This window comes from Cyprinus carpio, chromosome B8 (genome assembly GCF_018340385.1).
Source record: "Cyprinus carpio isolate SPL01 chromosome B8, ASM1834038v1, whole genome shotgun sequence".
In the NCBI taxonomy this organism is placed as follows: domain Eukaryota; kingdom Metazoa; phylum Chordata; class Actinopteri; order Cypriniformes; family Cyprinidae; genus Cyprinus; species Cyprinus carpio.
Genome location: NC_056604.1, coordinates 13848990 through 14064045, shown reverse-complemented (window position 1 = coordinate 14064045; position 215056 = coordinate 13848990). Strand labels below are relative to the sequence as shown.

At 37.0% G+C, this 215056-nt stretch overlaps 18 protein-coding genes and 1 long non-coding RNA gene across 33 annotated transcripts in view; 11 read left to right on the top strand and 8 right to left on the bottom strand.

Annotated features, from left to right (window-relative positions):
- Positions 1–8585: 8585 nt before the first annotated feature.
- On the bottom strand, positions 8586–11557 carry LOC109083349 (transcription factor 15-like). Its single transcript, XM_042729874.1, has 2 exons — positions 10845–11557; positions 8586–10257 (listed from the first exon to the last, which is right to left on the bottom strand). The coding sequence occupies exons 1-2, from the start codon at positions 11319–11321 to the stop codon at positions 10192–10194; spliced, it is 543 nt and encodes a 180-aa protein (XP_042585808.1). The 5' UTR covers positions 11322–11557; the 3' UTR covers positions 8586–10191.
- A 4790-nt stretch (positions 11558–16347) lies between these two features.
- Positions 16348–19806, bottom strand: srxn1 (sulfiredoxin 1 homolog (S. cerevisiae)). 3 transcript variants are annotated; one of them, XR_006155439.1, is made up of 3 exons: positions 19511–19806; positions 16712–19404; positions 16348–16626 (listed from the first exon to the last, which is right to left on the bottom strand). XR_006155439.1 is itself a non-coding variant. In XM_019098141.2 (2 exons), the coding sequence occupies exons 1-2, from the start codon at positions 19730–19732 to the stop codon at positions 19195–19197; spliced, it is 432 nt and encodes a 143-aa protein (XP_018953686.1). In that variant the 5' UTR covers positions 19733–19806; the 3' UTR covers positions 16348–19194. The 3 variants fall into 3 exon arrangements, 1 of the variants encoding a protein (XP_018953686.1); XR_006155438.1 differs by having other exon boundaries at positions 16738–19404; XM_019098141.2 differs by having other exon boundaries at positions 16348–19404.
- Positions 19807–24312: 4506 nt separating this feature from the next.
- On the top strand, positions 24313–89911 carry LOC109083344. Its single transcript, XR_006155437.1, has 5 exons — positions 24313–24633; positions 25162–25324; positions 25465–25704; positions 26154–26293; positions 89802–89911. It is a non-coding gene; the product is annotated as an uncharacterized LOC109083344 (long non-coding RNA).
- On the bottom strand, positions 30803–36550 carry LOC109048245 (transcriptional repressor scratch 1-like). The gene is made up of 2 exons (XM_042729872.1): positions 35883–36550; positions 30803–32900 (listed from the first exon to the last, which is right to left on the bottom strand). The coding sequence occupies exons 1-2, from the start codon at positions 36028–36030 to the stop codon at positions 32116–32118; spliced, it is 933 nt and encodes a 310-aa protein (XP_042585806.1). The 5' UTR covers positions 36031–36550; the 3' UTR covers positions 30803–32115.
- Positions 51856–57195, bottom strand: LOC109083337 (solute carrier family 52, riboflavin transporter, member 3-A-like). Its single transcript, XM_042729871.1, has 4 exons — positions 56691–57195; positions 54334–55499; positions 53582–53705; positions 51856–52408 (listed from the first exon to the last, which is right to left on the bottom strand). Exons 2-4 carry the CDS (start codon positions 55347–55349, stop codon positions 52196–52198), a joined length of 1353 nt encoding a protein of 450 aa, XP_042585805.1. The 5' UTR covers positions 55350–55499; positions 56691–57195; the 3' UTR covers positions 51856–52195.
- Positions 60453–66721, bottom strand: peds1 (plasmanylethanolamine desaturase 1). Its single transcript, XM_042729873.1, has 6 exons — positions 66478–66721; positions 64204–64323; positions 63854–63945; positions 63432–63576; positions 63123–63335; positions 60453–62513 (listed from the first exon to the last, which is right to left on the bottom strand). The coding sequence occupies exons 1-6, from the start codon at positions 66611–66613 to the stop codon at positions 62392–62394; spliced, it is 828 nt and encodes a 275-aa protein (XP_042585807.1). The 5' UTR covers positions 66614–66721; the 3' UTR covers positions 60453–62391.
- cebpb (CCAAT enhancer binding protein beta) lies at positions 68830–70360 on the top strand. The gene has a single exon (XM_019098132.2). It carries the CDS (start codon positions 69046–69048, stop codon positions 69883–69885), a length of 840 nt encoding a protein of 279 aa, XP_018953677.1. The 5' UTR covers positions 68830–69045; the 3' UTR covers positions 69886–70360.
- Positions 85255–95605, bottom strand: LOC109092414 (tyrosine-protein phosphatase non-receptor type 1-like). Its single transcript, XM_042729870.1, has 10 exons — positions 95261–95605; positions 95049–95142; positions 94497–94587; positions 93985–94085; positions 90627–90725; positions 90324–90461; positions 89837–90046; positions 88595–88756; positions 87627–87802; positions 85255–87543 (listed from the first exon to the last, which is right to left on the bottom strand). The coding sequence occupies exons 1-10, from the start codon at positions 95362–95364 to the stop codon at positions 87276–87278; spliced, it is 1443 nt and encodes a 480-aa protein (XP_042585804.1). The 5' UTR covers positions 95365–95605; the 3' UTR covers positions 85255–87275.
- Positions 95606–96614: 1009 nt separating this feature from the next.
- On the top strand, positions 96615–103745 carry adipor1b (adiponectin receptor 1b). Its single transcript, XM_019108773.2, has 8 exons — positions 96615–96942; positions 97620–97812; positions 98948–99082; positions 100024–100195; positions 100948–101134; positions 101684–101871; positions 101956–102149; positions 102442–103745. Exons 2-8 carry the CDS (start codon positions 97681–97683, stop codon positions 102568–102570), a joined length of 1137 nt encoding a protein of 378 aa, XP_018964318.1. The 5' UTR covers positions 96615–96942; positions 97620–97680; the 3' UTR covers positions 102571–103745.
- A 1149-nt stretch (positions 103746–104894) lies between these two features.
- On the top strand, positions 104895–117098 carry LOC109095108 (kelch-like protein 12). Of its 2 annotated transcripts, none has more exons than XM_042729867.1 (12): positions 104895–105081; positions 105931–106169; positions 108218–108371; positions 110970–111187; positions 112056–112205; positions 113467–113581; positions 113756–113862; positions 114054–114249; positions 114397–114555; positions 114768–114866; positions 115478–115664; positions 116139–117098. In XM_042729867.1, the coding sequence occupies exons 2-12, from the start codon at positions 105987–105989 to the stop codon at positions 116263–116265; spliced, it is 1695 nt and encodes a 564-aa protein (XP_042585801.1). In that variant the 5' UTR covers positions 104895–105081; positions 105931–105986; the 3' UTR covers positions 116266–117098. The 2 variants fall into 2 exon arrangements, with proteins under 2 accessions (XP_042585801.1, XP_042585800.1); XM_042729866.1 differs by having other exon boundaries at positions 104895–105088.
- Positions 117099–117773: 675 nt separating this feature from the next.
- On the top strand, positions 117774–124290 carry LOC109095101 (tubulin alpha-8 chain-like). The gene is made up of 5 exons (XM_042729868.1): positions 117774–117939; positions 119982–120204; positions 120418–120566; positions 122917–123597; positions 123679–124290. Exons 1-5 carry the CDS (start codon positions 117937–117939, stop codon positions 123970–123972), a joined length of 1350 nt encoding a protein of 449 aa, XP_042585802.1. The 5' UTR covers positions 117774–117936; the 3' UTR covers positions 123973–124290.
- Positions 124291–127077: 2787 nt separating this feature from the next.
- Positions 127078–147668, top strand: LOC109094419 (lysine-specific demethylase 5B-B-like). 2 transcript variants are annotated; one of them, XM_042729863.1, is made up of 28 exons: positions 127078–127388; positions 130438–130515; positions 130966–131088; positions 131323–131493; positions 132260–132316; positions 133845–133985; positions 134373–134466; positions 134628–134746; positions 135020–135178; positions 135334–135453; positions 135583–135741; positions 135859–136040; positions 136533–136695; positions 136770–136889; positions 137025–137219; positions 137630–137811; positions 138039–138163; positions 138669–138819; positions 139946–140060; positions 140191–140561; positions 141732–141870; positions 142020–142199; positions 143818–143976; positions 144065–144538; positions 144802–144898; positions 145026–145198; positions 146434–146670; positions 146747–147668. In XM_042729863.1, the coding sequence occupies exons 1-28, from the start codon at positions 127236–127238 to the stop codon at positions 146879–146881; spliced, it is 4572 nt and encodes a 1523-aa protein (XP_042585797.1). In that variant the 5' UTR covers positions 127078–127235; the 3' UTR covers positions 146882–147668. The 2 variants fall into 2 exon arrangements, with proteins under 2 accessions (XP_042585797.1, XP_042585798.1); XM_042729864.1 differs by lacking the exon at positions 132260–132316.
- A 1275-nt stretch (positions 147669–148943) lies between these two features.
- On the top strand, positions 148944–155802 carry LOC109094542 (leiomodin-1-like). The gene is made up of 3 exons (XM_042729865.1): positions 148944–149470; positions 151472–153193; positions 155319–155802. Exons 1-3 carry the CDS (start codon positions 149210–149212, stop codon positions 155343–155345), a joined length of 2010 nt encoding a protein of 669 aa, XP_042585799.1. The 5' UTR covers positions 148944–149209; the 3' UTR covers positions 155346–155802.
- A 2232-nt stretch (positions 155803–158034) lies between these two features.
- LOC109094543 (CMRF35-like molecule 5) lies at positions 158035–161932 on the top strand. Of its 3 annotated transcripts, none has more exons than XM_019108251.2 (7): positions 158035–159592; positions 160056–160391; positions 160503–160583; positions 160738–160809; positions 160954–161058; positions 161330–161385; positions 161600–161932. In XM_019108251.2, exons 2-7 carry the CDS (start codon positions 160073–160075, stop codon positions 161774–161776), a joined length of 810 nt encoding a protein of 269 aa, XP_018963796.2. In that variant the 5' UTR covers positions 158035–159592; positions 160056–160072; the 3' UTR covers positions 161777–161932. The 3 variants fall into 3 exon arrangements, with proteins under 3 accessions (XP_018963796.2, XP_018963795.2, XP_018963794.2); XM_019108250.2 differs by having other exon boundaries at positions 158035–159703; positions 160506–160583; XM_019108249.2 differs by having other exon boundaries at positions 158035–159703.
- A 711-nt stretch (positions 161933–162643) lies between these two features.
- Positions 162644–166492, top strand: LOC109094420 (CMRF35-like molecule 9). Of its 4 annotated transcripts, XM_042729860.1 has the most exons (7): positions 162644–163593; positions 163682–163739; positions 164013–164348; positions 164465–164545; positions 164936–165040; positions 165230–165261; positions 165407–166492. In XM_042729860.1, the coding sequence occupies exons 2-7, from the start codon at positions 163703–163705 to the stop codon at positions 165509–165511; spliced, it is 696 nt and encodes a 231-aa protein (XP_042585794.1). In that variant the 5' UTR covers positions 162644–163593; positions 163682–163702; the 3' UTR covers positions 165512–166492. The 4 variants fall into 4 exon arrangements, 3 of the variants coding, with proteins under 3 accessions (XP_042585794.1, XP_042585795.1, XP_042585793.1); XR_006155436.1 differs by having other exon boundaries at positions 162644–163739; positions 164936–165124; XM_042729861.1 differs by having other exon boundaries at positions 162644–163739; positions 164468–164545.
- Positions 166493–173750: 7258 nt separating this feature from the next.
- LOC109094421 (ras-related protein Rap-1A-like) lies at positions 173751–179863 on the top strand. Of its 2 annotated transcripts, none has more exons than XM_042729855.1 (8): positions 173751–173860; positions 175769–175846; positions 175988–176056; positions 176148–176204; positions 176296–176436; positions 177935–178078; positions 178173–178295; positions 178779–179863. In XM_042729855.1, exons 2-7 carry the CDS (start codon positions 175790–175792, stop codon positions 178260–178262), a joined length of 558 nt encoding a protein of 185 aa, XP_042585789.1. In that variant the 5' UTR covers positions 173751–173860; positions 175769–175789; the 3' UTR covers positions 178263–178295; positions 178779–179863. The 2 variants fall into 2 exon arrangements, with proteins under 2 accessions (XP_042585789.1, XP_042585790.1); XM_042729856.1 differs by lacking the exon at positions 173751–173860 and adding an exon at positions 173912–174103.
- A 359-nt stretch (positions 179864–180222) lies between these two features.
- On the bottom strand, positions 180223–185137 carry inka2 (inka box actin regulator 2). 3 transcript variants are annotated; one of them, XM_042729854.1, is made up of 3 exons: positions 184598–185137; positions 181498–182023; positions 181262–181418 (listed from the first exon to the last, which is right to left on the bottom strand). In XM_042729854.1, the coding sequence occupies exons 1-3, from the start codon at positions 184631–184633 to the stop codon at positions 181405–181407; spliced, it is 576 nt and encodes a 191-aa protein (XP_042585788.1). In that variant the 5' UTR covers positions 184634–185137; the 3' UTR covers positions 181262–181404. The 3 variants fall into 3 exon arrangements, with proteins under 3 accessions (XP_018963797.1, XP_018963798.1, XP_042585788.1); XM_019108252.2 differs by having other exon boundaries at positions 180223–182023; positions 184598–185136; XM_019108253.2 differs by lacking the exon at positions 184598–185137 and adding an exon at positions 182966–184005 and having other exon boundaries at positions 180223–182023.
- Positions 185138–185514: 377 nt separating this feature from the next.
- On the top strand, positions 185515–193752 carry LOC109094423 (DEAD (Asp-Glu-Ala-Asp) box polypeptide 20). Its single transcript, XM_042729857.1, has 11 exons — positions 185515–185739; positions 185930–186024; positions 186219–186387; positions 187226–187349; positions 187437–187579; positions 187673–187811; positions 187991–188065; positions 188735–188801; positions 188900–189005; positions 189364–189465; positions 192575–193752. The coding sequence occupies exons 1-11, from the start codon at positions 185547–185549 to the stop codon at positions 193663–193665; spliced, it is 2304 nt and encodes a 767-aa protein (XP_042585791.1). The 5' UTR covers positions 185515–185546; the 3' UTR covers positions 193666–193752.
- A 5077-nt stretch (positions 193753–198829) lies between these two features.
- The window catches only part of LOC109094424 (potassium voltage-gated channel subfamily D member 3-like), an 89328-nt gene continuing 73101 nt past the window's right edge, over positions 198830–215056 (bottom strand). The window contains exons 4-8 of one of the 3 annotated variants that reach the window (XM_042729850.1): positions 205268–205366; positions 203334–203369; positions 203134–203226; positions 200941–201185; positions 198830–199926 (exon numbers count right to left, since the gene is read on the bottom strand). In XM_042729850.1, coding sequence (XP_042585784.1) covers positions 199722–199926; positions 200941–201185; positions 203134–203226; positions 203334–203369; positions 205268–205366 — 678 coding nt within the window. In that variant the 3' untranslated portion in view covers positions 198830–199721. The remainder of the gene's footprint in view (positions 199927–200940; positions 201186–203133; positions 203227–203333; positions 203370–205267; positions 205367–215056) is intronic. The other 2 variants (XM_042729851.1, XM_042729853.1) reach the window with 2 other exon arrangements.

Genomic DNA, 215056 nt, shown 5'->3' with positions numbered 1-215056 from the left:
TAAGTTTTCTTTAAGTGAACTTTACGTAATACTTTAAGTATACTACTATGTCCCTATTTATGTTTTAATTTGTATATATTTTGTTATATGAATATCTGAACATACAAAACATCCAAAGAAAGAACAGGGTATCTGCTTGTAAACAAAAACATTTTATTCTAGCTCCATGCATTCTTTTTTTAAACACTTTAATGTGGGTAAGTTTCATAAAAAAAAATATAAAGAAATAACATTTTGAACAAAAAGCTGGAAAAAGATTATGAATTGGATTCAGAACCATAGTCAAAATGTAGATGGAGTCGATCAACACCCCAAAGCTTGACTGCAATAATTACCTCTTCATCGGTTGACATTTTATTCCATAACGTTACAGTTTTGATGCTGTTTCATGTCAGATGATCGTGTTACATGTGTTAGTATCTGTTGTTTCTTCTTCTTCTTCACTTGTTTTTTTATTCTGTACTGAAGCTGTGTGCTAGCGCCCTCTACCATATAACAATGAAAACACGGATTCTAGGAGCACAAGTATAGTTCAAATACGATCTCAGATGCCTGTCTTTGTGACGTCACACAGACAGGGCCCTCCCACGATAGTTTGATTGACAGTAGCGTTTCAGCACAGACTGGACTGGTGTCTTACCTTAGACCCGCCCTGAGTGAGCTGTCATGAGTGGATGAAAACGAGAATGTCTCTTAAGCGATTGAGGTGTTCTGTTGTTGGATGTAATAAGAATATAACAGTCGTAATTTTGTTTCGACATCTGAGCCAAAGACGCAGTAGATTACTTTTGTAAATCATTCATGGTCCAGCTTCACCAACAGAAAAAGTGAGTATAAGGTTATTTTATGAATGTTTGCAAATCGCCTTTCCTAATAATGTGCTAATTAGAAAGTTTCACGATGGATGCGGCTAAAGTGAACAGTCTCTCTGAGAGCGGCTTGGAAGAGAGGGCCGGGGTCAGTAAATCTCATTAACATTTAAAGGAAAATGCTACAAAACAGCTTAATCTGAAAAGAGCTGTTTTTGACAGGGTAAAAAATATGTTTTTTACACTACCATTGAGAAATTTTAACCAATCTATGTTACAGACTTTTCAATAAGACCCTAAAGAGTCATATCAACTTGTGGAAAATGGGCATCCGTTGACACCTTTAAAATGGATTCTCTCTCATTGATTTACTTCACATATTTAATTTGACTTCGCATAAAAGTTTAGCATTCTGTTATGTTCATAATACTTAGTTTTCAGAACTAAAACATCTACTTTTATTTATGTGTATTAATGATGTATAGAAACACATTAGGCCTATACCTTTTCTGTTAAATATAATGTGATATAATGGAAATACTGACAAGTTAGAAACTGCTGCACGCAAAAGAGCAAAGTGGAAAAAAAAAAGACCATATTTTCACAGATTAATATAGGTGACTGGAAAAAAATGCTCATTTGTGTTAGTCATTTGTGTACTGTTTTGCAGGGTCTGCGCTTGTGGTTCATCACAACAGAACGTTAGTCATCATTATGAACTAATGTTATTTGTGGTCGTTTGAAAGTGTTACTTGAACACGTTCGTAATGTAATAGAATTTTTGCTCATACATGAAGGAGCCACCTGCTTACAAATATTTCACAAAAGTTTTCAGAACTATCTTCTCCTGTTTCTCTCTCTCACTCACTTTGGTTTGCTCTTTTGAAGTCTCTGTTTTCCTTTGAGTCCCTTTTGCAGTCACAAATGGCTTTATCACAGAGCCGTAAAGCTGCTCTTCCATGGCAGTAAATAAGGCGTCTGTGAAAGTGGTTGACGGTGGACTTGCTTTTCCTCAGTCCGGAACTCGACCCGTACGCAGAGAACCTCCTGCCCGTAATCAACCGTATGACATGCTCTTCTCCATCCTGTTGTTCTTCATGTTGGGGTTCCCCCACTTTTTTTCTTTTTCTTTTTCTTCCCTCCTTCTCTCCCTCTCCTAATGTGTCCCAGTGTTTGCTGGAGTCTTACTTGCTGACAGGATAGTGAGGGATCAGGATATTAATAGGAGGCTGTATGAATAGGAAGAGGAAGACACAAAGAGAGGGTTGTGATTACGCCATCTGGATTAAACAATGCCTGGGCTACTTTAGGACGGACACAATAAATGAGAGGACAGCAGGGGGAAGTGACAAAGGAGGAGAGCCTCTGCTTCATGCAGAAAACTATGCATACTCTAATTTATACAAAGATTATTACACATTCATGTTTCAGTCATCTGATATTAGGTTAAATAGCATCTGCTTGTTAAATTTTGTGCAAAATGACAGTGTGCTACTGACTACTAGGCTACCATATTTTCACAACAATGTTTACAGTATCTCTACTCTTACATGGCAGCTGCATACTGTATCTCCACACTGAATAGTGACAGACACATCATATGTCTGCCTGCATATGCAGTTATGATCGAGATACAGAGAATTTTGTCTTCTGTCAGAGTATATGCAACACATTCTTAATCATACGTTAATCATACGATCTGCTTATGCCCCATTGACAGTCAGGTTTAAGGACAGACATTTAAATTTACCTTCTTTATTTCGAAAAATCATATGTGACTTTAAATATAATAGTAAAAATGACCTGTCTTTCGGAGCATGGGCACAACGTCAAAGTAAATCACAGTTAGATATGATAGGCTACTGGACAATAAAGCTAGATGCAGTCCAGGTTGTTGTAATATTACATTTTATTACAATTTCAACATACATAAAAACAAGAAAATCAAACAGTCTTTCATTTAACTAATTAAAGAATAGTGTGATGATGTCTGCCCTACATGAAGAAATTTGCTTTTTAAAATATTTTTTGTATTATTCTGCGATTTCTGTTCTTTGTTTTGTTAACACTTTGGTTACTTGTTTTGTAGTGCTTAAAGTATTTATTTTTACATCAAATATTTGCAAGTCATACAAAACTTCACCACATCAGCATGGAAAACAGCCTGTCCCTTCTATCACTTACAACAAGATTTCATTACTGTAATGTACAATATTACCATATTGTGACCCTGGACCACACAACCAGTCTTAAGTGTAAATTTTTCGAAATTGAGATTTATACACCATCTGAAGTCTGAATAAATAAGCATTCCTTTGATGTATGGTTTATTAGGATCGGACAATATTTGGCCAAGATACAACTATTTGAATATCTGGAATCTGAGGGTGCAAAAAAAATCTAAATACTGAGAAAGTCGCCTTTGAACTTGTACAAATGAATTCTTAGCAATGCATATTACTAACTAAATAAACATTACATTTTGATATATTTACAGTAGGAAATTTACAAAATATCTTCATGGAACATTATCTTTACTTAACATCCTAATGATTTTTGGCATAAAAGAAAACTCGATAATTTTGACCCATACAATGTTTTTTTGGCTATTGCTAAAAATATACCCCCCAGTGACTTAAGACTGGTTTTGTGGTCCAGGGTCATATATAATGTAGACGACAAATTATGATTCCATTTATGAGTCCATCATGATCAGCTTATTCTGTGAATATAATAACATATAGTACAAGACTATAGGCCTGTAGTTCAGCAACACCGCTGCACTGGCATTTTTTAACAGTAGTTTGTTGTGACAGAAAATTATCTTATTTGCACTGATGTTACAGTACAATTTTGAAAACAGAAAATAAATTACTGTTTTACAAGATCCTGTTTTTGACTATTCCCTAAATTTATTACTGAGATGTTCAACTAAGGAACAAAATCTAAAATTTAGCCCTAAATGGTTCATAATAGTACCTTAAATATACATATTAGTAACTTTTGACACGGGGACAATTTTTTCTGAGAGTATCATATGTGTATTTACAGCATTTAAATGTATTGGAAGACAGAGATTGAATGAATTAAACAAGAATTAATTAAAGAATGAACTGCAAAAAACTAAAATATTAGCAGATATTTTGAGATATATGATATATGAGATTTTAGCTTATATTATTCATTTTAACTATCCAGTTATCAATGTGCGTATGTATCTGTGTGGGTGTGTGTTTTGTGCAGTCGGCAGCAGGTCTCTGAGGTTATTAGCAGCCACAGCTGTGTGTGTGTGTATGTGAAGGCCCATGTTTCTGTCAGTGAGCTTGTTCAGAGCGCTCTTTCTGGCGTCTGATTGAGGATTTCCTCTAGATGATCATTACCTCACACACATACACACACACACACATACACATAGAGGAACGCCCCAAATGTTCCATCAATACACAGCAGACTCTCAAAGCCTCCACAGCTGGGAGATTTTCCCATGCGAAAACACAGTAGAAATATGCACTCGTACACACTGAGACACACACACCAGTGACGTCATAAACATAATGATAATACTGTGTATATTTCTGTTCTGTTTGACAATAATACATTCCTTTATTATATAGATATCATGTGAATCAGGAAGATTGTGGAATATGAAATCATTTTGGATTTTTCTTTTGATTGATTTTGGATTACGTGACTATGATTTTGCATCAACAGATTTTGCTGATATTAGACTTGCATGTTGAAAGTCTTAAAGACAAAGTTTAAAGACATTATTCTGGCACTGATACATGTGTGTGTGTGTGTGTGTGTGCTGTTTTTTGGCTGAGAGCTGCTTCCGCTGACCTAGTTTTGTTATGGTCCTTATTTAAAATACTTTGATGATGCTTGATGATTGTGATGATGATAATTATGATGGCCTGTCTCCCTCTGCACCCCTCCTGTTGTGTGGATGTCTTATTGTTTGATTGTTTTCTTTCGGAAGCATCACTAGCACGATACCGAAACTGACCCCTCACCCCGAGTACGGTTAATGTCTGGGAGGGCCACATCTTCTGCTTGACGGCATTCCGCGCTGATAGCTGTGGAGCGTTTACATTGTCCAGCAATTCCCTACTCAGGGAATTCCGCTTCCAGACTCCTGAATACTGAACAAAAACAATAAGTGTGTGTGAGTGAGAGACTGAGAATGTGAGGCAGCAAGCGTGTGTATTAATGATGCTTCCTCCTTTCTTCTCAAAGCTTGAGAGGTTTGTAAATGTTTGAAATGAGTTTATAATTTTACCTTACAAGCAATGAGAGAGGGAAAGAACAAGTTTAAGTCATTAAATTCTATTAACATAGAATAAATGTTAACTGAATTGCCTATATACCTGTATGGGGGGGGGGGGGGGGGGGGGGGGGGGGGTCAGTTATGTGATGGGAATTTGTTTTTGTCTGTTTCTATTCATTTATTCTAAAATAGATTTTAAAAATGCAGCTTATTAAAATTGAATTGAGACAAACTTTTTAAACCGTGTAATTAAAAATTATTTTATATAAGTTTTAAAAAAGTTTTTAAAAATATGCCAAGAGAATGCAAAAAAGAAAAAACATTGGCAATGATAATTTTACACACACACCACACACACACACACACACACACACACACACACACATATATATATATATATATATATATATATATATATCATATATATATATATATATATATATTATTCATCAAAAAAAAAAGATAGGCAGTGAAGCAGTTGTGTTTTAAAATATTATTAATTTTTGAGAAACTTATGTCCACCAAATCAGTCTTTTTTATTTTTTATTTTATTTTGCAAATAAAACAAAGATTATTGGTGTATATTTTACAAAATTGCATGATTAATTTAATGTTACTTGCCATTCCTTTGTAATTGTTTGTGAAATTTGCTAGCAATTTCAGAGTGCAAATCCTATACCCATATCTTCACTGTATAAGAAAACCATAAAACAAATTTATTATGAAAAATAAGGCTAAAACGTTTAATTTAAAAATTTTTTTTTTTTTTTTTTACTTTTTTATTGATAAGCTAAAATTTTATCCAAATAATTATGATTCAGACTTTTTTTTTTTAACCTTGAAATATGTTTGAAATTGTCTATTAAAATTTATTCAGTGTGTTTTTCTACTTTCTACATGGTACAGGGGTACAAAGCTAGATTTTTGACATGTTTCTCTCTTTTATCATTTCAAATATCTTTGCTGTGCAAATAATAATGTTAAAAGTATATTTCATACATAAATTTACCTAACTTTACATTTATGAAATTCTCTCATAGTCTGTGTAATGGTTTTTCTAAAGCAACCATCTTTTACCCTTGTTGCAGTTAGAAGGGTGCCAAAGTAGAATTTGTTTGAAACATAATGTTTTTATTTCAATATTAATATAATTGCCGTGAAGGTCTGAGTTCTCTTTGCTGGCCGGATACAGTCCTGTCAGTGAATTATGGTGTCTGGGAATCATCCATTTGCTGGGCTGGTGGAGCTGAACAGCAGTGAGGTGTGTGTGTGTGTGTGTGTGTGTGTGTGTGTGTGTGTGTGTGTGTGTGTGTGTGTGTGTGTGTGTGTGTGTCTGGATCCATATACTGGCTGTAGACTCTGCCAAACTCAGAGGAGGGAGTTTCCTTCTGGGACATGTGTCACTAGGCAACCACTTAGTCATTAGTAAACGAGTGTCAAGGTTTGGGGTCTGAGAGGAAAGAGGTTGTTGGGTTTTGTTATGAAATGCTTCTAATAAGCCAAGTGAAAAACCCAAAGAGACCAAATCAAACCCGATTTATGAAGCTCCAAATTTCATAGTTAATCCTATAGAATCTGCTGTGAAATGATGAAATCACAGCAGTGAGGGTAAGATTAGACTGCAGTACCATCGGCTGGAAGACATCAGTCACACTTTTGACACTGCGGATCAGCATCGTATGAGGGGAATTCAAACACAACAGCTGCCAAAACACTGAAGTACCATCACTGCACACTGCTTAACCAATTCATTATCATAAAACATATACAGTGAGGTTCAAAAGTCTGAGTGCACTCGTGAAAATGTGTCTCTAATTTAATATAAATCTTTTCATTGTAAATTATTTTAGACGCTCATAATTTATTAATAAGGGTATAAATGTCACATTTTTAATTCCAGTTAATATTTTTGTAGGCACAAACCTCAAAGTCTAGGCTATAATAGTTACTGAAGATGTATCCACTGTTGCTCAGGAGAAACAGTACATTTCATTAATCAGACATGTGACAGCATGCCCCAATAGTGTATATTACAGGCTTTTCAGTCTAACCTAACCAGTAAACAACAGTGAAACAGAATAAATGAATGACTAAATAAATAAATGAAAAACTTGGAACCCAAAAAAGGGAGAAATTGCACATTCTGACATGAAAACTTACAGTGAAGCCTTGTGGTTAAAAAATAAGCTCTTAAATCTAGTTTACAGCGGGTAAAATAAGTATTGAACACGTCACCATTTTTAAATATATTTCTAAAGGTGCTGTTGACATGAAATTTTCACCAGATGTCGGTAACAACCCAATTAATCCATACATGCACAGAAAAGAAAACAAATACGTTCAGAAATTAACTTATGTGTAATAAAATGAATGACACAGAGGAAAAAGTACTGAACTACTGAAGTTTATTTAATACTTTGTACAAAAGCCTTTGTTGGTAATGACAGCTTCAAGATGCCTCCTGTATGAAGAAACTAGATTTTGATCTTGGCCCATTCTTCCACAGAGTTTTTAAATCTTGAATGTTCCTTGGGCCTCTTCTATGACTCTGACCTTTAGTTCTTATTTTCTATTGGATTCAAGTCAGGTGATTGGCTGGGCCATTCTAGCAGCTTTATTTTCTTTTTCTGAAACCTTGGCTGTGTTTGGGATCATTGTCTTGCTGAAATGTCCACCCTTGTTTCATCTTCATCATCCTGGTACTGAAGGTGTTGAGACCGAACCAGCTAATATTAATTTCACTGATAAAGGGCAGGAATGCTTTCTAATTACTGATAGATTTCTGCTGGAGTCTTGGATTTCCATGCCTTTTTGCTCCTCCCTTTCTTCCTGTGTTCAATACTTTTTCCCTGTGCCATTCCATTATATTACACAGAACTTAATTTCTGAAATGATTTGTTTTGTTTTCTTTGCATGTATGGATTATTTGGGTTGTTACCGACATCTGGTGAAAATTTAAATTCAACAGCACCTTTAGAAATATATATTTACTGAGCAAAATGGTGACGTGTTCAATACTTATTTTACCCGCTGTATGTTCATTGTGCTATAAATCTACCTTCATTACATAATTGACCCAAAAAATATTTAACAGGTTTTTGAATATTTCATAATATATATTATAATGTATATAACACATATATATTTTTAAATATATTGAATCTCAATATATCAAATCCCAATCATTAAGAAATTAATTAAAAATTAATTTCCCAGATAATACAGAGCTTTGATTAGACTATATAATAAATATTTTAATATTATATATTCAGATAAATTTGTATGAATGATTATATTTTATAATACATAGCTATTTTTAATATATTAAATCTCATTTATTAAATCAACCATCAGGATTTCTCATATAAATTTGGGCTGTGATTAGACTAAATAAGAAATATTACTTTTTTATATTATTATATTTTATAATATATATTTTAATATATTAAATCTCAGTCATTAATTCAATCACCATAATTTCTCAGATAAACCCAGGACTGACTCCTATAGCAGTCATAATTTTTCAAGCTGATCCTAAATCCATTCTCGGTTGTTGAAGAGATCATTACAAAACAACACAATTGTGGATTGTTTCATATGAGAAACATGCATTCTGCGTACCTCTGGTGGAATGAATGTCTCTGTCTCCGGTCTGATCGCAGCATGTGAGATGGAACAAGCGCTTTAAAACCAAAGAGCAGCAATCAGACACAACATATTTGCTGTCTCCTGGGTTATTTAAGGTTTTCCTTTCTCAACAGTTCAGAAGGTTAATCTTTTTTTTTTTTTATTAACTACATATAATACACAGAATATATTGGGATATTGACAGTTTTACAGATCCATTTGACTGCAATTTTAAAACACCCACTCAGTTTGTATGTACAGTAACCTATGACCTTCATCCAAGCATCTGAGAGCTTGAATGCTTAATCTTCACCCAGACCTTCGACCTTGCTTTCTCTTTATCAAACCCCCTCGTACACTTTCTCTTGCTCTGTATTACCCCACCTTCCAAGCTGACCCTGCTGGTGATTTATGCAGCTCACAGATGCACAGCTGCGGCAGGTCCCCATGCTGACCGAAGGGTAGTATTTACCGTAACTAATACATCCCAGATCTCAAAAACACATGGAGACAGAATGAGAGAGATATGTATAAAAGAATTTTAAAAAATAATCAAAGTAAAGCATTTCGATTCTGTCCTTCAAAGAAATTACAAACCAACTTAACAATGACAAAAGGACCATATAGAGAAATAGAGGAGTTAAATTATGTAAAAAGATAATCAATGAGTTTTTTTCTGAATTTAAATGAATGTTTTTTTTCAGATGACTGATTGATTTGAAGCTCTGCCTAGATCCCCTGAGCCCTGAACTGTTCTTCCAGCTCTTGGTTGTATTTTCCTGGCAATGTTTGGATTTTTAACTCACAATGAAAGGGATACAAACCCAGAAAAGCAACAGCCAACAAAAGTCACTATAAATGCTTTATAAATGCAATTGCTTGGTTTCAAAAACAAGTTGAAAATCAGTTTTAAAATAAAATTATATAAAATGTAAAAAGTTGCAGTATATAGGCTATAAACTTTATAATGGCATCCCACAAAGCACTGATTTACTGTACTAAAAATTAATTAATGCTTAGGCCTGCTTCTGAGGACGTTTAGGAAAACTCATCATCATCATTAATTTTCTATATTATACCTTAATATGAAAACTTTAGTTAACAGATGTATTGCAGAAATATTTAATTTTAAGGAAAAGTCCTTTCAACACAAAACATCCCAAAAATGTGGATATTTTTTATCCATCATAACTGACAGAGGACATTTGAAATTTGAAAAATATATATATTTTATTTCACCATGGTTCTTTCACAATTTGTGTATAAAATGTATAAATTCTCTTTAACAAAATAGAAAACGATTTTTTTTTTTTTTTTTATGCACTGCATTTTAAATGTTCATATATTTATACAAATCACACAAAGAAAAAGTACAAAAATCTCAAAATTAACTTGTTTGAATGGCGGGTCTTCCGAAAATCTCCGTCGCGAGGAGTCTCGCTCACCTCTCGCGCTCCCTGAGTTGCGGCTCTACCTCACGCGCCGCTGCTACCTGCGTGTCACGCGCAGTGAAGTGATTCCCCGCATTCGGACACAGTCAGTCCCGTCCTTTATCTGCGGAAACACACACAGACAAAACAAAAGGTTATCCATTTTATGTCATACAAATATATAATCTAGACTATCTCTCTGTGATGGGCCTATAGCCAATTCTCTCTTTTCATATGATGTTTTTCTTTATTGGACGCTTAGAGATTTTAGGCCTTCTGAATATTGGGAAACAACTCAGTTTAGGCCTTGGTAAAGACATTTCATTTTTGACAGGGAAAGAGTAAACTACTGTGAGTAAATATAGATAGGATAGCCTATTTAACATTTTTATTAGCATCTGGCACAAAAAGATGTGTCCATAATATATATATTATAGGCATCATTAAAACTAATAACATGAGGACTTCTATTAGGCTAGCTATTTTTTTACGTAAATGTGTTTCCTTTGGTTTATGTGTACATTGTGCTTTATTCTCGAAATTGCTCTCTTTAACAGAGGTCCTTCACACTTTCTGAGGTGCGTGGATCTGCACATCCTGCCCATGTGCCACTCATAAATGTTTGTTATTATAAAGAAAAGTGTTTATTATTAGGCGCCTATTTCTGTAGACGCTATCTATATCCAAATGCATTATTTGAAATGTGCTTACCCCTTTTCTCTGGCTGCTGAGGCAGAAAGTACATATGGTGCGCGGCTGCTTTCCTCCGCTGTCCCCCTGCGCGCTGTAAACCGCGCTCACGCACGGCTGCGCGTCCTCTCCTCCGTCCCCTATCAGGAGCACATTGGCCAGATGTGAGATGTAACTGGAGGCTAAGCGCAGAGTCTCAATCTTTGACAGCTTTCTGTCCACCGGCTCGGTGGGAATAAGGGTCCGTAACGCCGTGAAAGCAGTGTTGACGCTCTGCGTCCTGTCGCGTTCCCGCGCGTTCGCTGCGTTCCGTTGCTTTACTATAACCACACTGCTCACCGTGGACATTTGCCGCCGCTTCTCCGCACTGGGACAGCAGCCGTAGCCCTGCTCCGAACTGCCGTCGCTCTCGCTGCGGTTCTCCTCATCCTCGGACATCATGGCAACATCCGGGTACGATAAATGAGTCGCCATGGGCCGCAGCATGGCAAATGCCATCACTAAAAATTATTGGACTCCGATCTGAGTGAAAAGCACTTGATGAAACCGAGAGGGAAGTATCCAAAGTATCCAAAATGAAACGATGGCTTGTTGTCAAGCACTAGCCACGCAAACACTGCATCGCCAAACCCTGATGTGTGTTTCAGCAGTTGAACAATCTCATCACATGTTAAAGATCCTCTTGATGCGCGTCCTCCAAGTCATTCCAAGCGCGAGCAGCTAAAGCAGGAGCAGCGCGCAGGGTCTTATAGGAACAGGGAGGAGCAGTCACTCAAAGAGACAAGCTGTAAGTCCTACTTGAGCACAAAATACCTATTTTTAATACTTGATAGTTTTGCTAACAAATTAAATGTATTAAGGGATAAATAAAAACATTAAGAACAAACAGAAAAATAAAGCTATGCATTCAAGTACCTAAAGGTATGTTTTGGACAGGTAGGCCTGGCCTTATGGCATTATGTATCATGCACTCTCAGGAAAAAAAAAGGTATAAAACCTGTCACTTGGATGGCATCTTTTTGAAGGGTACAAATTAGTAAAGTGTGCATATTAGAACCTAAAAGGTACAAAAGTGTACCTTTTTAAAAGCCACCGCCACAGTGACAGCTGTTGTACCTTTTTTTCTGAGAGTGTGTAAATACATTGAGATGAGTTTTAGTTCAATGGCATTGCCTTCTACCATCACTGTATCATGGTACTGCCACAGCAATGCATTTGTATAAATAGGTGTATAAATGTACAATTTGTAATTTTTATGTAGGCTAATATTGATCATTTATAATATTATAAATTCTTATATTATTAATTTCATTGAATTAGTTTATTATTCCTCGTGTTTTAATGTTGTTGAAGAAATGTTGCAGTTGTGTTTCATGTCGTTTTTCAGTGTTTCTTGTTGCAAGATTGTTTCCCTTTTTTTGTTTTAAAATTCCCTTGATTTTTATTTTAGCATATTTTGCCTCTATCAGATGTACTGTAAAAATTAAACCCACTAACACTGAAAACTTCAGTTTAATTGCTGCCTTAAGCTACATGTTTAAAATATTAATTGCATTTGTTAAACTTTTAATTGAATGACTTAATATTAATTATTATTATTATTATTCTTGTGTCATGTGGAAACAAAGAAATAGACTTTTTAAATAAAAGAGCTCGTGGAGTAATACGACCCTTCCCTGGGAAAACCAGAAGCTGCACCTGCAAGTAACTCTCGGCCGGTGATTATCCTCTGAATTTATTGCTTTTATTGCGCGGCCATTTGACAGCGAGGCGTTTAAAACAACACCAGGTCTATTATGAACGCGCAACAAACACGCTGGCATACGCACTGCAAAGATAAATGTTTGTTTACAGAAGCATGAGCCTAGTAAATATTAGAAAAACAAATAAAAAGAATTCAAATGTTCAAATTCAAATATTCATTTGGTGAATCGAGGTTTTCAAGACGACCTGCAATAGAGCGTATATTTACTTTAAAAATACAGATCTTTTACTCGCACAATCACATTGGGCAGTACTGCTTTTGTTAAGTGAGAGTTTTAGACCCACTGCGGTTTGTTTTCATTCAGTGGCTCAGAGCACGAGACCTCGATAAAGAACAATAGGGGTCTCTCTTTCCTTATGCCTGTTCTTTTTCTCACCTTCTGTTTCTTCTTCTTTTTTGGTTTCTTTTCTTCTCTCATACACCCACATGGTCAGTTTTATATTTAGTTTTTAATAAGCCATACAGACAGTCAAATTTGTTTGCTTTCATTCTTATTTCATATCATATATAACCTTCCTGTCATAATTCATGACTGGCCTTGTCATATAAGAATAACATGTCTCACTGCTTCACCATCATGCTCTGACTAAGTTTCTGTTTCAGTGCAAAGGAATGCAAGACCTTAAATCAACCATATGGGCTTATGTGACCAAACTCACTAACCTGTGACCTCTCATCTTTGACCTCAGCTTATGTGCTCAAGCAATGTGGTCATCCTCATTTGGTCCTATAATCGCTCAGTTCCAATATGCATAACTAAATGCTTTATTGGATGAAAGACTTTTAATGGAAATGAATATTTCTGGGCATTTTGATTCATTTCAACTGAATCTTGGTCAGAAACTCTCCTTATTTTGACATGTCACATTAACAACAGCTTAAAGCACAGATCTCTTTAACTCACAGGTTATGTCATTAGCAAATAAAACAAAAATTCACATAATTGCGTTTGTTGATCTCTCGGCTGTTTGGTTTGTAGCCTTGGGGCAGAGGTTCTGCTGGAGTATAAGGCTATACTTCATATAGTATAAGGTGAGCTTCTGCTGGGGCTGAGCTCACGCAGAGATGGTTTGTTTATAGCCAGAAGCGGGTGTTGGGTAAATAAACATGAGGCAGATGTTAAGAATGATCTAAGAAAGAGAGAGTGAGACAGTGGCAAATGGTTTCCAGACCCTTTTTCTCTGTCTAATTTATTTTCTCTGTGCTTCCATGGCCTGTAATATGTCACTTGGAGCAGCTTTTACAAACATGCCTGTGTCACTTAAACCCAGGACTTTCTGTCCCCTCAGCTGCACCAACAACCCCCTCCTAACCTATGACATTTTCAAGACACCTGCTTGCTGTTTTTACAAGCCTGGTGGGCAATAATCAATGAAGCTATGCTGATCCATACAATCCCTAATGTAAATGTTCAACAATCAGCAATTAAAGATTTATTAGTCTAAGTTAATGTTTATTTCTTCATATATTAGGTTAATGTATTTATTTATTTTAGAATTTTTAGGTAACTGCATTAATGTTAACAAATTTGTGTCACCAATTCTTTGCTGGTTATGTATTTATCATGCAATGACAGACTCAGTGTTCTCATATGAGTTGGATGGGGTGAGTCTGTGAGCTAAGACTGCAGCTGAATACACAGATTTACAGGGCCAATAACATCATGTCATAGAGAAATAGACTTGTTTAGGAGGAAGGAGAGAGGGATTGTAGGCTGTGGGTTCATACATTTGAGTGAGTAGAGCAGGTGTGTGTTTGTGTGTGTGTGTGTTATGGGAAGAGGGGGTAGAGTACACTATAAGAATTTTCCCTTTATAATGCAACAATTTACGGTATTATGTTAAAGGCACATTTGTGGTTCAAGTTAAGCTCAATCAGCAGCATTTGTTATGTAATGGTGATTACCACAAAAATAATTTAGTTTTCTGTAATAAATAAATATAAATAAATAAAAGTAAAAGTGGCCAATTTTTGTAGAATTTAAAAGCAGAAATTTGTAGCTTAGAATTTTATAGAAGTACGTACATTAAAGAAATAGTTTACCCCAAAATTAAAATTTGTTGAAAATGTATACTCAGCTTTAGGCCATCCAAGAGATGAGTTTATTTTTTAATTGGAACAATTTAGAGAAATGGAGCTTTATATCACTTGCGCACCAATTAGACAGGTGCCATCAAAATCAGCTGATAAAAACAATATTTTGCAAGTAATCGACACAACTCCAGCTCATCAGTTAATGGCTTGTGAAATGAAAAACTATGTGTTTGTTGTAAACAAATCTATCATTAAAGCTTTTTTATTTTTAAAGCCACTAAAATTCTAGTCCATAGTAATCCACAATAACTGTTCCTCCAAAAGCCCATCCCCTAATGTCTTCTCACATTAAAATACACCAACATGTTTGTTTTGGGCTGTTTTTGCATGTAAAAGTTGCTTTATTGCATGCATACTTCTCTCTTGATTCAGATGAGATGACTTTTTTTACTGGAGAGACTACTATTATAGAAGACATGCATATTGTTTAAGTGCTATGCTATTGAAACTGAGTATTTTAATGTATATAGTTTGGCACTATATACTTCTTGTAAGTGCCTCAGTGAGTGACGGTACATCAACTGTGTGACTATAGCGTCAGTGTCTAATTACTCATATTGCAGCCACATGTGATGGAGGTGTGTGTAAAAAAGAGAGCAGGAAAACGTGTTTTCAGGACAGCTAATTCTTCACAGCATTTGCAAGGCAAATGTACATCCATCCAGAGGGGATGAGAAGTCCATTATTCATTTGCATGTAACACCACAAATATGCTGAAATGGTTTGGTAAATTTCCCCGTGTGTGTGTGCAAGTATATGTCATTATTTTGTCATCATGTAACCCCCCTGCACTGCAGCGTCAGCAGGGGATTCATACAGCGCACAGAGCCACAGTGTGAAATCAGACGCTATTCAGGGAAATGTTGACTGACCCCTGCAGGTAAGGGTCAATGGTAGGATCCTGCCAAAAGCTGTACAGGAAAAGGAAGTCTATTCATGTCCTATTGCTCCATAACTCTTGGACTCTGACATACAAAACAAGACCATAGAGAAGGAGCACCAACACACACACTTAACGGACACTTCAAAACAGAGGACACAGCAAGTCTACGTCAATGATCTGATTCAAACACATAAACAAGTCTGTGAAATCTTTCTTTTCTTTTAAACAGTACAAACCTCTGTTAATGCTGAATGCAGCTAGCTCTGGAAAATGAAACCCAAGCTCAACTGCACCAACCTCAGTTTTAGCAGTTTTGTTAATTAAAAATTATCTATTTATGTATAAAATTATCTATAAAAATTATCTAAAAATTATGCTATTTTATATAAATTATTAGAAAAATGTTCCTACGTAAATTGTTACATTCAATTCAATGGAACATTTACATCAGAACGGGCTTCTGAATGATTCATTTTTTTTGTATTTCATGATTTCAATCATCTGTGAAAAATATGAAAAATTAACAGGACCAAAAAAAAAAAAAAAAAAAAAAAACTTTGAGGCAAGGATATGGTAAATTAAGAGAAATGAACTATTTTGAAAAGAAAAAAAAAGTAAAATTTCATACCTAGATTGTGATTCAATAATGGATGTTAAATGACTTAATTGTTATCATGAAATTCTGACTCTGAATCATGTTCTTACCAATACTAAGGTTAACACAATTTAGTTTCTAAATTGATATTATAGGACTTAATGTGAATGATTCATCCAAGCATGCATTTCATTTTTCACATTGTATTTTTTAATCAAAATCTCATAACTCAATCTTATGATGAAACAGACTGTCCTACAATCAACAGCAAGTTAGATAAATATTATAAAAGTTTGTTTGTGAATGACATCATCAGCAACATATATAAATGGTAAGTTGTGCATAAATATAGCAATTTATACAAAATATCATAATTTCAACAAGAGGAAGGAAGATCTGCATCGAGGTGAAATCCTGTGTCTTGTGTCCAGACTGGGTTTGTCTTAAGAGAGATGATTTTTCATGCCTGTCAGAAGCAGAGTAGAATTACACCAGTACAATGACAGGTGCTTGTGAGGCTGAAATATTCATGAGACTTTCAAACAACATACTTATGTGTTAATGTTGCCTTAAGTACCTGGATCCGTTTCTTCTCCCACCATCTGTCATTCTTTGTCTCTGTCCTCTTAGTTAGGAAGAACATTTTTTTGGGATGTAGGAGACAATCTTACAGCTTCCTTTATTTCCCCAAAAAGCAGCAGGTGCAGCCCACACTTCCCAGATTGGTTGTGTGTCTGCCTCTCTTTCTTTGTGTCTCCTCAATCAAGGGTTTTGCGTGTCAGGAGACTTCTAAGGATACATTTTTTTCCAGACCGTATGGAAACCACAGGAAGTCTTCTCACACGCGACCATTCTTTTGCCAGAAATTTACAGTCGGGCAGGTTTGTTCCGCCGAGGCCCTGGGCCCCCTCTTCACTTCCTGAGGAGCCCCAAAGGGAGGCCAAGATCAGGGCCAGCACCCCAGGGACTCGTATATCGCCAGTGGAGAAACTCTGTTGTCTTCCAGCAGAGATCTACAAGGTAGTAATCGCCAATCACAGGCCTGTACCTTCCTCCACGATCAAAGGACGCGGCTGTAAAGAGATGATTCCTGCAATCAGCAGCTGCTGTGTCCAGCTAAACTCTGTTGCTATAACAATCACATCTCTTAAAGGGACAGTTCACCCAAAAAATTAAATCTTGTGTCGTTCCAAACCTGTATGACTTTCTTTCTTTTGTGGAGTACAAAATATATTTTGAAGAATATTTTAACTGTTACATACAATACAATACAAAACAAAAAGCTTTTGTACCTTTTTTTTTTCGGAGAGTGCATGGGTCACTTAAAAATTTTGGAGCTGCTGACATTTGCAAAGGATTTTATTTGTCTAATGAAGCCATACCATACAAACAGTTTCAAAGTTTAGAAACACACAAAAAAAGTCTCATAAAATTCCTACAAATCCAAAAGATTTGTCATCATTTTTATTGTATTATTACTGACTGAGCCACCTGTGAATCTGGGTTTTCAAAAGCGCCAGTCATCGTAGTTGTAAAGTCTGAGAGGCCTTTTGCTATGGATATTAGGCCAAGGTCAAAAGTCAAAAGGAAGTGAAATGCGGTTACAAGAAAGAAATCCGAGGTGCCCGTCCTCTGATCTCCTCTAGACAACAGCTGAGAGCAGAAATGACTGTGAGAGAAGTTTTCGTGTCAGATAATTCAGTGGTTCCACTATATTTCCTCGACATCAGTCTGACTGTGAGCCTCAATCCATCTATATATAGCTGTGTAATAAAACTGAGTGGCTGTATTCATTCTTTTCCTTCACTCCAGCCTGCAGAGGAGAAAAACGCTGGCCAGTTCTCATGACACATGACCCCCAAAATGTCCTGCCATTATGGATGAGCTTCAGAGAATGTCCTACAATTCTCATGCCCCTCCACTGGCACGTAAAAAAAAATTATTTATAAAAAATGCTGTGAATTTAGCATATCTACAAATACACAAAACACATTGTATGCAGTAATTATTAAAATTTTATGATTAAGATGTTCAGCTTTTAATATTCACAGCAGATCTGGAAAGAATACAGGCTATGTCAGTCTAACCGAGAGACTCAATCTCAATGCTGTGGTTCAGAGCACAGAGCATAACCAAGTCCAATGGTCACCAGACCAGCACACGCCTGTGGTCATCTTATTTTCTGTGCTCATCTATTTTTACCATTACACCATTTTTTTTTTTTAAACAAAGCAAATGCATTCATAAAATAGAACAAAATAAAACCTTTTAACGTTGTTTTTTTTTTTGTTTTTTTTCTGGTAAAATCACAGAAATTATTTAGCATTTCAGGTTGGCCTACTAATATCATTGGACAAAATTTCATACTCTACTCAAAGCCTTCCCAAACTGAACAGGAGTCCATGAGTTGATGAAAAGTTAAATAACTAATAAAAAAGAAAATACTATAAATAATCTTAAAATAATAGCAGTAAATAATAATAACAATAAAACACTAACTAGAAAGGACTAAATATTTTATTGACTACGTCATATTAACCAATAACAGTGCAAATGTGTTGTTAAAGTAGTTAAATATCTACTTATAATCTCTTAAAGTTACTTAAAGTTAATATTTTAGATCAGACTGGAGGGTTTCACTGACAAAAAAAAAGTTTGGGAAGCCCTGCTGTAATCAATGAGTATTGTAATGCTGCCATCTAATGGTCAGACTAAGCATTAACAGATGAAAAAGATCTGTTTAGTCATCGTGACTTGAAACATATAGCGACCAAGCAAAAAATATGTTGTGATTAAAAGAAATAAAAATATGTCAGGTAACAGTTGTAACAAAGCTTTGATTCATAAGAATGAAACACCTTTACAGATAAAACCAGAGAAGAGGAACTGACACGAAATGATAACTTGTGTGAATATTTCCTTAACCAGGACCGTCAAAGTGCCTTTTTCAAAGCAAAAAGTCTACTTTCTTTATCAGTGTAAGAAAAAGCCTCACTATTGGGTGCGTCTCAAACAATATAAAAGATGTGTTGGATCACAGCAGGTTCGGCGTAGATGCTCCCAGGTATGTGCGCAAGTCTGAGATATTAGATTTGATGATCTTGGCTGGTATGGATTTTATCTTTAACCTCTGATAGGCAGCAAATCGATGGCATCCTCCAAAAGAATAATAATAATTGCCTCCTTTTTCTCCTGTGATCCAAAGCACGTCTATAGGAGGCACAACTGAAATATCTGCGTCCTCCTGGAAAAACAGTTTAAAATTACCTGCGGTGAGCTCAGAAATAATATTACACTGAATAAGTACATTTAAACGTCAAATGCAGTCAATCGTCTGAATTAACTGTTACCTGTATGGTGGTCATGAGGCTTTGGACTTTCTGCTCGTCTAGAACAGGCGGAATGGGTCGTATGATCACATCCATTGGGATGTTATGAACGTCCTGGATGTTGTCTGAATGGATGGAGCGGTTTTCTCCGCTTAAACTGCCCATGCTTCGCGTAAAAACCCAGAGTGGATTCACTTTTGCGGCTCCGATTTGCTTTCTGCAAACACTCAGAGTTTGAAACATCACTAGTAGTAGTTTCACATGACAGACAGCAGGGAAGTAGATGTATGCGCATGCGCGAGTAATCCTGCCTTCTGCGCCTCTTCTTCTTCTGTTGATGTTTTATGGCAAACCAGTTTATGGTGCATATTCCGCCACCTACTGGGATGGAGTGTGAGGCGATAATATCAAGCGAAATTAGAATTTAAAATAAGAGAGAGTTTTGTAACCTTTATGAGAACTGTTTAACACATTATGTAATTAATGCCAGGCCAGCAGATTTTAACACCTCTTTAGCTGGAGTCTTTCCCTTTCATATGCTCTACAATTAATCAGCACATGCTAGTTTCTGGAAGTCCACAATGATTACATTGACCAGATTCATGTTTTCCTATCATCTGTGATTTATTAAAGAGTAGTGTGTCCAATTCTCAATATATATATATATATATATATATATATATAAAATGTCATCCTTTCTATAACTATGAGCAGTTCTTATATGACCAACTTGTTTATAAATATTATACAAATGTTGCCCTTTGTTTCCTTTATCCAATCTCTCTTGCCACATCTTTCTGACAGCTACTTTAATTAAACCTTTAATTTCTGATTTACTAAAGGGTATGTGTATGTCGATATTTGTATGCTTAAAGGGTTAGTTCACCCACAAATGAAATTTAGACTTGGGGGTTGGGGGTGGGTTGAATAAAGGCCTCCTGTATGAAATGAAATATTAGCATATTGCTCGCCCACGTGGTCTTTTCGAGTTGGTCTGAATGCAAATTCATTCTTTGCCACCAGGTGCCGCTTTTGGAGCAGTAAAAATAGCTGTTTCCCCGCTAACGGCTGTACACATAGCAGCACTGCGCTCATGCTGCTTTATCAGGCATTACAGGCATGATGAAATGAAAATGAGACCAATCAGACCAATCACAGCAGATTAGTGTCACGCAAAGGAGGGGTTTGGAAAAATGAATGTTGAGCAAGTGAGGTAAAAATAAATGCATATTATAAGACAGTGAAAGTGTTTTTTGACCTTGCATGCATGTCAACCAGTTATTGGGGACACCCAAAACCAAAATATATACCTTTCATAACCCATAATAGGGGCACTTAAGGCCTTTTTACTGATCCAGACAGGCTGTTATGGAATCCCGTTCCCGCCACTTTGAGATAAAATATATAATTCTGTATGTCATAATAATTAGATACTTTCTCATAATTGTGACTTAGTTTCTCATTATATTGAGAAACTTTCTCATAATAACGACTTACTATGTCATAATAATGAGAAACTTTCTTGTAATTATGAGTTAATATATATTATAATATTCAGGGGGAAAAATCTCATGACGAGAAACTTTCTCAAAATAATGAGAAACTTTCACATAATAATGACTTAACATCTCGTAATAACAAGAAACTTTCTCAAAATAATGAGAAACTTTATCGAAATAATTACTTAATTTCTCATAATAATGAGAAACTTTCTTGAAATAATGACTTGTTTTTTCGAAATAATGACTTAATCCATGCATGCGCAACGCAAGAGTGACGGAACGCTATTGACATCTATTGGTCAAAGCCATGCAGGAACAGCGCAAACAATTGTTCTGTAATCTAAAGTGTACAATCTGTCATTAAATAATGATTTCAGATAAATTATCTGTATGTAGTCTTTCGTTAATTTGTAGCACCTACCAACAAGTTACTCTGCCAGACAATGATGGCTTCAAACAGATATAGAAGAATATATTCCAACAAAAATCACAGGAATTTCATGAAGAAAAATTAAAGCCATTACACATATAAACTTAATGAATAGATGTTCATTTAGATGATTTGTTAGTTTTATTAGCTGTCACTTTCATGCATCACATCACATAGGCCCACAATGATCCCACTTGCACAAAGCATAGTTGTTCGTTACCACGGCAATCGCTTGGTCTTCAATGCCCCACACTGCTTTTTGCATGACATTTGAATGTGAAAAATGTGGTTTAAAGTACAAGGATGAAAAATAATTGATCATGCATAGAGGCAAGCACAAGAGCCCAGAATTTGAACGCAATACCCAAAGTTGCACGTTAAAGGGGTCATATGATGCTGCTAAAAAGAACATTATTTTGTGTATTTGGTGTAATGAAATGTTTATGCAGTTTAAGGTTAAAAAACACATTATTCTCCACATACTGTACATTATTGTTTCTCCTCTATGCCCTGCCTTCTGAAACGTGTAGAAAAGCAAGGTGTGCTATGATTGGCCAGCTGTCCAGTGCGTTATGATTAGCCGAATGCCTCAAGCGTGAGACAGAAATGTTACGCCTCTTAACATATTGTGAAGCCTTGTCCGGCCGGAGCGATGAGACAAAAACATAAAACCCATTATGAACCTGATATAAATATGATTTCTAGTCATGTCCTCTTTTGGAAGGCAAAAACAAAGTAGTTTCGCTTTCTCAAGGAACCACCGTCATACACCGCAGCCTTGAGTGAGCAGAGGCCAGAAGCCTAGAGTGAGCCGCGGCCGGTTTGAATGAGCAGAGGCGGGGGGTTTGAGGCGGATTCTACGAAGGAACGTACCTTGTGCTTGCGGCAACCCGTGTGACGACCCTGGGCTGGACTCCACTTCGTCCACAGTGAAAGCCCATTCTGCAGTCCACAGTGCAAAGTTGATGTATTTCCTCAGCGACCAGCACGGATCAGCTCCAGGCATGATGAAGTGTATATAATCCTCTTTTGGAAGGCCAAACAAAGTAGTTTTGCTGTCACAGTTAAACACACAGCATCTATAAGACATGGCAGCGGCGGCTACAACAATGCTACAACGAGAATAAAAGGTACGCCTTCTTTCTTTGCATGAACATCTGGGCGGCGTTATGCAAATCTTCCCACATACTGACGTAGAGATGTGGGGGCGTGTTAGAACGAGCCGTTTCAGGGGGGTGTGGACGAGTCTCAGCTTTTATAAAAAATATCTCTTTGGATTTGAGACTTTAGTCTTTGCAACTTTACAGATCTTCTTTATTCACCAAGAGCTTGTAACACTCCAAAGAGAAAGGAAAATTTGAAATTGCATCATATGACCCCTTTAAGTGTTTTCCTATAGAAAATGCATATGCGTTGCTGTTTTGCGTTGCATTCAAATTTTGGGTCTACCTGAATGCCTGTATACAGTACGCATGATCATTGAGTTGCGTACTGAATTTGGTTCAGTCTGTTTTTATACTTCAAGCCTCGTTAAGCATTATTCACATTAAGCGTTTGTCCCATAGATATGTATACATGTAAACTGGCCAATGGCGTTCAAGCACGCAAAATATGAGGGGCTTCCCATTCTGTATAGGGCAGCGCTTGTACATCTTCCATTCAGAATCTTTTCCATTCAGCCAAGAGTACTATATCCTGTGATGTCCACTTTGCAGGGCACTTATGTTCAAATAGAACATTTGTCCTGAAAGAAGCAGGATGCTGACTGAAGACCAAGCAGTTGCCATGGTAACGAACAACTATGCTTTGTGCAAGCGGGATGAGATTGAGCTGCTGTAAAAACATAGTGGGCCTATGCATGTGATGCATGAAAGTGACAGCTAATAAAATGAACAAATCTTCTAAATGAACATCTATTCATTAAGTTTATATGTGTAATGGTTTTCATTTCTTCATAAAATGCGTGTGATTTTGTTGGAATATCTATATCTGTTTGAAGCCATGAACTACCTGGGAGAGTAACTAGTGCTGCAAATGAACAAGACTACATGCAGATAATTAATCTGAAATCATTATTAAATGACTGATTATACACTTTAGATCACAGAACAAAGCGATGTTTGTGGTCTTCCTGCATGGCTTTGACCAACAAATGCCACTAGTGTGCCGTCACTCTTGTGTTACGCATGTGTGGACATTATATCGAGAAGGTTTCTCATTACTATGACAAAATAAGTCATTTTTTTTTAGAACATTTCTTATTATTTAGAGAAAATAAGTCATTATTTCAAGAGTTTCTCATTATTATAAGAGAATAAGTCATTATTTTGACAAAGTTTCTCAATATTTTAAGGAAGTTTCATTATTTCGAGAAAAGTAATTAGTTTGAGAAAGTATCTAATTATTTCGAGAAACTAAGTCATAATTATGGGAAACTTTCTCATTATTATGACTTAAAGAAATCGCTTTTTTTCTCAATATTATTCACTCTTTTTGCAGGTTACATCGTTACGCCAGCAGGTGGCGACAAGTGACTCACTTTATGAGTGAGTCATCACATCTTGATTCAGCAGATTCATTCAAAACACTGATTCGTTAAAGAACGAAACAACTGTCTCTATTAATGTTTTCAAAGAAGAGTTTGTAAAATATTTGGAGACATTAATAGAGATAAGACGCAAAGCAAGGTATTTGTATTCTTTAGAGGATTTAGATTATACTCTTAGAGAATTTTGGTTTTATAATGTTTATAAGCCTCCTACTCCCTATTTTTTCTTTTTCATTGTATGTACGTTTTTTTTTTTTTTTTTCAAAATATTGATTTTATTTTATTTAATGTCATTTTATCTTATTTTATTTTTATCTTACATTTATTATGTGGTACCATATGTTGTAGTGTGTGATATTAAACTTTAGTATAATCAGTCTTGATATGTAAATCTCTCAGTTATGAATGCCTCTCTGTGTTGTTGTTCCAAGCATTTGAATAATAAAATAATAATAATAACAAAAGCGAGCCATCAGTCAAGAAACAAGCGACGTTCCTTATGAGTTTGAATCACTGAATCATTCACTAGAATGAATCATTCAAAATACACTGATTCAATTTACCGATTCAAAACGGTCAACGGTTGGCTAGCTTTTCTTCGCTTGGATTATTTTTGTTGGTGCAGCTAAATTAGGCAAAGTACTGGCGATATTGTGTCTAAAATGTAAGTTGCTTAATATTAACGTATTGTTTGTTGAAGATTAATATCGCAATGTAATACTAACACGGCTGTGATTACCTCAGCACTCTTGATAGTGTAATATTGATGTAACGTTACGTTAATATGATATAGATAACGTTACAGGTAAAAATAAATGTTAGAGAATGAGCTCTCTGTCCTCAAACAGACACAAACAGCTCTTTTTCTCCTTAGACAGGGACTAATTTTTAGTTATGACAAAATGTCAATTGCTGTGACGTTACATAAACTGCGTAACGTTAATGCATATTGAGTTTAACTGGATATTCGTAACGTTACTTTGTACATGACTTGATTTAATTCAGTTGTTTTGGTTTTGGTTTTCAAAACTCTGTGTATTTCTCTCTTTTTTTATCTACATGTGAAGATATCTTATATAGATATGATGTTTGAGATCATTTACAAAATCTAAAATATGAGATCATTTACAAAAAATGTCATAGTGTCCGATGTCTGAATCGTTGTTCTGCTATTTCTGATTTTATTTCTAAGCTGGCCAGAAAAGTCTTCCCAGAAATGATCAATCATTTGTCTAAAAGCTGGCCTGACAACATACCCGTTGCCATAAACCAAGAAAATCTACAACAAATGTAACGTTACCTCTGCAGTACACTGGAGATTTGGCATGATGAGGAATGAGATCTGTCTACAGTAGGTGAGATTTTCTTTGTTTTGTTATTTGTTTCTTTTTTCTTTTTTGGAGCTCAGCTCACTCTGTCTCTCACCGTGGATCATTAATGGAAAAGAAAATGAACATTTGGATCTCTAAAAGCTGTGAACTGATTCTTCTGACAGGAGCAGAAGGGACGTTTGGACCTACTGCCAGCAGACTGTAACAGACAGATGGGTTTCCACACAAACAACAGAAAACATCAAGAGCAGTCAGGCTGGCACACACAGAAGAAGAATCAGCAAAGGGGAGAAAGTCTGGATAATGAGGCACTGCTAGCAGGAGATGATAATTCACTTTGTTCTGTGAGAAGACAAACTGTCCACTCCGTTTAGAGTTCAAATCTGTAGTTGCAAAGCCATATGGTGAGTTCACTAATAAAATTTAGCGAATTGTTTTATCTTAATTGTACTATGAGCACCATCGGGTTTTGAAAATATATAGTGGTTTTAAGGAAATGACAATTAAATTATAAAAAAGACTTTGAAACAGAAGTAGCAATAGATTTTGTGTGTGTGTGTGTATTGCAAATAAACCAGAAAAATAGAGTCAGATCTGAATGTGTGCTTGCAGATTTTAAGTGGACTAAATAATCAAGTTATGATATTTTTATGACTACAAATTATGAGATCAGTAAATGGAACATCAATGAATGAATTGATCACAGTAAGGTCAATAATATGCATTTGGAAGATAGATTAATATCATGCCGACGCTACCAAATTTTTCAAATCTTGTTATCTCAAATTAATCACATTAGCTGTATTTGTTATTTTTCAAGAACCATCACTAATATTGTTGCTCCCGATTGTAGGATATCTGATACACAAACTGTGATCTGACTGCATTGAAACATAATAACCAGCAGATGTCAGGCAAACATCAGAATCCTTTTGATATCACGGCATCAGAAACGCATATCAATGAATTTTTGCAAGCTAAGGACAATACCAAGTAAGTACTGACATCCAAATATGCAACACAAAAGTCATTATCAGTCCCTAACTAAAAATATATGGTGAAACCATGGTACAGTGATGGCATCAGATGCTGTGGTACTATCAGACGCCATAGTATTATATGGCACATGTACAGAAAATAATGCCGTTAACATAAAACTGTCAAAAAAGTTAGCAAATGGGAACACAAATAATATATATGCTGTAGTTTCTGTTCTCCACTATATGATGACTTCTGCTTCTGAGACCCCCCAAAATGTGAAAGGGTACGAAAAAGATGCTTTTTGGCAACAGACTGGTCTAGTTACAGTATCTCACCACCAGGGACCAGATCCAGCCAAACCCTTTGATGGAGCACTTTACTAATGAGTTGTTTCAAGTAACACTTTTAAAATGTGAAGTGTTGGGAGGCCTCTGGGAGCAGGATTGAGAAACACTGAGCAGTATCATTGTGTTGGTCAATATCCATATGTACAAGTGAGGGAGAGTCAGGGGCGGATTAGACCTGTGCTCTTATCTCTTAAAGGGTAATCAGTAACTACTGTAGCCTACTAAATACATCCGAGGCCAGAGCATATGCACACACACATTTGCATATACTAGTGTCACCACGTGGATTTCATCATATGAAGGCACTCAAACACTGGAATTCTCTTTTTACATCGTTCTCATTTCTTGTATAAGGATCAGTGATAGCAAATAAAACCTCAGCGTCATGTTCCAGTAAAGTGTAAAGCTCAGTAGGACAGCGTTTTATCACGGCTCTTCACTGAGAGTTGAGTGGTTTAGGGTTGCATGTTCAATATTGCAGATGATGGTGTTTAATAATTGATTCTTATGAAATCTAATGGCAGCATCACCACAATAAGACTTCAGTTACACTGACCTCTTTCAGAGTGATACTCACTACTAAACCTTGACCAATGTTATATTCCTTCATAAGGAAAGTATGTGCATATAGGTCTCTAGCTATGTTTAATATAGTAAAATGTATGTGACGTAATGAAATAATTATTTTGTAGGTTTTATATGACATTACAATTTAATTATAATTAAGTCTAATTCAATTAAAATTCTACTATATGAAAACTGGTTTTACTTGTAAGTTTATACTATTTAGGGGACTTCTTAAGGGAGAAAGAAAGGGCATAACCTAACTCAAAATGAATTACATTTTATAAAATCAATTTTATTTAAAAAAACAATATGTCTTTGTTATGCTGATAAAATATAAAAATGAAACAACCGTAATCAGTACTGGTCTGAGCGGTGGCTCAGGGTTTGAATTTATGAGTTGATATTAAGGTAAATGTTTACTAAATGTGATCATGGATAGATAATTTTGTGTAAGTGTAACAGTTTGTAACCAAGTAATTGAAAAAAACATATTTAGCACCTACTATTCTGACTGTTGGGTGGTGCTTTTCTCAATCAATGTTTATGGAATTTATGACTGTATGCCTGTACATGAAAGGTTGTAAACCAAGAGCCAAACGTATTCTATATTTAACTTTTTAGAAGCACAAGATAATGAATATAGCAATGTCATCCATTAAATCAATCAGTCAGGCAGAAACCAAAGCCATGCTAAAACACTGTAGGACAGTGAAGGACATAATGGTCAACTCATGTTTCCGGTTTCTTGGACATCAGTCCTCCTCTGTCCTGATGACAGTCTCTCTCCCTCAGCATCAGTAATCAGTCTCATTCAGCTCTTGAGTGCTGCATCTTAGTAAGGCCAGAGTGTAACATAAAATCAATGTTTCATTAACATTTAATGACTTGGACTGCCTTAACAGCACCAGGACAGATGCATGTGCCCAGGTTTCAGAGTGACTTTAGCTGCTGACTTGATTACAGTTTGAATGTTCTGATGATATTTACAGCACTGATGCTTGTAGAAAAAGCTGATCCCAGATCAGCAAGATCATTTCTGAGATGTGTAGGCATTGTCAGGGAGGAACACAGGAAGAAGTCGCTCATTCATTCTGATTTGTGACGCTGTAGTCTTGTGTTTGTGATTAGAATTTATATCCATCTAACAGTAAGAAAAACAGACTACAACCACAGTTCTACTAATGCAGGGGTTTTAAACTGGGGTCAGGGGTCCGTGAGTGGGATCTAAAAGCATCTAAAAGCACTTTCAGTGTACGTTTCATACGTTTGAAACTCTCATTTGAAAGGAAGTAAAACATTTAGCCAAATAAAAAAGAGGCAACAGTCTGCTTGTGCTATTGATTTTATTGTTCATAAACATCACTATTGGCTTTACCCTTCATAACAGGCAAAATGTAATATCAGAAGTGAAAAAATCTTTACGGTTTTACACAGGGAGGCAGGAAGATAGAGAGAGAAGGCAAGGGAAAAGAAGAGAGACAATCTGAAATCTCTCAAGGACCATATGGAGGACTGTGAGTTGCCTACCATATGCTGAAGGCTTTTGTCATGGAAATAACTCTTTATTTTTTGGCACTTCATATTATTGTTCAGCCAGGCTGGGCACTTCCACAAAAGAAAAAAAACAGGAGAGAAAAAGAGGAACCAAGACAAAGAAATATGTGTAGATCCTGGTGAACAGAGAGAGAATGATTAGCATTGTTAATATTGCTGGTAGCTACAGCAGGTAATGAGCTAATGAAGTCCCTGATCCTGTTCAGCCTGTCCAGGGTTAAACGGCTCAGAAAAGGTAAAAGCAAAGGGATCTGCTCGCATGCGGTGTCTCATTATTGCTGAGATCTATATACATACATATTTACACTTGCTTTAGGAAAACAGGGAAAAAAGCATTCACTTTCTCAGTCTCTTCAGTTATCTCACATTTCTGAACATTTGTGGAAAAATGAATTTTCTTAAAACAAAGAGATGGTGGTAGTCCTTTGGAATAGTATTTAAAAGAGCTCATCTACATTACATCAAGCTTTGCATAATTAGAATTGATTCTGAATTCAAGCCTTATTACAATGGAAAATATCCAGATGGATATTCATAACAGATAGTCTGTTGATTCTTCACAGCTGTGGGTGTGTCAGAAATATGAAGGGATGATTTAGGGAAAAAAGCAGGGTGAATGTCCAGGGTCAGAAATGAATAGGATTTGGAACAAGAATACCACAAAATATGCTCCAGATATTTAAAATGAGAGGACACATTTTTGCATGATATATCTGTTAGATAACAATTGTATATTTTTCATATATGCTACCGTTCAAAAGTAAGATTTAAAAAAAATGTTTAAATTAAATATTTTACAATTTAAAAGAACTATTTTCAATTTAATATATTTTCAAATGTAATTTATGATGGCAACGCTGAATTTTCGGCAGCCTTACTCCAGTTTTCAGTTTCACTTATCATCAGTGTTGAAAACATTTAACATTGCTGCTTAGTATTCTTGTGAAAGGCATATTTTTTTTTTCTGGATTCTTTGATGAATATAATGATTGTTTATTTGAATAGAAATCTTTTGGAAAATTCTAAATGTCTTTAATGTCACCTTTGATCAATTTAATCAGTTTAAACCCAGTTTAGCCATATGCTCAGCTATTTCCATCAATGCTGCCATAAAGCCTCTATTTTGTTTCATCTCTGTCCTGAACCCAGCACTCCTTTCTCCCAAAAACTGCATAATCCATCCTGATTGGCCATTCAGGGGGGTCATTATTTCTGGGTCTAGGATTTGGGACTTCTATTTTACATGTCACTGAAACTCTTATTAGAGCTTATTATATCTTATTATGGGATTTATTTGGACAGCTAAAGCAAAATTCATGAAATATGTCATGCTGCGGGTTAGTCTTTTTATAATTGCATTCAAAACTATTGCTGAGACATAAGACAGTTATATTAAGTCTGGGATAAGAGTAAAAATTCTGTTAGAAAAAGGCTTATTGCTGCTGATTTTCTTATTAAAATGTTTTTTTTTAAATGTTTCAAATTTGTAAGTGCAAAAAGAACAAGAATTGTATTATCTGTCAACTTCGATTTGCACTTTCAAGTGCTGTCAAACAATCACATCCAAAATAAAAGTTTTTGTTTACGTAATATATGTGTGTGTACTGTGTATATTTATTATGCATATATATATACACACATATACAGTATATATTTTGAAAATATTTATATACATTTATATTATTATATTTCATGTTATATATGAATATATTTAATATATAAACATAACATATTTGTCTTAAATACATGTGTTTGTATGTATATATAATACACACAGTATACACACACATATTATGTAAACAAAAACTTTTATTTTGGATGCGATTAATCACGATTAATCATTTGACAGCACTAATATTAATGTATGTTTTTGTTGGTGTTCACCTGTAAAAGAGATTTCTCGATTACTAAATTGTTTGGCATTTGGCAATGAGATGAACTGTGATGTCACAAATGTGGGTGGAGTCACACATACACACCATATGTAGACATTCTGGATGGTCTTAGCAAGAAATGGAGTTCTAGAAATGACGAAATGGAGAGAATGACCTTTGAGAGAGTAAGGAGGTTTTTGTTTATTGCCCTACATTGACTGCTAACAGGACAGCTGTGATTATACAAGTTGCTGTACCTAAGAAGAATTATTGCCCATTAAACAAAGCATCACACCTGAATTCATCTGCTTTCAAACACTGCATACCATCCCTCTCAAAAAAAAAGAATAAAATCCCTCTACAGCTGAATCATGCATATAAAGATTTTCATTAAAGAGCAGCATCTTAAAAGGTCAACGGCAGTTCAGTATCCAATAACACAGAGAATAATCAACCAAATAAATAAATAAATAAGTAGATAGATAGGTACATAAATAAATAAATACACATGAAATAAATAAGAAAATGAAAATAGTGCATAAATAAATACATAAATACTCAACAATACTGGAATGGTAGAAATGAGGTTTGTGTGATGGGCTCTTTGAGAGCGTGGACAGAGCAGAGGTTAGAGGTCATACCTGCCTCTGGGTGAGGTAATCATGGAGCAGGAAGACAAGGGGCGGAGCTCCAGGCATCTGAACCACATGCAGTCTGTTTTAGTGTGAGGAAGCTCAGCAGAGCGAGCAGAGATGTTGTTGAAAGTCCCTGTCGTCTGTATTTTGAATGTTTCGAATGTTTGGAGATCATTGAAATGTTTAGTCTTGAGTGCTGTTTCCTCCGTATGGTAAACACAGAGTGGTGGTCGCTCTCCTCGAATAGTTACTGGACATGATTGGCACAATAAATAAATAAACAAATAAATATTGGAACCAAGAAACTGCAGGAAACTTTGAATATAAAAATAACAATTATAAATAAAATACCAAAAGTGTAACAAAAGTTTGTACCTTTTCAGAGGTCTACAATCTTTTTTTTTTTCTTTTTTGCAAATACTGTCATTATTCACATTTTCATAAAAAGTTCATGTTGGCAGTTGCAAAAGAATTCAAAATAAAAGAGCAGCATAAAAATACAAATTGATTTAATTTCTCAAAAAGCACAAACCTGTTGCTGTCCTTTTTTATGTCTTTTTATGATTTACTATAAAACATCAGGAATCTAAATATTATTACTATCGTTATTAATATTATTATGTTCATAAAAATTTGCATGCCAGGCCTCATAATTGTACGCGTCTATATGAGAGGGTCTTTTTTTACCAAAGAAAAAAATCCAGCATCTATTCATTATTGTCTTCTTATTATTGGGTTGGTTTGGTTTTTTTCTTGGTGAAAATATTGCTTTCTAAAAAAGGGAAAGTGGGGTCTGTGAAGGGAGTCTGTGGGGGGATTTTTGAGAGCGTTGACTCATCTTCATCTTTTCTCTTTTGTTAAATCTCGGAGCCAGACTCGTCCTCGTCTCCGGAGCCTCTGAAGCAGGCGGACTCGTAGTGCTTGTTCAGGTAGGACTTCAGCGCAAAGGTCTTATTGCAGCGCTTGCAGCTGTAGTGTTTGAAGGCCGAATGCGTCTGCATGTGTGCTCGTAGGTTGGACCGGTCGGCAAAGGCTTTCCCGCAGTGGGCACAGGCGAAGGGTTTTTCTCCCGTATGCGATCGCATGTGCCCCTGAAGCAGCCAGGGCCGGCTGAACGCTTTGCTGCACACGTGACATTTGTGCTTGAGGTCATGAGTGAGGATGTGCATGGCCAGTGCCGGCATGGACACGTAAACCTTGTTGCAGGTGGGACACTTGCGTGCCATCTTGCTGTCAAGGCTGCGGTGGGTCTGCTTGTGTCGGCTCAGGTTGGATGAAGTGGCGTAGGTCTTTCCGCACTCGTTGCAGGTGTGTCGGGGACCTCCGTTGTTCACCGCCGCCACTTCTTTCTCATCATCGGCAACTTTACTTGCTTCTGCGACCTCTCCCTTCCTCCTTGAACGGCCGTCAGATATGAAGAACGCGTCCATGGTGTAGCCCTCGCTGAGAGATTCGCTCTCGCTGCTGAAGTATCCGCGGGCCGTGAGGCCAGACTGGGGGCTGTCCGGGTGCTCCAGGTCTGGTTGGCAGTGCTCCCCCCCTCCGCTGCTGACTGGGGAGTACAGTGGATCTGAGCTTAGCTTCATGTCGGCCTGCTTCTCCTCTGTGTATTCAGGAGAGCTGATGTAATCCTGGATGTACCCTGCAGCAGAGCAGAGAACATGAATAGGTTATTAACTCATTGACCTTTCACTTCTACACTGAACTCAAGGTGTAAAGCAATTAAATACACAGATGAAGTACACTACAGACACAATGTGAATGTCTGACACAACAAAACAAATACCTGTTTCAGTGATATAGTTTGTATGATGGAAACCAATTTTCTCTACAGATTTTATTTTTTTAATTTTCAAATTACCTTTTTATTAATTTATTCATTCATTCATTTTTATTTAATTTGACATAATATGACTTCTTATCTCAACATTGCAAATTTGTTTTCACAATATGAACTCACAATTGTGACTTAACATATTGCAATGTGACTTAGTATGTCAAATGAGAGTTTATATTTCATAGGATGGCTTTATATCTCGCATTTGTGATGTTATTTCTGGTTTTAAACTTACTTATTTTTTGCTATGAGGTGCAAATGGGCTTCCATAGTTTCTGATGGCTGTTTAAGGACTACTGCATAGCTCATTCATGTAAGTGTGTGTGTGTGTGAGATTGAGACCCAAAGGGTTTTAACATGGTTAATGGCTAATTAAGCAGGTTAACTGTGGTGGAAGCATAAGTGTCTCTCTTTCTCTCCTTGAGATGAAGAAGCCACTCAGACTCTCGTTTGCTTTGATGCGATTATCTGAGGCCTTCCTTAAAGTTTTGTGTTTATTTGTCCACTATGCACAGCATAATCTGTTAAAAGTGGAAGTAAAGAGAGGCTGACATTATGAATGGAATTGAACCGTTTTAAGGAAATCTGGACTTTACAAAACACTTTCACTTCTCTCTGAAGAGAACCAAAGCTCTTTCCCAGATTTCAAAACACTGAAATTGTTCCAAACATTGAAGTATATTACAAATGTATTTCCTAATACAGGACATCTCATTACCTTTCTATCTGCTGAAGCAAATAAACTCCTCCTAACTTCTCTAAACTGATTATGGAGCCCTCTGACCATGAAGAGTGAGTCTTAATGCATCGTGAGGGTCATTCAGGAGCTGCTAAAAGGATTTCTGGCAGCCGTGGGGTTCAGACGCGTTTATTGCCATTGGAATTCCACCTACGTAATACACCTTCCAAGGTGCCATGGCTTCAACAAAATGTTTATAATTAAATCTGTGTGCTAAAAGGGAAACCCAAAAGGCATTTAATGCAGTGCAGTATCTGTGTAAGCTAGTTATACAGTTAGACTGAAGACAGCAGTGAGCAATAAGGATGCAGCTGGCCAGGAGAAAGATCAACAGGATCAGTAGAGAGACTGAGAGGATGTTATTTGGGATATATAACTACATTGTCCACACATTGTCTTAGGGGTTTTTCATAATCATATTTTTTCTGTCAGAACATCTGACTATAGGTATTGTTACCAAAGTAAAACTGTGGTATAAGCAAAGAAAGAAAGAAAGAAGCTTACACAGTTTGAATAAATAGTATAAATAATCTGAATATAACTGTAATATAGTAATACACTCAATAATATAAAATAAGTAATTCAGTTATGCAATATTCCTAATAAAATAACAGCACCAAATTTGAAATAATAGATATAAGTAGAATTAGTTAGAATTAAATAATATTGTGAATATAATTATAATTCAATTGATAATATAAGAAACTGTCCATAATTTAGTAATATTAATAGAATCAACAATAGTTGTAGTAATTATGACATTCTGATGTAAAATATTTTAGGGTTACATTATTGGCTGACAGGAAGGTTGGAGTTGTTTGTCCTTTGTTTAAAGAGCCCTGATGCTCGACCTTCAAGATGCAGCAACAATGTCTTATGTATAATGTGTAATTACAGGAACCGTTTGCAAATTATTATACAGAACCATCAAGGGAAAATGCATAAAATAAAGAATGAATGTGTGTTTCCGATGTTGTTATTGCCTATGAAAATACAATGCAATCAAATTTAATAACAGCTGAATGTAATTTTAAAGGGAGCAGCACAGCTTTAAAAGTTCATGTAATCTTGCAATGACCCAAAATCAGATAAACAGTCTGTTGTGGTTTTTTTTTTTTTTTTTGTAACAGGTGGGAAGATATCCCTCATGTCTTATCTCGCTTATCTGTGAAAAACACCCTAGTAGGGCAGAGAGAGCCACACATCTGCTGCCGAAATCTGTCTGTGAGGACACAGAGCTCTCTGGACTCCCTCTAGTCTCTCTAGAATAGCTCAGTTTAGCTCAGCCTGTCCGCACAGGGATGCTGGGCTTTACTCTGTGTGCGTGATGCTATTTGCCCTATTGTGCATGTGCATGCTGCTGCTGTATCATGTGACAAAAGTCAGCACTGCCTCCAGCTTCTCTTTCTTTTCATCTCAATCGTTCTGCTTCGAGCCGTACAGTATAGTCCTCGGATGTCTCCAGTGGCGTCAATGATGGCTGAAACCTTACCTCCCCCTCCACCACTTAGATTCATGTACCCGGAAGCAGGAGAGTGAAAAAGAGAAATAGTGAGATGAGGCAGAAAAGGAGGATGGGGGAGGAGAGTGAGAAAGAGAGAGTGCTGTTGGGAGGGGGGAGGGTTTGGACCGAAACTCAAGGGCAGTATCAGCTAAGGACAAACACATCAGCCCCACAAAGCAGCGTGTTAGCGTTAGCATTAGCTGTTACACACAACCAACTGGTATCAAGCCTTCTTCATATGGCTTCATATTCACATAAGCTGATCGCGCTGCATGACCTGATTTGTGTCGGCATGAGTCAAAAAAACAAAAACAAAGTCTGTGGGGGCACAATGGAGGACAGGGCTGGGGGTGAAAGGATGGAGGGTTTTACGGATTAGTTCGCGACAGAACGGAAAGCTTTATGTAACATCTGTTGGACTCTACGCACAATGTTCGAAACACACTACAGATATTTTTTGTAAGCTAACCATTTGGGAACATCAAGCACATGAAGAGAAGCTACTGTATCTGTATTTAAAAATATACTTAGGCATCACACTCACCGTTTTCGCAAAGCCGGACGCCCAGGCTGGAGCGAGAGCGTGTGAAGGAGTCATCGAGATGATGATGGTGATGATGGTTAGATGCTGACACAGGAGACGAGGAGAAATCATCCAGTTTGATTTTCTTCACCAGGAATGAGCGAGGCATGGTTCACACACAGTCGCACAGACGCACCAGAAATCCTTCACATCGGCCGCAGACAGAAAAAAACCCTGGTGAAAATCGTCCTGAATGAAATCCAGTGTATAAAAAAAGATCCACGTCCCAGAAACTAAAAAAAAAACGGTGACTAGATAAAGAAAAAATGAAGAGCACGCAGGAGAAGAGAGAGATGTCTGATGGTACAATACTGTGTGTGTGTGCCTGCTACTGTACACACACACACACACACCCCCGCTTACGCTGCTGAAAAAAAGAAAAAATTCACTTGTTCAGCACTGGATAGCTCCTGGCCTGCAGTGGAGGCGGCTGCGAGGAGGAAGAGATAGAGAAGAGAGAGAGATAAGAAGAAAGAAAGACAGACAGACAGAGAGAGGAGAGACTGAGAGACTAGCTGAGATCAGCAGTCAGGCAGGTTTTATAGAGGCAGACGGTGGGAGTAAGATCAGGTGGTACATCGCAATGGAGCTGCTCAGCATTAATCCATCAAACATCCCTCGGGACACACATCACATTACTACTGAACCGTCTGTGCCTTCACACACGCAGACAGACAGACCCCCCTCTGATACGCTCCCTCCCCTTCCCAAACACCCCCATTCTGTGAGAGAGAGAGAGAGAGAAAGGGAAAAAGAGAAGGAAAGGCCTGAAATGTCACACAGTCTTGAAATTAGTTGATACAACAACCAGCGTACATTCTGTTCGGTTCCGTTCCGCGTCTTCTGTCCCATCTGTCTCACTGACAGTCATGTCAAATGCTGGCAAGCTGTACTCGTTACTGTTACTTCTGTAAATCTGCACTGTCAACTACATTTGTGTGTGTTTATGTTTATATGCATTTGGCAGTAAGCAGTGCATTTGTGTGTTTTCTGGGTTTCGAACCCAGGACCTTGCCATTACAAACACAGTTATTATATACTTAACTCAGTGCTAGCTTTTATTTTTTTATTTTTATTTTTAATTTTAGTTTGTTTTGATTATTTTGTTATGTGCATTTGTCATTTTTATCAGTGTTTTTTCTATATAGATTTAGTTCATTTTGTTTCAATTTTAGTTTTAATAATTTTAAGTTTACAGTACTTTAGCATTTCAGTTATTTGTCAAAGCAGCATTTCTCATTTGAATTAAATTTTTCTAAGTTTAAGTTTTTTTAATATGAATGTTATTTTATTTAAGCTTTATTTCAATTTAAAGTTTTAGTTAATAATAACAACAGTTTTAACTTTGTGCAGAATCTTAGACAGTAGTAAAGGATGATAACTGTTATGTGGAGAAATGGTAGACTTTATGAATCAATGCAATTTTGGACCAGATCTCCAGTACTGTATGTTGTACACACACACACACACACATACACACACACACACACACACACACACACATACACACACACACACACACACATTATCAGTGTGCACAATGATGATAAGTGCAGGCCACAGTTACTATGAATGGAGCTTCACAGGACAGGATGATGTCGGCATCTGCCTGCATGCTGCACTCTTTATGTTCTTCATGTCTTTGTGCTCACATGTAAAGCAAGTGGGAGTCTCTCAAACTGGCCCCCCATTCACTTAATGAAGTGTCTGAATCCACCACACGCCACTCTCGCTCTCTCTTTCTCTCCCTCTGACCAGTTGTCTAAAATAATTATTATACACACACATATTCGATATATTTAGGATAATTTTAATATTTTTATTATATTATTTCAGATTGCCATAATATTATTTAAAACATTTATTTATAATATTTTGTATATGCACATGCATTGAAATATAAATATAAATATTAAATAAAATAAGATAAAAAATTATTTTAACTATTTTATAATAAAAGCACGTTATTTTTATGTTTGCATTATTATTAAAAAATCTCTCTCTTCATAATTATATTTATAAAAGGTTACATTATAATCATATTATTAAAACACATTAATATTAATGTTTCATATATACATATATATATATATATAACTTGTTTATTTTGCATATATTTAAGTAGATCTGCATACTTTATACATTTACATTTATTGCAGCTGTTACTTTATATATATTACAAATATTAAATAATATAAAAATAATGAACAGTATATGTTCTATATGTGCATAATTCAGATTCTGTATAATAGTATGACTATTGATATAATATTAGCTCATATAAATATTATTAATGTATACATATTTACATATATGTATTATTAATGATCTTACTTATTAAATTATTTATTTGCATATTTATTTACATTTATCTGTGTATACATTAGATATATTTACATTTTTATAATCATCCATTTGTTGCAATAATCTTAATAATCTGTCAAAATCACTGAAATTATCAACAAGTGAAACCCCCCCAACCTCGTTCACACAAAGAGAAAAAATCCCGATCTTTCATTTGAGCATCTGGTCAGTGCCCCAGGACAGGCGGTTCCCTCCACACCCCCACCCCAGCGCCTGAGGGCCAGAGGGCCAGATCAGGTCTGCCTGCTGCGTGCTATGAAAGGCTTTGGGTTTCATCCAGTGATTATTGTTTGGGGGGATTTACTCAGTATCTCCATCTATCTCATCCTCAGATGAGGCTACTTTTTCCTCTCTCTCTTGCTCCATCCCTCTCTTTATCTCACTCTATCCCTGTTTCTTCCTCCATCACTCTTTCTGCAATGCTTCCTGTTTCTCTGATCGCAGGTGTCTGATTCTCTTTGCCTCCGTTGTGGTTTCATTTATCCGGAAGTTTCTTCTTGCCCTCTTCAAAGGAGAAACACAAAACCCACGGTGGGAGATGCTCTCCTCCTCTTTCTTCCTTCTCATTACTGTCTCTCTCCCTCTCATGTTCATTCTTCATATCCTGCATTCTCTCATTGTTTTGTGACTTTGTAATTCATAAAACAGCACGGTTCCTTTAAATGTTTCTAAGTGATACTCTGGATTAGGTTTTTTAGATTTTTTTTCCTGCTCATAATTACAACATTTTTCCCTGTTGAGCAGTAAAAGATCCGGACTTTCTGAAAACTCTTTCTTTGGTATTTCATCATCTTGAGCATAAAAAGTAAATTGCAGGCCATGTTGACCCCAAACTGTCTCGGTTTCTGCTTCTGCTTTCTCTGCTTTTTCACCATGATCCAAATTGTAATGTTTCATTGCTTTTTGCTTCTCATTATTGACCAAATAGAGACAGTTCACTTTTTACTTAATCAGGTTAGCCATCATATTTAATTTGACATGAATGAAAAAGAATATATTCTGAAATACAGAATGCAAAAGTGTTGGATGAGTGTGAATTATTCTAATTGAATGGAATGATTATGAAATAATTGATCTTTGTGTGAAGGAGAGGTCACTGGTGAAGAAGAATTGACACCTGTGGAAGGGCTTTACCTCTCATCACATCACTTCCTCTGTGCTTCACTCAGTCTTGGTGGATAGTAGAGCCTCTCTGGGGCTGAGAGATACGAGGACAGTGGTTTAAAGATAAAGAGAGAGAGTATAGAAGTCCAGGATATTAAAGAAAGAAAGCATCCCTCAATCCCTCAGTCTCTAAAACAGGCTCCAGAGATGCCATTTTGGGGCCAGATGACAAATGGCTCCTGTCTGCATCGCTGAGGGAGAGAAGCATGCTGGGAGGCTGCTCATTTCCACATAATTACCCTCCTTCTTTCTCTCTCAAGATTCAAGTTCCCTCTTTCTACCTCTGTTGCTCTTTTTTTCTCTACGTTGTCCTCCGTCTCTCCTTCTATATTCTCTGTCAATACTAAGAGAGTTTCTGCTCTTAGGTTGCATCTGCTCAACAAAAGCATGTAATATTGATTTTCATTTTTCTTGTTTGTAGAGCACTTCAAGTCGAAGTTCTTTGACAGCATCATGTCCATCATCTAACTGGTCGAAACTGACAAACTCTTGGGTTTCAGTGCAAAGCAACAGGTTTTGCTGGAATTATTTTAATTACACCAAAACCCGTTGCTTTGCACTGAAACCCGAGAGTTTGTCAGTTTGTAAATTTTGATTTATACTTTCTGTACGTCTCTTTCTATCATTTTTTTAATTTATTTTTGGTCATTATTCAGATGCTTTGGTATATATATTATTGGTTGGAATTGTACTAAAATTGAAATCATTTGAATTTATTTAGACTTTTTTTAAACAGTGTAGGGAAATGTTTAAGATAATCTTGTCAAAAAAAAAATCTAAATAAATTAAAAACAATTGTCAAAATAATATCTGAAGGCAAATTGAGGACCTCAATTTAAATAACTGAATAAAAATGATATTCCCTGCATTGCTGCTATACTTATTTAAAATGAAAGAATCTTAACATCAGTGAATTTTATAATAGATCTAAAATGTCATTTGCAAAGTAAACTAACAGCTACCATTCAAATTTCCCGACATCTTGATAAACAACAAAAATGCGGTTAATTCAGCTCTTTTTTTGTGTTGGGTCTGAGATGTTACATACATAAGTGATGCCGTTAGTTCCTTCTCAAAACGTCTTCAGAGAATGAAGGACCCTTCAGCAATGCCTGCACTCAGCCAAATTACACTTAAGTTCCTGCTCAATATTTAAACAGGATTCTGGAGTCGGGTGGGAGGGAGTTAAATAATGGGGTGTTGGACGCAGGTGCCTTTATGTATCACAGAAGCACCAGGCAGAAGCTCTTGATGGCACGTCTAATGGGCCTCTTAGTTAAATATGATCTATTCAAATCCTAAACCCTGAATAACCCATTTAAACGACACTCTAACTCTTCCCACGCACTAGACGCACCATTTCATCACATTTCCTTCTGCTTTCATAGCTGTACATTTACACAATATTTCGTTTTCCGGTGTTACACATCGTGTCAACTTTAGCACCTAAAGGATCTCATTTTAAAAAAAGTAGTGCAGAATTTTGTTTACGAACTTCTTTGATGCAACTTGGAACAGTCAGAAGCACTAGATTAAGTGTCTGAGTCTGGAGATTCTTCTCTGCTCAGCCAGCCTGCAAAGAAAGCGTCATCATTACAGACCCAGAACAACTCTTCCAATTCTAGAACTCCCTCGGGGTCTGGAAGGTTATTTAATTTTTGTCTTAAAACACCTTTCTTAACACCTAAAAAATATCAGTGCACCTCAGCTCATAAAAGCCAAATAGACTTGAACCCACATAATCTATTCAGATTGACTATTTTTATGTTTGGGGTCACCAATTTTGACATAAACCTCATGTTTGTCCCTTAAATTGTACTTATTTAAAAATCATATACACTGTCATTTAAAAGTTAGGGGCCAGTAAGATTTTTCTAAACAAATTTATACTTTTATTCAGGATTAAATTGATCAAAAGTGACTATTGCATTTAATATGCATGGTTTATATCATTGTTTGAGACTGTACGGTGTCAACTAATAATTACTAATATAAATACACAAGTAGGGAAATGTGGAATATTAATCTGTGCCCAAAATGACACTGAGATCAGACTAGAGTTCTGGTGGGCTGGTTCTGATCCTCTCAGTTTTGTTCTGGTGTTGATTTGCAGCTTGTCAATGAGCAAATTGACTTCAATCTTCTTGATTTTATTGGAGACTGACCCACTGAACCTAGAGATCTATACACCTGCTACCCAAAACACACACACACACACACTTAAAGAGCTAAATAGAGGGAAGAGAGAGTAAAAGATGGTGTAAGCGTCCAGACGAGAGTGGTGCTGTTATCTAGTCAATCGGTCTGAACTGAAGCATCCTGCAGAATATGTGATGAGTGTGTGTTGTGTTTGAGTGTGTGATGGGGGTAGGGTGGCAAAGAAGGGGGGCTCTTTGTTCCCACATCCATCTGCTGGAACCTAACAAAGGGTAGCAAGGGAGGAGGAAAGAGAGGGAGACGGGGTTTAGGGGATGAGAAACACCACACAGATTGCCTGATGCTGAACGCTTGGTGCGTTTGTGTGTGTGTGTGTGTGTGTGTGTGTGTGTGTGTGTGTGTGTGTGTGTGTGTGTGTGTGTGTGTGTGTGTGTGTGTGTGTGTGTGTGTGTGTGTGTGTGTGAATTAAAACAATTTTATCCAGTGCTAAAGGGATAGGAATGTAAAAAACCTCAGCTGTCTGCTATATTGTTGTTGTGGCTGTAAATAATCTTGAGCATTAATTTACACTTTTAAAAGAAGAGAGACACATATTGTCTTTGAAGGACACTTCCTGTTGTGGACCTGAAGCTCTGTGTCCCTCAAACGTGTGCATTACCTGCTGTGAGGAATTTATGAATGTTCCTTTAGTAATTTTATGGGTTATAACAGGTGCCTTTATGCTTTTTTCATCAGCATTCTCACCAAATTCTGACATGTGTGACTGAGGCTCAGATGAACCTGATTATGACCCTGGAAACATCACTGATTTGGTCAGGCATAAGATTAATTACTGCACCACCCAGGAGCACATTAGAGCGCTTTATTAGTCATATTTCTATGTTCCATGTGAAGTCGTTGACAGAGGAGGAAAAACATCCTGTATTGAGCCTTTATTTCAGATTTGTCAAAAAAGTATTCAAAAGCTTTCCAGAGTGCATAGAGAAAGAAAGGTCAGTGCATCATTTCTGATCTATACCATTTCAAAACATCTCTTTTCAATCCCTCAGCCACTTTTTCTCTCTCCCTGCATCTGAAGCATTAAGGTCAACCTTTGTAAATGTCTTCATATGTGTGATTTCTTTGTATAAGGAGGCATTTTAGGCTTTAGGCAGTTACATTAAAGCTGCAGTATGTGATTGCGAAAAGTAGACCAGTCGCTTAAAACCAGCTGGCCTATAACCTTAATCCAGAATGAATAGCCTTTTCCAGGTTTTTGTGTGTGTGTGTGTGTGTGTGTGAAGTTTGAATGACATTTATGTTTTGTTATTTTGACTTTGGAAGCACTGTAAATATTGCATGACACAATGACATCAAAACTACATCAGACAGAGATCTCTCTCTTTCTCTTTCTTTCTCTCTCATACACACATATATTCTCAGTAGAAGCTTAGTGTATCCTGCTCAGTTTTCCTCCTTATCTAGTTCAGGTCACTCTGTTTCTTTCTCTTAAATGAAAATGGAAATGGAGCTTTATAAATATGTATGAACATGATTGCCTTCCAGCGCTCAGAGTAAAAATATTTAGCATCTTTAATCATGTTTATTCAAAGGTTCATCTTTCTGCACAACTTGGATTGTTTTTTTAGCACATAAGCTGAAATATCGGCTGTTTGGGCTCAGGGTGACCTTGCGGAGTATGACAGCTGTTGTCAGATCTGACTGTGTTGCACAACTCTGCTGGACTTGTGCAACATGTGAAAGCTGCAGCCAGCACGCAGCAGAAACCTGACCGATGCAAAGTTTAGACTCATGGTGAGCACAAGCCCGTGGGGGAGCGTGATGTGCTGTCAGCCTTCAGCTCCAGGTGAGGAGTTTGGGTGTTATGGCATGACAAAAGAGCAGTGAGGTAGAATAAACAGCAGTGGGTCAGTGAAAACGAGCCGGGAGGCAAATAATGGCCTGAATGTGAAAATCCCTCTTTTGTCATTGTCCTGAATTATATGCACTTTGTTCTTTTTCTTTATTGACCTTGCGATATAAAATTTGGTAAGGAAAGTCAGAAAGTATTAAAGGGATAGTTCAGCCAAAAAATGAAAAGTCTGTGATCATTTTACTCACACTCAAGTTGTTCCAAACTTGTATAAATTTCTTTCTTCTGCTGCACACAAAAAGATATTTTGAAAAATGTTACTAACTAATCATAACAATACATCTATGCATAAACTAAATGATCATGTTTTACATAAACTTAAATATCTTGTTCACCTATGATTGAAATTGGGTGGTATTACTTAAATTTAGATTTTATCATACATTTGCAAGTTTGTTGGCATAGATCATCATGATTCATTAGTGATTAATAAAATTCAAACTTCAATTAAATCTTCAATTCTGTACTTATTTTATTTGTAAACTCTTAAAATCTATAATATAACTCTTCATTTATAAAGAGCTCAGGCTCCTCAATATGATTTTGTGATACTTTGTGACTTTGAACAGTATTTCATTCATTTGTTGCTTGATTGATTGGGAGCCTGTGCTTTCTTAAAGATAATTTTGAACTGCATATCTAGACATCATCTGCATTTTGTCATCTAATGCAGTTTCAATTTATTTTTAAGTGTGGCTTTAATAGAAGACAGGTGTTTTAAACAGGATTTAAAATGGGTTCCATTTTAGGATCACAGAAATGTCACAGAAATGACACCCTTCACCTATAATGAAGTGAAATAAACTTTTCTATGCCAGCCTGGAACGTAGTTAATTGTTATGGTTCAGGGGTCAAGGCTTTCATGGCAGCTTGTTGATTTCGTGCAAATTTCCTTGTGCTGTGACAGTGCAGGTTTAGAAAAGCGTGAGAGAGAAAGAGAGATGAACATCATAAAACTCAATGACAGCAGAAGTGACTTGTGAAAGGTGAGGATCTCTCTGAAGGTTACCATGGTGATGGGCTCATAGTGTTTGGCTGGCTCTGGTCCAAATGGACACTCTCTCCATCCTTATTATGTGAAGGCTGCTAGTGTCCATTCCAGACGTGGGTAAAAATCATAAATCAGCAGGATGAGATGGAAGGAGTAAAAGAATGGAGGAAGAGATGAATGAATGGAAGGAGAGAGAAGAAGGTTGGAAAATAAATGGAGGAAGACAGAGACATACAGGATTGAAAGCATAGTCAGAGACAGAGAAGTTCAACGTTTTTAATGCTAGTGATGATCCTGTGAATGTGGGAGATGTCTGTATAGTCTTAGGGGTTATTTGAGGTTCAGTGAGCTGTACTTGTTAAGTCTTCTCCTTTCATTCTCCCTGTTTTTTGGCAGTTTATTTGCCTTGTAAAAGTGCAGTAGCTGTATTAACACCACTATGCGTAATAATGGATTCCTTCACCAGCATAATAGAGAGATAGCAAGGTTGCAAAAATATCAGTGAAAACTGGCACTTTAGTTCAGGTGTGTGTAATGTGGTGTTGATTTGCGCTTCATTACCGGTTACATTATCATGAGCCTCATGATTTAAAAATATTAAGAAGGTAATTAACGTCAGTTCCATCAAACCATTAAGTTTCCATATCATTAGATCGGTTTGACGTAAACGTTAGCAAAAAAAAAACAGTGTTAAAGTTGGATCATTCACATTTTATTTCACTGTACATTTTTATATTCACCTCATACACTACTCTTTTGAAAGAAGTCTCTTATGCTGACAGAGGCAACATTTATTTGATCAAAATATAGTAAAAAACATAACATTGTGAAATATTATTACAATTTTGAATATAACTTAAAATATAACTGATTCCTGTAATGGCAAAGCTGAAATTTCAGCAGTCTTCAGTGTCACATGATCCATCAGAAATCATTCTAATATGCTGATTTGCTGCTTTAGTAACATTTATTATCAATGTTGAAAGCAGTTAATGTTTTTGTGGAAACTAATACTTTTACTGTTTTCCAGTATATTTTGATGAATATAAAGTTCAAATGAACAGCATTTATTTTAAATATAAATGTTTTATAACATTATAAATGTCTTTACTATACTTTTGATCAATTGAATACATCTTTGGTGAATAAAATCATTAATTAATTTTTTAACAAATATTACTGAAATCCAGACATTTTTGTAGGACAACAGCACAAAGAGAACTGCAAGCAACTTAGAAGTTCTGAAATGTTTTGTCATATTAGTTGGTTTGTTTCACCTCAAAACTACATAATTTGATTAGATATTATCGGAATATAAAAATATAAAATTAACTTTCAAAAGCTATGTTGTTTTATATTGAATGTCTGTGAATGTAAGTGAATGCCTGTGCAAACTGTTATAGAAATGCTTCCCTAAATTAAAGCACATAAACATCAAGATTGAATATAGTTAAATGAGTGAGAAATTAGTAAGATTTTTGTATTACCCAGATATATACTGTATTGTTGAGAAATGTTGTATTAGCTCTAGAATGCCCTCATAACACATTTCCATGAGATGATGGCTAAATGCAGCTAAAGTGACTGAAGTTCTGTTGCATTAATGTGCCACGTTCATGCAAATACAGTTCACACACTATTCTCCAGATGTGCCTGTTGTCAAGGTCATCCGCACCCAATAATACAGTTTTAATTAGTATTCAGGCAGCCTGGAGGGGAATTTCTTAGTTCTAATCCTCCTTAGTGATAAATAAAGCTACTGATGAAGAATATATCAGGTGAACTGACAGAACTGCAAGCACTTTTTATCCCTTCCATCTTTTTAAATCTCCATTTTCTACAATGAATGATCTTTAAGAACTTCAGAAAAGTCTGTTGAGGGTATCCTCAAACAATGCACATCAAACAAAGATTTACTGACCTCAAAAATTTACTGACCGCAACAGACCTCAGATACTTTTAACCATAAGTGAGCAATAATGAAGTCACTACAACAGACTAACAGCCTCTCACTTCCTCACTGTGTTTCACATCCTAAACAGTCCCCATATGTCCCAACACACACACTCAGCAACTAAAGGTTCCCAGGGGCCTTAGTTGACCCTCGCTGAACCTATCTGGTACAATAAAGGGGAGGAAACATTTACATCTGCCAGACAGTGTGAATGACATAGAGCGCAGTTTATTAAAACGTAATGTCCACACATGGTGACGCTTAAACAGCTGCGCACAGAAGACCAAACAGCTGATTCAGATGCAGAGGAAGATACAGAAGCACTAAAAAGGCATTATGCCACAATATGCCAGTGTTTCATAATGATGGATTGTGTAACATGTCTTAAATTATTGGATGGCAGGGAAAGTATTGTTTTGCATCATTACGATTACTTCTCCTCTGACAGGAACAGAAAATGACACTCTAACTTACTGTTTCTCAACTAATGGGTCCCAAACATTGCAGGTCTGAAATTATAATCAATCAAACTCTGCATTAGTTTGGTGCAAATTCATCTCTCACTTGGTATACTACAGTTTAGTTATATTAAAGTGCCCCTATTATAGGTAATGAAAGATTCATATTTTGGTTTTGGGCATCCCCAATAACAGGTTGACAAGGTCAAAAACACTTTCATTGTCTTAATATATGCATTTATTTTTACCTTACTTGCTCAACGACTCCCAAACGATACGCTCAACGATTCATTTTTCCAAACCCCTTTGCTTGATGCTAATCTGCTGTGATTGGTCTGATTGGTCTCATTTTCATTTCATCATGCCTGTAATGCCTGATAAAGCAGCATGAGCGCAGTGCTGCTTTGTGTACAGTGTTACTAATATGCTAATGTTTCATGTTGACCTCAACATGAAAGGCTTGGGATTCGTTTTAAAAACGACTCGTTTAAATGATTCAGTCAACTCTTTCTTTTGAGAGACAATAACTTTATACATGGTGCACTTTCAGATTTAAAACTTTGCAGGATATTTTCATTCACTTAGAGATGTGTTACACACTGCATGAAACGTAATTTTCAAAAATCCATAATAGGGTCACTTTAATATAACCAATATTAGTATATAATATTATATTCAAATGATATTTGTGTTTAATCCATGTGCTAGGCTGGTAAATCACACTTCTGTTTTTTTGGTAAATACACTACTATTCAAAAGTTTGTTGTCACTAAGAATTTTTTTAATAAATCATTTCATTGTTATTCAGCATTGATGCACTAAACTGATCAAAAGTGACAATAAAGACATGACAGTGTTACAAAAGATTTCTGTTTCAAATAAATGCTGTTCTTTTGAACTTTCTATTCATCAAAGAACAGAATGTATCTATGAATATTAAGCAACACTATTAACACTGATAAAAATAAGAAATGTTTCTTAAGAACCAAATCACATATTAGAATGATTTCTAAAGGATCATATGACACTGAAGACTAAAGTAATCGCTGCTGAAAATTCAGCTTTGTCATCATAGGAATAAATTACATTTTAAAACATATAAAAATGTAATTTTTATTATTTTTTTTTAAACAGTAATATATCACAGTATTACTGTTTTAAGTATTTTTTTATCAATAAATGCTGCCTCTGTGAAAACAAAAACTTCTTTCAAAAACTTAAAACCTACTTTTGAAACCCCAACTTTTGAACAGATTTTTTAAACAGTAATAATATATATATTATATATATATATATATATATAATAACTATCATTTTTGTACAATACATTTTTTATTGTGTATTACATTTTGTGCAATACATTTTGGCACTGAGTTGGATCACCACTTGGTATATAATGTAAAATCTAAATCCTGAAGCAAAACATTAAACTAAATAGCAAACTATCACTATTTATTCCCACTTTACACTGAATTACTACTAATTCAACAATACCAAAACCCATCAAGGTCAGTTTGAGCTTATGGATCTTCAAAAGAGTGGCATAGAAAGCTTTCTCATTGTCTTCCCACCTTTGCATCCCATGTACTCTCATTCTGGAGAACATCAGCATGTCACTGTTCTGAAGTTTGGTCCAGAGCAGATGGAACTCGCAGCAGTGATTTTTAAAGAGCCCTGAACCCTCTGCAGCTCTCACGTGACCGAAAAGAAGGAAACCAGGTGGCTATGCGCTCTTGGACCAGCTGGGAGAGTGAAAGACCATCTGACACTCAGCCAGAGAATCATACTCTCAACAGCAAACACTTTGCATGTCAATACCATAGTAGCACAAAGGGACAGAGAGAGAGAGACAGAAAGACATAGATCCAAGAAATTGAGCTAATTATCCTGGTACTCGGCTATTTCTACCCCATTTTTCACAGCTGAACAATTGGGCCCTTAAGTGGATAAACCAGCACAGAAAGTGGTTTATGAGCATCTTCAGCTCGTATAGTGACTCACAGTGAGTGTTTGAACAGTGTGAATCAGTGGTTTTCCTCTATACGCACGGATCCCAGATGAAAAACAATCCAGATTTTTTTTAAATATAAATTAGAAATTCTTTACTTTACTTCTCTCTCTCTCTCTCTCTCTCTCTCTCTCTCTCTCTCTCTCTCTCTCTCTCTATATATATATATATATATATACATATACTGTATAGATACATATTATTATACTGTGTATTGTCAGTATTTGAACTGTCTCACAGACAGACCCATATGATCCTCAGATGTTTCTTTGTGGAAATCAGGATGCTGATTACAGTGAGAAGGAGGCATCTTGCATGATCTCCTGACCTCTGACCCTTAGGCTTTGGGTAGGGGGTAATTTAGGCTTTTTACGCCCTGTTAGGATCAGTCAAGCATTCCTGAGTGCCCAAGAATCAGGGTCAGCAGCTGACACCTCTCTCTCCTTTACTCTCCATGTCTTTCTCTTTGTCTCTTGAATCCCTCAGGAGGAGTGTTGTAATACTGCTCATTTTTTTGTTTCTCTTCATTAGTTAACCATTTCTGGCAGTCTGATCACCTGTCAGGACTCTGGCATAGCCGGAGATCTGACTGTATAACCTAGCCAAAGGTCAGGTTTTGGTTGATTTCTCAGGGTGCATGTGTAATTTTGGGCTGATTTGCATTGTTGGATTTTGGATTTTGTCTCTGAGAGGATGTTGAATCAAATATTGTCACTGGCACAAATGATACAGCACCCATTTTGGCATTTGAAAGCTTGACTAAATTAGTCAAAATAGTCAAATACTGCAAGAAAAAAAAAATCCTACTTGTTTTGCAGTACAAATAAGCAAAATGACAAAAGATATAGTCTTTTTGTTTCTGAAAAATGAATCAAGCCAAAATTAAGAAGAAATCTCTGCCAAAGGTAAGAAAAATAATCTTGTTTTCCCTTAAAATTAAGTTTTTCTTATTACCACATTGGCAGGTATTTTTATCACTTCATTTTTATATATTTTTCAGAACATAAAACTTAATATCTTAAGTCATTTTGCTTCTCATTTGGTAAATGAATCTTGATTAAAGAATGTTTAGATATTCATACTGGAAAAACAAGACAAAAATGATTTTTATTTTTTGCTTTTTGCAGTGAACATGTAAGAGGCAAGATGGGTTAGAGGCTGTCATTAGTGCTTTGTGTATTTCTCCTTATTGATAGCAGTGGGTTGACTCAGAAAAGGATGTGGGTGGTGGACGTCTTAGGATTCAAATTCTAGACTGCTAGCTTTAGAGATGCCAGACTGATTCCAAAATGTGCAACTCGAGAGCTGGGGATTTATTCAGATCACCATCACAATTTGTACCCTTGAGCAAGACATTGAATCCAAGGTTATTACATGTCTGCAAGTTGCTCGGGATGAAACTCAATAAAAGTTTCCACTAAATGGCAAGTATTTGGTAGTAACGAATAAAAAAACTGTTTGCTAAGACCTGAGGCTTCTCTCTTCCTAAAAAAAAAAAAAACCTGTAGTAAAAAGATTTATTAGTCAAAGCTTTCCAACACTATGTATCTTGTAGCCATCTGGTGGCCAAAAATATGAAATAGCACCTAACAAACAGATGTGTCCTATTACAACTGCTTCACATTTAATTCTGCAACTGATTCTATATTTAATTTATTTAGAAGTAAACGCATGGCTTTATTTTAGAAATAAAAGCCGCTGTCAAAGTGATTCATTTGTGTCTATTTTAACCATGCCCCAGTCCTGGGTTCAATTGTTATTCCATAGTCAAATGAACATTGAGCTTCATAAATAAATTCATAAAAAAAATAAAATAATAATAATAATTATTTTAAAAAGTAAACTTCACTGGGGTTTGCTCATTTTGAACAAGATACTAAAGCAGTCATGTGGTTCTCAGATGAATGATGTTTTGGGTGTCATAGAACACATGCTTTTGTCAAAAGTCAATGAATCTCTGATACAATGTTTTAGTGTGATTTTTTTTTAAGCTGCAGAGGTTTGATGTCAGATGTTACATCACAAACGTTTGGCTTGATTTATTGACAGCTGCTGTCAGTAACACCCTCCTGCAGTAGTTCACTCTAAACCACAGGCTGTCTGCAAAAGAGTATTACAGCAAATGAGCGCCATCTAGTGATGACATAGATGTCATGATGGTTGACGTTCTGTTGACTCTCACTTTATAAAAACAAACAAATATCATGTGTACAGCAGTACACTTACAGTAGTAGTCTATGGGACAAGAAACTGTATTATAATAAATGTTAAAAAAGGTTTTGAAAGTATAGAAAGAAGTTAAATGAGATAAAAATGCTTAATTGTTTTATCAAAAACTCCTGCTGTGACCATGCAAAGCCATTAAACCATGAAGCCTTCCCATAATAGAAATAGAAAGGGACTGTTTACACAGAGAACAATACACCCACATGAGGTCTTTAGACTTCTATTGTGAGCGCTGATTGAGAGATGAGCCAAAATTATAATCTGTGGTAACTGATAACACACCACAGAATCTGAATAGTGCTTTACTCATTAGAGAACATTCATTCAACGGAAAACATTAATTTAGTAGTAAGCATTTACAATATTAAATAATTTATTGATATAATTAGTACTGTCACATGATTATCATCCAAAATAAAAGTTTTTGTTTACATACTGTACTGTGTATATTTTTATATATATATATATATATATATATATATATATATTTTATTCATTTTGTTCCCTTTTTTATATATATATATGCATGCATATATTTAAGAAAAAAGTTGTTTATATATTAAATATATTTTTCTATAATATAAAATATAATCATATAAATTTATAAATGTATATACATTTAAATATATTCAAAATATATACTGTGTGTGTGTGTGTGTTTATATATACATAATAAATATACACAGTACACATACATATATTATGTAAACAAAAACTTTTATTTTGGATGCGATTGATCGCGATTAATTGTTTGACAGCACAAGTAATCATAAAATGTTGCTATAATATAAGATTGGTAATCCAGAAGTGATCCAGAAACACGTATAGATATTTCCAGATATCATGAACAATAAATAATAATCCACAATAATTAAAAAAAAAATGTACAACTGTTAAGTTAATGTGAAAAGAAAATAGAAGAGCATCAAAACAGTTCTAAGGAGTTTCAAATAAGTGCCAAATATTCATTAAACAATATGATACAATCATTAGCCCAGTAAGCAGTAGCTTATTCCCCTGTTAGTCTTATTAAACCCTTATTATAATGGGCATATGGTGTTGCAAGCGTCTCCTGATTGGAAAAAATGATAGATGTTAACCAGGGGAAACATAATGACGGAGCCCAACAAAGAGCCTGCTTGAACTGCTGCTCCACACCAAACAAGGGCGCTGTGACTCCGGTCCCTCAGAATCACACCCACCATCACCTTCACATAGGACAGCAGACCAGTGAAGAACACCCATGACAAAACCTGAAATAAGTTCAAAACACAAAAAAAGAGGCAGTTGGGACATCAGTGCTTGTCAGATTGAAATAAAAAATATTTTAAGGTTAACTAATAGAAAGGAACTGCCATGTCTGTAACAGTAGATCTGGGGCAGGTTGCATAAACTGTTTGGACTGGTCTTAAAAGTTAGTCATCTCATTTTTTTTTCTTTAAGACTGGTCATAACTTTTTAAATTCCATTATGAAAAGGCAGATTGGTCTTATTTGTATTAAAAGAGTAAGATTGATTACCCCTTGGCAACTGCTAGTTGGTCAAACTAGTTGGCTGAATTTGAAAACATACACTGTGTCTACACCGGACACGATCGGCATCGTGTGGTAAAACACTATAGATCTCATTATAGTCAGTGATGCTGTATACACTGAATGCGGCGTGTCGCGAAATGACAAATCCACGACAGAAAACTGCTGCTGAGTTCTATTTATGACGTATTGACACAAATTTCAAATGATTTTCAATGGTCGCGTCCAGTGTAGACAGACTTTAGCTGTTGAGGCTCGGCGTGACAGCTGTCGCATCTGGTGTAGACCATGTGTTAAGCAGCTGACTGACAGGAAGTAAAGCAGAATTTGGATTCGAACGTGCCTTGAAGCCTTCCTGCCTTGGAATGTTACCTCCGAAGGGAGCATTTTAGAGCTTTCGGAAGCAGCCAGTCTTAACATGGTGGCTAAGTTTATGCAACTGGCCCTTGAAGTGGTCAGTTATCAGGGTAATTATGCATAGGTGTTGAGAAAGCACTAGTATATCTCACCTCAGCCCAGAATTACCTAGCTCAGCATTACTAGTGATGCAAACACTTGACTTTGAAACTAGGGAGTTGTTTGGCAACTGGTTCTGAATTTCTCTAGTGTTTCAGGGTTATACCAAATCCAGCATTAATCATTTGTGATGTTCTCTAGGCTTCATTCGTATTTGGAATGTAAGTTATTTATGAGAGATTAATATAATTGTTTCTTCATGTATGCTGTATTAGCTACGACTATTTTACATTTGTTTTATTTGTTGCCTTAGGAACAAAACTTTTAATGAGCCATTTACATTAATCTTTTAAGATTTTGTTCTGAATAGAATCAATAGTAGATTCATTTTATGCAAAACCTTTAGAAATGGGCTGATTACATTAAAAAATAACTCACTATTATAGCATCCCCTAGAGGTGTATCTTGGAGTAATGGGCAGGGACTCATGGCAGCCATGGACATATTGTAGCCTCCAAAAACAGAGCCCAGCAGACACAGGACGCCCAGAAATACTAATGAACTGGAAGAGAATTATATACTCACTGTTAGTCAAACTGCAATTCTAAACCTTGAAATGTGCTTTAAAGTGAATATTATGGGTTAAATACAGAAAATAATGTAGACTCCCTCAGATGTAAATGTAAATGCACTTAAAATAGAAGACTGGCAAGATAGACAGAGGGATTAACAGAAGAAACATGAAGGTAAAATTTTGGTTAAAACGTCACTATTGAAAAAAAAAAAAAGTAAAATTTTGGTTAAAACGTCACTATTGAAAAAAAAAAAAACTCATGCTTATGCACTCTCCTTTGCTAGGATTCCATATATATATCTTTATATGTGTGTGTGTGTGTGTGTGTGTGTATTTGTGTGTGTGTGTGTGTGTGTGTGTGTGTGTGTGTGTGTACACTAGAGGTAGTTATGTTTATACTGTGATCTAGCCCTTTGTTAGGATTCCATATTTTTCATGTATTTTGATACACTGAGGGATTCAATTTTTATAGCAATTAACAGCAGGCCTCAGATGTCAAAGTTGTATTTAACCTGAAATATATCTTTAAAACAGTTTATGTGCTTAATAGAACACAAATTAAATGCAGAATGGTGATAAATGTAATATTATTAGATTGTAATTAAAGCAGAGATACCGTTTAGGATAAAACATGGCAATGATGCAGGCCACTGGATTGGCTACCGCCGACAGAGCAGCTGACAGGTGATAGGCCATATTTCCATATGGCATACAGGAGAATGTTTGCACTGAGGGCAGCAGTCCGTTTGTCGCACCGTTCACCCAAAAAACCATAAAATAGATAAACGCCAACTGATAGCCGGAGTGCAGTGGTTTAGAAAGCAGCACTGTACTTCTCATCTTTTCCTCTTCCTCTGGACTCTTTGTCTTTGGACTGGGGTCCACAGGGCCTTCCAAACCCTTGCAGACTGTTGCAACAGCATCTGAGTCCGGGACGAGGTTTTCAGTGGATAGTTCAAATGTACGAGGCATGCGTTTTAATGTGATGAAGGAGCCCAGGCTTATTGCTGTCATTACGGCCAGGAAGGAGAAGAAGATCTCAGTGGAGAAATTAGGAGGGAGGTACTGGGTCTCCACAATGAAGATCGGAGGTCCAGGCTCTGTGAGGTTATCTGACACATGAGACACATTGACGCATTTTGACATCCCGACCCCTTGTGCTAGTGCCACCAGGCCTGGAACCAGTCCGCTCAGACCTTCTCCAATGAAGTATGTGGTGATGTATTTGGCTGGCAGTTGCATCATGAATGGCAGGAAGGTGACGGATGAGGTGCAGTCGACTAGAGCGAGAAAAAACGTGAGAATGAAAAATGCTGTGCTACGTGGTTGCCCAAGGATCACAGTGGTGTTCTTCCAAAACACAGCAAGTAGGACGCAAGCTACAACACCGATCGACAGGACCGCGTAGATGACCAGATGTTCACGTAGTCGTCCAGGACAGAATTTGTGTGCCAGGGTCACCAGCAGAGGGCCTAAGTTGGCAAGCTGAATGATGACTGTGAGGTACGAGGGCAAATCCCAACCCTCTGGCAGAACATTGACTATCAGAGGAAGCTCCACCCACAAGCCATTAATGGACACCCAGGAGCCCAGACCGAAAGCACATGCCAAGGCATGGATGTAAAGAGGCATGCTGAACAGCTGGTTGAAACGGGAAGTTGAAAAAATATCTGATGTCAGACAACTCCTGTCAACTTTAGTATTGTAAATGGTGTGATGGCATTTCAGTTCGGCTATGTTTGGATGTCTTCTCTTCTTGCCTTTGTGAAGACATCTGATTACCTTCAGTGAGAAACAGAAAAGAAATATTCAAGGTCCAGACCAAGTTATTAAGTAGCAATTATAAATCTAGATTGGTCTGCATTTATTTTAATAAAAAACAGCACAAACATATTCATTTAAAAAAAAAACTTTTCTGTTTTAATATATTTTAAAATGTAATTATGATCCTCCAGAAATACTTCAAATATGTGTAATATCAAGAAATGTGTATTATTATTATCTATAATTTTTTCAGGATTATTTGATGAACAAAAGATTCAAATGAAGAGCATTTATTATGAATAGATTTTTTGTAACAATACAAGTATTTACTGTCAATTTTATATATAGAGAGAGAGAAAAAGAGAGAATTTATATATAGAATTTTATTAAATTAAACTAATTATATAACAAGTTTCATGCAATACAAAGTACAAGTGCAACATAGCAATAAAAAGATCATAAACAGATATTACAACAGTAAAATGTGAATTGCCGGATTAATATGGCTTGTTAATTGTAAAAAAAAAATTATATAATATAATATAATATAATATAATAATAATGTAATGTATAATTATATACTTTTTTTAAATTCTGTAATATTTTAAGTTCAAATATGAATTGTTACATTTGTATTTGTGTGTGTGGGGGGGGGGGGGGGGTGTTCTGTTCAGTGGATCCATGGGGTCTTATTTTTAATTTGTGCTTTTATTTGTAACTTGAACTTCTTCCCCGTCTTCCCAGCAGGCACTTTGATATAAATTTTATGTCAAATATTAGTCAAGATTTGATCAAGATGCTGTAACATGAGTTTAAATTCCGTTTGGAACGGCATTTGGTAATTGGGTAAAATAATCCCACACTGAAATAGGTTTAATGTATATGTAGGACAATATGTTTGATGTTCAGTTTACATAAAATGTAAACTCCATGTCAAGTTTTTGACATCAGTTTGATTTGCATATTTGAGCTGTTTTTTGACACCAGTTTTGATGTCAATTTGATGTCTTTTCAACATCAGTTGTCTAATGGGTTATGTCAAAGACAACCAGATTTGCATAAATGTAACATGATAACAGTAGCGACATGGTAAAAATATTCAATCAGCATTTTTCAGCTCTAGCAAAAATCTGATGCCAGTAACTCAGGACAAAAGATTGATTTATGTGCTACCTCACTGAAGGAGCATTAAACAAATACAATACTCACATTACTGCTGACGCAATGAGCCAGACTGAACACGCTCTTCCTCCTCAACAGACATTAGTGCGTACTATATGCACAGTCATAAAAACAGCTGTCATTCCCTGGTCTGATGTCCCGTTGTTCTCAACTCCGTCTAAAAATGTCCACAATGATATGTGATTTTTAACCTCAGCATATGAGTGTGGGTGGGTCTGCCTCTCTCAAAGTCATCGCGCTCTAATGAGGTGCATTACTCTTTGGTCACGTGACAGGCTTCACAAAAAAGCCATTTTAGCTGATCCAGTTTTTCTGTGAAACTCGTTGTACAACAGCATTGACATCAAGATGTAAAGTGTGCATCCACAGTGTTCAGTGAATAGTACAAAATTTGACTTGTAGGCCTGCCGTGCCTCTGAGATGTATCATGATCATTTAATTGTGAACAGATTATTCTCTCTTTTGTGGCATGTACTTTGACCCTATTCAACAATCATATCTGTCTTCAAGACGAAAAAATGTAGGGCACATTCACATAATATTTGAGCTATAGTCCTATTTATGTGACATTTATATATTATTTGAGATATATTTATTGAATATTAAGTTAGTATTTGATGTATATTTGTACACTCATAATAGGACCTAATCATGTACAACCCCTATTACTGATTCATAGCTTTGGTTAGGCTTTGAACTTGTACCTAAAAAAGAAAGATTTAATATAACTATTACCACATTAAATAAAAGCATCAAGCTGTATAGATGGGACCCATGAGAACATGTTCCACAAAAATATTAAGCAGCACAAGGCTTTTCAACAATAAGAAATGTACCTCAAGCACCAGTCACCATCACAGGAATACAGTTATTTTAAATATTTCACAGTATTTTTTTTAACAGTTATTTTATTGGCCTTTTATGCCTTTTTATTCAGATAGACAGTAGAGAGATGACAGGAAATTACTGGGAGAAGAGAGGGGAGCGGGAATCTAACTCGGGTCGATGCACTAAACACAAGGATATTAGCGCCGACTTTACTAAATGTTTTGATCAAATAAATTCAGCAATAGTGAGCATAAGTAACTTCTTCAAAAAATATTAATAAAACCATTAAAAAACTTGGTCTCACTTTGTTTTAAGGTTCAATTTTCACTATTAACAAACCATTAATATTGACTTTTGCCTAAATAAACTCCTAATTTGTTGCTTATTAATAGTTATAAGGACATTTTAGGTATAAGATTAGGGATGTAGAATACTGTCATGTTAATAAATGCTTTATGAGTACTATAATGGTCCCTATATAGTGAGAATTGGTAAAGTGAGAATTGGTCCCTATACTAAAGTGTTACCAAAAACATTTATGAACTTTGGAAATTGTGTATAAATTAATATAATTTTTTATGATTTTCAGATCATTTCCTTCATTTTTCCAATACTGTGAAAATCTTCCCAGTGCCCCACATACAGGCATAGATTGTTTAGTTATGAAATATATTGCATTATATTATTTTTATATATCATGAAGTGTTGTAATCTGTTGTGGTGTTAACCACCTCTATTTCTCTTTTGGTTTGTTTTTTAAATTTTATGTTGTTTTGTTATGTGTTGTGGTGTTAACCACCTCTATTTCTCTTTGTGTTTGTGAGAGAGAGAGTACGAGAGTGAGTGAGAGAGGAGAGAGAGAGAGAGAGAGAGAGAGAGAGAGAGGAGGGAGGGAGGAGAGACGGAGAGAGAGAGAGAGAGAGAGAGAGAGAGAGAGAGAGAGAGAGAGAGAGAGAGACTGAACTTTGGAATGAAGGTGAAAGATACAAGGAAAAAAACAAAAGGAATTTGTCACGGGTTCACAGTTTTGCAAATAAATGGCATCATTCTAATAAGTCAACTTAAAGGGATACTCCACACCAAAATGAAAATTTTGGCATTAATCACTCATCCCCATTTCGTTCCAAACCCATAAATGATTCATTCATTATCGGAACACAATTTAAGATATTTTGGATGAAAACCAGGAGGCCTGTGACTGTCCCATAGACTGCCAAGTAAATAACAGTGTCAAGGTCCATAAAAGGTATGAAAGTCATCGTCAGAATACTCCATCTGCCATCAGACGTGCAATCTAGGTTATATGAAGCAACAGGAACACTTATCACTGTACGCTGCGTATGCTCTTCTGTATCATCTGCTCCACAAGGATGCGCTGTTTCTACGTGTATTTAGCTTTGATTTGAAAGAAAACAGCGCATCCTTGTGGCACGGATGATACAGAAGAGCATACGCAGCATACAGTGATATGGAGAGACACAGAGGAGACTATTGACAAAGGAATTGTTGAATAAAGTCATTATTTTTGTTTTCTTCGCTTACAAAAATTTTTCCCGTCGCTTCATATTACCCAGATTGCATGTCTGATGGCAGATGGAGTATTCTGACGATGCTTTTCATACTTTCCTGGACCTTGACACTGTTTTTTACTTGGCAGTCTATGGGACAGACACAGGCCTCCAGGTTTTCATCCAAAATATCTTAAATTGTGTTCCGAAGAGAAACAAAGCTTTTACGGGTTTGAAATGACATGGGGATAAGTGATTAATGACAAAATTTTCATTTTGGGGTGGAGTATCCCTTTAAGATGATTATTACCCAAAATATGAGTGGGTTGTTAGATGCAAACATTTAACTTTAATGGGCAAGTCAAAGTTGAATGGAAATGTCCATATTTGTCCTTGAATGGAAATCCAGTTATAATATTTGTTGAAATCCCTTGAACCTGTTTTTAATATTTGTTGAGATGTCTTGTGTGTGTCTGTCTTAAGAATAAAAGTCTTCTGTTGTGAGACATGAACAGAATTAAGAACACAAATCAGGCAACACATCTTTCCAGTTCTTTATTAATTTCATTATAAATATGAACTTAATGACTTAAAAGTTTTCAAAACAGGAAACAACAAAAAGGCAATAAGGCGTTATTTTCAGTTTTCAATAAGTAGCTGTCCTACAAAAATGTACTGAATGTGAGACTTTGAGGTGAATTGCAAAATCAGCCAACATAGTGTTTTTTTTAAAGGCTTCTTCCAATAAATCAGTAAGACCAAACATTCAGTAACAAGTGTGAATGCCAAAGGTCATTGATCAAATGACCCCTGTGAGTAAGAGATTGGCTTTGCTTTGTTATCTAAGAGTAAATACAATATTTTTGAGCAAGTACAATGTGATTAGTTAAATCTCCTCACAGCCACATACCACTGTGCTGTGCATGGAAAGCAAGGAGCCTCAACAGAGGAATGGTTTTTAACACTCTAATCTTGCATGTTTGATAATACAATCACTCAGGTACCACAATACATTGCACACCAAATTAGTACCATTTCTTAAGCAAAATCCTACATTTCTGTGAGTTTATATAATTAGCCCTGCAGAACAAGCTTAACCAGCCAAAAGCACAGTCTTCACTACGTCACCACATCATGATCACAGGCTGCTCCACCTCACCTCTTCCACCATTTTAAATCAATAGGAAATAAGCTCAGAAATGTTACAGCTGGTGGAGTCCTTCACCATCAGTATATATATATATATATTAAAAAAAAAAATAGAGTTTTTGTATATGTTTTGATAGTAAATAGATTTTGCAAAGTAGATTTTGGAAGAATTTTTATTAATAAAAACTTACAGTACAAAATTAAGTGGAGTCCAATGACAAATGTAAAATTTTACTAAAAGTAATTGGTTTAAGCTCCAGGTCATTGTACAATGAAAATCCCCTTCAAATAAACACCGACCAAAGACATCACAACAGATCTATTAGCTGAGCAAAAATAAGTTTGGCATCTTGTATAAGCATAGAAATATATTAGTCGACTGTCAAAAATACTACAATATTCCACTAAACAAATCTTTCTGAATTCAGAAAAGGAGGAAATTTAGATGTAACACAACACATAACATTATGATTTTTACAGTTCTGGCTGACTCCTTTGTAACAGTTTTACAACTCGGGACGAATGAATTCGCTCTCTAAAACACATTCTCTGGGCTTCTGTCGAGCTGACCCATCTAAACAACATGTACTACCACCATACTGACCTACTGAAACACAACAACTGCCACATTGCTGCTGACAGTAACAAGGTTTTGGCATGAATATCAACACAAGCATAAAACTTAAAAGCTGTAACTTGATTAGGTTGACCTTTACAGTTTTTGACTTTTGAAGCTCTAATAATCATCTTTGCAAATATGGTGTAACAGTTATTGTTAGAAAAATAATTAAACTGAAAAATAAAAGTGAAAAAATAACAAAAATGATCACAATTATGTCACATTTTATATAAAATATTAATTATTTAATTCTTCTCCTATTTCCTCACTCTTATAAGACGACTGTTACAATGGTAACCACACACGATGAACACTGCCTAAACTACATTGCTTAAATGGCAACACTTCTTAAAGCAAAGATCTTTTTTTTTTATTAATGAAAGATTTCTTAATATTTCTATTAATGAAAAAATATGACTAGTGCTGTGTTTAAATATAAAGTCAAGTAAATAAATCTTTTTTCTAATCCATTGTCATTGCAGCTTTATAAAAGAAAATGTGTGTAACGCTCATTAAATAAGCAGTTAGTAGTAGCTGTAAGTAACTAGACAGCTAGATGTTCTGATGATTCTGTCATTTTCATCATGCTGTAACTGCCTTTAATATCTCATATTATTATTAAATAAGAACTACGAGCTGTGTGATTTAACATGCTAGTGTTAAATTGAACATTAAACTCTTAAGTAACAATGTATGCAAATCCAAAACTCAAGCAATGGAGTAAAAGTGTTAGTGTGTCACTCAACCTACCCTACGATGAAGTTAATACAAATGTTTATAAAAATGGATGAGGCCTTTTCTGAGGTTCTGTTGGGTTATCTCAGTGTCAAGCAGTTGTAGATCTCATGGCTTAATCGCACTGAAACACTAAATATTGACCTATGTGGAAATACTTCATATATACTTGGTCAACAGCTGACTGCTTCCAGCACCTCTGAATTTGCAAATGTGCTTCAAATGAAAGTATTAATAATGAAAAGATGAATGAAGTGTAAGGATGAGGCCAAGCAAAGCAAGTTTCTTGTGATTCGTCTTTTAAGGCGTACTGAAGTAAGACTGCATATGATGCTGCTCTGTCCGTTCAGACACAAGCAGCAGATGAAGACACGTGTTTTCAGCCCTCTGTGGTCAAAGAGCCAAAATGCCTTGACTTTACTGCACTTTAACCCCAAACAAGAGAAGGGTGTGAGCAAGAGATATCAGTCCCAAAGGCCAAACCCAAGAGGCCAGACCCTCAGAAACAAGCTAGTCAGATAAGCTTTGAGCAGTTGAAGGATGAGAAGGTGTCCAGAAAAGAGGCCACATTGTTCAAGTATTGGCATTTTAAATTTGCTTGTTTTTTGCACTTTGAAGAGTTTTAAACATTTCACAGAAGTCTCAAGTTTTCAACAAGGATTTAGATGTTTGGATCTTTAGAGTGAGCGGGGTGGGATATTGCTTTCAATCGCTCTGTCAACCCCCTTTTCACTTAACTTTTGCTAAAAATTGATGGATTTCTAATTTGGGCTTTGATATCTTGCCGTTCCTCTTGTTCTGTCTGAGGAAGGACAAATAGACGGGGAAAAAAATGGTTCTCCTATAAGCAGGTCTGAGGTAGGGGAGGTGGGTTGGTGGCAGAGGAAGATTACTTGGTTTTCTGGGCCCATCTGAGGTCATCTGATCTGGGTTTCTCTCCTGTCAGGCTCTGGATCAGATCTTCCAGGTTTCTCCAGAATCCCAGTTTTTCTAGAGGATAGTTCAGCCAGCCTGCACATACAAAGACATTTAGGTCAATGACATATAACAGTATGATTGACTTTAATTTGTATATAATTGGAATTGTATAATTTAAAATACTAGTTTAAAATGTTTTTCAAATTTTCTTACACACTGAATACATGTAAAGTGTACAAAGTTTCTTTTCAAGGTAATTTTTTTTACAAATATCAAATTATTAATTCAGAAATATCATTAGTTTTCTAATTTTTTGTTCTGTTACTTTGGATTTTGATGTTTTAATGTTTAAGAAGGATTTTGTGAAATTTGGGATTGGATTTTTGAATGTTAAAGTTTATCTTTGCCATCACAAAGGTATAAATTGCACCTTAAAATATATTATAAAAGAAAACAGCTGTAAAAATACAGTTGTGATTACATTTTACAATATTAAAGTTTTTACTGTATTTTTGATCAAATAAATGCAGACTTGGTGAACATAAGAGACTTCTTTAAAAAAATCTTACTGACCCCAAACTTCAAAACAATATCGTACATAGTACAGACCATAAACAAAGCACTTATATGTACTGCAGCAGAAAGTGTGATCAAGCGAGGAAGATATGAGCATAAAAGTGCTCATTGTTTGTGGGCATGTACCTGTGGTAATGCAGAAGTAGGTTTCATGAGGTGAAACATGGTGAACTCTGTGGTGTTTCCGTGGTAAAATGATATGACAGTCCTGAAGAAACGTCACCCAGCGTGGAAGCCCAAAATATGTGTGCGACCACTTGTGAATCTGATTGGTCAATGTAACAAAAATGGCTAAAGCAAAGACGTAACAGTACCAGGGGTAGTCCCGATAGATCTCCGCTGAAGACAGATTGAGAAAGAGAACAGCACGATATGAAATTAATGTGGTTCATCATTTGTCTTTCCAATGGACAGATAATATATCTGATGTCTTACCCGGTGAGAGCATCAAAAAGTTTGCAGCCATGTTAGCCAGAGGGATGATAGTCAACATACAGTTATCGCCATTCGTCTCAATGAAATCATGGCGTGTTATAGCTGTTGGATCGATGTGGTGCTCTCGAAACGGACGAATGAAGGCCTGGGATGAAGAAAAAATTCATTTTTTAAGAGAAGTAACTCTGCTTGTACAATTCAGTAGTTGAGAATATCTACCTGAGAGTCATATTTTATTTTAAAGATGTTTAGAAGACATTTCAAAGATGTTTAACTTACAAACACAAATCTTAAATGTCCTAAAAAATCTACATAAACCAGTGAGTCTATCTATTTGCTCTCAAAGGATTTTATTCATTGTTTTAACTTAAATAACTCTGGCAACACTTAATAACATGAAAAAGACTGTTTCACTCCTGTACCTTCCCAACGATGGGCAGATCCACTGAACCCCATGTGTCAGCACCCCAGTGGACCAAACCAGAGGCAAAGTCTGCTGTCAGGATCCCTGCCACTACACACACACAAACACACACAAACAACAGAATCTGAGAATAAAATCAATCTCTAAATCCTATTATAAACCAAAATGTCTTTCAGTTCTCATAAAAAAGTAGATTTTGGTAGTTGCAAGTCACACAGAGAATCACTCTAGCAGCTTCTTTCTTTAATACTGGGATTTTCCAAGTTGTAATTTGCAACTTCTTTGTTGTCCCTACCACTACTTTATTAAACACTGACGTGTATATGTGGGTTTGTTTGTTGTACCAACCTATGGCCAGGAGGATGTACCAGGTGTGTCCTAGGTGGAAGTATGTTACCAGGTAACAGAAGTTGAAGGCCATGAGGGTAAAGCAAAGAAGCACACTGATCCATTCCTGACATCTTTTTCCTGTGAGGAAGAGATAGAGAGTCAAGACCTTTTAAATGGCAAACTTAGTCAACAGGGTCTAACAGAAATGCACCAAATTTGAACAAAAAAAGGCTTTGGTGGGTGTACATATATTTACTTAAATGGCAATGTTGGACTCTATAAATATTCTTTATTAGTTAGTATGTATCTCCAGAGTGTCTCCTTGAGGTAGCTTTTCTAAAGTGTGCTAGCAGCCTCAAACCCTTAACCATTAGGCTACTGCAAATCAACCAAATAAACCCCATTTCCTATAGAAAACTAAATCTCCCATGGTTTTCCAAGAGAACAAGTGGCTAAATACTAATCAGCATTACAGCCACATGAAGAAAGTATCTATACCAGCAGGTAATATTCCAATACAGCTTCATTATCATAGATACTGTAGCGTAAGCATCTAATATTTGAATAGATGAATGAGACAGATAGATATGCTTTGAGTTTGTATTAAAGCAATCATCTCAATGTCACTTTGTTTCATTTCACAGCTACAATTACATGCCGAGGTGAAATTCACCTTTGTCCTGAATTCAGTGCAGAATCACTTTGCAGAAAATATTTTAAGTGACCAAAAAAAACATGATCCACACCACAGCTGACAGATTCTAGAAATACTGCCGTGTTTGTTCCTAGGTGACTGATTCATTCAGAGTTAATCTTATATAGCAATACTTAGAGTCAAAACACTCTCTGAATCACCATAGTGACTGTAAACAGAACAAGACTATCAGAGCAAACTGATGTGAATTTAGAGAAACACTAAATCTAATGCTACCCAGAAATCCACATCAGTCCTGCTCCATTTGACATTGAACTGCAGCACACCACCCACACCAACTCCAACAAACTCATACCTTTCACAGCTACCACACCCTCACACTGCTCTGCTTACTGTGACGTTTTGTTTTGCTTCCGTTCCTGTTCTTGTGTCCGTATACATCATTTGTCCCCTACACAATGTCCACTGTTCCCTGCTGGTACTGATGGAGTTCCTCCTCCCGGGGTACACTCAGGTTTACTGAGCACAGTCTATTCATCTATTGTGGGCTTTTGGTTTTGTGTGAACCTGCTGTGCTAATACTATAAAATAGCATTTTTTTGTTGTTGTTATTCATATTTAACACATTCATATAAAGATAAAAACAAAGAGTCAACCCCACACCGTCCTTATAGGTACTTTCAATAGGTTTTTCAATATTCAATAGTCCCAGTTTTGGACTTATACCTATTGGCTTGGATGTTAATGTTAGTGACCAAACAGTTGACGGTAGCCATTGACTTCAGTAATAAGGGGGAAAAAATACAATGGAAGTCAATGGCTACCGTCAACTGTTTGGTAACCATTACATTTCTTGTAGGGATGGTATCCCCTATAACTGTTACGTTTATGCTTGGTAAATCACATAAAATACTTGCTAAAAGAGCTACATGCAAAAAATAGTCCGTTGCTTAGCACAGTTAGTCATGTGATGTAAATAGTAGCGGCACCCATGAAGGGACGACCCCGCTGCTTGTAGAAAAGGACAGCTTTTAGTCTGGAAGTTATTTTAATGTTATTTCTCAAAAATACCCTATGTTTTATGTGTACAACTATTTGAACTATAAAAGAAATGAACGTACTGAACGCATCTATGTGGTAATTTAGAAATTAAAGCAAACTCCTGTCAGCATCTGACAGCTACAAGTACCACGACTATTTCTGGCACAGAATTACTCCCTTGGGACTATAATAAAGAGATAGATAAGCACACAATGCGTGATTAATAACCTATTTTGGTCAAATTTGCCAATTATGTTCGACTCGTCTGATAACTGGCGTCACGAACGGGGCGCTGCGCTCATTTGAACTCGTTGCCACATAAACTCATCACTCATTAATCCATCCCTATATGCTACAGTAATAACTGCGTCGTGTTTACCCCGCAGAGACCCCAGACTGAATATGCACGCTGAATATAAACGTGCACCTTCAAAACACTCTAGATTACGAAGAGAATGCTACGGCTCCGTGACCGTGCTGTCCGCGGCTGTCCACGGGAAACTCGTGGCTGGCAGTCCGCTCAATCCTCGGTGTGGGCTGAGGCGGGCGGATACCGGCGCCGACGGGAAACGTAAAGAACCGGTTTAAATTCTCACCTGGCGAGTATAACTCCGCGAGCTCTCTAGCACCTGCATGCTGTGGACCCCATCTCGCGCCCGGCTGGTCCGATCCGCTTGGCTCGGGTGTGTGGAAGTTTTCTGAAGACCCGCTTTTGCTCTCGGTACTCGCCATATTCAGTCCGACTCGGGCGCAGCGGATGGGTTAATTCCGCATCCTCAACTCCACGCCTCTGTCCGCTCTGTTCCGCGTCTCTTCCCTCCACCAATTGCGTTCGTCCTTTTGCATCACTCATCCAATCAGCGATTAGAACACTTTTCCATAACAAACATGACGACCAATTAGAAAACAAGAATGTTCTGACCCCACCCGGATGCAACCAATCAGAAAACAGGCTACACTGATGGTGATTAATTTTAATTACTCTGATGTAAAATTGTGGTGTATACGGATCGTGGTATTTTTCTGTGCTTTGTCTAAATATATATTTTCCTAATGTTATTAAAAATCAAATTAAATTTAGTATTTTTAGTTTGTAAACCAAGTACCGGTGTAATTTCATTTCACAAGTCAAAGGAGAAAATGCGAAATACAATGTCTATGTAACAAAAAATAGACAAAGAATTAGTTCGTTCAAAATGAAAATATTCCTTCAAAATAAAAAGATCTGTCATAATTTATTCGCCTTTATTTTGGTCCAAACAGTCCATATGACACTAGTCATAAATGTTGAATAAAGTCAAGCCTCGGTCAAGATTTCTGACAGGGGACATTCCAAAATCACAATACAAACCTTTGATGTAGGGTTTGCGTCGATGGCGCTCTATAAAAAGTAACGAAATGTGTACAATAAAATATGATATAATAATAATAAATAAACTACATAAAATAATAATAAATACACAATATTCGAGATATTTGACAGGACAATTTATATAATTTCTCTACGTGCTGACCGCTTAATGAGTCAGTTCTTGCAAAACGTTGCAGTATGGTAGGGGATGTTCAGGAACTGAATAAGAAAAGGAAATATTGAGAGAGAGTGAAACTAGAGGACAATGATGAAATTAAGTTAATCAGCTCATGCAGTGCAATGCTTCACATACCCACCAGATGACAGACTAACCTCATGACTCGAGAGGCATAATCAAGTTCATAGGAACATGACTGTAATAATCAAATTGAAATTGAAATTACTGCTGAGGGTACTGAAGGTTAGACAATGATATGATGTGATATTAATTAGTAATGTGAATAAAACTGATTAGCTAACTTTAATGTGTGAATATAAAGTGTGGATCATATTGCAGGATGACAGGCCTGTATAGAAGCCAATGGAAAACACAGACCTTTCAATGAAACGGACCCTTCTGGCAGTCTTAGCAACTGATTGATCAATACAGCATTCCAGACATGTTACATTCAGTAATATAGTAACAACTTTGACATGCTCAGCCCCTATAGAAAAACTTATTTTTGCTGTTATATCAGGGACTATATATAGGCCTATGTAACTGTAAGAAACTGTAAGAAACATTTAATGAATTTGCTTAAAAAAAGTTTTACTAATAATATATATATATTTAAATCCTAGTATTTTTTATTATGTGCTAACCATTTACCAGAAAAAGGCAACTCTCTCAAGGTTGTGCTATATTGTGAATGGCTAACAACGGCCTTTAGGCATGACTGACTGCACATCCTCAGGTGCCTTGTTGCTTAATTACTACACAGCTCTCAAAAAGACTTTATTATAGTCAAATTACAAATATTAATAAATAATGACTGTTGTCCATGGTAACTGACCGCTTCTCCGAAAACCTGAAGCTGTATCCTCTTTATTTTATTAGTTTACTATAAAAGTTGTGTAGAGTTCTGTCTGTATAGAGTTATGTAGAGCACATAAAAAACTAATAAAATAAATACAAATCAATATTGCATAACTTCAGCGGATCTTATGTCTGTTGTGTACATAAAAAGCATATTTGTGTGTGTGTGTGTGTGTGTGTGTGTGTGTGTGTACATACTGTTATGCATGTGTATATTCTTTTTTAACTGGTGTTTTTTTTTTTTTTTCACCTGAAGCTTCACCGAGACAAAGTCCTTAAAAGTAAAAACATACTTGCCAATAAATCTCATTCTGAATCTATGTTTGTTCAAAATCTTTTGGTAGACGGTTAAGCAGGTGTTCCTTAGCAAAGCCTAAAGTCAGCACATTCGTATTTGTTTATGTATCATGTTTATGTTTATTTTCTATTGTTATTCATTTGTGTGTTCACAGTACCCAGTTTTGAGTTCGAAAAGTGTGTCTGCGGTCAAAACCAGAAAAACGCGTCACACCAAACAGAGAATCGCCGCCCCCTCTCACACCCCTATAAACACCCCTTTCCGAGCCATGGGAACTGACTCGAGCTCTCCAGCAAGCGCTGGGCAAGCAACCTATCACCTACATTACTAGACAAAAGTCATCTAGTTATTTCTGCCGACGGAAGACACTCGAATTTTCGCGTGAGTTTTGACCTGCCGTCGGTGACACTTGCGAAGTTGTCAGGGGAAGGCGAGACCCTGATCTCCGTCCTGCCGCAATCCGGCGGGTGTTAAGATCCATGGAAGTGGCCGGTTTTTACGAGGGGGACTACCTCGCTTTCCACAGCACTAACGCCAGCAGCAGTCCGGTCAGCGACGGCATTTGCAAGCAGCCTACGAACGGCTCCATGACGAAGCTTCATGACATTTCTGAGCACGAGAAAGCCATAGACTTCAGCATCTATTTGGACTCACCCCAATACCAGCATCTGGCCAGCCAAGACGAAGCCCGGCACCGCGCACTGGGAATCTACAGCGACTTTCTCTCCGAGGAGAACAAGAGCAAGAGAGCAGCGTTACAGAGCTACAAGAACTACATCTCGCTGACAGAGCGGGAGTCGAACCAGCTGACGTATCCGGAGCTCCAGGAGACGCGCATAGACGCCGTGTTCAGCCCAGACTTTCTGGGCAGCTTTGCCAAAACTAACTGGCGACACGAAGAGCCGCCAATGGATGGTTCCGGGGGCTTTGACATGCGCTCGTATCTGCAGTACCAGAACGCTCCTAGCGGCAGCCTGGGTAACATTTCCACCGCGTCCTCCTCCTGCTCGAGTCCGCCAGGTACACCTGCGCCGCCAGGTAAGGGAAGATCACCTCAGTCTGGCGGCAAGATGGCCTCTGGCGGCGGCAAAGGGAAGAAGAGGCTGGAGAAGGACAGCGAGGAGTACAGACAGCGGCGCGAGAGGAACAATCTCGCCGTCCGTAAAAGCAGAGACAAAGCCAAAATGCGCAACATGGAGACGCAGCACAAAGTGCTGGAGCTCGCCGCCGAGAACGACCGGTTACAGAAGCGCGTGGAGCAGCTGTCGCGTGAGCTGGCGACGCTGCGCAACCTGCTCTCCGCCACCGGCCAGTGCTGACGGGACTCCCGCGGTGCATAGTGACTGTCAGTGACTTTCAAGAGTGCAGAATTTACAACAAAAGTTTTCTGTGATTCGTTTAAAAACGGGCGATCTATCGCTCGTTCGACGCGTTTACAACCGAGAAAAAAAACAGTAGTGGACTGTGCGCCTGGATTGCGCAATATCCCACCGTGTGCTCGGCATAGCTCTGGTAATCTGGAAACCCTGTCATGTATTTCGTCTGTAAAGTATTTTTGTACGGGTTTTAAAGTGAGATATCTACTGTTTAATATTCTGTTATTTAAATTCCTTTCGCCATATCTGGGGCAGTGGTTGTCATGGGAAGAGTTGTACTGTACTGCAGAGGTATGATGCAACTCATTGTAACAGTATTGGAAACGCAGTGAAGTAGTCTTATAAAAATGATAAAGGTACAACTGGTCTACTGCTATATACTATTTTATTGAATTAAATGATTTTTACTGTACTGAAATCCTGTGTGTCTGACCACATTTTATTACTGCTGTCAAAAACATTAGTACACACCCACCCATTCACAAACAGCTGCCGAGATTCAGTTTCCATTATGCAGTGAATACTCCTGGTTTCACTTTAGCTGGATTCTTTTTAAAAGTGCATATACATGTCAAACTTTATACACATCAAGACATATTAATCATTCACAGTTACTTGATAGAAATCTCCTGTTTCGTGACTGGAATTTCTGAGATCTTTTGAAATCTGTGTTCATGAGTCACCACGGTACAGAGGTACAGTTATCTAAAATACACAGCCAGGGTCCACAATCCAAAGAGTTCAGCGGTCCGTTAAAGACTCCGGTCCAAGGCTAGATAAGCACTGAACTTTCTAGCCCTCTCAAAACACACAAACACTTAGTTTACTCAACAGAATGTATGTCACAGTGAGATTAAACCAAATATTAAACATGGACATGAAATACGGATGGGACGTGCGAGCACTCATATGGTTAGATTTGATTTAGATAAGGGAAATTATGAATGATCAGTATGAGGTCGGTTTAGTCAATATACAAACTCATTTAAATGGAATTCAGTTATTTATTAAAATTAATACATTAAGAATATTGTTTTTAGATGTGTCCAAACCACAGATGAAGTTAAGTAAATATATCTGGGATAAAATAATACACTGGGAAGGCTACTACACACTACATCACGCAAAACTCTTTCTATTAAGGGGAGACACTACAGGCAAAAACACTGTTTTTTCATGCACCTGTCAAGTTTGAGATTTTGGGCTTTTTGGATTTTTGGATTTTCATAAAGTGTTTTTTCAGACTAGTGGAAAGAAAACATCCAAAAGACACTGTTAAGTGTTTCTTTTATAGCACTTTATCTATTTGTGTCAACAGATATCGATTACAATACTTAAAGGCCATTTTCTCTAAATGAGTTTTTTCTCCTACACTGAGCCATACATCTCCAGTTCAGTAGCACTTACACACATCAAACTTTACATTTTTATTATATCTATATCTTTACATTTTTATTATATCTATATCTTTACATTTTTATTCCTGTCTATATCCTGAATGTTTTTACAGAGGGATTTGTTCATATTTAATTTGCTTGATTATATACAACATTTTATTCCCCCCAAAATTGTGAAAATAGTGTTTTCTGTCCATTCTAAGCATTTTCTGAATTATGGAGTGAAAAAAATGAGATACCCAAAATTCCCCCTGTAAAAACTTTTGACTCTAATATGTCAAAAAAATTAAACAAGAATTTTGAAACCGACTTCATCCAGTGTTTAGATGCAAATTAGTGTATATTTCATTAAATAATGACTCATTTGCATATTTAAACCTTAAACATTTTAGAAAGCTTGTAGTACACAAATGTTTGTAATTATCAATATAATCAATCAGCTAGGTAAGGCGATAACTGTTCGTTTTTTTTAACCCTATTCACCTTCAAAAAAAAAATGTGTATGTGTGTGTGAGAGAGAGAGAGTGAGAGAGATAAAGAGAGAGAGAGTGAGTTTGTAAAATATATTTTAAAAGTATAGCCAAGGTAGACTTGATTTAATTAAAAAACATCTGCATCAGTCAACTCATCATACCTAGAAATCATGATTTTACGTTTTTCCACACCAGAGTACATGCTAAATCAATTTTTTTTAGATAATTATTGGGGAAACTGAACTGTTGAGGTGTGACCGTTCCTGCTTGAGTCCTGCGTGAGGAAATGAAACCTGATGGACAGGTTGAATGACCTGTCAGTCAGTAGACAAGGACCAGTTCATCATCATGACAATAGAAGGTGGGAGAGTGAGAGAGAGTGTGTGTGTGTGTAAGAGAGAGAGAGAGTGAGAGAGGGCTTAAAATAATTTATTGCTGGGTAATTCAATTAACAGCATCTAAACTTATAGAATAAATCTTCCTCTTCTGTGTGAACTGCGGTCAGTTATGTGTTCATTTCTTACACCACGAACACATCTTTTACTATGTGTTTATTTAACTTGTCTTTCATAATTAAATACCTGCATGATGATTGCACCACACTGACACTTTTCTTAAGTTTATTTTGACATTTTGTTTGATGTTTGAAAGGGAACCTATAGAACAATGTGAAGCTGATGGTAAACGAGGAAAAGGGTGTTGTTTAGAACAGTGTATTTCACAACGTCGTCCTAGTGCAGGAGGATCTTAGTTGCTCAACTCTTCCAACTTCCTTCTCCATCTGTGCATGCAAGTGTGCTTGTGTGTGTAACGTACGGCTGCCTTAGATAACCTACTCTCTGTAATACAACTGTTTTAGTCCAACACAGACTCCGTCTACATCTGAATATTTTGAAGAACCAAGAACTAACAAAACGCCATATACCTTTTCAATCTATTGAATGAGATTTCTTTACTTTTCTTGAGAAGTTTTCTTAATGCCAGACTAAGCAAAGGTTAGCAAACAAATAATAATACTTAATGCCTGAGAATTACATTATGCATTTCAAACTATTACATAATTTTAGAATTTGTCAAAAATGTGAATGAGTCCTACTTTAAAAGACAAAAATCACATAGGCAAGGCCATCATATTATACTTTTTTTCCCCCTAGCCCTGTAAATTTAAGCAACAACACATGTAGGTCTGTTTGAATACTAATCCCAACAATATTTATACAATTAAAGCACAGATTTGACATGAAATTACATTAGCCCAACAATTTTGAGTGTTGCCCAGGACATAGTGGCCCTGATGTCATAGCAAATGGCTGTACAATTTTTAGAATTTCAAATCTAGCTACATAAACTGATAAAAATGATTTTGTGGTGAAGTAAAAAAATACAGAAAAACAAATATAATTTCTACATTAAATAATTTAGTACAGGCAAGAATTTGAAAGAAAGTAAATTCAATATTAGTATTTAATTAAAGCTTGTAGAATTTAAAGTTTGAACTTATAAGTATATTTTATTTGGAATTGTTTGTTAAATTTACAATGATTGTTTAAGTAAAAGTCATGATCCTGTTGTTCCCATCATGCACTTGGGCAAGATTAATTAATAAGGTAACATTTTTGGCTGTTTTCGAGATGTATTTACACTGTTTTATGGTTGCTTTTGTTGTTAGGTTTAGTAACTTGATGTTCTGTGTCATCTAGAGTTCATTTTCTATTCAATATGACCTATTCATACTCAAACAATGTTCATTGATTGTTACCATCATTGTGTATCATGTGGCAAGTATTGAGGTCTCTGTGTTCATTTAGTTAATACTAGGCTACAATGAGTCAACATGTTACTTTTAAAGGAATTGTCTACTTGCTTACATGTTTGTAAGTGAACCACATGTTAATGGCATTATTTTTCAGTGCTATGTTGTTTGAGTAAAGTTTACAAACTGTCACTTAGTGAAATGTACTTTGGTATTGCAGGATAAACTTAAAATAATTAAGTAGAAATTACTCATTTAACTCTAACTGACCATGTCGAATTGACTTATTTCCTTTGTTAATTTTAAATAACTTATAAGTAGATTTTACTTAATTCCGTACTTAGATTTAACTTAAAAAATATGCATGCAAAAACTTGCAAAACAGTAAATTTTAAAGTAAATTTTACTTGGGTTTTTTTTTTCAGTGTATGTTAAGTACAGTTTCATCATACAGTGTCTATAACAGTGATTCATGTACACATCATTGCATATATGTCATCATACAGAAAAGACCAATGAGCATTATCCTTTTTCCTTAAGGCAGGGGACACCCATAAGAATACACACTTTGGCAGTCCAATACAACATTAATTCCATGAATAATTAATTTCTTACAGTAATTAAAGTTTTTTACTGTGTTTTCGGAACTCTTATGTGCAGAAAAATAAAAGGGGCTTGCTTATTTTCAATCACCTTGTCCTGAAGCAAGTTTGGTTATTTTACGCATATTTTGCTTATTCTGTCCAGAACAAAGGGGTTGTATGTTTTCGCTAACTTTGGTGACGCAAGTCACTTATTTTATGCTTATTCTTTTTTCAGTTAAATTTGTTTTGGCTTATTTTTGTTTACTTTGCGCGTATTTTTATTTTGTTTATATTGATTGTTTGGGCTTATTTTCACTAACTTTTAGACGTAGCCTACTGCTTTGGTTCCAGTTCGCTTTGTTTATTTAGTTTGTGTCCTAGTCTCTTGAGGACCTCTGATTGCTAACATAGGGGTTTCCAACATCAGGATTACAAGTTTCTTTTCCCCTTTTACTAGAGAGCAATGCCCCTCCCACTTCCAGGCAGGATTTTACCGACAATAGTGTTACGTCTTTCAGTAAATGAATAGCTGCGTCATGCTGCCGGCGGACCTGCTGATACTAATACGATCCAGCCTACACTGGATTGTCAAACACTCATCTCAAATGCTTGCGCATCTTATCTAGAAACAATTAAAGACTGCTCATATGGCCTCCAGCTATTGTCTTGGTTAATATCTGCTTCTTTAGAAACACTCTACACTTCTGCCGTGAAACCCTAATCATACCTAAATTAAATGTTTTCGGTTAAATCAAAAACACACTCAAGCTTTCTTCTGCATATTTTTAGCATGTGGTTGTCCTCTCACTTCCCTTAAATGACCTTTTCCTTGAAAACACATTTTAAAAGAAAATAATTTCTCTCAGTTGGTCCTCATTGTAAAACAAACTTCTCAGTCCTCTTTAAAAGCTCTCCACCCTCTCGAAAAGCCAGCTGATACTGTCCCAATATAAAAAATACTATGGTTAAATATTAACAACACTTGTCGGAACAAACAAGGCCAACATATCAAAGGTGAACAGTCCCTGGCAGACACATTAATAATCAATGAGTTTCTGACACCTTCTCAAGTGGTTAACGTCAACTTTTAAGATGGTGTTGCTTAGTCTGTCATGAGTGAAACTAGAAAAGGACTTATTTTTGATTGAAAAATGGTCAAAAGACTTCAGGTCAACACACTGTTGATGAGAGGAATATAAATCTTTTATTAATTTATTTTGTGTGCACACTATATTGCAGAAGCTACAAGAAAGTACAGGAAGACAGTGAAAACAGAACCAAGATGTGGCCTGTATGACTTGAACCTGCAATCGAATGAGGCTTATTAAGACTCCAATTATATCATTTACTCCTCCAAAGTGTTTATGAAACGGAAAAATACAAGGTGACTATATAGAATCGTTGTGGTCTACTTGGAGTAGCAAAGTGGGTTTGCGGATGGGGATGAGGTCAGCAGTTTGAAAGTGCTGTGATGTACCAATGGCAAAACCTTTCATTCATCCACCACTTCCCCGTTTCTAGTCTTTTTTGTGACCATTCTTCTGTTTCTCCTGGGCTCGAGTGTATGACGCTGGCGGTGAACATCCGGGGGTCCTTGCGGCACGGCTGCCGGGAACTCATGCGTCCACAATGGCCGTAAGAGGTGGAGCCATGACCCAGCAGGACACTGGCCCAGATTTCGACACTGTTGCACTTCTGCTATTCTGCGTTTTGACGCTTGCGCAGTGGTTCACGACGACCGCCACGACATTGGGTCGTACCGCTCGCATCATGCAGGACAGCGTTGAGTAATCGACAGCCTTCCTGTTGTTGCAAAACAACAGAATAGAACAGAACAGTAATCAGGCCACTCTGACCATCACTATAGCCATTTTGAGGCGTTATAATTACCCACTTTAATCATCTTTAACATGCCATAAAACTAGTCCTGTACACTAATATCGGAATTAGACTTTTTAAAGTTTTTATAACCATGCTTCCACTAACTTTTTTACAATTAAAGGGATAGTTCATCCAAAAATCATGCTCTTTCTCATGTCTTCAAAACCTATATGACTTACTTTCTTCTGTAGAGCACAATATTTTAGCTGTTTTTGTCCATACGGTGGCAGTCGATGGGGTCAACAACACATTGTTCCCTATTTAATTACAGTTTTTGGACAACAAAACATATGCAAAATATATTTTGCTTAAAACTACATGAATATATGAAGACATCTGGGTAAATGATGACAGAATTTTATTTTTTGGTTGAACTATCCCATTAAGCATCGGTCCTGTTGTCCAGGCAGGGCAACTAGCACCATAAAAAAAAAGAAAAGAAAAAAAGAACATTACATTTATCATGCACAGTCACTCTTTTGTTACATGTTTGGGTGTTCAAAGATAATCTTGGAAATTGATCTTATTCTTAAATATCAATCACAAACGAGACAATCACCCGCCTGTAACAAATGTGACAGCAAGACAGAGTGTGTGAAATATAAGCTTGAATGCACAAATGACTAGTTATAGTTTTGGTTTCTTTATTCAGAGAAGCACATTGCAAAATCCATAGAAATCTACAGCAAATGAAACTAGATTTTCACAGTTGCCAAGATTAGAGGGTGCTGTGGGTGGTTTTTAGTGCACTGTTATATGGTTGATAGGTGTTTGCATAGTTGAAACAGCCCACCTATAAATCCGTGTGACATTCACGTCCCGAGATATTACTTGGGTGTCGTCTTCAATGAACAATATACTGTTCAAATGTTTGGAGCCAGTAAGTACATTGTAAGAAAATATTTCTATTTGAAATAAATAGTTTTTTCAAACTTTCTTTTCATCAAAGAATCCTGATTAATTCATTGTTTCCACAAAAATATCAAGCCGCACAACTGTCTTTAATTGATAATAATAAGAAATGTTTCTTAAACACCAAATCAGCATATTAGAAGGATTTCTGAAGGATCATTTGACACTAAAGACTGGAAAGATGCTGAAAATTCACAGTAATATTAAAATACAAAACCGCTGTTTTAAATTGTAATAGTATTTCACCATATTCCTATATTAAATAAATTCATTGTCCATAAATCTGATCCCTTAAAAAGTAATAGCACTCCTCTTCTAAGCAAGCAACAAGATTTGAGGTATAATTCATGTTCATAGCACAATCGGGATTATTACAGGACTAATACTAAATATGAGCAATTGTACAGACATTTGCCTTAACAAGCAATATTTTTAAATCATATCCAATCACTTGGATGCACATGATTTGAAATAGTTTGAGACTAAATCACATAAAGCATTCGTAAGACCATCATGCCTTTGATCTATTTTTTGCTTGAGGCCTCAGACTATCTGTTGTCCCAGTAGCCCAAAACGACTCAGTATTTCTGAAGAGATCGGTTCCTTGCACTGATGATGTCACTGTATCTTCTTCACAAATGCTTATTTCCATCTGCCATCTCTCTATCGCAGAGCATGCGAGGGGCTCCAGCGTGAAGGTTGCATCTGCTCTCCTCACCTCTACGCTTGAGATAGGCAATCAGTGCGGGTGGTTCAAAATAGGCCACAGTCAGGTTCAGAGGATAGTGATATTGGTCGCGCGTGTGCACATACGTATGAATAACCCCTCTTAAACTCACGTGATGGAATCTTAACTGTCTCACAAACACACCATGGCACTCAACCCACATCACTACATTGGATCTCTTCCTTCCTGCAGAGATAACGTGAACAAGACAACGCAAAAATGCAGAGAGCAAGAGCACAGGAAAAAAAAACATGCAAGTCAGAATTTAACTGACGAAAGCTTTTGATAACGTGGGAAAGGTCGCTGTGTGCCTTAACTGACCAATGCACCGATATTAAAAATGTTCACTATTATTTTTGCTCATACTTAGGGCAGTAAATCTAACTAATCAACTGTTGTGCAACTCAGTTCCACACAACATAAAACCATGCAGCTTGTTGAAGTAAGGAGTGCTAGAACTTTTTGAAGGGGACTTCTAGTTTTCACCTGCAGACGATAAAAAAGCTAGGAAAATGAAGGAGAGATCTGATCCATATTTTACAACCAGAATAGAGACTTGGAAGTGGGCTTAGCAACTGCATAGCAACACTGCAAGAAGTCTCATGGATGCAAAAAAAAAAAAAAACATGTCTTTTAAGCTTCTTTATTTCAACAAATGCAATCAAAAATAGATATTTTGACCTATATTTAAGATTTATTGCATATAAAATATCAATCCGTACAGTTTTAACATCTATTTGGTTTTATTTAAATAATCATATTTTTAAAAAATGCTTACGTCTGTTCAATGTGAGCACAATTACTTTAATTTAGTTACAAAGCATGAGCATGGTTCAAAAATTTGTGTGGAACAAGCGATATTCAGTTATTTAAATATATGACATTCAAACAAATTGGATTGATTGATGATAAATATATAAACCAGGTTATCATCTATTACAGAAATCTCACCCGTTTCATTTATGTATGACTAACAAATATGTCACATGAGCTTAGCTGGTCAAAACTGTGTAATCCAAATGGATGGAAATTTTATATGCAATTAAAATAAATCAATCTTAAATTTAGGCCTAAATATTTGTTGAGTGTAAATTTATGTTCACATAATTAGAAACAAGTTGTTGATATGTTGGTCAGTAATGAGAGACTTCACAAATATTTGATTGGACTTTGGATAAAGACCACTGAAGACACAATTGGTGACATATTGGCTTGTTAAGCTCTTGGATAATGAAGAGCCCTCCCTTTTTACAATCTCATGTATGCATTTGAACTTTTAAAACCCAAATAATGATTACACACATAGCGTCAGGCCTTGACTTTGGGTTATCTCTGTCTCTGACCCCGGATAGACTCTAAAACTTCCTGCAGTGCTAAGCAGTATTGTGTTTTATGATGCAGTGCGTTGAGGAGATGTAACGTTTAAAAATGTGAGCACGAAATCCCTGGGATTACTTACGTTTAATCTCCCTTTGTCTGTAAGGAGGAAAGACTAATACAACAGTCAAAGACTAATAGCTCAGTCAAAGAATTTAAATGAAAGATCCCACAAATACACTGGTCTCTGCCCTACTGAACACTCCTGAAACTCAAGACACACCCTTTACAGCCAGACACATGACTCAGAAATTAGCTAGAAGAATATTCTTCAAAGTTGACAGGACTCTATTGCACATAAACCGCTTTGCTATGCATACAGAGCAATACGTTGTGCTAATATTAAAGCATTTTGTGTAGTTATTTAAAGTAGAGTAACTTATCATGGGCCAGAATGAAAGACTAAGATTAAACATCCTGGAATGATCTTTATTTTTATTTCTGGATGCTTGATCTGTCCCTTAGTTACCTTCAATGTTTACTAACTGTTATTAAACATGTTAGCTGATACTGAAGCTCCAAACTCAAGTAAACACTAACTAAGGAGACAGTTAAACAGAAAAGTTCATTACAATCGGCCTATTTCCATTTGAACTCTTAATGTGCCTCACAGATGACCCTGATGCAATCTGGGAAAGATCCCTCAATGAATTACATAGAAGGAGGAAACCACACACACAAGATGATTTTGTGTTGGACATTTGTGGGTTCCCTGTCATGGTCTGTGCTGCACCTGAGTGAATATCTGCTGAGTCACATCTTCTCTAAGAAGTTTAGTCACGCAGTCATGCTAAACAACTGAATGGAAATTGTAACAGTGTCAACTGAAAGCTAACAGACTCTTGTACACACAAAACAGTGATCGCACAAGATGTGGTCTAAAAAACCCCTGATAGAAGTGACCCAAGAACCTTTTTGGCTAAAATACTAAAGACCAGGTTGCATTCCAGAGGGCCAGATCATGGTGCCAGAAGGCCCTTAGGCATATCTTTGTCCCCAACACATAGTGGCAGACACTTAAAGGGGATATCGGATGAAAAATTCACTTTTTGTTTGCATACAACCACCCTACGATGATAAAAATCCATTCACTCCTTTTTTTTTTAATCCCGAAAAACCTAAACAGTCTCAATTATCAAGCTGGTTTGCTTTTCTGAGCAGTATGATGTCATACTGCCCAGGCCCCTCCCACAAGCACTGACAGACTGTCCCTTATTCCTATGTGCTGCAAATGTGCTACAATTGTACCTTACATTTAGTGTTACAATTGTGTACCTTATCTAGCCCTAAAAGATGCATTTTAGTAACTTAGAGAACTAATGTACCTATAAGACATTTTTAGGGTCCCTTCAAAGGTACTGCCTCAGTGGCAAGCTATTGTGCAGTTTTTGCCCAGAGTGTATGTTAAAATAACAGGGACAGTTTTGCTAATCAAACTAGGAAATGCATGTTTTGGTTAAGAAAACATTAGAAAACTAATAATACAAGTCAGGTGCCACAATTGTCAGCTTTTTCTAAATGTGCACTATTTGTGCCAAGCACTCTAGTATTTAGGTTTCTTTGACCATATCTAACTGTTCAAAAGGCTCCTGGCACTTCAAGGGCCCTGGGCCCTCATGCAACCCTTAAGACATTAAATTGCACCAAATTTGGGAGACAAGTTTAGCTGGAATCAAGCATATACAAATACATACACAATTCATAATTTATACTGCTACTGTTTTTCTGCAAGATTGTCGGCAGGCCTTTTTTGAGTAGTGTGCAAAACACAGAGTACTATGCTTGGGAACATGCTGTTTTTTGCTTCATGTCCTGTGTATGAAAACATCCCCCCGTCAATCGCATAAAGTGTTGCTATGACGACTGTGATGTAAAGGTGGTGAGCGATAGGACATTTGTTGTGGAAGATCTTTAAACAGGTCATCGTACAGCATTTACATCGAGAGCTTTTTGCGCAAGTCAGAGAGCGTGTGTGTGTGTGCTCGCGTAAATGCATTTGCAGGAGGAAGGAAGTGCTAGTCGTAAAGAAGGGGAAGCACCGAGCTTGGCTTGCGATCACGTAAAGAAGGGGAAGCACCGAGCTTGGCTGTTTACGTAAAATCTGCAGATCTGCTAAAGGTGTAATGGAGTGCATGCGCAAAGTTAAAATAGAAAAGGTGAGGTTGAGGGGTGCCCTAAGACCAGCAGAGCCTAGATACACAATGGCCAGCAGATTTTTTTTTTCCATTTACTTAAGCATAAACAAGTGCAATCATGGAACCTGAGAGAGGGCTTAGCTGGTTTACTACAGGCATAATGGCAAAAACTTTATGATTGTTTTTGTTTTGTGTATGATGTGGGTGTTATGAGGTTTATGCTGTTTTTGATTGGTGTGGTAGTGTTGTCTACTGTCAATATCGACTGCGGCATCCTAAATGTCATAAAAGTACTGGGTTACTACATACTGCCTTTATCTACAACACATTTTTGAATTCCACTACAATGCTTTTAATTTTATTTATTTGTTTGCATAAATATGATTTATATGGACATTTTTAACTATTGCATTCATGTATTGTGTATTTTTCTGCATTACATCTCATTCTAAATATTCAGCACTCAAAACAAAAGAAGACATAAAGCTTCTTTAGAATTTGCGTCTTACAGTTTTAAACGCAAAAGCACATTTTGTGAATGGCCCCTGGGGGGAGGTTCACACAGAATGTGTTTTTGTGTAATTATATATATTTTCATGTAAACATGCACTAGACTTGTGTCTGTTGCATGTACATATTTAGCTGTCTCACTCATGTCACAGGATTCTAAAAATGTGACATTTAAGTTCAAAGTAGTTAAACTTTGAATAAATTAATCTCTCTTGTGTTTTTTTCAGTTCCACTGCTCCGAGTCTCATGTTTTTGTGTTCCCAACATGAGTCAGATGGATGTGTTTGACTGTTGTGCTTGCACATAAACACAAACAATTGAACCTTTAAAAAAAAAAATGTTTCTAGACCTTACCTTTCTATTCCACCAGGCTGGCCTACATTTCACGTTTTTACAAAAAAATGTGTTCGTGTTAATAGCCCCTAAGGCAGCATCCTAAACGTCATGTTAGTCTCTACATAGACAGTGACACAAATAATGTAACAGAAGATATTAGTATGTTACAAGGCTAATGGCATGATGCTGTATTAAGCATAAAAATACATTGCACACTCGTGTGATTTCATAGTATGCTTAAAATAGGTAGTAACTTCGTGGGCCACATGAAAAGAATCATGAGATCCTTAATTTGCAATTGCTAAAACAGAGTTTGATTCTAACATGATTAATGCTAAGCTAACATATTGCTATTCTAATAAAATAAACATACATAGCACACACAAATAACAGTTTTTAATTGCACAAGTCTTATTGATATTTGCTCACTAGGTCTGAGAACAAGCCTATGTAATTTAATTAAAATACAATATATATATATATATATATATATAATATTATTAAAATGTATTATTATTATTATTACTGTGTTAAAGAATCATTTTACTGATTAAGACATTTCTTAAACATCTGTGCTTTGACACTGATCCGGACTGAGTCAGAACATGAGTCACTCTTTTTTTTTTCTTTCTGGAGTTTCCTAAATCTCTTGCACCCAGGAAATATTCCAAAAGCAACGGAAATGGGAGGAGAAAGTACAGAGGGAGGTACATACAGGAAAGAGAGCAAACCAATACCATTCCACACTTATGTTGTAACACACACACTATGCACTTGCCAGAACTCCCATTTGCCCAATCCAAGTAATCAGTTCACTGTGTATATACAGACCCAATAGAGTTTCATAGATATTATGTTTGTTGTCAGCACTCTTAAATGCCAGAAATAATAAGCAACAGCTGCTTGGTTCCTGAACCTATAACTGACCCCGAGCCCCAGCAGGACTTTCTTGTTCGCTGTCTTTTTAAGTGCACTTCCTGTACTAAGCCCCGCCCACCTCAGTGTTTTTCCCAAGTAGTTGGATCAACCTGTCCTGTCTTGTCTGTTTTACGTCAAAGTACCACGAGTGTTAGGGAGTGCCCTGACTCGCTCTCACACACACACTCATTCCCGAACAGTGTGAACCACATGCGTGCACACAAACACATACTTGAGAACACACTCACCTCTGCTGTTAGCTTAACCCACAATAGAATGTGATTACACACATACGGACACAGTTAGACTGTCAGACAAGTTTACAAACACTTCAGTCTCTAGCATCTGCTGATCTTTCTGGAACAATACCAATCATTCCTTAGATGACACTTCTCATCTATGCTAAATGATATAGCTTCCTGTTGGTTTACACCCAAGCTCATTATATAAATACAGTCCTAGTGAGTGTATGCTTAATTTGCAGCACTGTTTTGATCATAGGTAATGTAAGCATGTGTGTGTCTTATCACACGATTTATTATGACATTTCATTTCAGCACTTTTTTATGCGTGGGCGTTGAAGAATGGTACTGTTTTTAGCAATGTGTGATGAAATATGTTTTTCAGAAATACATTTAGAATCTCAAATCAAGCGAAACTGTATTTCTTTTCAACAAGGAAATAAAAAACTGTTAATAAACTGCTCCACGCTCCCCGAAACGTGATCCCAAACAGCTGAGACAGATAGGGATAAATGAGTGACACTAAAAACAAGTTAACAGTTGAAAGAGGGAAGGACATATTATAATGTTACATATAGGTTATGTCACAGGAAATGGGATGAACAGCTTGGCAGATGTGACATAAATCACCTCTAATTGATACATTCCAAGTGTCTGTGTAAGCACATGAAGAGACAAAGTGACCAGTAAAAACCGACACAAACCAGTATAGTAAAAACAGGTTAAAACAACCACAAACGTGTCGCCTCAGTACACCAGCGTCAGAGAGAGCGTCATTAGTACAACTGAAACCTGCTCATACCCGGCACAGGGTCCCGTATACTGTGTACAGATGGAAGCATATTTATGGCATCTGAGTTTGTAAAAACATTTAAGAAATCTCATCACAGAAAAAGTCTGTGTAAGGTTGTAAGATGTAAGAAAATGTTTTATTTGTAGCTGTGAGGTTTTGTTATTTTGGTAAGGTAATGCTACAGGAAATGTCTGGGTACCAGCTGTACTGTGCTGACACACACTCAAGCACGTACACAAGAAAACATTACAGCTCAGGACTCAGGACTGTCATGACTAGAGCATCTTACAGATATATATGTGTTTTCAGAAAGCCTTTGGATTTATATCTGCATTTTTGCACTGTGAACATTCTTGCATGAGGATGGGTTTCTTTAAAAGAGCATTTGACCAAAGTATTTGAACAATCACCGTTATTTTAATTTTAGATTCCAATCACAGAGTTCAGACGAGTTATTAAAAAAAAGTTTTAGTTTGCTTATTGGGGAAAACCCCAGCTGAAAATAAGGCCAAGAAGTGAGATACTGATCCTGAGGCGCCCTCTACTGGTCATGTGAATTATATAGCGCTAAAGTCAAAGGGCACGTAACAAACACTTCACTTCTAACATATTGGCAGCAAAGGGATGCTGTATGGAGTTTTTGTAAAATTCTGTAAAAAAAAAAAAAATATTAAAAAAAAAGGGTATTTTTATTGTAAAATATATATTTTAATGATTTTTTAAATATAATTTAATGTTTATAGATCATACAAATTATTTTTAAATGCTCATCTCTTCTTCCTTGCATATAAAATATAAATATATACTGCCATTATATGTCATAAGGTTTTTTTTACACATTGGACAACTGAAAATACTAGCTGGAGGCCTTAGTGTAATTTCGCACCATATCACTAAGAACCTGGTTCACCTTCTTTTGGTCTTGGGACGGTCTGGCCAGAGGTTTTAGAGTTTCCTCGGCAGTCTGAGCCCCAGTCTATAATCCAGACCCGCATACATTTTATTATAATTTAAATGTGGTATCAAATGTGAGCTTGAACTAAATAATAAGAGGATGACGAAACAAGCTCAAACTACACCATACATCACATAGATTTTTGAGTCTGTAATCTATGATTTAGATTAACTTTTTTTTTACAATTATAACACTCACAGAGAGCTTTCATTCATATTAAAGTTCTCAATATGAGATTTCATAAAAATCAGAAAAACTTCTCTCATCATCACACTATTGGAATAAGAACGAAGAATGAACAAACTCAAAAAGAGAAGAATCAGAGATTTATATGTTTATTACCACAGCGTCTGCTTTGTATTCTGTCCAAAAAATACAATTTCAAATGTCAATACATCCAACTGGAACAAAGCATATGCTTTTCTTACAAAAAAACAAAACATAAATCAACATTAAAAAGGACACAACAGGATGCTGGGAGGGGAAAAGAAATTCTTAAGCCTCATATACAAAGGCCAAGGAAGTCTGAAGTCTACCAGTCCAAAGATAACTGAAAGAAGACAAAGACACAGACAAATAAATTTCTCTCTATAGGTGTGTGTAAATAAAGCCGGCAAGAGACTTTACATTCTGTGGTCCAGCAAAGGGACCGGATTCTGAGAGTCACTACGATGAATGGTGGCACTCTGTTACAACAGAACCTTCAAACCAAACATCCACAGCTTCAGTGTGTGGAACATTGAACCTCTACAAGCTGAAAAAAAATAACTCCTAGCGACCCAAAAATTGCCATTCTGGACTGTTCAAGCAGCAGTCATAGAGTCACCACACAAAGCGAAGTCACAATTAAAAGCATTTCAGGCCTCAATACACAAGAGGCTTCATTTGTTTTGAGGTTATTACATTAGACTTGTTCACACATCGTTTAAAAGTAACAGTTCTGGAGCGTGGTTTGATTCGAAGGAAATGTTTATGCCCGTCTGCCGTTAATCTCTCTCGATAATAATTACTATGACAATAATATAATAAAACAGTAAAACACGAAGACAGCTCACTGTCACTGGTCATTTCTCTCTTTCCATTCATTCAGTGCTGGTGTTTTGTTTTTATACATTTTTTGGTAAGTCTGACCTCCTGCGCTCAACGCACACCATTTAGGTCATGTGACAAGGGCCAGAAGCATGAATGTATCTGTATTGCAGCAAGAAAAAAAGGTAAAAATAATATTCAAAGGCTGTCCCATGAGTCACCGTCCTCTAAAAGGGTAATAACAAGTGAAAAATCTAATTTTACTTAATACTGCCACCTGCTGCCACATTTTTGTTGTAACAATCAATCAGTCAGGTTAACTTGCTTTACCTTGATTTCCAGAGCTGGCATTAAATGAAATGCATGAAAATTTAGACATAAAAATCCATGAGATCTAGTAAGAATGCTTACTTGATTTGAAGTGGTTTTAGTTTTTCAGTTTAATTAAAAAATGAAATGCAAGTTCTGGATAAACTAAATGGCTGCAGCAGAGCCTCTGGAGAACCAACTGAATTTGTTCTGAATGTGGCGTCCAGCTCCAGCCTTTTAAATAGTCTGATTTGACAAAGGGAACAAATGAATGAATAAATGAGTGGCCGGTGCATCAGTCACTTGATCTTTTTTCTCACACAGACAAAGTGCCAGTCGCCTTTGGGGTATAAACTAAAGCTGAGGCTGGAAAAAAAAAGAATGAAATGAAAAAGCTTTTGGGCTGTTTTCTGCTGTGACAGTAGCCTAAGAGAGGACTTGATGGTATCAGACATCCCAGACTACTCTCCCTATGATCTCCCTTTTCTCCAAGACACACAATTACAAACAGGTTTTCAATCAGGTACAGCAGATTTGTGTTTTCAGCATGTATAAGAGAAGCCCACCTCCTGTGCAGCTCCTTCTGAGACTTAAAAATGCAACAACAAAAAAAATGATTGAGATGCATACACACACACACACGAAAAGTTCCCTTACTTACTGCAGCAATAACAGAGTCTTTTGGATTTTCTTTTACCTGTGTTTAACGTTTGGGTGTAGCAACACCTGAATTGTGAGGCCCTGAGGTTTTAAACGGACACACATTTATTAGATTGTGTGTAAGAGTGTGTGTGTTTAGAGAGAGGCGACAGCAGTTTGGCTAAGAAAAGTCTCTGAAACTCTTAACCCAAAGACATTCAGAGAGAGTGAGACGGGCCCAGCTGAGAGAGACAGGTCCAGCTGAGAAAGTATGAGTGTCTGTGTGTGTCTCTCTTTTTCTTTTCCCGCCAATAGCCAGCACATGGAGGGATAGAGAAAGAGATGGATGGAAAAAAGAGGGCATCAGTGGAAATAGGTGCGGTAACAGGCATAAGCACCTACAGCCAGTACCGCACACATAAACACACTGGTCAGCAGGGGGCTCCACGCTCCATCGGCAGCAACAGGAGTCGCCTCCTCTGTGGGAGTCTTGGGCGGAGACCGTGCAGGTTTGGGAGGGGCTTCTCTTGCGACAATTGGTTCATCGAGTTCGCCTAACAACGCCGACGTTCCGACCTCACCGGCTGCCCGTTTGCGAAGCTCTGACCCATCTGTGAATGTCTGGGGCGCACTGTAAAAAGCACAACAACTAAATGTTTACATGTGGCTGCTGGATGGGTACTGCTAGAAAGAGAGAGATATTGAGAGTTTGACCTGTTTGCACAGATTTCTGCTCTGTTTTTGATTATCTCACTGAAGAAGTGGGTGGTGTCAGAGTTCACCAGTTCGCCTTTGCCATTGGGTGGGTCTATTCGGGGCCGTGGTCTGGGAGGAGGAGGAGTTAATTGAGGGGGGAGATCCTCCTCATTTGATAACTCCTTCCACGACTCCTACTCACACATGAACAAAAACATTTCACTGATCAATACAGCCTACTAAAGGTGGGTGGAATGAACAAAAAAATTATTTATCACAGCAGGAGCTTTTTTTATATGGCAGTGAGGTATATCATATGAGGATATATTTGCTGGACATTCAAAACCAAAATGTTTTATATATTAAATTACAATTTAGTAGTAGTAGTAGTATTTTTCCAATAATAAAATCATTTAAATACATAAAAAATGACAGGGATTATTTTTGGGGCATTTTATGGCCAAAATCTATGATCATTTTTAACACTTAATTATAATGATTCAAATAAAAAAAAATTATAATAATAAAAATTGTATACAAAAAAAAAATCAATTGCTCAAATGATATAGCAATGACTAGCAGTTGATATTTCCATTTTCAATATTGATAATAATAAGAAATGTTTCTTGAGCAGCAGATCAACATATTAGAATGATTTCTAAAGGATCATGTGACACTCAAGACTGTAGTAATGGCTGCTGAAAATTTACCTTTGCCATCAAAGCAATAAATTACACATTAAAATATATTAAAATATAAAACAGTTATTTAAAATTGTAAATATTTCTTAATATTACTATTTTGCTGTGTATTTGATCAAATAAATGCAGCATTGATGAGCTTTTTTAAGAAACTTTAATATTAAGAAAATCTCACCAACCCCAAATGTTTTAATGGTATTAACACCGTCATTATGCTCAGCTTTACATCCTATAATACCTCAGCAAAGCATCCAGAAATTGGTTCTTTAACATGACTTTGATTACCTGTACAGACGTGTCTCCCATTATGTACTTGGCACCCTCTATGACAGCGAGGTAAGAGAAACGCAGCTGGTCAGCTGTCTGGATCAGACCCATGCGGTATCGCCGCATTTCCAGCAGGACCTCCTGGATGTGTACTGAAGTTGGATCTTTCCTCTGAGACATCTGAGAACACACATAGCAGTTGCTTAGAGGATGTGTGTGTGTGTGTGTGTGTCCTCTTGTGTGTGTGTTTGTGTTTGATGTGATTGTCAAGTGAAGTACACATGAGAAATCCAGACATTCAGTGATGCTTTGATTCAGAAAAATCTCAAATTTCAACTGTTTTCTATTTTAATATACAGTAGTCAACATTTGAAGTGGATCAAAACCTTTCATTAAAGTTGTCCTAAAACCAAAATGTGTTCTTGTCTTAGGACAACTTTGATTAACTTTTTTGATCCACTTCAAATGTTGACTACTATATTTAAAAATGTAGTTTATTCCTGTGATGCAAAGTTGAATTTTTAGCAGCCTTTGTCCCAGTCTTCGGTGTCACATGATCTTTAAGAAACCATTCTAATTTACTTTTTTTTTTATACATTTAGTCATTTTGCAGACGCTTTTATCCAAAGCGACTTACAATTGAGGGATACATAAAGCGATTCTTCTTAAAGAGGCAAACAGACACAGGAAGTGCTTGTAATACCAAGTTTAAGGCATTGTTCAAATGAGTACAAGCTAGAAAGAGAAGGAATAAATAAAAAGGAAAGACAATTTTTGTTTTTTCATATTTCTAATATGCTGATGTGCTGCTATATTCATATTCATTATATCATTAATGTTAGAAACCCTTCTTAATTTTTTTTTTTTGGGGGGGGGGGTGATTTTCAGGATTCTTTGATGAATACAGAGTTCAAAAGAACAGCATAACATTTTTGTAACATTTTACATGTCTGTCACTTTTGATCAAATGAACACATATTTGATGAATAAAATGATTCTTATTTTTTTAAATAAAACCATCTTACTGACCCAAATCTTTTGAACAATAGAGTATATTTTATTTTTTGAAAGAAAAGAGTGCTAAGGTACCAATAATAATGAAATTTTATCTGCCATAAGCATAAATATCAATGATCATGAAATTGAATAATATAAACCAATATGCTGTTGTACATGCTCCATTATTTAAAAAGATTAAATATTAACCAGCACTCTTGTCCAGCAGATCTGGCATTACATACAAGCGGTCAGTCCTCTCACCAGTAGAAGGCAGGTGTCTACAAGGCAGAACGTCCCAGAGCGGCCAATACCAGCGCTGCAGTGGACCACCACAGGACCGTGCTCTAGACTCAGACAGCCCGACTCACGCACTTTGAACAGGAAGTTGAGAAAAGATGCAGGCGACTCTGGCACGCCAAAATCTGGCCATGTGGTGTAGTGGAAATGAAGAATCTCCCGTGTTTCCTGTGTCTTTAAACACACGCGACACAAGCATTAATCACCACGAGCATGTGCTTGTTAGAAATAAACCTCTGGCATCTGCAATATCCTGAAACTGTTGAGTGAAGTCAACAAACCTGTCCAGACAGAAGTGCTGAACAAACCATTAAGAACATGCAACATATTTTGTTTAAAAAAAAAACAAAAAACAAGACTTTTAGCTAAATGGAAGAAAGTGACTAAAGGAGGACTATATAAAACCTCAAAGCACGACTGGATGAGATGAAAGGAAGATCGAGTGTCTCACCGAGAGATTTTCCAGCTCCAGCTGTCGTACTGTATAGTACGATTTCACATCTTCTGAGATCAGAGTAAGTCTGAAATTTGTGTCTTCAAAGACAGCCTCCCTCTCCTCTCGCTGAGGCCAATACTGAGCACACTTTATCTGTACGTACACACACACTTCTTCATTATAACCACACAAAACAAACCTCACACACACAACCCATGTACACACTCCATATGCATGCTAGAAGCACTGCAGGCAGATATTCAAAGTGAGTCTGTGTATCCATGAGGCAGATACAGCTACTGTGTGTGTTTCTCTCACCGAGCCTTTCTCTATAACGCGATTCAGCATCACAACCCCTCGGCAGCGCTGCTCCCACACCATCTCCCAGAAATGACCACAGGTGTTTGGTAACGGACCCTAAACAAACACACAACCATTAAAACAAGCACATGCAATATATTGTATTAATAATACATTTTAGACAGATGTGCTGCTTTATTTTTGTGGAACCCATGATACTTTTTTTAGGATTGTTTGAATATAACATTCAAAAGAACAACATTTATTTGAAATAGAAAACGTTTGTAACATTATAAAAGCCTTTATTGTAATTTTGATTAGTTTAAATGCATCCTTGCTGATTAAAGTATTAATTTTAATTAGATTAAAATCTAACTAAATCATATACAATATATTAAATCATCTACAATATATACAATTAATTAGTCAATACATTTATATATTCTATTCTATTTTTAATTTTACTCAGAGTGGAAACTCCTGCTCTCTAATGACCTTTTTCATTAGTGCGTGTAGTAAAAATCACACATTTGAGCAGGCGTGAGGTACATGACAGTGTGGGTGAGAATGTGTGTGTGTTTTGTGTGTTTGTGGCTATAGCTGGAAGTGCTCTGACTGAACAAGGCCGGCAGGTTGAGACGAGTCTGCTGCCGTCTAGGAGCATCAGTGCACTAATTCATCTGTACAATAAAGAAACGTCATGCTGACGCAACTCAAGATTTCACAACATTTCCCAGTCTTCTCTCCAGGCACAAGAGAGGGAAAATCTCTCTGGCAGATACCACCAGTGATCAAATGGAATGTCACCACAGTATATACCAGTGTGTGACGTCGACTGGGGTGTTGGCCACCTAATAGATGCGTAATACAAACGTCAACACAAAGGTTAAAACCAGGATGGGGGGGGGCGGGGTCTCTAAACAGGAAGCTTTCCCATCACTTGCTTAACCTAACTTTGTTTTAGTGTAGCTAACCTTTTTGTCTTATGTATACCCAAAGTCCCACCTGAAACAAACCAGAAATATTAACTCATAACTCATATAATACTGGATCATTTAGCACTAATATAATTAAAATGACCGTTTCACCTTTAAACTGTAAAGCAGTTTTTTAAAAATGTGTTTTAGGCACAACGTGAAGCCCCAGAGGAAATAAAGTGTAATGATATAAATAAAAACAGTATTCTTCCACCAAACAATGGCCGTTTCTCAATACGTGTTCTTGTCTGTGCTTGTGTTCTTGTGGACATGTGAAATGTCATCAGTGGTCACCCAAGTACTGTTCCAATTCAAAGTTCACATCTAGCCAAGTACAGTTTAAATCCCCGGATGTGTTCTTGCTCTGCCCCTTTTATCGAGGATGCATCCAGAGGTGACTTGTGCGATCTGCGAACCGGGTATCCCAGAATGCAATTCACACCAACAAGCGAGCGTTAATGGCGTGAAAACCCGCCTAGTTTCCAAAATATATCTGTTATTGTGTCATGAAATTTAGTTTTAAGAGTATTTCAGGAGAGAATGTAGTTGTTTAAAATTCAAATCTGCAGTTTATTTATAAAGATAGTGCCTATTTGAAAATGTGCTTCGCCAATTTCGGAGACATGAGCTCTAGGCGATCACCAGGCGCTCAGTGCTCATGTATCCTCACCTCGGCTAGTCCTTCTGACATTTGCCGCTGGCTCTGAGGTCTCTGTGGTGGTTAAACATGAGGTATAATTAGTCTGGTGTAAATCTAACAGGCAGTCTTTGGTCTCATGATTCTATTATTTCTTCCAGGTCAATGGTTTGGCTAAGCACAAAGTTGTGCTTCATAAATGATTCATTTATTTATCGTAATACAGAACTGACTTTGTAGCATACATTTGACTGAACTGTCTGCTTTTGTCTTTATTTCTGATTACATAAGTGTCTTATACTTTATACTTATACATTTATAATAGCTTTTTATTGTTTAAAATTATTGTTCATTAAAATGGACATTTAACAAAAAAAGGAGTTGTGCTTGTCATTTCATTTTATTAGCCTATACATAGATAATCAGAGTATATGTGCACATATTACCTTAATTACGTATTAATATGTTTTATATTTTTAAAATGAAAACGAAAAGAGGGTTGTATCTTATATTTTGAAGAAAACTAAAAGGCAGTGGTGTTTGATATCATTTGTTTTGTTGTAATGCGTGCACGTTGCATGAACCACATTTTAGTGGCTATTAATATTTTAAATTAAACAGAAAAGAGGCAAAGCTGTTTGATATAATATTTCGTTTCACTGTAATGTATGTACATTCTCTGAACTAATTTTTTGTGACTATTAATATGTTTAAACGAAAGGCTGTTTGATTTCATATTTCGTCGTATGTAAATACATACAGTGTAGATAACGGGAGTAGCCAAGGCGAGCTGACTAACGTTATCAAGTACGCTGCTGTTCCATTTGCAGAATTAACCATACTTGCGTCCTCCCGTCCCCAGGAGTTCACACTCCCAAGTCGAACTTACGAAGTCCAAACTAACGAGGACGCAAGTCCGAACTTTGCATACTTGGTACTGAGAAACAGCCAATGTATTTCCTCAGAAACAGTTGTGGTTTCAACAAACTGGTTGCCGAGCAACACAAAGATGTAAACCATGGTGTTTGTTTGTAGAGTAATTTACAACAGCTTTGAACGTGGCTCAACCAATCAGAATCAAGGACCAGAACTATCCGTTTTATAATAAAACTTTTGTTGTGAGTCCTGTGAATTTTAGTGATGGCCCCAAGAAAATGAATAAAGAAGTCTACCTAGGTCCAGGTTTACCTGGTTTGAAATCTCTATTCCAAGTCACGTCGGATGAAAATAAATGGCTAGATAACAAGACAAATATTTGCTGTGAAAATTCAGCATGATAAACATTTTCATTTGAATGAACGACTGTTAATGCATCTGTTCAGACAGACACAAACATTTGCATGCCATTTATGTGACAGGTTTTTTTTTTTTTTTTTTAACAGAAGAGTTCTTATCTCTTATCTATTGCACTGCAAAGAAAACTAACCAAGCATCAAGATTAGCTCTTTTCTAGAAGCGCCACCTACAGTCAGAGTGATCTCACGTTTTCATTCAGCTTGTCTGCCATTTTTTATGCCTTCAACTAAACGGACAGAATGCATACGAAAATTGCACCAAACAATTTGTGGTTAATATTAATATTAATATTCCAAGAAAATTTGACAAGAGATTTTTTTTATATGCCCCTACTCCTATGCCAATGAACTCTTCAGTTCCTTTATTGTGTCCGTATCTTCCTCAGATGTGTCAGATGGTGTGCAGGTGCAGATAAAACATCAGATTCAGAAGATGCAAATCTGGGGTTTAAGTGTCAGTGTGTCACCTGAGTTAGTATGTAGTTTCTCTGAGCTTCTTCCACTGAGATCAGGCTGGCATTGATGTAGTCATTACTGCCGATCTGTAGACGAATACGGCTGTGGTCGACTGTGAAAAGAGAGAGCGATTAAGCTGTGAGGCGCATCACCCATGATGCTTTGCAAGTTCAGTGGTGGAACGACTCTTTTTCAGGTCCTGTTCTCAGTTCCCCACAAGAGAGAAAAACATCTCCCCGATGAAAACGCTCAATTCAAACAGATAAAACACAGTGTCATTCATTTAATGTGGTGTTTCGCGAGCTGAGGACCTTTTCAGGTTGTTGTGGAAAAAGAAAAAGGCTCTTAGAGAGAGAGGAAACCACAACAGCTCTTTAAAGTCTTTGTGACGGAAGAGTTAAAAAAGGGAGAGAAAAAAAGACATGACATCTTCAGTGTGAAATGACTTTAACAGCTCGCTGATAACAGGCCCCTTCCGTTAGGTGTCACTGACTGTGTCAAACAGGGGAAGCAGCACACTTACACGGACTGACGTCTCTGTAGCGATTACGACTTCTGTTTTCTGGAAGTTTGGCGATCTTGCATGGTAGGTCACTGGACTGCTGCTTAATCTCCTACGATAAAACACAAGTCCATGTGATGAAAATGCTTCTTACTGTAAGTGAAACAAATGTGTGACGAATGGTTTGCTGGGGGAAACTATAAGGCACACAGTTATGGGGATCACCAGCATCCAGTTAACAATGCCATTCATGCATCACTCACTGAAAACTGCAAGTGAGCCAGATTAGTAGATAAAAGTGTCAAACTAACTAATAGTAGACTCCCTCTCATAAAATATGAACTCATCCCCCTCATCTCTATATTGGTCACTGTTTACAAATGACGAATTCAGGTCATCTCTATGTAACTTGTTATATCATTTATTGTGCGAGTTAGGGAAGAAGCAGCGCAATCGGAATTGTCAAAAAATCAACATCACATCAAAAAAAACAAAACAACCTTCTTTTGTATCGTTATGAATATTTAGAAAATCATAATCAGTTACGGAGCAGAATCAGCCCTTTAAGGTTACCTGGTAAACGGCGTTCCAGTTCCCGAGCTCATCGATTTCCCGAAACTCGGTTTCCATGGCCGCGTGTGTTCCGCGTCGCTCGATAGATGACCCCCTGACAATACAATTAGTTATAAAGTCGATGTCGAATCACATGAAACAAAACGGACTTTTAAAGTCTGCTTTAATTTTCTTATAGAACGTCTCTAATGGTACTGTTGTGTCGTTCTTACCGGAAACACGCTGCTCGCTCCTCCCGTAGCACGGCTCTCCGCTGTCCGTCGTGGTCACGCCCCTCTTTCCTCACATTGACCAATGAAATTCCGTGAGTGGCCATGAAAGCCTGGTGAAGGCCAATCAGCGCAACGTAGTGAGGCGTGGCAACCCCTTCGGCCAATCATATTACGGAGCGTTACCTCTTTCTTATTCTGGGCTTTGTAGTTTTTTGTAGCTCGAGGTGTTTACACAATACATTTATGTGTGTTGAGGTTTAGAAACGTGTATGAAGTAAAATGGCTCTTTTTTAACTTTGCGGTTTTAAGAGTGGAATCAAATAATAACATGTTATATCTTCGTCAGCCGCATTTAATAATTAAATGTGATATTTTGTACATCTACTTGTGAATTTAGGCTAACTTATTGTATTTTGGTAATATTTATTCATTTTCGTATTTTGAGGGCATTTCATTGTACTAGACAATATTCACCTCTAAATAATGCACCTTGTATTTCGATATAAAATAATACAAATGTTATGGTTAAAACCATTATAACACAAGTGGTTCTTAAAAAAACAGGTACTCAGGCTCCCTCTAGTGGTACGCAGAGGAATCACTAAATTAAATATAAATTAATATTAAAATGGCCTGGTTTCACAGACAGGGCTTATACTAAACCAGTATTAGGCCATAGGACATTAGGACATTTAAGTAATTTTTAAAAACACGCCTTAGAAAAAAAAAAAAAAAAAAACTTTCCTGGTGTGCATCTTGAGACAAAACAAGGACACGGACATATTTTAAGATCAATCAGTATGAGTTACTTTCAGTTGACACAGCTCAGGCTTAAATTTAAGTCTGGGACTAGGTTTAAGCCTTGTCTGTGAAACCGGGGTATACATTTTAATTTAATCTCTGATCTTGTTAATTTTGTTTGTATGATGTATTGTTTTTATTGTATTTTTCTGTGCTTTTCTTGTATTTTTCAGTATAAGAGGTTCAACACATTTTAATTGAATCATTATTTAACTGTGTATGTACAATGTTAAAGTGGCTGACAACAATAAATATTCTTATTAGAAATAAAACTGCCTCGTTCTTGAACTGTGCAGAGCTGTAGCTGAATAGTTAGATCAGCTACACTACTGTATTTTAATGTTGGTCATTATGGTGGTACTTGGAGATCCAATATTTTCTGAGGTGGTACTTGGTATAAAAAGTTTGAGAACCACTGCAGTAGGCTATTGGTTTGCTGTGAATTCAGTAATACATTAATATTTGGGTTTGTCCTGTTTTATTTATTTCTTTACTGAAGGCCCAATAACACAGCAAAACATTCACGGGGAACTTGTGGGCCGGATAGGCTGGATTAGTCCAGGGCCGAATTTTAACCCCAGTCCAGCCCTGGCCGCACGTCCGCCGCTCGCAGTCACAGCTCTGGGTCAAACCGGTTCCGGTACAGCGTGTTCTTCCCTCTCGGACAGAGACGCAGAACGTGCCCACACTGTGTCCGCGAGCTGACATAGCGTACTGTATATCAGACTGTTTTAATCTGTGTCCGTTAAGTTATTTGTTTTATAATTTGCTAGTGAACTCGACCGCCTGGTTCTGCATGTTTCATAGAGACTCATAGCGACCAGACGGCGAGCAGCTGCTGCTGAACTCCCATGAACTGATCTCACAGCCTGTGCAGCCAGGTAACGTATGAACACCGAGCTCTTATATTATTAACTCGAGTCGGTAATATTAATCTGTGAAATGTGATTAAAGTAACTATGTTTTTGAAATTAATGATCAAATCAAAACATAAGGTAGTGCATTGCATTAGCATTCAGGCTAATGTCATCCGGTTTGACTAAACTGATTCAGTTTAGTCATATAACAGCGATGTTACACATCGTGTAATAATACAAACACAACGTTTAGCAGAACATTGCTCGACGTGAGAACCCGCAAATGTTTTTTTTAATGGTTTAATTATTTGTTTGGTTGGTTAGCCTGTAAGCACGTTAAGTTAACGGGATGTAAACCTTTAACACTGGAAATTTGGAGCAGCCAGCCTGAGCAGAAAAAAAACTGATCATAATATGACAGATTGCACGAATACAATTGAAGTTAAAACAGACATGTTTAATCTAGCTTACATTTAATCAAATCAGTATCAGAAATTAGCTCATGGGGCCCTTTGGAATTTATTTTAGGGGTTTTTGCACATCATGTCGTTAATTTCTGACAACACTTAAAGTGAATCACATATTATTTATCAACCAATTAGATATGCCAAGAATGGAATATTATGAAATCCATGATAAGTCTTGACTACATAGCCGATTGTTTTTAACAGCAATCTGTACTTTTTATGCATCCTCATCAGGCCCAGATTGTGAACTGTGGAACGAGGTGTAAACTCTGGGGAGTTTTTGCTTTGTCTCCCCATGACAACGTGTCACCATGATGACTGTGGCTCCAACAGTGATGCCGAGCGATGCACCTCTGATGATGAGGATGCCGAGCTCGCTGATATTGGGCCGCTGCTGACAAATACAGCTGAAGCTGAGAAATCAAGAGTGAGTTGTGAGGGGAAAATAAAACACAATACCGTTTGGGGTCAGTAGTAGTAGTATTTTTATTTGAAGAAATTAATCATTTTATTTTGCGAGGGTACATTAAAGGGATACTCCACCCCAAAATGAAAATTGTGTCATTAATCACTTACCCCCATGTTGTTCCAAACCCATAAAAGCTTTGTTCATCTTCACAACACAATTTAAGATATTTTGGACGAAAACCGGGAGGCCTGTGACTGTCAAGTAAATAACAGTGTCAAGGTCCATAAAAGGTATGAAAGTCATCATCAGAATACTCCATCTGCCATCAGACATGCAATCTGGGTTATATGAAGTGACAGGAACACTTTTTGTAAGCGAAGAAAACAAAAATAATGATTTTATTCAACAATTCCTTTGTCAACAGTCTCCTCTGTGTCTCTCCTTATCACCGTATGCTGTGTATGCTGTTCTGTATCATCCGCGACACAAGGATGCGCTGTTTTCTTTCAAATTAAAGCTAAATACACATAGAAACAGCGCATCCTTGTGGGGCAGATGATACAGAAGAGCATATGCAGCATACAGTGATAAATGTTCCCGATGCTTCATATAACTCAGATTGCACTTCTGATGGCAGATGGAGTATTCTGACGATAACTTTCATACCTTTTATGGACCTTAACACTGTTATTTACTTGGCAGTCTATGGGACAGTCACAGGCCTCCCGGTTTTCATCCAAAATATCTTAAATTGTGTTCCGAAGACTAACAAAGCTTTTACGGTTTTGGAACCACATGGGGGTAAGTGATTAATGCCAAAATTTTCATTTTGGGGTGGAGTATCCCTTTAAATTGTTTATAGGTTACAGTAAACATTTATAAAGGTCCAAAATGTTTATCTTTCAAAGTAATTCTGGTCTTTTGAACATTCTATTCATCAAAGAATCTGAAAAATCAGTTTTGTTATTACTGGAATAAATTGTTATTTAAAAAAAAAAAAAGTGTATTTTTACTGTATTTTTAATCATATAAATGCAGCCCTGCTGAGACCCCAAGCTTTTAAATAGTAATGTACATATAATAGCTGGAGTGAGGAAAGAAAAGCTAAACTTACTTAACTAAAAGATAATTAGAAGCATGATTGTTGTTGCAGGGTGCATCAGCATTTCCTGATGAGGATGAGAATAAGGATGAGGATGAGAATGAGGATGAAAGAGGTTTGCGGGTGGCTACACTGCCCATGCAGGCACACCATGCCATGGAGAAGATGGAGGAGTTTGTACACAAGGTAACAGATGGTTATTTACTTGGCAGTCTATGGGACAGTCCTTAACTGTCCTGGAACTACTATTGATGTATTTTCAAAAACGCCATGTGTATAACTAATCACAATGTTCATATTTTAAATGGATTGTTATTTAAATGTGGCCTATTTCTAGTCTGGGATGTTTGTGTTAAAGGGCACCTATTATGCCTCTTTTTACAATATGTAATAATTTTTAGGTGTCCTCAGAATATGTCTGTGAAGTTTCAGCACAAAATACCCCACAGATCATTTATTCTATAATTTTGAAAATGCCTGTTTTGAGTGGAAGCAGAAACATGCTGTTTTTTTGCATGTCTCTTTAAATGCAAATGAGCTGCTGCTCCCTGCCCCCTTTTCCAGAATAGTGCTGTGCCTTTAAAGCTCTTTAAACCGCTTAAGAAAAAAACACGTTTATATTAGATCTGTGTATTAAAAGGATACTTAGTGAAAAGGTGTTGCCGAGCAATGTACAACGTTAAAACATAAGCGTCAAAAAAATGTCAACGAGAAAATAAAGGCATTATATAGGTGGGTAAATTTGACCCGCTGGCGCTTATAGGTATAAATGCCCTGTTTTTTGATCTGGTTTTATCTAAACAATTTTTAACGACAGGGGATTGTAAATTACACAATTTAAGTAAAAGTCAATGACTGGAAGACTTAAATGTTTCATTGAAAATCTGTTATGTACATTTGAAAAACAGCCATGGGTTAAATCTAAGTTCTAGTGTTAACGGGCCCCTATTATGCAAAATTCACTTTTACATGTACCTGCTGCTGTCTATGTTGTTAATGAGCCATGGATTTTTATCAATATGGGGTGGTTGTGTACACACTGCCAACACACATTTCTGTTCAAACAACATGTGAAAGTGAATTTTGCATAATAGGGGCCCTTTAAAGCAAAGTCTTTCCATTACCAGGTATGGGAAGGATGTTGGCGAGTTATTCCATACCATCTTCTCCCCGACTGGCTAAAGGACAATGATTACCTGCTGCATGGACACCGCCCACCCATGCCGTCCTTCCGTGCCTGTTTTGGGAGCATCTTCAGGATTCACACAGAAACTGGAAACATCTGGACGCACCTGCTGGGTCTGTGCTTGTGTTATGTGAGATGTGACATGATAATGCAAAACCGTTTAATGTAACAAAACAAGTATCTCTTGAAATACTATATATCACTGTAGCTTCTATTTATAAACTGAAAAACATACTCCTCAACAGTTTTTATTAAGCATTTCCTGTTGTATTATATACACTTTACTGTTCAAAAGTTAGGGGTGAAAATTTTTTGATGTTTTTGAAAGAAAGTCTCTCATGCCCAAGCCTGCATCTATAGTTACAATACCTGTTTTGTATTTTAATGTATTTTGTGTATTTCGGTATATTTTCATGTAATGGAAAAGCTGTGTTTTCAGCATCATTACTCCAGTCTTCAGTGTCACATGATTCTTCAGAAATCATTCTAATTTGCTGACTTGTAGATCAAGAGACATTTCTTATTGTTACTATCAATGTCGAAGACTGTTTTTCTGCGTATGTTTTTATGGAAACCGTGATAGATTTTTTTCTGGGCTCTTTTGATGAGTATAGAAATCTTTTGGAACAATGTGAAAGTGTTTACTGTCACTTCTAAACAGTAGTGTGTCATATAACCCCAGTGGCATTTTAAGAAAGATAAATTGAACAATATTTGTAATGTGATAATCTGATATGTGTGAATCACTTCCCTGAGGATGACGCAAAGTACACTACTTGGACTTCTAATGGCGCTCTAACCTGTAATTATGTTTCTGGTATCTAGTTTGAAAGGCTAATTAGGCTATCCCAATGTGTCCCTACAGGCTTAATTCTGTTTCTGTTCTTGGGTACTCTGACAATGCTGCGGCCAAACGTGTCTTTCATGGCACCCGTGCAGGAGAAGGTGGTGTTTGGGGTGTTCTTCCTGGGTGCAGTTCTTTGTTTGTGCTTCTCCTGGCTTTTTCACACTGTCTACTGCCACTCGGAAAAGGTCTCCAGGACATTCTCCAAGTAAGTGACACCCATTTTTATGCTCTTTGTGTGAAGGCATTTTACGAGATGCACATTAAGTGGCATTGTGTACACTGGCGGACAATTTGGTATAATTAAGTTTTTTTTTTATGTCTTTAATGCTCAACAATGCTAAATTTATTTAATTAATAAATACAGTAAAAATATAAATATTTTGAAATACTATAACTGTTTTCTACTTGAATACATTTTGAAATTTGATTTATTACTGCAATGGCAGTAACAAAAAAATACTTTTATTTAGCAAGGATGCACTACTAAATAAGTCAAATGTGACCGTATAAACTTTTTTAATAAAAAAAAGATTTCTGTTTGAAATAAATGTTGTTCTTTTGAACTTTTAATTTATCAAAGAATCATGAAAAACATTATCACAGTTTCCACAAAAATATCAAGCAGCACAACAGTTTTTAACACTGATAATAATAAGAAATGTTTTTTTCAGCACCAAATCAGCGTATTAGAATGATTTCTGTAGGATCATGTGACCTTCAGTAACTTGAGTGTATTTTTTTGTTATGTCTGTAGGTTGGATTACTCTGGTATCACGTTTTTGATCATGGGCTCATTCGTTCCGTGGCTGTACTACTCGTTTTACTGCTCTCCTCAGCCGCGGCTCATTTATCTCTCTGTTGTATGTGTGCTGGGTGTCGCTGCTATCATTGTGGCCCAGTGGGACCGATTCGCCACCCCTGGCCACCGGTCCACACGTGCAGGTAACATTCTCCCCTGCTTCTCCGAATATTCCATTTGCCTGATTGATTTCAGGTGTTTCTTAAAAAATGTTTCCTCATATTAAGGAGTTTTCCTGGGCCTTGGTCTGAGTGGGCTCATTCCCACAATGCATTTTACCATCGTAGAGGGTTTTGTGAAGGCAATGACAGTGGGTCAGATGGGCTGGTTCTATCTGATGGGTGCAATGTACATTAGTGGAGCAGCACTTTATGCAGCACGGATACCTGAACGCTACTTCCCTGGGAAATGTGACATCTGGGTAAGACTCAAGGGAATCTTTCTTGCATGTCTATTGGAAAGTAATGTTAGCGTAATAGTGTAAGTATCCACGGTGTCATCTATTTCCAGTTATTTTAGCAGTGCAAAAACAGATATGCTTGTTGATGTTTATACTGATGATATTAATTGATTTTTTTTATCATAATCATAAACAAAAGTTATTTATCTATAGCGGCTTATGAAATGGAAGTCTCACATTGACTGAAAATAGCTTACTTTTGCATTGCAAAGAAGTTGTATTCTCATGGTCTCTGTCTGTTTTACTTTCCCAGTTTCAGTCGCATCAGATATTCCATGTGCTGGTTGTCGCAGCAGCGTTTGTCCATTTTTATGGGATCTCAAACCTGCAGGAGTTCCGCTACGGCCTGGAAGGAGGCTGCACAGATGATACTCTGCTGTAAAGAAAAATAAATCAATCTGGCCAGTGCTTGCTCACTTCACAATGAACCCAGACCTGACACAATGCTGATTTAATCATTTTTATTGTCTCTTGAAGGATTTTAACATTTATTTAAATAAGATGTTTATTTGTTAAGATACTGATAAATGAGGTAGTCTTGTGTTTATATTGTTCTTCACTATTTCAATGCAGCATAGAATTTATTGTAAAACACTGGAATAAATCATAAAGCATAACAGAGGTCTTGAGAGGCACTACCTCCTCCAACACTCTTTCTTCTGACCAAGGTGTCCGCAGGTCATTAAAAAGTCTTAAATAACGGTTTCCTAATTAAAGGCCTTAAAAAGTTTTAAAATGTCCTAAATTCAGTTTCGATGGGTCTTAAATATTTTTGGTCACATTACCGCTAAAATATCTTCAGTCTGACAGGCCTAATGACTGTTTACAACCATTGGACTAACAGAAGATTTTACAATAATTACACGTAAATAATTACACACAGTTTAAAAAATAGGCCTTTATAAAGGCAAATAAAAATATGCAGATTTAAGTATGTAAAAGCTTATAGAACACTGATGAAAATATTGCTTCAGAATAATTGTGTACCCCACCAAAAATCTCGGTGATGTGGTAGTTTTGTGGGGATATTTTGTGTGGAATATTGTCTGCTGATATGAAAAGTTCACTGTATATCGTAGAATTAAATATTTATGAGAGCGATTGATTATTTATTTATTTTTTTGTACATTTAACACATTAAATATTACATATATGTGTGTAAAGTAATGTGTATTTCCATTACAGGTTTAGGTCTTAAATTTCATATAAGGTGGTATTAAAAAGATCTTAAAAAGTCTTACATTTCACTTGTTCATATCTGTATTATTGCAGAAACCCTGTCTGACTGATCTGTTGGTTTATGGTTCTGTACTTTGTAAGAATTTAAGGGAAAACACATGAACATGCTTAGGTCTCAGTTCTCTCAAACATGTTTGCATGATCATTCCTTAACTTTTGATCTGAAATGCTTAACCTAGTGCTTCAGCAATGGGTTTCACGGCGGGACACAATTGTATCTTTTGTTTGAGTGAATAAGGGTTTCAGTCAAAAATACCTGAACTAGTTTTAGAAGTCAAGATATTTAAAAAGAGCAAAATAAAGATGAAACATCAAGAATTGCTTGCTTTGATCATTAATAGTTTTTTTTTTTTTTTTCAAAGTATACTGACCTTTTGGTATGTATGTGTGTGTGTGTGTATATATATAGAGAGAGACAGAACACTTATTTACAATACCTTCCAGTTATTGGTGTTAATATGGCATCTTGTGCTAATTTCCTTTATCTGACAAACCCTATAACTATTCTGACCCTTGGTGCCCTTCTCACACCTAGATTGCATACACTTGTATATTTTATATTTATTCTTATTATCTGTGTCCTGTCCTGTCACTGTCATTCTGTTGCACTGTGGAGCTTCTGTCACTAAAACAAATTCCTTGTATGTGTAAACATACCTGGCAATAAAGCTCACTCTGATTCGGATTCATAATTTCATCTTTGTTGTGTTTAGGGGATAAGCATGAGCGTTGCGACATGTTTACACTAATCTCGTGATTTCCACTGTGAGTGTGTTTGTACATATGTATATAAATATATTTTAGGTTTAGTAATTTTAGTATTTCAAATTATTTCAGTTAGTTACCAAAGCAACATTTCAGATTTTTTTTCTGAGGTTTTTCTTCTAATATTTATCACAATACCTACAAGGTAGTACATAAATCTAACACAGTTGTCGTTTAGGCCTAACTTGAACTACAATCGTGACATAATTTAGTCATGACAAAGGTCTGTTTGTCAAAAGACTGCATGACTACTTTCCACTTGAGATTATTATACAAACAGAGCTGTTCAGTTTGTAGTCCGAAAATGGAAAAAGAAGTTGAAAGTGTTTCCATTGAGGTCTGTGGTTTACATGACTTCAAGCAACGGTAATATATCAAACATTAATTTTAAAGCTGCTGTGTTTAATAAAAACATAACTTGCTAACAAATCGCTATATAAAGACTGGAACTGATCCTGTCCAGTTCTTAAAGCGTTTACAATTCACACCCTTATGGTAGTTGTTGTTATTCAGGAATAGTTTTATCTGAAAGTTCTTGCTGTTGAGTTGTTGAGTCTTGAGTTGTTTTATAAAACAGTAAATTTTATAGCGAATTATAACGTTTTTATTATAAAACTTTTTTTTATTTATTTATTGTAAAGGCCTGAATCTATCGTTTAAGATAACGCGCGAGCACGGGGTTCGAAGTGCGCACGCGCACTGGTGACGTCGCAGTGTTTTGCCAAGGATGCGCGCACACGTGAGCTCTGTTCTTTTCATTGCTGGAGTAAAATTAATTCAGTTCACACCTGCAAGGGTCTCCCTGTGAGGGGTGCCAGCAGATGTCCAGATAGACAGCCGTGTGCTGTCATCCAGTCCCGGACCGTTTCTGTTCTGCTGTGGATCCGCTGTACGTTGTAAGTTCAAACTGAGATGTTTATGTGTGGGTTAGCATACGTTTACAGTTAGCTTTAGCATGTAGCCTCATCTCACCTCTGTGAGGCTTAAACTCTGACCTGATTCACACCAACACGTTTCGAATAGGTTATACTAATAAAATGATATGAAATACGAAGAAATGATTCCTGTTTCCCTTCTACAGTAATACACAGGTGTAACTAGTGCCCTGCCAATCACAGCCTACAGGTAGACCTGTCCTAAAGCATATTATTGTTTACGTATCTACACTTAATTTAAAAAAAAAAAAGTACTGAAAATGTTTATATTTCCAAAAGGATGGGAATTTAGCTGTTTCATTGAGAAACTATAATTTTATAATTTTACTGTTTTTGCAGTTGTCATTAAAGATCAGTTCCTTCCTGTGATTTCTTTGGAAGGTCTTTTTGGTTAATACATTTTAAAAATAACATTCTCACCAAATGATAATGTACAGCTGTAAACTTTTAAGCTACAATACAGATGCAGATATGGACAAATATTGTCTGATATTAAAGGAGTAGTCCACCCGAAAATGAAAATTCTGCTATCATTTACTCTCCTACATGTTGTTAAAACCCCAAACGGCTTTTTTCTTCCATTGAAAATAAAAGTAGATGTTTTAAAGAATATTTAAAGGTAACCAAACAGTTTCGATTCCCATCGATTTTCATCATATGGGCAAAGAACACAATGGAAGTCAAAGGTAACAGTAACTTAAAACTCAGACTCAAAATATCGTCTTTTATGTACCACTGAAGAAAGAATTCTTATGTGTATTTGACATCAGTTGTGTTGCTCACTGATTGGTTGTGTCCTACAGAAATCATCATCCTGCAGTGCCTGAGGTTTTGCCACTCCACCCCACCCCCTGTCGTCATGGCGCCTAAGGACATCATGACCAATTCGCATGCCAAATCCATCTTGAATGCCATGAACGCCCTGAGAAAAAGCAACACGCTGTGCGACATCACTCTGAGGGTGGAAGGCACAGATTTCCCAGCCCACCGCATTGTGTTGGCGGCCTGCAGTGATTATTTCTGTGCCATGTTCACCAGTGAGGTAACAAATACCCTCTATATGCACACTCATCTCTTACATGCTACACAAATCACTGTGGTCTTAACTGGAGCAGTCTGTTCACCAATTAATAAAAATTATTTAAAAAACTATAATGAACTAAATTAATGTCAACAAATTACACTGTCATTGTCACGGTCACTGGATCTTGACATGGCAGTTAGCAGACAAGCTTCAACATGTTGAGCTGTTGGGATTATTCAGTTATTTACCTTCGAAAATGGCTCATGATCGTGCTATTCTTGCTTCTCCTCATTTCCTGTCTTGTATCAATAAAATTAAATTTAAAAAAAAAAATCTGACTTTGTTGCAGTTCTGCTCCTTTACAGTAGGAGGTACAGACAGTCTCTCTATTCTCAGACATTTTGAAGTTGATTCAGAGTTACTAAAGAGAACACAACACATGTTGTCAAGCTACATTCAGACTCATCTTTTATGGTACAGTGTAAGAAAAGTAGTGTTTTAGGAATATATGTTATATAATGGTAATAGTAGTGGCCTGCAATAAATTATTGCAGAAAATAAGCTCTGTGAGTTTATTATTCTTCAGGCTGGAATACACTACATGACTTTTAAAAATCTGGACAGATTTTAAACAATATAAAAACAATATAAGGATACATTTGTTATTAAATTGTTTTATTATTTCATTATGTTTCCTGTTCCTTCCTTTTCCTTGTTTTTTAAAATATCAAACATGGCTCAAAATGTTTGATGTCCTCTAATTGGATTGATGCATAGTCTGTAGCTAAAAAAATCATTTTAAGAGTTTGTAACCATTATATACTGCACAATTTTCTGTGAAGTCTGGCAACTCAGATCTGGAGAATGGTTCTGACTTTGGGCAACAAGCGTCAACTTCTCTAAACTGTAAATCTGGACAAAAATTGGGAAGTGTATTCCTTTACATGTTTTGTTCATCATGAAAATCCTCACAACTTTTATACATTTTAAAGCCTAAATGCAATCAGCAAAAGATAAAGCTAAACATAGGCTATAAATGAACTACAACACTCGCATTCCTCTTTTTTCTTTTTTTTTTTGAACAAGGTCTGTTTATTTAAAATGTTATAATATGCAAGAACAAACAAAAGATCAAACAATACAATACAGAATATATATTCAAAACCCTAACTCCACCCACCCCACTACCTATCAGACAAAAAGTATTGATTACATAAAAAAAAAAAAAAAAAAAAAAGGAAACCCTGAGTTATACAAATTTGGGACTGTATTCCCTACTTGAGTTTTCAACAAATGACAGAAAAGGTTGCCAGATTGCGTATAATCTCTGGGTAGACCATTGAAGTGAGTATCTTATTTTTTCCAGTTTAAGATGTTGCATGACGTCCTTAATCCAATGAGAAAAAGTGGGGGGGGAGAGGGTCCTTCCATTTAAGCAGTATTAATCTTCTGGCAAGTGGAGTGGAAAAGGCCAACATTTCACAATTATAACCACTTAGACGCATACTCTGTGCTGTGATGCCAAATATAGCAATAAAAGGAGATGGATCTATTGGCAATTCTATCATTTCTGAGAAAGCATCAAAGATCGATTTCCAAAAGTTATACAAAGCTGGACATGTCCAAAACATATGTATAAGGCACGCAGGAGCCTGTCTAGGATCCAGTTCTGGTCTGAATCTAGAACACCTGACATTTGACCAATGTAGTTGCTGTCAACTCTTTTGGTCTTTAGAGAAACATTGGATCCACTTTATATTAAGTGTCTTTAACTACTATGTACTTACATTTAAATTAATTGTTTGATACTATCCACTTATACATGTTTTTATTACGTCTTGTAATTACAAGAGTAGTTACATCTATATTTACAGTTGACCATACCTCTACCCCTTATACCTTACCATAACATCAAACCTGCCCCTAACCTTACCCGTATCCTGTCTCAATAGCAGCAAACTGAGAACTGGAAGTGCTTAAATGTTAACTTGCTTCCATGTTTTGGCCTGCAAAAATATCTCATGTTAAATATGTTTATATGTCATCATTTTCTTGTTGCTCTTTAGCTTGCTGAAAAAGGGAAGTCCTTTGTGGACATTCAGGGCCTCACAGCGTCCACCATGGAGATCCTGTTGGATTTTGTTTACACAGAGACTGTGCTGGTTACAGTAGAAAATGTTCAGGAGCTGCTGCCCGCTGCCTGTCTCCTGCAGCTCAAAGGTACAAACACACAAATCAGCTCAGCTCATGTTGTTGATTCTTTGTTATGGGATTTTAATATTACCAAACCCGTGTGATTATTTGGTAAGTAATCACATGGTTACTTGCTGAGATCCAAGCATGATAAGGACTCACTGAGACTCTTAATTGTGAAAGAGACAAACACAAGTACAAACCTGCATGAGATTAGGGGCAATTATTGCCACAGACCAGCTATTAGAGCTCAGCTGCAGAAGATAAAGATTACAGAAGAATCTGATTGATCTCTAAGAACTGAGGGTTTTCTTTGTCTTCTGTCTCCATTAAAAAATAAATAATTTGCACCCCATACATTCTTAAAATTAATCTGCAAAGGAGTAGTGTTGGTACGCATAGCCATGTGTTTTGGTTTTGTCCGTTTAATCTCACAATTCTGGAACCAGGTTTAAAGAAGATTAGAGAAAATAATTTGGTTATATATGTAAAGAGCCTTAGCTCTTCATCCTTGGTCTGGTACACAATAGCTGCATTTCCACTGTCGGGCCAAAAGCAGGCGTACTAGTGCGTGCCGGGGCCAGTTGTGTTATCACTGTCACTTCCGGGGCTTGATTGTGCCTCGTCGGTGCTTCCTCGGGGGCAATGGCCCAGGTTTTTTTGAGAAGGGTATAACTGCAGCCTGGAGATCTCCAAATGGGGGCGGGAACTCCAAAACGGGGTGGGAGCTCCAAAATAGGGCGAGGCTTCCTCCCATTGACAGACAGGCACATGACACGCAAGCGCAATTCCCCCCCCCCCAATCAACTTAAGTACAAACTCCGCCCCACAACTGATTCTAAAGATTTTATTGGTTGTGTCAATTAAAGTGTTGATTTCCTACACTATGCTTCAAAAAATGCTAACCCCTATACCTACCCCACACCTGACCCTAACCTTAACCAACGTAACTGACTGCACGGCGTGATTTGCACTGAATAGCGTAAAGTTGAATTGAGAAAGTTGTAGTTCAGGAGATAAACACTTAATAAGATTATGCGATATGAGATCGTTCCATAACTTCCCAACTGGACCTCACCGGACAATGGCACCTTTTTAGTTACACCCAGCGTCACTACCCCTTCCTACCCTGCAAATTTCGAGCCCGGGGATGCCCCCTTTGCTGAGAAAAAAGCGTTAGAGGTGCGCTGGGACGGCTTGCGGGAGACCTCGTGGGTGATTCCCGTTTATATCATTAAGCAGAGGTTCAAACTCCAGTCCGAACATCACTGGCCACAAGCTTTGGGCTTTGCTCTCACAGAGAATATTTATTTATATAGCATATTTTATTTTATGAAAATAAAATGAACTACAAACAATGTTTAATTTATAAAATTTTATTTTGAAATGTAAGTCAATAACAATTGGCTGGAGCCAGAGCCAATGGTGAAAGTCTTTGCGCGAGGAGACCCCACCCCATTTTGGAGGTTCTGCCCACTTTTGAAGTTCACGCCCCATTTTGAAGATCTCCGGCCTGCAGTTATATCTACTTGGGTTTTTTTGGCCCAACAAAAACCTTGGGCCAACTGGGGCTAGAGGAGCTTCTCCACGTCTGGAGAGCGTCAGCACCGCAGATCATTTCATAAAGTTAACAGCTAACATCATAATTAAAGACTTTTCAAATAATTTTAGCTCAAAACTCACTTTCAGACAGTAGCGAGTGTTTGAAATAACATGATCCGATGAGGATTATGATCACCATACAAGGCAGAAATATTTATATGCGATGCAAGACTATGCATGCTAGCCATTAACGTTACCATTGTAGCAAAACATGCTAAATACGACCGCTTGAAGAAATCGGACGTCCGCTTCTTATTCTATATCACAATCATGTATTTATTTAGAAACATATTTTATCTGCTTATAGCTGCTAGCATAGACTCGCTTTAGCTTTCTAAGGAACACTGTGTCCTTGGAATTAAAATGGAAAACAACACATCCCAGATACTTTTAAGATCTGGCACTTCTACCAAATTGAGCAACATGACAAGTAGAGCAATTGTACATTGTCTGAAATGGAGAATCTTTTCAGGCATCAACAAAATCTCTTGTGTACTCAAACTAGAGGACGTTTCTGACAAAGGTTGTGACAAAAACCCAAAAGCCCTGTGACAAAGCCTGAAAGCTTTTTTGAAAGTACTTCATCCTGAAAGTAAAACGTTAATGTTTGGCACAAACAAAAAGTAGCTTGACACCTACGTAACAACTTCCCATTCTGTCAAGAATGATGGTGGCAGCATCAGGCTTCTGGGTTGCTTTGAGCAGAATGAAATGGTAGTTGCCATTAAGAGCTGTATAACTAGCTTAATCCCTCAGGCAAATCCCTTCTAGTCAGAGATCTGCATTAAAGCAAAGACTTGTTTCTGAGCACAATAAATTACCAGTGGAATAAAAGACTGTTCTTGAATCAAAGCAGGTTTGTCTGCCACATAATATATCTGCAAAATAAATCATTGACTTTGGTTTTCATATCTGCTTAATGCATTTTCTTGATTTACTAATATACCTACTGTGGATTTAGATGTAATTTTGCTGTATGTAATGCAGATAAGCCAGTCTGATGTTTGTGTTTGTTCTCCACAGGTGTGAAGAGAGCTTGCTGTGATTTCCTTAATAGTCAGTTGGATCCATCAAACTGTCTGGGAATCAGAGACTTTGCAGAAACTCACAACTGTCTGGACTTGATGCAGGCAGCTGAACTGTTCTCACAGAAACATTTTGCTGAGGTGGTGCAACAGGAAGAGTTTATGCTGCTCAGTCAGAGCGAGGTGGAAAAACTTATCAAGTGTGATGAGATCCAGGTGAGATTGTCTGCATTGACCTTCTCTGCTCTCTTTCAGTCTGAACAAGTCCAAGTGCACTTGGGAAACTTGTACCTATGTTATTACAGCATTCAAGTCAGAAACATACAGAAGTAGTCTAAACAAAACAAAATAATTACATTTTAAAACCCAAATAAAATCATCTGAATTCAAAATCATGAAAATGGTTCTTTTCTGTCACTTATTTATACATGGTTTCAAAACTATATATTTTTGTTACATAAAACAAATTGTGATTAGCTTCACACTTATTTTCTATAAACTGTTCCATACATCACACCTTTAAAATTATTGAAATACAGACTGTATTTCAGTTCTTGGTCTTTCGTGTGCATATTACATATAAATATGATACTTTCTACTCCTAAAGGGCACAAGTGATACAAAAGATTATTATAGAATGTACTCATTAGTTTACACACTTACTGGTCAGAGTCAGACATTAATCTGCAAATTTTGCACATAGGAACCAGCATAGCCTGGTTTTGAGCAACATATTTGGCCACATGTTTGAAATGGTATTTATTTTGTGTTTTTGAGACTTTTAGCCACTTTCAGTAATGAAGAAAATGCAAAAAACACAAGTGCAGACTTGTAACCCTGCTTTTTTTTTGTCTTGTTTTATACACATGGACTCTCAAACAAAAACATCTGCCTTTTGTGTTGTTAAATTCCTGTCTCTCACCACCGTCCATTTCTTCTAAAGGTGTAATTACAGTGTTTGGACTTAAATTTATGGTTACTTTGAGAAGATGCAGATATAAAACCATGAAAATTAAAAGCAGCAAATAAAGTTAGTTTTGCTATGGTGTTTGTGCCTGAACAAATCTGTGTGTTATGTGTGTAGGTTGACTCAGAGGAGCCTGTATTCGAGGCAGTTCTGAACTGGGTGAAGCACAACAGAAAAGAGAGAGAGCCATACCTACCTGATCTGCTGGAGTATGTGCGCATGCCGCTGCTCACCCCACGATACATCACTGATGTCATTGATATAGAGGTCAGATTCTGCTAATCAAGTACATGCTGACTGCTTGGATGTACAGGATGCTGCAGTTAGAAGCAAAGATGTTTAATGTTCATGGGGTCGACGTCCCCACCAGTGTATTTGAATTTAATTTATTGAAAGGATAGCCCCTTGACATGTAACATCTCATTTAAAAAAGGGGGTCCTAAAAACAACCATACAAAACATGTACACACTACAAATATACAGAACAAATGAAATGCTCAACCTGTCCCCCACACCCACAAACCACAGCTAAATTACAAAAAATAACATTATACATAAGTAATATCAACATGAGAGAAATTAAAAACATGCACATGTTAAGACAGGAAAATAAAAATAGCCTAAAGCAATAAAGGGAAGTAATAGATCTCAAAGAAAGAGAAATAATTCTTTCATAATTTGAAATGTAGAACAGTTAATTGAAAAAAAGTATACACAACCATGTTGTATTAACAATATAATCAATCTGGGCATATTTTAAATTAAAGATTAAAAGAAAACAATAAAGATATTTAAATGAATCAACATTATCAAGAGGTAAACCATCGTTAAAAAGTAATATTCAAATCAAAAGGAAAAGAACAACGTTGTGTACCAAACATCATTCAACAAGACTTCTTATTCAGTATGAGCATATTGAGTTAAAATCGGATTAAGAATTCTGAATTTGAAACAAATCAGAATTAGTGATGTAAATAACAGTGTCATCGGCATAAAGCTGTACAGAACAATTTAGGCATATTTGAGGTAAATTAAAAGTTAATAAAAATAGAAAAAAGTAGTGGTCCCAGGGTAGAACCTTGAGAAACACCTTAAGCCAAAACAAAAAGAAGAGCATTTTTAGTTTAAACGAGAATACAGTTTATCAAGAAGGTGATGATTGTCCATATCAAAAGCCTTAGAAATGTCGATGAAAAAGGCACCTGTGGAATCATTCGTGAATTTAAAAAGAGCAGTTGTAGTAGAAATGTTAGGTCTGAAACCAGAATAAAAAATTGTTATTTACATCAGATAATCATCACAAAAAAGGAGTAACTCTTGCACATTTCTATATAGAGGGAACAGAACAAGTAGACAGCGACAAATGAAATAAATCAGCAAAAGGACACAACAATACATGGACAGCAGATTTAACTAATTTAGCTTTCAATCCATCAGGACCAGCACTACTATTGTATAGTGTGTTTATTTTGTGTGCATTATTGCATGATATTTGTACATTGTATTGAGTGTTGCATCTATTTTTTAGCCATTGATACACTGCAGTCTGCCTTGTCGAGATTTGGTGGACGAGGCAAAGAAGTTTCACCTCCGGCCAGAGTTACGAAGCGAGATGCAGAGTCCTCGAACCCAAGCAAGACTCGGTCTGATGCCTCTGTGTGTTTTCAGTATTTAGGCCTCAAATTGATCCTCAGTGTATATATAAATCATTTTGACAGTTCATTTTTTTGCTGAATTAGTTTTGTGTGTCTTAACATGTTCATGATCTACTTGTGAAGCCTTGTATAACCACTTTTTGACATTGGAATGGGTTTTAGGTGCCAAAGAGGTTCTCTTGGTAATTGGAGGATTTGGCAGCCAACAGTCACCCATTGACGTTGTTGAGAAGTATGATCCAAAAACCAGAGAGTGGAGCTTTCTTCCTGTAAGTTATATGTTGTCCATTGATTAAAAACATTTGCCCAATGTCAGTGAGCAACAGTGCCACCGAAGCAAACAGCATGTCTGTCTGTAGTATTTTTTTTTAAGATGTTAATGTGATAAAGTGTAATGCTGTATGAATTTTGATGGTAATTTGACCAGCAGTTTATTTGTCTCAAAATATTTATGTTCCAGAACATTGCAAGGAAGCGACGTTATGTTGCCACCGTCGCCCTGAATGATCGCGTCTATGTTATCGGTGGATACGATGGCCGATCACGCTTGAGTTCAGTTGAGTGTTTAGACTACACGGCAGATGAAGATGGAGTCTGGTACTCTGTCGCAACAATGAATGTACGCCGAGGCCTTGCAGGAGCTACAACTCTCGGAGGTATCTATTCTATTCTCTTTTGCAAGTCGGTAGAGCAAACCAGCTTTGTGTCAATCAAAATGATGTTGTTGTTTTTTTTTTTTTTTTAGAACTAGTCATGTTTAGAATGTTTTTTTTTTTTTTTTTTTTTTTTTTTTTCTTTCACAGATATGATCTATGTTGCGGGTGGATTTGATGGTAGTAGACGTCACACCAGCATGGAGCGTTATGACCCAAATATTGACCAGTGGAGCATGCTGGGAGATATGCAGACTGCAAGGGAGGGAGCAGGACTTGTTGTAGCCAGTGGACTCATTTACTGTTTAGGTAATGTTTTTGTTTGTTGTAGAAGGTAAATGAATATGACTGGAAGCCTTTGGCAATTACTTTTGGTCTTCTTGTGCTGAGAATCCAGAAATACAGTTGCTCATAACGAGCATACACAATAGCAGAGACTCATTAGGGCTTGGCACAGACATGTTCAGATAAGCATGTAGCTTTTCAGACAGTGTAAACATTGTGTTGTGTTGTGGATTCAGGTGGTTATGATGGTCTGAACATCCTGAATTCTGTAGAGCGGTATGACCCTCACACAGGACACTGGACCAGCGTCACTCCCATGGCCAACAAACGCTCAGGTACTCTCACATGAGAATCCCTTTTAAAATGTTAAAGGGATTGTTTAACCAAAAATTAAAATTCGAGCTTACGCTACGCCTACTTTATCTGCTGGAACGCCACTCTCTCATGAATGCGTGTACGACAGCTAGCGGAAACTAGAGATTATGGTTTATAAACTTCAAAATATGTGTTTTATTTTACACAAATACACTGCTTCGCTTCAGAAGGCCTTTATTAGAATAAAGTCATGTACATCTAGGATGGCTTCAGGGTGAGTAAATCAAGGGGAAATTTTCTTTTTTTTTTTTTGCCAAATTATCCCTTTAACACAATATCATATTCTATAACAGGTGCTAAGAAATATTTAAGTGAATAGAAACATTTTTACATATCGCATGTTGTATACACTACCCTTCAAACGTTTGGGGTCGGTAAGATTTATGTTTTTGAAAGAAGTCTCTTATGCTCACCAAGGCTGGATTTATTTGATCAAAAACACAGTAAAAATGATATTGTAAAATGATGTATGAAAGAGACAATAAATAACCTTTTTTTAATAAGTAGTTTGAGATTAAACAATAATTTGCAGATCTCCACTGCTGTATACTGTGACTGCTTTCATCTACAGGGGCTGGTGTTGCTTTGTTGAATGATCACATATATGTCGTTGGAGGGTTTGACGGCACGGCCCACCTGTCTTCCGTAGAGGTGTACAACATCCGCACAGACTATTGGACCACTGTGTCCAATATGACCACACCACGCTGCTACGTAGGAGCCACGGTGCTGAGGGGCCGCCTTTATGCCATTGCAGGGTAAGATGTCAATATAGCATGGTAGACTCTTCTCTATTGGGTCTTTAATCCCACTTCTGACAAGATGTTTGGGGCAGCTGTGGCCTAATGGTTAGAGATTGTAACCAGAAGGTCGCAGGTTCGAGTCTTGGTGCTGGCAGGAGTTGTAGGTGGGAGGGACTGAATGAACAGTGCTCTCTTCCACCCTCAATACCCATGGCTGAAGTGCCCTTGAGCAAGGCACTGAACCCCCAGTTGCTCCCCGGGCGCTGGATATATAGCTGCCCACTGCTCCGGGTGTGTGTTCACGGTGTGTTCACTTCTCACTGCTGTGTGTGTGCACTTGGATGGGTTAAACGCAGAGCACCAATTCCGAGTATGGGTTACCATACTTGGCAAATGTCACGACTTTCAGTTTCGGTCTTGGTTACTACCAGAAAATAAATGAATGACTTAATCTTTTGCTTTGATACTGCATCTGTGTTCTTTCTGCAGATATGATGGGAACTCACTGCTCAGCAGCATTGAATGTTACGACCCCGTGATTGACAGCTGGGAGGTGGTGACTTCAATGGCAACACAACGCTGTGATGCAGGAGTTTGTGTGCTCAGAGAAAAATGAGAAGAGATTTAATTCTGACATAGAGGCACTTTTTATATCTGGACGCTGGAATCTGCACTCCACTAATCAGCGGAGCATTAGATCCCATTACCAGCGTTTTTATGGCTCTTTCCTCTTTTTGGATTTAAGTTTAGTTGCCATCTGATCGCAGTCCTTGTTTTCCCTTAATGAGGGATAAAACACTAACTTTATGATCCAGTCAATGTGTGTTTCGCCACCATGTTTTTGTCCTCTTTATACAGACCCTGTGATCTTTGGTTCCCTGTGAGATTCACTCATTTGGGTCCTTTAAAGTGCAATATAATAATCTACTGGTGTTGAAATATCTCTGAGAAGAGACAAGTATGTGTATGCCTTACTGCCCAAGTGACTGAATCCTTCCTGAAGAAGTGAACGTTGCCTGATTCTTTAGGATGTGACAACAGAGGTGCTTTGTGTAATCTGTGTCAATCCTGTCTTTGGCGTCCATTTTGACAAAGTCATCATCATCTCTGGTTGCTGGGGCTCTTCACATTGGCTCAACCCTTTATATATATGTGCCTGAAGCACCAAGGATTTTTCCATCATCGTGTATAGAACCATCAGTAAGAAATCATGAAGCCAGTGTGCTGGTGTTTTAAGTGTGTTTAGTAGTGTGAATCTGAATGCACGGGTGAATTTAGCTGTGCTTTCTCAGTGGAACTCTCGTTAAATACTGGAAACTGACCCATTTATATGAATGAAGGATGCCTTGCATGGTGGATGTTTTGCAGTATATCATTGATGTGGTATGCAGTTTTAATAGTGTGACTCCATGATAAAGACAATAAAGGAAAAGTCTGGTTATCATGTAACACAATTGAGGTTTCACATCATCGGCTTACCTGTGCGAAGATTTTTTTGCCATATCTGCACATCCTTCGCCAAAATTGTGCTAACGACGTATTTCCTATTGAAACAGGAAATTTGGGGTGGTATGTATCTAATGCCATCTTCAAGTGCACCAGGGCAACCCATACCATTGAAGAAAGGTAACATGGAAGTAGCGTAAATAAAGCTAAATAATTATTTTGTGAACAACAGAAGCTAAAAAAAACTACTGATTTCAAAATTACGAAAAATAATCATTTCTGTTTTGTTATGTTTATTGTATCACTGCCCTTTTTTTACTTTAAGCAAACCATAAAAGTTGGGTGGTTAACTTTATCTGCACATTACTCACTGAACAAAGACTGCAAATCTTTTGGCGCCGATAGTTTCTTTGTTGCCCTGTATATAATGTATAATGAAGAAATACCTGAAGCACTTTAGAGTCATTTGAAACTTTCCAAGGAAACCTCCCCCTTTCGTGAACAAGGAAAAGCAAAAGGCGGAAACACTGCAAAAAACGTTCACTCTCAAGAACGGTTAGAAGTGTTGCAATACTTTCAAATCAAAAGATGAGAGTTTGGTTACACCAATCATATGGCGAGGAGGGTGCTGCTGCTGCCGCTGGCCAATCGCGCGCTGCAGAGGGCGGTGTTGCGCGCGCGGTTATATAGACTGAACCGCGCGCTCGGACTCTCATTGCTGTGTTGGCGGAGATACGTTACGCGTCTGCAGTCAACGGAGCTCAAAACGACTTTTGGAGATTTTGCACCGAATTACTTTAACGTTTTCTTAAAAACTTGATTCCACGAAGCCTAAATCAAAATGGTAAGTGCGATTCTAGTCTTTAAAAATGAATACTTTACAGCTTTAATAATAAAAAGTCAAACGTGGTCTTTCCCACCAAAATAACGAGTTACTTTTGAAGTTGCACTTTATTAAACTGCATTTAATTTAGTAGTTGTGTGGCTGTAGTTGAAACACCTTTAAAGGGTCAGTTGACTTAAATGTAATAGTTCTGTAATTAAGTATGACTTTCGCTCTTCCGTGGACCACAAAATGACATTTTATAAAGCCTTGTATCCTTCATTCTCGTTCAAAAAGATGAGACTGGAGCTGCCAAACCTGTAAAAATCTTACAGGCTTGAAGCAACATGAGGGTGATTTAGGTTTTGGGTGAACTACGTTATCCCTTTAAGACATCGAGGCTACAAAAGTTGTTTTATCAACATTACGTTACCACATTATCATAACTGCAAATGTCGTTTCGTCGCATCTCTTCCGTGTATTCGTTTACACGTGAAATAATTCGTTTGCGCTATGCGGGAAGTGCGACACACTTTTTGTAATCGACCTTTGAAAGCGAATTTTTCCCCCCCGGCCGGTGTGTTTGGTTGGATCGTAATATGATATACGTTAACTCAGAAGCTGGCGTGAGGAATCCATTGGATCGCACCCATAGACTGATCCCACCGCAGAGGACCCTCACGCGCGCGGCCCGGTAAGAGCGCGAGGCTGGGGGAAGGGAGTCTGCTGACCGGTTTTTTTTTTTTTTTATAAATATAATAAAACTTCTACAGACTTATACCCCTCAAGATACACTTGGAGCGGTCATTCATTTAAAGTACCGTACCGTTACTAGTTTTGGTCGTTGCTTTGATGTTGGCGGGTGAATAATAATTCTCTTGTTCCTCTATTACGCCATAGTTCAGGTTACTGGCTCCTTCCTGTCGCCCATTTTGCGATAAAGCCCGAGAGATCAGCGAACTCAAACTCTGAGTCACTTTACTACTTTTAACCTTAACCTGAAAGATCTTGTGCTTGTTTCACAAACATTCTTATTTGAATGTGCTGGAGATACCAGCTTTTCACCTGGAGACTTTTAAAGATATAGTTCACCCTATATTGATAATTCTGGTCTTTTGTTGCTCAAAACATGTTGCATTTTTCTTACTCAAATAGGAATATTAGGCAAAATTAACCGCTTCAGGCATCTTGCAAGTAATTGAGGTCTTTCCCCTTCTATATAAATGAAGTGAATGGTGACTGAATTTGTCAGTCGAGCATCAACTTACACCGGTTTGGAACATTCCTGAAGCACTATTTTAACATGACGAAGGGAAATGCATTGTGCAAATGGTTTCTGAGAGATTCAGGAAGTACATATTTACCGGATATTAGTCTTGTATTCTTTGGTCTTCAGATCAGACCAAATAATGATTAATTCAATCACTAAATGCGATTCTAGTCTTTAAAAACGGATACTTTACAGCTTTAATAAAAAATAAAAAAATAAAAGTCAAACTTGGCTTTTGTAACTTGCTTAAATAGCTCCTTTTTATTTTATTTATTTATTTTTTAAATTGTATTATCTCTGTGTACTGGAAGCTTATGTCACTAAAACAAATTACTTGTACACGCAAGCATACTTTGCAATAAAGCTCTTTATGATTCTGATTATAAAATGCAAGAATGTTCTTTCTTTTCTAGGTTTGGTTTCTTAGTGCACTTTAGCCTGGCCTTTCAACTCCACTTAGTAATGGAAACTAATTATAGTTTCAAGTTCAGCTGCATTAGAAAGTTGGGATTTAAATTAAGAGTTTCATCTTTGCAAGGTTCAAAGGCAACATCCAACATTCAGTTGACTCCAACTTGACAGACACTAGTCACATTTTTTAATTTATTAGCTGCCTGGCAAAAGTGTAACGGCTTGGGACATTTTACTTAAGGTTTTAAAGAAAAATAAATATGTAAAAAAAAAACTTCAACATTGAGAAAGTCTAGCCGTGATGTACGGAGATGACTTGGTTTATGTGCCTGGGGCATGCAGTTGGTTGGCAGCCATTTAAAGCTTCTTTTTCTTTGTGCAGCGTGAGTGCATCTCCATCCATGTGGGCCAGGCCGGAGTACAGATTGGCAATGCATGCTGGGAGTTGTATTGCCTGGAGCATGGCATCCAGCCTGATGGCAATATGCCGAGTGATAAGCCTGTTGGTAAAAGAGACGACTCCTTCAGCACTTTCTTCAGTGAGACTGGCTCTGGGAAGCATGTGCCACGATCTGTGTTTGTGGATCTGGAGCCTTCAGTCATTGGTGAGGGATTTTTTTTTATTGTTGGTTTAATAAATGATTACAATTGAACTATCAATCATCATAAAACCAATCAGTGTTTTTTGACACCTGAAATGTTGAAATTAATGTGTGCATTATGTCCAACATCCAGAGTGCAGTAGTTTCAAAAAGTGTAAATGGCTAGTTTTATGCTTTAAAGAGCTGGATATCAAAAATAAATGTATCATGTTTCAGATGAGGTGAGGACTGGAACCTACAGACAGCTGTTTCACCCGGAGCAGCTCATCTCTGGGAAAGAAGATGCAGCCAACAATTACGCCCGTGGCCATTACACCGTTGGCAAGGAAATTATTGATATAGTGCTGGAGCGTGTCCGGAAACTGGTATGAATTATGATTGAGCTACAGAGAAATGCAAAGTAGGGACGCACTAATAAGACCATAAAAGTATTCATGTTATGGCCAATATACTTTTTTCTCAAATTCATTAAAAGTAACAAACAAATAAAATGAATCTTTTAAAATGCTACTAGTAATTTTGGCTGTCAACTTCATGTACAGTATGATAAATGGATATTTTGATCTTTACTAATACATTGAATTTAATTTTATTTTAATGAGTAATTTTATGTTTTAGGTGATGGTAATGGTTATCTGAATTAGGGGTGTGTGATATGACTGACTATTTTTGATCGTGGACAATAAAAATGTCTCTACGATCTGCTTTCGAAGAAATATCATATTCTATTAGCAGCAGTTCTGTCGCCTCCGTCTCAATATGCTGTAACTTACAATGACACACTTTCACATCAGTATTAAAGGGCACCTATTATGCAAAATCCACTTTTACATGGTCTTTGGACATAAATGTGTTTTTGCAGCAGTGTTGGGTGTAACTAATTACCAAGTTATTAGTTACTGTTATCTAATTAATTTTCCCTTGAAAAAGTAAAGTAAGGGATTACTCTTATTTTTCTGTAATTTTATTAGTTACTACTTATGTAATTGAACTTAATACTGTGTATAGACTATAGAACATTTATACACAAATTAAAATACTGGTTTTAACATCAAAATTTTAAGTCTAACCTTAAAATTCATGCTTTTTACATTTATGCATTTAGCAGACGTTTTTATCCAAAGCAACTTACAGTGCATTCAGGCTATACATTTTTTTTGTTTGTTTGTTTGTTTTTTACCAGTATGTGTTCCCTGGGAATTGAACCCACAAGCTTTTGCGCTGCAAACCCAATGCTCTACCACTGAGCCACAGGAACTTTTTATGTACCCTTCTCAATTTAAATACTTTGGTGAGTAAATAAGAATAATGGTAACACTGTAGTGTCCAATTCTGGCTATTAACTTGTTTGTTATTAGCATGAATATTACTGGGATATTGGCTGTTTATTATTACTTAAACAGCACATATTAATGTCTTATTCTGCAATACCTTTTTCTAAATCTTTAATCCTACCCAATTCTTAAACTTAACAACTACTTTACTAAGTAGTAATGTGCAGTAATTAGGAGTGTTTTGAAGCAAAAGACAGTTAATAGTGAGAATTGGACCCTAATCTAAAGTGTGACCAGAATAATGTATGTAGTTACTTGAAAGAATTAAAAGAACCATTTCATGTCTATCCTTGTACAGTATCATTAACTTCTCGAGGTTGATATAGGATTTGGAAAGTAGTAAGTAATTAAATACTTTTTGGAGAGAGTAATTTGTACAGTAATCAAATTATACTGTTGAAGATGTAATTTTTAACTAGTAATTACTTTTTTTTTTTTTTTTTTTTTTTTTTTTAGAGTAACTTACCCAACACTGGTTGGCAGTGCATGTACACAACCACCCTACAATTATAATCCACCCACTCATTTTCTTTTTAATCACCTTTAAACCAAATCAGTCTCTCTAGGCAAGCCATTCTGATTCTCTATTAAGGCTGGGCGATATGGGCAGATTCATATCTCGTTTTGTGTTTGTTTTGTATTTTTTTTTTTTGGGCTAATTTGCGATATAGTAAAGATCTCTGTATTTTCGTTTTTGTATTTGGATTAAGTTCCGTAACATCATGCCATTTTGTCCCACTTTCAGTGTATTTGGCTTCCTATTTGTAAGACTGAACACCTGCTCTGTCATGTTGCTTCTACCGGCTGTAGTAAGGTGTTAAACTAAGAAGAGATGTATACTCTGATCTCTTCTGGAAACAGGCGGGAATATGCAGCTCATTTGCATTTAAAATGATATCACACCAAAACAGCTTTTTTAAATAAAGACACACCCCAAAAGTTGTATTTTCCAGATGTTATAATAAATGATCTGTGGGGTATTTTGGGTTGAAACTTCAGACACATTCTGGGGACACCCAAGAACAATATTATATCTTGTAAAAATGGGCATAATAGGTGCCCTTTAACTCAGTGGCAGAGATACTCTCACGGAACACTGCAATAATTCGCAATCACAAAAGTACATTATTTGCATGTACTTTAAATCCTTGCCAGTTAAACGTTTCTGAATGTAAACACCTGAATCGCGCACACTAGGCCTGTCAAACAGTGCCTAATTACTAAAGCAAGTCGTCTTTTGCACTAATATTGTCAAAACATTTTAAATGCATTTTAAATCTTTTGTTCTACAAAATTTAGTTTCTAAATTTTAAAATTGTGCTGTTTAGACAATGCATCTGATAAAATGTTTTTTTTTTTTTTTTTTTTTTGTTTTTTTTAGACAGACCAGTGCACTGGTCTCCAGGGCTTCCTTATTTTCCACAGTTTTGGTGGAGGCACTGGCTCTGGTTTCACATCCCTGCTGATGGAGCGTCTCTCTGTTGACTACGGCAAGAAGTCCAAGCTTGAGTTTGCCATCTATCCCGCTCCTCAGGTCTCCACCGCTGTGGTCGAGCCATACAACTCGATCCTAACCACTCACACCACCCTAGAGCACTCTGACTGTGCCTTCATGGTAGATAATGAGGCCATCTACGACATCTGCCGCAGAAATCTCGACATCGAGCGTCCCTCCTACACCAACCTCAACCGTCTCATCGGCCAGATCGTGTCCTCCATCACTGCTTCCCTGCGCTTTGATGGTGCCCTCAATGTCGATCTGACCGAGTTCCAGACCAACTTGGTGCCGTATCCCAGAATCCACTTCCCCCTGGTCACATACTCCCCCATCATCTCTGCTGAAAAGGCTTACCATGAGCAGCTGTCTGTGTCTGAGATCACCAGTGCCTGCTTTGAGCCATCTAATCAGATGGTGAAGTGTGACCCCCGGCATGGGAAGTACATGGCCTGCTGTATGCTGTATCGTGGTGATGTCGTACCCAAAGATGTGAATGCCGCTATTGCCAACATTAAGACCAAACGCTCCATCCAGTTTGTGGACTGGTGCCCAACTGGATTCAAGGTGGGAGAGATTGACAAGACAATATTTTAAATGTTCTTTCTTCAAACTTCATTAAACTAAATGTCTCCTCTTTCTCAACAGGTTGGCATCAATTACCAGCCCCCTACAGTGGTCCCTGGTGGAGACTTGGCCAAGGTACAGAGAGCCGTGTGCATGCTGAGCAATACCACGGCTATTGCAGAGGCCTGGGCCCGTCTGGACCACAAGTTCGATCTGATGTACGCCAAGCGTGCCTTTGTTCACTGGTATGTAGGAGAAGGAATGGAAGAGGGAGAGTTCTCAGAGGCCAGAGAGGATCTTGCCGCACTGGAGAAAGATTATGAGGAGGTTGGCACAGAGTCTGTGGAGGATGAAGAGGAGGGAGAGGAGTATTAAAGATGTTTTAAGAGGCTGATCTGACACCAGTTTACAGTCAGAAGATAAACTGGTCCTACTTCAGCACTTACAGCACTATTTGCATCTCCATTGCCAAGCTGTCTCATGAATGCCCAATGATGAGGAACAAGGCCCTAATGTGTGTATACATGTTCTGTTGTGTTTCGTTCTTTTGTATACCTCTATTCTGTCTGATTTCAAAGAAATGAGTTGCCAAAGGCATTTCTGTCTGTGAACACTTTGTTTTGTAAGCTGTCTTTGTCTCTCACACATGCTGTAAGTGACCGATATAGATTCAAAATAAACTTGTCAAATGTGTTTTTTTGTGTGTGTTTTGATTCCCAAAAATGCATGAACGTATTGGTAATGTGAAGCTTTAACCTTCATGATGCTTTACACTGCGGTTCCACTGGCATGTAGTGAGTGCAGCAGAGCGGGCGTTTCTTTTTTTTTTTTTTTACACTTGAGCTTAAACGCTTGCGCGGTGCTTTGGGGATTGAAAGCGGCACAAAGAAAACATTGAGAGCAACAAAAAGTTTGGGCTGTGCTCGACTTCATGCAAATATAGAGCGAAAAATGCTGGGTAACAACCAATCGCTGTGAAAAGATGAAACGCAAATGGTATAAACATTGTTTTTTTTTTTAGAGGCGTGCTCTGCGCTAAATTTGACATGCCCCAAAGCAGTGGTGTAGCGTTGCCAGCGGCACTGAGCGCAGATTTGACGCTGTAGTGGAAACGCACCATAACTCTTATCATTAGATTAAAATATTAAACTAGATTAGATGAGCCCCAGATACAGATCCCCTGTAAAGACCTTGTCTGAGACGACCACCGAGACAAGACCACAGAAACCAGTCGAGTCCTCTGCACAATCTGACTTTGCTGCAGCCTGGAGCTGAATTGCTGGTTTCGTCTGGCCAGAGGAGAACTGGCCCCCCAACTGAGCCTGGTTTCTCCCAAGGTTTTTTCTCCATTCTGTCACTGATGGAGTTTTGGTTCCTTGCTGCTGTCGCCACTGGCTTGCTTAGTTGGGGACACTTCATTTCCAGCGATATCGTTGACTTGATCGCAAATGATTGCACAGATACTATTTAAACTGAACTGAGCTGCATGATGACATCATTGAATTCAATGGTGAACTGCATTGACACAGTTTTCCTAATTAATGTTGTTCAGTTGCTTTGACAAAATCTGTTTTGTTTAAAGCGCTATATAAATAAAGGTGACTTGACTAGTCAAAATTAATAACTAGAAGAGGGGTGATTTTTGCTGATTCTGTGCAAGAGGAAGTTCTTTTTTTTGGTCCAGGTTCAGTAGCTGTTTTTTCCAGGCCCAGGAAAGAATATTTAAGCACATCAAAAGTAAAACTGCTCTTTACTTACAAAAGATTGTTTACAATGATTCTTTAAAATTATGTGCACAACATTTCATAAAAGCAAAATATTTTATCCATTTATACAATCAGGTTTTTTGTTGTTGTTGTTACTCCAAAATTAAGGCTTTTAAACCGCTTTGTTTGTGACTTCATATGTAGCATTCAAAAATCAGAATACAAGGCTGCTTTGAATGGCAGGCAATTGAGACTATTTTCACCCAAAGTTGTGTAATTTTATCATCTACCAGCAGGGGCTAAGTGTCCCATGCTTTAAACAATTAAAGAAAGGTTTCTCAAGGATTTGCAGCTTTTGGCTCAGGCCATGTTACTAACAATGAAAAGCAATCCTAAAGCACTTAAATTTCATGACCGCATTACTATAATATGCTGTTTAAGTTGGGAGAACCAACAAAGTTAATATTTATTTTTTAAGCAATTCAACAAGTGTACCTGTTAAAATATTGGGTGAGACCACTCAAGATATTTTAACACATTGTCCATTCTAGATTATTAAAAAAAAGGAAAAAGATACATATTCATATTCTGATCTAAATGTTGATCTAAACATTTTTGCCCTCCCAAATCAAAATACCTGAAGTAAAATTAAACTTTAATGTACAGTGACTGTGACAATGTACACCATTGGTTATTTTGATGACTTTGCGATGAGAGCATCATGATCCAGACTCGAAATGCAATAGGCCTACTCAAGTTTTTTTCAAATAAAACAGACTCACTTTCTTCCATTCCACTTCAACGTGTCCATTCATGATAATCTTACATGTAAAACAATAAACTTTCTCAATCTCAGGCTCGTACGTGGCCTTGTTATTTAGATATTGAAATATAACATTAATTAAAACGTTAGTTTAACATTTAAGTGAAATGTTACTAGATTTGCCTTTATTACAAAACACAAAAGTAGACCACTATGATTTAAAGCGCTTTAGTACAACGCCCCCTCCCCCGCGCACTTCGTCACACTCTATACGCAAGTCGTCCAATCAGCAGCCGCATTGAGTCTATTTAAAGAAGAAGTCCCGGCCACTATCAGCTGTCACCTGAAGGTATCCATTCGCGGAGGTAAACACTGGGGCGGAGCGAGGCAGTTGACGGCTTCGAGCGCATGCTGTTGGCAGAAGTGTATGTAGAGATACACAGAACTCACAAAGTTTCTAAATTAAATGAACCGTGTGGAACACACGTAGTCTTTCTGTAAAATTTTGACGTACGCGTACAACTCGGCATTGCCTTTGAATTTGTAATGCCTTGTTACTCACAGTTGTATGCTTCTGCCGTGGGCCCTATTTGTACATAGGCACATGTAACATGAACTTGAAAAAAAGGACTTCTTGAAAATAAAAAGATGCTAAAAAGATTTGAGTCATTCATTTTAAATAACACCTGATTATAGAGTAAACCGTAAATAACTGAACAGTTCGAACTTTCGTTTGAATGCGACGTAAATGTGAGGAGTTTAGTTTGTTTCTTCAGCATTAATAGCGCCTGCACTGATGTAAACGAATAACAACGTATTTCCGAGCTGTAGTCGTTACGCATATAGAAGACAAACCGTTTAAATAATGCAACAATAAACGGTAAATATCACGGCCGACCTGTCCCTTTAAAGTGATTCTGCAAAGCTACAAACGAGTGGACACGCTAGCTTTGTCTCTACATTTTTGAGCGGATGTGGTCTCAGCCTAAGAGCAGTCACGTCACGGTGAGTGTGTGTGTATGTGCGCGTGTGTGTGTTGATTGTTCGTGTTGTTCAAGTGTTAGCCGGACTGGGGGAGTAAGGACGGATAGACCGTGTTGCATATCCCAGGAAGTTCTGTCTCCGCTTCGCTGAGCGACTCGATTCTGCTCCGGAACCGGACCTGCAGGATGACCCAGCGGGGCCCGGCCGAGTTTACCCCACCGCCCGAGTGCCCGGTGTTCGAGCCCAGTTGGGAGGAATTTGCAGACCCGTTTGCATTTATCAATAAAATCCGACCCATCGCCGAGAAAACCGGGATCTGCAAGGTTCGACCGCCGCCGGTGAGTGCTGCCCGGACGGTCTGAAGCGGACCGGCTGAACCGGGCTGGATCTGCGGAGTGATTCTGAGTTCGGTTTAAAGGGAAATGTCTCAACATGGCGGCGCAGTGACAGCACTGCCGAACCGCTTTGTGTGTAACTATAGGCATCATATGCGCAATAACGTCGCGGATGTGTGAATGTTATACAGGAATATGTCTTTTTATGGTCGCTGAGCGTGTCGTTTACGGCCTGCTCGGTTCTAGTGCGGGATTAAACGTCACGTTTACTTAAACTTTAGTTTGCTGATCGTCAGTGGTAATCGTTAATAAAGAATACTGTTTATCTTTTTTAAATTTTCATTATGTATATTGAATTATTAGTACTGGTGTAGTTGCTTCTGCATCTTTAGTGACACTGACGAACAGAAACCCCCTTCATTACCCCATCATTTGATTAAAAATGCTTTTAATGAGTTCCGTGTACTTTTAACAACAATTTAATGTCGACAAATAGACAAAAACCATCAAGAGACCAAGAGATACCTGCCAATGCGGAAATAAACATTTCCTTTCATTTTCACCATAGCTCATTGACTATATGCATGTGTATATATATTCATAAATTGAGGTTTGTTTATTTTTTTTATTGCATTAGGCTATTACCTTAATGAGAAGATTATGTTAATATAAACTAATTAAGCCATCATTATATAGTTATATCATCTGTTCTGGTCAGAACGAATGCATTGTTACAAAAAAAAAAAGTGGTTGTGTGCGGATTAGAGAATAATGCAATTAATGAATTTACCGTTTATACCCAGCAACTAAATATAGTTCACATATTAGCAAAATGATCCGGTTCATCCTTTCGGCGTTAATCTGAATCCGAACGCTTAACTCTAGAACCTGTCTAAACCAGTTTGAAGGGTTTCAGTGGTTCTGATGGCGTCTTTATGTATTATAGGTTATGTGAGTGAACATTAGACGAGCCCAGTGCCACGAATATTATCATGTATTAATCTCTGAAGATGGTTTCGTGTGTCTGAGTGACCGAATATGTACTTTACAATCATTATTTTATGGACATTTAAAACAGATTTATGTTTATAGCCATATTTAGGTTCCATGTTATTTTAAATGCCGTTTACTTGTTTAATGATCATTCTCGCTCCGTCTGTTGTGTCCATGACGCGCTCTGGATCAAACCGCTGGTTCTGGTTCTGGATTCGGGTTTGATGTGAATTCGAATTCTGAAATGAATCGATTAAACTCGCAGCTACGTGATGTGATTCACGCTTGAGGTGGCAGCTGAGAGAAAGCATAATTACGTTAAACAAGCGAGGATTTAACTGGCAAAATCCGTCAAGCATCATTATAGGACGACGGCTTCGTATCAGTGACGGTATTAATATCCAAAATAAAGTAGTGTTTTGGTAGGGTTTTTAATCTCACAAGGGTTTTAAAGCTGAGAATGTTTCCCAAATGGCCTCTTGCTTTCCAACACCATCATAGACGCGCACTGGATTCTGACACGGTTTAAAGTATTTGGACCGTGTGAAGTGATTCACAGGCTCGGTTCGGCTCTTAAGCTGGTCCCGAACCCCATGGATACCCTTGGGCCGGGTGCGTCCTCCATGTTGCGAGCTATGGAGCGAATGAACCATCTGGCCATTTTGTGTCTTTCTGTAACTATGCTGCCTGAACAGCAAACAAGGAAATAATGTGGTAAATGGATTTAATATGCATAGAACCTTCATTTTCTTGATCATGTGTAGCTGAGGTTTAAGATAAGGACTGTGGTGAATATCGTTCGCATGTAGGGCACAAATCATCTCATTTACAGTGGTTTGTTGTACAGACTCTCAAATGGTGTGCCTTTGGATATGCAATTTATGTGTTATGAGGCAAAAAAAAAGTAAGTTCTGAATTTTTTTTTTCATGTGCTGATTACATAATCACACTATTATTATAAATGTATAAAAGAGCAAACATATCTGCGGTTTGAATTTTGAGGCTTAAATGTGAGGTTTTGCAGCTCGTTTTAATTGTGGTAATTGTATCCTGATGTGACTTTTTTTGGCTAAGAAAGGGTAACACTTTACTGATCCCAAGAGGGTAAATGTCTGGTCTCGGTAATCAAGCTGTTAATTACATTGTGTGTATTTGGAGACACGATTGCATATGTGTTGCTGTTTTTCTGAATGCAGTTGTAAGCATGTGGTTATGAGAGGCTGGAGACAAAGAAAATGTGTTAAACGTGGTCTGAAAAGGTTTTATATAGGTGACTGAGCTGAACGAAAACCACAGTTCCACCGTTTTGCCATCTTCAGCAGGTTGCGTGTCAGTGAACGTGTGCTTTTTAGTTCACATTTAGCCACTGTTAAAGCAGACACACATTCACAAGATTCTAGACCACAAAGACCACTGGAACCACAAAGTTCCATTCACACATGAATAGGGTTGGCTTTCAGATCCTTTCAATTAATTTTATGAATGCAAAGAAAATATTAACAAGTAAGAAGAATAGTAATGTAATCTGATTAAAATGGCTCGGGCACTATGTATTGTTGCAACCACGTGTATGTACTTGCTGTTTGTGTTGATAATTTTGTGTCTGTTTAAATTATCAGTGTCCAGTACCCTCAGTATGAAAGTCTTATCTGTAAACGTGAAAAACAGTCACCACCTAAAAGCTCCATGTTTTTGTGTGCGTGTCACATTGTTGATGAATTCACGTCACAAACCTGCAAAGCCTGATGAATTTAGAAAATCAGAAAGCTAAAGATGAAAGAACACATTATACTGTTAAGATTTGCAGATAATGGGACTGAAGTTTGTTTTTGTGAAAATTTTAGCTTTGCTTAAAATATATGTAGAATGCACTGGACTGTACAACTGGTTCACTGATCCCTATTGGATGTCACAGATTGATTTGGCTGCAAAATGATGACGTTGCATGTTGAATTTACATATACTCAGTAAGAAATCAAGCCATTTAAAATCAATATCAATAAAAGAAAGAAAAAATGTAAGTTCACTAATTATTTGCTTGCTTTGTGTGTGTGTTTAGGATTGGCAGCCTCCATTTGCATGTGATGTTGACAGACTTCATTTTACTCCACGAATCCAGAGACTCAACGAGCTCGAGGTAATTTTACAATTTTGCTTTGAGCTAGAAACTAGTTTGCACAAACTTGCTTATATGTGTGAGGGCCCGATATTTTAAAATATCTCCACAAATATAGTGAGACATGCTGAAAACTAACTTGCGAGGTCATCTGAATTGCTCACTGTATGGAAAAACTCATAAATCTGTCAAATCATTTATTGATATCAACAGGTTTGTCACAGGGTTAGGTTTAGGGTCAGGGTTTGTGTATATGAAAAAATATAGTGAAACTGAAGGGTGCATGTTGGTGCATTGTACGTTCAGTGGTCACAGTCTTGTCAGAAGAATTTGGGTCTTTTGAAATCAGATATTTAAATAACACAACCTCTGAGATGCTTAATAATTAACATGCACCATTCACAATGTTGCTGAATCTTATTTTCTCTTTTTCTTGGCTCTTCCAACACCCTCCCCCTCCCTTTCTTACAGGCTCAAACCAGAGTTAAACTCAATTTCTTGGACCAGATTGCCAAGTTTTGGGAACTACAAGGATGCAAACTCAAAATCCCACACGTGGAGCGGAAGATCCTCGATCTGTACCACCTCAACAAAGTGAGTGAGTCTGTCATTCAGTCTTCTTTATCGGACTGGATAAGTTAATATGCCTCATCACTTATAACTCTGTTCAGTATTTTTAGTTGAAACCTGTTACTCATCTCTGTATGAGTCACAGAGTAATTCATGTAACCACCAAGTTCTTTTTTTATTGACCAAGTAAAACAAAAGCATTGAATGTTATAGTCTTTTTTTCAATGAAATCCAACACTTTCTTTCTCAATCTGCCAGTTGGTTGCAGAGGAGGGTGGATTCGATTTAGTTTGTAGAGAGAGGAGATGGACGAAGATTGCCATGACAATGGGTTTTGCCCCAGGCAAAGCTGTGGGGTCCCACCTGAGAGCCCATTACGAGAGGGTCCTGTATCCGTACAACCTCTTCCATTCTGGGACAAACTTGCTGGTGAGTTTAACATATAAACACATCAGATCGATATATCACACACTCTCCATAAAGCTTTCAGCAGTCATGCAGGAGTTTTGGGTGCGGAGTCCGGTTACAGATGGTCTGCAGTGTTAAAGCTGGGCTTTTAGGGTTAGCGGTATTAGTTTCTACATTAAGGTCTGATTGAGTATGCTGTGCTTATGAATGCAATATGTGGTTATTAAGTGTGTTTTATCGTGTTTTAGCTGCTTGTTTTCTGTATTGCGTGCCAATCTTCCAAGTGTTACTGCTCTTTGTGCCACAGCCTCTGCTAAATGTGGTTGCAAATTACTTTTGTTTTTAGAGACAAATATCAATTAGCAAAATGCACAACATGGTATTCATAACTTTTTACACACTGTAAGCTGCTACCTTTCATAGATGAAAGAATCCATCATATATTTATGTGATTAATAAATTTAATAGCGTTTATATATTACAATGATATTAATTAAAAAAAAAGTTAAATAATTTCAGTAATATCACAACAATTGTATAAACTAAAGATAAATATAAAATGTAAACTATGTATATAATATGTATTTATTAGCAAATATTTTTTAACATTTTGCAATGCACTCAGTGATCACATGCACATGCTTTGAATATGAAAAGTATCTTGGAGCCTGACTAATTTTCTTTCCATTGACTGAATGCTTGACATCTCTGTTAGAGATGTTGTGACCTCTGACCCAGAGATCACTGGCATTTTCTTTGTAATGTTTGGTGCTCTTTTCCACATCAGGCTCTTGACCTTGCAGCCAAACTGACAAGTTTTGTGGCACCTCCTGGGCTGGAGGAGGTATGTTTCTACTTTCCGCATCTGACTATTTAAATCTGGACAGGATGTGATATCATTATGGGTACTGTGGCAAATAATGTTTCATTTAGTAGTCGCTGTGGCTCTTACTGCCATACTGAAATGTTACTGCTCTCTGAAAAATCACACAATCCATCTTTTAAATGTATGGATTTGTTAATACAGTAGTTTATTACTCTTTTATGAATGTTTTACACTAAATATTTCCCGGTTCTTTATCACTTTCTTATGTTTGATATGTAAACATTTCCTTTTGCTGCTTATGTCAGTTTGTTTGTATGTGTGTGTCTTTATTTGTTTTGTTTTATTTTTGAGTTTGGGTGACAAATGGGAGCGAACTAGTGTGTTTCTTTGATGGACAGCATTCGATCTGTCCTGACCCTCACCAAACCCCCAGCTGTCCTCCCGAGACACTGTTGCTTTTATTCTCCACCTACTACTCTCGTCTTTGTTTTCACTTGCTGCTCTTTCTATGTTTTTGTCTTTTTGACTTCTGCTGCATCCTTTTTTCCTCCCCTCCCCCTCCCTCCCACTCCTCCTCTCAACCCACGGAGACTGTGACCTGCTTTCTGTTCACGCTAATCTCTTTACACCTCCAGCTGTTCTCTCTCCTCCCTCTACCCTCTGTCTGTATGTAAATCTGTCATCTGATAGTGGTAGCAGGCCTCATACAGTTTGGATGTCGTGTAACTGGGAATGTTGAGGATTTCACTCTGCATGCACTCACAGATGTAACACTCTTTATAGCCAGGCTAACAGGTTTTTCACACATTAGTATAGCTTATCTTTGGGGTGGAGGGAAATGATGACGGTGATTTAGAGGAATTTTGTGGAGTGTGAAGTTTTACAGTTTCCAGTGGGGAGAACCCTGAGGTGGCCTCAAAATGACCTTTGACATCGGATTTTTAAAAACAGACCTATTAAATTACACTTTAACCATTGTATAAATGATCCCCCGTAGTTTGTTGGAGTTAAATCGAAAGATTATTGGAGTATGTTTTACAAAAAATACCATTTCAGTCTTTCTACTGAAAAATGTAATGTTAAATAAAAGTATTATTCGCCATTTCTAGCAAATAGCAAAATAGTAAAAATTTTAATCCTACACCAGTTTTTAAAGGAATAGTTCATGCAGAATTGAGTTTTGTAATCATTTTGTCACCCTCTTCATGACTGACTTTCTCTACACAAAAGGAGATGTTATGCAAGAAGTCCAAGCCGCTCTTTCCCATGAGCTGTCAAGCTCAAAAAAAGTATTTTAAAAGGGTTCATGCAACACTGAATTTAGTCAAAGTCGAAGTCACACCACGGAAAAGAGCTGATTTTAGTCATTGTGGATGTCATATTACTTTGTGTTTAGCAGGTTGGAAGTTGTTGATAACATCTTCCTTTGTGTTTAACAGGAAAAAAGAAGGTGAACTTTTTGTAGTTTTGTTATTTTATATGTTCTGTAAGTTTAAATGTAAAGGGCACATTTAACCAGTTGAGTTGTTTTTCTTGTTTTCTTCAGTGTCTTCAGAAGGTATCAGTAGATGATGTAAATGAAGATAAAGAGTATAAACCCCATGATCTGCTGCAGAGACAAAACATTCACATTCAGCCCAGCGACACGAGTGCACCTGCTAGAAGAGCCAAGAGGATGAAAACAGAGGTGAGTACTCCATTTGTGAGCGGGCAACTATGTTGTAGGTTTATAATCACAGTTGGCCTCCATTTGTCACAGTTTTGTTTCTCTAACGGTCCATACTGTATGTCCGTTTGGATATAAACTACAGTATTATTATTTTTTTGTTTGTTTGTTTTTAAAGATGCTCCCCAAGGCTGCATTATTTGATCAAAAATACAGTAAAACTACAATATAAAATAACTGTTTTCTGTTTTAATATATTTTAAAATGCAATTTATCCCTATCATGACAAAGCTGAATTTTCAGTCCATTACTCTAGTCTTCAGTGTCACACCATCCTCCAGAAATCATTCTTGGTGCTCAATAGACATGTATCTTTTAACTCGCATGCTTCTGTTTTTGTGTTTGTAGTCTGGCTGTGTCAAGTCAGAGGGAGGTGAGGGATGTGAGAACAGGCCCAATCTCAGAAGGAGAATGGGTTCATTTGTTGCCAAGCCTGAACCAGGTGAGCACCTAACATTTGCATCTAACCTCACATGACTCAGATCATTAGCCAGTATTCATTAGGTAATATTTATAGTCAAGCAAAGCAAACGTGATTAGCACAGCTTTATTACTCAAATCAGTGTCTTTATGTGAACAAATGCATTTGTATGTGTGTATTAGAGCGAGAGGTCCCTATACAGGTGAAGCAGGAACCTGTGGAGATAAAAGAGATAAATCCTGAACCCGAGAAAAGCAAATCACGTTACAAGAAAAACATCCCCCCTCCTCCAGTCAGCATGGTAAATTTCCTGCCCTCTTTCTTATTCAAATGTAAGAGCCTTTGTCACATCTAAATCACAACCATAACAAAGTTCATTCAACTCATTTTAGTTGAGGAAACCAGTTGCCTTAAACCATTTAAGTTTTAAAAAACAACATTTAAGAAATGTGAAGTTGTAATGTGGGGGAAATTATTAATATTAAATAACTATACGCTGTATTCCAAAACATTGTGTAACTAAAACTTTGTTTACATGGGTTGTGATATCATAGTGCTGTCTGTCTTTCTCTAGGTGGACATGTATGTGTGTTTAGTGTGTGGAAAGGGGAACGATGAGGACCGATTGTTGTTATGCGATGGTTGTGATGACAGCTACCACACCTTCTGCTTGATCCCACCTCTCAATGATGTTCCTAGAGGTGACTGGAGGTGCCCGAAGTGTCTGGCTCAGGTGAGTTATAAAGTAAATGATAACAGTGTTTGTTCATTATTAAAAGCAGCAACTGATTCTGAACAGCACTGTTCAGAACCCAGTCAATGTTGCATTTTTAGAGAATTTGATTTACTACAATAATTAATTGACTCATTATTTATGTGTTTCTGCAGGAGTGCAGTAAACCTCAGGAGGCGTTTGGTTTCGAGCAAGCTTGCAGGGACTATTCTCTGAAATCCTTTGGGGAAATGGCAGACTCCTTCAAGTCAGACTATTTCAACATGCCTGTTCATGTATGTACAAAATCCCTACTGACACTCTGACATTGACTCTCAAGAGTATAGATTTGCGAACCTAATTTTGAACAATGAACTAACCTTAAGCACTTAAGCACTGATATTATTTTTTTTGGCTTGTTTTAGATGGTTCCCACCGAATTAGTAGAAAAAGAGTTTTGGAGGTTGGTCGGTACCATTGAGGAGGATGTGACAGTGGAATATGGTGCTGACATCGCCTCGAAAGAGTTTGGAAGTGGTTTTCCAATCAAAGGTGGAAAGTTTAAGGTTGCGCCACATGATGAGGTACAACTGCAATACCATATTTTGAGATTGCTCACAATTTCCGACATGTATTCATATGTAGCACATCCTGTTTCCATCACTGATGTTGTTATTCTTTGTTACGATTGATTGCTGTAGAAATATCTTGGCTGTGGTTGGAACCTGAATAACATGGCCATGATGACACCATCAGTGCTGACTCATGTCACTGCTGATATATGTGGCATGACTTTGCCATGGCTGTACGTGGGCATGTGCTTCTCCTCTTTCTGCTGGCACATTGAGGACCACTGGAGCTATTCCATCAACTACCTGCACTGGTAATAAGTGACATGCTTAATAAAAGCCATATATATATTAGTGTACTATATAGTGCACTGACTGAACTCACTGTACTTCTGTCCCCCACAATGGTTTTGCTTCAAATATGGTTTCTACTCCAAATAAAAATTCAGTTACCTAGGAGACTGTGTGATTATAAATGTGAAAGTGAAGATATTTATGATGTTACAAAAGATTTATCTTGCAAATAAATGCTGTTTCTTTTAAACGTCCTATTAATCAAATAATGGCGATTTTTTTTTTTTTTTTTTTTTTTTTTTTTTTTAAACCAGCACAAACAATTTTTAATATAAAGCAGCACAACAATAGCACTGATAATAAATGTTTCTTGAACACCAAATCAGCATATTAGAAGAAATGTTACACAGAAAACATTTTAAATTGCAATAATATTTCACAATATTACTGTTTTTATAAAATAAGTGGTATTGTATGTGTGAAGACCATGATTGTATGTTTGTATGTGTCAGGGGAGAGCCTAAGACGTGGTATGGTGCTCCTGGTTTTGCCGCTGAGCAGTTGGAAGCAGTCATGAAGAAACTGGCCCCAGAACTGTTTGAGTCTCAGCCAGACCTTCTACACCAGCTTGTCACAATCATGAACCCCAATACACTCATGGCCCACGGAGTACCAGTGAGTAACATTTATACACATAATCACATGCTCGCATTGAGTACCTGTGAGTAACAAGCACATTCTTTTTTTAGATTTACAGAACCAATCAGTGCGCAGGAGAGTTCGTCATCACTTTCCCGCGGTCCTATCACAGCGGCTTCAACCAGGGTTTCAACTTTGCAGAGGCTGTGAACTTTTGCACAGTGGACTGGGTGAGGATCAGTTCTGCTGTTACACTGACTGTTATTAATGTAGATTTTCTTGCGCAGGTCTCAGAGCTGAGTATGCAGTTTTAATTTATATGATTTTTTTTTTTTACTGATTTGTGTTGTAAATTTGGTTTGCAGATGCCACTGGGGCGTCAGTGTGTGGATCACTACCGCCAGCTGCACCGTTACTGCGTGTTCTCTCATGATGAGATGGTGTGTAATATGGCCATGAAAGCCGACAGCCTGGACGTGGTTCTGGCGTCAGCCGTACAGAAAGACATGCAGATCATGATCAAAGGGGAGAGAGAACTGCGGGACAAAGTCCGTAAGATGGTGAGAGAACACAAAAAAACCTGTCAAGTCTGTGTGTGAGACACCATTTGTGTGGATGACACTATAGATTTATTCAACCATGCTCATTAGTCTTCTCGCTCTGAGAAAAACAAACATATATGGAAGTGTGTAGTAAAATATGCCATAAGTCAATACTAAAACAAATATCCTCACACTTCATGAACTTTATGTGTGTAGTTAAATGATCTATCTACTTACATTACAGTAGCATTATATCATATATTATATAGCTTTTTCCAGATTTCCATGAACATAGACAACCCAAAATGAATGGTCGTCTGTTATATTGGGCATTTTAATGGGTTAGAGACGTTAGTAATGTCTGAATGTGCCATTTTTTTTTTCTACTTCTCTATAAATGATCGTTTGATAATATTCTCTTTGTATAGGGGGTGGTTCATTGTGAATTGTTTGAATACAACCTGCTGGCAGATGATGAGAGACAGTGCGTGAAGTGTCGCACCACCTGTTACCTGTCTGCTCTCACCTGTCCCTGCAGACCAGGAGTCCAGGTGTGTCTACACCATGCCCACGACCTCTGCTCCTGCCCCGTTTCCAATTACACACTCAAGTGAGTCTCCATTTCTGCTTTCGGTACTCCTCACTGATCAGGCTACAAGATATGAGAGCTGGCCTTATCTAAAGATTGGCCTCTATTTAATTTGATTATGACTGAACAATTACATTTTGATTGGATCATGGAAGTGGTTCAACTCCTAGTCAGTGTTTAAGATACAAATATATGGTGGTGTTAAGCTCTGGTGAAAGTTTCACTCAATGCAATGCTCAACCACACAGTTACCGTTTCACACTGGATGACCTTTACCCCATGATGAACGCTGTGCGGCAGAGGGCGGAGTCCTATGATGAGTGGGCGTCACGAGTGACAGAGGTCATGAAAGCAAAGCTTGACAAGAAACGCAGTGAGTTTCATTCTGAATTAGAATCTTTCTGAATTAGAATCCATTTTCAGCATGTGTAGTTTTTATCATTCTTATTAATAATAATGTTAACATTTTATTTATTGATACACAATGTATAAACTTGATGATAGATTCCCCTTGAAATTATTTAATTGAAGACAATCATGAAATCAAAAAGATATTTTATTTACTTAAATGTTCCTCATCTCACAGTGCACAGTTATTGGCATGACACTTAATTAGATGAAAAAAAAATACTATGCAAAATAGTCTATTAACATTTTCCTCCTCTTTTTTTTTTCTGCAGAGGCTAATATTAATATTTAGCCCACCTTTCACAATTGAAATTTTTATGGACAATTTTTATGGAAGTCCCACACTACTTATATTCCATTTCAGTCATAAAAATGTTACATCACTCAAGTTAATTGCATTTGAGTACCATGTCATTAGTTTCACTTCTGCTTCTGGCCTCTCAACGGCACCTCTCTCTCTGTCGCTGTAGATGTCACCGTGTTTCGCGCCTTTCTGGAGGAGTCTGACGAGAAGGCGTTCCCAGAGAACGATCTCTTACGTCAGCTGAGGCTGGTTACTCAAGATGCTGAGAAATGCTCGTCTGTTGCTCAGCAACTGCTAAACGGCAAGAGGCAGACCAGGTACATGCACGCAAAACCACAAAAAGACTAGAATGAATGCTACTCAAACAAGCTACAGTTACAATACAGTTTAAAACCTAGGAGTTGGTAAGATTTTTAAAATGTTTTTGAAAGAAGTCTCATATGCTCACAAAGGCTGCATTTTTTTAATACTGTTAAACTGTAATTTTGTGAAATATTTAATAATTTTAAGTAACTGTTTTCTATTATAATATATTTTAAATGCATTTATTCCAGTGATGGCAAAGCTAAATTTTCAGCAGCAATTTATTCCAGACTTCAGTGTCACATGACCCTTCATAGATCATTTTAATGTTTTGATTTGGTGTTTCTTGCTTCTCATTATCAATGTTAAAAACTAGGTATGTCCCGATCAGGTTTTTTGTGCCCCTCACCTGATCCGAGTTATTGAATATTGAATAGCTTTCAGTCAAATCCGAAGCAAGATGCAACCCATAGCCATTGCGTTATGGCAGCGATGTCTCATAAATGATAAATTAATGAGTGGTCATCACAATAGTGCGCATCAAATACATTAAACATGGAAGCTCAAACCTGTGTGAACAGACCTCACTGGTTCTTCTTTTGATTTTATTGGTAGCTGAATGTGCACATTTGCACGTCTTTTCCTTCTAGTGGCGACTGGCAAGGTGGCTATTCTCCTGAATACGTCATCGGCATGACAGCTGACATTAAATAAGGATTGGGCTAAGTGCTTGATTGGCCCGATCCCGGTCCTTGAGATTGGCTTAGGACATCCATATTAAAAACAGTTGTGCTGCTTAATATTTTTGTGGAAACAATTGGTGGAAACCTTTACACTTAACATGCGGCCTTAAGAATGGCAGAGCTCATGGCGCAAGTCGCTGAAAAAAAAGCAAGGTGAATTTCAACTCTTAAAGACAACCAGCTATACACATACTTGGACAAAAATAGTGCAAAGAGGTGCAAGAATGACCCCTTACACACAGCTCACAGTGTTTATTTCCATTTCAGGGGAATTTCCAGTGTGGTGGGCTTTGTTTTCTGCATACATTGGTTTGGTTCGGCCGAAACACATATGGCATGTGAATTGTGTATTATTTCATGCATTTGTTTATGTCTGTCTGTCGTCATCTGTCTGCAGGTACCGCACAGGCGGGGGTAATTCTATTAATCAGCTCACAGTGGAGGAAATGAGATCATTTGTCCGCCAGCTTTATAACCTGCCCTGCAGTCTAACACAAGCACCGCTTCTGAAGGTGACTGACACACACGTGCGCACACACATACACACAGTCGTGTAAGATGCAGGCAATCTTGCTAAAGATTAATGAGGCACAGTTCATCTCTAAACTGCTTATATAATGCAAGCTATTAACTCTCTCTCAGGAGCTGCTGAACAGCATTGAGGATTTCCAGCAGCACAGTGAGAAGCTTCTTTCTGATGAAGTGAGCGCAGATTCTGTTAGCGAGATCGAGTCCTTGCTGGAGGAGGGCTCTCAGTTTGATGTGTGTCTTCCGGAGTTGCTGCTGCTGCGGGAGCGTTTGGAACAGGCCCGGTGGCTGGCCGGAGTTCAGCAGGCAGAGGATCTGGTATTAAACCCCTGTGGTCTCTCTCTGGACAGCATGCGCCGGCTGATCGATCGAGGGGTCGGACTGACACCACATCCCTCCACTGAACGAACAATGGCTCGGTTGCAGGAACTGCTCACAGTCTCCGAGGAGTTGGAAGAGAAAGCGCAGGGACTGCTGAAGGCCAGGTGGGGGCAGCCCTGAATGAAGACTCTTGCACGGATAAAACACAACCACCAATCTACCTAAGCTACTCTTTGTTTACCCTTTGGAGTTATTAAACTTTTTGATGTCACAGACCCCCAGATATGAAGAAGCCCCTTCTTGAAATGTTAAGGCAGCTATAAGACCCATTTATATTTTGAGGAAATATTATAATTGTGTAAAATAGTATTAAAAAAAAAAAAAAATTCTTTATTTTTGTAAACACTATTTTGAAATCCCTACATTACAACTTTGTTGTTCATTTGTTGTACATTCAAAAAGCATATATGGGGACTTCAGGGTGCAGTGCAGTTCATCCATTTAAAAAACAATAAAAGGCACAGTTTATTTTGTCTACAAAAATAAAATATGAGTAAGTTAATTTACTCTAAGTTAATGAAAAAAATACTCCAGTGACGTCTGTATGTAAATAACACTGCAAACATAATGTGCAACAATGTTACTTTAATATTAATCATATATTTTTGGACTATTTATTAATATTTTGAATTAGGTTTAATTTTTCAGTTTTTCTTTTTTGTTGTGCTTTTGTAATTTTTATTATTTTTATTTTAAATTTAGCTTCAGTTTTATTTCAGTTTTAGTTTGCTATTTTAGTGTTTTAACTTTATTCTATTTCAGAATAAAATTTAACTTTTAAATAGTTTAAAATTTGATATTAATTTAGAGTTTTAAATGTAAAGTTTAAATGCATATACATACAGTGTGTACACACACACACACACACATATATATATATATTATATATATATATATAACTATTTGTATATTAACTATTTGTATAAATAACAAATATTAGTTCTGGTTGGTTGGTTTTGTAAGGCTTGTTGGCCATTCAAGTAGGAGCTCTAGTCTCAATCCATAACAATCTATTAGAGTGACTTTGTACGAAACAGAAACCTAAGATCAATTTCAATAGCCAATTCATGATTGAATTAGGCAACCATATCCTTTTTTACAACAGATGAACATTTGCATCAGTTCAGGGTAAACTGGAGGCTTGGAAATGCAAAGCAGCCCTTGAATGAGACTTTAATTCCTGCGGTGTGTGCTGAGAAACCGGCAGGAGGCACCACAAAGTGATTGTATAATGAGCTGAGTGACATTTAATAATGTTTTCACTTTTTATTTAGGCCTCCAGAGAGTTTAGAGACGCTCCGTTCTATGTTGACTCAGGTGGACGGGGTACCAGCATACCTGCCAAACTGCCTGCTACTGCAAGACACAGTGAACAGGGCTAAGGAATGGCTCCAGGAAGCTGAGGATTTACAGGTTGAGTACTCAACATTATACAAACTATGAAGCATGTATGCATTCTTCAAGCTAGTGTATCGTCTCATGTTCATGTTTTTGAAGCTTTATCTGTCTGCAGTGTTAATAGCAGTTTATGTGATTGTTTGTGTTTCTGTTTTTGCTGGCAGGTTGGAGGTCAGACTCTGGTTCTCAGCTCGCTCTCTGATATGGTTCTGAGAGCTCATGCTATTCCTGTGCGACTGGAGCCTCTGGACCAGCTGGAGGTTCTGGTATCAGAGGTGCAGGCCTGGAAAGAGTCGGCTGCTAAAACCTTCCTCATCAAAAACTCTTATTTCACGCTGTTGGAGGTTAGACTGGTCATATCATATTAAATTAATGAGAAATAATCTGTTGAAATATTTAGGCTTTTAAAGTTTTTGAATAGAAGTTTTTAGCTCTTGAAATTAAGTTAGAGGTTAGCCATTTTAATTTTGCCAAATTGAAAGAAAAGCAAAAAGCAAAATATAAAGAAAATTACAAATTAAACTATTACTGCTATGCAAAAGAAAACCTTAAAATTATTGCATTGATATTTATATCTATGAAAATTAAAGTATAAAAATACTGTCTGTGATTCTCATTATTAAATGTGTGTGTATATATAATATAATATAATATAATATAATATAATATAATATAATATAATAAAAGGCTGCCCCCTAATAGTTGACTAATTGTTAGTCGACCAGAAGAGGCTTGGTTGACCAAAATTTTATTAGTCGCTTAGTTGCAGAAAAAATATAAAAATCCACAGGCGAAATCACGCAGTACATGAGGGAGAGATCGTTAACGGCTGGTCTTTGTGGTAATACAGTACATCGGGCAGGACATCCACCACAAATATGGCTTATCAACTGAAATATTAAGTATTAGCAACTTTACATGGCCGCTCAATCTAATGTTAATCTAGAGAAATGTGCGCTGTTCAAGTGTCTGTGCAGACTGCAGAGTGTGGAAGCTGTTGCGCAATCACTGCAGGACCGATGGAGGCGGCTGTGCGCTTACTTGCTCTTAAAATACTCCCTCATTTTTGCTCATACAGATAAGAGTAATACATCTTTCAAATATGTAAAGACTCTACGTTTATTTGTGTGCACTCACAATAACAACAAAACGCACTTTTGTAAAATAATAAGAAGCAAACATGATGCGCTTTCTGCCGTCTCAGTCTTTGTGAACTTGAGTGCCAAACTCCGTGTATATCTTTGCCTTACAGACATTAAAAACATATATAGAGAGCAAAATGTCTACTTTCAAATGAACCAATTCAAATGGTAAACAAATATTCTCAGATTATGTAATCCGTATGAAACTTGCATACAGGTGCATCACTGCGGAGATGAGTCAGTGTCGCCAACTTCATCTCTTAAGCCGAAAACAAAGAAAGCACAAGTTTATGAAATTATTAAAATGTAAATGCAGCCTCCTTCATCATATTTCTGCCGGTGTGCCGTGGCAACTTTGTGCATGTCCTTGAGTGCTTATTGGGCTATGTAGGCAATTAAAGGCTCATTATAATGCTTTAAATGGTTTATCAATAAACGTGCGATTAGTCGACTAATGCTTAAAATGAACGACTACTAGTCGACCAGAAAAATCCTTAGTCGAGGGCAGCCCTAATGTAATTTAAATCCTGTCTCAATTATTTCAAAAAATAAAAGCAAAATGTATCTTTTTTTTATTGAATTAATTAATTTTATTTTAATTATCATTACACTGTGAATGAGAATTGGGGGTTTCCTTATAAAAAATGTCTGTGCAGAATGTAATTTCCTATTTTTTATTAGTTTAGTTTTGATTTTAAGGTGAAATATGGCCTGTAAATGTTGTCATGACATTTATTCATAATTTGTTTTGAATAAATTATTTTATGTTGAATAAAATGGTTGTTGTCGAGGTAATTCATGGGTCTGGTTACTCGTGCAGGTCTTGTGTCCCCGATGGGAAGTGGGCAGCTCTTTAAAGAAGAAGATGAGGAGGATGAAGGGAGAATGTTTGTCATCAGGGAAGAAGAAGCTTGTGAAGCTGGACAGTATGAGTGATGTTGAGAGAGCACTTTCAGACAGCAAAGACTCCGCGTCTGCTGTGAGTTCACTATACGGTACAGTCCAGAAAAATTTCAGATGAATGAAACACTTCTCTTTCTCATTCATTCTCTTTTCCTCTCTCGCAGATGTTTACTCTGGCTGAGGTTCGTTTAAAAGAGCTGGAGTCACTATGCGCTCTTCGTGCAGCTAATGAATCGAAGCTCCTGCCTACAGCAGACTGTGCTGCTCTCAAAGTGTGTATGTGTCAGAAACCACCCATGGGTGCCATGCTGCAGTGTGAGCTGTGTCGAGATGCTTTCCACAGTGTGTGTGTACGTGGACCCTCCGATCCCCTCGATCCCGAAGCCTGGCTGTGTCCGTTATGTCTACGGTCGACAAAGCCCCCACTGGCCAAGATCCAGACCCTGTTGTCATCACTGCAGCATATCCGCGTGCGTCTCCCAGAAGGTGACGCTCTGCGTTATATGATTGAACGTACTGTCAGCTGGCAGCGGCGGGCACGAGAGGTCATAGACTCGTACGATCACTCGCTGACCTCTCAGGAGTGCAGAGGAGCTTCACCTACACAGAGTCACAGGACAACTGGGCACAAAAGGAAGGTTAGACATTATATCACAGAGTGTTAGCAGTTTGATGTCTTGTTTCCAAAGGGGTGACAATCTGGTTTTGTTTTGCTTTGTTTTACTTTTATTGTATTTAGTTTTTTTTCTATAAATATTATAGGTTTATTATTTTATTTTTTCAAAATTTGTGGTTTACATAGCTTTTTTTAATAAGTATTAGTTGTTACATATTAGTTGTCACTGTTATGTCAATTTTTTTTTTATTACCCACCAATAAAGAGTCATTTGTTGTATTGTAGCCACTGTGTGGATCTCCATCTCAGTGTCAGGACTGGGGTGTTTCTGGGCAAGAACAGTCGGTGTTTTACACAGAGCAGCGTTGTATCCCTCTCCAGGGTGTGTATCATTCTCGCACACACAAACTCAAAGAGCATTTTCATATTTTCTGAAATTCACTGTGCAGACGGTTAAAGCAGCGGGATGACTGCTTATGGTATAAAATGAAACTGTGTCAATGTTCCAGGTCTCAGTTCGGAGGTGGAGGAACTGATGGTGGAGGGTTTGCTCCTGCAGGTTTCTGTCCCCGAGACCCAGCAGCTCTACAGACTTCTGCTGTCCGGCCCCCCGACCACAAACACATCCCACACAGAACACCCACCCTACCTCACACCAAAACACTCCTCACCACAGAGAGAGGTAAGGAGTGTGAAGCTGCGAATGCATCATTTATTTTAGGCTGTTAGCAGTCACTAAAGTTCAGTCACTAATTGAGAAGAACTGTCAGGAACTATAAGTAAAAGATCTGTTTCTCCATTGGGATAATGTATAAACTTTGAGACCAACCAACCCAGAGCTCAAAGATCAGCAATATTATATGCTTCTGTAGAAGCCAAAAGTCAGTGTGATTTCAGCTTCGTGTTTGGTAGATACACTGGCCATATTCCTGAAGAAAAAGCTTCCTTGAATCCACCAATCAAAAGAAAGTTGCTGTTACTATGGAAACGAGAATCATGGCAAAAGCAGCGACTTCTCACTCTCATAAAGCATGAATTATATACATGAATCAGTTCCGTGCTCTCTCAAACAGTGTATACTGAATCTAATATTTTGCAAAAAACTTCAATTGTATTGTATACTTATTATTAATAAGTCAATAGTTCTATATTGTATTCTTGCTTTTTGATTTTAATACATAATTTGTTTCATATGATGCATTGTTCATTTAAGTACAGTGTTTACTTTGAAGCTGCTTGTTTTCTTCAAAACAAACTTGGATGTTGTGATTTATGTTGGAGCTGGTTGGTTTAAAGGAATAGTTCTCCCAAAAATTAAAGTTGTCACTATTTATTCACTCTCATGTAGTTCCAAACCTGTATGAGTTTCTTGCTTATGCTGAACACAAAAGAAGATATTTTGAAGAACCAAACAGTTGTTGGTCCCCGTTGACTTCCATAGTAGGGAAAGAAATACAACTAAAGTCAATGGGGACCAACAACTGTTTGATTACCAGCATTCTTTAAAATATCTTCTTTTATGTTCAACATAAGAAAGAAACTCATACAGGTTTGGAATGACATGAGTGAGTAAATGATGACAAAATTGTCATTTTTGGGAGAACTATCCCTTTAAGTGATGGTTTAAAACTCATTAAGGATTTTTTATATAATTGAGTGTCTTTATTCAATCCCTTTGGACATTTAATGCGTAATATTTTTGAGGAAATCATGATACATTGTTTTTTTTTTTCAGGATTCTTTGAATGGCAAATTCTACTGAACCACATTTTTTTTTTAAACAGAAAATGTCTTTATGGTCACTTTGTAAACCATTTATTGCATTCTTGCTGAAAAAAGTATTACTTTAATGTTTAACAAGTTGTTTAAGAATTTAAATTAATTACTTTTCTCTGTCTTCCTCTTTGCCCTCTATAGGGAGATGCAATCACTTCAGCAGAAAAGAAAGCCAAGCGGCGAATGAACAGAGAGGATGCCGAGATCAGGGATAGAGGGATGAAGCCGAAAAGCAAGAAGCAGCGGATGGTTACAGAGAAGCGGAGAGAAAGGAAAGCAGCATCTGTCTCTGCATCAGATGTGTCTCAGTCAGAAGACTCTGAAGAGGATATGACCCAGTGTCCAGCAGAGAACTGTCTCCAGCCGGAGGGGGAAGAGGTGGGCAAGTGAACGTAGCGACTAAGTGGGTTTGTGTGTGTTTGAATGTGTTTTGACTGGTTTCTCTCTGCTTCAGGTGTACTGGGTTCAGTGTGACTGCTGTAACCGCTGGTTCCATATGATATGTGTGGGAGTATCAGCAGAACTCGCAGCCGAGGAGGATTACATGTGCGTGACCTGCAGCACAACCAACACAGGCCGGCGGAAGTGAGTCGGACAAGGGAGGAAACCGGTCTCCCACCCTATCCTCCTCCATCCCTTCTCCTGGATGTGTAACTGACCCTCCCCGTTCCCTAACCTATGACCTCTGACCTTTGTAACAACGGTGCTATTTTACTCTTTGTTGGACTCTATTGTCCTGAATGATACTATTTGGTCACTTTTTTTTGTATTTTTACAGCTTTTTTCCTTCTGTCAAACTGTTTGTGATTGTCTAAAACAATGATAAATATGGTAAATGCTGAATGATTATAGTGGTGCATGGGTTTGTGTTTGTGTTGCTTTCTGGCGTGGAGGAGGGACACTCTCATGAATCAGAGCGAGGGTCGTCTTTTCTGCATGCACGGCCAGAAACGCCACAACACAGGACAAACAAACAGTTTTCACCAAATACAATAAATAATAAATACAAATACAAAATTATTTTTTGGAAACTTGTCATTCACACCTTGGATTCTCTCCGTTGTGACGTTTTATTTCCTTTTGTAGATTAGTTTTATTTATCGGAGCAATAATGTCGTTTGTAAGTTTCAGGAGGTTTCGGCGGTCTCAGTTGTGCTGGTGCTTTAAGAGATGGTGGTCAGATATTCAGGATATGTAATGGACACACACTTCAGAACTGTAGCAGACAGAAGAGTGTAATGAACTGCCACAGAACCTGCTCAAGCCGTTTTGAAGGGTGAGGGTGGTGGGTGTTAGGGTTTGGGGTTTGACTAGCGTGTTAAAAAAAAAAATGTCCCAATTTATAGTGTGGAATAAAACTCTTTGTTCTAATATCAGACAAAGTCTCTTCCCTTCTTTATTTACTGATCATAGCTGTGTTGGTGCATATGATTTCTTTCATTATTTTATCATTATTTATATATTATTATAGTGTTTATATTTTGATTTCGGTGTAATTTTAGTAGTACTATGTGCTTTTGCCATTTTTATTAGTTTTAAAATATTTCTATTTTCACACATTCACAATGTCACAGATGCTCTCAACCAAGCATTCGTTTGGGCTTTAGTGCCTCTTTGAAATTGATATAATACAAGACCATTTTTAAACCTGTTCATTTTGCAATTTTTGATATGGTAACTGGTCATAATTTCACATATTTTTTCATATAAAGCGCATATTCGATGTAGACTAAGAATTAGGATTTTAGAATTTGCATGCAATAATTATAAAAATTGTTTATAATGAAACCATTTAAGGAGCAATATTATTTTCATGTCTCTGAGTGAATTTTTCACTTTACAACCCTGGTGTCTGCAATCAGGTTATCTCAGATTTTGTATTATTATTTTGTATTCTTACTCTTTGCTGTTGTAAAGATTTCCAAGTCTTTAGAGATGGGGAAGATTTGAAAATACAAAGAAGCCCCACTATGGATTTAATAAAGAACTACATAACCTAAAACTAACCTCACTGTATATATAAAAAAGATTCGTTTGAGTAGTTATTAAAATTCAACAATAGAATAATAATGCATTGTTTCCACTTAAAGTATTAATGCTTGACCTAAAATAAGTTTAGTTAACTTGGGTATTAAAGATATCTCAAATAAAATCTAAAATGTTAGTTGTAATAACTAATAGCAGAAAACATTTTTACATTGGTAAATTAGTTATAATAACTACAAACATGAAAAACCAATAAGCATGAAAAACACCCTTTTTACAGTCTATGGTTCAGACTTCCAGAGATATTACCGTCACATAAACTTGAATAACAACCTCAAACTCTCGCGCTGATCGACGTCACGTGACTCTTTACTGAGGCCAGTATGACGTCAATTTGTAGGCCGATCGGCTGTTAGCGTCAAAGTCTCATTAGCATCACATTTCTCCATTGCTAACACTCTAGAACTGATTCTATTTGCCTAACTTTCAAAACTATAAACTTATAAACCACTCATAAGTTAGAGAAAAGGAAACGGACAAAGATGAATCAGAACTTTTGTGATTTCTGTCATGCCTGGTTTATGGAAAGTGAAAGAAATATGACACAATTCTTACAAACGTTTAAGAAAATGACCACTGTAGACCACTGGGGTAAAAATGCGGACACAGTCCATCTGTCTGACAGACAGACGCTCTCCGCTCTCGCGCATTATTTTGTGCGTGTGCGCAGGCTGCACGCGGTCACCCAGCTGTGACTGCAGTTGCTTGGCGCACGAGCTGGAGCTGGAGCTCGTGAAAGGAGCTCTAAGCGTGAGACCCTCTGCACCCCTTTTATCATAGATTTCATCATAGATACTCTTTAGAGTCGGCTGCTTTCCCGCAGACTAAAACATTATACTCGGCCATTCAACATTAAATATTTCCAAAGAAAATGTCCAGACGAAAGGTCTCGGAGAGTCAGGGGAGCGAGGAGTCGGACACGGAGCTGCTGCTCGAGACGCTCTCGCAGGAGGAGGTGGAAGAGCTCGTGCGGGAGCTCGTTTACATCGACCCAGACCCGAGTGTACCGGTGGGACTCCGCCAGCGGAACCAGACGGACAAACTACCGTCCAGAGGATATGACAGAGAGGCTATGCTGGACTACTGTGAGCGGGAGACCAAGAAACTGATCCGGAGAGAGCTGAGCGCAGAGGTGATGCTAATAATAATAATAATAATTATGTAAAATTATTATTATTATTTATAGAAGTATAATTACAATTACATTTATAGTTAAATGTAAATATTATATATAAAATGGTTGTTGTTTTTATTTTACTTTAGTTCACGCAATTATTTTCTTTGTTTATTGGTAATAATACTAATAATTATTATTATTATTATTACTACTACTACTACTACAGTAACGATACATTTCTTATACAGAATAACGCTACAGGTTTCTTAATAATTTGACTAGTTTTAAACTTCACCACAGGATATTTTCAATGTTTCAATTAATCCAAAATGCATTAACAGATGGATTGATTTTTGTATGTTGCCAGTTGCATGCAGGGAGAATGAAGAATGAAAAACATCTGTAATTCAGTCTCTAACTGTTGAAGATCATAGTGTGACATATTTGTGGATCTGTGATTGGCTGATTTAGCACTGAGATCCCTGTTAATCAGTATGGCCTACATGCCTGACTGTCATGGTCTCATGTATCAACACCCATTTTGCTGCACACACATGGCCCACTGAGGGACCCTAAGGGACCGTAATGGCCTAATGTTGCCATCATCTGTTGGTGATGAAGTTTGCTTTGCTTTGGAGTGTTTGACTGTGCTGCATATTTAAATCACTTTGTACTTCCAAGTGTGAATCAAATCTTTTTTTCCAACAACAAATCTCCAAAACATTTCTGATAAGAAGAAGTTATTTCAGAGCATAGTTAGATTTCTCAAAGCATTAAATTTTTATGCTCTTTTGTTTGGAAACAGTATAAACTTATCTTGGGTGAAAATCCTGAGCAAGTTATTATTCTTTACAGCTTAGTGTCTTTATAAACATTTAGTTTATTGTTGTCTGGTATAAACATTCTCTCTCCTTTTGGTGGTTCTAGGGTGATGGCTATTTGTAGTTGGCACTCTATGCAAAACTAACCTTTAACATCGAAGTTGCTGTATTCATTCACATTTGGGTCCACCTTAATATGATTTTCTAAGAGCAAGCCATAAAAATGAATATTTTCTAGAGTAATAGAGCAGAACAGATGTCTGGTCCTTCTGGGATGGTATTCCTTGTGTTTTTGGACAGTGCTAGTTGTGTTTTATGTGATTAAACAGGTGCTAATGAAGCACTAGTAATGTGAGACGCACTCAAGGGCCCACAAACTACTTTTAAACTCTACTGAGAAACTGAAGTGTTCATTTGAAACACATTCAGCCGGCAACAGAACACACACACACAATCTCAGAGGAATCTCACAAGTTACTAAGTAACACTGTGCTCTCGATAAATGTGGTTCCCTGTATGTATTTAATTTTTGATCGATCCAGAATTGTAAAGATCATCTTTCTGATCTTACTGATATCCTGCTGTGAAGTTTGTTCAGCTGTGTCATTGGCATGAATATGCTAACTGGATAGTCACTTCCACATGTATTCAGTAAAACAGCTGTGAGAATAAAATTGATGTTCTGGTTATTTTTCAGTAGTCAGTGGTTAAGAGCGATGCATTTCAGCGACTTGTGAATGTGTTTACTTCAAGCTTGGTCTCAGTGAGGCTTTGAAACCGTCAAGGACAGAATTCCTGACTTGAATGTTCCTCCCTTTGCTGCCTTATAAGGGCACATCTGAGAGTTTTAAGACTTCTTTAAACAATAGCTCACAAATCTGCACAGTACGTTCTTTCCCTTTTAATGACCACTAAAAATAACTCACTCAGTCCAGCCATTGGCTCTGTAATTATTCTAGATAAGTTTAGTTTGTTTGATGCCCCCACAGATTTAACGGTGATGTTGATATTTATCAGTAATTACACCCAAATGAAAGCAAATTGAAACTTATATAGAATGCGAACGCGGTGATTAAGATGTAAAGAGTCAGATAACAATTAGCCAAAATCAGATATTTTGAAGAGACAAAAAGACAAACAGCTTCTCAGATTTAATGTGCTGTGGTGAATAATGTATTTTGTGTTTAATGTTTGGGGAGGGGATGGCAGAAGGAGAGATCGACTCCGCCGGATGAGGAGCAGAGAGTTTTCCAGGTCACAGAGTGGTGATCCCCCCGACACAGAAAGCAGAAATTCTGAGAGCGAAAAAGATCAGGAGAGAGCAAGAAAAAGGGAGGATGACTCTAAAAATTTATCTGATGAAGACGAAAAAGGCAAAGAGAAGAAAAGGGAGGAGGAGAAGCGAGAAAGCGAGAAAACAGGTAACAAGACAGAAAGTGGAAAGGAGCTTTCTAGCAAAGAAAGAGGAAGCAGCCATACTCTAGACCTCATATCTAAACTGCAAGAGAAAAAAGATGATAAGAAAGAAAGAGGGAGAAATGAGGAGAAAAAAGTGAGTGAAAACTCCAAAATACGAGGGTTTGTCTCCAAACTACAAGACACCGAAGACCTAAAAGTAAAAGACAATAAGGCACATGTCAAGAAACAATATGAAAGCCGAAATAAAACCATAGAAGATCCAGAGAACAACAGAGCAGAAGGAAGAGTAAACCGTAAAGATGTAGAAACAGAGGAAAAGAAAAGCAGATCTAGAAATATAGAAGAGAGAAGCAGAAGAAGAGATAGAGTAGAGGAGGATGAGAAACATCATTCACAGAGAGATACAACCAGAGGACAGAAAGAGAGGGAAAAGGAAGAAGTGAAACAATCAGAAAACAACGAGGTGAAAATATCTACCATTTCCAGCCATAAAACCTCATTGAACTCTTATGGCACGGATGACCGTTCTGTTACAGCTGAGGAGGATGAGTCTTTTAGTGAAGATGTGGACAGCGACACTGGCTCCAGCATGTTTGATGACCTTCTGGAGCAGGTTCGCAGCGATGACCCTGAACTAACAGAGCTCAACGTCAATAATTCAGATGCCATTAAGAATGACACCCTGATACAGTTTGCAGAGGGTCTTCGCAGCAACACTCACATCAAAACCTTCTGCCTTGCAAACACGAGAGCGGACGATCATGTTGCGTTTGCCATCGCTGGAACCCTACGAGATAATTCCACCCTAACCAGCATCAACCTCGACTCGAATCATTTGACAGGCAAAGGTATCCTGGCCATCATCAACTCTCTTCAGCACAACAGCACGCTTATGGAGCTGAGGTTTCATAACCAGAGACACATCTGCGGAGGGAAGACGGAAATGGAGATGGCCAAAGTCTTACGGGACAACTCTTCACTGCTGAAGCTGGGATATCACTTTGAGCTGGCCGGGCCCAGGATGACCATGACAAACATCTTGAGCCGAAACATGGACAGGAAGAGGCAGCAACGGCTAGAAGCGCAAAAACTCACCAGACAGGAGACTAAGTCCAGGCCACGTGAAGATAAGAGCTCACCTGAGAAGAATAAGCCAACAACATCGTCCATCAACACTCATAAGAACGACTCTAAATTTGCTGCCCTCTCAAAATTCACTTCTGCTCGGGAAACTCCAAAAGCTCCTCCCACAAAGTCACCGACTAGACCCCTCCCATCTGAGGTAACAGGGAAGAAAGAAGGGGCAACAGGAAGTCGACAAGCTCCTCCTCCACCCCCTCCTGGCCCAGCGTTAGATGTTCAGGCCCTGAGGAGGTCGCTGACCCCGATCTCTCAGAGGAAACCAGACGGCAGTGCAGCTGTCCGACAGACGGACAGCAGCTCCAGAGATCAGCTACTGGACTCTATCAGAAACTGCAGCATGAACGCTCTCAAAAAGGTGACACAGAAATCACGTCATTACTACACATGCCAGTACATGACCAAACATTTAAACTTCACCATCTCCATAGAAGATGTGTAGGCTTCTTTTTACAGCATTATATTCCTAAGATATTTTAATGCAAGTTACACTTTTATAATGTTTGGTGCTCTACACTCTGTAAACCCAAATGTTGTCTTTACTTGACTAAACATTACTTGAAATTGTTAAGTAATTGAAAGTTTTGGGCCCATAAATCAAAATTTAAGTTCATGTAACTTGTTTGCCTACAAAATATGCAAACGTAAGATTTCAAGTGTAGTTAACTCAAAATCCTAATTTATTAAAACAGCTCACCCTGGTCTTTATTTAATGTGATTGGCCGTTCAGGCAGTTCTGCCTGGCAACAAGAGAACTATTGCAGATTGGCAATTGCAAAAAACGGGTCTCTCTTCATTTTGTCTGTAAAAAAACAAAACAAAAAAAATAAACAGATCTTTCAAGATCTTAAAATCTTCATTTACCAGTTTGAGGTACGTTTTAGGACACTCTTTACTTAAATTGAGGGAACAAGTTTACTCAGTTAAGTTGAGTCAACTTATTAGGGTTTTTCAGTGTATCAGTTAGAGACCGTTAAAAATCATCGCCCGTGGCCTCATGGGATATTAAGGATATTAAAGTGTCAAATGGATCCACACTTTAGAATCGTGGCGTAAGTAATAGATCACACAGGTACTTTTTGCATTCTGAATTCTACAAATTTGGACACATTACTCCTTTCTAGGGAAGTATGCGATTTCGGATGTAGCCTCGGTATTACTGTGCGTACTTGTGAGTGAAAATATTTCCACAAACAAATCATGACTCATCAGTAAGTTTTGTACTACAATTTATCCTAAGTTAAGTATGTGATTATAATTAATAGAAACAACTGAAATCACACATATACAAAAATCACATAACCTTAAATTAATACTTTTAGAAATAAAGTATGTTGGTTATATGCAGAGGTTTCTCTGCAGAAAACGCAGATACAAATATGTACAGTTGGCTGAGCCTGTAATTTGAGTGTGTAAAAAGTTGTTTATTGTGTTTAAAGTGGTTTGAAGATGACACACTTGCACTTGGTATTGCTCGAGAGCCCTCATTAGAGAACGTCTAACGTTGACAGAGACTGAATAAAGGCTGTAAAGGAAAGCGATATGGAGATGTTTTTAATGCAAATTACAAACCTCAGGCACACAGTCATGCATTTACAATAGTTCAGCTTCATTTGCATTAGATCAAGGTTAAAAGCACTGTTCAAGGTTAGTATAGGGACCAGTTCTTACTATTAACTATATATTAGTATGCTTATTATTAACATATTGGCTGTTTATTAAAGCACATATTCTGCATGACCATATACATCCCTAATCCTACCCAATACCTACATTTAACAACTACCTTACTAACTGAAAATAAGCAGCAAATTAGGAGTTTATTAAGGCTATTGTTGTAGTTTGTATGTATGTATGTAAATAATGGTTTGTTAATAATGAGAATTGGATCTTAAAATAAAGTGTGACCAAACAAATCCATGTGGATACATGTTGTGACTTAGGAAGAAAATTTTAGTGAGAAGTTCTCCTGTGCATATAAGCATTAATAATCCACACAATTACTACTGATGAGACCCACTGTTTTAATTTTGCTTTGGATCTGCTTCTCTGCATGGATGAATGTGGTTTGAGGCTCTGGTGTGCACATGGATACAGTACATGACCAAAAAAGTTTTTTTTTTGTACTTTTGTTGTTTTTACAAATGGTTATTCCCCAGAGTTTTGCCATTTTAAATAATCCATGGTCAATTTTTCTTGTTCATTGTGGCAACATACTTTCACCATCATGCTATACAAAGCCAGTGATGCTTTTCTCTGTGAACAGATATGAAGTGACATGAAGCATATATGTAATTTCTTACAAAATCTAAAATATATTCAATATTATAATTAAAAATACAAATTATCAAAGACTATATGGGTACAGTAAAGAGATGGCTTGTAAAATGGATTTTTACACTCTAAAAAAAGTTACGTAATCTTGTATCATATAATATTTTAATATTATAAATGCTTAATCTTCATTTCAATCTTCCTCTCAGGTTGAGATCCCTAAGCGGTTGAGATAGCATCTGTCCAGTGTATGTGCTTCTACCTTCAGATTCCCCTGCAGTCACTGAATCACTCAAGATGAGATTCTTCCGTAACTGGCTTAGACGCTCCAAAATACAGCCAGTTTGGATTATTTGAAATCTAAACATTTGAGGTGGGAGTGGGACACAGTGTGATTTTTCCAGGACTGACAGCTAACCAGTCAACATTCAAGCTGTGAGGAGCGTCTGTTGGGGTTTAAGTTTCCTCAGAGAAATATTTGTCAAATAAATCAGATACATTTTGACTATTTGTTCTCGACTTTAACATACTTTATAATATTCTCACAACTGTCTTGAAGCAGTACTAATCATTAATCTGTCTAGAATGCAATAAACCTCTTAAAGGGGTCATATGATGTTGCTAAAAATAACATTATTTTGTGTATTTGGTGTAGTGAATGTGTTTGTGTTTATGCAAATGTGTTTATGTGTTTGTGTTTATTTTTATTTGGTTTATTGTTTTTGTTATTGTGTTTGTGTTTATGCGAATGTGTTTATGTGTTTGTGTTAATGCCCTGCCTTTCTGAAATGCATTGATTTTTACAAAGCTCATCGTTCTGAAAAGCGAGGTGTGCTCTGTTTGGCCAGCTATCCAGTGCGTTGTAATTGGCTGAATACCTCAAGTGTGTGACGGACATGTTAAGCCCCTTACCATACTGTGATGCGTGTCCCAGTGCAACGAGATAAAACCAATAAAACCGATTACAAACAAGGCATTTGTAGCATCCAGTGGGGACATAATTACGGATTATAATGACTTATACTGTCTTTTTACGCACTGCTTTGCATCGAGCCGCATAGACATAAAACCATGTCTGCATTTGTGATCGGACAAATGACAAACAAGTACTACTCTACACTGCTCAAAACTCACGTTTGGATCATCAGTGGCAAATTCTTTAAATATGAAAATGTACTTACAGTCTGTGAGTCAGAACAGCCGGCATTGTAGTCTACTCTCTGGGGTAATAGTCTTTGGTCAGATGGGGTGAAAGGGTATGTGTATTTGGGTTGAACTGTTCTGGAACAGTGTCGTAAATACAACTTAACCACTGATTTCTGGTCGTGTCCTCTTTTGGAAGGCCAAACAATGTATTTTCGCTTTCGCAACGAAACACACACCATCTTCACAACATGGCGGCGGCAGCAACAATACTACAACGAGAATCAAAGTAATCCTTCTTTCTTTGCGTGAACATTTGGGCGGCGTTATGCAAATCTTCCCACATCGTGATGTAGACATGTAGGGGCGTGTTTAAACGCGGCGTTTAAGGAGGATGTGGGCCAGTCTTAACTTTCATAAAGAATATCTCTTTGGGTTCGAGACTTTAGTCTCTGCAACTTTAGGGATCCTATCTATGCACAAACAATCTCTTTGGGTTCGAGACTTTAGTCTCTGCAACTTTAGGGATCCTATCTTGTACTTTCAACAAATAAGAGGTCATTGTACTATAAAAACATTCTGTACGTTTCAGAACTCAAAACTTTGTCGTTAGTCTAAAAACAGCTTATATTGAAGGCAGTCTCCCAAAACGACAGCTTTTGGAATGTTCTAATCTATGATGTAATAGTGTGGATAAACCCTGCCTCCGCAGAAGAAGATCGACATCACTGCCTGTTTAGCTCCGCCCACTGATTCACCCATACTGTCATGGCCTAAATCAACATTGGTGAAATAGATTTTTTTTTTTGCTGAGTTTGTGGCTTGAGATGGTGTTGTGTTCATTCACATTGTTTCTAGATTATTGTGTGGAGTGATCAGATGCATTTTAAATAATTGCTAAAATCTTCATTGGCCAAAAAATAAACTTTTCACAAAAAAAAAAAAAAAAAAAAACTAATTTCACTGTTTTTTGATCCTGACAAAATGACCAGCTAACATTAATTGACTAATTATATCAGCAGCACAAGTGAAAGTGTGAATGAGTACTAGTCAGGTAAAATCACTATCATACAAATTAGACTGACTGCTATAAAAGGAGGGAAGAAACACTTCCAATCATTGTGTTCTTGTTAGCAATGGTTACCTCCAGAGAAACACGTGCAGCCATCATCGCTTTGCATCAAAATGGTCTCACATGCAAGGAAATTGCACAAAGAATATTGCATCTGAAAGGACCATTTACCGATTCACCAAGAACTTCAAGGAGAGAGGTTTGACTGCAGTGAAGAAGTCTTCAGGACATCCCAGTGTGTCCAGCAAGCTCCAGGACGTCTTCTCCTGAGGAGTCAGTTATGGAATCGTGTCTCCACCAGTGAAGAGCTTGCTCAGGAATGGCAGCAGGTTGGTGTGAGAGCAGCTGCACACACAGTGAGGCCAAGAAGCCTGGCGTCAAGAAGGGCAGCAAAGAAGCCACTTCTCTCCAAGAAAAACATCAAGGAAAGATGAAATTCTGCAGGAAGTACAAGGATTGGACATCAGAAGACTGGTGCAGTTATTTTGTCTGATTTATGTGATCACTATTGCTTAGTCTGCACTTACAGATCGCTTGATCTTTATTGTTACTTATGCATTTTTTATCTAAATCACAGCAGCGTACATCTGTGAAGATTGTGTCAAACATACAGTGTTAGCCGATCATAGCAGTGGGCCTTTACTTCCAAGTCTACAATCCGCCACACCTATTCAAACGGGGTGGGGGGGACAAAACAGGACAGAAAATAGCCTATATTACTTCTAAATAATGTTATGTAAATTATGTAATAATCTCGATAACATTATAAGTGGACCTCAGAGAACAGCACAGTTAAATTAAGTCAAATGATCTCAGAAAAAAAAAAGTAGTGATCTGCCTCAATGTTATGTTTTTGTTAAATAGTAGTAGGGCATTCAACATGAGATCTATGAACTATTCTGACTATGCATGTGATATTATGTTCAATTACATGATCAGTTTGGATTTTTCATTTGTATTTTTTTAGAGTTTGAGCTTCTGTATTAATTTAAATTATATACTGTTTAAAAAATTTATTAATCATGGTTTCACTACAAATGCTATTCATTAAATTGTTCATCAAACAATCCTCCATTTGTACCAATGACAGCAGACCATATACGTTCTAGTATTGAGTTTATTAAGCTATTGAGGTGAAGGTCCATCCCATGCATTCTGCAGCATATTTTGTAATATACACAAAGAGGGAAATTTGAACAATTAATACAACCCACTCTCTCTCACATCTGCAAACATGACCACATCCATGGACAGCATTTATTATTTTTCCCTCTTAGCTTTGAAATCAAGATGAGAAAAAGCACATCTGTTTTTAATTGTGATAAATAATTTAGATGTCACTTTAGAAGTTAGCAAATATGACCTACTGTACCTGAGATCTCTGTGTATGTAATCTTACCTGATGTGGATTAGATGTTTTGACTGTATTGTGTTCCACTTGATTTCATGAATTTTAGCTCGATAACAAATTGGTGAATTAACCGCCACAAATGGTTCTGTATGGATTAAGTTTGATTTTTAAAAATGGAACAAAGGGTCAAAATATCAACTCTGAACTCTTTTGTTATTTTCCATTTAATGAATGTAATTAAAATGTGAAGTGGTAGCTTATTTTGTGGATAAAGAAGACATACCTAACTGTAGTCTCTGTACAACAGTATCATTTCATATAACTGGAGCAATTCAATGGTACCCAAATGCAAAGCAGACAGTTTGGAATATGTAGACACTACCATTTTCAAAGTAACTCATGGTCATTTCTCTGTTGAAGACATGGTCAATGTGTAGATATTGCGGTAAAGCAAAAATAGCTACGACAAAGAAAAATGAAAACATAAAGGAGCATAATTTACAGAAGAGCAATTAAATGACTTGGTAAATGTATTTTAGAGCAGACAGATGTTCACAGAAATTCACAGCCCCTGTTTTTATTGGAAGAAGAATACAGAAGTACTATTAATAGCTAAAAGATTGTCTGCCTCTTTTTCTTTCATAGTTTTTTTTTAACAACACTAAGCTTGCAAAATCAAATATGTACTTGCAAATTCATCAGTGACAAAAAGTGTCAGCTCCACTGCTGATCGGCTTCATTTCCTTCCTGAGCCAAAAACTGCTACGTCTTGGCCCCTGCAGCCATGTCAGTCCCACTGCTAGACAGTCATTGGTTCCTTTTTTGTAGGTTAGTCGCTCTCTTTCTCTCTGTCTCTCTTTCTCTCTTTAGAAAGCACTGTTCTTCTGGCAACTGATGGAACAAACAAGTGAGAGTCAGTAAGTCGATTTTATTGTTGTGTTTTTTATAAAGAAGATATCTTGCTTGAAGAGGATGTGATAAATTGGGGAGAATGAAAGTCCATCTAAAGATTCTCTCTGTTTTTATAGGTAAATACTTTTTTTCCTGCTTGATACTTAATCAAAGATCTTGTATTGCAGTCGTGTGTATATTAAAACAGGAAATACATGAACATATGGTGACCTCTGAATTGAACTAACTAATGATAATATCACTAAAGTGTTTTAAAAACAAACTTCTGTAATAAATCCACACAGTTTTTTTGTGTATGTGTGTGTGTGTGTAAAATGATCTTGCCTGAATTATGTGAGCACTTCAGAGAGAATTTAAGACAGTGAATTTGGTTATTAGAGATTTTAAACTGTTTCAGTTGTAGTTGTCTGACACCTGTCTGTATACTGTCTATCTGTAAAAAATATGACATTTTTAATTGTGTTTTAGTTTTGCCCAGTGTGTTGATGAAGTCTGGACCTGTTTATGTGAGTACAGAGGGTGAAACGGTGAAGATCATCTGTGAATATCCAGATGGCCATATAAATACACCCAAGTACTTTTGCCGTCATCCCTGTACTTCATCTAAGCATGTTTTGATTAAAACTGTAAAGCCTGATCAGGCCTTATCAGATGGAAGATACTCTATAATTGATTCTGTAAATGGACGGTCCTTTACTGTAACCATCAAACATCTCAGACTCACAGACTCTGGTGTTTATTACTGTGGACTTGATCAATGGTTCAAAGACACACTGAAGAAAGTTAATATATCTGTTCATCAAGGTAAGTATTCAAACAGTTTGTGAATATAATGTATACATTTGTCTTCCCATTTGAATATTTCACAAAATTGTTTATTATAGTTAAATTCCTCTTTTTCTGTTTTATTCTCAGCAGCTCCCGGGAGCAGATCTACACACACTCCTGAAAACACACATATAACATCTACATGGACAACAACACTCACCTCAACAGGTACATCCTGTCAGCAAACTAATGATCAGTATGACAACAATATTTTGATTACTTATCATTTAGGAAAATATAGTCAATCTAGTCTGCTTAGGCCTACTTATATTATATTTGATATTTATAATCATATGTGATTTTCTCTTTCTCTCTCTCTCAGATATATCCTATTCAAATGAGCAATTCTCTGCAACATCGCCAGCTGTCCAATCAAAGGGATCTACACTACTGGGTTACTATTTTTTTATTATTATTTTTTAATGTATTTTAAGATTCTAATTTGTTTGCAACATTGTATAACATTGCATACATATGATAAGAATTTATTAGAATATTTAGAATATTTAATGATTATTCCTTTCTCTTTTTATTTCAGTCAGTGTGCCTGTAGTTTGTGCAGGTTTTCTGGTGCTGCTGGTGTTCGGGGTTCTTGTGGCGTTAGTGTCTCTCTGCAGGAAAAGATCAGATTTAAAGTCCAAATGTAAGACCACACACACATAACGCCCAATAATGAATTGATAGTTTCATGAAAGACTCACAAATAATAATAATAATAATAATAATGATAATATTTATAATAATAATAATAATAATAATAATTTATTACGTCTGTTTAAAAAAAAATGAAATAGAGGACTTGTGTGACTGATGGATATTTAGTCTTGAGATCATGTCTTATTTCCTTCGGATCACTATTGCCCTTTAAGTCACTGTGACTGGGTTCTACAGTATATTTATGGCCATTTTTCCAGGTCTGAAACCACCTGTCCCTGAAAATCCAGTTCAAGATTCACCAAATCTCAACCGGGTATGAAAACATCTACTCTTTATACACAATTTTACCCTTAAGTACCAACATCTAATTACAGTACAAACCATCTGATCAACATTATAGACATGAATACATCTGCTTTGTTGTAGTAAAGCTAGTTTAGTTTAATATGATTAATGTAAACATGTTGAATGTACACTGAACTTATGTTTTGTTATGTCAGCCCTTATTTCTCTTTCTCTTTCATCAGGTCTCTCAGACTGCAGATAATGTCAACCACCTCTATGATGAAATTGTAACTGAGTACAGTCTGGTTGGTCTAGCTAGAGATGGTGATTCTACTGTAATATATTCCACTGTGCAGCATTGTGATCCTGCACCTCAGAATGTTGAGAACGATTTGTATTCACTTATCATGCAATACTGAGGATAAATGACTAGATCAGTGTCATTCTTTCCCCGAAAATGTGACTTTTAAAACCCTGTTGACATGAAATGATGCATACGGTCAGTTTGCTAAAAAAAAAAAAAACACCTGCAAACATCCTGCTGTCATAAAATCTAATAAATATGTAAAAATATATACAAACAGAATTGGTAATCATTTTAACAACAGAATGACATCATTAGATCAAATGACCCAAAATCTTAGAGACTATGGAAATCCAGTTCTTCCAAATTGATAGAGTAGCAGGCTTTGCATGATTAGTCCATGCAGAAGACAGTTCCAGATAAAGTATTTCCAAGAAGGAATGAATAGTGCTTAGCAGAAAGGTCATGGGGGGGTTTCCAGCGTTAAACTAGTAATTTCCTTGCCGCAGTCAAAGCTGCTAGCCAAAATTTCTGTTCTTTCTCACTTACAGAAAATTGAGAATTATCATTCAATAATAAAATAACAGGATCTTTGGGAAACTAATCTTAATAAACTTGTATAAAACATCAAGCACAATGTACCAAAATGTTTGCACATCTGGACAGTCTCATAGCATATGTATCAAAGTGTCAAGGCAACCTGGTCCACAAAATATGCAATATGGGTGGGGTAATATACCCATAGCATAACATATGCGTGTGGTTAAATATGCTCTGTGATTAATTTTAAAGTGAATGAATTTGTGATTAGAGTTGGTGTGTACACTCTTAAAAATAAAGGTGCTTCACAATGCCATAGAATAACCTTTTTGTCTAAATGGTTCCATAAAGAACCTTTAACATCTGAAGAACCTTTCTGTTTCATAAAACGTTCTTTGTGGCAAAAGAAGGTTCTTCAGATTATAAAAAGGTATGAAAGAGATTGTTCTTTAAAGAACCTTTGACTGAATGGTTCTTTGTAAAAACAAAAATGGTTATATGGCATCGCTATGAAGAACCTTTTAAAGCACCATTATCTTTAAAAATGTATTAATATTATAAGACTTTCTTTTGTCCAATGTACAATCACATACACATCATTTTTTTTTTTTTTAAAGAATGGCTTGATGACAGCTCAGTTTGTTATAAAAATGCTGTTTAAAACAAAAGCTGTGTGCAAAACCAGTGTGATAAAATCTTAAATGTCATTTACATGCAATCTGTGGCTTTGACACAAGGTTTTTACAAATACAAATTAAGTTAGAAATGCAATATACAAATGAAACCATCAATAAAAATATTTATAATATTACAATTTAATATTATAATTATAATATTTATACGTTTATCCAAACAATGCTGATATCAAGAGAGAAGTGAGAAGTGTTGGGTGTTAGACTGAGTTGAGTTAGTGTGTTGTTTACTTGAACACACTGAAATAGCTTAGGAGGTGTTGCAATACTGAGGCCTTTCCTCTTCACCGGGACTTAGTAACCGCATCTCTGGAAGAAGTTGCAATTGATCTCAGAACACACAGCACTTTCAAGTCTGATTTGTGTTGATTTCAAAAGTGTAGTACTGTGCAGTATTATGTTTGACTTCATCTGTTTTTCCATACATTTGAAAACTGAGCAGAAAATATCTATCTGTACGAATGTTCAAATTTTACTTACTGTCACTCTTTCTTGTTTCTAACAACATACAATTAGCTTTTTTAAAAAGAGATTTAAAGTTTTAATTCTTTAAACTGTACCACTTTCACTGTTTAACTGTCATTGGTTTGTCCATTGTAAGTAGAAGTCTCTCTCTCTCTCTCTCTCTCTCTCTCTCTCTCTCTCTCTCTCTCTCTCTCTCTCGGAAGTAAGTTCATCTGCAGTTGCAGTGTGAGAAACAGTAAGCAGAAAACTTTTACTGAGCTTCACAGTTTATTGTTTGTTTTAATGCCATAGTTTCTTTATAAATCCTATAAAGATGTTTTCAGGTGGAGGTGATATCACAGAGAATGAATACTCTTGTGAAGATTCTGTGTCTTTTCATAGGTAAATGTTTTATTTTTCCATTTCTTTCCATTTTCCATAATGTTCTCTGTTTGATAGACATACCAAACATTGATTTATTTTAATTTTTTTTTTTTTTTGACATCACAATATGATGAAATTCTGTAAATTATATTTAGAAATGTACAGATGAGAATCCCATCAATATAAAACACAATGAAATTGTTTCTATTTTTGAAATGTCAAAATATATAATTAACAATTCTTACAGTATGTACATCTCTGTTTAACCCAACTGATTTGACTGTGTTTTAGTTTTGCCCAGTGTGTTGATGAAGTCTGGACCTGTTTATGTGAGTACAGAGGGTGAAACGGTGAAGATCAGCTGTCCATATCCAGATCGCCATATAAATACACCCAAGTACTTTTGCCGTCATCCCTGTAAATCATCTCATCATGTTCTGATTAAAACTGTAAAGCATGATCAGGCCGTCTCAGATGGAAGATACTCTTTGATTGATTCTGTAAATGGACGGTCCTTTACTGTAACCATCAGACATCTCAGACTCACAGACTCTGGTTATTATTACTGTGGACTTGATCAATGGTTCAAAGACACACTGAAGAAAGTTAATCTATCTGTTCATCAAGGTAAATATTCAGACAGTTTGTGAATATAATGTAGCCTATATATTCATCTTCCCATTTAAATATTTCACAAAAATGGTTATTATACTTAAATTCCTCTTTTTCTGTTCTATTCTCAGCAGCTCCCGGGAGCAGATCTACACACACCCCTGAAAACACACATATAACATCTACATGGACAACAACACTCACCTCAGCAGGTACAAGTTCATCCATTTAGCAAAACAGAGATACTACTGGCCTCAAGACATTTAATCAAATTATTTACAGTGCAGTTTGTAATTCACAATCTTTATTATTTGAATCATTTTGATCAGTTGAAAAAATTTTTATTATTTGTTTAATTTTGATTTTTTGATTAAAGTTATTTTTTTTTTTTATCATTTTTATAAGTTGAAGTTTACTGGATTTGAATCATTTTGATCAGTTGAAATAATTAAGTTTTTTTTTTTTTTGATGACTTTTATTTTTTAATCAACAGTATAGTCTTTTGTATTAGGATTCTTACAATAACAGTAACTGGTCATTTATTTATTTTTATTTATTGTATTTACGCTTATTTATTGTATGTGTACTTATTTTTATTCCAGGCAGTGTGACTGTGGTTTGTGCAGGTGTTATGTTATTCCTGGTTTTCTGGATCATTGTGGCTTTAGTGTGTATCTACAGCAGAAGATCAGATGCAAAGTCCAGATGTAAGATAATGAACATCAAAGTACTGGTTTAAACTAGCATGATGCTTCCAAATCTCATCTTCAGTCAAGTCTCATATTACTCAGGTCTTTATTTTTTTATAATTCATTATAACCTTTTAATGATAAATGAAATCTAATATTATTTATATCATTCACATGTTGATGCTTTGAAACCTCACACAACTGAAGATACAGTTCAAGATCCACCAGACTTCAACCAGGTATAGAAACCTTTCTGTGTGCCAGCAAGAACATTTTGCACCAAACAAATTTATCTGAACATTTTTCAAGAATAAAAGAATATAAAAATTAACATAAATGCGTGCCTGAGTATATAAACTGTCATTCTGTTTTGCTCACTGTCAGGCTGTGGACGATGTCTGTACAATGGTAGTGTATAGTTTGGATGATCCACCTAAAGAAGACTGTTCTTGTCTAAACTATTCAACTACAGTATATTACTGCACGTGACTCAGGAACAGAGTCATTCTGGAATGTGGAACAAATTATTTACTATTATAATTACTCCATATTTAGACCTAATCATAATCTCATCAGCAGCAGCAGCAGCAGCAGCATCTCTCTGTTTAATCTGTATGATAACACAATTTCTGTAATAAGTCAATAAAAAGTATATTGTTTGCAGAGTAGCTTTAGCCATCATCTATTAGTCTGATGACCAAATGAACGTTAGTTCACCATTTCCTGGATGGCAGATCAGTCTCTGTGCTGCATTCAGTTTTGAGACTGTTGCAGAGCATTTGTGGTGTATGTGGTCAAAGAATAAAACATTTTGCGATGTGTTTTGCAAACGAAATGAGGAGCTGTCCCTCAGCTTTGATCTGTTTGGTTGCTCATAGCCTAATGTACTGTGGCCAAATGTTACAGCCTATGCTGAATTCTTATGAGCACTAAACTCACGGCCATAGCCAGGGTTTGAAATTTAGTGAGGTCTGGGGTGGGGGGAATTGTGCTATAATAACCCCTACAAATACAACTCATTATATACACTAACACTTAAGAGACAGAAATGTAGATGTTTGTGAAAGATATTTTCTCTGTTTTGGAAGGATAAACACTGTTAAATTATACCATATTCATTGCATCAAAATGCATTAATATTTGTTAATATCTATATGTTAGGGGTGGATAATTTTATCAGTTGTTTATTGATATCCTCATTTGTATAAAAGTGGATTTAGATAAAAGTGTCTGCTAAATGACTAAATGCAGCCTAATGTAATGTAATCATGCAACAAAACATATAACTGTTATAGTTTTCATTAATAATCATTGCTATACAGATGATAACTTTGTCTAGTGCTCTTATGAATGTTTTTAGCATTCATAAGAGCACTGACTCTCACTTCATGTAAAGGGGCCGAACATTAAGTGACTTCTATATTTTATCCAAAAGACTATTTAGATATGATATTGTTTAAATATTCAGAAACGTGCACAGTGTACTGTTTTTTTTTTTTTAACTTTCATTAAAATATTTCAATAAAATGATTGCAAATTTATGAATGCATGGTTAACTTTTTTTTTTCCTGCAGTCACTAGGTTATATGTATTGAGACATTTTAAAATATTTTGTAAAAAATAATAATGATAAAACAAACAAATAAATAAATAAATAATAAACCTGAATTATATCCTAAACATATGTATATGTTATATGTTATATTTCATTTTGATATATATATTTTGTAAATAATAATATATATATATATATATATATATATATATATATATATATATATATATATATATATATATATATATATATATATATATATATAAATTGACCCCTGAGGGACACTTTTGTTACTTTTTTTCAAATACATGAATGTATTCCCAGTTCAAATGTGACAACAGTAACAAATCCTGTAGGTTACCATAATGATCAACACACGATTTTTAAAAATGATTTAAAAATCACTTGACGGATGAGGTTTAATTAAATTAAGTTGAATACAATATATAAAATCAGGGCTCATCCCCTTTAGATAAATAATGTGTATTATGTAAAACTTATCATGCAAATGAAATATTAAAATTCTCTACTTATGATAATTCACAAATTAAATACCGGCGATACAACCGCCAATAAAACACAAAAGAAGAAGAAGAAATAGCGGCGATTGGCCAATCAGAACTCGGTTCTGTAACAATTAGCTGCTCACAAGCGGAAGCAAGTTTCCGTAATTTTTTGTGCAAAATGGTTCAAGCGCAAGTTTTGAAGTCCTTTAAAAAGAAGACAACAGAAAATGTATGATTTTTCCTTGATTATAATTTAAAGACATTCCCTGACATTATGTTATTGTGCTGTAGGCGATGTGTGACGGATTGAGAGACCTGACACACTGACATTAACAAGTCACCGACTTTGCAAAAACCAAACAAAAGCATGTCTTGAGCATCCAAAAGCATTCACTGCGCAATGAAGCATGCTAGAATGAATAAATACAGTACAATGTCCTTATAATTCAAGCAATGAAAGAAAAAAAAATACCCATGCATGAGTTTTTACGTTTTTATATTCATTGCACATTAAGCAATGTACTTTTCTGAATATCAGCCCAAGTGCGCAAGCACAAATATGCTATTAATTTTATACAACAGTGCATAGCAACGCGGTGTTTCGTTCCTTGAATGAATCAGATTTTGTAAGAATCGAGTGATCCAGTGATTCAACAGTCCATTCAGGTGGACTCACTTGTTTCATTTCTAATTGAATCAGCCGTTTTGAACGAATCGTTTGATTTGAATGATTCAATAAATCATTTATTAAAACATGGACTTGCTGTCACCTACTGGCGATTTTATTGTCATCATTTATTCATTTATCCATGACAGACCTAAAACAGACAAGGTGCCAGCACTACCAACACAAAAACACATTTAGCAAAATATTGACCAAAATTCTTCCATTTCAGGCACCAGAAGTGGTGAATCGAGTTCAGAAAAATCCACGTATTCAAAAATGTGTTTGTTTTTATTCAAAATGTGTTTTCAATCCACGTGTTCAAAGGTATTTAACCATAATTATAAGTTTCATTTAATTGCTCAAAAACATTCAGATTTTAAAAAACATTCCATGGTAACGATGAGTTTCAGTGTTTCATTTATATATTCAAAAAAATGTCTTATCCAACTTTGTGAAATATCCTTATAAATAACTTCTACCTTCTACTAACTACATTTTGATGAGTTTTATAACTGCGTAAACTCACCGTATTGTTTATGTAGTAAATAAACTATGTAGCTACCATAGGTATTTCTAATATGTACCATAAGTATTTCTAATCTGTAGTCCGTCTGCTGAGTCTGTTTCATACGGAGAAGTTAAACTGCAATTATGTTTGTTTGTTCTTTTGTGCCAATATTTCCAAGAACTATCAGTTAGTATTATAATTTAGATCTCAAAAGAGTAAGAGGTCCAAAACTGAGACGCAGACTAGATTGTTTTTGAAGGTCATGAGATATTTTTAATTATAGCTTTCTATGCTTCAGATGACTACTTAAGTTTTGAACAATTGTTTATTTGAAATTAAAGGGTATATAAGCAAGGCTTATGCACTCTGCAGATAGACTCTTCTGAGACTCTCCTGACTGTCCTCTATCTTTCAACCTTTCACTTCTTCTTTCTTTGGCTTCACTCAAAAACTCATAGACTCAGACTTAGAACTTTTACAGGTTTTTATTCAAATTCAGATACCTTTTTGATTCAGACAGAATAATTGTTTGTTTGGTTACAATTTTTATCAATTTTTTAATTAATACTAGATGGGTTCAATCCATCATAAATGGATTGTTATAAAAAATGTACTAACATTTGATTTGTATTTTTTTATATCTGAAGATGGTTATTATTATTAAGAGTTTTGTTTCCAAGTTATGATTTGGAGTTTCTGTTCTCTATATTCTTTTGAATAAATTTACATATTACTGCACCTTGACCGTCTGACTTGGATTCGATATTGCATCAAGAAGGGAAAAAGCTTATAAATAATAGTTCATTTAATAAGGCCCTCCATAAGTATTGGAACCGTAAAGACAAAACTGCTTTCTCTGCTGTGGAGTCAAGACATTTGCAAATATGATTAAAAGATGAATATGCAACAAAACTACAGAATGTCAATTTTATTATTAGGTCTTTCGACACATACATGTTTTACCAAATAAATTGGACCGCACTTTTAGAGTTCATCCCACTATTTGATGTGAGCATAAGTATTGGAACAGTTGAATTTAAGGTAGATGTAAAAGATTAAAAGCTAATATTTAGTTGCAGATCCCTCGCATGCGATCAGAGCAGTGAGTCTGCAACCCATAGACATCAACAGACTTTTGGTCTTATGCTTTGAAATGCATTTCCCCAGCCTTTAATGCAGCCAATTCCAACTGTTGCTTGTTTTGGGGAGTTTCTGTCTTTAGTCTCCTCTTCAGCTGGTGAAATTAATATTCAATCGGATTTAAATCTGGAGATTGATTTGGGCAATCTAAGACTTTACTTTATTTCTTTGCCCTGATGAAGTCCTTGACTGAACTGGCAGGGTGTTTTGTGTCATTGTCCTGATCCAATATGAAGTGCTTTCTAATGAGTTTGGTGGCATTTTCTTGAATATTGGTAGCCAAGATGATTTTGTACCCTTCCAAATACATTCTGCTACTGCCATCATACATTAAGTCATCATTAAAATTAAGAGGTGCTGTTCTAGAGACAGCCATGCATGCCCATGCCATGACACCACCTCCACCAAGCTTTACAGATGAGGTTGTATGCTTAGGATCATTTGCAGTTCCCTTTTTTCTCCACACTTTTGCTTTCCAGTCACTTAGATAAAGGTTCATCTTTGTCTCATCGGTCCATCAACTCTACTGGCTCACATTTGTGAAGAATCTTGCCTTTCTATTTTTGGTGCTGATCAGAGGTTTGAATCTTGCTGTGTAGCTTCTGTAATTCTGTGTCAAATTCTTCTGCGGACTGTAGATTGACGGAGCATCACCCCAGCTTTCTGGAGGTAGTTGGTGATTTTACAGACATGTATTTTAGGGTTCATTTTCACAGCTTGTATGATTTGTCTGTCATCAACTACTGTTGTTTTTCTCAGCCGATCAGGTCCTTGTTGGTTGCCGATGTCGCTGGTAGTTTCCAAACTCTTGATTTCTCCATGCCCTTTGTTTTTCCTATAGTTCTAATCGACTTCCTCTTTTCTTTTAGCATCCAAATTGCTTGCTTTTCTTTCAGAGTCAGCTTCCTCGTCTTCATCCTGATTTGTGTGTGTCATCATCGAATGCAAGACTTAGAATGCAGAAGCAATGGATATAACTGATAAGACACATTCCCTAGTTTTAATATCAGAATCAGAATCAGAAGGAGCTTTATTGCCAAGTATGCTTGCGCATACAAGGAATTTGTTTTAGTGACATAAGCTTCCAGTACACAGAGACAACAACACAGTCAAAAAAAAAAAAAAAACCTTTGCAGATAAATAAGTGTATAAACAATTGTGCTATAAATGATAATGGGATAGGATTGAGTAAGATGCAGGGATGTACTAGGATGAAGGGGTAACAAATAAATATAAGGATATTGCACATTTTTATTGCATAAATGGGGAACATTTAACTGTTCATGAGGTAGATTGCCTGGGGGAAGAAACTTTTCTTGTGCCTGACTGTCCTGGTATTTGCGGCTCTGAAGCGCCGGCCAGATGGCAAAAGTTCAAAGATGGGGTAACTTGGATGTGAGGGATCCAGAGTGATTTTCTGAGCCCTTTTCCTCACTCTGGATGTATACAGTTCTTGAAGGGTGGGCAGGGGAGTACCAATAATCCTTTCAGCAGTCCGAACCGTTCTCTGTAGTCTTCTGATGTCTTGTTTTGTAGCTGAACCAAACCAGACAGTTATTGAAGTGCACAGGACAGACTGAATGACGGCTGAGTAGAACTGTTTCAGCAGCTCCTGTGGCAGGTTAAACTTCCTCAGCTGGCGGAGGAAGTACAACCTTTGTTGGGCCTTTTTCACAATGGAGTCAATGTGATTGTCCCACTTCAGGTCCTGAGAGATGGTGGTTCCCAGGAATCTGAATGACTCAACTGCAGCCACAGTGCTGTTCATGATGGTGAGTGGGGGGAGTGCAGGGGGGTTTCTTCTGAAGTCCACGATCATCTCCACTGTTTTGAGCGTGTTAAGCTCCAGGTTGTTAAGACTGCACCAGACAGCCAGCTGCTCAACCTCTTGTCTGTAAGCAGACTTGTCACCATCCTGGATGAGGCCGATGACTGTAGTGTCGTCTGCAAACTTCAGGAGCTTGACAGAAGGGTCTTTAGAGGTGCAGTCGTTGGTGTACAGCGAGAAGAGCAGTGGCATTAATACCTGTTGCATTAATATCTGAAGAATTAATGCAAAAGGACACAGCTGAACACTTAGTTAGTCAGTAGCCCTATTTTTGGACCTTCCGGCCCGCCATAATCAGGGGTAAACTCAGTAGCTACTGGCAGTTGTATAGTGAATTCCCGCGACAAGTCAGTAGCCCTATTTTTGGACCTTCCGGCCCGCCATTATCAGTGGTAAACTCAGTAGCTACCATAGACAGTAAAAGAAATGGACACAGCGACCCCGTTGGATTCAACGGAGACAAGTGAAGTCAATTAGAAGCACGCACTTCCTGGGGGTCAAGTATACTGCGCAGACTCAAACTCAGCTTGATGACGTAAATGTCACGTGAGCAACCTGTCTGACAATTGTAAGTCTTCTAATCACTGTGCCAAGAGAAATCTGAATCACCCACCAAATCTTGCAGACGTTGTTGAATAATTTTGTTTTATGGACTCTCTATGGGCTTCTCCCTTGACTTCATGCCTCCACGTCCTCCCGATAGCCTCATAGACAATAAAAAGATTGCCTGCGAGCTTCTCCTCCTGTCCATACGGTAATTTCTCTACTGTGCGACAGAGAGTCGCAGGTTATTACGCAATCGTTAGCCTATTTTTACAATTACTGCTTCTACGGGGCCATAACGTAAGATACAAGGTAATGGGGCCTTTTATCCATTTTCGTGTTTCTTTAGAAATAATGAATGGACAAATGGAGTCTTTAAATGCCTCAGATGTAAAGTTATTCACTGTCAAAGTGACGCCAAAATGAATGGGAGTCAATGGAATGCTAACAGCAGGTGGGGGGTCCGCTAGCCAATGGTGGCGCCCAGGGATGCTTCAATAAAATATGAAACCCTGCCCCCCTGGTAGCTACTGGCAGTTGTATAGTGAATTCCCGTGACAAGTCAGTAGCCCTATTTTTGGACCTTCCGGCCAGCCATACAGGGCCTCAAGACTCTCCATAAATGTCTTGCAGCGATCGTTTTCCTACCACGGATGCTAAACATGATTATTGCAAACTGTCTAAACTGAAATATACATGCATACATTCATATGAGGAATTTTAAACAGCTAATTTAAGAGAACAATTTATTTAAATGCATAATTTATTGTGATGTATTGTAATGAGGTTTTTTTTTATTAAAATTTAAGAAGATCAGGCCCTTTCTTTCGGAACATGCTGCACAACTCCTGGTTCAAGCTCTTGTTCTGTCCAGGCTAGACTATTACAACGCTCTCTTGGCTGGTCTTCCAGCCAGTTCTATCAAACCTTTACAATTAATCCAGAACGCGGCAGCCAGATTAATTTTTAATGAGCCGAAAAGAATACATGTCACACCTCTATTTATCAATTTGCACTGGCTACCAATAGCTGCTCGCATTAAAATTCAAGGCATTGATGTTTGCATACAAAACCACCACTGGCTCTGCACCCCTTTACCTAAATTCATTACTTCAGACTTATGTGCCCTCTAGAAGCTTGCTTTCTGCAAGTGAACATCGCTGGATTGTGCCATCCCAAAAAGAAGCACAAAGTCACTTTTATGGACTTTTAAATCCCTCCTGGTGGAATGACCTGCCCAACTCAATCCAAGCAGCTGAGTCCTTAGCCATCTTCAAGAATCGGCTTAAAAACACATCTTCCATCTTTATTTGACCCCTCTAACTTTTTCACTAAACTATTCTAATTCTATAAAAAAAAAAAATTTAACTACCTTTCTAATCTTTTTGTATCCTATCTATTTTCTTTTCATTTATTATACAATTATAAAAAAAGACCTCTAACACTAGCTTGCTCTATTCTTTTTCTATTCTATCGGTTTTCTTTTTATTTATTATATTATTTAAAAGCCCTTGCTACGTATACTGTGTTTAGGCTAATTGAGACTTGTTATAGCACTTACATATCATTGCTCTTTTGTTGTTTTTGATTGATTCCATTGTCCTCATTTGTAAGTCGCTTTGGATAAAAGCGTTTAAATGACTAAATAAATAAAAAAAATTTTTTTTTTTTTACTGAGCTCCGGTAAATTTCACAGCTGGCAATGGGCCTGACCTCGATTCCAGGATTAGCAGAAAACTGTAATTTTTGATGACTTGTTATAGTCATACTACCAGTATTGTGAAATGGTTTGTGTGTGCTGAGTAAAATGTGTTTGTATGGACGCTTTCTTTTTCATATGCAGAACACTTGTTCAAAATTAATAAATAAGAAAAAAAAACTTGCTATCGATTGCACGCACCAAACAATTTGTTCAAGATTACATATTTTAGAATTATGTATAATAAATTAATGAAAGTACTTATTATCGATGATTTCTCTTTAACCCGTTCGTGACTGTAATGCGTCAAGCCAGCTTTCAGCGCGCTGCAGTGACGTTTGCATCCACGAGAGTGACCGGAGTCTGAACGCGCGGCGGAGCGGCGGGACACGGTGAGTGAACTGTTAACGAATCCTCGAACCACCGTGACCCGGCACGGTCGTTCACAGTTACATTCACCAGCTCACGCACTATACAACGAGCGCCGGGTTTGGGAGAAAGGTCGCTCAACAAAACTTGACGTAACGAACATGCTAAGGTGCTAGCGCGAGCTAATCAGGCGTAGGCCGGCTGATTGAGCAGAATTACCCCCGCACAGCAGCGCTGATGTCTGTCGGAGTTCACAGGAAACACCGGTGCGTTTACAGGCCACGGTCGCTCCTGCGAGCAGACGAAAACAAACACCTGTCCGCATGTTAAGGGTGAAATATTTGATCTGTCCGCGTTAAATGGGATTACTATGTGCTGGTTAACAAGTTAAACTCTGTGTGTTTGTATTTAACCTGCGTTTTGATTCACATATGAACTCACAGTGTCCACATTGGCATACAATCTCACTCGACAACTGACCAAAATGAGATTACAGCTGCTGATCTAGAGGAATGTTTCGTGCAGACTGAATCCTAAAGCTGTAGAGGAGATGTAACGTTAGTCTTTTGAGTCACTTTATAATTACAGTCCTGGTGACACCGTAGTGTTGTTGAACCGTTTAGGGGAGACAGTGGTCATCTGTACACCTGTTGCAACGAGTTGTATCTTTATTTGTGATATTTAGTTTAATCTGATGACATTTAAAGGTGTAATCATGAAAAAAAAAACCTAATAGATTAATAACATTCACTGGTTAGGAGAATGGCACAGTCTTGTCTGTACCTTTTTATTGCGTACAGTGATTGACGTTAAATGGTGTGAAAGGAAGGTTTCCTTACTCATGGCTTTTCCTTTATTTATTTATTTTTTAATTTTTGAAGTTTATTAGTTAATCACACCACTGAAAATATTGCTGTACATACTATTAACTGATTTGCTTATTTACTGAACAAAATGGGATCTTATGAGGGTCCGACAGGATGACAAGGCAGTCATTCTTCTCTTCCAGTGACCTGCCACTCATATGAGATTGCAGCAATTAGGAAACAACAACGATTCAATCAATTCCAGATAGACAAAATCAAGTTCCGCCTTACATTTTCCTCATTCAAGAAGCTGTTTTTTTATCTGATATGCATCACAAGGACATTCACAATCACAATTTTCACTTCATGCTAACTTTAACTTTCCTCAGTGTTCAGAATGTTTTACTTGAGCCACTTTTTTCTAGATTTAGTTGCTTCAGGCTGAATGAACTGGTGCATTAGCATAGCATCAGTTGGATCTGCATGCAGTAGATAAGCTGTTTGTTTGGTCATTTGGATGCATTTGCATCCTTGATCAGAGTGGAATTTAAAGTGCACTCTGAATGACCTCAAATGGCCCTGTAAAACATTTGCTGGGAATATCCACAGCACAGCTGTAGAGACGGTGCTTTAAAGGAAACTAGTTTAAACAAACAATTTATCAGAATTTTTTTTTTACCATGCAAACTTTATAACTAAAGCATCCTACCTCGGCATGAAATGGAAGTTGTGGTAGTCTTTTCTTTAGTATTGTGAGGGTGGGGCTTGATGTTTTCTATCTGGAAATTGTTGGTCATGTGATTGACGGGTTGCTTTAATGGGCGGGAGGATCATTGCCCCCATCACGCTGACATGCATGTTATCAGAGAAAAGAATTTTGAGTTTAAAGTAACTTCAGAGCAACACAACAAATCTAGATTTAAAATAATGTAGGTGACAGAGCGCTGCATACCCAGTATGCTGAGAAATCTTTGAAAAAGTGGTATAAATATGGCTAACATTTATGGTTCTGGAAACCTCTGTGCTAACCACTTCCTCAGAATACCAAAAACCTGTTTTAAACTTCAAACTTTGCACTGATGAATGATAAGTGTGTGTGTGCATGCTGTGATTGAATCTTAACAGGCCTCAACAGAGAGACCTACCATGCGTGAATATAAGCTTGTGGTCCTGGGCTCTGGAGGCGTGGGGAAGTCTGCACTGGTAACTTCAGCATTTTTAAAGTCTACATTTTACTGTATTATAAATGGGCATTGTATGCAGTATTTGTAGTGTTTTTCTCTCTAGTCTGTAGTATTTATTCAGGTCTTTATTTGTATTGAGTGAGATTCTGGTCTTTTACAGACAGTTCAGTTTGTACAGGGAATATTTGTTGAAAAATATGATCCCACAATAGAAGACTCATATAGAAAGGTAAGTAAACCATTTTGGGAAACATATAGGGAAATGCGTTAATGCAGTACTGACACCCTCTCTCTATGTTTTTTTTTTTTTTTTTTTTTAGCAAGTTGAGGTTGATGGGCAGCAATGTATGCTAGAGATCCTGGACACTGCAGGCACAGTGAGTTTAATATGATGCATGAACTCAGCTGGCCAATTAGTTAATTAGTCTTCAATGTGAACTCAATAGATTATTGATTGTTTGCCTACAGGAGCAGTTCACAGCGATGCGGGACCTGTACATGAAGAACGGGCAGGGTTTCGCTCTGGTTTACTCCATCACAGCACAGTCCACCTTTAATGACCTGCAGGACCTACGGGAGCAGATTCTGAGAGTGAAGGACACAGAGGATGTGAGTCACTTTGAATAATAATTCATGAACTATATTATTATTATTGGTGTTGGTGCTTGCTTTGGCAAATCATTATTTTTTTAACACTTTTTTTTTTTTTTTGTGAAAAAAAAAAAAAAAAAAAAAAAAATCATGAACTGTCAACAGCTATAGCAAGTTCTAACCAGCAAAGGCAAAACAAATAAAGCACACAACTTATTTGATTTTACTGAGGCAAGAGCTTTGAGACAAATTTGCAGAAGCTGTGTTCACACTGATGACCAGAGAAGAGCTTTGAGACAAATTTGCAGAAGCTGTATTCACACTGATGACCAGAGTACCCATATTCTTTATTTTCTGATATATATATATATATATATATATATATATATATATATATATGTAGTCTGTATGTAAGGGCGCCTATTACTGTTCCATGTTTTAGTAAGATTTTTTTTTAAAAATGAAATTGGTCTTGGATGCTATATAGTCTTAAAGGGCGCCTATTATGTCCATTTTTACAAGATGTAAAATTGGTCTTGGGTTTCACCAGAATGTGTCTGTGAAGTTTCAGGCCAAAATACCCCACAGATCGAAATTATAACAGCTCGAAAATGTAATTTATGATAAAAAAAAAATGGGTCAAAATTATTGGTTTTTCTTTTTATGCCAAAAATCATTAGGATATTATGTAAAGATTATGTTCCATGAAGATATTTTGTAAATTTCCTAGTCTAAATATATCAAAGATTAATTTTTGATTAGTAATATCCATTGCTAAGAACTTAATTTGGACAACTTTAAAGGCGATTTTCTCAACATTTAGATTTTTTTGCATCCTCAGATTCCAGATGTTCAAATAGTTGTATCTCGGCCAAATATTGTCATATCCTAACAAACCACATATTAATGGAAAGCTTATTTATCATCTTTCAGATGATGTACAATTTCAAAAAATGTACACTTATGACTGGTTTTGAGGTCCCAGGTCACATTTAGTCCAATCATAGCAAAACAGAATTTTCTGCAGCCATTACTCCAATCTTCAGTGTCACATGATCCTTCAGAAATTAGTCTAATATGCTGGTAATCAAGAAACATTTCTTGTTATTATCAGTGTTGAAAAAGTTGCTCTGCTTAATTTTTATTGTGAAAATTGAGATACATTTTTTCATTTGAATAGAAAGCTCCAAAGAGCAGCTTTTATTTGAAATGGAAATCTTTTGTAGCATTATAAAAAAACTTTACTGCCATTTCTGGACAATTTAATGTATCCTTGCTGCATAAAATCATTAATTTTTTTTTTTTTTCTTTAATTGCATTGACCACAAACATTTGAACAGTAATGTGTATATGAATCCATGTTACATGAGCACGGGATATATTTTGTGCCTCTAAATAAGACACTAATCTTTTAAAACCCATGTTTCTTTGAACTCTCAGTGAGTGTGGTTGCTAATTTAAGCCAGATGCAAACATAGAACACATACTCATCAGATGTCTCTCTCTGTTTGTATAGGTGCCAATGATCTTGGTTGGGAATAAGTGTGATTTAGAGGATGAGCGAGTGGTTGGGAAGGAGCAGGGTCAGAATCTTGCTCGTCAGTGGAGTAATTGTGCCTTTCTAGAATCTTCTGCCAAATCAAAGATCAACGTCAATGAGGTGAGTCACAGTTAAAAAAAAAAACATATGCACCAGGTCACATTAAGACGGTCCTCTAATGGAAGTCCTTTGTGTTTTTGTCTGTGTGTATCAGATCTTTTATGACCTGGTAAGACAGATAAACAGAAAGACGCCGGTGGAGAAGAAGAGAGCGAAAAAGAAGTCAAACTGCATCCTGCTGTAACACAGCTGCATCACTGCAGCAGCTCTGAGCCAGGTAGTCGATCAGAAGTTCATTAGGAATCAGTACATGTGCTATTAAGAACTCCTTTCATCCATGATCAATGATAAAGATTTCACCCTGTGTGTTTTTTTTTTTTTTTGCATCAGCGATATCTTCTAGGGATCCACAAAATACAGCCTGAATGATAAATGCTTGATTAAATGGTTAAAAGACTTTTTCTATTGTTTTAATTGTTACAGAGACCATGTGTATGTTAAAAGATCAATGGATTTTTCACATCATGACCCATTTAATATCAGTGGATCTTTAATATCTGTGGTGATACCTGGAGAAAGCTATCAATAAGCATTCCTAGTCATCTTAATGGCATTATTTGCATCTTGTTGCACTTTTTGCATTTTTTAGTTATGTTGATGTTTTTTTTTTGTTGTTGTTGCTGTTTGGATTGCATCTTGTTGCACTTTTTTAATTTTTGTTTTGGATTTGTTGATTTTTTTGCTTTCTCATTCTTTTCAGATTGCCGAAATGAAGAACTGTTGCCCAGCTGGCCAACATTCCTGTTCCTCTCTACAGTTATTGGCCAAACAATTAGGAAGGCTGAACACCAGACTCCTCAACTAATACACAGACTTGACAGAAAAAGAGAGATGCAGCCTCTGCCTTTTCTTCCAGAGCAGTCTTGAAAATTTTCTTCCCCCTGTTACTTGATTACTGTTTTTTTTTTCTGAAGGAGATTCCACACTAAGGATCTGTGTCTGGAGCAGAAGCTCCATCTGTGACATGGCAAAGGGGGATTTGACAGTCTGGGAGAGGGTTCAGGACTTTCTCTGTGTGTCCTACAGAGAGAATGGGGACATTTCAAAAACATGCTCATGTTTGTAAAATGATCAGAAATGTTTATTTTTTTCCCCCATAATGTTTGGACTATCACTAATCATTTGTACAGAGAAAAGGCTGTGTCCTTCATTCATCATACCATTTTCTGAGTGGCTCACTCTCTGCTTAAATGTTCCCCATAATATGCTTAGATTGTTATTTTCCTTTTATCTAAACAAACTGTGAAAATGAAAAATGTCCTGTTTTCTTTTGGTGGTAAGGTTAAAATAAGAAATTTGGATCTGTCTATCTTGAAGATTAAGATATATTGTACTGAAGCCAATGCATTTGTTTTTCCACAATCAAAATTAGATAATTTTTTCCAGCTTTTAAAGATAATTACATTTTAGTATATTTTCGTCCTTTTTTCCCTTGGTTGTATTTTGCGGTAGGCTGTAGCTCAGCCTGGGATAAATATCAACCGTTTTGTGCCTGAGCAGGAGAAGGATGAAATCAGATCTATAATGCAGAGATGACTTCTCCTCCGATAACCGCTAAACCAATAATCAATAGTCAGTCCTTGACACTTCATTTGCCATGTTAAATCAGTCTTGATGTGTCAAATACTTTATTTTAGTTTTCATTGTTCTGCTCCATGGTTTTGTTGAGCATTTCAAACAAAGTGTCTGGCTGGCTTTTGATTTGTTTTTAAAGTAATGTGTGCTTTGATTTTTTTTTTTTTTTTTTTTTGGGACATAGATTTAAATAAATGTATTTCATATTGATGTGTTCTTTTGTGTATTTCTAGATTACCATTCCTCACCAACATAGACCATTATACAGATACAGTGTTTCAGTGTTGCTCACTTTATGTACTGTAGTTACAAATATAGGACAAAGCCATATAAATAATTCACTTATCTTACATTTTTCTACAAAGTTCTTTTGCAACAATGCAACAAACATAGGTGATTTATACTTGCTGCACTAAATGCAAAAAAGTGTCTCTTAATTCATAAACATTCATGATTAGGTGTGACAAAAGCAGATTTTCATGATGCATAAGACTTGAATGGCATATCCCTTTTAAAAAGTTACTCTTATAGGCTTACAGGAACTTTAAATTGATTTTTTTGTAATTAAAAAAAAAAAAAAAAAGAAACAGTATCCCACATCACATCATGTATTGAATAGCTCTGAGAACAGGTATACATACTATCGCAGGACCCACAGGCATTTATTTATTACAGATAACATGAAGGTGCTAATAAAAAAAGCAGGCATTTGCATTTGCTCAGTTTTCATTTTTTGCATAAGAGTTTAGAATCATTGCATAGTTTTTCTGTCCAATATAAAGCAGGTTTATGCTTGCAAAGCTAAGACATGAGTAAGACATTTATGGAAAAGCACCAGTCAGGACTTTTTCATAGAATGATTGACAGTTAGGCCTGAATCTAAACAGATGGATACAAACATCAGCAGAAACAGCATTAGGCTCTCAAGGGACCTCACAGAAACACAGTAGGGCAATACAGTGTGACTGTATTCATATTTTTTCCTGTTACCTTCACTCTGCCATGCATACATCTCAAAAAACAAAATGTATACATACAAAATACAATCGAGAAATATTTACCTAACATATCTTTGGAATCAATAGCTTCTGGAGTGCTACTCCTCTCATTTGAGGAAAAAGGACAATATTACCTCAACATCACAATCTATAGTGAATGGTGTTTATCGCTTAACTTTTACGGTTTGCTTCACATTTAGTTGTGATACCATGATGAAGTGATAGAAATGTATGTATTTCATCGTTCTGAATTCAGATTTAGTTATTTGTGTTTGTAGTTCACAATATAATTCTTTTGTTTAGACTACTTCCATATAACTGTGTGTTTATAACTTGAATATGAGATACTGCAATAATGAATGGCCGACCAGGTGCACTTCAGCATCATGTTACAACAATTTTGATCATAAAGTCCACTAATTATGTCTAACAATATGTGTCACAGTGTCTTCCATGTAGAATTATATCAGACCCACACAGCTGAGCTGTAATCAAACACAGATGGATGTTTTTCTACAGTCTCCACCCATCCACTGTCTATCAAACCCTCTGAGCCCTGATAAGCCACGCCCTCTTGTTGGGTGGGTGTGGTTTTCTTCTTCATTCCTCTTGTTCTCACCCAGAATGGCTTGCTGACATCTGATTTTGGCTTTCTGCATGTGATCTTTGGTTGTTTACAGACATCCATTCCTTCGCTTTCCTGGTGGTGCCGTGGCCGAACACGGCGTAGGACCCGCTTGAAGATGCTAGCTGTTAGTGAGAGTTTCCTGGAGAGATCTTGAGAGTTACTGCTAGATGATGACTCAGAAAGCGTGTCTTTAAGACTTGAGTCATTCTGCTCCTCACCTGCTGTCTGGCCTCCAACATCAGGCAGGTCCAGCCAGTTTCCGACCAAATCAGCAAAAACATTGTCGCCCAATACCAGTGGCTGTCTGTTTCTACTATGGTTCATCAATGAGGCTGTCCAATCAGTCGAGTCATCAATATCGTATGAGGAGAAACTGTTGTCGGTTGTGTCTTCCTGAGAAGAAAAAGAGGAAGAAGTGCTTAAACTTCCTCCGTAAACCCTCCTGGGAATATGGCGCTTCTCTGCTGGAGAACTAGTGAGGAACAAAGATGGTTCCATGGTAAGCTCAGTCTTGAAACATTCTTGTTTCTGTGTATTCTGTGTTCGGTTCAGGTGGGTTATTCTTGAACTGTTGTTTATTTGATCGAGCATTGTGCGAGTGTATGAAGAGGCCAGGCTTGTTTTACTGGACAACTCCAGCTCCTCCAGTGCAGTCTGGACCTGCAAGAGTTTGAGCTCCTGGAGAGCGCCGATCACAGAATTCATCTGAGCTTGGAGACCCTCATCCGACTGCCACAAAGAATCCTGTAATGGGAAAGGCAAGAGAGCAATAACTATGAGATCATGAAGCTATTATCAGTGAAATCTGTTGTGACTGATGAGCAACGCTTATCTCACACTCACTTCATAGTAATTATAAAAAAATCAATATTACACCAAACAGTCTGCATTTTCTGCCCAGTGTGTCATCACAGATACCTGGCTCAGCATCTGCTTCAAGAGAATGCAGATGTTTTTGTCCTTGTCACATCCTCCAATAAATTGCTTACTTGGAGGATTAAGCCATGATTTTCTTTAAAGCTGCTTTGAAACCACTGTTAAAAAAACTGGGGTCAGTGAGTTTTTTTTTTTTTTTTTTTTATAAAGAAACCAATACTTTTATTAAGCAGCAAGGATGCTTAATCTAGATCTAGAGTAGACTTTCATGTAACTATAAAAATTTCAAATAAATGCTGTCCTTTTGATCTTTTACTTACCAAAGAATTATCTCGGTTTACACATTGAGCAGCACAACTGTTTTCAACATTAAAAATAATAATAAAAAATGTTTACTGAGCATCAAACCAGCATATTATAATTATTTCCAAGGGATTGTGTTTTATTGCATGTTTATTAATGTTATTTTTTTTTCACAATTATGAATATATAAAGTTGTAAGTGTACATAGAAATTGCAAAATAGGTTGTTACAACATAGTTGTTTTTTTTTAAAATGTTAACATGGCCTAGACAGAAAAGCATAATGCATGTCTTTACACATAGTTTTGAGCCAAAATCTTTATATCAACTTTTGATATCCCATACTGTATGGAGTATTTGCTGAGTTGTATTTATTATTTACTATATTAAATAATTAGATGTATTTTTTAGTATTTATTATATTTGAATACATTCAAGCAAATTCCATGTCTATAAACTACAAAAATGCCCTTTTTCTTCTATTACTGAATAAAACCAGTCATCTTACCTTCTTTCACCCTGCAGTCTCTCTGTTTCCCTATCTTTCCTTCTCTCGTTTCACTCCCTGTTTTCTGTTCCTTCTCTCCCTTACAAGTGTGATCGATCACCAGCCAGTCTGAGCACAGCAGCACACCACTGATGCTTTTCTACAGTAGTGTTGCGTCTCAAGGCATGATGGGAGATGTAGGAGCTCACGGGCATGTGGGTGAAATGACTAGACTGTGAGTCATGGGCGAACAGCTGAGGCATGTATTTTACTGGGTTGGTCATAAATGCAGGTGTAGGGAAACGTAGCGCTTAACTTGTACTTAACCTGAAACATTCCATTCACTCTGAATTGGATATTAAAATAGGATGTTATATTGGCTGCTTATGTAGGCAGTAGAGCCATTATGTCATCATAAAAGTCACTTTTACAATGAGAATTCAGTTTAAAGAGGCAAATTATAGCAGCTAATCTCTATGTCTATAACTTGCCCTGTTTGCTTGTTATGGCATGTTCCGTGTGTCACTATTTCATCAGATTCAGCCGTAGGTCCTATTTCTCATTTTGTGATGCCACTGACTTCTCCTGTGTCAGTTTCCGGTGGGATGTGTCCAGACGGACAGCAGTATTAATCAGACATCACTGACCCCACCAACAAGTGATGGATGTTGTGAGTAACATCCTTGTGGCCCTGTTTCCTCATTTGGCAAGCCCCTTTTTCCCTCGCTTGTTCATTTTCAGTCTCAACCTTACAAATAAAGGTCATTTAAATATAAGTAAATATAGAAGGAAGACATTTTTCTGTCATAAGGGGTTATTGCAGGTTTCTTCTTCTGCAATGTTGGATGTTCACTGCTCTATACAGTCAAATCAAAATTTAATCAAAAGTTAAACTGTGTCAGAACAAATTCATCTTGATAATGTCAGATAACTTTCATAGAAAGGAATGTAATGAATTAGGCTGAATAGCTGTCAGCTGTTAAATTCGACCAGTTACCAAGCAATGCTGAATTTGGGTCAGTCTGTGGTGTAAAAAGTGAATAAAAAACACTTAAGCAAAACATGGTCAGGTCAAAGTGACTGAATGACTTTTGGTCCCAATTTTTTTTTATCAGTTTTACTGGTAGTCCACTGTATGAATACTTTTTGGGTATAATATGTCACAGTTTACTTTATTTTGCTATCCTCACTTACATAAACTATAGTGTCCTACACCCACTAGTATAAACATATCAAAAAGTGTATCTGGTGTCTGAATAATTTTTGGTTTGACCGTATAATGTATATTACATATATAGTTGTCTATTATGTAGATCAGTCAAAGTGTTTTAATCTGATGATCACAAGCTGCACTTAAATTTAAATCATTACAGAAGGACGAGTACCGGCCAATCAGCGGCCTCCTTTTCAAAAAATCCGCTGCCAATCAGGTTGCACCTTTTCTCCAGCGCGCGGACAACAGATGATGAACATTAACACACTTCGCGTAAGAAAGGCGCAAAATTAAAATGGTTGATGAAAACATAATGCAGAGTCATACTAATTATTACCTGTAACGTACATATCTGAGAAGATTCCTGCGATAAAAAAACACACCTGTCTTGTAAAAGTAGATGAGAAAAAAAAAAAAAAAGAAGAGCAGGGAAATCTCACCAGGTCATGTTTCAGACGCCGAAGGTTGCTGTCCATGTCACCGAGATCCGTTTGGTCTTCTCCCCACAGCTGCTGAATTACAAAATTAAAATATTGTATTAACTAAACGCAGGTTAATTAATTTAAACTTAGTTCCTCTGATGTCGCTGTCCGCCAAGTTCTTTGTTTTCTCCGCCTGGGTGTGTAATGGTCAGTCGTGAGGTATGACCAGCGATGTTTGCTAATGTAATATTCCTCTCGCCTCTGACACACTGCTGATTACATATTCAGAGGACATTACAGCCCAGCACAGCGAGGAAGTACAGTCAAGCCACTGAAGTGTATGTGGTGTCATGTAGTGTGATTCACGTGAATTTGAAGGGAAAGTTCCTGAACAGGATTAACTACCGGCTGGCCGTCAACAAACCTCGTCACGCTTTCACAGCAGTGGTCAGTTCATGATGAAAGGAGGCTTCATGCATAACAAAAGAGCTACAATTCTACAGATTTTAAGATTCACTCTGACTGGATATTAGAAGGGGGAAGAGCCTCAATTTGCAAACTTTAAAAAATATATAATAGAACTGAAATAATAATATAGAATTGAATTCCGGGGGCTTGATGTCTTTAAAAAGCAGCAAATGTTAAATCGTCTTAAATTGTTGGGACAAACTTTCAGACGACATGTAATTACAGTTTCTTGCAGGGAATGTATTAGATGTGGTATTCAAAGTTTGCTTTAATTTAAACCCTACTGAAGTCAAACGTTTTTTTTTTATGCCCACATGTTTGCAGTTTCTATTTAAATGTAATCGCTTGCTTATGTCAAGCAAGTGCGTTTGTCGCTCTCTGCAGGATATTGCTGATATTTCAAGTGGGATTTCCGTTTCTGTGCGCAAGAGGGCGACGTGGTTCACTGCGCAACTCATTTATTCAGCGTCGAAGAACTGAACTAAGTCGCAATAGGAATATGGCGGCATCCATGAACGCAGCGCACGAGCTGCAATACAGATCCCGGACAGAAGATGTACTGATTAGCGGGGGTGTCGAATTCAGCTCGTTACTCCTCTCAAAACCTGTGCTTGAGGGGTTATCTGCCTCTGGCTTTCAGAGACCGTCCCCTATCCAGCTGAAAGCAATCCCGCTGGGAAGATGTGGACTCGGTACGAGACCCAAAATACTCGAAAACAGCACCAAAACAAGCCTAAACCACCAGTCTTGACATTAGTCACATAGCAAAACCCACTGCTCTTTAATGACAGGAGTGTACTGTAAGACTCATAAATATAGTGCATCAGTGATTAGTGATATATTTGAGGGAAATAATGTTTATTGACGTTTTCTTATGTTCAGATCTTATTGTTCAAGCCAAGTCTGGCACAGGAAAAACCTGTGTGTTCACCACCATCGCTTTGGACTCTCTTATATTGGAAAACACAACCACACAGGTATCACTTTTTCCAGTATGCAACGGAATGTAATGTTTTACTAAATAATGTCCTATTCTATAATAATTGTATAACGGAATAAAGGAATTATGAACGTTTGAAACACTCGTCTATCTTTTGATGTTAAATATAAGCACCTAAAACTCGAGTGTGTGCCTGTTTGACAATAATGTGCCCTCCTCTTGTCCCATCAGGTGCTGGTTTTGGCCCCCACTCGGGAGATTGCAGTGCAGATTCATGCTGTTGTTATGGCTATAGGCAGTGCTATGGAGGGCTTGGAGTGTCATGTGTTCATTGGTGGCCGCCCTGTCAGTCAAGACAAACTGCACCTGAAGAAATGCCACATTGCCATTGGTTCACCAGGTATGAGCTAGTTGAAATTCTTTTGAGATCGATATGTTAGATGGATTACATTTGTAAGTGTAACTTAGTTTAGATTTGCTAACATTGCATGTTTAGATGTCTGTCTTCATGTGTAGGCTTGATAATCTTCTGGCCTTATTACTACATATTTAAAGTTGATGTGTGTGTTTGTCATTAACAGTCACAATGTTCACGTTTTGCAAAATCATCTAATAAATAGCTATCAGTAGCTTTTAAGTTTATGTTTTTGAATATCATTTAATATCTTTTTTTTCATTTCTTTTGTGGCTTTTTTTTTGGAATTTTTTGATTATATTTTCTTGTTTATATGTTAGACTCTTTTTAATCAAAATATCTTGATTCTGTCTTCCAGTAAAACCGACAGACTTCTGTCTAGTGACATAAGCTGGAGTTTCCGATCATTTAGTCTGCTTAAACTCCTCATCTTTTTTATGATCAACTGCAAGCTTACGTTCAGATCTGCCACCATCCAGTCAACACTGATGGATTGAACCAAGTCCTGGCCAATTTTTATTGCCTTTTTAATATTCCGGTTCATTTGGACATACATCAGTATATGAAAGAAAATATCTGTTGCTACTTCCATTTCATCATGACTTTGAGCATATAAAATATTTTACCAAAAAATGCTTGTTTTAAAATTTTTGTAATATGCTGTTAAAATATGTCCCTTATGAAATAATTAGGCAAGTTTGAGATTTGGCTCATTTAATCTAAATATGTCTGGAATAGTATTTATAACAGTAGAGGTTTCTCTGTTAGAGAGTTTGTGGTTTTTATTTGGTTAGGCAATGTTGAAGTTTTGTTGTATTTATAGGTCGTATTAAGCAGCTTATTGAGATGGGCGTCCTGACTACATCCTCCATTCGCTTGTTTGTTTTGGATGAGGCTGATAAGCTGCTGGAGGATGACAGCAGCAGCAGCTTTCAGGAGCAGATCAAGTAAGAGCTGAATAGGTGATTTTGATTCAGACTTCTGTATTGTAATTCAGCAGGTTTGCGTTTACTTTCTCTCTCTGTCTGTCTTAGCTGGATCTTCTCTTCTTTACCAGCAAACAAACAAATGTTGGCCCTCTCTGCCACCTACCCAGAATCTTTAGCAAAATATCTGTCGAGATACATGAGAGAGCCGACGTTTGTGCGACTGAACCCGACAGACCCTGGACTCCTTGGTCAGTCTGCAGTCCTGTCTGATCTGTTGATGTATTTCTTCTATGTGAATACCCTTTCAAAACTGAATTGAAATGATATGTTCTCTCGTCCAGGGCTGAAGCAATACTATAAAATCGTGCCGTCTCATTCATTACCTCATAAAGTCTTTGAGGAGAAGGTTCAGAGTCTCCTTGAACTCTTCAGCAAAATCCCATTTAACCAAGCGCTGGTATTCTCAAACCTCCATACAAGGCAAGAGCTGACACACTTTTCAATTACTTTCATTATTCTGAAAACATGCTGATGTGTGCAATAAGAGTAACAGATACTGTTACTGCACCGCTCATTATTATTCAAAGACTTTTATTAAGAAAAGAATTGTGATCTTTATTGAAAGTAATGAAAGACTGACTTGAGCTATTGTTCTGCAGAGCTCAGCACCTGGCTGATATCCTCTCCTCTAAAGGTTTGCCTGCGGTCTGCATCTCAGGTGAGCTTCACCTTGAATCTCTTTTAAAACTTAGTGAATGGCCTTGATGTATATTGAACAGACTTTTACTTTATGGCAGCTTAGTAATAAGTAAATGATTTGTAATGATGAGCATATTAAAATTACTGCTTTATGTCACTCAGAAACATTTACAATTCCTTTGTTTCCAATTAGTGCTTTGTTGCATCATACTTTTGAAACTTTGTAAAATGTCAGCGATTTGATCTGAAGTGAATGAAGGAGTATTAAATGTATGGTCGTACCTGATCTCAGTGATATCATTTCAGTTTATGAAAGGTCACCAGAAGTAGTTTTTTCTTGTTCATTTAAAAAAAAAAAAAAACATTCAAAAATAAGATTATAAAAGATTTCACAACTTCTTGCATTGCAGTCTAAGACAGCCTTCTCCATGAAGGATATATATGCAATGCTGCTTGACTTCAAATAAAAGAAGGCGTCTCATCATGGAAGATATATTCTATGATTAGGTTGACTACCTTTTGATACTGAGTGTGTGCATATAATGCCTTACAATGCAGCCCCTGTTATCAGCTCACTAGGCTTTAGATAAGAATGATATAATTTAGAACGTGGGCATTTAAATAAAGGCCCAAAATGTATGAAAGCTGTTATTAGTTTCCAATTAGTGCTTTGTTGCATCATACTTTTGAAACTTTGTAAAATGTCAGCGGTTAGAGGCGATGTGGAAGCTGAAACAGTATCAGTGTCGAGTTTTAATATCCACTGATCTGGTGAGGCTCTGAACCTATTATAACACCTACACTGGAAAATACCCAACGTTTAATACCCAAACAACATTTAATTTGTTATAAATTTCTCTCTTCCACAGACCTCACGTGGTATTGATGCTGAGAAGGTGAACTTGGTGATTAATCTGGATGTTCCTCAGGACTGGGAGACCTACATGCACCGTATTGGTCGTGCTGGACGATTTGGTGTGTCCAATTGTAAAACAATTAAGCACCAATATATGTGAAGCCTCTACTCTGTGGTTTTAATTAATGTGTGTCTTGGGCATTTACATGAGAGTGCTTAATCAGAGATCATCTGCTCTGAGACAGGTCAGAGTCTGAAAGGGCAACTACAGCAATCAGTTTCATAATTAGCTGCTAAACACAAACTCATCAAGAGCTTTTTAATGACCGCAGCACTCCAAAATCAGAATTCATAATTGGAACTTGAGCGTGATGTTGTTGTGGATGAATTTAATCTTCATTCTCATTAGAATTCTAGAAATGGATACGATCCACAGTGTCTTTCCTCTGACCGTGACCTCTGTCTGTTGTGTTTCAGGCACTCTGGGGGTTGCTGTGACCTACTGTTGCCATGGAGAGGAGGAGAACAAAATGATGGCCATCGCTCAGAAATGTTCTCTGAATCTCATTCATTTACCAGGTACTTCTGAAAGTAGAAGAATATTCCCGGGTTCTGTGCCAGTTAAACTCAATCGACAGTGTTTGTGGTATAATGGTGAAAAATTAAAAAAATTTAGGAATCTCACAATGGAATTGAGTAGGGTCTGTAAAGTCACTAAAATATAATACAAAAATAAATGAAAGGGGTCATAGGATGCCCATTTTTCTCAAGTTGATATGATTTTAGGATCTTAATGAAAAGTCTATAACATATTTCGGTTAAAATAATTTCTCAATGGTAGTGGAAAAAAACACCCTTTTTACCGTTACAGTTTTGGTGCATGTCCCTTTAAATGCTAATGAGCTCTGCTCACCCCGCCCCTCTCTGGACAAGGAGTTCTCTAGACCAGGGGTTTTCAACCTGTGGGGTGTGCCTAAAGGGGGGCCCAGCATCAGTTAATTCAGGCCAGTGCTGCTACCTCGAGAATTTTTTTCATTCTCACGTTTTAAGTCTTGTCAATTTAAACATTAAAGAAATTTTAAGCCCAAGACATCTCAATGCGGTACTCATGAGCTGTGATAAAGCGTTTCTATGCGCACCACGCACACACCTGAAGTGCACAAACGGATAGCCTTCTCAGACAGCAGGTGAATACCGATGGCTGTCTTAACAAGTATCCTTGTCAGCACAGTCGGTTGTTTTAAGTGAACGTAAACAGTAAAGGAAATATCAAATGTACATCAGTATAACGGATCCGTGCATTTCTTATGTAAATAATGTTAATCAAAAAGAGCAAAAGAAAAATAATTAGCTGATTTAATAGCTTTTATGGATATTTGCGTTTGTTAATGTTAATAAAGTAATTCGGTGTGAATACAGTAATACCGGGGGTGGGGGGTGTTTGGTGGGTGCATGTCCTAAAAGGTTGAAAACCCCTGCTAACTTTAGCCGAATTCGTCACAGAACTTGCTAACTAGCGATTTATTAGGAAAGGCGGTTCGCAAAGATTCATAAAAGAGCTTTTTCTGTAGGTGAAGCTTGATCACAAATGATTTGCATGAACATAGACACATTTAGGTAGATAGGGGTGCATTCCCTTAAAAAAAACAAAAGTAATCCACTGCGTCTTCAGCAGCTCAGATCTCGGAAGTAAATGACGACTGCTGTGTTCATTATTACATCAAACAACAAAACACCTCAATCGCTTAGGAGACATTCTTCAGGGATGTGATTTTTTTTTATGGGTTGAGATTTTTCGTTTTTTATGATGTCTGAGGGACGACCCGTGCGATTGCATAGATCCAAGTGGTTTTTTTTGTTTGTTTTTTTTTTTTTTTTGGGGTGGGGTAGGTTGGTTACTGCATGATGATTGAAATCGCGCAAATGTCCTTAAGCTATTACCGAAATAAACTGCGAAAAGAAACATCATGGACGGAATGGTCCTGAGAGCGCTGCACGAGCTCGCAGCACCATCTGCAGGACAGTTAAAGAGTTCAAATGATTCAAAGTGCCAAACGTGAGCAGAATCAGCACTGGAATGTGTTACTCGACCCGGTGACTTTTTATGAATGGCGATGAGAATTTGAGATTGCTAGTGCTGTCATAAAATTCACAACGGTTGTGCTGTAATTATATAATGACGCGCTACATGTCTGCTGTTACAGGACTGTTTTTGGTTTCGATTCACTGTTAGTGCTGCATTTGGGAACGCAACATTCATCATTAGAAATGTTTATAAATCTGTTGTTGTTTACAGAGATGTTTCAGTGTCTCAATCCTTCAGAAATCATTCTAATATGCTGATTTGCTGCTCAAGAAACATTTCTCATTTTTATAAATGTTAAAAACAGTTTTGCTGCTTAATATTTTTGTAGAAACAATGATACCATTCAAACATTTGTATAAGATTTAAAAAAAGAGAGAAATTAACAATTTTATTCATCATGCATGAAAGTGACAAAAAGTGGGTGAAGACATATAAAATGATTTCTGTTTAATAAATGCATTAACGAATTTAATTAATTTATTTGATAAATGCAAATAAATGCTGTTCATTAAACTTTATATTTATCAAAAAATCCTGAAGAATAAAGTACATCATCAGTTCCACACAAAATATGAAGCAGCAAAATTATTTTCAACATTGATAATAATCAGAAATGTTTCTTGAGAGTCAAATAAATTGTAATGATAAAATGTGACACTGAAAACTGGAGTAATGATGAAGAAAATTCTGCTTTGCATCACAGGAATAACACAGCCAAGAATCTGTGAATGGCTTGATCTGTAAAAGGGGTTATTATGTGGATTTTTTTTTTTTAAAGGCACTGGGTGGATTATTATCATGATAGGGTGGTTGTGTACACATACTGCCAACACATTTCAGTTCAAATAACATGTAAAAGTGAATTTTGCATCCGAAGACCTCTTTAAAAAATGAAATGTGTATATAAATATACAGATTTATATAAAAAGTGTAAATAAAATAAAATTCATATATAAATATACACTAAAATATTAACTTGCACATAATCACAAGACATGTTGGCTAAACTTGATTTTAGTGTAAAAAAAAAAAAAAGCAGAGCCCCTCAAGAGACATGGTGATGGTAAATAAAATGAGATGGGAGGAAAAATGATATTTTAATGCTTGCAGTCTCTCACAAAACATTTGCGTTCGGTTGCAAAACTTTTACATCCCCCAAGAACCTTTGTTCCCACACAAAACCTTTTTGATTGAAATAATATGAGGTGAGGGGAAAAACTATGTTTCAGTGCTTCTGCAAGTGAACACAAAACTTTTGATAGAATGCAAAGTTTCTCGGATGAACTCAATACTTTAGTGAGAAAATACAAAATAAATTTTTTGCATCATGTCCCAAAGTATTATTTGGCTGCCTGTGTTCTGTCCTTGTGATTTCATTTTTGTCATCAGGAATGTCCCCGGACGTCCAGAAAAGAAGTATATCCAGGCCTTGAGGGGACTTTTTCTCTGAAGTTAACTTTCTTGCCATTGCAACACAATACTGTGAACCCTAAAATGGCTGTAAAAATAAATAAAGTTCTGGTTGAACTTTCAGTGAACCTGGAATGTTCCTTTAACTTAGCATGAATGATGTTATGCATGTTTCCTTACCTTGTGTTACAGATCCAATCCCTCCAGGGATCATGGAAGAGGCTTGTGACTGGGATGTGATAATTGAACCACCTTCAAAACCCACTCAGAAAATTCCTGACATTCCCAAACCAGAGAAGAAGAAACAATCAAAATCTGAAAAGCCGACATCGAAACCCTCCAGAGAGCCTCACATCTCGACAGTCATCCCAGAAAGGACAACAGGTGATAAATCCTACAGAGGAGCTGAAACCAAGGTTAAAAAGCACTCTCCCAAACCTGGGAGGCCAAAACCAATACAGTCTACTACAGACCTCCAGCATGACTCGACTCTTACTCAAAATGAACAGAATGACACCCTTCCCAAAATTCCTCCACTATCGTCTTTTAAGTTGCATGCACGGAAAGCTATGACTTTCAGTGAGGCTGTGGCAGATTATGAGAATTTCATAACAGAAGGTCTGGGAAGATCTGTGGAAATCATTCGCCAATATGAAGGATTCAACAGAAGTCGAGATGCAGTTAATGGATTGCATAATGATCACGATGATGGGGATGATAATGATAAGGCTTATAAATCATATGCTATAGAAGAATCGTACTCCCATCAAGATCTTCCTCCACCACAGGAGGTTTCAGAGATGTCCACTGAGCAGAAGACTCGTTCTGTGTTATCTGATGATTCTTCTTCAGAGTGCGAGATGGAGGAGGAGAATGAATCAAGCTCTTCTGTCCCCACTCCGTCTTCACATCACACACCTGCTCTTCCAGACAAGAGAGTCTCAGAGTTGAAAGAATCCTCTGTACCTTCAGCCAGAGTATCACAACAGACTAGCAGAAACAAGCAAAGGCCTAGTAAACCTCAATCCCAGAATCCTGCTAACCACCACAGCCTTTCCCAGAAACACCGGCCGGCCTCCAGCAGGAAGGCTGCCTCGGCAGGACACAAGGGAAGAAAAAGAGAGAGTGATGAACTGGAAGAGGAAGTGGCCGGGCAAGATTATTGGAGCTCATACAGAGCCTGGGTTGAATATTACAATTCATATTATCACTGCTCACCCTATAACTGGATGACTGCGTTTTATATGAATTCTGTCTACATAAAAGAAATGATGAAGCACTAAAAAAGTTGCCAAGCATATGACTTTAGTTTGGTAATGTTCTCATTTGCATGGTTGTATGTGTTCTCTAATAAAAAATCATTCTTAAGATGTTATGTGCAATCATTGGAAATATTTTGTTGCCGCTAACTGCAGTTTTATTAACATATCTGAAACTATCATTATGAGAACATAATGAACATTTTACATAAACATCTCATATGGAAACAAAACCTTCAGTGTTTTTGCAATCAGAGAATCCACGCAGCACTAATCTGAAATTCCTGCTGGATAATATCACTGATTAGCAGAAATAAATCAGGGCATTCCTAATCAATTGAAGACCTCCAGAACGAGTGAAATACTAAGTAATAAGAATAAAGGCTAGGTGACCTTTCTAGACCACTTCACCAAAAGACAAGGACCTTTGAGCTGTTTAGCCATGATTAGTACGTGGCTCTCTGGAATACTTGATACTGATCGGTCAATTACGGAAGCCCATCATTTATATAATGATAATTATATACAGTATGTTATATATATTAATAAAAATCTTATATATAATAAACAAATGTTTAAATATATGTTTGAAAGAATAATGACCAAAGTCTTAGGCCTATTTCTCCCTGCGGTCTCTCTTGTAAACTTATAAAATAATATAACCGTTAAATATTTATGTCAATTTTATGTTCATTTATTTATTTGGTAAGCAGATAATTTGTCAGTCGGTCATTGTCAGTTTTTAAAACGAGGATTAGTTCAGCGTTTTTGGAAAAAGGTTTTTCCTCACATAATTTCAAATCAAACGAAGAGTTTTTTTTTTTTTTTTTTAAATATGTATTTTTTAGTAAGTAGCCGTGTAATAACTGTAACTTGAACCGGCCATTTTTGCAAACAAACTCCTTAAGAGTAGGCTAATACAAGACCATCATGTCTCAAAACAGCCTCACATGCTCTTGTGCAAATTGATGCTTAATATGAAATTATTGCTGATGAGATGGGGAAATAAGTGGGGTGGGGGTCAGAAGAGTCTTAAACCAGTTCAACCCCCAAACTGCAACTGTAACGAACATGCAGGGCAGTCGGACATAATCGTTGAGTCATACGCAGGTTTATGCGATGGGTAATATTAACACCTGTGACCCCAACATAGGCTACTGGAATGAACCATCCAGCACGAGCTTTGATCTTTAATTTATTTCTCCTTAGTTTGACGTTTTTACAACATAGGCTACTGGAATGAACCATCCAGCACGAGCTTTGATCTTTAATTTATTTCTCCTTAGTTTGACGTTTTTATCCAAAAATCAGGATCGAGAAAATAGGGATATAGCCTAGATATTGTTCAGCTGGGTTTGTGGGATTTTCATCGCAGTTATGTGTGATAATTCCTGTTACGTGATGTGCCAGTATTTACAGAAATCGCCAGGGTCACACACGGACCCCTTTGGTGTGTGGCCTAGGCTACGTGCTGTTTCCCGTCTGGGGCTTGTCTCTAATACTGATAATCATTCACTATTTCCGCCTCTTTTCTGTTGAGAGACAGCATACCAACAACACTGACAAAGGTGTTCAGTTTAGACCTTACTTTGGAAAGCATCTTCCTAGTTGGGACCGCGAGGCGTCTTCAGCAGCTGCAGAAATCCCACAGCGCCTCTGTCACAGATCTGTGGAGAAGCGCAGAGAATCAGCCCATCGCTGGTGCGGTGTGTTTTCTGACCTCAGCGTCCCACGAGCTGGGCAAGAAGAGGCTCGAGGGCCCGCGTGGCGAAGAGATTTGGCTACATCATCATGTGTTCTGAGCTCCGCTGTTTTTCATCCTCATACTGAACATGTACGAGGACTTCAGACAGAATCAAGTGAGAACTTTTTTTTTTTTTTTTTAAATTTATCTCGACAAAACTAGGCTACTTAAAAAAAAAAATGTTTAGAAGGCCTAATCATTTATTTGTCTACTTTCTTGTTAGTTGTTAACTTAAAAAATAAATAAAACCTTATATTACGGATAGGCCTACTAAAAGTTAAATTGTCCACATCCATTTATATATGTTTATATATATACAGGTGCTTCTCAATAAATTAGAATGTTGTGGAAAAGTTCATTTATTTCTGTAATTCAACTCAAATTGTGAAAATCGTGTATTAAATAAATTCATTGCACACAGACTGAAGTAGTTTAAGTCTTTGGTTCATTTAATTGTGATGATTTTGGCTCACATTGTCCACATTTTGAGTGATTGGTTGATTTTAATTTTTTTTACTTAAAATAAAGGTGACTTGACATGACTTGTTGTTATGCTAAATAATATAGTTTCCATAAAAATATTTAATTAGAAAACATAAGTATTTCAAATAAGTCGAACTGTCTAATATTTTCAGGTTCTGTCTGAAATTCTTAGCTACTCTAAAAATATAATTTTCACTAGAAAATAAAAAACATTTTAAAAATGTAAGCTCTTTCACATTTTGGAGCTCACTGTAATATTTTCTCTTTCTTCTAAATCCCTTTGATTTTGTGTGTGTGTGAGAGAGAAAGAGATAACTGAGAACATTTTCTTTATTCATTCACTGTCTCCATAGGTCTGTGTTTTGTAGCGTTGGCTGCTACCAGTTATAGTCAGTTGAGTAGTAAAATTAATATAAGCTATATTAATTGAACGTACTTATCTTAAGCACCACATACTCTGACTACTTTGTCAACTTTATCAATTTTTAATGTGTTACTTAAAGGCAGGATAAATGAAACATGTAGCTTATAAATGGATAGTGGACCTGAAAATGAAAATATTATCATCGGCTATTTAGAGAAATGCCTTCACTGTTTTTTTCCCTAGAAGAATGTAGGTTTATGGTGAGCAAAAATGTATGGTTACCAACATAATCTTCAAAATATCTTCTTTTTCCACAGAAGAAGAAAGTCATACAGTTTTGGAATGACATGAGGGTGAGTAAATGATGACAGAATTGTCATTTTTGGGTGAAGTTTCATATTTACAAGGCTTGATTTAAAGGAATATCAATCTTCTATGAATCTATAAACTTCAAACTACATTGCAAAATGTTAGTCACCATATAAAGTAAATATAAACAGATTTAGATAAAAATATCTGTTGAATAAAGCCTAAGAGGTTTTCCTAATGCTTTTTCCTACCCATAATGTAGATCCAGAATGGAGGGTAATTGTTACAAATGTTTTTCCGCCCTAAATAACGTAAAATCAATCTAAAACTCTCAGATTAATGCCACTAGAGCTGCTTGTGACTAATGTTAATAATACAAAATCCAAAGTGACAAAATGGTATTGGGGCAAATAATGTTTTTAAATGATGCTTTGATATGGAATGATTTATATCGGATATGAGATGCTCAGATAAATTCACATTTATGATGGAGTCTGAAAGGCTCTGCAGCTTGTTTCTGTACCCGGCCTAACTTATCTATTTGTTGTGATGCCATACCTATACTTTATTTCATCTCCAGAATATTGTTATGAGTTTATGATTTCATCATTAAACTGCTGTTAGATTGTGGTTCAGCATTGTCGAAGGAACAGAATAAAAAGCAGATGTACTTGTGGCAGATACAATTCATTTATCAGGCGTTTCACAACTGTGACACAAGACAAGATCATAAATAATATTTAACATCTGACAGTGAACAGGAATCTGCTGAATAGAACAACAAGACTATCTCAAAAAAAGAAAAGAAAAAAGAAGCGAAAGAGTTAAACAAGCACAGACACACAGAGGAAGAAAGAAGACCCTCGACAGGTATGTAGATGCGCACATACAGATCTCCACTAGGTAATATATTCAAAACAAACAATTCTGTCATCTGAAGGAACTGCACAAATGAATTATTACAAAGTTGTTAGGATTCTAGAGTCAATTCTATTACATGATGGTTCTGTTGTGTCCCCTGCTGGGCTGGAAGTAAAGACAAAGCAAAAGAAAAACTCCAACACATTACTGCTCGCCAGTGACCACAGGTGATCCAATAATCAACATTTATTATCTTAAAATTTAGAATATATTGGCCAAACCTTCTCCCCCTATTAATTAAACATGAGATCATTTCCATATTTCCCATCTATTATGTACACATGGAAATCAATAAATCACAAAGGGACCAAACATCATTTGGACCATAAAATCAGATCATTAGAGAGTTGCTATGGATTGTATGTACAACAAACAGGAAGATAATCATCATATGAACACATGGGCCATCAAAGAACATTTTGGTAAGAACGGTGTGGGCCGGATACCCTGATATTCCTAAATGTCACAATGTGCTTTTCCCTGTAATACTGGTGTCATGTCCAACTCATGTTTGTGTGACTGGACATCCACTTCTGCTTTAAAGTTCAAGTATAGGTTATGCATCTGTTATGCAATTATTTCATCGTGTATTTTTCTTTCTGGAAAATATGGCTTATTCTATCTAAAAAGGGCCAAAACAAGATTAAATATATTGATATGAGGTCTAGTGTGTGTTTCATTGCACTGAACACTAAAACTCTGGCCCTGGAGCAATAACGTCCTGAGGGGAGGGAGGGACGGAGGGGGCACTTTCTATGTATGCTGGTGTAAGAGGCACAAGTGAGTGATGTTCAAGGAGATGGGTGGGGTTTAGAGTCCTGGGATGGGGGTTATGGTACAAAAGGTGGAGCTCAGGGGATCATGCGGTTGCTGGCAATGAATTGTAAACGAACAGATGAAACAGGGACTTTCCACTAACGAGCACAAGATTTCTTATTGGCAATGCCATTCTCGTGAACATGGCTGACAAACAAGGACACAGACAGTAAAGGAGGGAGAGAAAAGAGGTATAGTATATCTCTAATTGATTCATACGGTTGACAGTTTCTCCTCTAACAGCAACGTATGACTGGAAATCTAGTTAACAAAAACATTCACTGTTAATGAAAAACACAAACATCAAAAGTTTCCTACCCATGTAGTTTTACGCAAACTAGACACATTTTTAAATACCCATTGAGCGATAATGACAATAACACTTAGATTAGAACAACTACAGGAAGCAGGCCAGCAGTGGACAGAGGAAAAGGGGCGGGGCAGACATAAAGGGGCGGAGTGGACCAAAAGGGGGCGGGGTAGGCAGCTGCTCTGGTTTCGCCAAACAATGGCTAAATATTACAAAATATTCTATCAACAATATTCACAGTTAAACCAAGGCTTGATACACATTGTAATCACAAAATCTCAGCGATGCCTTGTGCTTGTAGTCACAGAGTTTTTAAAAACATTTTCATGTTTATCTCTCTCTCTCTCTTTTTTTTTTTTGGTTCTATATTACATAGTAATGTCTGATAGGTCACAAGTAACGTTACAAAGTCGGCTCAACGTTTTGGACTCAGGGAGAGACAGTGGGTTAAAGAAGAAGGAAACTCTCCTCCCCCTGAGAGGCACGAACTGTGTGAGAGGGAGGATTAGTAATTCTTACATTCGCACACACATACACACACATACGGGGCAGAAACATTCAAGTTAGACCTAATTCTGACCAATCACATATTCCAAAAAATAAAAACTTAGCACAGTCTAAGAAACGCTGTCACACTCATACGGTCTCCCTCAAACCTAAAGAAGATTTTCTCTTATCCTTTAGGAATTATTCTAGATCAAAACACAACTTAATTGGGATAAAGAAAGCCGAGGCTTTGAGAGGCTGTCTGCGATGTTGGAACAGATTAAGGGACTGATATTAAACAAACAAGACTCACAGATGAATACAAACACTTGACCTCTTGCCTCCATCTGTAAAGAAAAAAACAAAACAACAGTAGGCTATGACCCAACAGAAAACTAAGAGGAAAAAGAAGAAGAAATGTTTTATGCACAGTGACACTGCAGTGACACCCTCATCTAAATCAGTCCTGATGGAGAGTGATCGAATACTCATGGATGTCCTGCTTTGCTTCGCCGTCTCTCTCTCATTTACACAGACGCATCGCTGTTGATCTTCTATTTCTTTTCAGTGAGTCTGAGTCAGTGCGCTCCATCTCCCACTAGGGGGCAGGCTACTCATCAGTTTCTCTTCCTGAGTTCTGTTTTCTCTTACAGCGCAGAGATTTTCACCACATCATTGCCAGGGTTCGGAAGAGGCGGAGCGTCTGGGTTGGGAGGGGGCGGAGCGTCGGGACTGGCTCGAGAGTTGTTTGAGGGAGGGGTTGGGATAGTGATGATTGCCGTGGTAACCAGTCCACTGCTCTTGCAGTTCAGACTCCCTGATTCATCCGACATCAGATTGAGACTCGAACGACTGATACAGAGAGAGAGAAAGGAAGAGACAGAGGTCTTAAACTCTTTTCATTCTCTCTTGTTTTATTTTATTTGGTTGCTAACTGTTTATTAAATGTCTCTTGGACTAACAGAGGACATGCATGTATCACTTATTTTAATCTAAACCAACAAATGTCATCTGTATTTTTTTATGTACTTTGTTTGAAAATATCTGTGGGTGGAAATGATACATTCTGAAATGTTAATCAAATGGCAGATTCCTTAGATTTGCTAAGGTTATTCAAAGGTAGCATTTCATAAATCATAAACATGATAATAAGCACACATTTTGCCTTATTTGACAGAAATTAGAGCTTGATTGGAAATGAAGCATCAAATATGCAGTTATATACATTTTAACCCTCACCTTCTGTTGAGACTGACTTTACATTTAATGCTTGGCGCCCCACGAGACCCTGAATTAAAATGGTTTATGTATATTTTACACTTTGTTTAGACGGTCATAGTTTTTTTAAAATTAAAAAATTAATATTTTCACATAGTTTAAGATTTAAAGTCTGGGTCTGTGACAATGGTAAGAAATTAAAAGTATACATTAAAAAGCATTTTAGAAGGAGAAAAATGATGAAGGCATGGCTATTTGTTTTTGTTTTTTATAACAGATGTCATGTGATCTTTATATTCACCTTATGTTGTAATGCAGAAGTAAGCTATCTTCTGTGAATGAGTGAGACTTCTGTTTATTAGCTACTATGGAGAATAAGTATAAACATTGTTAAACTATTTGTGCTATAAACCTGTGTGCTTATGATTATGATAATACATTAAAATGATATAACAAATACCAGTTTGTAACATTAAGGAGCATAACAAACAGTTTTTGTATAGCAGTCACAAATGCCTGCACCTGATCTAATGTAAAAAAATAAAAGATACTAATAATAAGGTGGATAATATAAAAAAGTTGAAGTCTTTTAGCTGTAATAAACATCAGTCCTTTGAACAATGTTGTGCATGAAAAATGAGTGCTAACCTGGTGTTTAGTGCTTGCCGTTCCCCACACTGGATGTGTAATGCGCTGAGCTCCTGCAGGTTGTGTGTGTGTGAGTGTGTGTGTGTGGCACTGAGAGGCTGCATGCTCTTCTTGGTTCTCCGAGAGCAGCAGGTGCCAGTGATGCCTTCTTCACTGGAGAGAGATGGACTCTGCGATGGGAAGTTCTGTAGTGCTGTCTGCATGTACCCTTGTTCATACAGCCGCTCGTCTACAAACTCATGATTCTGTTCACAGAAACACAAAGATTATTGGTTTCTGATGTTTTATTTACTGTCATAAGCCTTTTTTTCTTTTTCCCTTTACTTCAAAGACTTTAAAAGCATGTTAAACACTTAAATATAAAGAGAATATGAAACAACATTGATGCATTTTTACTTCAGTAATGCATAACAAATGAGAACAAATCAGAATCAAATCAGTTCATTTTATGTCAGTTGTATGTTACATAAGATGAGTTTGTGGATGTATTATTAAAAGCATCTCTAAAGAGAATATTCAGTGGTTATTATTGTAGGGTGGGACTTGATTTGATTGAATTGGCAAAGTGTGAAACTACTATAATATTGGTTAATATATTTTTTCATGTCCACATGATGGGAATTGCAGAGGGAGAGAAAATTATTACATTTTGGTGAAAGATTATTAAAACAAACTTTTTTCTATTGTCTTAGACATGACGCAATAAAGCACAGCCTAGAGCAACACTACATTTTGTATGTTGTACCTACTTTTAAATATCAACTTTGTGTTTTGTGTAAAGATATTTTGATAATATTTATAAATAGTTTAATTGACATGGTTTTAATTGAACCTTTACATTAATTCACATTTGTTAAAGCTGCGCCAAGTATTGTGGCATTTAAAATGTTAAAATTTTATTTGAAACCTTAAAGCAACTGAAAAAAGTAGTCTCTAAAATACTTAATCCCTAATTAATTTGTTATAATTTGCATTTACTTGTTTCATTTATTATTTATAAATTATTTTTCTGTGATAGGCTATTTTCTATAGGCTTTGTCTTTTTCAATGTATGCTTGGATTTATTGTTATTCGATTATCATAAAGTGATAACGCCTGTTTGTTTTTTGAAAAGGTTTATTATTCATTCATTCGTTCGGTGGTTCGTTCGTTTGTTCATTCATTTATTTATTTAGCCATTTGTACGTCACTTCTGCAGCGTTCCGACGAAAAGCCCCACCCACACCAAAATATAAATAACGCTACTCATGTAAAACAAAACAGGAGGAGGTGTGATTGATTCTGGGAGTTGACAAATCCCTCAGATTCCACAGAGAAACGCAAAAACGATGGCGTCTGGAAAAGCATCGCAGATGTCATGAAAATACAAAGTATGTGTTTGCTTTACGCTGTGAGAGAGAGCAAACTGTGAATTGTTCCGATTGGTTGTTTTTTTGGTGCGTCACGCCAAACTGTGAATTGTTCCGATTGGTTGTTTTTTGATAGTTGAGTAGAATGGAAGGTTCCGATTGGTTGTTTTTTTGGTGCGTCACGCCCACTGATCCATATATGACTATATTATAGATCATTGGTCACGTTAAATAGTGTTAATTTGAGATATAACCAACTTGAGAGAGATTCTTTATTTTCGAAACTCTGAATCAGTTGAACCAGTTGTTTTGCAAAATTCCCTGTTTCGAAGCATTAATGATTCACAGTAAGAAACAGTGTAACGTTAAATGGAATGAAAACTCAGACCAACGGTGTATAATTGCAGATTTTTACAAACCAACTGCAAATGTTTCCATTAAAGTGTAATCTATTAATGTAACCAACGAAGAACTGATAAAGGCCATTAAATATGAATGTTCATTTTTAATGTCTAGTGCTTGTTTTGCATGTTATTAGGCAAACTAGGGCAATTAGAATCAATTAACTATCTTTCTCCTTTTAGTATTATACACACTTAAGTATTAAAATTCATAAAAGTAATTAAAAAACCTGAGATCAGCTAGACACTTGTTAATGGGTTTACCAAGTCAATGGCATCTAGTGTGAAGTCTATGAAGTTTGAAATGTTTTGAAACCAAGTGTTAAAACAATATTATGACTTGGCGAGTTTGAGCACATTCTGAACCACTGATTCGAAGCAAAGGATTTGTAAAGTTTCATAAAGCACTGTTTCAAACGCAGCCACCACTACTTCTGACTGACCGTGGTCTTCTCCAGGCAGTGCAGAAGATGGTGATGTTGACTCTCCAGCAGAGATGTGGTCTTCTTCAGTTGTTGGTCCTCCTCCAAGGAGCCCTGCAGAAACACACAGACAGACATTCACATAATTTTTAAGGAATCAGCACATTTCATGCATGAATAATGAAGTGGAGAGGGACAGAGTGTGTTGTTTGGCTCAGTACCTGTGGTGAAAGTTTCATCTTGTAATAGGGGAGCTGCTGTTGTGTAAGAGTGGGAGGGAAAGACATGGAAAATGGTTTACTGCTTTTGGAAGGACCTTCATCCATAACAGAGCAGCACAATATATCATCCATAACTTAAATAAACAAAGTTTGAGAGAAAGGAAGGACGAGGGGCCCTTAGAGGATTGGGCGAATCAGAGTGATTCCACTTTTCAGTTTCACAGATCCATTGGTACGGTTACTAAAACTCCACATATCTGTCTTTTTTTATTGTAAAGCTTTTGCCTGGGAGCTTGTGCTCGCATACTGGGCCCTCCAGCTGCACACACATACACCGCTCCACATTTTCACCATTTCCACAACATCTTAACATGACGCGAGCACCAAAATACCATGGGTGAGTCAGTGAGTGATGTGTGGGAGATGAGAGAGACAGAAAGAAAAAGAAAGATATTGATAGAAATGAAGAGAGAGCAAAATTAGGCGTCTTACAGTAACATACCCTGAGTACTCTTATTCTGAGCAGACTGCATGTTTGCATGTGATCTGCGTGGTATTTATGAGCTGTTCAAACAGGCTAACCTAGAAGCAGCTTCTTCAGGTTGTTGCAAAGTCAGACCACTCTTGGGTGAATCATATTAAGAAACCTCAAATTAACCCCAAAATCAAGGGACTTCAAGAAATCAGGAAGCCTATTTTTAGGGCCGTTACAAATTTTTCCATTGTGACATTATTTTCATGACTTCATTTCATTTTCATTATTTTCAGTTAAGCACATTTACTACCAATTTTGAGTGTTCTTGTGTGATTCACCCACAAGAGCCTGTTTATTGGAGAGGAAAAACCTGATGTTTTTTTTTAACCCTAAATTTTTCTGTTGATATTGATTTTTTTTTTTTTTTTACTGTTTATAAACTATTTGGAGTCTTGATGGATTTATGTATGTGTGAAAAATTAATAACTTATTGCCCTTTCTCATTTTTTTATATTTTGGTTTGATCTGATCCAGCCTCAGTAGACTATTATTAGTCTAATATTAATTGCATTAATTCATGTTTTTTATAGCAGCAGTCTCATTTGTTGTTGGATAAATTGGATAAAAACGTCTGCCAAATGTAAATATAAAAAGAAATTAAGTAGTATTTAGTATTAAAATATATGTTACCACTTAAACTTTTTGGGAGTTGTTTTTTTTTTTTAATAATTATATCCAGTATTAGTTAATATTCAGTATTAAGCACGTTTGGAGGCCTCTTTGACTCCATAATGAAGCTCAATTTTGTCAGGTTCCCTTCTGCCTCTCTGAGGACGTTCTGTGAAACTGGTTAGCTGTCTTTGGAGCGGCCTGCAATCTTTCTCTGTACTCGCTTTTCAATCTCAGCATGTTCCTCGCTCCTCAAATGAATTCAACGCATTCAGAGAATCGCTGCTTTCTTTTTCCAGGAAGGCATTTTAAAGGAGCTGGACAGCTTCAAACAACCGCAGTAATAAAGACCAGATCTCCCTTTCACACACACATGCTCACAGCCTACTCACTGATGAGGGTGTTTAGCAACGCATTAAGACATTTTCAAATCAGTGCATCAATCTGTCCTGATAAATTGGATGTCATTGAGTTAATTGAACTGATGTTTGTGCAAATATGCAAACACAAAATCTCATAATCGCTCTTAAGTGCTGAAAATTGGATCACCCCGTGTGAATCTCTAGCTTTAAACACTTTTAAAGCAAAACAACCTGACACTTTTATCTCTGCGCTAAAACACTGTCTGCAGGAGTTCTTGTTTAAAACCATGCATAATGTATGGCAAACAAAAAATAAGTCACCAGATGTCAAACAGAAACAAAATATGGGAAAAAAATGAGCTTGAGTGTGTGTGTTTGTATTTGTGAAACAATGTGTGTGAGTGTGTGTGTGTGTGTGTGTTTCTCACCGTTAGCTCCAGTGATTGGTTGAGCCCATTTCGTTTGCTATGCAGGAAGGCGCTAGAGCTGCCACCCTTGGAAATTCTCATTCGGGACAGTCGGGCTTTCTGTCAACACATACATACACAAAGGAAGTTACAACTCAGTCTACAGCACAAAGGTCTGAGTTTCAATCGGATCCCTGTTGAAAGAGCCATTCAGATCAAAGTACTTTTAGAAACAAAATGGATTTTCACTAAGATTGCTGTCCGTCATGAGATGATGAAAAATGCAAGTGGCTTCAAAAAACTACTGAACCAATTCCTGACAGCCATGCAGTGAAAATGTGCACATATCAGGGGAGAAGAAAGTGGTTGCTTGCTTGCTCTACAAAGCATAAAAGAATGGTAATTTTGAGAAACGCAGCTGTGTAATGGTTAATTACAGTAAACGTCTTGTGTAACGCTGAATTACGGTTAGAGCAGCTGTGTAAGGATAAATGACAGAGCAGCGGTTCGCTTTCCCTCAGTCTATGTCATTTTTATAGGCACAGCATGGATGATGGGTGGAAACCAGCAGTCAAATCCTCTGTGGAACATCAAATTTTAATATTTACAATGAATGAGAGTATTTTAATCTCCTCAGATCCAGAGGCATCAAATGATCTGATTTGCACTCTCATTCTCTCGTCATCTCATAGAAAACTGATCCTCTCTTTCGTTTCAGTTCCCTTAAGATGTAAGAAGCTTTATTGACATGATAAAAAGGGTTTACGTTGGCAAAGCATTAATAAATATGATGTATACACTAGATTTGTTTTGTGTGAATGTGTTAGGATGTCATGGGTGGTTGTCACTTGTCAGGGTGTTTCTTTGCGGTCACTAAGGTATCCTGACTGGATTTTAGTGAATTAATTTGCAGTTGCTAGATTAATGTGGTTAGTTTCTTGGGTATTTATAGGTTAAGTTAAAAGAGCCCCATTTAAGTCTTTAATTTATTCTGGTCCCAATGGATTGTGTTGCTCTTTCATATTTACACTATTTATACTAGCTCTGCCCACCAACGTGTGGTTAGGCTAGATAACATTACAAAAGACGCCTTTTAAGCAATATCTCTAGTGGCGTAGGTAATGAAAGGCATAGTAGGGACTTTTTGACGTGATCGACTTGAGTTCGAATCCGCCTTTTGTCGAACTCATTCTTCTCCCTTTTCACATCACACATCAGATCGGAAAGGCATTTTTTTTTAATTTTTTGAATGAAGTATTAGATAGGTGGGGAATAGATATCTAGCACTATTTGCATGGTTAGGGGTAGGTGTAGGGTGGGCTTTATTGTCCAAAGAAGGCGGCATCCATTTAATAAGTTTAATAAAAATGATAATTTACCCTCAATACGTTATAACTTTTTAGAATGTGCTACAATACTCAAGTGCAAATATCTGCCTCTTGCACTAAATAGTATAAATAGTATCTAACTAAGGGCCTGTCCACATGGAGACGCGTTTAGCTGTATACGTAAAAATGTAGTTTCGTAATGGCATTTTATCCAGACGGATCCAGTGTTTTGGGAGCCTGAAACTGCTGTTTTTTTTTGAAACGGGGTCCCAGAATGGATAAATCTAAAAAACGACAAGCCTACAGCCAATCCATATATTTTACGACACGTATCAGCGACAAAAACATGAACAAACACTGAATGATTGTCTTTTTGTTAACTAACATTAAGATTAAGAAATGTACTTTTCCATGTTCATTTTCTTGTTGTTGTGTTGGGTTTGTATGCAGAGCGCAAGGTTTATTCACATGCTTCAAGTCGTCATCTTCTCCATTTTTAGTGTATCTTTGTGGCAGAATAACAGAGCCACATACTGGTCTGGCATGTATATTACATTGTTCTGAGTCGGTTTCGTGTGTATGCAGATATTTCTTGAGACGACGAAAATAAAAAAAAGATCAGATATTGAAAGCTGTGGGTATGTGTGGATATGGCCTAATATTGCAAAGAAAATACTGCTATTTTTACATAGTGTAAATGGCATCTATCACTGCTGGCAGTAATCTCCAGGCAGGAATAATTAGTATTCAAACATTCTTAAATTTAAATAAAGAGAAAATTAAACAAAGTTAACTTCAAGCCAAATGATGCAGGACAAACTTCAGCAAGGTTTATACGTAAAGCAAGAAAAAAATGTGCAGCTAAAAAAATAAATCTTGCTATCATTTGTCAGGTAAGAATAAGTAGTAAAAATATCTAAACATTCTTAAAAGAAAAAATAAACTTGATTTAAAGCTAAATTATGGAGGATAAAATAGAATATTACATATAATCTGAGATATTATTTATTCTGTACCACACACACACACACACACACACACCACACACACACACACACACACACACACACACACACACACACACATGTATATTTTATATGTAAATATAAATACAATGTTTTAAAGGAATAGGTCACCCAAAAATGAAAATTCTGTCATCATTTACTCACCTTTAGGTTATTCCAAGCCTGAGTTTCTTTCTTTTGCTGGACACAAAATATATTTTGAAGAATGTTGTTTATAGTTGTTTATTCTTCAAATATATCTTCTTTAGTGTTCAGCCACAGTGATTGGTGACAGAATTTAAATTTTGGGGAAACTATTCCTTTAAGAATGTCTCGGAGAAGATTATTAGTATTAGTGTTTTAATAAGCTAGCTGTGTTTTCAGTCTCTCAAGCACAAAGGTGCTTTTGTGTGGCCCCCTATCAGGTGTGTAATAGGACCATGTAGCTTGATTTTCTTCTATTTATACTAGCTCTGCCCACCAACGTGTGGTTAGGCTAGATAACATTACAAAAGACGCCTTTTAAGCAATATCTCTAGTGGCGTAGGTAATGAAACGCATAGTAGGGACTTTTTGACGTGATCGACTTGAGTTCGAATCCGCCTTTTGTCGAACTCATTCTTCTCCCTTTTCACATCACACATCAGATCGGAAAGGCATTTATTTTCAATAAAATGAACGAAGTAATCGAAAAGTGGAAAATAAAGTGCCTCACGGGTGTTTATGGGTTAGGGGTAGGTGTAGGGTGGGCTTTATTGTCCAAAGAAGGCGGCATCCATTTAATAAGTTTAATAAAAATGATAATTTACCCTCAATACGTTATAACTTTTAGAATGTGCTACAATACTCAAGTGCAAATATCTGCCTCTTGCACTAAATAGTATAAATAGTATCTAACTAAGGGCCTGTCCACATGGAGACGCGTTTAGCTGTATACGTAAAAATGTAGTTTCGTAATGGCATTTTATCCAGACGGATCCAGTGTTTTGGGAGCCTGAAACTGCTGTTTTTTGAAACGGGGTCCCAGAGTGGATAAATCTAAAAAACGACAATCTTGCATTTTCATGTGTACAGCCAATCCATATATTTTACGACACGTATCAGCGACAAAAACATGAACAAACACTGAATGATTGTCTTTTTGTTAACTAACATTAAGATTATTAAATTTACTTTTCCATGTTTGTTTTCTTGTTGTTGTGTTGAGTTTGTATACAGTGCACAAAGTTTATGTTTGTTTTCTTGTTGTTGTGTTGATCCCATTTTTAGTGTATCTTTGTGGCAGAATAACAGAGCCACATACTGGTCTGGCATGTATATTACATTGTTCTGAGTCGGTTTCATGTGTATGCAGATATTTCTTGAGACGACGAAAATAAAAAAAAGATCAGATATTGAAAGCTGTGGGTATGCCTAATATTGCAAAAGAAAAATACTGCTATTTTTACATAGTGTAAATGGCATCTATCACTGCTGCCAGTAATCTCCAGGCAGGAATAATTAGTATTCAAACATTCTTAAATTTAAATAAAGAGAAAATTAACAAAGTTAACTTCAAGCCAAATGATGCAGGACAAACTTCAGCAAGGTTTATACGTAAAGCAAGAAAAAAATGTGCAGCTAAAAAAATAAATCTTGCTATCATTTGTCAGGTAAGAATAAGTAGTAAAAATATCTAAACATTCTTAAAAGAAAAAATAAACTTGATTTAAAGCTAAATTATGGAGGATAAAATAGAATATTACATATAATCTGAGATATTATTTATTCTGTACACACACACACACACACACACACACACACACACACACACACACACACACACACACACACACATATGTATATTATATATGTAAATATAAATACAATGTTTTAAAGGAATAGGTCACCCAAAAATGAACATTCTGTCATCATTTACTCACCTTTAGGTTATTCCAAGCCTGAGTTTCTTTCTTTTGCTGGACACAAAATATATTTTGAAGAATGTTGTTTATAGTTGTTTATTCTTCAAAATATATCTTCTTTAGTGTTCAGCCACAGTGATTGGTGACAGAATTTAAATTTTTGGGTGAACTATTCCTTTAAGAATGTCTCGGAGAAGATTATTAGTATTAGTGTTTTAATAAGCTAGCTGTGTTTTCAGTCTCTCAAGCACAAAGGTGCTTTTGTGTGGCCCCCTATCAGGTGTGTAATAGGACCATGTAGCTTGATTTTCTTGTTCATGGAGCTTGTCACCTTCACACACAGGTGGTAAGTGTTCATGGCCTGGACTGTTAATAGCACAGCTAAATGCTGGTTTTCAGCTCCATGGGTATAACCGCAAAACACTCAGAGGGAGACTTACAGTGTTTTGCACACCTGTAGTCACAGTACGTTGTGAATAACACCACCTCTTGTCCACTGTTAGGGGTCATGTGCTTACCCACCACAACTGATCTAGGCCGAATGGCTGCTCTTTCTCGGATGCGGGTTCACAAATGCATTTCATCCCAAAAAGTGTTTGTATGCATGTGTGCGTTTTTAAATTATTGAAGAGGAACAAATTGTGTCTCAATTGCATCAGAGACCTCGCCGAGATCAAACTGGTGTTCTGATGTTCATTAATTTCTCACACACACTTGAACACAGATTGAAAGAACATACACCATCATTAAAACCCTCACACACAAACACACACGCGAGTCCCTGTGGGTGAGTGGAGTGCTAACTCTGCTCTTTTCACAGGAGATTGCCATCACATAATGGAATCAGTTTGGGCCTCTGAGACCATTTGTGTTTCCAACAAATGCTGCAACAGTTTTGGCTATCATGGAAAAAAATGAGGGACATTTTTCCTGGGGATCTGCCCATGCAGAACGTGAGATGGGGACGGTCCGCAGTAATGCTGAGGTTCTTTATCAATGTGACACAGAATATCGCTGCTGAGAGCTGTTGTTCAGGACTAGGCCGAAGCTAACCTCACTGTGCTGAGATCAGATAGACCAAACAATGCAGCAAATTCACAGATTACATTTCAGTTATACACATAAAGCCCACTGTGGCACATCTCATGGCAGTGGTGAGGCCACAAGTCTGCTCTCTAATTTCATCAGGAATATTATGAAGTGAACGGCTTTATGAGGCAAATTTGCGGTCTGTGACCAATTTCAATTCACTGTAATCATATCAAAGTGTTCCTATTTAAATAAAAAACATTTTTTCACACTATGTATTCAACAGAAACATAAAAATGGGCCATAAAATGCAGTTTCAATTTATTTCCAAGCTATTGTTATTCTGGTAGATTTGATTGGGTAGACAATACTTTAGTCCAGATGGTGTTCCTTCCCTTTTGAAAAATAAGTGCCCTGTTTAGCACACTTTTAAATTACTTTTAATATGCTAATATGCTTTAAAAGAATATACTTGTGTGTCTTGAGTCTCCATACTTGAGTCTCCAGAATGTATCTGTGAACTTTCAGCTCAAAATGTCTCCCAGATCATTTATTATATCATTTTGAAAAAGCCTGTTTTGAGTGGAAGCAGAAACACGCCGTTTTCGTGCATGTCTCTTTAAATGCAAATGGGCTGCTGCTCCTTGCCCCCTTTTCCAGAATAGGGCTGTGCCTTTACAGCTCTTACCTCAGATACTCTGCCAAAAACATCTGTTTGGTTTTGATTATAATAGATTATAATATTTTTTTTTTTTTTTAAAGAATTTTTAACTAGTCAACTTGAAACTGTACTACAACATGAGTAACGTTTTATTTTTTAACCCTCTATTCTATTCTTGGAATTCTATTCCAAGTGCACCACACATGAAGTTGTCAACATGATGTAAATGTTAAACAATTCACTTAAAATATAAATTTAAATATCTTTGCAGAAAATATGCATGAACTGCAACTACATCTTGTATAAACTTGTCTTATACATATTATATGTTTAGAAATAATGTGAGGAAAATACTTTAAAAAATCTTACTCAAATTCAAAATGACTGAAGGTATAACACCGGAAGCCTATTATTAAATATAAATGTTCTGTAAAAACAACAGCAGCTTTCAGCCTGTCACCATGATGCAAAGTTGAAATATCAGACATTCCGTAGTAGTTCTTCACAGGTTTTGTATTCAGTTGTGCTATTTTTCCATAGTTTTTTTTCTGTGTAAACATGGATGCATTTGACTGTTGTGCTCGCATGCTTTGTAGCGTCTCATGCATGAAACGGCATTCTAAAAACGTTAAAAGAAGTTAAACTCCCATCTTGCATGTTTTTGCTATTCCACTGCCCACATCACATCTTAGTCAACACAAAAGCACATTCTATGTGAATGGCACCTAGCAATATGAACGTGTCACACGTGAGCAGTTAATCACATGCACCGACGTGGTTGGATCGTTCTTTTCTCTTTACTGTTACCACTGGCATATTGTCAAAGTGCCTAATTCTAATGTTTGTTAATATTTCTGTTCAAAATCATGAATCCTCGATTTATAAAAAAATTAAATCGTGGCAAAACATTAAATTCAAATTAATCGATAAAATCAGGAAAATCGCCCAGCCCTAGATTATAATGTCTATCGTGCTGGAAATATGCATTTTAAAGCCATATCAGTTTAAACTACTGATGTGCGGTTTTCTGAGCGCACACATCCGAAGCACGCGCACAGCGGCTGTCACACGGCATGTGAGCACTAAATTCTTTCACACACAAGTTTGTTAAAAAAACACGTAAGTTACAAATACACACTAGGTTATGTCTGTGAAGTTAAACAGTTGGAAAAGAAATCACATGTTTATATTAGATCTGTGCATCAAGTGACAGCAGCGTAATAGAATGTAGCCTACCTATACTGCTGTCTACGCTGTTAATGTGATCCAAACAATAAAATAAAAGCAGAAAATCACTCACTACTCTGGACTGAATAACATCTATAGCTTTAATAAGATGACATTTCTTACTTGAATCCTGCTTTTAAATACTCTGGCGTGAAGATAAACGTGGCGGATTGTGTGCAGCTCACTCAAGGTGGGGGTCTCTGTTAATACAGCAGTGTCAGTCAACAGTCGTTGGTGGGGCTTGTAAAATGTGACGTCACATTTTACAGATTCTGTGAACGGCTTGTTCTGAGATGCTACTTATGAATTATGGGTATTTTTTTTTTTTAAAAGGCCAACACATATTTATGTTCAAACAACATGTAAAAATGAATTTTGCATAATAGGGGCTCTTTAAAGGAGCAGTTCACCCAAAAATAAAAGCATTATTGTCATATACTCATCATCAAGTTGTTTCAAACCTGTATGAGTTTTTTTTCTTCTGCTGAGGACAAAAGAAGATATATTTCAGGCAGTGGGTAATACAAACATTGCTGGTTCCCATTGACTTTCATAATATGGAAAAAAACTATGGAAGTCAAAGAGTTTGGTTAACCAATACCACATTCTTCAAAATACCTTATTTTGTGTTTAGCAGAAAATGAAACTCATACAGGTTTGGAACAACCTGGAGGGTGAGCGATCTAGCCCTTGGTGATCTATCCTTTTAAGTGCACTTCTTCTTCACAAGGGTTGCTTTGGCTGTATACCTTCAATCTCTACCCTCCAGCAGAATCAGCCGAGTTTTTCATTAAAGTTTGTGTTCAAGTGTTGCTGTTTAGTCCCACAGGATCAGATTCCTGTGAAGTGGAAAAGTGTGACCTGCACAATTGAACTATGTAGACGTCACTGTGAATAGGGGCGATTTCAGAATCATACACCTTGGATTGTGATTGGATGGTTTGATCATGTGTCAAAGTATTTAATTCCCTTTATAAATGAAATTGTTACTAGGGATGCTGTCTAGCATGCGACATGCACAAGTTGTTTATGCCTGAAGCATTGGCTCTAGTACAAACCACCAAAGACTGGTGCTGAGAGGCGCTTTCTTCATTGCACTGTTCTCTAAAATGACAGGCAGCAGTGCAGAGAAAACATCAACAGTGAGTGAGAAGCCAGTGCTTGTCCAACTGTACATTTGCTGTACCCTGCACAGTCACACTGGGCCTAGTGTGTCTCCGTTTCTGGATACTGTACTTAAGCATTTATGTTTTTCTGTACAGCTTGCAAGAGTCTCAAGATGCTTTCAACTTAAAAAGAAAATTAAATTGCATTTATTTATTATTATTATCATTTTTTTTACAGTATAGGGAAAACAGTAAACGGTATAAATTTATTTTAATAATTTTTCTTTGGACATTTTCATTCAGTGTAGAAGGTACTGGCCAAATGTCAGGAAAAAAATGTGAAAAATGTTTGCTTTTAGCTTGTCACTGGGGCGAGACTGTTTTGGGCATTGGTTCTCAACATTTTTGACTCCAAAGCCCCCACAACATTATTCGATGATGCAGCACTTCTAGTTTCTGTAAATTACATGTGAGGATTCCAAAAGATTTAAGAACTTGAATGTTCTTCAAGGTTCAAACGTTTTTTTTTAACCAGTTAATTTGACTTTTCCAGACAAGAGTGAACATGCTTTTTCTAGATAACTAAACGATAATAAATGACTCTACCAACCTCATGCAGGTTCTTAAAAAAATATTTGAGGGGATTAATTAAAATAAGAAATATATTTAAAAAAATTTTTTGTTTAATGCTTCTTTTGTCTTTATTTTTTTAATGAGTTTAAATTTAAGGCTCCCTTGTAGCGCCCCCCTAGTGGGCCCTTGTCCCCTGGTTAATAACCACTGCTTTTTATAAACACGAAACCACTGATGTATGTAAAAACACAGTATATGTAAAAACATGGAGCATCTCTTTATTTTCATTTTAAAATGACTGAAACCAAACCTATGCTGTTGGGTGAGGTAGAGAATGATACCTAGAGCTGAAATATAATTACAAAACTGCAGGACCTGAACAAATCTGTTAATCTGTGAGTCAGTTCAATGACGTCCATAATACCTACATCCTTTTTCTTTACTGTAGTTTCTACAGCCGTGAAACAAAAACACTGGCAGAAATGGAAGCTCGGGAAGCTTAAGTGGATTATTTATGTCAATTAAACAAAATCCTTCCATGCACTTGCAGTGTTTGCTCAGTGCAGCTCAGTCCACAACAAAGAGCAGATAAGTTAGATGTTAGTGCTGTGAATATAATTTTGAAGAAAATTGTATTGTGAGAGGGTTGTTGTGCTTGCTAGAGGTGTTTAGATTATTTTGTAGACTGCTTGGGTTCTTTTTTTAGTGCAAGTCTGTGGGATTTTTTTGTCTGTTTTATGATGGTTTAGAGAAGCAAGAGCACTTCTCCTTATCGTTCTGTAACCGGTATCGTTCATATCCATAGCTCAAACAGAGCGTGACGAGTTTCGTGTCAATCAAAGCTTAGTATTATGTGTGGAGAAACCTGGCCTTAACATTCACCACTATGTAATGCTGTTAAAATGAAATCACAGATCATTTGCATTGTGTGTGCATGTAAAGCAATTGCTGAATTAATAATGAGTAAGTCATTAACAT

Coding starts and splice junctions, on each gene's coding strand:
- LOC109083349 (XM_042729874.1), bottom strand. CDS start 11,321: ATGGCATTTGCCATGCTGCGGCCCATGGCGACTCATTTATCGTACCCG. Junction 10,258..10,844: donor TCAGCAGCCAGAGAAAAGGG/GTAAGCACATTT, acceptor GTGTTTCCGCAG/ATAAAGGACGGGACTGACTG.
- srxn1 (XM_019098141.2), bottom strand. CDS start 19,732: ATGTTTCAAACTCTGAGTGTTTGCAGAAAGCAAATCGGAGCCGCAAAA. Junction 19,405..19,510: donor GCCTCATGACCACCATACAG/GTAACAGTTAAT, acceptor CTGTTTTTCCAG/GAGGACGCAGATATTTCAGT.
- LOC109048245 (XM_042729872.1), bottom strand. CDS start 36,030: ATGCCTCGCTCATTCCTGGTGAAGAAAATCAAACTGGATGATTTCTCC. Junction 32,901..35,882: donor CGTCCGGCTTTGCGAAAACG/GTGAGTGTGATG, acceptor GCTCTGCTGCAG/GGTACATCCAGGATTACATC.
- LOC109083337 (XM_042729871.1), bottom strand. CDS start 55,349: ATGCCTCTTTACATCCATGCCTTGGCATGTGCTTTCGGTCTGGGCTCC. Junction 53,706..54,333: donor GCCATGTTTTATCCTAAACG/GTATCTCTGCTT, acceptor ATTCTCTTCCAG/TTCATTAGTATTTCTGGGCG. Junction 52,409..53,581: donor CTCTAGGGGATGCTATAATA/GTGAGTTATTTT, acceptor AACTTATTTCAG/GTTTTGTCATGGGTGTTCTT.
- peds1 (XM_042729873.1), bottom strand. CDS start 66,613: ATGGCGAGTACCGAGAGCAAAAGCGGGTCTTCAGAAAACTTCCACACA. Junction 63,577..63,853: donor ATCTGCCCATCGTTGGGAAG/GTACAGGAGTGA, acceptor TCTTCATCCCAG/GCCTTCATTCGTCCGTTTCG. Junction 63,336..63,431: donor CTTTTTGATGCTCTCACCGG/GTAAGACATCAG, acceptor ATCTGTCTTCAG/CGGAGATCTATCGGGACTAC.
- cebpb (XM_019098132.2), top strand. CDS start 69,046: ATGGAAGTGGCCGGTTTTTACGAGGGGGACTACCTCGCTTTCCACAGC.
- LOC109092414 (XM_042729870.1), bottom strand. CDS start 95,364: ATGGCCACTCACGGAATTTCATTGGTCAATGTGAGGAAAGAGGGGCGT. Junction 95,143..95,260: donor GAGCGAGCAGCGTGTTTCCG/GTAAGAACGACA, acceptor TTGTATTGTCAG/GGGGTCATCTATCGAGCGAC. Junction 94,086..94,496: donor CTACAGAGACGTCAGTCCGT/GTAAGTGTGCTG, acceptor CTCTTTTCACAG/TCGACCACAGCCGTATTCGT.
- adipor1b (XM_019108773.2), top strand. CDS start 97,681: ATGACAACGTGTCACCATGATGACTGTGGCTCCAACAGTGATGCCGAG. Junction 101,135..101,683: donor GTCTCCAGGACATTCTCCAA/GTAAGTGACACC, acceptor TTATGTCTGTAG/GTTGGATTACTCTGGTATCA. Junction 102,150..102,441: donor CTGGGAAATGTGACATCTGG/GTAAGACTCAAG, acceptor TTACTTTCCCAG/TTTCAGTCGCATCAGATATT.
- LOC109095108 (XM_042729867.1), top strand. CDS start 105,987: ATGGCGCCTAAGGACATCATGACCAATTCGCATGCCAAATCCATCTTG. Junction 113,582..113,755: donor TCGAACCCAAGCAAGACTCG/GTCTGATGCCTC, acceptor AATGGGTTTTAG/GTGCCAAAGAGGTTCTCTTG. Junction 115,665..116,138: donor CGCCTTTATGCCATTGCAGG/GTAAGATGTCAA, acceptor TTCTTTCTGCAG/ATATGATGGGAACTCACTGC.
- LOC109095101 (XM_042729868.1), top strand. Junction 120,205..120,417: donor TCTGGAGCCTTCAGTCATTG/GTGAGGGATTTT, acceptor ATCATGTTTCAG/ATGAGGTGAGGACTGGAACC. Junction 123,598..123,678: donor GGTGCCCAACTGGATTCAAG/GTGGGAGAGATT, acceptor CTTTCTCAACAG/GTTGGCATCAATTACCAGCC.
- LOC109094419 (XM_042729863.1), top strand. CDS start 127,236: ATGACCCAGCGGGGCCCGGCCGAGTTTACCCCACCGCCCGAGTGCCCG. Junction 133,986..134,372: donor CCAAGAGGATGAAAACAGAG/GTGAGTACTCCA, acceptor TTGTGTTTGTAG/TCTGGCTGTGTCAAGTCAGA. Junction 137,220..137,629: donor GGGACAAAGTCCGTAAGATG/GTGAGAGAACAC, acceptor CTCTTTGTATAG/GGGGTGGTTCATTGTGAATT.
- LOC109094542 (XM_042729865.1), top strand. CDS start 149,210: ATGTCCAGACGAAAGGTCTCGGAGAGTCAGGGGAGCGAGGAGTCGGAC. Junction 149,471..151,471: donor GGAGAGAGCTGAGCGCAGAG/GTGATGCTAATA, acceptor TTTAATGTTTGG/GGAGGGGATGGCAGAAGGAG. Junction 153,194..155,318: donor GCATGAACGCTCTCAAAAAG/GTGACACAGAAA, acceptor TCTTCCTCTCAG/GTTGAGATCCCTAAGCGGTT.
- LOC109094543 (XM_019108249.2), top strand. CDS start 159,667: ATGAAAGTCCATCTAAAGATTCTCTCTGTTTTTATAG. Junction 160,810..160,953: donor AAAGGGATCTACACTACTGG/GTTACTATTTTT, acceptor TTTTTATTTCAG/TCAGTGTGCCTGTAGTTTGT. Junction 161,386..161,599: donor ATTCACCAAATCTCAACCGG/GTATGAAAACAT, acceptor CTCTTTCATCAG/GTCTCTCAGACTGCAGATAA.
- LOC109094420 (XM_042729860.1), top strand. CDS start 163,703: ATGAATACTCTTGTGAAGATTCTGTGTCTTTTCATAG. Junction 164,546..164,935: donor AACAACACTCACCTCAGCAG/GTACAAGTTCAT, acceptor TTTTTATTCCAG/GCAGTGTGACTGTGGTTTGT. Junction 165,041..165,229: donor ATCAGATGCAAAGTCCAGAT/GTAAGATAATGA, acceptor ACACAACTGAAG/ATACAGTTCAAGATCCACCA.
- LOC109094421 (XM_042729855.1), top strand. CDS start 175,790: ATGCGTGAATATAAGCTTGTGGTCCTGGGCTCTGGAGGCGTGGGGAAG. Junction 176,057..176,147: donor TAGAAGACTCATATAGAAAG/GTAAGTAAACCA, acceptor TTTTTTTTTTAG/CAAGTTGAGGTTGATGGGCA. Junction 178,079..178,172: donor CAAAGATCAACGTCAATGAG/GTGAGTCACAGT, acceptor TGTGTGTATCAG/ATCTTTTATGACCTGGTAAG.
- inka2 (XM_019108252.2), bottom strand. CDS start 184,633: ATGGACAGCAACCTTCGGCGTCTGAAACATGACCTG. Junction 182,024..184,597: donor GGCGTCTGAAACATGACCTG/GTGAGATTTCCC, acceptor TTCCCATTACAG/GATTCTTTGTGGCAGTCGGA.
- LOC109094423 (XM_042729857.1), top strand. CDS start 185,547: ATGGCGGCATCCATGAACGCAGCGCACGAGCTGCAATACAGATCCCGG. Junction 187,580..187,672: donor GACAGACCCTGGACTCCTTG/GTCAGTCTGCAG, acceptor TCTCTCGTCCAG/GGCTGAAGCAATACTATAAA. Junction 189,006..189,363: donor TGGTCGTGCTGGACGATTTG/GTGTGTCCAATT, acceptor GTTGTGTTTCAG/GCACTCTGGGGGTTGCTGTG.